The following is a 216,474-nucleotide window of genomic DNA, read 5'->3' on the forward strand; positions in this document are numbered from 1 at the left end:
TTTGGCTCAAGTTATGATCTCAGGGTTCTGGGATCATTGAGCCCTGTCTCAGGCTCCCTGCTCAGTGGGGAGTCTGCTTCTCCCTCTCCTTCTGCTCCTCCCCCCAATTCTGCTCTCTCTCAAAAAAATAAATAAAATCTAAACTTAGAAAAGCAATAAATTACAAGCCAGCAGATTCAGGAAAAGTTCTTTACCTACCCCTCAACTGCCTAAAAGAATTTAGATGCATGACCTGCTCCAGGAAGAGAGCTATCACTGTAGATAAAATTACAGTATGATAAGAACTAGGTATGGTAGGTGGGGAGGAACCGAGCCCTCTATATCCCACTGTTTCTGAGTAGCCCAGCAAACCTCTGTTTACCAAATATTTACTCTTTATTTTTTATGTTCCAGTAAATTGCATTCCTTTCCTCTGAAGTCCCAGACCTTCTCCTTAGTTTGAGTGGAAATTTATACCTCATTTTGCCTGCCTGTTTTTGGGATTTCCATATCTGCGTGTATTCCCCATATGTATGCTATTAAATTTGATTTTTCTCCTGTTTATATGTTTTATGTCAACTTGATTCTTAGTTGGGCCAAAAGGACCTTAAAAGGGACAGAAATTCTTGCTCCCTGACAAGAGGTTAATGAAAAATATTAAAATTTTCTATCAAGGTTCATAGAACCCGTGAAACTAAGAGGACACTAGACCCCATATTAATAAATTTTGTTCAGGAATGAAGGTAAGGTACTAACAAAATTCTCTTACTCACATGTATAAAATCAGTCCATAAACTGTTCTGAAAGTAGTTTTTTTTTTTTTTTTGAAAATTTTCATTAGGTACTGGGACTTTTCATCTATAGCATTAGATTATCAGCAATATTGTGAATGAAGTCAGAATTTTAGTGACATTGATCTATACTCGAACCACATCTGGGCTTCTTGACAGACCCTGCACCACCAGGGTGTTGTGAGGGCTCCGTGAAATGATCTAAGTAGAAGTGGCTAGCCTCGTGTATAGCACACAGCAAGCACTCGATAAATGTTGGTTTTGTTCTTCTTTCCTTTACCTCTTTTCCCACCAGCAGCTGGATATGTGAGGGTGATTTCCCTGGGACCCACAAACAGGCTCCTCTCCACCAGATTTTTGAAACAATCATTATCTCACATTCTGGAAAGCCACTGCTTAGGAGCCCAGGAACAAAGTAGCCAGTTTCTGACTCTGTGCCAAGGTCCATGTCCCAAAACAAAGGGCAGAATTTAGAAGCACAAGTTAAGAGGTTGCTCATCTGTGGTATCATCAAGATCTCAGTTACCCACCCTGAAGCCAAGAGAGACCATGAATATGAGGACACAATGTTCTGCTTTCTCCTCCTCAGAGCAGGGCAAATGGCATCTAGGCTGAGCAGGTGGCTGTCTTGTCATGGAGTGCCTTAATTTGGGACTCTGTATCAGTAGGAGAGGGGAGAGTGGTATCATGTGAGGTTTATCCTTCATTCATTCCCTCCTTTGTTGAGCCGTCATGGTTCAGCACATCATCATGTGCCACGCAAACTGCTAGGTCAGGAGAACAGAACTTAGTACCCATCCTCATGTTTCACATTATAAAACCTTAGAATGTTGAAGTTGTGGGACCATAAGAATGGTTGAAGTCTAACATCACAGATAAATGGCTCGCTAAAGATGCCATGAATTATACAGTAATCCACCAAAGGTCTCCAGACTCCTAGAGAAATCCTCTGTCCATTGTATCACACTGCTCCTAGTGGGTTCTAATAGTTATTCTTTCCTATGTCATGCTAAATGAAGAAAGAAATTGTTTTCAAGAGAAAATCTGATGGATGAGGTACTGGGAGATGAGAAAGTCAGAGGATCCCAGTGTTTGGGCAGAATTGCAAAATTTCACAATCCTAACTGGAAAGAATCTAGTAGAAAAGAGACTCAATATTCAGGGGACCTTTCAGAAAGCATCTGCCAAGGAAGAAGAGTAGACACTGAAAACTGAGCCCCACATCAGGCTCCTTGCTCAGCAGTTTGCTTCCTTGGCTATGATTTTAGAGTCATTCTCTTTAAATAGATAAAGCAGAGAAACTGGGTGGCAAATAAAACGCTCTGATAGCCTTGTAAACCCAAGCACCGAAGGCTCAGGGTTTTGCCTTCTTGCTAAGCCTTTGGAAAGTCCTGAAAAATGTCATCCGATTTCTAAGATGCTCTCTATGGAACCAATTCCCTGTTTAAGGCTTTTGGCCCTCTTCTTAGGCAAATCATATTGAGTGGTCATAGAAAAAGAGCACTGTAAATTCTGTGTCATTTGTACTAAGACCTATGTCATCCAGTCTTCACCTGATGTCTAAAAATGTCAGACTTGATTTTTTTTTTTTTAAGATTTTATTTATTTATTTGACACAGAGAGGCACAGCGGGAGAGTCAACAGAAGCAATTGGGAGAGGGAGATGGAGAAGCAGGCTTCCTGCTGAGCAGGGAGCCCGATTCAGGGCTTGATCCCAGGACCCTGGGATCATGACATGAGCTGAAGGCAGATGCTTAATGACTGAGCCACCCAGGTGCCCCTTGGTATGTTTTAATGAACATATTGTTCCTACAAGAAAGAACATGCCATTAAATTAGCTCTGTATGGAAGATTCCTAATATTTCTAGCCAAGGTGCTATCAGCTCACAGGCAGGTTTAGGAACACTAGAATGCCAAGTCTGGCTATGGTTTCCCGCCGCTTTACCTGTGGTGAACCTTTACTAAGTTAACTTGTAGAGTCATCACTAAATCATAGAAAAACCAGCTGGTTCACAACTTGGTAAAGATCGTGTTGTATGATAATGCTAAGGGGGACTTCATAGCCCGACAGAATAACAGTCTCTGACTGCGAAGAACAGATTTCTGCTAAGGTGAAGGGGTCCTGGGATGAGAATCAGAAGTTCTAGGTTGAAGGCCCAGCTTGATCATAGATTATATACCTTTTTTATCTCATTCACTCTGTTGTTTCTTCCCCAAAGGGTAAGGAGCTACATGAACTTTCCTGACTTATACATTGTTCTACTTTCACACATGGGACTGTGCCTGGCACACAACAGTTCCCAGTAAATGTTTGCTGAATGTATGAATAAATCTCCAGGAGGCAGAGCACCTGGGGGGCTTAGTCTGTTAAGCATCTGCCTTGGGCTCAAGTGTCATGATCCTGGGTTCCTGGGATCGAGCCCCACATCAGGCTCCCTGCTCAGCAGTCAGTCTTCTTCTCCCTCTTCCTTTCCCTCTGTGGTCTCTCTCTCTCTCTCTCTCTCTCGCTCTCTCAAATAAATAAATAAAATCTTAAAAAAAAAATCTCCAAGAGGTATTGAATCAAAGTGGTGTCAAGTGTGGCCTCCACCCACTATGTAATCATGGGTAAGATGTTAGATCTCACCAAGCCTGTTTTCTCCTCTGTAAAATTAGGATAGGAATGATAACATCATAATTACACCAATAATTATTAGGAGAAGGATTTTATTTTTAAAAAAAAGTCAACTTAGGGGCGTCTGGGTGGCTCAGTGGGTTAAGCCTCTGCCTTCGGCTCAGGTCATGATCTTAGGGTCCTGGGATCGAGCCCCACATCAGGGTTCCTGCTCAGCAGAGAGTCTTCTTCCCTCTCTCTCTCTCTCTACCTACTTGTGATCTCTCTCTCTCTCTGTGTCAAATAAATAAAATCTTTTAAAAAAAAGTCAACTTATAAGCCAGAAAAAAAAGTTAGCTTGCTGTAAACCCCCACGTTTACTAATTATCATTATACTTGCTATGGGGTACAGAGAAAATAAACGAGCTTCAAGAGGAAGCCTTGGGTGATTGCTTGCCTTTAGGCATGAATAATCCTTGCCCTATCATGCAGGTTTTGTCCCTCTAGCCTGAAGAGCCGTTCTTGCGGTTCCTGGCTTCTTCCTGTGCAAGGGACTTCTGGCTCAGGATGGACAAACACTTCTTGATGGTTTTCTTCCTTTTCTGCTTCATTGTAGGTGAGTCACAGACCTGAGAAGTGGACTCCAGAGACAGGCTACAGGGAGGCCCTGGAAAATCTCCATGTACTGTAGGTACCCATGGAGGGCTGAGCTTTGATGGCATTTATAAGGGAGGAAAAGACATTCTTCAGATTGCTCCTTCTGTCTTACAGGCCATCTTTTCTGACCTTCTCAACATTCTGTCCTTCCTCACCAGGGGCTCTGTGAGCACCTTCCTGACCAGCCTCTGTGGCTGCCCCTTTCTCCATTCTGTCTCTACCACTCCCCATAATTCAAAATCCTAGCAAGATTTTCCTGAGTATATCCTTTCATTCATAAATCTGTATCCCATTTGCTGACAGAGCTGGTCGGTGTATAATGGATAATTCTGTAGTTTGTTTTAGTGCCAGTGGCTTTTGATACCCTTATCAGGTACTTTATATGAAAACAAATGATTATAGGAAAGGAAATACTGGATGCTCTAGAATCAGAATTTTTTTTTTTAAATGCTTTGGCTGCTGTCTTAAATTCTCTGTACCTTTGATTGCTTCTCTGAGAAATGGGAAAATACTTAACAAAGCTTTTGTAATGATTAAATCAGATAAAAAGTGAGAGAACATGGCCCAAATGAGATGCTCAATAAAGGCTACTTTCCTTTTGCATTTGGGCTTTTTGCTTGTTTCTTTTATTAACCTGTATTTCAATTAGCTCAACCCACCATACCATCTCACTAACTAGTCATAATTCATGAGGACTTTGCACAGATTCAGTTCGAGGATTACAGAATATATTCCCTAACAATATCTAAGCAGCAAATGTTAGCAACACTAGCTTGGGTAAAATAGTTTATCTTATATTTTATTTCTTTATTTTTATTGTGTTATTTTAGTCATCATTAGTTTTTGATGTAGTGTTCCAAGATTCATTGTTTGCATATAAGACCCAGTGCTCCATGGAATCTGTGCCTTTCTTAATTTGGGTAAAATATTTTAAAGCACTTACCCTCATTATTATACTCCTGCTTGCCTACAGTGCTGTCAGGTAGGCTATGCCATCATTAATAGAACGATTTTAAAGTTGGAAAAAAACAACCCCATGGAGGCAAAATCATTGCTCTAAGTTACCTCAGTTAGAAGAGCTGAAATAGGGACCAGAAGACCCCTTTTCTTCTCACAATGGCATTTCTCTTAGATATGAAGTTGGTAAGAGCTCCCAACTCTTTACTACATGCTCTTTTCCCCACCACCAGCTCTCATCCACCCCCCTGCGCCCCACCCCCAGCTCCCACAATCTGGTCTAGATAATTCCAGGTCCTTCCCATGGTCCCCTGGTCTCACTCACAGCAGCTCTCCACTCTCCAGCAGCGACACCACTGAAGTGCCTGACATGCCACCTTCACACACGGACAGATCGCTGTAGAAGAGGCTTTGGTTTCTGTGTTGCTCAGAAGTATGAGTCATGCATGACTTTAAAGATCTTCCAGGGTGAGTCAGGGGGTCCGGGGAGGTACTGTGAGATTCTTGGGCATTCTTAGGAGAGTCAGCAATTTCCTATCTCAACTCAGGCTAATCCAGGAGAGGAACCGAAGAGCAGAATGCCCCTGAGCTCAGGTCCCTGTGCATGCAGACAGAAGTGGACGGGGGAGGATGTGATAGGAGGAAGATCGGGGTTCTTTGTTCCCAGTAAAACTAACCTGACAGATCTGAACTCTGAAGATACTAAAGCACTAGTTGCTAATCTTCTACCTGGAATAGGAATGAAGCAGCTACAGAGAATTGATGGTTGTTAGGGACCTCAGGCAAACAACCATGAAGGGGGCCCGTGATTTCTATGTCTCCCTGCCTCTGCTCTTTTGGTGTGTAGAAGCTGTGAAGCCATCCCTTAACCTACCCTGATGCCTAATTAAATTTTCAGACAGGACTAGTGCCAGGTTTGACCTGTTTTTACAGAACGTAGACCACTGCATTATTTACTATGTTCTTTCTTATTACAGATAACATTCTGCAGTTATCATATATGGTGTGTCAGAAATTCTGCAGAGACTTGACCTTTGATTTCAACAATCGGACTTACATTCATAAGTGTTGCAAGCAAAATTTTTGTAACCTCAAAATCTAAAATATTCGCCCTCCAGAGGTCTCACTTTAGAATGATGTCAATGTTTCTCCCCTTTCGTGCTCCATACGCCCTTGCTTTCCTGCCTTATCCATCCTCGATGTACTGCAGCTCTCTTCCCTTCAGTGTCATCTTTCCTGATGCTTCCAGCTTGGTTTCTACCTTAGTCAGAGGATAATGATCCAGAACAACAGATTTCTCCCATGACAGGGAATGGCATTACCATACTCCAAGAAGCCTGTCCCAAGTGTCTCCATACAGCAAAATTTAAAACATGACTGTTCCCAAACCTTGTGATTAGCTTAAAATAGTTGAGGCAGACTAGAAACACTTCAGCTGAAACTTCACAAATATTTGTTGTTCCCATTTGTTGCTTACTATAATTAAGCAGAAATAGCGGCAAAATGGATGGCGGACAGCTGAGATTTTCCTCTGTGGGCAAAATATTTTCCCAAGTGGACAGTGTTCACTTCAAACTCAGTTATGATTTTCTTGGCCTTTGCAGAGTGCAGCCATTTACAATGTCAGTACAAATCAGGAAATAAGGAAATTCCTGCCTCTGTGATAGTCACAGCTCACACATGGCCACTTGTAGGTCTGTCAAGATGTACGCTCAAGAAACATCACAACTCTCCCTCCCTTCTTCTCCTTCCTCTCCTAATCTTTCCCTATTTCTTTCCTCTTTTGCCATCCACTTCCACTGTCACCTCTCCAGTTACCCACATAATTGCTATACAAATTCTCCCTCGCTGAATACTCAAGTCATTTTATGAATACTTTTTGTGACTCTCTCAATGAATCATTTCTCTGTTTGTCTTATTTGCCCCAGTATGTTACAGATCACAGCAAGAACAGATTTTGTGTCTCATTTCTACTGCCTGTAACTGGTCAGCAAAACGTTTTCTGTGTTTAACTGAATGGCCAGTAAGGTTGATGAAATTTTCCTTGTGCATCTGTTTAGTTTACAGGACTTATGATGCTTTTATGCTTTTTCTGGCTGCATATTTATTTTCTTGAGTGTATTAGGAAAGGTAATTTCTACTCCCTGCCAAATAAAAAAAGTTTACTATACCATGTGTTTTCCTTGAAGATATTATGAAAAAGATATTTCTTTTTATGGGACCCTTCAGTATTCAAATACCTTTAAAGATTTTTAAAAAATTTATTTGACAGAGAGAGAAAGAGAGAGAGAGAGAACAAGTGAGCACAAGTAGGAGAAGTGGCAGAGGGAGAGGGGGAAGCAGGTTCCCCGCTAAGCAGGGAGCCTGACATGTGGTTTGATCCCAGGACTCTGGGATCATGACCTGAGTTAAAGGAGACGCTTAATGACTGAGCCACAGGCACCCCATCAACAATTATTTTTTATGAGATTCTTCCAAAATCCATTAGCTAATTTTATTTCAAAATTCATAATCAATATTACCGTAATAAAATAGAAGTGGAAGTTTAGAAGGGGTAATCTGACCCAATTCTATTGGAAATATCTGAAGGTATGGGTTTATCCTAGCTTTCATGATGTGAAGATTGATCACATAAATATTTTTGTTCTCAGATTTATTTTATACAATATAAAGCTCCCCTTCAATCTTTTATCTGACAGTTTTAGCCTCCATTGATTATTATTAACTAGATCCAATATTCATTATGAGTTGAAAAATAATTACTTTATCTTCTTTTTTTTAGAGAGGGAGGAGGGGCAGAGGGAGAGAGAATCTTAAGCAGGCTCCACACCCAGCACAGAGTCCAATGTGGGACTCCATCTCAAAACTCTAAGATCATGACCTGAGCTGAAATCAAGAGTTGGATGCTTAACCAAATCAACCGCCCAGGACCCCTAATTACTTTACCTTCTTAATTGAAGTATAATTCATATATAATAAAATAAACATATGCTAAGTATACAGTTTGCTGTGATTTGAGAACTATATAAACCTATATAACCACCATCCCAGATAAAACACAGGACATTTCCATTAACTCAGCAAGTTTCTTCAGGTAACCACTCACTCTCAGAGTTACTGTTCTTCTATCACCATAGTATAATTTTACCTGTTCTTGAATTTATGAACTTGAACAAATGAAAGCATACACAGGTTTCTATCACTCGCCAGATCTTTTTTAAGATTAATGCATGTTTTTGTTTACATCAAGAGTTTCTTCTTTTTTTGCATACATACATAATATTTGTATTATGTATACATAATATGTATGTATACATATTATGTATATGTATATACATACATATACATACATAATACATATACATACATAATAATTTGTATACATACATACATACAGAATTTGTATACATACAAATGTATACATAATTTGTATACATAATTTGTATACATACATAATATATATACATACATATACGTATACACACATAATAATTGTATACATACATAATAATTTGTATACATACATAGTAATTTATTAAATCAATTCTTGTGTTGATGGACATGAAGTTGTTTTGAGGTTTGGACTATTTTAAATAAAGCTACTACAGACATCCTTGTGATAAGAATTTTGGTGGACATACACTCATTTCTCTTAAGTATATAAATAAAGTAAAATTTATAAGTCATAGGGTAGCCATATAGGCATATACATAATTTTGAAAGAAATTGCCAAATAGCTTGTGAAAGTGGTGATACAAATATATAATTCTACCAGCACTATATGAAAGTTCCACATACCTCCCATCACCAATTATTATCAGTCATTTAAATTTTAGCTATTCTAGTGGTTGTAAAGGATACCTTGCACGTTCCTGATAATTGATGGAATTCAGCTGTTTTATATGTCCCAGTTAGAAAATAATTCATGCATGTTTCCTCCTAATACTTACATTTAAATTAACACTCAAATTCTCTGTTTGGAATTTATCCTTGTAAGAAATTGATCCAATTTAATGTATTTCCATATAGCTATTCAATTAACTCAACAATGTTTATTTAAAAGTTCGTATTTTGGGGGCACCTGGGAGGCTCAGTCAGGTAAGCAGTTGCCTTTGGCTCAGGTCATGATCCCAGGGTCTTGGGATCAGGCTCCCTGCCCAGTGGAGAGCCTGCTTCTCCCTCTCTCTCTGCCTGCCCCTTTGCCTACTTGTGCTCACAGTCTCTCTGTCAAATAAATAAATAAAATCTTAAAAAGAAAAAGTTCATTTGTTTCAACTAATTTGAGATGCTCCTTTCATAGTACATTGCATTTCTATTAGCACTAATACTAATCTGGGTCCTCTACACAGTTAAATTTTTCTATTCATTACCTCTATCTTATAACATGCACAAAGAACAAATTCAAACTGGATTATAAATTGAATATGAAATTTACACAATAAAACTAGAAGAAAGCGTAATATGCATTTATAACTTTGGAAGAGGCAAAGGTTACTTACTTAAACATAACCTAAAAAGCAAAACCTTTTTTTAAAAGTGATAAATTAGACCACATTAAAATTAATGATGTCCGGGGTGCCTGGGAGGCTTAGCCATTAAGCAACTGCCTTCTGCTCAGGTCACGATCCCAGGACCCTGGGACTGAGTCCTACACTGGGCTCCCTGCTCAGCAGAAAGCTTGCTTCTCCCACTCCCACTCCCCTTGGTTGTGTTCCCTCTCTCGCTGTGTCTCTGTCAAATAAATAAACAAAATCTTTAAAAAATAAAAAAATTAACGATGCCTGTTCATCAAAATGCATCTCTAAGAGAATAAAAAGGCAAGATAAAGACTTAGAGAAGATATTCATCTTCCATAGAACTTGTATCCAGAACATAAAAATAATTCTTACAAAAAGCTGAGGGACTTCATCACCACTAGACCTGCCTTGTAAGAAATGCTGAAAGAAGCTATTCAAGTGGAAATGAGAAGATGCTAATGGCATCTTTGGCTAATGGCATCAATGGCATGAAAACGTACAAAAACACACAACACGCTGCTATAGGTTGATATACAATCACACTTAGAAAACTCTAATAGGATGGTATTTTAACCACTTAACTGTAGTACAAAGGGCAAAGGGAAAAGCATTCATATAACTGTAACTACTATAATTTAATAAGTACACAATATAAAAAAGGTAAATAATAACAACTAAATAAAAAAGAGGGAGTAAAAGGGTGGGGCTTTCATAGAGAAATCAAAGGTAACCTGCTATCAGCTTAAACTGGACTGTTTAATCTACTTGACACTTGATCTCAGCAATCAGACTTATGTGCAAAAATAATGCAACTACAATTACTGTAACCAGTAAGACTCAAGCACAAAGCGAAAACCTATAGTAGAAACACAAAAGCTAAAGAAAGGGGAAACAAAGCAAACGACCAAGGAAAATTACCAATTTACAAATAAAGGCAAAGACAGAGGGAAAAAGAAATAATATAAACACAAAACAACCAGAAAACAAGAGTAGTAATTGTTTTACTATTAATAATACTAGTAATAGTAGCATCGTAAGTCCTTACATATCAATAACAACCCTAAATGTAAATGAATTGAATTCCCCAGTCAAAAGACACAGACTAGCTGAATGGATAAAACAAGACCCAATTATATGCTGTCTATAAGAGACTCATAGCAGTTTTTTTTTTAATTTTTGAAAAATTTCTTTTCAGCATAACAGTATTCATTGTTTTTGCACCACACCCAGTGCTCCACGCAATACGTGCCCTCCCCAATACCCACCACCTGGTTCCCCCAACCTCCCAACCCCCGCCCCTTCATAACCCTTAGATTGTTTTTCAGAGTCCATAGTCTCTCATGGTTCACCTCCCCTTCCATTTTCCCTCAGCTCCATTCTCCTCTCCATCTCCCCATGTCCTCCATGTTATAAATGAAACCATATGATAATTGACTCTCTCTGCTTGACTTCTTTCACTCAGCATAATCTCTTCCAGTCCCGTCCATGTTGCTACAAAAGTTGGATATTCATCCTTTCTGATGGAGGCATAATACTCCATAGTGTATATGGACCACATCTTCCTTATCCATTCATCCGTTGAAGGGCATCTTGGTTCTTTCCACAGTTTGGCGACCGTGGCCATTGCTGCTGTAAACATTGGGGTACAGATGGCCCTTCTTTTCACTACATCTGTATCTATGGGGTAAATATCCAGTAGTGCAATTGCAGGGTCATAGGGAAGCTCTACTTTTAATTTCTTGAGGAATCTCCACACTGTTCTCCAAAGAGGCTGCACCAACGTGCATTCCCACCAACAGTGTAAGAGGGTTCCCCTTTCTCCACATCCTCTCCAACACATGTTTCCTGTCTTGCTAATTTTGGCCATTCTAACTGGTATAAGGAGGTATCTCAATGCGGTTTTAATTTGAATCTCCCTGCTGGCTAGTGATGATAAACATTTTTTCATGTGTTTGATAGCCATTTATATGTCTTCATTGGAGAAGTGTCTGTTCATATCTTCTGCCCATGTTTTGATATGATTATCTGTTTTGTGTGTGTTGAGTTTGAGGAGTTCTTTATAGATCCTGGATATCAACCTTTTGTCTGTACTATCATTTGCAAATATCTTCTCCCATTCCGTGGGTTGCCTCTTTGTTTTGCTGACTGTTTCCTTTGCTGTGTAGAAGCTTTTGGTCTTGATGAAGTCCCAAAAGTTCATTTTCGCTTTTGTTTCCTTAGCCTTTGGAGACATATCTTGAAAGAAGTTGCTGTGGCTGATACCAAAGAGGTTACTGCCTATGTTCTCCTCTAAGATTCTGATGGATTCCTGTCTCACATTGAGGTCTTTTATCCATTTCAAGTTTATCTTTGTGTATGGTGTAAGAGAATGGTCAAGTTTCATTCTTCTACATATAGCTGTCCAGTTTTCCCAGCACCATTTATTGAAGAGACTGTCTTTTTTCCACTGTATATTTTTTCCTGTTTTGTCAAAGATTATTTGACCATAGAATTGAGGGTCCATATCTGGGCTCTCTACTCTGTTCCACTGGTCTATGTGTCTGTTTTTATGCCAGTACCATGCTGTCTTGGTGATCACAGCTTTGTAGCAAAGCTTGAAATCAGGTAACGCGATGCCACCAGTTTGGGTTTTTTTTTTTTTTTTTGAAGATTTTATTTATTTATTTAACAGACAGAGATCACAAGTAGGCAGAGAGGCAGGAGGTGGGGGTGGGGTGGGGTATGGAAGCAGGCTCCCTGCTAAGCAGAGAACCCGATGCAGAGCTGGGAGCTTGATTCCAGGACCCAGAGATCATGACCTGAGCTGAAGGCAGAGGCTTTAACCCACTCAGCCAGCCAGGTGCCCCGAGACTCATTTCAGTTTTAAGGACACACATAGGTTCAAAGCAAAGGCATGGAAAAAGATATTGCATAGAAGTGGAAACCAAAAGAAAGCAGGGTAGCTATACCTAGATTATACAAAACAGACTTTAAGCCAAAAACAGTAATAAAAGTCAAAGAAGGTCAATACATAATGATAAAGGAGTCAGTTCATCAAGAAGATATAATAATTGTAAATACATACAATCCTAACATTGGAGCACCTAAATGTATTAAGCAAATACTAACAAAGGAGAAATAGACAATGATACAATAGTAGCATGGGACTTTAATGCTCCACTTTCTGCATTGAATAGATCATCCAGACAGAAAATCAACAAGTAAACAATAAAACTTAAACCATACATAGATGAAATCAACCTAATAGACATTTATAGAACATTCTATCCAACAGAAAGAGAATCAATTCTTCTCAAGTGCGCATGTAACATTCCCCAGGATAGACCATATGACAGGACATAAAACAAGTCTTAGCAAATTTAAGGAGACTGAAATCATACTAAGTATAAACTTCATACTAAGTTCATACTAAGTTCATGAAATTCATACCAAGTATGTTCATAACATACAATGGTATGAAACCAGAAATCAGTAACAAGATGAAATTGAAAAATCTACAAACAGATGGAAATTAACACATTCCAGAACAACAAAGGGCTCAAAGAAGAAATCAAAAGAAAAATTAATAAGCTGACAATCAGCAGAAGCAAGGAAATAGCAAAAACCAGAATAGAAAGAAATGAAACAGACAAGAAAAACAATTTTAAACTCACCAGAACTAAGAGCTGGTTTTTCAAAAACATAAACAAATTGACAAACCATTAGCTGGACTAAAAAAAAAAAAAAAAAGAGAGAGAGAGAAGATTCAAATAATAAAATCAGAAATGAAAGAGGAGACACTACACTGGTACAAAAATAAAAAGAATTATAAAAAAGACTACTAAGAACAATTGTATGTCAACTAATTGGTGAACCTAGGAGAAATGGATCAATTTCTAGAAACGTACAACCTACCAAGTCTGAATCAGGAAGAAATATAAAATCTGAGTAGATTAATAATGAGTAAATAATAGTAATAAGTCAGTAATCAAAATCCTTGAAACACAGAAGCCCCAGGATCAGATGGCATCACCAGCAAATTCTATCAAACATTCATTTTTTAAAAGGATTTTATTTATTTATTTGATAGACAGAGATCACAAGTAGGCAGAGAGAGAGTGGAAAGGAGGCCCCCAGCCTAGCAGAGAGCCTGATGTGGGGCTCAATCCCAGGACCCTGGGATCATGAGCTAAGCCCAAGGCAGAGGCTTTAACCCACTGAGCCACCCAGGCACCTCTCTATCAATCATTTAAAAAAGAATTAATGTCAATCCTCAAACTCTTTCAAAAAATTAAAAAGGAAGGAACATTTCCAAATTCATTTTACAAGAGCAACATTACCCTAATACTAAAACCAGATAAAAACACTAATAGAAATGAAAACCAATATCCCTGGTGAATATAAAAATTCTCAACAAAATATTAGCAAACTAAATTCAACAGCACGTTGAAAGGACTAATCATATAACCAAATGTAATTTATGTCTTAGATACAAGGATGGCTCAACACTTGCATATCAATAAATCTTATATACCACATTATTAAAATTAAAGATTAAAATCATATGATCATCTCAATAGATACAGAAAAAGCATGTGGCAACAGAATTTCATGAGAAAAATATCATCAACAAAGTGGTTAGAGAAAGAGCATACCTCAACATAATAAAAACCATACATGACAAGCCCCCAGCTAACATTATAAGTACAGTGAAAAATTAAAAGTTTTGTGCCCACTCTCATCACTCTTGCTCAAGATATACTAAAAGTCCTAACCAGAGAAATTAGGCAAGAAAAAGAAATAGCACTACTGGGTATTTACCCCAAAGATACCGCTGTAGTGAAAAGAAGGACCATCTGTACTCAATGTTCATAGCAGCAATGGCCACAGTCACCAAACTGTGTAAAGAACCAAGATGCCCTTTAACAGATGAATGGATAAGGAAGACGTGGTCCATATATACTATGGAGTATTGTGCCTCCATCAGAAAGGATGAATACCCAACTTTTGTAGCAACATGGACAGGACTGGAAGAGATTATGTTGAGTGAAATAAGTCAAGCAGACAGAGTCAATTATCATATGGTTTCACTTATTTGTGGAGCATAAGGAATAACATGGAGGACATTGGGAGATGGAGAGGAGAAGGGAGTTGGGGGAAATTGGAGGGGGAGATGAACCATGAGAGACTGTGGACTCTGAAAAACAATCTGAGGGTTTTGGAGGGGTGGGAGGTGGGAGGATGGGTGACCCTGGTGTTGGGTATAATGGAGGGCATGTATTGCATGGAGCACTGGGTGTGGTACATAAACAATGAATTCTGAAACACTGAAAAGACATTTAAAATATTTTATTTATTTATTTGAGAGGGAGAGAGAGACAATGAAAGAGAGAGAGCATGAGAAGAGAGAGGTCATCGGGAGAAGCAGACTCCCCACTGAGCAGGGAGCCCAACGTGGGACTCGAGCCCAGGACTCCAGGATCACGACCTGAGCTGAAGACAGTCACTTAACCAACTGAGCCACCCAGGCACCCCGAAAAGAAATTTAAAAAATAAATTAAAATTAAAAAGAAAAAGAAGTAAAACATCAGAAAGGAAGAAGTAAAATTATCATTATTTGCAGATGATGTAAACATATATATATAAAACTCTAAAAGTATAACCAAAAAGCTTTTGGGAGTAAGCAACAAATTCAGTAGAGTTGAGGATATAGAATCAACACACAAATATTAGTTGCACTATCATACTAACAACAAAAAAATTTTTTAAAGGAAATAAAGACAACTATTTCATTCATGATAGCATCAAAACAAACAAAAAATACTTTGGGATAATTTAAGGAAGGAAGTGAAAAATCTGTGCAATGAAAACTACAAGACATTGATGAAAGAAATTGAAGACATAAACAAATGGAAAGATATCCCATGTTCATGAATTATAATATTGTTATATCCAAAGCCATCTATAGATTCAACACAATTCCTATCAAATGCAAGTGGCATTTCTTTAAAGAAATAGAAAATCAATACTAAGATTTGTATAGAACCACAAAAGATCCTGAGCAGCCAAACCAATCATGAGAAAGAAGAACAAAGCTAGAGGCATCACAATTCTTGGTATCATATTATACCATGAAGCTAAAAAATAAGAACAGTATGGTACTGGCATAAAAACAGAAGAATAGACTAATAGAACAGACTAGAGAGCCCAGAACTTAACTCCTATGTTTATGACCAATTGATATTTGACAAGGGAGTCAAGAACACTCAAAGGAAAAAGTGTAGTCTCTTCCACAAATGATGTTGAGAAAAGTAGATAACCACATGCAGAGAAATGAAATTGGACCCCTATCTAACACCATTCACAAAAATTAGTTCAATATGTATTAAAGACTTAAACATAAGATCAATACTTCAGAATACCTGAAAGGTGCTCCGGTGGCCAAGTGGGGTGGAATTCTAGGTGGGATAGTGTGGTCTCAGGATACTCAGGGCCACATGAAGACTAGGGGTGTTTGAGCTGGCAGAGTTCCCAGGCACTGGAGTGGGGAAGCTGGCTGCAAACAGTGAGCCCAGGAGTGGGCCCTCAGCTCAAATTTGCCATATACTATGAAGCAGGACATGGTCGATTGACTGCTCTCCAAGAAGGGGCCCAGGAAGTGGCAAAACCAATGAGACCCCTATTACTCCCCCAGGAGGAGCAGGTAAGTATGCACTGCAAAAGTCTGCAGGGTTTGGAGACTTGAAATAGGGTCCCACACCTGAGATACAAATGCTCATCCACAGGCTGGGTGAGAAACAGAGTGCAGATGGAGACCAGGGAGGCAGAAATTATTGCATTTCCCTGAATTCAGGCTGGGGAGTGGGGCCCCAAGTTCTTGGCTATGGGCCTGGAGATTGGGAAGTCACCATTTTCATTCTCATCCTCTAAAGATGTGCAAAAAGCCTTCAGGGAACAAAAGCTACACAGAGCAATCCAGAGCAGATTAGTTAGCCTGGCCACTGGCAAAAGCAGTGCAATTTCACTCGGGGTAAAGACACCTGAGAATCAAAGCAAAATGCCCATCTCCTAGAAGATCAGAAAGAACATGTGGCCAAGACCAAGTTTGCCACTCAATGAGAACATCAAATCTCCAGTGCTGGGGAATATAGCATATAGAATTCATTGTTTCCCCCCACAATTCTTTACTCTTTCAATTTAATTTTTTTTCTCTTTCCTTTTCCAACCAATTTATTTTATCAACCCCTTCTTTTTAAATTTTCATTTTTACAGTTACATTCTATCCTTTCATCGTATTTATTTTTGTATAGGTATAGGTTTTTCCTTCTTTACAATTTTGGGATGCAGTTTCTTCTAACAAACAGACAAATATACACCCAGAATTTAGAGTATAGCTCTGTTCTCTTCACCTGTACAATCATATTCTGTTTTCTTTTTTTGTTTTATTTTGTTAAACTCTTTTTAATTTTCATCTTCACAGTTACATTCTATCCTTTCAATGTATTTAATTTTATTTCTCTCTATATGTGTTTTTCTTTCTTTACAATTTTGAGATGTAGTTTATTCTAACAAAACAACCAAAATACACACAGGATATAGTGTATTGCTCTGTTCTGTTCACCTGATTATAGTCTCTCTTTTTGGAATTTTTTTTTCTTTTCATTTGTTTGTTTGTTTCAGGTCTCTTCTGCTTTGTTTCATGTATTTGTCTCTGGAGTTGTTGGTGCCATTTTAGTATTTTGTTCTCTTGCTTATCTATTCTCTTCTGGACAAGATGGGAAAACTCACCTCAAAAAAGGGAACAAGAGGCAGTACTGACTACCAGGGACCTAATCAATATGGATATAAATAAGATGTTGGACTAGAGTTCAGAATAATGATTATAAAGATATTGGTTGGGCTTGAAAAAAGTATAAAAGACACTAAAGAATTCCTTTCTGGAGAAATAAAAGAACTAAAATCTAATCAAATTAAAATTTAAAAAGCTTTTAATGAGATGCAATAAAAAATGGAAGCTCTAACTGCTAGGATAAATAAGGCAGAAGAGAGAACTTGTGATATGGAAGAAAAAATGATTGAGAATAAAGAAGTTGAGAAAAAGAGAGATAAACAAGTACTGGATCATGAGGGGAGAATTTGAGAGATAAGTGAAACCATAAAGTGAAAAAATATAATAATTGGGATCCGAGAAGAAGAGGAAAGAGAGAAGGAGAGAGAGACAGAAGCAAGCAAATTATAGCAGAGAACTTCCCTAACCTGGGTACAAGTACCAGAGGCACAGAGAAACCCCCTAAAAATCAATAATAAAGTAAATAAATAAAAATAGGCCACTAAAATATAGGTCAATGCTTTTTTATTTTTATTTTTTTGTTGTTTTGACATATAAAATAAAAATAGGTCAACACCCCAACATGTAATAGTGAAACTTGGCAAATCTCAGAGACAAAGAAAAATCCTGAAAGCAGCTCAGGACAAGAGGTCCATAACCCAAAGGAATAGAAACTTTAGACTTGCAGCACACTGATCCACAGACACTTGTCAGGCCAGAAAGGATTGGCATAATATATTCAGCGTGTTGATCGAGAAAAATATGCAGCCAAGAATACTTTATCCACCTAGGATATCATTCAAAATAAAAAGATAAAAGTCTCCCACAACAAACAGAAACTAAAAGAATTTGTGACAACTAAACCAGCCCCCCAAGAAATATGAAAAGGGGTCATTTAAGCAAAGAGAGAGCCCAAAATTAATACAGACCAGAAAGGACCATAGACAACACAGAGAAATATTAACTTTACAGATAATACAAAGGCATTAAATTCATATCTTTCAATAGTTATTCTGAATTAAATGGATTAAATGCCCCAATCAAAAGACACAGGTTATCAGATGGATTAAAAAAAAGCAAGACCCATCAATATGATGTCTGCAAGAGACTCATTTTAGACAAAAAGACACCTCCAGATTTAAAGTGAGGAGGTGGAGGGACGCCTGGGTGGCTCAGTTGGTTAAGCAGCTGCCTTCGGCTCAGGTCATGATCCCAGCATCCTGGGATCGAGTCCCACATCGGGCTCCTTGCTCCGCAGGGAGCCTGCAAAATAAAAAAAAAGAAAAAAAGTGAGGAGGTGGAAAACCATTTATCATGCTAACGGACATCAAAAGAAAGCTGGGGTGTATCAATCCTTATATCAGACAAATTAGATTTTTTTTTCAGACAAATTAGATTTTAAACCAAAGACTAATAAGAGATGAGGAAGGACACTATATTATACTTAAAGGGTCTATCCAACAAGAAGATCTAAATATTGTAACTATTTATGCCTCTAACATGGGAGTAGGCAATTAACTAAGCCAATTAATAACAAAATTAAAGAAATACACCAATAATAATACAATAGTAACAGGGGACTTTAACATCTCACTCACTGCAAAGGATAGATCATCTAAAAAGATCAACAAGGAAATAAAGGCTTAGAATGACACACTGGACCAGATGGACTTCACAGACATATTCAGAGCATTCCATCCTAAAGCAACAGAATACACATTCTTTTTGACTGCACATGGAACATTCACCAGAATAGGTCACATCCTGGGTCACAAATCAGGTCTCAACTGGTACCAAAAACTTGGGATCATTCCCTGAATATTTTCAGACTACAGTGCTTTGAAATTGGAACTCAGTCACAAGAGGAAAGTTGGAAAGAACTCAAATACATGGAGGCTAAAGAGAGTCCTGCTAAATAATGAGTAGGTCAACCAGGAAATTAAAGAATTTTTAAAATTCATGGAAACAAATGAAAATGAAAATACAACACTTCATAACCTTTGAGATACAGCAAAGGTGGTCCTTGTATTGCTATTGTATATAGCAATATAAGTATTGCTCTTGTATACAGCAATACAAGCCTTTCTCAAGAAGCAAGAAAGTTCTCAAATATAGAACCTAAACCTACACCTAAAGGAGCTGAAGAAAGAACAGCAAAGAAAGCCTAAACCCAGCAGGAGAAGAGAAATAGTAAAGATCAGAGCAGAAATCAATGAAATAGAAACCAAAAGAACAGTAGAACAGATCAATGAAACTAGGAGCTCGTTCTTTGAAAGAATTAGTAAGATTGATAAACCTCTGGCCAGACTTATCAAAAAGAAAAGAGAAAGGACCAAGATTAATAAAATCATGAGTGAAAGAGGAGACATCACATCACTGAAGAAATACAATTATAAGAACATATTATGAGCAACTATATGCCAACAAATCAGGCAGTCTGGAAGAAATGGATGCATTCCTAGAGACGTATGAACTACCAAAACAGAAACAGGAAGAAATAGGAAACCTGAACAGACCCATAGCTAGTAAGGAAATTGAAGCAGTACTAAAAAAATCTCCCAATAAACAAGAGCCCAGGCCCAGACGGCTTCCCAGGGGAATGCCACCAAACACTTAAAGAATAATTAATCCCTATTCTTCTGAAGCTTTTTCAAAAAATAGGAATGGAAGGAAAACTTCCAAACTCTTTCTATGAAGCCAGCATTACTTTGACCCCCAAACCAGAAAGCAAAAAACCCACCAAAAAGGGGAATTACAGACCAATATCCCTGATGAACATGGATGCAAAAATTCTCACCAACATACTAGCCAAAAGGACCCAAAGGTACATTAAAAGAATAATTCACCATGACCAAGTGGGATTATTTGTGGGCTGCAAGGGTGGTTCAACATCCACAAATCAATCAATGTGATACACTACATTAATAAAAGAAAGGGCAAGAACTATATGATCCTCTCAATAGATGCAGAAAAAGCATCTGACAAAGTACAGCATAGTTTCTTGATTAAAACTCTTCACAGTATAGGGATAGAGGGAACATACCTTATTATCATAAAAGCCATCTATCATAAAAGCAAATATCATTCCCAATGGGGAAAAACTGAGAGCTTTTCTCCTAAGGGCAGGAACATGACAGGGATGACTACTTTCATCATTGCTGTTCAACATAGTACTAGAAGTCCTAGCCTCAGCAATCAGACAGCAAAAAGAAATAAAAGGCATCTGAATCGGCAAAGAAAAAGTCAAACTCTCAATCTGGAGAGCTGACATGACAGTCTATGTGGAAAACCCAAAAGACTCCACCCCAAAATTGATAGAACAGGAATTCAGCTAAGTGGCAGGGTAAAAAATCAATGTACAGAAATCCGTTGCTTTTATATACACTAATAATGAGACAGAAATAAGAGAAATTAAGGAGTCGACCCCATTTACAACTGCACCCAAAACCATAAGATAACTAGGAATAAACCTAACCAAAGAGGCAATGGATCTGTACTAAGAAAACTATAGAACACCCATGAAAAATATTGAGGAAAACACAAATGGAAAAACGTTCCATGCTCATAGATTAGAAGAATAAATATTGTTAAAATGTTTGTGCTACCTACAGTATTCAAAGCAATACCTATCAAAATACAATCAACTTTTTTCACAGTGCTGGAATAAATAATCCTAAAATTCGGGGAGCCTGGGTGGCTCAGTGGGTTAAAGCCTCTGCTTGGGTCATGATCCCAGGGTCCTGGGATCGAGTCCTGCATTGGGCTCTCTGCTCAGTGGGGAGCCTGCTTCCTCCTCTCTCTCTCTCTGTCCGCTTCTCTGCCTACTTGTGATCTCTGTCAAATGAATAAATAAAATCTTTAAAAATTAATTAATTAGTTAATTAATTAAAAGTTTAAAAAATCCTAAAATTTGTATGGAATCAGAAAAGACCCTGAATAGCCACAGGAATGCTGAAAAAGAAAAGCAAAACTAGTGGCATCACAACCCCAGACTTTAAGCTCTATTAGAAAGCTGTAATCATCAAGACAGTATGGCACAAAGTACTGACACAAAGACAGACACATAGACCAACGGAACAGAATAGGGAATCCAGAAATGGACCCTCAACTCTATGGTCAACTAGTTTTTGACAAAGTAGGAAAGAATATCCAATGGAAAAAAAACAGTCTCTTCAACAAATGGTTTTGGGAAAATTGGATAGCCACATGCAGAAGCATAAAACTGGACCATGTCCCTACACCATGCACAAAAATAGACTCAAAATGGATGAAAGACCTCAATATGAGCCAGGAATCCATCAAAATCCTAGAGGACAACACAGGCAGCAACCTGTGTTACCGTGGCCACAGCAACTTGCTAGACACGTCTCCAAAGGCAAGAGAAACAAAGGCAAAATGAAATATTGGGACTTCATTAAGATAAAAAGCACTGCACAACAAAGGAAACAGTCATCAAAACCAAAAGACAACCAACAGAATGGGAGAAGATATTTGCAAATGTCTCATCAGATAAAGGGCTAGTATCCACAATCTATATAAAGAATTTATCAAACTCAATACCCAAAGAGCAAAAATTCCAATCGAGAAATGGGCAGATGACATGAACAGAATTTCTCCAAAGCCAACAGACACATGAAAAAATACTCCATATCACTCAGCATCATGGAATACAAATCAAAACCATAATGGAATACCACCTCACACCAGTCAGAATGGCTAAAATTAACAAGTCAGGAAATGACAACTGTTGGGGATGATGCAGAGAAAGGGAACCCTTTTGCATTGCTGGTGGGAATGCAAACTGCTACAGCCACTCTGGAAAACAGTATGGAGGTTCCTCAAAAAGTAGAAAATAGAGCTACCCTATGACCCAGCAGTTACACTACTGGGTATTTACCTCAAAGATACAAACGCAGTGATCCGAAGGGGCACCTGCACCCCAATGTTTATAGCAGCAATGTCTACAATAGCCAAACTATGGAAAGAGCCCAGATGTCCGTCAACAGATGAATGGACAAATTAGATGTGGTATATATACAATGGAATACTACTCAGCTATCAAAGAAATTGAAATCTTGCCATTTTCAACAAAGTAGATGGAACTAGATGGTATTATGCTAAGTGAAATAAGTCAATCAGAGAAAGACAATTATCATATGATCTCACTCTCCTGGAATTTAAGAAGCGAAACAGGATCATCCAGGGTAGAAAGGAAAAAAATAAAACAAGATGAAATCAGAGGGAGAGACAAGCCATAAGAGACTCTTACTCATAGAAAAAAACTGAGTGCTGCTGGAGGGGAGAGGGGTAGGGACATGGAGAAACTGAGTGACAGACATTAAGGAGGGCATATGATGTAATTAGCACTGGGTATTATATAAAACTGATGAATCACTGACCTCTACCTCTGAAACTAATAATATAGTATATATTAACTGAATTTAAGTTTTTAAAAAAACAAGACAAAAAATAAAACTGACCCACTGGAAAAAATAATATGAAAAAAAACTTCAAATGATGTAACTGGAATTAAGAATATTAAATAAGATTCTACAGGTCTACTTACCCATATAATGCTTCATTTACCTATTCCAATTAGTTTTAAAATAATTTAATTTTAACAAAGGAAAACAGGAGAATTTCTATAAATGGATAAAATAACTTCCAAGTGTTAGAAAAATAAAAATGACATTTTTCTAAAAAAGAAAAAGAAAAGAAAAGGAAACGAAAATGAATAAGTAACTTACAAAATAGGAGAAAACATTTAAAGCCATGTATCAGATAAGGGGTCAATATCCAAAATCTATAAAGGACTCCTACAACTCAGTAACAATAAAACAACTCCGGCATCTACTGAGAACCTAATACATGCCAGGCAGCTGATATTATAATCTTATTTCTTTCTTGGAACAACTCTAAAGAAGAAGTTAGCATTTTTATTTCATAGGTAAGAAAACTGGAGTTCTGAGATGTTAAGAGAATAGTCCAGGGCCATTTGATGAGATAGGAAGAGAACTGAGGTGATTCATATTGGGATCCTTGGCTCAAAACACATCAATGTCTCTATGCATTCCTAAGAAAAGAAGAAAAGAGAAAATCCCACTAAAACATAGGCAGAACTAAACAGACGTTTTTCCAAAGAAGACTTCCAATGGTCAACAGGTACATGGAAAAGATGTTGAACATTACTAATCATCAAAGAAATCTAAACCACGGGGCACCTGGGTGGCTCAGCGGGTTAAGCCTCTGCCTTCAGCTCAGGTCATGATCTCAGGGTCCTGGGATCGAGCCCCATATCAGCCTCTCTGCTCAGCGGGGAGCCTGCTTCCCTCTGCCTGTCTCTCTGCCTACTTGTGATCTCTCTGTCAAATAAATAAAATCTAAAAAAAAGAAATCTAAACCACAATGAGTTATCACCTCACACCTGTTAAAATGGCTATCATTAAGAAAAATATAGATAACAAGTGCTGAGGATGGGGAGAAAAAAGGGCACTCTTAGGCAGCATTAGTGGGAATGTAAATTGGCACAGCTACTATGGAAAACAGCATGGAGGTCTTTAAAAATTTAAAAAAGAACTACCATATGGTCCAGCAACTCCACTCTTGGGTATATATCCAAAAGAAATGAAAACAGGATATCAAAGAAATATATGCACTTCCATGTTTATTGCAGTATCATTTATAACAGCCAAGCTATGTAAACAATTTGTGTTCCTCAACAGGTTAATGGAAAAATAAGTGATGTGACATTCATCCCCCTCAACACATATAGGAATATTGTTAGCCATGATATAGAAGGAAGTTTTGCCACTGGTAACAAGAGGATGAAACTATTTTTCATTTTCGTTTTTAAAAAGATTTTATTTATTTATTTATTTATCTGACACAGAAGGAGAGAGCATGAGCCAGGGGAGAGGCAAAGGGAGAAGCAGATTCCCCACTGAGCAGGGAGCCCAACTAGGGCTTGATTCAGGAACCCAGTGATCATAACCTAAGCCAAAGGCAGATGTTTAACTGACTGAGCCACACAGGCACCCCAACAGGAAACTTGGTGGCATTTTGTGAAATAAATTAGGCAGAGAAAGACATATGCTGTATGATCTCACTTACATGTGGAATCTAAAAATGCCAAACTAGTGAGAATAGAGAGAGTAAGAAAAGTGGTTATGAGGGTCTGGGTGGTGGATGAATTGAGATGTTGTTTAAAGATACAAACATAAAATCAGTAAATAAATAAATCCAGGACATCTAATGTGAAATTAGTGATTTCACTGATTAGACAATACTGTATTATAAACTTTTATATTGCTGAGAGACTAGATCTTAATTGTTCCTACCACAAAAAAAAGAATGATAAAATGTGACATAATAAATGTTAGCTAATGTTTCAGTGGCAATTATATTGTAATATATAAATGTATCAAATTGACACATTGTACACCTTAAATTTACACAATGATCTCTTATGCTTCTTCCATTGCCATGAGTAAGACATGTCTAAGCTGATCTATTGGTCCCAGGAGAAGATGAGCATACAGAGCAGAGCTCAGTCACCCTAACAAAGGCCAGGCTAAATCAACCAGTCTCCAGCTACCCACTAGACATATGAATGAGTCTGGGCTCACTGAGATTAGCAGAACTGTCCAGCTAAGCAAATCGGGATCACCTAAATTCCTCACACACAGGAAAATAATTTATAATTTTAAGCCACTGAGTTTTAGAATGGCTTGTTACTCAACAGAATTGAAATAATTCATTTTGTTATTCTTTTTTTTTAATAATTTTTTATTTTTTATAAACATATATTTTTATCCCCAGGGGTACAGGTCTGTGAATCACCAGGTTTACACACTTCACAGCACTCACCAAAGCACATACCCTCCCCAAGGTCCATAATCCCACCCCCTTCTCCCAAACCCCCTCCCCCCAGCAACCCTCAGTTTGTTTTGTGAGATTAAGAGTCAATGCTTAGCGAAATAAGTCAAGCGGAGAAAGACAACTATCATATGATCATTTTGTTATTCTTTTATCTGTTTTTGAAATCTGTCAGCTACTACCTTGTCAAAGATTTTTAAACTGATGTTTGTGAGGTTTTTTTTTATGTCAGACTAGATTATTTTTTCCATCATCAAATCTTTTTATTTTTTTTAAATATTTTATTTATTTATTTGACAGAGAGAGATCACAAGTAAGCAGAGAGGCAGACAGAGAGAGAGAGAGGGAAGCAAGCTCCCTGCTGAGCAGAGAGCCCGATGTGGGACTTCATCCCAGGACCCTGAGATCATGACCTGAGCCAAAGGCAGCGGCTTAACCCACTGAGCCACCTAGGTGCCCTCATCAAGTCTTTTTAATGACAATCTCTTCCAATTCTTTTTTTTTTTTTTTATGTTGTTAACCAGAAAAAGGTGAGATTTTTTATAAAGGTCTATGTTACACAAACTCATTTGGATTTGGATATTATTTAATAAAAAGAATATTTCTTATCTATACCTTGAAAATGTTTAAGTAGCATTGTAATTATCAACTTATTAAAGGTTTTTATTGGGAGGGGCACCTGGGTGGTTCAGTTGGTTAAGCATCCAACTCTTGACTTTGGCTCAGGTCATGATCTCAGGTGTGGGATGAAGTCCCACGGTGGCCTCCATGCTGGGTGGGGAGCCTACTTTTCTCTCTCTCCCTCTCCCCTAATCCCCCTTAAAAAAAAGTTGTTTTTTTTTTTAATTCTTCTGTGAAAACATACAGATATAGTGCTTTTCTTGGGAGGCGACAGGAGCTCTTTTATAATTTTTTCTATTTTTTAAAAAAGATTTTATTTATTTATTTGACAGAGACACAGTGAGAGAGGGAACACAAGCCAGGGGAGTGGGAAAGGGAAAAGCAGGCCCTCCACAGAGCAGGGAGCCCAATGTAGGGCTCGACCCCAGGACCCTGGGATCATGACCTGAGTGCAAGGCAGACACCCAAAAACTGAGCCACCCAGGCGCCCCCTTTTTTATTTTTTAAAGATTCATTTTTTTTAATTTGAGAGAGAGAGAGAGATCAAGCACATGAGTGGAAGGGGCAGAGGGAAAGGGAGAGAGAATCTCAAGCTGATTTTGTCCTGAGCGCAGAGCCTGCAGCAGGACCTGATCTCAAAGATCCTAAGATCATGACCCCAGTAGAAATCGAGAGTTGTTCACTTAACCACCACCACCACCCAGGGACCACAATTTTCTCTATTTTTTTAAAACATAAATGAGTTTCTGTAGCCTTTCTAATTCTGCTTGGGACAGTTTGGGCAAAAGTTCTATTTTCCTAGAAAATTAGTTATTTCAACTAGATGTTTATACATCTGTAAACTAGATGTTTATATTCATTTGCATAGGATTATACAAATTAATTTTGAAATTTAAAGCAAATGTTTTTTTAAAATTTCCCATTTGGATGTTTATTTCTCCTTTGCAATATCTAATATTCTGTATTTGTACAGTCTCCTTTTTAAATAAGAGGTTAACTTTGTGATTTGCTTATTTAGATAAACTTTTTAATTCATTTGCTGTATTTATTTCCTGTTTTCTACATGTGACAGAAATATCCTAAGGTATTGGTTATGCCCAATGAATCACCCCTTGAATGTGGGCAGAACTTAGGACTTGCTTCTAACCAATAGAATGTAGCAAAGGTGATAGAATATCAAGCATATTATGTTACATTATATAAGACTGGATGTTAGCAAACAGGAGAGACTCTCCCACTGGCCTTGAAGAAGCAGTGATGTAAATTGAATATGAGGGTAACCACGTGGTGGGGGACTATGAATGAATGGCCTTTTGGAGCTGAAAGAGGCGTTAGCCAACAGCCTGAAAGAAAATAGGAAACTCAGTTATGCTATTACAGAGATGAAATTTACCAACAGGCCAAGAGAGTTTATTAGTGAATTCTTCCTAAATTAAGTTTTCAAATGAGAACATGGCTCTTGGTACCCCTTTACGGCAGCCTTTGTGAGATTCTGAGCTGAAGACCCAGCTAAGCTCTGTCAAGACTTCAACCTATAGAAACTGCGAGATAATATGTGGCAGCCATAGAAAGCAACATGGCCATATGGAATGATTACACTACCTCTGAGTTTCTGCTTTTACTTATTGCTAGTTCCTAACTTTTTTCTGCTTACTTTGTTCGTGGTCTGCTATTTTGAATTGTTTAATTAACTTATTATTTTTAAAATTTTTGTGTATTTAATTCTATGAATTTTCCACTGATAAATGCTATAGCTATATTTCATAGGTTTTGATATGTAATGTTTTCTGTTAAGAAATTCTGCATTTTTTTTTGTCCTGGATTTTCCTATTAAGAGCTCCTTGATAACATCTTCCTATATTTCCAGATGATGGCACCTTTTTGGTCTTATTTTTAACTTCTACTTTATTGCATGTGGTAAGTGAATATTGCTTATATTATTTCTATTTCCTAGAATTTACCGAGTATTTCTTTGAGGGCTTGCAAAGATTTCCCAAATTTAGGTATCTGGAAAACCTCATCAGACTTCACAGAACACACTTATTCTCTAGGAAAATACTTATAGCGCATACTGAATACAGCTTTTATTTAAAGACTAAGGATACAGTGCAACGAAAGAAGAAGAGTACAGACAAAAATTGGGAAATCCAAGGAGACATTCCATGCACAAGCTCCCAGGAGTCCTCATTTACATACAGACGGCTCTCTGTCACTGGATTGCACAATCATAATCTGTGTCAGGAATCTCAGCGTCAGGGCTATTTTAAACAGAAGTTCTTAATGAGGGTGCATGTGGTTGGTGGGGAGGATTGCGTTATATCTATAACCATGTGATCAAGCCAGGCTGGAAAACAGTTTATTTAGATCAGTAAATAAAATGATGCTGGGAGTCACCAGGGGAGTTTCAGACTTTAAAGAGCACATCATAATGGTTTTTATCCTGGCCAAAATTCCAAACATGTACTGAGAAAAATATGAACCTTCTACAGTTCAGATGTAAATCAACTCTATCATCCACAGGGCAAATATATGTGACCAATCTTTGTGAATGTTCCGTGTGTATTTGAAAAGCCAAGATCTCTATTATCTGGGTTCAGGATTAGATATAGTTTTATAAAATCTACCTTAATAATCATGTTGTATATGTCTTCAATCCCCTTGCTAATTATTTACCCACATGACTGATGATTAGCATACATTTCTTTTTTTCATCATACCTCCTACAATTTCTATAGGAGAGTTGTTAAGAAAAGTCATTGCTCTGGTATTGGCTTCCTGTTTTAATAATTTATATCTTTATGGTACATTAGTGAATTTAATAATATAAAGTATATTATCTCTTTTGATGATTTTGAGCCCATAAAAAGGCTCATACTCAATATGGCTTTTTAATATGTATTTTCCTATTCATTTATATTTACACATTCCGAATTGTTTTGACTTCGTCATATTTGTAAATCATCATAGAGTTAGATTTTGCTCTGTTTACTAAACTAAAATCTTTTTAATTTGGCTGATATGTTAAGTCAATGCTGTTATATTGTTTTATGGTGTTTGTAAATTTGTGTGTTTCTACTTTATGTTCTATTTCCTTTTATACTATCTCTTTTTCTTTTCTTTTTTTTTCCCCTCAAGTTTATTTATTTAAGTAATCTCTACACCCAACATGGGGTTCGAACTCACAATCCTGAGATCAAGAATCCCATGCTCTTCAGACTGAGCCACTCCGGTGCCCTTATACTCCTGGTCTATTTTAGGGGAAGGGGAAAGTATTATTTAAGATGTGCATTCCTACATGGTTTAAAATCTTAAGCACGTGTTTATCTTCTATCTTTTATCACATCAGTCATGTTATCTATCCCTCTTCCAAATACCACTGTAGTATCTAAATTTATGTTGCCGTTATTACACATGTCCTTTTGATTGCAGCAAATTGTTTCTTTCAGTAAGTCATGGTATATTTGAACCATTCCCTCTTCACAAGGTTTACATGACAGTTCCGAATAACGATACAGAGCTCTCCCTAAGGAGAAAAAAAAAGAAAATGTGATCACCTTGCTTAATCACACCATCTTCCTAGCAATGACATCTCAGAACCACACTGGTTTTCTGTGGATAGGAATGAGCCCCCAAAGCTTTGCCTACATTTCATCATCTCTCTAGACAGGACCAGACAAAATACATCTGCCTCTCACTCAGGCTCCACACCAAGTAGTTTATGAGAATTCCACTTTCCCCAGCCTCTCCCATGGTCTCAGTTAAGCCGCCACACCTTGACATCAGGGAAGGTGGGGACCACTGGTACAGTTTTGTGTCTCTCTATAACCTGCACTTACCAGTAACTCGATCATTGTAGTAGTAGTGATCTATGGTACAACTCCTTTTGTAAAATGTTAGATTGACTTTCCAGCACTTTTTCAAGCCAGTGAGGCATCTGTATCCATCAAAGCGGGCACATTGATAGCAAAATCGAACCACTAAATAAAGAGAGGAAATTTTAAAGCAGAGCTCTAGGTTAAGTAATCCAGCTTCAGAAGCTTCCCACTATCAGTTACACTGGCAAAGTGTAAACCTCACAAGAAGGAAGCTGATACCCTTCCCAGCTCCTGCCTGGGGTCCTCACTCCCTTGAGTGGGTGACAGCTATGCACCCAGGGATTCAAGCCTCCTCCCTCCTTTGCCCAAGGCTGGGGACAGAAAAAAGACACTAGAGCAGTGAGTGAGGAGAGTGGAGTATTTCAGGGAGGGTAGAGAGACAATGTTTGAAAAAATCAGGAGTATCCCCTCTCATTGCGGCATTATTTATCCAAAAACTGCAAACCAACTACACCATACATCTCGATGTTAGGACTCGGTTTCCTATGAAGAGAAGAAGAAATCTCCTTAAGCCATTGTACAGCAGCCCAAAAAGTCAAGGTTAGAAACCACCTCCCTTTTCTCCCCACATAGGCTCTCGCCACCCATCCCTGCCTCCCTCACCAGGCTTTACCTTCATCCATGAAGAGCACTGTGAATGTGCCCAGCAGAAGCAACTGGAACATCCTGGGACCCATTCCAGGGATGATCCTAGAGGGAGGTCCCAGCTCTATTTATTCCCATCACTTGCCCTCAGGCATCCCACTAGATCACAGAATCATAAATTTCAGATCAAGCCGCCTGAATCCTCTCTACAATGTTCCCAGGAGAGGGTACATCCTGTCTGTGTTTGCAGGCCTCTAGATACTCAGAACTCAGCCATCCAGACACCCCCTTTCATTTTATTAGATCCAGCATGAGATACTCATTAATGCTGGTGGAGAATCTCTCTCGCTAGTACCTCTTCACTTCCCCTGTAGTTCGGGATGTTGGCCTGCAAAGAGCATGACTAACCCCATGTCCGCAAGACAGCCTTTCCCATAGGACAGAGCTGGGATCACTGAGCATCTGTGATGGAGCTGCTCAGGCCCTTTCAGGTAGAAGCATCCTGGACAGTGGCCTCAGAGCGACCTCCAGCGGTACTACCCCCCCCCCCACCCCCTGCCAAAGTGGGTCATGAGGACCAGAGCCTGGGACTCCAGATGTGGTCCACCTGCCCAGCGTAGCACGCCTCTGAGAGACGGATGGGGCAGTTCAAGAAGTGGTGAAGAGGTTTAGATCTGTGTCCCTTGAGCTTTATTCATTAATTTGTCCAAAGGAGACAAAGACCAGAAATGATTATAGTGGGAGAGACTTACATGGAGGGTGACGGGGAGAGAGGAAGACATATTTGGATGGGTCACTAGAAATGGAGTGTGAGGGAAGGAAAGGAGCAGGGAGTCCTGGCAAGGAGTTTTCCCGTCAGTTCTGTCTTTGCCTCCCTTCCTGCAGATCGCACCCACAGGTGTCCCTCCCTCTTTCATCCACGAAGTGTCAGTTGATTAGTGAGGCTTGCCAGTGCACTCCCGGCAAACACGAACTATCTGGATGTATGTGCAAAGCTCCCTGATTGCACTCGCCCTGCTCCTTTCCTGTTTGCTCCCACGTGTTTGGCCCGGGTTGTCATTTGATGGCTTTTCCTTATTTATGTTTCTTGTCTCTTCCCCTCTCAAGGACGAAAGTGCCATGAATGCAAGACTTACCTGTGTCGTGTCCACTGCTCTCTCCTCAGCACCTAGAAGGATGCCATGCACCCCTCAGATAATCAAACTAGCTGATGAAAACACGAGTGCACTGTTGTCAAGAGTTAACCTGAGAGGCACAAAGGAACGGTCCCGCCATACGGACAGCCCCTAATTCCCAGATCGCAGGATGACAGTCCTATCTACCTAGCGATTGGTGGTCACCACAAAAAAGAGAGGCATGGGTAATGGCAGCTTCCCGTCTTGGGGGAAGAGTGAGTGTGGGGCCCATTTATCTTGAGCGGGCTCATTCCCAGAAGCAGATGCAGGCTACCCAAGTGTGATCCCCCGCATAATCTTCCCTCCACATCTGGGATGGAAGGCGAAGTGTGCTACCTACCAGCCATGGGATCTTCAACAAGTTTCTCCCTTCTCTGTTCCTCTGGACCTCACAGGTGGAAACAAGGACTGCCAGAGCTACATCAGACGGAGGCGTTGGGACTTAAGAAATTCACATGTGGAGCGGTGCCTGGGGGCTCAGTCGGTTAGGTGTCTGCCTTCAGCTCAGCTCATAGTTTCGTGGTCCTGGGACTGAGCCCTGAGTAGGGCTCCTTGCTTGCCAAGGGAGTCTGCTCTCCCTCTGGCCCTCCCCACCAATACATGCTCTCTCTCGTAAAGAAATAAAATCTAAAAAAGAAATAAAAATTCATGTATGGATAATGGTCAGGAAGACGCTACTTGGTGTCAGACCTTCTTCAGGCATGTTATGCACTTGATTTCTTTGGATTTTCTGAACAAGCACGTAGGTTAGAAAGAATGGACCTCATCTTACAGTTGAAGCCTAAGGGCACATGGAGGGGGAAGTATTTTTCCTTTGGGAACAAAGCACCTACCTGTTGGACTGGGTGGATTGTTATCTTTCCATTTTACCATGTTGTTTCCTTCTTTTTACAATCTGGAGAAGGGTTTCCAGGGCTGGAGATGACTGTGGGGAGAGACAAAGGGAGAACAGGTAAGAAAAAGTCTTTCTCCATTAAAAAAATAAAATAATAAAATTAAAAATTAAAAAAAAAAAAGAATCTCTTTCTGCCTGGCAGAGAAAACATTCACAAATGAACTCCCACTAAAACTAGGGTGTCCCACAAGCCTGGTTGGGATCTAAGACTTAGGAGCCACTGTCCAGGTAATTCCCACAGGGACCACATTCGTGAGTCTTGCATTTGGACCATGTGAGACACAGGCACCAATCCATGGACAGAAGTTCAGAGGGTCTGAGTTGGGAGACCAAGCTTCTGCTTGGAAGCAAAGGACCCCGCGTTCTGTCTGGAAGGATGCTCCTGCATCAGGATCTGGGTAAAGAGGGATTAAAATTGGTACTGAATCCCAAAGTTTGTGTAATGTATCTCTCTCCTGTGTTCATCAGGCAACTATAAACAACATTCTACATGGAAGAAAAGGAACAGAAATTGTGGAAATACGCCAAACTCATAAGAAGTACCTAAAACTCCCTTTGTGCTTCCAAATCTGAGGAAACTGTGGACAGGTGCCATACCTCCATGCAAGAATTCTTCTGTGCATATACCACAGGTTCACATTCATAACAACTGTCATGGTTGACGCGGTATGTGTGAGGCTGTGATTTGCTATTATGGGAAGGGCACCTTTGTCATCGAACCTGTCTTCCCCTCCTAGAATGCGAGGCCCAGAGATGGCGGGAGATTCGGGAGCTGGTCTCCTGGTCAATCCCTTTAAAAAGGTGAACACCTAAGTCTGCCTTCCAGACTGCACCAGCTTTGGCCACTGCTTAGCCCCTCAACCCCTCACCTGAGGATCTGAGTGTGGGCCCCAGACTGGCCTTGGACACCTGCGGCCACCTGTCCCTCCCACAGATAGAGATGATGTACCCTATAGCCCGTCTTTTCCTCCCTGCTCCGTGTCTGAACCCCTGTAAGCAGGTTCCCAGCCCTCCCCCATCTCGAGGCTGAGAGTCTGCACCTTCTCCCCTTCTCCCCTCCTCTCCTGGCTCCTATTCAAAGCCTTTCCACTCTGCTGCCCCTTCCTCCATGGGAGGTTGTAGGACATGCTGTCCTGCTCCTGCCCTGCCCAGAGGTTCACCCTGGACCCATGCCCTATGTCTGCAGATGGAGGAGAACTATATTCGGCTCCTTTGTAGTCAGTCCCAGGGTGGGTTCCCCTTGTCCCTGTAGGAGGACCATGAAAGGGCAGGGGATGCAGGGAAAAGAAAATAGGAACAGAAGCCCTCTCTCCCCAACCCCCCAACACAAAGAATGTTCCCTGCATTCCACAATAACCTCTTCACTAGTTCTGCCAACCTCCAACAAGCACTTCTCCTAGCCCTGCTCAGTAGGGAGCCTACCCGAGAGTGGGATCATCTGGTCCCAGGGGAGTCTGGGAGAAGAGACTTGCTGTCTTACAGGGCTCCCGTCGAGCTCCCACACAGGCAGGAAGAAGGAAGTGTGAGATGGATATCCAGTCCCACTTCTTCTCTGTGACCATTTCTTCTGCATGTGACAGCTACCTGCCTCACTCGCAGGTCTTCTGGGGACATGGGGTCTGGCTGACTAGCTCTCCTGGCCTGTAGTGCCCCTAGGCCTGCCTCAGACCCACGTTCCCTCTAGTCGCTGGACCCAGCCCACAGCACTGCCCTGCAGGCCTGGGTGTTACCCCAGAATCCTCTGGCCCCCTCCCCCATACTCAACTCAAATCAGCCTCCTGAACTAGCCTCTCTTCTCCACTTTAACTGTCATCCAAACTTTCTAGCTATAGCAGCCTGGAAGGTACCATTTTCTGAAATGGGTCAATGAGTTGGGCATAGAAGCCACAGAGCCCCATGTCTTCCATTTATGCTTAAGAGATGGGACTGAACTGAAATTCTGTCACAACATATAGGCAGAGAGAGATCCTGATCCGGGTCCCCTCAGCTGTCAGGTCATGTGTGACTGGCGACAGAAGCAAGGAACAGGAATTCGGGGTCAGACATGAACTCTGAGTCACCCCTTCTCGTTGGTTCAGCTCTTACCATGTGCACCGCTTAGGACCTTAATTCACCTAACATAGTTGACAGGGGATCGATTGTGGAGAGGCCATGAGTAACGATGGGCTTTTTCACCAGGACAACCCTAAAGCTTTCTGCATGACCCCCTTTCTTGAGGCTCATTTTAGATGGAATCAGCAGGATCTCAGTCAGAAAGGCAGGGAGGGCTTTGCCCTGAGCCCATACCCTGAAGCCCTGTTCCATTGCCCCAGCCTCCTACCACCTTCCAGCCCGTTGCTCTGGTCGTTGCCCAGCACATATCAGACTGATGAGTACAGGATAGGAGGCTCCGATTAGCCACCCCTTAACAGCCGTTCTCGACCAATTTCCAGGACTGTGGACCAAAAATTGTCCTTGTTATTACAAACAACATGTTCTTCCCTAGGGCACAGAGACCATTTAAGAATCAAAACTGTTCACTCACTCTGGACAGCCAAGTTCTATAAATTTAAAGCAGCTGCTTCGGAAGCTTTTGGTTGCATAAAAAAGTCCAGATGGTAACCACCAAGTCACAAATGTTTATGTAACTGCAAGAGTTGCTCCCACTTCTACTTTTCAGATTTGTGAGGTGAGCATAACGAATCCATCTTGCTGTCTCCCTTCTTTCAAAGAGAATATTAGGAACATCCAGTTTTAAAATGTGGTTAAAAAAAATCAGTTTCAGAATTTCAGCCAGGTCTTTTTTGTAGCCATGGGTTGGCAATCAACCACCAGGGACTCTGTTTCTTGAAAAAGATAGGATCCACTGAGCAGGGAGCCTACTTCTCCCTCTCCCTCTGCCCTTCCAGCCCACTTGTGCTCTTGCTCTCTGAAGTAAATAAATCTCTTTTTTTAAGATTCTATTTATTTATTTGACAGACAGAGATCACAAGTAGGCAGAAGCAGGTGGGGGTGGGGGAAGCAGGCTCCCTGCTGAGCAGAGCAGGTCCCTGGGATCATGACCTGAGCTGAAGGCAGAAGCTTTAACTCACTGAGCTACCCAGGCGCCCCTAAATAAATCTTTTTAAAAGAGAAAAATAATTACACTAATTATAGTATAAACTCATGCTAGTAATTAAGTTAATTTAAAAAACAATTATGCTAACCTCATAGGGATTTTGTGAGAATGAAATTTGGTGATTCATGTGAATGGTGTCTACTACAAGAATATGTTCATTAGATGCTTATGATTATGATAAGTACAGCTGATCCTTGAACAACGTGGAGGTCAGTGGCACCAACCCCCCACACAGTTAGAAATATGCATTTAACTTGGACTACCCCAGAACTTTACTAATTAGCCTACTGTTGACTGAAAGCCTATGGATAACATAAATGGTTGAAACGTGTTGTGCACTATATGCATTATATACTGTATTCTTACAATAAAGGTGGAGAAGAGAAACGTTATTAAGAAAAACATTAAGATGACAAAATACATTTATAGTACTATAGGTATACTTGTTGAAAAAAAAAAATCTGTATGTAAGTGCAGTTCAAACCCGTGTTGTTCAAGAGTCAACTATACAGCCAAAGAATTCTGGGAACTGGCTAAGATCTAGTTGAATAAGAGAGTCCCAGTGGAGCTGAAGCAACAATGGGACATCAACATTTAACTGGCATAGAAGTGAAGATGTTAATACAAATCCCCTTTGCTCTCAAATAAACTTGCAAGAGAAGCCCTCTAAAGGAGGGTTTATGAGGAGCACAGATGCAAAGCCCAGGGAGGAGAATCGTTCCCAGATCAAGCCACTGAGGTGGTCAGCCCTGAGGCAGAGGGGCAGTCAGAGAGACAGGAAGCCTCTGAGACCTGGATTAGACACTGCCTATGTTCCAAAGCAGCTGAAGACACCTTAACCACCTCGGGATCAGTATCTGGCCTGACCTACAGCAGCAGATATATTTCTGACCACTTATCTGAGAGAGAAAAAAATGCCCTGTGTAGTTATTAAGGTTTGAGAAATGGTGCTAGCTAGGCAGATGAGAGAAGGCAATACAAACAGCACTGAGGAAAGTGATGGCTAATGGTTTTCACAGTAAAATATTATTATGGAAATTTAGATTTCTGAAGAGCGCAGATAATTTCTCACCATTAATCTGGGAATATATAGGCTTAGAACTGACATTCTAGGCTTAAGCTTAGCTTTTTTAAATTTAATTTTTTATTTTCTTTTACATGCATTACATTGTATTTTTTCATCAGAGTAAGCATACTCTATAAATCCCCATCACTCATTTTCCCCATCCCACAACTTAGCTCCCCTCTGCTAACCATCACTTGGTTTTCTAGTTAAGAGTCTGTTTCTTACTTTGTTTCTCTTTTTCTCCTTTGCGCATTTGTTTTGTGTCTTAAATTCCACATATGAGTGAAATCATATGGTGCTTGTCTTTCTCTAACTTATTTTGCTTAATATTCATCCCAGCGATGCCCAAAGAGACCTATGGCTGTTTACCAAGGAAACTGCGCACTGGGGTAAAGGAAATATTCAAACCTTTCAGAGACTACTAGAAACCAGCTCTGAAGTGACACAAATTCTAAGAGACCCAAAATATCACTATGGCCTGCCAGTCAGAGCAGGAGCTTAGGAAGGTCAGGTGTTCAATGGAGTTTTGGCTCCAGTGGGTCCCTGAACTCTTCCTATATTTATTTCTCCAATTTCAAAATGCATACTTGGAATAGAGATACTTAGCTGTCAGAATCCCTTCATTGGTTCCCTGACTATGGAGTGAGAGCTACTCCAGAAAAGGTCAAACAGAAGCCATTAAAAATTCCTCCACCTAGGGGCACCTGTGTGGCTCAGTGGGTTAAAGCCTCTGCCTTCGGCTCAGGTCATGATCCCAGGGTCCTGGGATCAAGCCCCGCATTGGGCTCTCCGCTCAGCAGGAAGCCTGCTTCCCTCTCTCCCTCTGCCTGCCTCTCTGCCTACTTGTGATCTCTGTCTGTCAAATAAATAAATAAAATCTTTAAAAAAATATTCCTCCACCTAGGAAAATAGTAAACTAAAGTTAAATCTTAGGAGGGACTGCAGAGATTAGTGCCAACATCAAGGATGTGAAGGATATAGAGAAGTGATTCCCACCACATCCCCATTCAACTCTCCCAATTGGCCTGGGCAGATGACAGATGGACATGGATAACGGCTGTGCTTGATTATAAGCTTAGCCAGGTGGTGACTCAACTGCAGCTGCTGTACCAGATGCAGTTTCATTGTCTGAGCAACTGAACACAACACCTGGAAGCTGGGGTGCAGCTACTGATCTGGCAAATGTTTTTTTTCTCCATCTCTGTCCATACACCCACCAGGAGCAGTCTGCTTTCAACTGGCAAGGCCAGAAATACATCTTTACTATCCTACCTCATGAGTAAAACAACTCTCCAACCCTATGTCAATTTCGTTCATAGGGGATCTTCATTACCCTTCCCTTCCAGAAGGTATCACACTGGTCTTATTACAGTCATGATATAATGCTAATTGGACCTAGACAGCAAGAAGCAGCAAGTACTCCAGACATACTGGTAACACATTTGCATGTCAGAAGGAGTAAGTCCAATAAAAATTCAGAAGCCTTCTAACTCAGTGTAATTTCTAGGGGTTCAGTGACATGAGACATGTTGAGAGATCCCTTCCAAGGTGAAGAATAAGTTCATTGTTTTATCAGGGCCCTCCTACAACACAAAACTAGGTCCATTGACTTGTGGGTGTCTTGGATTTTGGAGGCAACATATTCCTCATTTGGCTGTGCTAATCAGGCCCATTTGATGAGTGACCAAAAAGCTGCCAGTTCTGAGCAAGGCCCAGAAAAGAGAAGGCTCTGCAGCAGTTCCAGACTTCTGGGCCAGCTTCTCTGCCTCGGGGCCATCCGATCAGCACATCCAGCGGTGCACAAGGTGGCAGTGGCAGACGGGGATGATGTCTGGAGCCCCCGACAGGCACCTACAGGTCAAGTGGAGCACAGCCCTCCTAGAACCTCGGAGCAAGGCTCGCCATCCTCTACAGATAACAGCCCTTGCCCTGCTGCTGGACCTTAGTAAAACTAAACACCTGACCATGGGCCACCAAGATTCCATGAGGTCTGAGCTGCCCAGCACAAACTGGGTGGTATCTGACCCACCCACTGACTTTTAATCCTTTCAAATTGCATTTACACAGTTCTTCTGATTTTGATCAAAATGGTTTAATAGGGGCCAGATTTACCCTCTGGCCTAAAGCATGTTAAAAAAAGGAATAGATCACGTGGCTCTCAAGGCATTGGATATGAGGCAATGTAGGTCAGTGATTCCCGAGGCATGGAAAATAAATGAGGTCAGCTCTAAGACGGCTCCAGTTTCTACCTGAAGAGTTCAGAGGCTACAGAAGTGTGCCTGAGTTGAAGAGACAAAACTGACAGTTTGGGAAGACCAGGGTGGCTAGAGCTCACAGAGGCAGGAACTAGAAGAGAGAGTACACAGAGAACTCTGAGATCTGGAGACGATCCCTCTCAAGTAGTCACCTGGGAACTGACGGACACACATGAGGAAGCTATACGAAGCAGGCAAAAACACCACACAAAAGCACCCTGCTTGTTCCCACAAGCCAGAGAGAAAAGAAATCCACACCAAGACACATCAGAGCCGACCTTCGGAAAACTAAAGACAAAGGAAAAAAATTTTGAGAGCAGTAAGAAGAAATGACATTTTCAATTCAAGTGAGAGATTCCTCATCAGAAACTATGGAGGCTGGGAAGAAGAACATTTTCCAAGTACTGAAAGAAAAGAGCAATCCTGTATTCAGCAAAAATACACTTTAGGAATGAAAGCGAGAAACGAGACATTCTCAGATGAAGAAAACTGGGGAGAACATGTTGCCAGGGGACTTACCCTAGAAGAATGGCTAAAGAAAGATCATAAGAAATGCTGTTCTTGGAAAGTCAAGAGGAAATAAAAACACAGTAAGAGAATAAATGGATCAATATAATAGACTTTCCTTCCCATTTGAGTTTTCAAAATTCCATTTGACAGAGAAAGCAAAAATTATGATATTGTCTGACGTGGGTCTTAATGTATGAAAAAGGAAATATTTAAGACAATTACATTATGAATGATGGATTGCATTATGAAGGGGCATAAAAGGAGGTAGGTATTCTATACTTCATTCTGACTGATAAAATGACAACACCTGTAGACAGTGATTAGTTATGCATATATAATACCTAGAGCAACCACCAAAGGAGCTACAGAGAGTCACTCAAAAACATTACAGATAAATCCAAATGGAGGTTTCAGTTCAAGCTGGTGATGTAGTAGGATCGTGTACTCGACCTGTTCCCAGAGACACACCAAATCTATAACTACATATGGAAAAAGATCCTCTGAAAGAACCCCCAAAACTAGCTGAGCAGCTCCCACACACTGGATGAATGAGAAAAACAAACAAACAAACAAACATGAAGTGGTAGAAGCTGAGACATGTCACAAATGTTCCCCTCCACCCCCCCCCCCCCACAAGTGACCTATATTCAAGAGGGCACTCACAAACCCAAGTCTCTCCTTGAGGAATGAAGGGTTTGAACCATACACCTGATACCCTGACTTTAAAGCCCTGTGTTGAAAGACAGTCCCCAAAATATCTGATTTGGAAAGCCAGTGAGACTGGCGTCCATGAGACCCACAAGGCTATTTGAAACTAAGAAACACTTCTTAAAGAGCTTGTGCAGAATCACCCACTCTAGAGCCCAGTACGAAGGCAGCCAATGGCAAAGTATCAAGACATCTGGAGAAAGAGACTTACTTGCTTATCTTAAAGCATCTGCCTGATGGGAAAGCTTCTGATTTAGCATTCAGCTATGGACCTACTGAAACATATACCAACACAGATGCCTATAGATACTCTCTTTGTGCCAATCCTCTGTCTTGCTCCAGGACACTGGTATCTCCTGGATAGGAACTTGTACTGTCTTCTGGTGCCCTGATATTTGTACCTGCTGCCAAGGAGACATTTCTAGATTGCCTGGTAGCCAGTGACTTACACTCGTGGGTTCCACAGGATTGTAGAAAGATTTCTTAACTGGCTACTACCTTCCCAGGGCACAGCAAAGAGGCAATAGAGTGAGGTGCTCAGTCTTCCTGTGAAAGAGACCTATTAGCTTATGTTCATAGCTGTGGCCTAAGGATCAGGCTTCTAATTAAACACACATCTAAGGGCTTACTCTAAACCTTTCCAGAGACCTTAGAGGGAAGGCACTTTTTTCCTATTCTCCCTCTGCTGTACTATTCCAGATCTCCGGTATCTCCTGGAGGGGAGTTAGTCTACTATCCCCATTCTGGGATTACAGCTGGTTGCCTGGCCCTGGTGGCCAGTGGAATTTGTGTTCATGGTCCCATGAGACTGTAACAAATGGAGAGATAATTCTTGGGAGCTACCAATCTCAGGGCACAGCACAGAGACAGTGACCAAAGATAAAAACATCAGAAAAAGATTTTAAGGAAACAGAGATAAGTGATTAACCTGATAAAGAGTTCAAAATAATGATCATAAAGATCCTCACTAGGTTTGACAGAAGAATAAATGAACAAAGTGAGAATTTTTACAAAGAGATATAAACATTAAGTCACAGAGCTGGAGAATACAATAATGCACTGAAAAATACATCAGGGGGTCCAAGAGCACATTAGATAAAGCATTAGAAAGTATCAGTGGAACACACTCAATGAGAGCAGCAAAACAAACAAAAGAAATTAAAGCAAGTGAAGATAGCTTAAGACACTTATGGGAAAACACTAAGCAGGCCAACATTCATATCACAAGATTCCCCAAAGAAGAGAGTGAGAAAGGGGCAGAAAACTCATTTAAAGAAATAATGGCTGAAAACTTTCCTAACTTCAGGAAGGAAACAGACATCCAGATCCAGGAAGCCAGAGTGTTCCAAATACGATGAACCAAGAGACCCCACCAAGACACGTAACCAAAGTGTAAGAATTAAAGACAAAGAGAGAATGTTAAAAGCAGTGAGAAAAAACAACTTGTTGTGTAAAAGAGAAGACTATCAGCAGATTTCTTAACACAAACTTTACAGACCAAAAGAAAGTGGCACAATCTATTTAAAATGCTGAGAGGAAAAAACCTGTCAACCAAGAACACTTTACTCAGCAAAATTATCCTTTAATATTGAAGGAGAGATAAAATCTTCCAGACAAGCAAATGCTGAGGAGTTTATCCCCACTAGACCAGCCTTGCAAGAAATGTTAAAGACTGTACACTAAATGAATGATCCATAAAAGGGAAAGTTGATAGAATGGACTTAATCAAAAGGTAAAATTTTTGCTCGGTGAAAGACCCTATTAAGAGGGTGTAGGATAAGCTACAGAGCAGAAGAACTTATCTGCAAACCACAAACAACTGACTCTTCAACAACACAGTGGTTAGGGACATCAACTTATAGCCTCTGATTCCCCAAAACCTTAACTAGTAATAGCCTACTGTTGGTCAGAAGCCTTACTAATAACATAAACCACTGATTAACACATATTTTGAACATTATATGCATTATATACTGTAGAACATTATATATAAAGTAAGCTAGAGAAAAGAAAATCGTAAGGAAAATATACCTACAGTATTACATTTATATTTATATATATATAAAACAACCCTACATCATCAGTTTACCTGAATGGTCTAAATCTGTGTTGTTGAAGGGTGAATTGTACTAAATACTATCTAATAATACAGTCAGTTTTTATTTGGTAGACACTGTGCCAACATGCATTTTCCCATTTAATTTTCATAACAACCTTATGAAGGAAATCAGATTATCATCTCCATTTTAAAAGTGAGAAAATCGAATCAAAGAGAGACTATATAACTTGCCCAAGTCACAGAACTAGGGAGTGGAAGAGTCAGAATTTGAGCCCAGAAATATGACTTCAGAGCCTATACTACTACTGTGCTATACCCTTCCATATCATTAAATGTATTACAGAAGGAATCTGAAAATGAAATAATTAGGGCTGAACTAGTGATGAGTAGTATAAAGGAAATGGAAGTGAGAGAGATGAGGGTTTAAAAGGAAATAAATGGCAGAACTTGGTAACTGTAAGATATATGAGGATGAGAAAGAGTAAAAAATGATCACTACTTAAATGTTGGAAGCCTGGGGAAATGATGATACCACTGAAAGGAATATGGTATCGTAAGGGTGAATCCAGAGGGAAACAAAGAATAGTATTTTAGATATGTTGTATTTGGGAAGACGAAGATACTCAACTAGAAATCTTAGTACACAGCTAAGATCAATTGTAGAAACCAGTAAAGAGGTAAGAGTTGGAAATTAAGATTTTGAAACTATCTCATATAAAATTAGTGGAAGCAATAAAACTATTAAGCTCTCGGGGCACCTGGGTGGCTCAGTCAGTTAAGCATCCGACTCTTGATTTCAGCTTAGGTTATGATCTCATGGGTGAGAGACTGAGCCTCATAATGGGCTCTGCACTCAACAGGGAGTCTGTTGAGATTCCTTCTCCTCTGCCCCTCCCCCACTCTCTCTCTCTCTAATAAATAAAATCTTTTTTTTTTTTTTTTTGACAGATCCTGCCGGTTTATTTGTACAAATAGCATAGGAGGACACCAGCCCCATGTGGATAGAAGCCCAGGGGTCATACCAGTCCTTCTGTCCTCACACTGGCAGACAGAAGCCTCTACACTGGAGCCTTTGTGGGGGCTTGGGCACCTTTGGGAGGCTGAGCTGCAGCAGGAGCAGGAGCTGGAGCTGGAGTCGGAGTCGCAGCAGAAGACTGGGACTTGGTTTGGGCCTTGGCCTTGGACTTTGGCCGGCAGAGCCTGAGACCCTTGGCAATGCGGGCACGAGCACGTTTCCCGAGCTTGGGGTGAGCTATGTAGGCAAGTCGATTGAGCTTGCAGCTGCTGCCCTTTGGGTTCTTGGGCTTGACGAGAGCCTTGATAGCCTCGGCACGTGCACTCATGGCCTTGGCGTTGTTGGCCTGCATCTTCTTCAGACCCTTCTTGTTGTGCTTCTTGGCAAAGCGCATGTTCCTCAGGAACCTGGGGTCTACCCCCTTAAGAGATTCATATCTTTGGGACCGGGGTTTCTTGATGCCATTTCTGTGCCATTTTCGTGACTGGTTGTGCGTGGTGTGGTTCTTGGACTTGGCCATGTCTGCACCGGCTGCTGAAGTGCCTTGGGCTGGAAGAGAAAGGGACTCAAATAAATAAAATCTTAAAAACAAAACAACTATTAACTCTCCAAGGGGGAGACAAAGGACCACTCTTTGGAAACCTGCAAAAATTAAGAGGCAGAAGGGAGATGAGAGGAGAACCAGGACAGGGAAGTCTCAAAGAGTTCACCAGATGAGTTTCAAGAAGAGAGTAGTCTTTCTTCTCTTTTCACTCTATATTCTGTCCTGGAAGATCTCATTCTCACTCATTACTTTAATAGCTATCCAGCCACACGTAAATATTACAAGGCCATACCTTGCATCTAACCTCTACATCAGATTTCTAACTGCCTAATTTTACCTTCACCTGGATGTCTCAAGGGCATCTCAAATTCACCATGCCCAAAACCTAACTGTCTCTTAAAATATGGTCTTCTTCCAATATTCCCTATCTCAGAAAGTGGCATCCAGTTGCAAAACCTAGAAACCTACAAATAATCGATGACCTCTTTCATACATCAACCCCAGCCAATTCATGGTCACATCATTTAGGGTTTTATCCAGTAAATCTCTCTTATCTGTCCTCTTCTTGCTATCTTTGGCTATTAACATCCTAACCTAAGCCACAGCCATCTACTGCCTAGAATACTGCAACTGCCTCCAATTTGGACTTCATATAATCTTGCCCTCCTCAAACACATTTTCAATGCACCGAAGATGAAATTTCAAATCCACACCTGAGTATGTCATATAACCCATCCCAATCTGCACTTTAGAGAGTTTCCATAGTTCTTACAATAAAGATTGAATTCTTTGTCTTGGCCTACATGATCTACATAATCTCGCCCTTGCCTACCTCTCCAGTCTTATCTCTACCCTGTCTCTTTCCTGGTCTTTTTTTCAATTTCTTTGATCTTCCAAGCTTCTACCCCCAACAGGCCTTTGCAAATGCTTTCCCTCTCCTTAGAAATCTTCTTTCACCCCCATCTGTCCCCTCCACAACATCTCCCCTACTCACCCTTTAGCTCTTTGTTCAGTGGCACTATGTTAAATCTCCCCTTTATTAGATGTTTTTGTTAGACCATTTGCCTCTCCTTAGCACTGAACACAGCTGTAATTTTATAATAACCTGTGATTGTTTGATAAATGTAATTTTCTTCAGTCTAACTGGAAGCTTCATAAGGGAGGCAGATGTCTTTTTTATTCATCATCAAATCACTAAGACATATAGTACAGTACCTATCATAGGTATCATGAAATCAAATAAAGGATATGTCATTTAAGATGGAGCTAAGAGGCCAAAAAGGGATGGTCTCATGTCCTACCACTACTCACTGTCAATTGTAGATCCCCAATAAGAAGAGATGTGTCTTGCATTCCCAAAAGCAGCAGCCTATACTTGACTACCCCAGAAAAAGGAAGGAGGCTTTTCCTACATGGCTGGCAACAGCCTAGCCAATGAGAGACTGTCACCACTCAGCGAATGAAAATCCACAATGCTTCAAATTTCCAGTTTACTCCAATAAACTTTTTGCTTAAAACAGCCGCCCTGGGGTGCCTGGGTGGCTCAGCAGGTTAAGCCGCTGCCTTCGGCTCAGGTCATGATCTCAGGGTCCTGGGATGGAGTCCCACATCGGGCTCTCTGCTTGGCGGGGAGCCTGCTTCCCTTCCTCTCCCTCTCTCTGCCTGCCTCTCTGTCTACTTGTGATCGCTCTCTGTCAAATAAATAAATAAAAATCTTTAAAAGAAAAAAATAAAAACAGCCGCCCTTCCCAACTTCTTCCTTTTCTTTATAAAAGAACATTCTTCTCCTTTGTTCTGTGTACTTGCCCATCATTTTGCTATATCTTGCATGTCCTGAGTTGCAATCCCCTGCTATTCCTAAATAAACATTTTTGGTGGCAAAAAAACCTGACAGTTTTACTTCTAAGGTTAACAGTGTTCAATACTTACTGAATAAATTATCAAACACTCTCAAAAAAATAAGAGAATGGGAAATGAGCAAAATACCTGGGGATGACCATTAAGAAGTACATTAGCAATATCTGAGAGCACAGTTTGAATATCGTGATGCGGGTGGAATGTCAGCAATGAGAATAGGGACAAGGTGGACAAAGAGGCTGGCAGAAGGCAGTGGGGGAGCAGCATCCAAAGAGCTGTTTTCATTTTGCTTTTCTTTAGGCCAGTGTTCTATTTCCAAGACTGAAAGAAGGACCAATTGCAGACGTCAGAGACAAGAGATAATGAGTCTACAGAGACCAGCTACAGTTGACGGAGTTTGAAAATGTCAACAAACAGGTGAGGTAAGCAAACATATCACAAAGGAGGGATTAACTTAAGCATGACAATATAACCAGCTAAAAGTATTATTTCAAGGCAAAGATAAAACTGCTGCTGGGTTAATAAACAGCTAATCCTAAGCAAGAAAAGCATCTGAACGAGAGCTGTTATAACCAAAAGGTAAGGAAACCATATTAAACTGTGTTCATCAGCAAAATCCAGATTATGGGAAACTCCACAGGACCAACAACAAGGTTCTCTCAACAAACTGCACAAGAAGGGAGGAGGAACTTATAACGGAAACTTAAAAGATCAGCCAATCACAATGTATATACTTGGTTGGATCCTGGTTCAAACAAGCAAATTAAAGAAAAAGATAAATGAGACAAGTAGAAAATTGAACACTGGCTATTTGATGATATTAAGGAAATACCTTAGCTATTTTAGGTGTGATACTAGTACTGTGGTTATGCTTTTAAAAAGTCCTTTTTTAAAGTAATCATATTGTAATATTTATAGATTTTAGATGCCTGACACTTGCTTCAAAATGATACAAGAGGAGGTACATGGATAGTGATATAGAACCAACAAGACTGATCATGAGTTAATAATTATTGGAACTAGGCACTAAGTTCATGGGGCTTCCTTATATACGAGTTTTTTGGGTTTTTTTTTTTTTTTTAATGTGTTTGGAAGCTTCCTTTATGTTTTTAAGGACACAATATGGTTTTTAAGAATAGGATCTTCTTCCATATACTCAATTTGAGATGGCTTTGGTTAAGGTTTCTTGACCTGGGTTCAGTGGATTTCTTAGAATCATGAAGATTATGAAATCAGATCTAGGCAAAATTGGAGCATGAAGTGGTCCACCAAAACACAAGGGTTGAGTTGAACAAAAGAAACCACTTAAAATATGACAGGAAATAGATCCTTCGGGTTGTTATTAATTAAAGGTTTTCAAAGATCGAACTTTATCATAAAGGATGACAAGAAGATAACTGATGGTGGAGGTAAGGAGCATGTTGAATGATCAAAGCAGCAGGTAAGAAAAATGACTGTGCTCTTGTCTTCAAGACAGATTAGGAAGATTTGATGTCAAAGAAAAATCATACAAGTACAAGATGACCAAACTAGAACAAGGGATATTTACTCATGAGGAAAGAAAAGAATGTGTGGTACTAAAGTAGTGTTGATATTGGAGATCTAGGGGGTAGGGTCATTCAAATCTTTACAACCCACTTTCTGCCATCTTATTCCTTTTTCTTGCCCCCCAACAAATGCAAAGTGACTTAGAGGTCATGCAAAGGCCCCGACTAAGGGGGAAAGTGATTGGAGAAAAAGGATGAAATATTATCCGCTCCCTCTCACTGAATCCTGGGTTTAAGAAATAATATAAATTTGTCAACTGGCACCTGCCTGCTTGTGTGAAGTGGGATACCGAACGCTCAGCCTTGGAGGACAAACTGTTCAGCTACGTTTCAGGGCAATGACTAGAACATCGAGTCGTAGGGACTTCTAGGGATTTTCTTTCCTAGATCTCATCCTCAGCGATTCCCAAAGCGGGTACATATACCAAAAACATTTTTGTTTTTAAAGAATAAGATATGGGAAGGGAGTAGACGGGGGCATTCGGGAGGGAAACCGCGAGCGCTGTTCTAGCAAGAAGTCAGTGTGGCTGGAGCACGGGTGCAGACGAACGTCGGTAGGGACAGGACCCACGACAATGGGTCCGCCAGCCTTGGGAGTCTCGGAAAGCACTCAGTGCAGTCTGTTTTTAAACAGAACCTGCGTGGGTCAGAACCCAGGTGGGCCGTCTGAAGAGGCGGATCGCTGGAGATGGCTCCAGCTGAGCTCCGAGAGCCTTCCCTGCTGACGCCACCCACCGCGGCAGCCGTCCGGAGTTGAGAAGAATGGAGACGCCGTCCACTCAGGTGGATTGAACGCTAAGGCCGCCCCTGCCAAACCCCAGCTAACTAGCCGTTAACGAAGGTTACAGAGTCCCCTCCTTCCCCACCCGTGCGCCTGAAGACGACGCAGCCACGGTTCCGGGTAACGCACCGGTACAACGAAAAAGGAGCATTCCCGAATCTACGCCTCAGATCCCGGGCTTCCTCCCGCCAGTCGGGGAAGGGCAAGAGAAAATGAGCACCAATCAGAATGTACACATGGAAGACGACAACCCTCACAGCCAATACGAAGGCTAGAGGGCGGTGCCGAGTCCTCGGGTTCGCTCTTCTGATTTAAACCGCGGCTGCGGGGCGGTTAACTGAGGTCTCGGCGCGTGAGCAGGCTGTGCGCCTGCGCGAGCTACGAGACACTAACGGAAGCCTGCGGAGCTTGGCTAGCCCGGACTCGGTGCGGCGAACGGACCTTGACGGAGCAGGTAAGCCGACAGGCGCTGGAATAGGGGGCGCACGGGCCCGGGAGGGCTGGTTGCCCGCTGCTGTGGAGAGGTCGGGTTTTGAAAAGCGCTGACCATTCAGTTTACCCCCGGCGGGGCTGGGAAACGCCTGAAATTCCTGCTGAACCCAGGTTTACTGCTCCCCAAGGCAGGTGTAAGCTCTGTCGTGCCCTTGGCACGTCTGAGCCCCTCGAGGTCAACGTGGGCGCCCACTGCCTGCCTGGTGGCTGCAGCGGTTGCATGTCGGTGGCCCAGAGGGCGGCGGGGGGCGGTGCCGCCGAGGGAGCCAGGTTCCCCGGAGGCCGCGAGCATCCGAGGCGACAACCACGCCCGGGGCCAGGTGGGTACACGATCGTCTTTGTTGTCTTGCGGGAACCAGAGTCTTTCCAACCCCTGGTTACGTCCTTTGTGAACTTCTGGGTGTCACGGTGCGTGCACCTCTCTCCCTAATGAGTTAGGATAGTGTGGAGAATCGAAGAACCCTATAGTCCTACCCCAGATGAAAATACACCTTTTTTCGGATTATAAAGTTATACAGCCCCATTGTTTTTAGAAATAAATTCAAGAAGTACGAACGTACTTAAAAAAAAATAACAACTAGCTAATCTGCAAAATATAAGCTGCTCTATCTTCTATGTGAAAGTTTCTCCCTAAGTAAAGGGAAAGGCTTACCAGGTCTTTGTATTAAAAAGTAGAATTTACAGTTACCTGTGGGCTTTACTACAGTTTATACTTATTTACAAATATCCATCTTCATACATTCAAGAAAAGGAGAGTGCATAATTTAAATGCAAAGAAAACAGGTTAATCACTGAATATATAGTACATATGCCATTAAAAAAGAAGACAAAACAAAATAAAATAAAAAACGCTCTCAGGGCTTCCGTGTTGGAGATCTTCATAGCCCGGGCAGAGTCCTATTTCATTTCGGTCCCTGCTTTATTTAGCTATTCTGTAGGTAGTTTTGTATTGCATGAACATTGAAATAAATCGTGTAATACCTCTCACAGAGTACCATTTTATTTATATATGTATCTTACATATAAAACATGTTATATATCTTACATATAAAACATATTGCATGTTATATATTCATATATAATGTGTACAATCTCATTTAAACCTCACCACCTATTGGAATAATTCCATTTTTCCAGTGAAGAAAGGAAGATTTAAGGACTATTTCTATCAGTTATTAGTCCCTATCTTGAGTCAGAAGCTGAAATTCCCAAATATTACTTCAGATAACTTAGGTACTTTTGCAAAGTTACATTTTGGGATTCATCATTGCTTCATCTATGATGATTGTCCAAAGTTTATGGTAACTACCAAAAAATATCACTAAATTCTTATTATACTAGATTTTACTTAATATATTATTAAGACCTTGATCCTCTAACTCCCTTGCCTCTATACAATCTCCCAAGCATGGCTTTTAGTGTTTTTTGTCCCATGTATCATTTCTGTAGAGTTGATTTTTTGTGTTTTTTGTTTTGTTTTGTTTTTAGATTATATTTATTCATTTGACAGAGAAAGAGAGCACAAGCAAGGGGAGTGGCAGGCTTCCTGCCAAGCTGGGAGCCCAACTCAGGGCTTGATTCCAGGACCCCAGATCATGACCAGTTGCCCAAATGACTGAGCCACCCAGGTACCCCTAGAGTTGATGGTTTTTGGGTTTTTTTTCCTTTTTAAGATTTTATTTATTTATTTGACAGAGATCACAAGTAGGCAGAGAGGCAGGCAGAGAGAGAGGAGGAAGCAGGCTCCCCGCAGAGCAGAGAGCTCCATGAGGGGCTTGATCCCAGGACCCAGGTATCATGACTTGAGCCGAAGGTAGAGGCTTTAATCCATTGAGCCACCCAGGCGCCCTGAGTTGCTGTTTTTTTAAATAGTGATTTCATAAACCGTTTTCTTTCCAGGTTTTTCTTTAACTTGAAAACTAATGGCAGTGGAGGTACACTGAAATAAGGTAGGAAATTGAAAAACGAAATGTTTTCGTTTGTCCTTACATCAGAATTAAAGGAGAAAGCAATACTTTAAGAACATTCAGGGCATTATGAAATGTTGGTAAATCAGGTTCCAAAAACCAATGACCTGATTCAAAATCTAGATGACCTGGAAAAACTGGCTAGTAAGAATAAAGCTTAGTTATTTTGTACCACTATTTTCCCATCTCTAAAATAAGGATCTTTTCCAGTTTCTACTCTCCTAGAATGTAAAAGCTATGATGTGTCGTCTTCAGTATGACAAGGTCACTTGACTTTTCTACTATTTTACATTCTAAACCTGAAAGTTTTTCAGTGAAGTCTTGTGTCTTTGGCCTACCCACTACTAAGCTTCTGTGGCACTTCCACAGCATCAGTTAACTCTGTTCATGTTAATATTCTTTGTAATTGTCCCATATGTTGTCTTAACTAGCAGCTTGAGGGTATAAACCATATTTGTATCCCTAGAGTTTTGAACCTAAGTAGGAACAGTTTGTTGATTGGTAAGACTTTGAATCTCGAATATACAATATATATATATATATATATATACACAATATAATTCATAAATGTACAGAAGTGTTACACTTTACAGTGATGAAGATTGAGGCAAAAGGTATATGAGTTCATTTGATTTGATGTTTATTATTTTAATGGCTAGAAGTTCTAATGTATCATTTTAAAAGAACTTTGAACTCGAGTAAATACTGGTGTTAATATTCTGAGGGTTACTTAACCAGCTTTGAGAACAAAGCCCCTTATTTTCCTGTCCCTTGTGTCTTAGATGTGCTTAAGTCTGAAACCTAGTGTTATCCTGAAAGCCACCCTACTTTTGAACCTCACATTTACTCAACCATAAAACCCAGTTTCTCCTTTCTTAATTTCAAAATTCATCTACTTCTTTCCATCCCCTTACTATAAATCTGGTCTAGGCCATCATCATCTAATTCCTTGATTATTCTAACTGGCTCTCCTACCTGGTACCACTGTCTTGCCCTCTTCTAATCCACACCATAACCAGAGCAGTATTTCTGCATCCCTGCTTGTATTTTTTTCCAGTGGCCTCTCAAGATAAAAATCTAAGCTTTTTTCAGGAAGCCTACAGGACTCTACAAACATGACCCTTGCTCCTTTCCTAAACTATGCTCTTGTCAGTGTCAAGCCATACTCCTGTATTTACAGTTACTTGTAGGTAAAATGTTGCTCTCTCTCATGCTTTATACAAACTGCATCTTCTGCCTTGGACACACTTAAAGTTTTGCTTCTTTATCCCAACTTTAACTGGCTCTCCCTTGTTCTGCAAGATTTAGCTTGGAAATTTCTTTTTAAGAGTTTTCCTTAAACCAGTGTGCCAGGGGGTGGTAAACTCTATGGCCTATTTTTATATGGCCCATGAACTAAGCTAAGAATATTTTTTTACATATGTACAAGGTTTTAAAGAAGAAAAAGATGGGGGCACCTGGGTGGCTCAGTCAGTTAAGCATCTGGTTTCTGCCCAGGTCCTGATCCAGGGTCCAAGGATTGAGTCCCACATAAAGCTCCCTCTCCCCGTTCCTGCTGTTTGTGCTCTCTCAAATAAATAAAAATCTATTAAAAAAAAAAAAGACTCTAACCAGGACTGTTTGTGGCTCACAGCACTAGACTGATAAGCCTTGTAAGCTTTATTCACTTAGGTCACTTTCATGTCATAGTGTGACTTTTGTAAACAAATGTACCAAATATTTAACTAAATTTCTTACTTTTAATTTCTCTCTTAAAAAATAAGACACTCAGGGGCGCCTGGGTGGTTCAGCAGGTTAAAGCCTCTGCCTTTGGCTCAGGTCATCATCTCAGGGTCATGGGATTGAGCCCTGCATCAGGCTGTCTGCTCAGCAGGGAGCCTGCTTCCCTCTCTCTCTCTCTCTCTCTCTCTGCCTGCCTCTCTGCCTACTTGTGATCTCTGTCTGTCAAATAAATAAATAAAATCTTAAAAAAAAAAAAAAAAGACACTCAGGCAAACCTCTTTTTGAGAATTCAGATAAGTAGTGAATATCTCATTGGTTTTTTAAAAAGACAGCATAACAAATTAGACACTTACAGAATCAGGCTTTAATAAACTTGAACACAAGGCACAGGTTCCCATGTGTATGTAAACTCTCCATTTCCAATTGCTCTTTGCATCTTCTGTCTCTTAATCCTTTTGGGGAGGAATGAGAATGTTTGAACTCTTATTCAGGCTAAAACATCTTTTATAGGGCTTAATAGTCTTTGGGTTTGCAGGGGGATGTTTTTTTTTCTGTTTCGTTTTTTCAAAGAACTAATCATCTGAATTTTAGGACTTCAGCACATGCTTTGTTGTATTTCTTTTCTGTTCACCTACCACTAGCTAGTTCTTGCCTCCTAGATCCTGTTAGAGTTAACTGATGCTTTTAATTTCTGTATCAACACAGACTCTCTTTGTTGGTTTCTCCAAAAGAGTATTTTCTTCTTCCATTGTATCATCACAGTCCCTTTTGGCTTTTGTTTCTTCCTCGTGGAATAAAGGTGGGTGCTCGATGCGTCCCCTACGTACAAAATGCTGGATCCGGGATTCTAATCCTTGGCATTTAGGACGATCCATTAGGGGTTTATATGTGCGCATTTTCACTCCTTCTACAAAGGCACTGGTCTGCTTTATGACAGAGGGCTTAACATTTCTCCATTCTATCACTCCATCCATCTTTGGTCCTATAATATATACAATCAGATATTACATGGATGCATACCACAATAGAATCACCTCCAAATGTTATATAACCTTCCTCCCCCCATAGCCCATATAACTTTAGTTTTAGTAAGTAATTGTATCCTAGGATTTTCCTGTCATACCTGTCCCACAGGGTACTGCAATGGAGTCCAGTCCTTGTAGCATGCTATACAACATGTGTGTTTTAACAGCATGATTAGCCCATAGTTGTTGTAGATGGGTAACATTGAACTCCTGAACCTCCCGGTCATAAATCCACTTGATATTTTCAAACTTACAATCATACAAGACTAGAGGAAATTCTACGGCCATACTAGAGAAGAAAAGAGGTAAGAAACAAGGGTGTAAAAATACACAGCAGCCATCTAACAGCCTTGTATTTTAAGAACAAGGTTGGGGGAGTAGGTAATTGGGTTAAAAGGAGGGGGGGAAACTTCATCAGTATCAAGTAAAAGATAAATAAAAACGATCCCTCACCTTGAACAACTTTATAATTAAGAGAAAAAAATAGCAAACCATAGATCAACTAGTTAGGCTTGATCTATATTAGGGTAAATTTCAGTGGTAACAGGTCACCTACAAGTGAGCTGACTCGTCTCAACCCTAATGCTATGAAATTATTTTTTATATTTTTCCAAACTTGTTAATTTTCTATGATATGAAGGAAAAAGTAGATTTCACTGCTTAGGAATGAACTGTTGGTTGATATGACTTCAGCCTGCTCTTAAAAGAAAAGTCTGACTATTCTTTCCATCTTTCCTACCATTTTCAACACTGAAAATTAGGAAAAATTCAAAAGTACAATAATGTAGAGCAAGGAAGATTTAATATGAATAGTTGGAATCCTTACCTTCAGACTTCACCAGAATCTAAAAATAATACCTCTCAGCATAAATTCAGGGGAAAAAAATTTAAAAATGAATGTTACTTTATTTAAGGGGCCTGGTACCAACACCCATTTCCTACTAAGGGTACAGAACGAGAGAAGATAAAGATAGCCCTCCTGCATGTTTATAACATTCTACAAGATAGATTAAATTCTTCATGAAGGGGCACCTGGGTGGCTCAATGGGTTAAGCCACTGCCTTCCGCTCAGGTCATGATCTCAGAGTCCTGGGATCGAGTCCCGCATTGGGCTCTCTGCTCAGCAGGGAGCCTGCTTCCCTCTCTCTCTCTCTCTCTGCCTGCCTCTCTGTCTACTTGTGATCTCTCTCTGTCAAATAAATAAAATCTTAAAAAAAAAAAATTCTTCATGAAGACAAAATAAGTGACCTAGTTAATCAGACAGTTGTTGGGAGAGGAAGATATGTTAACCTTTAGTTATATAAAATGTTTAATATATTTTTAAAAATTCTAAAGGCAACAGTTTTGGGTTTTTTGTTTTGTTTTTAACTTACCTGTACTGCGGTTTCTGGGGGTTTTTCTCTACATTCAGGAGCTCATCAATAATCTCTGGCTTCTCCATTCCTTGGCCAATCAGAAAAAGGATAGCCATCATACAGCGGACTTGATGATAAAGGAATGCCTGGCCAATCACTTCAAACTGACATAACTGGAAAGGTTCTTGCCATTTCTCCTCATCCAGGGTCTGGCCCACTAGCTGTACTTGAGCAGACAAAATAGTCCTCTGAAAATTTATAACTCCATTGGCTACATCCATTTTACATAAGTTCCTAAAATCATGTGTGCCAACGTACTTCTGAGCTGCATGGTTCATGGTTAAAATGTCTAAATCAGCACGAGGGAAAAAATAGCGGTAAGTCCGCTCCAGACAGCTGAACCTAGCACTGAAGCTAGGTTCCACAGGGGCCCAGGCCAGCACACGGATGTCTGGAGGGAGTACCCGATTGAGAATGTGGGTATAGCGAATCTCTTTAGCAGCATCGTAGACGTCATCTTTTACATTACAATCCTCTGAAGCCCTGCCCTTCAGAAAGTGAGAACGAAGGTCGAGAGAAATCACCTGTGGAATTAAAGAAAGATGTTTGTTTTGGAGACACAATCTGAATTCTTAATATGTAACACCTAGAATATGTTGGTGTTGCTGGCTTTCAGAAAGAACACAGTGGCCCTTACCTGTCCGAAGGCACTAACTCCTTTGTCTGTTCGCCCGCACCGGTGATAGTTGGACGTCTGTCTGCTTTCTACTAGTCGAGTCTTTGTTAGAGCCTCAAACAGTTTCTCTTCAATTGTATTGTTTGTGTTCTCCTGACTGGCAAAACCCTGGTATCCCCAGCCCAGATAGGCTATCTTTAGGGCTACATGTCTTCGACCATGAGCACTGAAATCAAATGCACGCTTAGCTTTTCCAGCTGCTAAAGAATTTTCTCTCACATTTGAATCTTTGTTGTTAGCCTGTTCTTTTTTAAGCCTTTGTACCTCCTGCTCCAGTTCTTGCACTCTTTTTAGGAGTTTCTCAGTCTGGGTTCTATCTATGTCATTTTCAGCCATGATAAGACAACCAACCCCAGGAATAAAGGAATCATACAGGTCCACTCTGCCTGAAAAGAGAGTAAAAGGACACAACAGTTTCAATGTGAATTACTTTGGTGATGTCAGTATCATTCCATTATGTGCAAATAGTACCTAAGATTTAATTTAATGCCTAAAGGATATATTTTGCTTCTGTCCAGGGAGATAAGAATTGGCTTAATTATTGTGGGTTGATCATCCACATTCTTCTTTTCCATCCTGTCTGGCCAGTTCACAGGCAAAAAGGAAGGGGGGGATTAAGAAATAGTGAGCTGGCGTTAAAGTTTAGTCAGAATTTAGGGAAAATGTCTGTAGATCCCATTTCTCTCTCTCCTTCATTAGCTGAGATGATTTAAGGACTGATGTTACTGATATTTCTTCCTTAAAACATTTCCTTCTTATTTTTCATTATACTTGTCTAATCTTTCTAATCATAAAACTGCTTATAAAGAATATATGTCTACTCTTTTTCTACTAACTTTCCAATATTTCAGATAAAATTAGTAGCTTGTATGTTCTAACATCTAATACTCAGTTCTGTCTTTAAAGGTGCTACAGTAGACTAGCCTGATTGATGAAACTTATCAATGATTGTACTTCATATTAGAAATAAAGCCTGAAGTCAAGACTTCCCCACTCTAAGCAATTTTGATGGCAGAAAAAAGGTAATAAACATCACTAGGCTTTTTTTTTTTTTTTAAGTCAAACTGAATTTATATTTTGTAACTCTAGCAGTTAGTAGAGTCAGGAAAATGTAATTAAGATGTTGAAATTTCTGCTGTATTTCAAAAATATGGGGACGAATATACTATATCCTTAAATCTAGGACAGTGCTAGACAATCTATAACTAACAGTCACTTTGGACTGTCTCCAAATCCCTGCTAAGGCCATGTTATCTAATTCTTGGCAGCTCATTTTATTTTTGGCCTTGAAGAGTTTCTTGTATCTATGATGATTAAAAGTTTAAATACAAAAAAAAAAAAGGAACTATAAAAGTACTAGAAGAAGAAAACCTTTTTTATAGTTTTGTAATGGGAAGAGCATTTCTTTTTTTTTTTTTTTTTTTTTTAAAGATTTTATTTATTTATTTGACAGAGAGAGATCACAAGTAGACAGAGAGGCAGGCAGAGAGAGGGAGAGAGAGAGAGGCAAGCAGGCTCCCTGCTGAGCAGAGAGCCCGATGCGGGACTCGATCCCAGGACGCTGAGATCATGACCTGAGCTGAAGGCAGCGGCTTAACCCACTGAGCCACCCAGGCGCCCCGGGGAAGAGCATTTCTAAGTAAGATCCTGCAGAAGCACAGAAACTGCAGAAAACCAAAAAAATACGACTACCTAAAACACACACACACACACACACACACACACACACACAAAACTTGAAAGCTGGACAAGCAAAAAATAAAATCAGAAGGTAAACAAGCTAGGAAGAAAAGTAATTACAGCAAAGGGCTAATTTGCTTAGTACAGAAGTATTTCTATGCATATCACTGCTTTTCTGATGGTTTTGGATTAAGTCACTCATAGTTAAAAGCAACCAAACTGCCTGAGTTAGACTTCCTACTCCACCACTTACTAGCTGTGTAACCTTGGGCTAGTTATTTAGCCTTTCTGTGCTCCATGTTACACATCTGTTGAAAGTAGATAATAAGAGTACCAGTTCCTCACAGGTGAGGGATTACATGAATTAATTAAGCACACAGAAGAATGCTGGATATATAATGTGCCCCTCTAAGTGTATGTCTGTTAAGGATTATGCCCCATGTCATGTAAGTCACAAGTTTTTTGTTTGTTTTTTTAAGATTTTATTGAGAGAAAGAAAGTGGGAGCAGGTACAGAGATAGAGAATCTCAATCTGACCCTGGGCAGATGAAGACCCTGATCTCATGAGCCAAAACCAAGAGTCAGACGCTTAACTAGCTGGGCCACCCAGGTGCCCCAAGTCACAAGCTTTTTTAATGGCAGAACTCACGTGTCCTGTCCTAGGAGCTACTAAAGGTAGCAGGAACCACCAGGCATTAGAAGGTGGGAACAAATAAGAAGAAAGTGGAAATGAAAGCAGATGATGGATTCTCTGCAGCTGAGTTAATCTTCCTCAAAACTATTACCATTTTACCCTGTACTATAATCTACATTTTATAACTCTTAGATTTATGATTGCCTTAGCCATTCTTTCTCCATCTGATTACAATAAAATAGTACACAAAAAGGGAATGAACAGTTTAAGAACTGGGAATTACAGAAATCTGGTCGGTATTTTTTTCTTGCAGAAGGTCCTATAGTGAAGGGGAGCCAATGGAGGAACTCATGGGACTCGATGGACGAAAATGGGCCAATATGGATCCAGAAGAACGAATGTTGGCAGCTGCTACAGCTTTTACCCATATCTGTGCAGGGCAGGGTGAGGGAGATATCAGGAGAGATGGCCAGCCTATCCAGTATGATCCCTACAGTAAAGCTTCAGTAACCCCAGGAAAGCGACCTGCTTTTCCTATGCACCTGCAGTACCCACGCATAGAAAGTAATGCCACTTCAGAAACAGCCTCCGAGGCCTCCCAAAGACTCCGAAAGCCAGTGATGAAGAGAAAGGTGTTGCGAAAGAAACCAGATGGGGAAGTATTAGTGACTGATGAGTCGATTATCAGTGAATCAGAGTCTGGTACAGAGAGTGATATGGATCTCTGGGACTTAAGACAAAGGCTGATGAGTCTACAGTGCCATGAAGAGAGGGAATCCCCAGCTGACATTTCACAAAAACTTAATCTACCACATGAGTACCAAGGAATTTCTCAAGATCAGCTCATTTGCTATCTACGAAGAGAAGAAATGGGCCCTCCGGCTTACGAACAAGACCTGATTGTTGCCAGCCGACCCAAGTCCTTTATCCTCCCAAGGCTGGACCAGCTGAACAGAAACCGAGGCAAGATAGACCGGGTAGCCCGATATTTTGAGTACAAACGAGACTGGGACTCAATGAGGTTACCTGGTGAGGATCATAGAAAGGAGTTACGCTGGGGTGTCAGAGAGCAGATGCTTTCTCGAGCAGAACCCCAGTCCAAACCTCAGCACATCTATGTTCCAAACAATTACTTGGTGCCAACTGAGAAGAAAAGATCTGCCCTTCGTTGGGGTGTTCGTTGTGACCTTGCAAATGGTGTCATGCCCAGGAAGCTTCCCTTCCCGCTTTTTCCTTCTTAAAAAATTTTTTTAACCTCTTTTTATGGGATTGTTTGGGGATAACCCCTTTCTTTATCTCTGTCCTTCTATTTAAATAGAAACAACTAACTTGAAAGCCCATGGAACATTATAGAGTAAGGACCTCACCCATCACTGGTCTTTCCTAGGTCTTTATCACATTGGTATCAAATACCATTTCAATTCCAAATTACACTCAAATCCATTAATTGTAAGAGAAAGCCACAGATCTACTCTTCCCTTTGTCAAGATAGCACTGTTCCTGTTCTATACTGTTTTTAATCTTTGGCCAATGTGAGCTGCTGTTTTTAAAGTTGCTGGGCATTAAGCTTATTCATTAAAGAATTGGGATTTTGTGAACTTGATCTTAGTTTTACTTATTAATACTTCCCAAAGTAAGATAATCTCAAAACTGGTCATGACTCTGCCTCCAATCATTCTCCCCATCATACTCTCACCATGTGAATATCAAGCAAAAGGAAAGGAAAAACTCCTTTATGTACACAATCCTAAAGGAATGAAGAAAAGTTACAACATATTCCATTACTAAAGAAACATAGTAAATTCAGAAAATTTAAATGCTTTTTAATCGATACTCAATAACCGTATTATATGCCATACAGGATTCTAACCAGTTTTATTTCAGAATTACTTCAATAATTTATTGCCCTCCCAACTGTCACTTCTAGAATACAGTGATTTTTACAATTTGCCACTGAGATTTTCTTGCAAATTATGCCTGTCACTCTGAAAAAGAATTTACTAACATCTGAACTAGATGTAGACACAAATACTGAAATGAACATGGCATATTTGGGTATGGACCAAAACACTAATTCTGTTTACCTTAAATTGGATCTATTCTTGATGCTTTTTTTTTTAAAATTTTTTTTATTTGACAGAGAGAAATCACAGTAGATGGAGAGGCAGAGAGAGAGAGAGCGCGAAGCAGGCTCCCTGCTGAGCAGAGAGCCCGATGCGGGACTCTATCCCAGGACCCTGAGATCATGACCTGAGCCGAAGGCAGCGGCTTAACCCACTGAGCCACCCAGGCGCCCCATATTCTTGATGCTTCTAATCCAGTGAGGAATATCTAAAATCTGGAGGTTGTGTTTTAGCACTTGAAGCCATTAGAGTGAGAGCAAAAATAGTTAGCTTGTTCAAGGGAAAACAGCTATGTAAATTAGAAATGAGTAACTGACCATGACCATTACTACCCGCTAAAATATATCTTCTCTGTAATATTTAAGCTACATCATTCAGTTCCACTGCAAGGCATTTATTGGGAAAGAAATTGTGACTCAAAGATAGATGTAGAATATGCTCACTGCAAATAAGTAAAAGCCGCAAACTCTCCAACAATAGAGAAATGATAAGATAGAATATTAGCCATTGAAAATAAGGGGAAGCTAATAAAGTGCAAGTTAAATAAAAAAGGCTGTAAACTATACGGTCGCAGACGTGCACATACAAAGCACAAGAAAAAATCAAAATGTAGTGGGATTAAAAGTAGTTTTTATACTTTTAAAAACTTAAAAGCCACATTGCATTTTTATATGCAAATTACACCTAAGACCTACCTCCTTTATATTATCTCAAAGCCTAGTAAGTACCAACACAAAAAGTTTCCAGAGATCACCTAGTTTAACCATTATTTAACCAAATTAGTCCAAAGGACTTAAGCAGGTGGTTAAGATCTGTGGCAAGAAGAGGACCTGAGCCTACAGAGCTTCCTCCAACAAACCACACCCCCACCGCATACCCTAAGCCGATCTAACGCTTGCAAAGGGGCTGCGGAATTACAAGGAGGGAACTGGTGCGTGCGCTGAGCATCGACTGTAAACATCAGCTATCACTGGAGTTTCAATACATTTTTTTGAAAAAAGATTTAAATCTCAAAATATTAGTAACGGAGTAAGAACGCATTTTCAACGATAAACCTTATTTTTAAACCAAAGAGGGAAGGAGGAGCAATAGCCAAAAGACCAGGAGACACGCACTTATGACCAGTAACAGTGAAAAAACAATCGCGTGGAAAGCAATCTCCCAATTTGAAAAAACTGGCCACGCCTCCCTCCCCACATACTACTGGAATCCCGACCTCTACTAGTATTTAGTTTTATGAACAAACAAGAGACAGCTGAGACTTCAAGTCCAAGGGCCCTCTAAGAGTCGAACTAAGTTCCTACTGTTGTGAGTTTCTGCCAGTTTCAAAAAGCACCAGATACAAAAACAGGGTCCTAAGCAAGATCCCACTTCCTCCTATCAGTGCTTTGAAGATCAAGGTATGGGAAAGGGAAAAAAAGGTCCAGCTTTTTGTCCGTTTATCCGTTCCTCTTTGTATAACCCAAAAAAATAATTCATCCCCAAATCCCCTTACTTACCTTCCGGTTGTCGACCACGCAGCTTTTAGCGAGACCGGAAGCTGTCTCTTAGCGTCTTCAGCGCGCGCTCCCAGGGTCTCATGGGAAATGTAGTCCACCTTGTAGGAAATGTAGTTCCAAGAGAGGGAGGTGCAGGCTTGACGCTGAAATCTGCCTAATATTTTCTAGTTTGGCCACTCCTTCTCCACCTCCAACAAAATAGAATCTGGGGTCTATGGTAATACAAGAATAAAAGGATAAATTCCAGTGCGAAATAACGGAAAAGCAGTTTTTCAAATGTCTGCGATCCTTATATGAAAATTAACATTAAAGAACCCGGCCCGATTTTATACCTTCTTAACTTAGTAGAAAGTTATCATTGTGAGACAAAAACATTTGCTACTAGAATCCACATGGGAAGGCTGAAAAGGAATTTGATTAACCTCAAAATAAACGATTGAGGTGCCTGAGAGTGACTCAACGGAGCTGGGGAGTCTTGCTTTCAGCACCACGGAGAGATCATAACTAAGTTTTTGGTTTGTGGGGTTTTGAAGAGATGCTGATCCAAATCTCAAGATTCCAAGCAGAAAACTGAAGTTTAGCAGTCAGTAGTACAAGGAATCTGTGTCCGATTATGCAGATACGGGTAGGAGGTAAAGGTTGTACCGCAAGGAAAACAGTTATCTCAGGACTGCATTAGCAAAGAGCACATACCAGAATTAAAATTAAAGCAAGCCGGTGTGTGTAAACATCACAGGTATTAGAACAGGGACAACAGTTAGAACCTGAACAACCTTACTTCCTTTCAGCATCTTTCGCATTTGAATTAATTTGTCAGCTGAAACTCACCATTTCTGACCCTCTACTTTCCTATGAAATTCTCTGGTCTTTCTGACATCATGTAATGTATAAGCGGATATTTCGGGGAAACAGCAGGAGTTCTGGAAGCCGGGAGGGGGGAGGATCCGGCCTCATCGCCCGGAAAATCGCGTAGTAGGTGTTGGGTAAGGGAGGTAGGACTCCCGAATCAGTGCGGCTTACAGTCTCAAGCTCTTGCTGGCTTAGCAAAGGTCAGGAGCAGGCGAGTGTTCACGACACTGGCGCTGCGTGGCGGGTTCCTGAACCCCCGGCGCCCACGCGCCGCTGCCAGATGGCAAACCTGCCTCTGAATTCGTCTCCCGCAGCCCCCACCTCCTCTCCTGGCTCCGCCCACCTCCCTGGAGCTCGCGCGCCTGCGCAGCGCGTCGCGGGTGGTCGAGGGCGCGTCAGCCCGCCCCCGGAGGAAGCTCATTGGCCGCAGGATGGAGCCGGGCACTGCCTCGTGCCGGGGGAGGGCGCACGTGCTGGGGGCGGGAGCTGCGATCGCGGCTATGGCGTCGTTACTTTGGGGAGGCGACGCCGGGGCGGCGGAGAGCGAGCGGCTGAACAGTCATGTAACTGCCGCTGAACCGGGGAGGGCAAGTGGGCGGGGGTCAGAATCGCACTCCGAGAGGGACATCTGCCGGGAAGGGCGGGAGGAGAGAACCCCGCTAGCGTGTGGAGTGGGGTGTCAAATGGTGGGGGTGGGGGGGGATGTGGCAAGGATGTGGGGGAGGGCCAGGGGCAGGAGACCCCGAGAGGTACGCAAGACCTTTGGTTTGAAAGGGCGAAATGAAGACCCCTAGAAGTCTCGGGAGAGAAAGGAGCTGACAGTCCCAACTAGATCTTGGAGTTTCCTGCTCTCCCAATTTGACCATTGAGCTTCGGCTAGCTTCCATCTTACCGACCACCGCGCTTTGCTACCCACCATCCCTTCCTCGTGCTGTGACCCCCAAGGACTGCCACACTTAGGTTAGAGGACTATAAAGAGGAACTTAAGGTACAGGGGCAGCAGTAAAGTCTCCTTCGATTTTTAGCGTAATTCATAGAGGTGACCTATTCCTGAAAAGAATCTAGTGTCAGAATTAATACCTGACAGGGCAAAGGAAACAGTATTCGGGTGGGTCCCTCCCTGCTAAGGGGGAGCCCTGGGCTGCTTGGTGACTTGCTTCCTAATGTTGGTTGAAATTTGTGTCTTTCAATAGTTTTCAAACCTCATCCATCCCCGGAAGAACCTTCGGGGCATTAAGAGTTCTACAGTCCCAAATATAGGTGAGTGCTGTTAGATAAGGCAGACTGGCCTCAATTAATTTAAAAAACAAAACAAAACATTGCTTTCCTCAGGTCTCTGGCAACTGAAATGCCTCTGGCTCCTATTAACTGTCAAGGTGCTCCACTACCTTCCCAGTTTTTTAACCCACTCCTTCACTGGATGACCCTTGCTGTCAGTGCATACTATGGAGATGGTGAGAGATCATACACTTTACATTTCTGTTGGTATTTATTGTTTCTCTTCCATTCTTTTAGATGGTTCTATTAATAATACGGAAGAAGATGATGAAGATGTAGGTAGGAGATAAATTTATTCGCATGTAAACTAGCACTCATGATTTTCACAATGAGCAAATAATATAATCTCAATGGGAAAAGGGCGGTCTTCTGTTTTCTTCGTAAGTAGTGACTATCAGGAGAAATACTAAATTAGGATTAGCCATATTTCTTTAGGGGAAGTTGAAATGGAATATGTAGGAATGGACTAAGAGTTTTCAGCTGGCAAGGAAAAATTAGTTCTGGTGGTGATAGAAGTAGGCTTGCTTAAGGTCAGAGGTTGGTATAGCAGCAGAGCATAAGAAACTGGATTCTCGTCTAAAAAGGAATTCTCAGTGTTACATCATTCTTTCTAGAATCTCCTTTTAGAGGAAAGATGAGAGTAGGAGCAGTTGTTTGACATACATTCTCTGAATGGGAAGGACCAATTGATTAGATTCATTTTGGAGGCTGGATTTTCTCCTGCAATATCATCCTTTTTAATTTTTGCTTTTCAGTGGATTTGGCAGCTAATTCACTCTTAAATAAGTTAATCCGACAGTCCTTAGTAGAATCCAGTCACCGAGTTGAAGTCTTACAGAAGGATCCCAGCTCTCCACTCTACTCAGTGAAAACGTTTGAAGAGCTGCGGCTGTGAGTACTTTTACTCATTTATTGTGGGAAAATGCCAGAAAGAATGGTACCGAACAAAGTAATCTGCTAAAAATAAAAACTCTCAGAATCCCCTTAATGTTCTAATATTTAATACTAAAATGAGATGTGTACATTTTGCATGTATTTGAAATATAATTCAGAAAGGAGCAGTAGGATACCTGAGTGTGCAGCAAATTGAGAACATCTTGATGGTAAAATATTCTAACTTTATGCTAATGGGGATAGCTAAGCTCAACACAGCCATATTGCTATTCTCCATACTGTAATACAGATACGGGGACACTGATGGCCCAAATACCTTCCCTCAACCCCTTTAGATGAGTTAGAAGCTGTTACCTTCCTAATTATATTTTGTTTCAGACGGTATTAAAATGAATAACTTTCCCAAATGGGTTTGCATTTTCGAGGGATCTATCAACTAGCATTAAGGAACTGCATTTTAACAGGAAGAGTTACTAATAGGGACTTATGTAGAGGGGAAAAAGCCAAAACCCCAATGCCCCAACAATTTCTAAATGAAAGAAGAAGCCTACTTGTGATTAACAGTTGGCAGCCAGTAATCTGCCAAATAACCAAATGCAAAACGTGCATGTCATTGAAAGTGGAGGTTTTCCAACCTATGTCATTTTCTCTTCTTTCTGTCAACTATCATGAGATCGCGGGAAAGATGCATTTAAAAATGCTGGCTCAGGGGTGTGTGAGTTGCTCAGTCAGTTAAGCATCCAACACTTGATTTCAGCTCAGGTCATGATCTCAACATCATGAGATCAATGAGCCGTCCATTGGGGTCTCTGCTGGGCCTGGATCCTGCTTAAGATGGTCTCTCTCTGCCTTTGCTCCTGCCCTCTACCCCACCCCACTCGTGTGTCTTCTCGCTTGCTCTCTCAAAAAAAAAAAAAAAAAAAAAATGTTGGCTTAGAAGGATGAGGTAATATTGTGTCCTCTGCTCCTAGAAAGAATTGATGTTAAGAATTACCTCAATAAAACTTTGTCTTCTTTGAAAACTGCTATTAAAGAATCAAAGATTGTCATTCATTAAAAAGAATTAAATAGTATGGGCCTCTGGCTGGCTCAGTTAGAAGAGCATGGGACTCTTGATCTGGGGGTCATGAGTTCAAGCCCCATTTTGGGTGTAGAGATTACTTAAAAATAAAATCTTAAAAAAAAAAAAAGAAAGAAAGAGTAAATCTGTTTTCTGCTTGTGCAGAAAATAAAACTCTTCTGACAAATTTATACACTTCTATCAGATGAGTTTTTCCTTTTTTGCTTGGTTCAACCGAAAGTTCAATGTTAGGCTATTAATACTGTCCTCAGCCTAGGCTTATAGCATAGCTTATTATTTGAGTGGTTCAACTATACAGGCATAATTGTGTATGTTTGGGAGTCAAGGTGTAAACTGTATATTTCTAAATCCTGAAGCCCTGTTGTAGAGTGGCTTAATTTAGAAATACACCTTTTGAGTCTGTATTTCTGAGGCTGCTGACCAATTGTAGGCTTTAAGTGTGTGCTTTTTCTTTTTTCTTACAGGAAGGAAGAGCTATTAAAAGGGATCTATGCAATGGGATTTAACAGACCATCCAAAATCCAAGAGATGGCTCTCCCTATGATGCTGGCCCACCCGTGAGTTTCCAGGGCAGTGCTGTTCCAACTTGGTTTTTAGCCTTCTGTATGCAGTTTATGCCCAGGTGTCTCTTTTTTTCTACAGACCCCAGAACCTCATAGCCCAGAGCCAGTCTGGAACAGGAAAAACAGCTGCTTTTGTCTTGGCAATGCTAAGCAGAGTCAATACCTTGGAATTGTTCCCACAGGTAAGGAAAGGTTGATGGAGAGAGGGGAATGCTTGCAGTGCTAGTGATATTTTAGTAGTGGGAGATAATATTGCCATGCTATGATAGCATGTAGAATAGGCATTTCTTCTCAAAATCACAGAGCATTGGGGCAGGATGGAACGGTGGTGGGAGCGCAGGCTTTATAGTTTGACCTGTTCCAGTCCTAGTCTCTCTGCTTACTCCTAGAGTGTCTTAGGTGAGTTAGTAGATCTTCCGAAGTCTGTTTCCCTGTCTGGAAGGATAACATCTCTAAAAGCGTGGATCATTGCTGACTCTGAGCACAGTGTCTGGCTTGCTTAGTGAATGAATGCCTCATAGAATTGTCGTGTAGATGAAATAATATATCCTTTTCACACTGCACTTGACCTGAAGTGAGCAATTCACAAGTGGTGGCCTTAGAGCTGTAGGACCAAAGCAGCACCCGGTCCGCTGCCTCCTGTAGCAGAGGGGAGACTGAGACTTGGACAGGAAAGTGTCTCGCATGAGGTCACAGGTAGCCAACAGTGGCAGAGCAGGGGCTGGAAGTGTGCTTGCCCTTCTCTTAGCCTAGCTTCCACTTTGGGCAAGTGTCTGGTGCTTTTCCTGTGTATCTCCAAGCTGCTCTCATCAGCTCATTTGACAAGCTGAGTACCTGAGTACTGAGTGCACCCCACGCAAAGGATTCCTTTAGGAAGCTTACAGTTTGTTAGCAAGATAAGCTGGGGATGTGGAAGACTGGTGCCTGGCTTTTTGGACAGGTTCACTGAAATACATATTCAGGGTTTGGTATTATGAATAAAAATTTTTCAGGAAAATCTGTGCTTAAACCCATGTTGAGAAATGTGTGGAAACAATTATTAGCACTTTAGCTATGTTTTCCTGTCCTCTGTATCACAGATATTTAATTGAAGCCCATAAATGCATTAAATATCACCAGTTTCTTCCATCAACATCTTCATTCCTCAGCAACCACCAGATATAGGGGCTGGAGGTAACAAAGGGAAGAGTTTTAGGGAATATTCTGCCAGAGGTGTGTATAGTGGATTGGATCAATCAGGGAGTGTTCTGGAAACAGGCAGACTTTTAATAGCAGGGAAGAAGTGACAGGGTGACACTCAAGGAGTGGTTTGCCTTGCATTTCCTTTCTTTTTTTTTTTTTTTTTTAAAGAGTCTTTTTTTTTTTTTTTTTTTTTTTTTTTTTAATTTGTCAGAGAGAGCGGGAGAGAGAGCGAGCACAGGCGGACAGAATGGCAGACAGAGGCAGAGGGAGAAGCAGGCTCCCTGCCAAGCAAGGAGCCCGATGTGGGACTCGATCCCAGGACGCTGGGATCATGACCTGAGCCGAAGGCAGTGGCTTAACCCACTGAGCCACCCAAGCGTCCCGCATTTCCTTTCTTCTTGATTCCCAGCCTCCCTACACCACCCCCCAACACACACACAATAAAGCCAGATCTGTGGTTCTGCATAACTCTAGAGAGGAATATATAAAGGTATTTCTCTATCCTTCAGCCCCTTCTCTCCTTCCATACTCAACATTCACTTCAGATCTATCACTGCTAAATTGTGTTCAACTGAAAATACTTTATTCATCCAAAATCTCCCAGTTTTGCACAAAACTTGCGTCTCCCTGTATGAATTTTAACTGTGCCTCAGATTTGCATGATGGCTTGTGTGAGCCTTGCGATTTCCCCCTCCTTTCTCTCGCAGTGCCTCTGCCTAGCTCCTACTTATGAACTGGCTTTGCAGACTGGTCGCGTGGTCGAACGGATGGGAAAATTCTGTGTGGATGTTCAAGTGATGTACGCCATTCGAGGGAATCGCAGTATGTACCAGTAAGCCGGCCTGGCAGATTTTGTAATTCCGGACTCCACCACCAGCAACCATATTCTGTACCTTCTCCGGTTTCTCGTCTCTAAAATGGGAGCCATCATAGCACCTGTCCCAAGGAGCTGTGACTGGAATTAAATGAACTGATGTAGAGGCAGCACTGTGTACACACTTGGCACTTAATAAGGACCCCGTACATGTTAGCTGCATCATTTCCACATCCTGCAAGATGATAGCTTTCATTTTTGGGGGGCTCAGTTGTTTTTTTGCAGAACAAAAAATGTTTAACATTTTCATTAAAGTGTCACATGTGCATAGCAGGAAAAAATAAACCTTTAAAACAGAGAAGGTCAAAAGATAAAGGTGGAAGTTGTTCTTCCTTGTCATTCAAAAACATGTTTCCAAGGATAATAGTTTTATTCACAAGACCTCCGTGGTTTGCTTTCTTTTTTCAGTTTGTACACATGAGGATGTACATGTAGGTGTTTGTTTTTGTAGAGTGTTCATGAAGATGGGAGCGTTTTTTCATAATGTCTAAAAAAGCACATGCTTTGGACATCTTTCTACATTCATGAATATAATCCCACCTCATTGTTTTGACTAGCTTCATAGCATTCCATAATTTATTTAATGTAACCCATTGATAGTACTGTGCTTATTTTCCATTTGGGAACAGTTGGTAGGTTTCTCACAGCTGTGCTGCTGTTTCTGTAAGGTGATGGGATCGCTGAAGGGTGGCTTTTTCACTGACCGTGGGGCAGAATCCAATGGCAGGACTGTTATGACTCTAAACCTAGAAACGGGGGACTTATCCTAAAGCTCTGCAAATACAAATCCTCAATGACCCTCAGGGTTTGCACTTAGAAAATCGTCACGAAATATACTTTCACTTCACAGTCCTGTTGTGTGGTCCCGAGTTGTGGACTGTGAGGGTCCTTTGCATCTGAAGGAGTCTTTCAACCCTTTTCTCCCCAGTTCCCAGAGGCACGGACATCACCAAACAGATTATAATTGGCACTCCTGGGACTGTTCTAGATTGGTGTTTCAAGCGAAAATTAATTGACTTGACTAAGATTCGTGTGTTTGTCCTGGATGAAGCGGATGTGATGATTGACACACAAGGATTCTCAGATCAGAGCATTCGGATTCAGAGGTAAGTTTCACATTCACCTTTTTTCTTCCTGGATCTTCGGTCTGGAGGGGGAGTTTGATTTATCTGCTGCTCCCAGTTGTCTTCATGGCTTGATTCCCTACTTCCTTTGCTTTTAAAACAAACTGGGGAGTATTTTCACCAGCTCAGCAGCCTCGTAGACTGCTGTCATTTCCCCACTTTAGTTTGTCATCTTGCCTGATTGGTTTTGTTTCCACTGCAGGCCTATACATGAAACCCACCAAATTGTGCCACTAATTTTGCTGTTAAGAGCAAATGTCTAAAGAGAATTTATTAAAGCCTGCACAAGCTGCTGTGGAGAGTAGAGAACACAGTAACTTCGAATCAGGAGACACATGGTCTAGTCCTGATTTTGCCTTTCATTTGTCAAGTAAATCCTGTTGTTTTCCTAGGCCTCTCTCTCAGGATCACCCAGGGGCCTTAAAATTACACATTACTGGGCCTAACCCGAGCCTTACTGGTTCAGAATTTCTGGGAGTGGGCTCTAAGGATCTGTGTCACTTATTAAATTCAAGTAATACTGAGGGGCACCTGGGTGGCATAGTGGATAAAGCATCTGGCTCTTGGTCTTGGCTCAGACCATGATCTCAGCATCTTGAGATGGAGCCTTGAGTTGAGTTCTACACTGAGTGCAGAGTCTGCTTGGGATTCTCTCTCTCTGCCCCTCCCACTCCTGCCCTGCCCAAAATAAATAAGTAAATCTTTCAAGAAAAAAAAAAAAAAAAAAAAAAAAAAAACAAGAAACAAGCAGTTGTGAAAGACCTGTAATGAAAAACAGTGCTGCTTCTAGAGAATCTCTATTTTGGTATTAACCTTCATATGTTTAAATAGTATGCTCAAATGGCTGTTTCTTAGTGTGTCAGTGTCTGTTGACTGCTAGTATAGGAAGTGGGAATCCAGCTCTTTGGTACCACCACCCTCCCCCCGCTTCCTGTCCCCTCTGCCACCTCTCTGTGCTTACGTTGTAAGAGTTGACTGCCTTAATAGTGTTTTTATCATTAGGGCATTATAAATATTGTTCACTGTCATGCAGTGTATTATTATAATTATGTTTTTTCCTTATACAGCTATTTCCCCTAGAATTAATAATTGTCTGTTTTCCTTAGTTTGGTTAGTATTACTGGCTAGGGATATTTAATCTTTCTCTGCCTATTTCGTCATATGTGTTTTAATTTCAGTGGTATTTCCAAATGGGCAAATACATTTAAAAACTCCCATCAATGGGGCACCTGGGTGGCTCAGTGGGCTAATCCTCTGCTTTCGGCTCAGGTCATGGTCCCAGGGTCCTGGGTTCAAGCCCCACATCTGGCTCCCTGCAGGGAGCCTGCTTCCTCCTCTCTACCTGCCTCTCTGCCTACTTGTGACCTCTCTCTCTGTGTGTCAAATAAATTTTTTTAAAAATCTTTAAAAACAAACAAACAAACTACTCCATCAATGTCTTTTTTCCTGAAACTCTCCCAAGCTCTGTCCAGTTTCAGTCTGGTCTGGTTGTACAGCTGTCACTATAGGTCTTGGAATCTCCCGTTTTCTGGGTGCTTTTTCTTAGTTACTGTCAGTTTACTCAATGTTCGGGAGTATATTCTCTAATCATTTCCTGAAAAGACTTGTTAGGAATTTCACTTTCCATCTCCCACATGTCTGAAAGTGTCTTCATTGTAGCTGTAAATCTGATCTTTTGATGGACAGTTTGCTTGCATGTGGAATCCAAGTTAATTCTTCCAATAAATTCTGAGTCAGTGTTGAAAACAAAATTTTTTTAAGATACCATAATTAATACTGTCAGTTCCCATGTTGTTGCTGACAAGTTTAATGTCATCCTGATCCCCAAACTTTTGTAGGTAATATGTTTTTTGTCTCTAGAAGCTTTCAGAATCTTCTCTCTCCACTGTATTCTAATATTTCTCAGTGATGTGCATTGGTTTGGGTCCTTTTTTCCTCACCCATTGTTCTCGACACATAGTGCACTCATCCTCTTCATTTGCAAAATTTGTGCCTCCCAGATCTGGAAAAATTGCTTAGGTTATTTCTTTCCCTACAGTAAAGAACTTTTTAAAGAGCAGGACACAGTCATTATATGTAATAATATAGAAAAATAGTCATACACATGTGTTATTAAGATAAAAATATGGGAAGTACATGTTTCTTTTAAATTCTATATCCCCCTATATTTTCTATTACATAGTTGCTACTATTTGGGGCACCTGGGTGGCTAAGTCGTTAAGTGTCTGCCTTTGGCTCAGGTCAATATTCCAGGGTCCAGGGATTGATCCCCACATTAGGCTCCCTGCTCAGTGGGAAGCCTGCTTCTCCCTCTCCCACTCCTCCTGCTTGTGTTCCCCTCTCTTGCTGTGTCTCTTTCTGTCAAATAAATAAAATCTTTAGGAAATAAATAAATAAATGCAACTATTTAAGCAAAACAACAGAACTGGTTAACAGTGGCAATTAGCCATAATTATTAGTTCAATTAGCTAAATGAATAATATGAGAAACATAAACAGTATTTTATAATGTCATCTTTGACAGCAGTTTATTTTAATCTCTTTAAATTCATTATTGGCTGCTTAAATTTTGTGCTCTGTGCCATTATATATTTTTAAGATACTCAAATAAAAGATTTTTTATGAGGATAATTTCAATACAATAGGACTAATTAAATAGCTCTTACTTGTGTTTAAAGACCCAACCAGCACAGTAAGCTGTTTCTACTCTTTTCCTTTCCTCTTCCAGTAATAATTCTCTGAACTACCTGAAGCCGCCTTTTTGGTATATGGTGGGAAATTTTACATTGGACCATAAAATTCATTTTGCTGACTCCTGCTGTTCGTCCAGTGTGCTGTGCTCTTCACAAAAGTGTTCAAGCATGGACTAGTTAAGAGTTTACTTACTATCAACACCAGGTTTTCAAACACGCAAGCATTCGTGTCTAGCTTTCTAGAAATGTACACATCCGCTCTGCAGGCTTGTTTGGTAGATCAGCTGTTTGTCATTCAGATCCCTTGCATCTGTAAATCCACCATTTAGGTTCTCCACATCTAAAATGTCCATCGTTTTCAAACGCCCTGAAGTACATCAGCTACCACTGCGGTTCTCAAGGAAAATGGTGGTGAAGCACAGAAGCGATTTAGGCTTGTGAAATCAAAGATGGATTCTAAGTAAGTTACAGTTTATAGCAAAGGAACAAGAAAGTCTTGTTCAACTGGGCTGCCTTTTTCTGGTGACATTTTTTAGTCCTGCAGCAGCCTTATTTCCTAAAAAATTAGTAATTTTTTTGCTACGAGTATTTGTAGGTAACACTAGACAACTCAGGGGCAAACAGTCTCCTGAAAGCAACTTCACAGGTCATCACACAGTTTTGGAGAAACAGCATTTTATTACAATCATTTACTATGATCACCTCCTCCATTCCCACCTTCAGTGTATTTTCAGATTAGAGAAGGACTTTTTGTCTCACACTTTGAAAATATGACTTTATGACTGGGCAACTTTTTAACTCCTTACCATGGCCTCAACAGTGATAGTATCATACAAGCAGATGTCCAGGTGACTCTCCAGGTGACTCTCTCCTTCCATTTCCATACAGGTAAAAATCTTACTAAGTACCTCTGCAAGTTCTGAGGAAGCCAAAAGTAAGCAAAAACTTTGATAATGAAAGCTCGGTGTTACAATTAAGCAAATGATTCACCTTTTAGAAGTGCTGTGCACAAAGCCTGCGGGATATTTAGGTGGCAAGATCTTTTTGTTTTCTCTGAGAATTTTATAGACTGAGTGGAAGCTGCCAGAGTTTACGTTTGCACTGTCTGCGGCACATGCAGACAGTCGAGCAGAAGCTAGTTTGTATTTGGATGTGATATCAGCAATCTTCTGTTTTAGATTTTCTGTGTCTCATTAAAACTCCATAGAAGTCAAGAAGATATTTTGAACTCCCACTTTTCAAATCCTAAGAAATGGGGGAAGATATTTTTTGTTGCTGTAATTTGACATAGCAGCTGGTGTAATGTACAAAGTATGAGCACTGACTGGTAAGATCTTCCAGAATTAGCTCCCCACTGAACGTGGTAAGGCATCCATGGTCAGAATGTCTCCATTTGTTCACCTGCAGGACATTTCACTTGCAAGCATGGAAGCACGCGATGTAACTTCACTGTTTCCTAGAGATACCAAGGGAGGAACGCACTAATGCATGTCCCTCTGTGCAGGGTGGCCAGACGGGTTCAGCATCCCCTGCTTCCAGTTGAGCACTATGTGCTTTCCAAAGACAAAACAACTTTGAATTTAGAAGTGTTGCCTGTCGCATCCTGAACTTGGGAGGTTCGGTGTCCATATATACTTTTCATGTCTCCTTCCCACCAAGCCTCATCCTCTGTTCTTCCTTCATGCGGGACAGTGGCTCTTTTTCTGGTATTTACCTTTTTCACCCAGTTGAATGTGTCCTTCTGTCTGTCATTAAAATAACACAGTTGTTTGACCTTCTTTTCCTGAGATTGCCCTGGCTTTCTCTGTTCCTCTTCTGTAACTTCCTTTTCTTGTTATAGGCGCAATATGCTGCTATTGTCTCTCTGAGAATATTAATTCGAGTATTTACAATTTTTTTCCTGTTTTCAACTTTGCCTCTGAATTATCTTAAGTTTCTCCTTTTTGTCTCTTTGTTCTGTCTCTCTTATGGTGGACCTTTCCCCCTCGTATCTGGTGATTCTTGGCTAGCCTCTCATTACCTATGGTTGAGAACCAAGAAGCTTGCTGGCAGCTCTGGGTGCATGGTTGGGGCTTGTGACTTGGGCAGCTCCCCCTAGGATGCTCGTTACTTGCAGGTTATTAGAACTATGGAATGTCTCTCATCTCCTCCGTAGGAGACATATATTTGGTTGCTGGCCTCCTGGGAAAAGGGCCAGGGAATGGGCTGCATATTCATATGCATATTTTCACTCCCTATTTTCAGCTCTCTGCTTTACTCTCACCTTCTGCGAGGCTGGCATCCCCAAGTCTGGGATTTCTGCACAGAATAAACCTCTAGTCTCCTACTTGTACATGCCCAACTGCCTGAAATAAAGTGGGATCCAGCTACTCCTTATACACATTTTCAGCCAGACTTCTTATTTAAAATAGTTTTGGCCAGGGGTGCCCGGTGGCTCAGTCAGTTAAGCATCTTCTTTCAGCTCAGGTCATGATCCCAGGGTCCTGGGATTGAGCCCACCATCAGGCTCCTTGCTCAGTGAAATCCTGCTTCTCCCTCTCCCTGCCACTCCTCCTGCTTGTGTTTGCTCTTTCTTTCTCTGTGAAATAAATAAAATCTTTTAAAAAATATTAATTTTGGCCAAAGATCAAGTGAGACTCTCTCTTGCCATCCCTTACCATTTACATATAACTGAGAATGAAAGACTCAGAATTCCAGGAAAGACCCAATTGCTTTCACTTCAAGAGAATATTAAGTAATAATTAGGGATTTATGGGGGTACCTCAGTGGCTCAGTGGGTTATAGCCTCTGCCTTCAGCTCAGGTCATGATCCCAGGGTCCTGGGATCGAACCCCACATCGGGCTCTCTGCTCAGCAGGGAGCCTGCTTTCCTTCCTTTCTCTCTCTGCCTGCCTCTCTGCCTACTTGTGATCTTTGTCTGTCAAATAAATAAAATCTTTAAAAAAAATTTAGGGATTTATGTTGCTTGTTCATTCCTCCATTGTTGATTTTCTTCTTTTGCTTAAACAAGATTAAATCATAGTATTGTCCCATAGAAATATAATGCAAGCTACTTGTGTAATTTTAAATTTTCTAATAGCCACATTTTTAAAAAGGTGAAATTCATGTTATATTTTCTTTAAATATATAAAAGATAGCATTTAATAAGTTATCAATTTAATCAATATAAAAATCATTAATGAAATAATTTACATGATTTGTTTCATCCCAGGTCTTTGAAATCCAGAGTGTTCTGTAGAATGCCCATGTTTCCTTTCCTGGTGTAATCTGTGTACATCGTCTTTTTGGCATGAAATGTCTCAAACCTTGGGATGCCAGTCGTGGTGCCAGCTTTTTCCAGATGGAGAACTGTGATACAGTAGATGGCCAAGATGTCTCCCCTTCTTTCCCCCACCCTCTCTCTCCTCCAAAACACAGCAAGCTAATGCAGAATTTTCCTCGTATCTTCTAGCACACCACCCCCGCTTTCTCTGGCACCGGGTGTTCGTAGCTCCAAGAACTCTCAGAGGTTCTGAGGGAGCCCCTACCTTTGCATCTCAGCCACTGTCTGCATCACCGTTTCCATCTGTACTGCTCATGTGAGGGCGTCATCTGCTTTCTTGTTTACCACGCTTTCCTGTCTTCCAGAAATACATTGAGTTATCACATCCACTGATTTCTCTCCTTCTGTGCATGTTGTGGGTTCATGTCTTTCTGTCTCTTTATAATCATACTCGTGGTACGTGGGAAGCAGGGAAGGTACAGCTGTAGACAGTCTACTGTAGTTGCCCAGAAGTCTGCCAGATCATTACTTGGAAAAGCTTCCCAGACAACCCACGCCACAGGCTTGACGTAGTACTTGGGAGTCACTGGATTTCATGATCTCCCCACTCTCCTTTAACACTAACATCCTATCTTCTAGATGCTCTGTCTTCTCAAAAGTGGTGATTTCTCTCTGGTGAAATCAGAGTAAGTTAAAATTTATTGATGTATACAATATGTTCAGAGAAATACATGAATCACAAGTATACAGCTGAGTGAAAATTCAAAGAGGTTGGGTTCATGAGATAATAGCCCAGACCAAGAACTAAAAGTTTACCAGCACTCCAGAGTTCCCCTACAGATTGTTTCCTATATCCCAGCCTCCACCTGCCCCCCATCCCTGCCACTCCTCCCCAGGGTTAACCTCTGTTCTTACTGCTAGCTTCATTTTGCCCGTTTTTAAACTCGGTGTGAATCAGCCCTGTGTTTGCTGCAGGTTCAGCTCATGGTTTGTGTGCAGTAGTGTTTCCCCTGTGTTCCCCTTTTGTTTCTATCCAGGTCCTTCCCATCCCAAAGAAAGTGAGTGTGGCTGTTCTTTTTCTCCCAAGAACTCTAACACCTGCCATTGAATTACTGGCCTGTTTCCTTGCTCCCATTTCACTTTGTGTGAGACGAACACCATGAAGAATACCTAGACGGACACCCGGGGCTCCTGACTCTGCCTCGCTTAGGAAGAAAATGGGCATGAAAGACCCCAGACCCTTCAAAATACATATCTAAACTTTGCTCTTGAGCTCCACACTCAGCTTGTGTGTGTCTTTCCAAATTCTTGGTGGCATAGAGGGGCAGAACACATGGCCCTTTGCACAGGGGTGGAACTTGTGGCAGGCAGCCACTCCTCTGCTGACCCCTGGTGGCAGGGGCTAGGACATGTTTGAAGCCCTCCACCCCCCAGGAGAGTGACAGGGATGGCCGAGGCTGATGATGTCTTCCCTTCTCTTACAGAGCTTTACCTTCTGAGTGCCAGATGCTCCTCTTTTCAGCGACCTTTGAGGACTCTGTGTGGCAGTTTGCAGAGCGAATCATTCCAGACCCTAATGTTATTAAGTTACGAAAAGAGGAGCTGACCCTGAACAACATCCGACAGTATTACGTGTTGTGCGAGAGTAGGAAAGACAAGTACCAAGCCCTGTGCAACATCTACGGTGGCATCACCATTGGGCAGGCCATCATCTTCTGCCAGGTAACGGTGCTGAGATCTGTCCTCGCCGTGCTCAGACTCGCCCGCAGGAGTGGAGGGGACAGTGACACTAATAGGGGCCAGAGACCCAGGCACCCCTGTCAGCACTTTGAGTACAGGAGCATATTTAATCTTCAGAACCACTTGGGACAGAAATGAATCCGTATGTTATGGGAGGAACTTAGAAAGATTAAGTAACGGAATAGAGACTTCAAGATGACGTTAAATAGAGGCCTCCCTATTTTAGGATTGCTTCTAACACTTGCCCCTGTAGGTTGATGTTCATTGTGGGGTTTTTACAGGTCCCCTCCATCAGATTAAGAATATTCTTTTCTAGTTCCTGACTTACTATGAGTAAAGTAGCCACTCAGTCACTCACTATTAATATTTTCCTATTTTTATTTTCGTATTTATTTTTTGCTCTCTGACATGTTTCACATTCACATCTTGGTTTTATTTTCTCTCTACCACGTGAACACTGTAAGCTCCATGAGTGCAGGACCTCCTCTATCTTACTTGCCTAGTCTCACTAGAATTGGCACCCGCCTGGCACAGGGACAGCACTGAGGACATGCTTGTAGAATAAAAGCAAGCTTGCTTCTACCATGGACTAGCCATGAAAACCTTGGGCAAGTGACTTCATGTTTTTAAGCTCTTGGTTCTTTTTTTTTTTTTTTTTTTAAATGAAATGAGGTATGCGTTTCATCGTATTGTGGTGAAAACAGTGACCGTAACACATTAAAGATCTGAGCGAGACACCAGGAGATAGGAAGCACACTTACAGTGCCTGAGGTTGTCTCCACTGTTATTCCATTTTGTCATCATCCTACCACATGAAGCAAGTGAGCATTTTATCTCTGCTTCATGGCTGAGAAGCCAAAGCTCCCACAGGTTGAGAGGATATGACCTTGAGCAGCACAGGAGGTGCCCCATTCGAAGGTTCCTCTTAGGGCTTAAGGGAAAGGTAAAGCACAGCTCCCAAGCAGCCTTTCTGGCTTCCCTGCTGTGCCTATGTGAGCATGGCAAACACAGCCAGTCTGCTTGGACGTGGGCTGCTATGCTGGGTTTTGTGTTTTCACATAGACTCGTCGAAATGCCAAGTGGTTGACTGTGGAGATGATGCAGGACGGCCACCAAGTGTCTCTGTTAAGCGGAGAGCTGACCGTGGATCAGCGAGCCTCCATCATTCAGAGGTTTCGGGATGGGAAAGAGAAAGTTCTTATAACAACCAATGTCTGTGCTCGAGGTGTGTGCGTGTGTGTGTGTGTGTGTGTTCATGTTCAACATCAGGTTTATTGAAATGTGATTTGCATATGATAAATCTCACTGATTTTAACTTTACAGTGACTTTTGACAAACATACAGAGTCATGTGACCATCACCATAATCAAAGTACAGAACACTCCCCTCATCCTCCAGAACTTGCTTATGCCCCTTTGTAGCCAGCCTCTTCCTTTTATCATCTGACCCCTGGCAACTACTGATCAGATTTCTGTCTCTTTATTTTGTTTCTTTCAGAATGCTATATAAATTAATGCTGTTTATATAGTCAGCCCTTGTGTCTGACTTATTCCACTCAAGTAATGCTTTTGAATTCATCAGTGTCGTGACTTACATCAGTAGTCCAGTCCTTTTTGTTGCCGAGTAGTAGCCATTGAATGGGTGTACCACAATTCATCCATTCACCAGTTGAGGGACATTTAGATTTTTAACAGTTTGGGGCTATTTTGAATAAAGCTGTAAGTATTCATGTATAGGTTTTTCAGAGACCTGTTTTCATTTCTCTTGGATAAGTATCTAGGAGTAGGATGTCTGGGTCATACAGTAAATGCATATTTAGCTTCCTCAGAAACTGTCTTCCAGAGCGACTACCTCTCTATCCTCACTAGCTGTGTTGGAGAGTTCCAGTTCCTCCACTTCCTTGCCAGCAGTTGGTGTTGTCACTCTTTTTAATTATTCTAGTAGATGTATGTGGCATCTCATTGTGTGTTTAACTCACATTGCCTAACGATGTTGACCATCTCGGAGGTGTTTTTAACTTCAAAACTTTTGACTACTGAGGGAAAAAAATTCTTTGTTTTTTTTCAAGAGAGTCCTTCCTACAGACTTCATCCTTCTTGTACTCTTGCCTAGACCCCATATTCAGACAGTGTTTCCTAATTCATTCTTAGTTCACCAGATAGAAATGGGGAACTGCCAAGCTATGGAGCTCAGAACTGTGGAAGAGTAGCCTGAAAAAAGGATGAGGTCCCAGCCCCTTGGGAGGTCAGTGTCCAGATGCTTGACTGTCTAGACCAGTGCAGCTCAATAAAACTTTCCACACTGATGGAAATAATCTGTTCTGTGCTGTTCAGTTGGTAACCACTGGCCATATATGGCTAGTGTGACCAAGGAAATGAATTTGTTTAAATTAATTTGAAGTTGGATAGCCATACTGGATGGCATGACTCTAGACCTAGGAGGAAAGAGGGCACCAGGAGCTCCAAGGAGGACAAGGATGGTGACCCAGACAGCTTACTGTGCCAGAGGACGGAGGCACTGGGGGATCACAGAAGTCTTCCTAGGGAACATTAGATGTGAAAGGTTTTGAAGGAAGGGTAGAGAATCCAATTGGGTAAGAATTGACAGTTTGCTTGGAAAATGGCAAGACCGTGTGGCTGTGACATTGGATCTGACTCAGGAGAGGAAGAGGTGAGACTTCGGGTGCTGGGAATCTGGAATCATTTGTACTTCGTCCTGTGCAGTTGGGGCAGTTGGGTCCTGAACACAAGTGTTCTGGACGTTGTCATGGTGACTGTGGTCAGAGAGATTAGAGGAGAGAAGAGGGGAACCCAGCTGGAAGTTGTTGTAATGGTGAGCCAAGGGATAAAAAAGACCTGGATGGGAGGACGGCCAGGGCATGGTGCAGAGTGGGGTTCCAGGAAGGGTAGGGGACACTAGATAGGAGGCTGCTGGGGACTTACACAGCAGGAACGGAGAGGAGGCTGTGGCTCTGTGGGTGGTGAGAGCTCCTGTCCACAACACACACACAACCTTCTGTGGAACTAGCTTCTACTGACACTCTTAAAACGAGCATCCTAGACCTACTGTGCAAGCACACTGCCTGACCAGTATCCACTTCCTTGATGGAAGACCAGATTTTATTTGTAAATTGTGACTGTTACATGAGAATTCATTCCCTTGGCAGATGTGGTTTGTCAATAGCTTTGTCCTAAGGAAACAGTTGCAGGACCCTAGGGTGTCTCTTCTCTTCTAGGGATCGATGTGAAGCAGGTCACAATTGTCGTGAACTTTGATCTCCCTGTAAACCAAGCTGAGGAGCCAGATTATGAGACTTACCTTCACCGCATAGGGCGGACAGGACGCTTTGGGAAAAAGGGCCTCGCCTTCAACATGATTGAAGTGGATAAGCTGCCCTTGCTCATGAAAATCCAGGATCACTTTAGTAAGTAGCACCTGTTGCCATGGGACCCGTGGATCTTGCTGATGTTGACGGTGATGACGTGTGTCACGCACCTTATGCCCAGAGGCTTAGGGGCAGGAGCCAAGGAGTGGGAGACTTCTAACTCACAGTGCCAGAGTCCCCACAGTGAGACAGTTGGTGAAATCATCCATATACAGTAGCTGAAGAACAATCCAAAAGTCCAGTGGAATGAGTATGAGTTCAGGTTTATGTTACTCCCCTTGTAGGACCTGGGGCAGTTTTTCACGGCCCATAAAGCACCATCTGAAACAAAGTAATAAAGTCCTTTAGGATTATATTCTGTCCCCAGCTTCTTCTCTTACATTATTCCCTTCCTCTGGCCTCACCCTAACAACTAAGATGGTCCTGAATTCTGCGATCTGCTGTCCTTCCTCCAGACCCCCATCCAAACAAGGCAGGCTCCCTGATAACTGGCTAGGGCTCCTGGACTGGCTCCTGCCCTCTGACCGAAACTGATGGAAACTAGAAGGGTGACCTAAACTGAGGTGTCCACCTCTCAAATTATGCCCCAAAGCCCATGGATATGGCTGGGGAGCAGGGGAAGAGGAATACCCAAATGACCCCAAATATATCTTCACCTTTTGGGAAAAATCGTACTTTACTTTTGTGGGAAGCAGTGGACACTGTCCTGGGGGAATGCACAGAGGCACGAGTATGCAGTCTAGAATCAGACTGTAGCATGTCCAGGGCCCCCTCAGGGAAGCTGATAAAGCACCCTATGGTAGGAGAAGCAGGGAGGGTGAAGAAAGAAACTTACAGCCCGTCCACTCTTGCTATGGTGAGCGCCATATGACCTAGTCTTGGGAAGCGACCTCAGTGGAGGAGACTCAGCCCCTCTCCCTGTTGCCCCCACGCCCCCTCACACTCACTGCCGCCTTCCCCCCCCATGGGTTCTCTTCATCCCTCCTAGCATGAGCAGGCCCCTTCCCAGGCTCCTCTCACTTGTGCTCTGGCCTTTTCCCTACCCAGCTGTCTAGACACGCATGTTCTATTGTTTGGTGCATCTGATGCTATTTTAGTCAGTATTAATTGGTTATTTCGATACCATCTCTTCCTTAACTGATCTTGAGAATGTTCCTCTCTCAATGCTTTCTGTGCAAGGGTTCACAGGAACACATATCTGCAAAAGTGTCACTGTCTTCAGAAATTCGGAGTTGAGTGAGATTTCATTGACATTTCATTCAGGCCCTGGGCTCAGACTGATTCCATTCTCTCTCCTTCTAGACAGCAGCATTAAGCAACTCGATCCTGAAGACATGGATGAAATTGAAAAGATTGAATATTGAAGACAGAACTTTGTTGCTTGTGAAATATCTAGTTTATGTGAGAATGTCCCAGTGGGTTTCGAAGGTAATTTTTTCTGTTTGGGCTTTTTCAAAGTGAAACTGTTAAATATGGCAAAATAAATGTCATGGTACCTTAATCTTAAGACCTGAGGTCTTTCAGGAACCAGATTGGTGTGAAGCACATGATCCTTTTGAATAAAAAAGCGAGATTATTTCTTATTCTAATCTCATTTACAGGTAAACATCTTTGTGTGGGTTTCTGGGATGTCGTGGGACCTCATTTCTAGACCTGAGCACACTGCCTCCTGGGAACACATTGGGGTGCCACGAGATGGCAGTAGAGCCTTACTGGGTCGGAAATGTGAGCTAGCGTGCGGAGAAGCCACTGGCCCCAGCCTACTCACTGGTGTCCCTTCCCCCAGTCAGGCGTGCTTAGGAAGGCGGGCGCGCCGCACATAGACGTGCACGCGCACACCTCTTAGGTGGGAGTGCAGGGTGAAAGCTTCAAAAAGTCAAACAATTTAAAAGAAGAAATTTTGCTTTTTTAATGTTTCAGCTGACCTACAGAATGTAGAAATATTTCCTCTGCTTGGCTTCTTAATGTCTTCAAAACAGAGCAGATTTAATCCATCACCAGCCATGTAATAGTCTCTGAAAATGTGGCTTTGTTATAGGCATTTTTTCAAAACAGGCCGGGGGGGGGGATTCATTTGCCTTATTAAAAAAGTAACATTTCATTCAGGGTATATCTGAGAATCCCAGACGTTTTCCTATAAGTCCCATTGCGATGCTTTTCATTTCTCACATTTGCTGCTAACAAGTGAAACAGTGGGCTTGAGGAAACCGGGGAAATCGATACTCTCCCTGAAAGCTGGAGCGGGTCCACGGCCTTCAGCTAGAGAGCCCCAGCCCGGGCGGCCCGCAGAGCCCCACCCGCAGCTGCGGGGAGTGCCCCCGTCATCCGGGGCTGGGGAGGGTGTTTCTGGCATATCTGTTCTGGTATTCCACGTGCAGAGCTCCCTGCCCAGGTTTTATCCCCGTGAGGAGGGCTCAGAAACACATGAAAACCATCCAGCTGCCTCACTCCCCGGCAGACCAGACACCAGTGAACGGAAGAGGAAAAAGATGTTACAGCCGTTCTCAGATCCCAGAGTAACAGCAGCCTCAGAAAAAGGCAGCATGTTAACAGAATGTGCCGACGGAGGGAGGGGTGTGCCGGTCACTGGTGCAGCTCGGAGGAGGGACCCCAAACACCAGCCCGGCTGGCTTCCCAGAGAAGACACCTTGTGTCCTTTTATGAGAGAGAAATCTGTGTTGAATGATGCCTTTGGCCACGTACTCAGCATCACTCTACACTTCTCTAAGATGAGCCCCGTGAGGCAATTCCAGGTCCAGCTCACTACCACAATTACCTGGAGAACTTGAAAAAAACATAGACTCCATCCCCCGTGCAGAAGAAGCCAGAGCCTCCAAAGATAGGTCCCAGAAGTGCAGGCCTGGGGAGCTGAGGGCATAGGGAAAGCAGTAGATAAGAAAGATCACAGTCTCAAGAGGTGCTCTGTAAATTTTTTATTTATTTATTTGTTTATTGACAAATTTATTTGTCGAGTAAATAATTCTTTGCCATTTCTTCATTCCCTGACATTCTTCCCTGATGTTTTCCATCCAAGGTTTGAACCTCAGTTATACGGCACAATATGACTGAGCATAGGAAGTATCTTAAGATGCCCTGCTCTATCTGAAGAGGCAGTGCGGCCGTGCACATAACGCAGCCTCGCACTAGGGAGTTCTAAAGGAAACTTTGCCATTGCCCTCTCCAGTCCGCATCTCCCATAGACGCTCTACCGGTTATCCTCACAAACTTCTCCAGTGATTTCCATTTGGCAACTGTTCCCACCGGGTCTGCAAATAATGGGCATTCTTCGGCCTTCCCCTTTGCCCCTCTCCTCACATTCCTTTGACTCGCCACCTAGGAGGCCGCAGAGCCGTCCTGTGTTCTGTGCACATCACAGCTGTCTTAACACTAGCTGTCCAGTGTGGTGAGTCAACAATCCGAAGGCCTTTCTTCGGGGTGCAGCTCCTTGCTGGGAACTGCAAGCAATTTTCACATCTCCGCGCACAGCCTGGCCAAGGTCATCTCTCAGTTGATGCCTGCCTGAGGAAGGAGTCCATGGAGAGGCAAGGAATAACCAGATGATTTCAGTGCATCTGTGCACTGGGTTAATCAGCTGTGTATTACTTGGCACCAAATACTAAACCAAATCCATTAAGTTGATCTTGGCCAGCATGATAGTGTTAGCATATTGAAATTCACAATTACGTAGAGCAGGGCTGTGACTCCCAGTGGGAGTTGTGAGCGAACACCTCACCTGGGGCACAGCTCCTATGATGTTAGGTGCTGGATGGAAGGCAACTATGAATAATGGGAAAGGCAAACGCATTGGTCATAGTCTGGTAGGGTGTCTGACAGCCCTTCTCAAGAGACGCTATTGCTTTTGGTCATGGGAGAGTGTTGATCCCCCTCAGCAAAGCCTGGTCCCAGTGAAAGCCGCTGGCGGTCTCTGCACGTGTGATCTGCAGTGGAAAGTCTTAGAGGATTGCTGGCGGAAGGGGAGATGAGCAGGACCTTCCCAGCTCTGGGGAGAGAAAGCTGGTTGGGTCCAGCCTTGCTTCTGCTCTGGGTCCTCTGAGAGGCTCAGTCTCCTTTCCTTTGATTCAAAGAGGGACTCCACTGGAAAAAGGACCCGAGCAGAGACGACAGAGCTGTTGCACTGGAAGGTGAAATGGGAGTTCAGCTCAAGGACCCCTCTGTGGGCCTGCACTTCTTTGCCCTCTGAGCTCGAGGGCCTTCTTTGCTCTTTCCTGCTGTGGTGTAGAGAGTCCATGCATGCTGACTCCAAAGGCATGTGGGGTCCAGCAGGTGGGCCTGTGTTAGTTTTACCACAGGACTAACGGAAGAGTGGGGTCCTCTTAAATCCTCCCTAATGCCAACACCGCCCCCACCATGATGGCAGGGAACCGTGTGTTTTAAAGGTACTCATAACATTGTAACCCATGGAACTATGAAATATCTTGGTCTTGCTTGAAATAGCTCAGGCTATGCTTCAAGGTATACCAACTTTCTATTCTTGGAAGAATCCAAAAACGACTCGCCCCAGAATTTTGTATACTTTTTTTAATCCATGGCTGAGAGGAGAGTTAGACCTTGCCCTTCTTATTTCTGTCTGCTGACCCCGTGGCCCCCTAATGTTTTCAGTTTTGGGTTCTACATTCTCCTGGGCTCTTAGCTGTCCTGTGCTTCCTGCTGTCAAAGGAGGGATGGGTCAGCCAGGCTCTAGCCTTCCACGTCCGTCTCTCCCACCCCAGCTGTGCTGCCTGATGCCCCTCAGAGGCAGGCTGTCAGAGTCACGGTCTTGAGACACTGCCCTCTTCCCCTAATTTTCCCTATTGCTTTATGTCTCAGTCAGCTTGGGCACCATAACAAAATACCACAGATTGGATGGCTTCACAGAAATTTCTTTGCTCACAGTTCTGGAGGCTAGAATGCCCAAGATCAAACTCCAGCAGCATTCACTTTCTGGCAAGGATGCTTGTCTGCTTTCACACGATGTCCTCACGTGGCAGGGAGAGAGAGCGCTGGCCAGTGTACTCTCCGGTGTCTCTAATCCCATAATCCCAACACCAGAGCCCCTCCCTCCTGACCTGACTCCAAATATGGTCACACTGGCGGTAGGGCTTCAATATAAGAATTTGAGGTAGGGGTGAGGAACAAACATTGTGTCCTACCTGCCAAATCACACTTTGCAATCTATCATTTTTAAATTATCCATATTAATATCCATAACACTCCATTCACTGTCATTTAAAAATTTGGTTGAGGGGGCACCTGGGTGGCTCAATGGGTTAAGCCTCTGCCTTAAGCTCAGGTCATGATCCCAGGGTCCTGGGATCAATCCCCGCATCAGTCTCTCTGCTCAGCAGGGAGCCTGCTTCCCTCTCTCTCTCTCTCTCTCTCTGCCTGCGTCTCTGCCTACTTGTGATCTCTCTCTCTGTCAAACAAAATCTTTTTAAAAAATCTGGGGAGAGGTTGAAGCACCATTATCCTTTTATAATGTGGTTTCCTACCCCACCACTAAATAGCCAGCTCGTAAACCCTTCCAATGTAAGACAGGGAACACACCGGAGATGGGATGATTCTTGGTGAAGAGAAGGAACGGTATGTCCTGAAAGCTTTCAGAGTCCCCACTGCCCATGTGCAGCTGTCAGCCCTCCTCCCACAGTTAATCAGCTTCAACTTCTACTTGGGTTAGAGACAACCAGAAGCTCTAATGTATTGAAAAAAAAAGATGAGCACTGAAAAGGTCTGTATTCCACTCTTGTATTCCTGAAGAAATGAAGGAATTTTCTAAGTGAGAATCTCTACAGATCTAAAGTCTTTAGTCCTTAGAGGGAAGGGTGGGCAACTATCTCACAACCTTCTTTGGAAATTCACCTTTGCCCATGATTTTTTTTCTATTCAGTAGAATGGCTATGGGTTTCTACAGAATTTCTAGAATATATTTTTCATGAATGGGGATAATGTCTTATTTTTTGGTGAAGATTTGAGAGAAAAAGCACTAGCTGAGGAGGGGCAAGCAGATTCCCTGCTGAGCAGGAAGTCCAACTCAGGGCTCGATCCCGGGACCCCAAGATGATGACCTGAGCCGAAGTCAGATGCTTAACCAACTGAGCCACCGAGGTGCCCCTAACGTCTTATTTTGAGCTTGATATCATGTTAAGAAGAACGATGTGGTTTCACTCGAGTCCCGTAGTTTGTGATTTGTGGCTTGGAATCCCAGTTGGAAGGAAATGACTGACCAGGACGCCCCACTTTTTGTGAGGTTTAGAGGCATGGTCAGGTATAACAGCTTCAGGCATGATTTAGAAGGCAGAGCCAGAGCAGGCTACTTTGTGAAGTAGTGAGCTCCCCATTCATGAGACGACTGTTCAATCGATCAGAAGCCTCCATTACGGTCACTTGCAATGGAGACTGTACTTCTTGTGCTTGAATTAGCTGGGAGTTTGGAATATGATGATCTCAGAGGCCCTGTCCATTCTAAAATACCATGTTTCCATGACTGCACACAGCAGAGCTACACACATGGAAGACCATGAGCCATAGAAGCCTTGCACAGAGGAAGACTGTTTTCCAGAAAGGAAAAGAAAATGGAGTGATTAAGTTCTAACCTGTCTTAACTTGCAGATCCACTGGCCTGTTCCCCATGTGACAAACTCTCTGTGCCCATTTTCATCAACCCACGCAGAATGTGGATTACTTTTCACTTAATATTTATATTATAAAAGCAATAAAACAGCAAATAAAAGTAGTAGGGGGAAAAATACCAATAAAACCATTAATTCATCACAACAATTATCTTGATGTAGTCCTTTCCATCTTAGTATGACTACTTGTAGTTAATCTTTACTTGAAACATTCAAATGTTTTTTCCTATCGCTGCATAGTCTTTGGGATTATTAAAAATGATAATTGACCAGACTATTCTGTCCAGTGAATATATCACAGTGCATATTCCTAGCTTTGTTGAACATTTATGTGGTGTCCAGTTTTTCAACATATTGTAATTATAAGTAATGCAGTGAAATTCTTGCCCATTATTTTGCATTATTTCTTGGGGCAGGAGATGTTCAGTTTGAGTATTAGGTAAAAAACAGGTGCATTTTTATGGCTTTCTGTCTCAATGTGCAGAAGCATGCTAGGAGTGCAATCACAGACGGACCGGGCATGGCCTAGGCCGGGAGGCTGGGATTTCTGGAGAGCACAGGTGTTGGGAGGACTCCCTGGGCTGTACCTGGGCTGGACCATGCAGGCCTACATGCTGACTTGTCTGCCAGAAAGGGAGTCCAGGCGAGGGAGACCGGTGTACCCTGCGGAGGTCAGGATACCTGCATACTCCGTCTGATACCTGGAATATTGTTAGCCCATTCTGTGCCAGGGCAAAGCCACTTCCCCTGCCATGGCCTTGGCCCCTGAGGATTCATCCAGTTGTAAAACCCTCTTCACCTCTGGCCCGCGTTGGTGGAAGACCCCACAGTGCCATTCCTGCTTCACCTCTGCTAGATCCTGGGGCAGGAAGACGGAGACCCTTCTCATGGGTCTTATGGATCCCAGCACCCGACCGAGGGCCAAGCCCTCACAGGTGTTCCATGCCAATGGAAAGAAGGGGCTCAGGGTGGAACCATGCAGTCCCAGTGTAGAGAAGAGTTCTGTCCTAGCTGATGCGTTTGTGTGCACCCCGTCTCAGCCTGTGGGGCAAACAGAAATCCCCCAGAGAATCTGCAGCTCTCTGAAAAGCAGGTCTGGATGGTGCCTGTGCTGTTTGCAGACCTCACCTTGAGTAGCGAAGTTTTAGAACTATATGGGAAAGTTTTAGATCTATGTGGGAATTCTTGGCTGGGAAAAAAAAAAAAGTGAGTTGGGGGTGGGGGGGGCTAGACTCCTGGTGACCATTGTGCTTTCAATGTGTATAGACAAGAAACACAAAGCCATTGGATACATTATGGTGATGGTAAGGTTATGGGACTTTCTTCTTCTTCTTCTTCTTTTTAAAGATTTTATTTATTTATTTGACACAGAGAGAGTGAGGTCGCAAGTAGGCAGAGAGGGGCCGGGAAGCAGGCTCCCCGCCGAGCAGAGAGCCTTATGTGGGGCTCAATCCCTGGACTCTGGGATCATGACCTGAGCCAAAGACAGAGGCTTAACCCACTGAGCCACCCAGATGCCCCAGGACTTTCTTCTACATGTGTGTAGCTTTAGAATGTTTGCAAAGAATAAAAACTGTAAAAGAAATATTTTAGTGAACCGGAAAAACAAAAGTGGGTCATCCTGCACCCAAAAAGGATTAGTTAGGCCGCACCACTCACTGTTTTTTCTCTGGGTGACTGTCCTCCCCAGGTATGCTTTCTTTCCGGCTGGGGGGTTTTCAAACAACCTGCTTGGGTTTGCTCTCGTCTGGAAGCATCTGAGGCTGTACCCCCTGTCTGAAGGGTGAAGATGCAGCCTTTAGAGATGTCAGAAAATCCTTCGTTCCTCATCTAGGGTTAACCCGCAGCCAGACCCAATGACCAGAGACACCCTCCATACCCACCGAAAGACGAAGGAAAATCTCTGCGTTAAAAGTCTGCCTTTCTTACTGGAAGAATTTTTATTAGGCCAAAGCGTTGACAAGTTTGTCATTCCCAGAATCTGCTAACACCCTCCCTCCATTCCCTTCAATTTTTAGTGCTTTTCCCTCCTCATTTCTAGAGGGGAGGAAAAACTGTCTTGAACAAGCAGAAAGTTTTATCCAAGGTGTTTGGCAATGACTCCATGTGCTGGGAAAGATTTATGTCTCTGTTCTCTGGCACTGCCTAGTGTGAGCTCACTTAAAACAACTGAATAAATGAGTTCACTTTATCCTGTCAAAATGGAACTGAGGGCGGCATGGTACCCAGCTGGGGTCCATGGGGACCCTGAGGCAACGTTCATGTCTCAGTCACTTGTGCTGAGCTCAGCCGTTTTTATGTCTGTCTGAGATCATTAAAACGAGGAGGGCAGGGAGCAGAAAGACCTGTGGAATGAATGGTGTGATGGAAACACCACTCGAAGCCCACAGGGCTCAGCCAAAAGCCTGAATTTAGGGGTTCACTTATAAAGCTGCCTCTCTGCCCGTCTTGTCTCCCCCATTAGCGGCCCTTCAGACAGAAGCAAGACCCATTGGTTTGACCAGAGTTCCTTGAAGGGGCTCCCAGAGAGGGGTTTATTCGTGCTAATGGTCACAAGAGTATTTGTTTCCCTTAAGTCCTATTTTGTCATTCCTGCGGCCCTATGACGGTTAAGACTGGGCCTGTTGAGACAAGGCCTTACATGGATTCTGCCTTGGATGCATCCTCCAGGCTAGGCTCAGGTCCATCCCTTTACACAGGTTGGGGCTCAGGATGCTTTGTTATTAACTCCAGGCAGCTGCCCCCAAAGGAAGTGTGGTGCTGCTTAGTCCCAGGCAGAGGGCAGCTGGCTAGGTGGAGGGCCCAGGATGGGCCTTCTGGGAAACCACTGCAGTGACTCTCCACTCTCCCCGATGCTAGGACTTGTTCTTCCTTCTAGAGTCCTCGGGCTTCAGCCAGAGGGAAGGGTGGTTTCTGTCTTAGGCTGGGAACCTGGGACTATAATAACCCCTAACAATTTCTTGATGTTTAAAGGTGGCAGCATGTGTCCCCTAGACTGTAAGGAGACCATAAGGGTGTGGGGATTGTGCCTTCCTCCAGAGGAAGGGAGGTGAGGGAGGAAGGAAGGCAGGAGATCTTCACAAGTCCTGGGAAACTCCCATGGGAACATAATAATGCCATTTTATAAATGTGGAAGCTGACAGATTGTGATTTGTATGTGTAAATATATCCTTAAATTGATTTGTTTTTCCTTTAAAATGGAACTAGTTTGATGTGTGCTGGTTATATTTTTCCAACATGCATTAAAATGCAAATATGCATGAGAAAAAAATCGTCCCACAGGCATTACCTTGGCTGCTGTCCAGAGTGCTCTCATCCCATGAGGGCAGTGGCTCTCATGGCGTGGTGTGAGGCTGGCAGCATCAGCATCCTCTGAAAATGTTTCAGAAATGCAGATTCTCAGACCTTACCACAGACATCCTGAATCTGAAGCTCTAGGAATGGAGCTCAGCCAGCCTTTTCTCAAACCTTCCAGGTGATTCCCGAGCTCCCTGAAGTCTGGGAACCACTACCCTGGAGTGTTAGACCACTCGGGAACATTCTGGTTGGGTCTCCTTTGCTCTCACAGTGTCCTCATGAGCGCAGAGCACATGACAGCCCTGGGATGTTAACATAATACACAGATGTTAATTCCGACCCTTTCACAGCTTAGTTAAGAAAAACAAGCAATATGATATCAACCAACACCCACATCAAGGAAGACAACGTGAAAGTTATAATGCTGGCTCATTTCTCTCTGACTCCTCTGGTCCATATTCAGAACTGACAAGTAGGACCTAGGAAAGCAGCTAGCTCCCCATGGTTTAGAGCAGTTCCATCTGGCAGAACTCTCTACAGGGATGGAGATGTTCAATATCAGCATGGTGCTGAGAGATAGTTCTCCATGGGTCTTTTGCATTTCTGCACATTTTTCAGAATGATTACCTTTTTCTGGACAATTTTCAAGAACATTTGTGTAGCCGACAGTCGTGAACAGTAGAGATAATGTCTTCCTCCAGAGGGGGTGAAAAAAAACAACCAGTTGGGTTCCTGCACATTATAAAATATTCGGGTTCCTGAACCTGGGGTTTCCTCTCTTGTATTGCTACCCACTGTGTGTACAAGTATCAGGTGGCCCTCTTCGTGAGAACCAGAGCTTAGGAAACCAGAGCAAGAAAATGCTGATACTCTGGCTTCCGAAGTTGCTGTAAATAAGAAAGCCCTTTGTCTTCTGCCAGCATTTGTGAAACCGGCAGATTAACTTGTTAGCTCGCACCTAGGGGAAGATCTAAGATTCTGCACCTTCCTCAACACATTGTCTGACACATGTGGCTAACTGAGCACTTGAAATGTGGCGAGTGTGACCAAGAAACTGAATTTTTAGTTTGAGCTCATTTCCCCCCTAGTTTTATTGAGGTGTAATTGACCCAAAAAGTTGTATATATTTAAAGTGAATGTGATGATCTGATCTAAGTATACATTGTGAAATGATCACTGTGAACAAGTTAATTAACATATTCATCATCTCACATAGGTATCTTTTGTTTTTTGAGTTTTTTTTGTTTTATATATTTATTTTTTTGGTGAGGACTCTTAAGAACTACTCTCAGCACATTTCAAGTATATAATACAACATTATTAACTATAGTCGCCATGCTGTACACAAGCTCCTCAGAACATATTCATCTTATAACTGAAAGGTTGAACGCTTTGGTCAATATCTTTCTATTTATCTCACTGGCCAGCTCCAAGCAACCACTATTCTACACTGTTTCTGAGTTGGACTCCCCCCGCCTCCTTTTTATAGATTCCACATATAAGATTCCACCAAAGCCAAACAGTATTCGTCTTTCTCTGGCTTATTTCGTTTAGCATAATGCCCTCCGGATTCATCCGTGTTGTCATAAATGACCAGATTTACTTTTTTATGGCTGAGAAATATTCTGTTATATATTTAGACTGCCTCTCCTTTATGCATTCATCCCTCGGTGGACTGGTAGTTGTTCCCATATCTTGGCTATTGTGACTCAGTCTGCAGTAAACATGAAGGTACAGATAGAACTGAGTTCACTTTTTTTGGATGTATACCCGGATGTGAGATTTTTTTTTTAGAGATTTTATTTATTTATTTGATAGAGATCACAGAGACGCAGTCAGAGAGGAGAGGAGGAAGCAGGGTCCTCACAGAGCAGAGAGCCTGATGTGGAGTTCGATACCAGGACCCTGTGATCACGACCCGAGCTGAAGGCAGAGGCTTTAACCCACTGAGCCACCCAGGTGCCCCAAGATTTATTTTTAAATAGCTACACACAGCTAGGGACTATCTTATTGGACCACATGGCTTAGAAGGTTCAGGTCTCAACCAGCCTGGCCCGGTGGAGGGATTTTCAACATTGAGAGGGAGCTGAGACTTAAAGTATTCTCTACTTTCAGTATTTGAGGGTTGATGATTCTGCAGCTCTAGGAGGAGTAGAGTTTTTTATTGTGCCTGGAGGGGTTTCCTGGTATAGCTCAGAGGTGAAAGGAAAGAGAAATTGGGGCTGAGTTCGAAGCTTGGTAATGGGGAGATCATCTTGCTCTAAGATATATCTTTTGGAAGAGGCGTGGAGGCTAGAGAGAGAAGACACGGCCACAAAAGACAAGCAGAGCAGTGGCCCTTAAAGAATTTACCCAGCCCTGCCCTCCCCTCCTCCCCTCGGCTTGGGAATATACCCCATCCACCCCTGGCTGGTCAGAAACCCCTCGAGGGTCTTTTCAGCTCCCTAGGCGTCTGCCCCCTTACCTCCTGGCTCAGAACAATCTCTTCTTTGATTGCTGGCTCAGGCCCTGCTGACAGGTCAGGTCATACGTACCTAATCTGGAGGAGCCGGGGCCTGAGGGATGATAAACGGGGCTTCTCATTTCAATAAAGTTTGTGCAGAATATTGGAAACAGCTGTGGGCCTTAGCTGGCAGTGTCAGAGCCCATGGGGACCTGGTGTTTTCGGGAGGAGGGTTGAAATCGGGAAACACCAGGGCGGGAGTCCAAAGGGTGCTTTGGAACCAGAAGGCTGAGAAAGCTGGGGAGCCTAGTTCAATGCCAGCTCCTGCTGGATCCTAGGCTTTGGGGAGGACGGAGAGCACTCTGGAATCAGAGGACTCGGGTCACGCGGGAGAGGTCTGGGTTGCCCACTAGACATTTATTCATATTTATGTGAATATGTCATTTATTTCACAGATCCCACCTAGATTTCCCTGCAAGCTGCTTTTCTCACTTAACATCGTGAAAATCTCTCTAATGTACTCTTTTTCTTAAATTGTGGTAAAATATATACAAAATTTACCACCTTAACCACTTTTAAGTGTACAGTTCACTAATGTTAAGGATATTCACGTTGCCATGCAATGGAACTCCAGAATTTACCTTGTAAAACGGAAACTCTGTACTTTCAACAACTCCCCATTCCTCCTTCCACCCAGCCCCTGGTAGCCACTGTTTCCTTTCTTTCTTTCTTCCTTCCTTCCTTTCTTCCTCCTTTCCTCCCTTCCTTTCTCTCTTTCTCAAGATTTTATATATGTAATTGTCAGAGACAGAGAGAGAACACAAGCAGGGGGAATGGCAGGAAACCAACGCAGGGCTCGATCCCAGGACCCCGGGATCATGACCTGAGCTGAAGGCAGACGCTTAACCGACTGAGCCACTCGAGCCTCCGAACCCCTTTTCTTTCTGTCTCTATGAGTTTGACTACTTTGGAGGTCTCTAAAGTAGAATTGTACAGTATTTATCTTTGTAATTTACTCTCTTTGGTAGTTGCATAACATTACAGTATAGGGACATACGTCTATCATTCAACCACTACTAGTATTTTCGCCCCAGCAAAAGGAAAATGCTATCAAAAATTTTTATGTATATCCATACATACTGGAGTTTGCTGCCCGTATCTTTGTATGTATTTATTTATTTTTCTATAGGATAAATTACCAGAAATGAAGTGGCTGGGTCAGAAAGTTACGTACTTTTAGGTTTCATCCAAATCCCTTTTCCAGAAGTCTGGGTAATCCCCATATTCACAGCTGTTACTGCTGCTTCCCCTACATCTCCACCAGCCCTGACCCTCCTCACTCTGTAAGTTTTGCTATTCTGATGAAGGAAAAGTGGTATCATGCTTTTATTTTATTTTTTTAAAGATTTTATTTATTTATTTGAGAGAGAGAGAGAGAGCACATGAGAGAGCATGAGCAGGGGCAGAGGGAGAGGGAGCAGCAGACTCCCCGGTGAGCAGGGAGCCTGATGCAGGGCTCGACCCCAGGACCCTGGGATCATGACCTGAGCTGGAGTCAGGTGCTTAACCAGCTGTGCCACTCAGACACCACGTTTTTAAAGTGTACATTTCTCTAACTATTGCCGAGATTGTGTGCTTTTCCCTAAATGCATTGGCTGTTTACAACAGAAATATAGATGCATCATATTTGTATGTTTTGTCCATTTTCCTGCTGACTTATTTCTCTTTTTCATCGTGTGGAGGAGCTCTTTGTGTGTTACCGCTACCAACTCTCTATTGCTAGTAGATCCTGAAATGTTGTCTCCAGTCTGTAATTTGTCTTTTTACTCCATGTGATCTTTGAATCCTTTGAAAATTTAAAAAAGATATACATCTATCTTTTCCTCTCTGGCTTCTGGATTTTCTGTCTTGTTTAGAAAAATCTCTTCAAATCAGACATTGTATAAATATTCTTCTAATGTTTTCCTCGTTAAATTGCTTCAAACAGTGTTTAAAATTGTTTTAAATATTTCCCCATGAAATTGTTTAAATATGGAGAACAACACATAAACTGTTTTACGTGTGTAAATTTAAATAAATTTAAAATCTTTCATCTATTTAAAATTTAGTTTCAGTAACTTGTGAGGTACAGAGATGAAGCTTGTTCCTTTTTTTTTAGGGAGCCAGGGGTGCCTACATAATTTATTAAATAAATCATCCTTTTCCCCACTTTTATTGTATATTATCATATGTGCTGGGGTAGATTTCTGGACTTGGTTCTATTTCTGTTCCCTGGATCCATTTATTTTGTCCTTTACCCTTAGTGTATGATTTGATCACAGTGATTTTCAGTCAGTGTTCCTCAGGCGGCTCTTACCTAAATATTTCACTGTTTTCATCGTTATCATTACACAAGTCCTTTCCAGCCGTCAAAGCTTGTGAATATCAGTAACTTTTCAAGACAAACCAGAGTAAGTCCAGGAAAGCCTGCTCACATATGCTTTCAGGAACCAACCACAGTGAAGCCAGAGGATATTAGATGAGCACCTACTATATGTCCTGCTCTTTTCAGTAAAGCTGGGGCTAGAAGACCAGAATTTCCCATGCTTCCGTGACTAATAATAATTTAAGGTTCTGGCTTCTCAGTTCCATTCCTATCCTCGATTCACTGCTTTGCAAAGGTGGCCTCAGGCCCTGAGAATCCCATTTCTGCTTTGCCTGCTGTTCCTTTTTTGATCCTTGCGACCAAGCCACTAGAGGGAGGCTTGCTGGCTAGAAGAGGAAGGGTGAGCACGTTTGTTCCCTTTGTGCCTGAGTGCTCCCTGTAAGAAGAAGCCTGGCCACCTCCAGCAGCAGGCCCGTCCCAAAGTAGCAGCCGAATGATTGCAGCCTCTCCAACGCTCACGGCTTCACCATCCCCCACGAGCCCCACAGCCCTGCTCCAGGAGCCCCTTCCTCAGAGGTCTGGGCGCAAGCCCCTAGGGTCCTTCTTTCCCATGCAGAGCCTCCTCCGTAGAGTTCTGGGTCCCTCCTCAAAGGTCTAAGGGCTAGTGGCTGCAACCTCTTCATCTGGTTTCCCCAGGACACTTGAGCATTCTCTTGTTACCTCATAACAAGCGTATATCAATTCTTTATCCTTTTTCCAGCTGACTGGTGTGATTTCTATCTCCTGACTGGACCCCAACTGAGCTAGGTAATGGGGAATGGAAGTTTTCTGGGGGTTGAGGGCTGCTTCTCTTGGCCGCCCCACAGGGAACTCCCCTCCCTCCTCCATTCGCAGAATTATTTGGCTGCTGGTTGTCAAGGAAACGGCTGACAATTTCCAGTTTGCAAGCCTCCCTCTGGAGCTCTACGGAGACATTCTGGAAACTCCCTACTCCTTCCTGCTCCCCAGCCAGGGAACTTGGAGAACCTCGCCAGGTTTGGGGGGCAGGGCTTGGGAGCGGAAGAGGGGAGCTGACCAGGCCTGCAGATGGAGAGAGAGGCAAGCGTTTCCTTGGGCCCTGGCTTCCTCCACGGACCCCCGGTGCCTGGCCAGCTCCACTGGCCTTGTCCAGACAGATACCTACTGGGTCCAGACAAGGCCGAGTTCTCCAACCAGGCCCTGAGCCACGGAAACCTGTCCCCCGCCCCGTGACTCCAGGCATGGTGGGAGCCCCATTGCTAGCTGCGGGCGGGGAAGAGCTTGGAACCTTTCCTGGGGAGGAGCTTCAGCCATTCCTAAGTTCCTGTCACTGCAACAGGGAGCAGCACACACTGACGCCTCGTGTCACGGCCCCAGCTCCAGTCTATTTCATAATCGTAACAGCGGGAACATAATAATAATAACAATAATAATGGCAGTGAAGTGGGTGTGAATCTCGCTCTATTAAATTCAAATAAAGCTGTCACCATTCCTGGGACCCTGCCCCCACCCCAGATCCCCACCAGAATCTTTGAGGCTTCTGTACAAAGTACCAAAAACAGGGAGACACTGCTAACCCGGGGTCCATCGTGGTTGCTGCCGACCTTTTCACTGGCTGAGCTTGGAGGGACTTTCCATTTCTCTGCCCTTGTGGGTCACGGGCCTGGCCTCTAGAGGTTCATCCTCTTCCAGGGACCAAGGGACCTCCTACCTGTCCCCAAACTCAGGAAAGTCTCTTCAACTGCCACTAGAGGCATGCTCCTTAGTCCTTACCACTTCCACGGGGAACACCTAACACAAGTTTTCAGTGACTTCATGCTTCTCAAAAAATAAAAAATGTGAACTAGGGTTTGAAGCCCCTGTGGTGTCTGCTCTACAAACATCCTTGAGGCAATGCAGAACCTAAGACTTGGCTGAAGCTTCATCCATTTTTGCAGAAGTCTTGTAGGGCAAACATAAGACACCATGACATCTCATCCCCAAGTGTTTCAGTATTAAGAAAATGATGTCTTACATCATGGCAAAACCATTATCTCACAAAACAGAATGAATAACCTTTTTCTAGTGTTGTTGCATCAAGAATCAGTCTCATTTACAGGGAAGACCTGAGACCTGGAGTGGAGAAGGAACGTGCCTGGGGTTCCCTCGGGTGGCGGGCCACAAAGCCGGGATCTGAACGCTGACCTGCCTCCAAGCTCTGCTCTTTCCACACCCCCATATTTGCACAATGGTTTCTGCTTTGCAACTCCCCTCTGCGCACCCACTCCTCCAGCTCTTACAACAGCCCTGAGAAGCCCCTGGGCCAATGTGACAACCCCGTTTTTAACAGATCTGGAAACAGAGGCCCGGAGCAATGGGGTATCCTGCCTGCAGTGGTGCTAGGGGGCTGGCTGTGCAGGTCTCCTCTTCCATGGCAAAGCAGATGGAAGGAGGGTCAGCTAGGAGGCAACACTGGCATGGAAACCAGGCCTCTTTCCCATGCCCCAGCGAGGCGTCTAGCCACCATTGGTAACCTCAACTTCAGCTTCCCCTGCCTCCCCTGTCTGCCCCCTATGGTCTGTTGGTCTCCCTTTCTTCACCCCTCTATCTAGGGCCTCATTCTTTTCTTCTCTGGTCTCCAAAGAGCAGTTAACCAAGTGACTAAGCAGTGACCCCTGCCGGGCCCTCTGTCCCTCTTGCCCTCCCCCTCCTCCTCTCAGCCAGGAACACAGCGGGAGCCATGTCAGCTGCGGAGCCTCTGGCCCATTTCCTCTCCAGCCCTCGGCTCATCTCCTGCCCGGGTTCCCGAGGGCCTCTGGTTGGCCTCTGATGAGGCACACATGGACACATATGGAAAAGCCATTAATTTCCAGGAACCTCTGCCTCCTCTGCTCCAGTCCAGCTGTCCCCATCTTCCACCTTCTGCTCCCCCAAAAGCTGGAGGTTTCAGAACCAGGATGCAAAATGGTCACAAGAGGCTGGAGAAACATGACGCACCGCTGTCCACCGTGAGGCTAAAGTTTGCCCAAAAGGGAGGCAAAGGCCAGGAAACCTGAGCACTCATTGTTGCCGGACAACTACCTCCTCAAAAGACCTGGGGAGCCCCACGGAGCCGTCATTTCCTCTCAGAATGTGAAGTTTCTGTCCAGACTTCCTCGCGGGCCTGAGTGAGGACTCAGGGACACAGAAGTAAATGTTAACTGGACGGATGAACAAAACTCCAAAACGGTGTAACTGAGAGAGATTTGGGGCCTTGTCAGAGAGGCCTAGTGGTTCCATGGGCCCCTGGCCAGCCCCAAGGGGACAGTCTTAGGTGGGGACCAGCTGGAGAATGCCCAGAGGGATGGAGCTACAAGGAGTGCGGGGGGAAACGGAGGAAGTCCAAGCCTGTTGGCAAAATGTGCAATGCAGTGTTTTTGTATGGAGTGTGGAGAACACAGCACACGCTCAGAGAGAAATGGTATCTTGTATTATTATTCCGGTAGAGAATGAAAGGACTGGACATGCTGTTTCAATTTTCGAATGACTTTCATTTGGAAGAAGATTATGAATTGTTTTGCCAAGTTTCGGTGAAAGAACTCAACCCAGAGATTGTATGAGGGAAGCAGATTCCAGTTCACCGTACACAGAAAGAGGGCAAGAATGAACATTTGCTGAGTGTACACAATGTGCTGGGGCTTACAAGATGCTGGATATGTGTGGTCACGTCTTATCTGTCCAACAGCTTGAAGGTGTCATCAGTGTTACGCCCACTTGAAAGATGAGGATGAGGAAGCTCAGGACGTGTTGTATGCCCAGGGTCACGTGGCTACTGCGGTGCCCACCCAATGCTGGTCAACAGGAGGGCTGAAGGGCGATCTTTCCAGAAGGCCTCAGACCTCACCCATTCAGAGCCCTCAGTGTGGTTCTCCACAATTTCCATTCAAACAGCTCCAGAGGCTGGGTCCCCACGTCCATCCTTGTAACCTCTTCTCTCCTGAGCTGAGCTGAGCTGAGACAACGCTCTAGGGTTGTTCTCTCGTCTTTCCTAATTGCACACCACCCCCTCTTCTTCCCTCCAGGATCTCCCAAAGCAATGAGGCAGGAGTTGATGTGAGCCTTGGGACCCAGGTAGGCTGTCGATGGAAGCCCCACCATGAGGGGGCCTGTATCCACCTGAGCAAGAGGGGAGGATGGGAAGTAGGCACCCAAACCCGGGGAGCCTACAGCCTCACCTGCCCCTGGGCCTAGACACTGAGCATGCCTAGAGCAAAGCACAGAGCCAGGGTACCCTGGCTTGGCCAATACTCTACAGAAAGGAGAATAAGGGAGAAAGAGAGATGTCCTGCCGTATACAACATGGTTCATTGCACGTAGCAGATGATTACGAAATGTTTGTTGAATTAATTATTGATATTCTTCAGGTCAAGGTGCATAAATAATTTTAATAGACAGGTGCTATGTATGTGTCACTTCATTTACTCTTCTCAGGAAAACAATTATAGAAAGGAGGAAACAGAGGCATAGAGGGGATAAGTTACATGCTAAGATCACATAATAATGGAGAGGCAAAGCTATGTTCTGACCACTGTACTTTCTTGTCTTATGGAAGACCTTGCGTCTCTTGGCCCCTGAGCTCCCACAGCATCAGAGACAGGAGACCTGGACCTGCTCTCCCATTCTGGCCATGCCTCTTCTTCCCTTCCAGACAGGACCGCAGCTCTGCCCTCGTGGGGTGGGGGGAAAATCTTTAATTTTATGTGTCAACTTCACTGGGCCACGGGGTGGCCAGATATTTGGCCAAACATTATTCTGAGTGTATGTGTGAAGGTGTTTCTAGATGAGATGAACATTTGAATAGATGGACTGATTAAAGCATATTGTCCCCCCCGCCCCCACCCAACCACACCATGTAGGTGGGCCTCATCCAATCAGTTGAAGGCCTGGACAGAACAAAAAGTTGACCTCCCCCAAATAAGAGAGAACTCCTCCTGCTTGATTGCTTTGAGCTGAGACATCAGTCTTGGACCTGGGCTGAAGCATCAGCTCTTCTTGGTCTAAAGCCTGCCAGTCTTCAGACTAGAACTTACATCATAAGCCCTGCTGGGTCTCCAGCTTGCTAACTGCAGATCTGACAGTAAATCTCTCTCTACACACACATCCTACCAGTTCTATTTCTCTGGGAATCCTAATACACCTTATTCCCTGACTCTCCCTTCCAGAGTCTCCCTTACATGGGAGCCTAAATCCCAGGGACGACCTGCCATTCTGCTCAAAGTCAAGTTAGGCGGGAACAGGGAGTTGGCATGGAAGAGCCTTGGCCGTGATTGAATGAGAATGGGACAGGGGTCATCCACTATCCTAGGACAAGGGAGAAGCCGAGAGAGCCTCGGTGGGCCGCTCTGGGCCCAGGAGGAGCCTGTGAGGTGCTCAGCTCTGACAGCTCCTGTCCCAGCTGAGCCCTGATGAACCTGACACCAGATATAAGATCCCCCATCTCACTGGGGTCTGGGACTCTCACCTACACCCAACACCAGAGGATGGAAAATTGACCTCATGTCAGGTTGTCTATCAGAGATGGCCAGGGCTATGGGACAGCTGGTCTCCATTCCAGTATCAAGGGTCTGTGCCTCGTAGATCAGCTCTGACTGGGGACACAATGGACGGCATGCCAGCTACATTCTGGGCACTGTTTGCCCGAGTGTGTGCGTGCATGTGTGCAAGTGTACATGTGTCTGTGCCAGAGAGAGAGATAAGGAATTTTATCAAACACACGTAAAAGTTTACACAACAAAATTACACAGTTTGATGAACTTTAACCTCTACCTAAGGCAAGAAAGAGGACATTACGAGCACCCAAGAAGGTTCCCCTAGGCTAATAAAAGGTTTTCACTTAATACCCACAATAATCGTTACAGGAAAGAAGGTATTATTATCCCTACTTATCTGCAAAGAAATGAAAACTCAGGTTCAGAAATTTCCTGAGTTCACTGTTGGTCAGTCAAACCCTGACTTTCTGTTTGACCCCCGAGCTTCTTCCACCCTCTACCAGTTTCTCCCAATAAAACATGAGCAAAACACAAGGGGGGAGGAAGGGCATTTGAAGGTGTGTTTGAATCTCCTCGCCCCTGAGGTCTGGAGGACTGCACTCTGGGCAGGTGGTTGGACTCACTGAGACTAGGGCCTTTTTCAACTCTATGCTCTGTGCCTCATTTTATACTATCATTAAGATGAAAATTCAGGGAGCTCAGGGCGTGTCCCTTAGATCTGTCCCAGCCAGGTCTTGCCCTCCCCAACTCTGCATTATGGATGGAGTGAATCATCTGGTAAATAATTCACTTGTCATTGGGCCAGCAAGGGTAACAGGAGAGCAGGGAAAGGGTGGCAGAAGGCTGAGGTTGGCAACCCGAGCCAGACCCCCAGTCCTTCCGGGGCCAGGCTTTTGCTCTGGAGAGAGAGCACCCGAGTGTCAGGCAAGAGCCCCAGGTGGACAGCCACCCAGGGAGATGAGGCCATGGAGAGGTCCGAGGGCTCTGCACAGACCGCTCAGCTTCCTGTTGCTGACAGCCCTTTGCCTTCTGCTTGTAGGGGCCTCAGGTGAGTGATGCTCTGGCCACCCCGCCCGGTGGACCATTCCCCACTCACATCCTGCCTTTTCTCCCGCTGCCTTCTTCGGGATCTCCCTTTAACGCTTACACGGCCATTCAATGAAGTCCATCAGCTTTCTTTATCCGCTAGGGCTTAGCCAGGATGCCCTGAGCCACTGCTCTGTGCCAGGCGGGGGAGGCGGGGCCAGGGCACAGAGAGCCCACTGAGTTACCCTCCCAAAGCTGGGGTCACCCTGTCGGTGACTGTCAGGTAGTAAGCATGGTGCAACATAGATCTGGGCTTCCCAACGTTCCCTCCAAAGTGAATGGTCTTCAGGTTGCCGAGAGCACTTGGGAGACCAGCGGTCTAGCTGAGAGATGCTGGCAGCTTGGTCCAGCACAGTGGGAAGAAGAAGCTTCTGTGTTAAGGATTATGCTTCTTGATCTATGGAATAGCAGAACTTTGCCCTCGCTCTCCAGCTCCATGCCTGTCTTCCCTTCTCTCTCCGGAGGAGCTGGGAGCAGTGGAGGAGAGCCTGAGATGGGCAGTCAGGCTCCACTCCCAGCTCGACCACCTACCGTGTGGTTCGAGACGAAGTGACTTCATGCTCAGAGTCTCTGGGGGATGTGATTACCGTGATAGTTAAGGTCAACAAGTAATGCATGTGCAGGACTTCGCACAAACGCATTCAACAAATGGAAGCTAATGTGAATCACTCCCATGCCTTGTCATCTGAGGCACTTACCGTCATCCGTGTGTGCTGAAACTCAGCACGTTAAAGCTACCAGACCACGGGGGACAGGAAAACATGGGGCTCAGGCACATGCCGCGGTTCCATGCTAGGTCCTGAGGAGAAAAGAACAGCATAGACTAAAAGCTCCCCAAGAGCAGGGGTGGGGTGACTCATTTGTCCATATAACCCTGGTGCATGGTATGGGGACAGGCACCTCATAATTAGCGGCTGACAGCTGCATGCTGGCTGGGCTGCCAGCAGGCTGCTGTCATCTTCCCCTTGCTGCAGTGGGTCTGGACTCCCCCTGGAATCTTTATGCAGAGACACCCCCCACCCCCGAGCCTGAATTGCCGGTGGCCATGCAGATCTCCCAATCTTGGGCTGATCATCAGATCAACTTCTGGATGTTTGTTTTGAAAATACAGATTCCTGGGCCCTGACGCCCTGGGGATGCTGACTCTGTGGTCTGGGATGAGGCCCCAGAGTATATATTTTTATCAAGCTTCTGCAATGGTCTGATGGCACGGGGGGATGGGAGCCTCGGCTCCAGTCTGTTCGCTGATCTTGGTCAAGGATCCCCTGGCCGCCGGCTCCCACAGCACAGCTAGAGAAGAAACTCTGGAGCTCGCTCAAACCCACTCCAGGAAGGAGGACAAGGGGCCCAAGGAGGGGAAGCAGGAGAGCCCAGGCCAGCGCAGACATCCTGCATTGCTGCTCTGTCCGTAGGGCCGCCCCACCCAACCCACCGAGGCCCTGATGAAGAGGCCACGTCCATCCAAGGAGTGCGGGGTGGCTCCGTGGAGCTGGCCTGTGGCTCCGGACTGGCTCCTCTCGTGGTCTTCTGGAGCTTCACTCCCCTGGGCTTGCTGACGCCCCGGCCTGTGGCTGTCACTAACGGGGCGGAGTCCAAGGTGGAGGCCGGGGCCTCGGCTCTGGGGGCCGTTAGTTTACGGAACAGCAGCCTGGTGCTTCGGGAGCTGCGGGAGGGGGCCCGAGGCCACTTCCTGTGCCAGGCCCTGCACGCGGCCGGGGGCCAGCTGCACACCACCTACTCCTACGTCGCGCTGGCCGTGCTGGGTGAGAGGCCAAACTGGGACAGGTCTGACCCGAGTGGCCTTGTGTGCTGCTTTGCCTCTACTTGCATGTGCCTCCCATTGCCTTGGGCTGGGCCCGGGTGCCATAGGACCTTGCCTCCGGGGAGTGAGAAAACCTGGGCTTGAAGGAAGGGAGGGCCAGGGCCCTGTGGGCACACCAAACCCCCAGCCAGTCCTGGGTCCGAGATAACAAATGCAGGGCCTCTCCTTCCTCTGGCCAGTGCCTGTATCAAAGCCTCGGGTGAGGCTGAGTGACCTGTCCCCCGTGGAGGGGACCTCCGTGGTGGCCACATGTGCAGTCCGGGAGGGCACTGAGCCTGTGACATTCGCCTGGCAACATCGGGCACCTCAAGGCCAGGAGGAGGAGCTGGTGGAGGTGACGGAGCGGTGGCTTCGGCTAGACCCAGTCAACAGGACACACCTGGGCTGGTACATATGCAGTGCCCACAACACCGTCAGCCGGCTGAGCAGTGATGGCGCCTTCCTTGATGTCATCTGTGAGTCACATGGGGGGTGCGTGGTCAGGGCTGGCACCTCCCCTCCCTTCTGCACCCTGCTTCCTGACATGCCTTAGGGCCCCCCCAGCAGCACCCAGCCCGCTGAGCAGCTCCAATAGTGAGAGCCTCAGGGCACTGTGGGCCCCCCCACTCCCCCTATCAGACATGGATCTACTACAGGAGTTCTAGCCTTTTCCAGGTCTTGAGCCTCCCTTCCCAGGTAAATGCACATACATTCGGCGTCACAATTTTACCCATAATTAGAGTAAAAGGGGTGGCCTGAGGAGCCAGCCTTTGAGTTGAGCCTGAAGGTCTCACAGGGACCAACTGGACCCTGGGGAAACTAGAAGGAGGGACACAGTGGACAGAGAGGGCAGCAAGTTGGTCCCAAGTCAACGGTTGAGAGCCTCAAAGTAGAAATCGGAAGTCTGTCTTTAAAGCACAGGTGCCTGGGGGGCTCAGTTGGTTGGGCGTCTGCTTTCGGCTCAGGTCATGATCCCAGGGTCTCGGGATCGAGCCCAATGTCAGGTTCCCTGCTCAGTGGGGAGTCTGCTTCCCCCTCTGCCCCTTCCCCTTCTCCTGCTCTATCTCTCAAATAAATGAATAAAAATTAAAGAAAATAAAGCACATGAAGAGCAAACAAAGGACTACTTTTCAGAACTCACAAGGAGCTCCAAAATAAGCAATGAGGGAGAACCTAATACAAAAGTGAAGAACCTAATACAGACAATACAATACAACCAATACAAAAGTGAACAAATGACCAGAGTAGTCCTTTCAGTAAAGAGAACAAATAAAACTAATGAAATTTTGCAATTAAAAAAAGTAATTTAAAAATGGAATTAGAAGTTTGTGTGAAAGGAAGAAGACTAGGACGGTCTAGAGCCACACTGTCCAACATGGCTGCCATTCACGGGGCTCGAGCCCTGCAGATTTGCCTGAACAAAACAGGTGTGCTCAGTCTACCGAAGGCACACTGGATTTTGAAGACTGAGTCAAAACAAACAAACAAACAAAAATAAAAACAAAAAACCAAAACCCCAAATAGCTCATCAATAGTTTTTATAACTGATTACACATGAAATAATTTTCTGGGTGTATTGGGTTAAATACAAAATATTATTAAAATTATTACAATCCATTGATGCTGTTTTGCTTGGTTGGGATTAGCCATTTTTCCTTTTTTAAGATTTGGAAATTTAAAATTGGACAATTTAAAAAGATCTGTGGATCTGTTGGACAATGCTGATCTAAAGGATTTAAAAAACCAGGACTCATGCTGTCCTGTCTTGTGGGTGGTGGTTCGTGGGATTGCAAACTCAAGATCATGGAGGAGACAGGCGAGCAGTTCTTGGGAAAGACAGAGGAGAAGAATAGCAGGCAGACGATACAGTCCTTTCTGGGAGTCAGAAAGATGGGAAAGAAGGGAAGGCAGTGACCCAAAGAAGTGAGAATGGCTGGCTCTGGGATCATGGTCGGGGCATCGTCATACCCTGTGTTCTGCCCTCTCCAGTCTAGAGGGGCCAAGCGTCCCAGTCCCAGGAAGCCCCTCGATCCTGGCTGAACCGGGAAGGTTGGTGCCCTACCTTTCTCCTACCTAGCCAGCTCTTGCTGTCCCCCTCCCTCAGTCCCTCTGGGAAATCTCCCACAGCCTAGGGAGCTTGCCTCCATGGACCCTGAGCACCTACATTTGACTGGACTTAGGGCCCTTCGCCCACTGGTTGACAGAGTGGGCACATAACACAGGCTCGTTGGACGATCAATGCAACCAAGATTATACAAGTGAGTGAAGGAAAAAAGACCAGGGAGATGAGACAAGTCTTCCTTGCCCGCCAGATGGTCCGGACAATCCTGTGATCTCCGTGGAGCCACTGGGCTTCAGCGAGGAGGGTTTCTGGGCCAAGGAGAGGGAAGAGGTGACCTTGAGCTGCCTAGCGGGATCCAACCCCCCAAGTCACTACGTGTGGCTCCGTGACCACACTCAGGTCCACACCGGGCCTGTCTACACCATCGCTAGTGCCACACGTGCCCACACAGGCCTGTACACCTGCCTGGCCCGCAACAGCCGCCTGGACACACGTACCCAGGCCAGCGCCAGGCTCACCATCTACTGTGAGTGTGTGGGTAAGGGCTGCCATAGCCTCGTGCCCTGCGGGGGAGCCAGATGGGGCCAGATGGGGCTGCTGAGCAGGGGAGAGGCTGTGAAACCTGTGGGAAGGGACAGGGAGAGGGGAAACCCCTGACCCTATTTGGACCTTGTTCCCCAAGTGATTCTTCCCACAGCTTTGGGGACTGAACTGAGGCACAGAGAAGGGTAGAGAAATGACCATGAGGCAAACACGGCAGCAAAAAGGAGAAACTGGGCAATGGGGAACCTAGGGGAAGCTGGGGACTTCCAAGGGCCCCTAGGATTCCTCAGGGGCTCCGAACTCTTACTCACCCCCTCAGCTCCTGCCTCCTGACCTGAGAGTCCAGCTCTTTGCTCACCAACCCCTCAGAGGAATCCATCTTCCCCCACCCACCCAATTCTCCCTACTTCTCCTACCCTCGCCTTGTGGCCACCAGGCCCCCAGCTGGGCCTGGGGACCACAGTGTTCCAGCAGCAACATCTGTCCAGCCCATCCTCACCCACTTCTCCACCCAGATCCCCCTGAGGGGCAGCCCTCCTGTGCTGTGCTCCCAACCCTCGGGGCTGTGACTTTGGTCTGCACCTGGCCTGGGGGGCTTCCAGCTGCCCAGCTGCAGTGGGAAGGGCCCCAGGGAGCTGGCCCTACCGCCCTCAACAACGTCACCTGGAGTCAGCCCGCCGCCCAGCTCCCCAACGGCAGTGTTTTCGTCTGTGCTGGCCAGCACCCAGCCCTGGCACTGCCTGCCTTCTGCAGGATCACGCTGTGTGAGTGGACTCAGGACACAGCAGGGCGCTGATGATCCAGGTGTGGGCAGGGGCCGGGGAAGCGCCCTCGAGGAGCCCTAGGATCTGGGGCGGGGCTCCAGATCACAGACTTCAAGATTTGCCATGAACAAGGAGGTGGGCAGCACTCAGCTCAGACCTCCTTCCCAACTGCTCTCCCTGCCAGCCAGGTCTCCACCACTCTTCTGTGTCCTCTGCAGTTTGGGCTTGGAACCCTGCGGCACCTGCCTGTTTCTCAGCCTCCAGCGGCAGCAGACTGTCATTGACCTTAGATTACTACCGCCCTCTTGCATGTTGCTCTTGAAATGAGCCTTTAGCTTTCTCTCTGCCTTGAAAACTTCTACCCACCACCCAAGATGAAGTTCAGATACCATCCTGTCTTTAAAGTCCTTCTGCCTGAAGCCCCAGAGAGTTTGTCTTTGTACCTGTACTCATCAAACCTGCATTCATCAAAGTATATTATAATTGCTTGGTGTCTGTTCCCATGATTGCTCCAGCACATGGTCAGCCCTCTGTAACTGTGAATGAATGAATGAATGAGTGAGTGAGTAAGGCAATAAGTGAAGGAAGGAGGGGCACCTGGGTGGCTCAGTTAAGCATCTGACTCTTGGTTTCAGCTCAGGTCATGATGGCAGGGTCATGAGATCTGAGCCCTACATCGGGCTCTGTGCTCAGTGGGGAGTCTGCTTGAGAGTCTCTCCCTCTCCCTCTGCCCTTCCTCCTTGTGCGCACTCTCTCTTTTTCTGAAACAAGTAAATAAATAAAATCTAAAGGAAGGAAAGAAAAAGGGAGGAAGGAAGGGAGAGAGGGAGGGAAAGAGGGAAGAAGGAAGAGGTAGGGCTACAAAGCCCTTTGTCCTCCTGTACAGACAGCCATGCTGAGCCATTATTCCCTGTCCAGGGGATCCCCTCCAGAGCCCCACTTGCTGGACCACAGCCACAGTCGAAGACCAGTTCATCATGCTGAGCTGTGAGTGGCCTGGAGGCCAGCCCCCTGCCCTGCTGAGCTGGCTGGATGGGCTACAGCAGCCGCTGGATGGCAGCAGCCCCTCGCTGGCTGTCCACCTCCTACAGGCCCAGGAAGACCTGGCTGGCCAAGAGTTCACCTGCCGGGGCACTCACCCACTCAGGGTCCCTGACCCCCACTGCCGACTCCAGCTGGGTGAGTCAAGGCTTGTGGCTTGGTTCTGGCCGAGGTGCGAGAGCAGCCCCTTTGGAATCAGGAGGAGGGGCCCTGGGGGCTGTCTGTGCTGGAATGCAAAGTAAGTCTGGGCCAGTTCATCTCTCAGGGACTCAAGTGTTTTTGATCCATAAAATCAGGGTGTTTGGTCTTGGTCTGTGTTGTCCAATAAAAATGCAATGAGAGCCATATATAGAATTTTAAATGTTCTAGTAGCCACATGTGAAAAAGCAAAAAGAAACAAGAGAAACGTTTTATTGAACTTAATATATCCAATATATGATTATCTCAATGTATAATAATTTAAAAAATTATGAATGAGGTATCCTAGTTTACTGTCCTCAGAATCTGGTGTAATTAGTTACAGCACATGTAGGTGTGGGCCAGCCACATTGCGAGGGTTCAACAGTCACATGGGGCTGAGCTGTGGCTGTTGGACAGCTCCCGTCTGGCTGGCCAGGGAATCTGTCTCCCTCATTTGCATTAATTTGCATGAGAGATGCCTGATTATATTCCTGCCTTGCATCCATGTTTCAGGCATCGGAGGTCTCTACTTCTCTCACTGCCTCTACGGGTTCTGGGTCTGCTTTCTTTCTGTCTTCATCTGGCCCCCCGCCAGTCCTATTTATTGCCAAATCAAGAAAAAAAACAAAAGAGTTAAGTATTAAAGTGAAAAATGTGGGAAAAGCACACAGAGGAACAGGCACATATAATAGTTCTCACAAAATAATTCATATCTTGGTCTCTGGGCGCTCTCAGGAGACCCTCCCCTGGGAATATTTCCCTCCCTTATTACTCAGTCTCCGGGCTGGAAATTCCACCCCAGGAGATTCACGGACACCCGAAACGCTGGGTGTTTAGGACTCAGTACATAAAAACTAAGCACCTGCTCTGGGCCCAGCCCTGTGCCTGGGGCAAGGAACTGGTGGGCCACTAGGGAGAAGGGGGCCTCACTGGCAGGTGCTGGGAGGGAGGCGGTTAATACAGAGGTGAGTAAGGCCGGGGCCCCACCTTTAGGAGCTGAGACTGGAGCGGGGTAGCTGAGGGGCATGGAGGCACACAGTTACTGTCAGGAAATCTTGGAGCAGATGGTGGTAGGATGCTGGCATAGAATTGGAGCCTGGAAGAGGCGGCAGACTAGCCGGAGACAAGCTTCACTCTCAACTCCGTTGGCCCTGTCTCCTGGCTCTCTTCCCCTCCTTATCCCCTCCAGGGCTAGCCAGCCCCTCACTGCCCAGCCTTCTCACTAGCCCGGGTGCAACAGACCCTTCCCAGCCTGACTCTCTCTGTTCTGCAGAAGCCCCGCAACTGTCAGTGGCTCAGTCCCGAGTGTCTGTTCTGGAAGGAGGAGAGGCCTGGCTGGGCTGCTCCCTCCTGGGGGGCATGCCGCCTGCCCGTCTCCTATGGCTGGGTCCCCAGCGACGGCAGGTGGAAGGCGGCACCTCCGGATTCACGCTGCACCCCAAGGGCGCCCAGCTCCACCTTCGCATCCGGGATGCCGACCCCACCCGCCACCGGGGCGCCTACCGGTGCGTGGCACGCAACGCCCTGGGCAGCAGCAGTCGGAGCGTCCTGCTGGAGGTCCAGAGTGAGTCAGGTGTAGCGGGCGCTTGTGTGTGGCGAGGGGGCAGGGGCCCCCTAGAGGGGAAGGCACAGGAATCCTCTGCTTCCAAATTTGGACACGTGCGCTCCCCAGCGCGGGCCCCAAATGGACTTGTGTGAACCCGACTGCGATGCGCTCCTGAATGCAGGCCAGCGGTTCCCCTTGGTGTCGCAATCACCTTTCGCTCAGTTTGTAGATGAGGAAACCAGGGTGACACAGACCAGAAGGGCACGCTCCAATGTGGTGCCACGCTACTGGCTGTCTCTCCACAAAAAGAGAACAAAGCTGGGTGCCCAGGTACACGCACACCTTGTGGTTGAAGGGGTTCAGGTGCCTGCGTGTGTCCCGCCTCCTCCCCCAGGATACCCAGCTCCTCCCAACGTCACCATCCGCCGCTTGACCTATGGGAGGCACCGGAGAGAGGTGCAGCTGCGCTGGGCCGTCGAGGGCCCCGGGAACCTGACGGGCTTCCTGGTGCAGCGGAGGGCCAGCGTCCCAAGCCCGGGAGCCGGGGCCTGGGAGACGGCGGCCAGGGACATCGAGCCTGAGAGCCGGGGCCGGAAACTGGGCGGCTTGGACCCAGGTGTCCGCTATGCCTTCCGCGTCCTGGCTTTGAATCACCACACGGCTGGACACCCCTCCGAGGTGAAGACACCAGGTGCTGAGGCCACGGCCATAGAGGCACTTACCCTTTCTCCCCAAGATCGAACCCCAAACCCAGGTTCCTCTTCTTCCTCGCAGGGCATCCCTGACTCCATTCCTTTGGCTCCTTCCCCCCCAGTGCCTCCATCCCCCTGTCTTTCCTCTTCTCCACCCTCCCCTCAGGTCACGTCCGCTGCTGTCTTTCCCATCTCTCCCTGGGAGGCCCTGGAGGCCCTGGGCCTGGGGGTAGGAGCCACAGTTCAGCTTGAATCCGAAGTGTGGATGGGGTGGGGTGCAGGGTGCTGGTGATTCAGTAAGAGGAGGGGCCCAACTCTGTGCCTCAGTCTCACCTCCCAGGGTACAGGTGGGCTCTCAGCTTCCTGCGGCTCTCTCTCCATTCTGGGAACTCCAGATTTCGTGGTGTCCTTCCCTTCACCCCCAAGCTGCCAAGACAATTGGCCTCTGCCTTCTATGGCAGAAATGGGGGGCATGGCTGGGACGCGAAAGCTCTAGAGGTCGAGGCATGCAGAGAGCACCTCTTTCTTTGGGAACGAATTGACCTCTGTATTCTGGGGGTCCAGTCTTGCTTTTGATTATCCACCACGGGGCATTGCCTGCTTGCTGCCCTCGTAGCCTTTGTTGTCAAGTTCAGCAATGGATCCAAAGCCATGTAACCAGCGCTCTTGACTCTTAGCGGACCCCCCCTTCAGCGCCTATCCAGCAGTGCTGGGTGCAGCGGGTACAGGAGTGGTGGTGGCAACGGTGGCCTCCTTGCTGGTGTTCCAGTATGCTGCCCGGCACCCGGAGACTTTCCCCTGTGAGTGGGAAGCTCAAGGGCAAGGCTGCTTGACTCCATGGGGGGCCAGGTCTAGACCTATTTAAGGAGAGATGCAGACCCCTCCCCTCCCTGCCCTGGGCAAGGTACCTCAGGTTTTCCTTAACTCTGTCCTCTCCCCAGTACTAACTGTCCATCTGGACTCCAACTCCCAAACTTAGGCATCTGGGGCCACCCCCTCTATGTTCTGGGGTCTCTAGGACAGAGTCTATCTAGAAAGGGAGGGTTTTTTTTTTTTCCCGGAACCTATGCTGGGTTGCTCAAGTTATGCACTTTCTTTCCCTCCTACAGGCCTTGGTCAGTTGCTGTTTCCCATGTGAGTGTAGAACCCCAGTCATTCTGAGGGTTGGGATTGTCTTCTACCTGGAAGGGAAGGCCGTGGAAGTGTAGTGGTCACTAACTTCACTCTCCCACTCTGCCCTCAGGGAGCAAAGCCACCAATACGGGGATTCAAGGGAAGGCCTGGAGGCAGAGGCCGGTAAGCATGATTTCATCCCAAAGATAGATTACTTATATGTAAGGACGGCAGTTCTGAGTTTCATGCACAATGCTGTCTCTGGTCCTGAGAACAATCAGGGACACCTCCGCGGCGTCTGTCTCCTTTGCTTGTGCCTGTAGGCATTGAACCGCCACCCACCAACCCAGGTTCAGATCCTGCACAAGAACTCACGGATGCCCCAGTTAACGTCACCATCACTGTGACCGCAACACCATGAGGTCCCAGGATGGGCCCCAAATATGCACAGAGGACACAGGTGGGAGTTGGAAAGATCCCCCTGTCACACTTGATTTTAAGACCAAGATGGCTAAGACACCGGCTCCCCCTTCCCGCCTTCGTAGCAAGGACAAGGCTCAGTGCAGCACCTCTCAGTGACCTGGTTACAAGAGACAGCCTGGCCCAGCTTGTGGAAGGGAGAGACGGAAGGATGAGGAAGACACATAACTGGAGAAAAAATGACCAGGTGTCCAAGGCCGTGTGAGAAGGGTGGTTCTGGGCACGGTGCCTGGTGCGTTATGAACAAGCTAGCTGCTTCTGCACAAAGCCTGTGAACTGAGAGTTGCTAAATAAATCCTACCAGATGCTATCACTGGGAGAGGGCAATTTCCCCTGCAGTTCCCACAGGGAGAGGCTGACCCCGCTGGGTCCCAGGTTTTCCTACTGACAGGGTGGCTAGGAGATGGGAAGCAGGATCTGAAGGTATGTGCTCTGTTCATTCAACTGTAGCAAGAAATGTGCCCTCAGACCTTATTCCCCAAATCTCAAATTCTTTCCCCAGGAGCACAAGCTTCAATTATGGGACCAGCTTCATCAGAGGGGTGGCCAGAGGGAGGCATGGTCACTAGTCTCCAGGAGTCTGTGTCAGCATGACCAGGTGCCGCTGTTTGCCACTAGGCTCGGGGGGAGCTGGCTGGCAGGGGACGGGGGCCGTTCCCGTTGCACTGTCCGCTGCCAGCATGACTCACGGGCTCGTGTGTGTGTGTGTGTGTGTGTGTGTGTCTGAAATTGGGGTGAACACAAATGAATGCTTGTTCCACTGACTAGAAGCGTCAGGACGCCGAGCTGCCTCGGCGGGGGACTCGGATGAGAAGCAATGGCAAGAAAGCCAGGGGACGATCTTGCCAGGAATAAGTGGCGCCTGAAAGGAGACGGGAAACGGACAGAAACTGCAGTTGCTTCTTAGGTTCTCACAGATTTCAACTTTATTAGAAAAGGGATTTCAAGTTCTCTCCAGGCTCTCAGGACTGGAGCTAAGGTTTAAGGGAGGCTTATTTCAACACGGGGAATAAAACAGAACAAGGCCCCACCCCATGCCAAAGACCCTGTTGGCTTTCTGGTCGAAGCAGCCCAGACATTTTTTTTTTTAGGGCTGCTTTTCTTGAGGAGGCGCAATGTCTGCCCAGGGGTTCACACAGATGGTCCAATGGTCGGCACAGACAACAGCGAGGAGGGCTCACTCCTCTCCATGCCCCTCAGGCTCCTCTCCGTCCCTCCTGGCTTCCTTCCAGAGACACAGAGCCCCCCCGAGGGTGGGGGGTCTGCCTGCTCGGACACAGCCCCCCGGGGCTCAGGTATACTCCCAGGCTCCCCATGAAACACTGGCTGTCCTAGATCCTGCTCCTTCAGGGCCCGGATCTCTGTGGTCAGAACAGAAGGGATTAACTCACGTGGCTCTGGGACATGCAATGGGGATTTTCAGAAGAGGACGGGCGGGGATGGAGGACTGAGGAAGACTTATACCCACCCCGACCACAAGCTAGAAGCAGCTTCATACGAACAGGGAGTATCTGATGGTCCCCATCTTCACACGCTACTCTCCAGGAAAGCAGCGTTCTCTTTTAATAGAAAATCATATCAACCAGACAAAACCTGTCAACGCTACATCATTTAGAATATGTACAGTTCCAAACATAACATTACAACTTTCAGGGAAATAAAACATACTTTTCAATAGGATACAAAAACATGCATCTCAAAGCCATTACTTTTAAAAAAACAAAACAAAACAGAGCAACACGTGAAATCCAGCCATGAAGTCAAGTTCTTGGCAGTACTCTCTCAGGAATGAGCTCTCTGGGTACTGGCCTTCACAGACTCACTCCACAAAAACAAAACCCAGAAAAAGATGCTTTCCTAAAAGACCACATCACAGGTGTTAAAAACATTGCAAGTTCACTCACAACCTGTACAGCACCTATGAGCACATGATCGGTACATAATCGGGGGGAAAGGACACAGTGAAATGACACACCAGGAGCACGGGCAGAGTTTGACGCTAAAACAAAGAACCACAGAGAATTCGAAGACCAGAAGGAACAGAGGAGGCCTGACCAATGACATGCTCACTGAGCCCAGGGAAGATCCCATTCCCAGGCGGGGGGTGGTGGTGGTGAGTGCTGTCACCGGGAGATATGGGGGCTCTGGGAAGACCAAGTGACAGGCATGCTCTGCCCGCGTGGACAGAGGGCAGCTTCTGGGCTCTGGGGTCGAGTCGGAGGAAGCATGCAGCAGGGGAGGGCGGGAGAGAGCACGCAGACCCGGGCTGGTTCCATGGCAAGAGGGAACCGCATGTATTTGGAAAGCAGTCTGGAAAACTGAAAGGAGCTCGGATTACAGCTCCGGGTAAATCGGGTTGAAGCGCCAGCTCTGTGGTAGGGGACTGTGTTGGAGATCTGTTGTGAGGGTTCACGAGATGCTGCTATGTCCTCTGACTTCCTGGGGAAGCGACATCAGGCAGGACTGTTGTTGGTGACTGGGTAGGTCATACAAGTTCGGAACGACTCAAGGTTAGGGGCGATGCAGAACTCCTGAACGGTAAGGCAATTTTATATATATATTTATATATTTATATATTTATATTTATACGTCTCAATATATAAAGGCATTTTTTTATAAATAAAATACAATAAGAGGGATAACACTTAAAACAGCGTTACTAATAATATAAATAAAAGCAGTCCACAGTAAGATTGCCCTAGAGGGAAAGTCATCTTCTCTTCCTAGTGCACAAAAATATCCAAACTCAATCTTTAAAAGCAGTTTATGACCCAAGGCTCATGCTAGTACACCTGTGTTTCCTGAATCAAAATGACTGCCCACAAACGTCTGCTCCCCAGTTTTCTAAAACTCCCTGTGCGACAGCACGGCTATGTCTCAGTTGGCCAAACACAGTAAGTCTTCATATTCTGTGCACGAGGATTCTGTCCTTTGCTAGTCACAGAAGTAAGGGATGCAGCTATCCCCCTGCAAAGCTAATGGCATCTATACCACGGGAAGAATAAATCCAGTATACTCTCAGTATGGCGATCTGGAATGCAGCACTCGATTCTACAGCGTCCCTAATACCTGACCCTGAAATGACACTCGCTACATTCTACCCAAAGTCATTCTTGCAGAGTGACCCAGCTCAAACAGCATACTTCGCTAACAGCTCTATTTATAAGATACGTAGGCATACATAAGGGAATACTGATGCATTTACAGAAACAGTTGCTTAACATAGTATTCTAGTCTATTTCACTGCAATTCTGAGGAACTGTGAACTTTTCTCATTTATTGCTGAAACTGCTCGACAATACATAAAGAGAATCATTTTCTATTATTTTTCCCCAAAGGGAAGCACAATCCAAAAGCAAGCAGTCATCCACTGAAGTTTGACTCAAGCTATTAAAATAGCTATTAAATAGGAGTAGTGTTTTTTGTGTGTGTGTGTGTGTTTTTTTTTTTTTTGATGTGGAGAAGAAAGGCCTTCCCAAGGCAGCTGCAAATGTCCTTGTCACTCAGAGGGAGCCGTAACTGTGATTTACAGGCTCCACTAACCAAAGCTTCAGGTGTGTGTTTATGATGACGACATTCTGAAAAAAGTCAGGAAATTTCAAACCATACCCTTTCCCTCCAAATTAAATCTTTTCTGACACTCACATCATCCAAGTATTGCCCATGCTGGAAGCTTGAAAAATAGTCATTTTCAGGTGGTGTGACACCGGGAGCACACTGGGGGTCTTTCTTTCCAAATCTACTTTCTTTCCGCTTTAAACTCATTTTGTTCCTACTCTTAGAAACAGTCAAAATGAGCCCTACAGTGACAATTGAATAAGCCAACCCAGTTTTGATGAGTGGGACCTGAGGGCTATCTTTTTCTCTCTAGCCTTGATCCCCTGTCTACATACCCCACAGACCTTAACCTCAACCATGATCATGACACTATCTGTGACTAGTGCCTAGAAAACTGAACATCATTTGTGCCCGTGTGAAAACAGAAAGCCAACAGGTCACCTATCACTTCTGTGGAAGGCACTCAAATTCATAAGACACCTGCTATTACAAACACTAAATTACAACCAAGTGTGACTTCAAATGTTCTCAGAAAGTCTGATAACACAATACATCAAAAGACAGCTTTCCATCTGAAAACTTCAGTTCCCTCTTAGCCAAACTGGCCAATAGGCTGGATCCTTGCAGGAGGAGCTCTTATGGTCACTGAGGTTCTCGGAAACATGGAATGATGACACCACTCTCAGATGATTGAGAACTACGCAAAACTAGGTTGCTTCCTACCGAGGGGGAGGAAGGAAGAGGGAAATTTTAAGGCATAAATAATATAAAAGGGCACACATTTTAAGATACATTCATAGGACATTACTACTACAAAAAAATAAATAATGATCTTCTCTGATTTGGATTCATGTCCTTCACACAGTTCATCCCCTAGCCTGTTTTGTGCAGTTACTGGCTTGAAGTGGGAACATGACTGGTCGTTTGCACACCCTCAGGTTTCTTGGGGTTGCTGAAGGACCCCTGCAGGGCTGTCTAAAGAAATGCCAGAAGGAGACCAGGTGGTCTTTTCAGTACAGTCCTTGGACACATCAGGCAAAATAAGAGGATTCCAACTTAAAATTTTGTTCTCTGTTTCTGAATGGACACAGCTGTCTCCTGAAAAACACAGAGGTTTGGGAGCATTATGAAATCAGAAAGGCGGATTTTTACACAACAGTCTCACAAAATTACTTTGAGCAATAAAGAAAAGAGTAATGAGTAAATGTAGAGCCCAGTTATGTTGAGCTTGACTTTGAGAAAGAAAGTAGGTTTCCGAGATTTAAAATAAGGTTGAGCTCTCATGAACAGCTGTATAATTCACCTCGGGGCTAAAGCAAACCCCTTAAAGCCCCACAAATAAGCATTCTAAGGAAAGGCTACAACTCCAGAAGCAATTCAAATGATAAAAAAGGCCCGTGATGATACAATACATTCTTTCAGCAATTCTACTGTTCAGGCACAAACCAAATCAAACCCCCTTGGATTTATTCTCCAAACTGTATTGGGATTAACATCCTGAGATGAAGGATCTGAATAACAGAATTTCACAGAATTCCTTATATAGTCAACTTTTTTGAAGTACCCAATACCCCTCACCCAGTATTTAAGAACTATGTGACTTGATCACAGACAGAACGTCCTGAAAGCAACTGTCCTCATATAGGTCTTACCTAACTAAAGACCAGCTAGGAACTCAAGATTTATAATGTCGCCTAGTACCTCTGTTGAACTCTGCTGTATCTTCTGTGCACTCAGAGTTGATCTCACTCCTACTGTCCTGACAGCAAGTATGCTGGGCAGGTCTTGGCGCCATGTCATCTCTGAAGTCCTCTTCAGGTGACTGGCCACAGTTGGGGACTGTGGAAGCCAGACATGCAGGCATCTTCATGTGACCGAGGGGCTTCATTTCCAAACCATCCTGAGGATAAGATGTTACCACTGGGACCACAGGAAGGGGGCTGCTGCTGAAAGTGCTATTAGTTTTCGTGAAACACCTAGAAAATACAACCAAAAGAAATAGGATTGTGTCTAGAGGGATTAATAATTATAAGACACTTATTTTGAAATATCATTTCATATTTTGTACTCCAAGGTTCTTAAGAAAGATTAGAATGCTTAAAATAATGCTTTAAGAATGCTTAAAAATAATGAAATGATATCACTATGATTTGATATAGTAAGAACTTAAAAATTACAGTTAAAATGGAATAGAGCAGGAGAATGCACCACTTAAGAATAAGACCATAGGGGCGCCTGGGTGGCTCAGTGGGTTAAGCCGCTGCCTTCGGCTCAGGTCATGATCTCAGGGTCCTGGGATCGAGTCCCGCATCGGGCTCTCTGCTCAGCGGGGAGCCTGCTTCCTCCTCTCTCTCTCTGCCTGCCTCTCTGCCTACTTGTGATTTCTCTCTGTCAAATAAATAAATAAAATCTTTAAAAAAAAAAAAAAAAAGAATAAGACCATATATGGGGGTGCCTGGGTGATGCAACTGGTTAAGCATCCGACTCTTGGTTTCAGCTCAGGTCATGATCTCAGGATCAAGATCTCATGGTCATGAGACCAAGCCCTGTATCAGGCTCCACGCTGAGCATGGAGTCTGTTTAAGACTCTCTTTCCTTCTCCCTCTGTCCCTCCCCTCCCCTAATAAATAAATACATCTTTAAAAAAAAAAAAAAACAAACAAACACCATATGTGAGGACCTATCTCACAGGCTTCCTTTGCCTTGGTCTGTGTCTGAAGTTGTCTTCCTTTTTACAACTAATTGGTTCCTGAATATAGCACACAGAAGAAAAAGGCCATTGGTCACTGGAAGGAACAGGGGAGAAAAGGAGGAAGAAGAGAACAGAAAGCTAAGAAACCTATGAACACATGAGAGGACTAATCTTATGAAAGCCAACAAACACACACTGCTTTGAAGTCAGATAATCCATTCCCTCTCGCCCTTGGAAAAAACACTACACAGATTAGACATTCAAAATCCAAGTTTTATTTTTAAATTTTTCTTTGTATAATTAGTTGCTAGAATTTATTAGCACTGAGCATTTCAATCCTGCTCTACTTTGATTTCTGGCCCTCATCTAAGATACGTGTTTTCTTTTCTTCTTTCTGTTCTTCAGATTGGATAATTTCTACTGACCTTCTAGTTCATTGATTCTTTCTTCTATTGTCTCCAATCTGCTGTTTAGCTCATTCAGTAAATTTTTCATTCCAGTTAATTATACCTTTCAGCTTGGAATTTCCATTTGGTCCTTTTTATTTTTTTTCTGTTTCTCTGCTGCAATCCCTCATATGTGAATTCATTGTATGTTTATCTTCCTTTAGGTGCTTGAACATATTTATAACAGCTGCCTTCAGTTACTGCCTGCTAATTGTGGTATCTGTGTCACCTCAGGGTCTTTTTCTATTGACATTTCCTCCTTAAATATCCTATTTTCCTACTTCTTCATCCATATAGTAGCTTTTTTTACTGGCTTCCCTGCCCCCCCCCCCCCAATTTTCTGGTTATTCTGTTGGCCTTGAACTCCACCCTCCGACACCTTCTGTTTGGGTCCTTGACCCAAGACTGGAGAATGCCCTCCAGCAAAAATCCATGAATAACGGTCAGACATTGTCTTTTAAGGTTAGATTTATTCAGTTTCTGCCTGCTTCTGTTTATTCTCCAATACTTCCAAATGGTCCAGATTTCATCATTATTACCTGTGGATGATAGAGCTAGTCCATCACTAACAGAAGCTGGAATTAGAGAAATATACTTTTTATTTCCACAATTATAAGAAGATTCTCCTGAAGTCATTTCATTTGGTTTTGATTTGGGCATGTTAGCACTGACTGGTAGTATGATGTAGCTAGGCAATGTTAGGGAATAAAGGTAAGCATTCTTTGGATTTCCACCTTTTTAACATGGAATGTTACATTTCTAGGGCAAATGAAAATCAGTCAAGGACGTCCACGAAAATGTTACTAGCATCTCTGTTGGTTCAAATTATTGGAAATACTGAATGCTAGGCAGGAAGAAAGATCTGAACCTGCAAGAGAGTAAGATATCTGTCAGAAAACAAGATCCTTAGTTTAAGTAAGTCCAACATTCATTTCAAATAGAGAAATGTACTTACTATACCTTTAGTGGAATTTAGACACTTGTCACCTGAAATGAAAGCAAAGTCTGTGAGGCATTAATTTGCACAGAACAGTTTGAGTAAAAGATATAGGACTGTATTTTAAGTTTTAATAATATAGAAGAAATATATACCTGATTCAAATAAAACCCAACTGTTTCCATGCATGTCTTAAGCCAATAAAAAATGAAAGAAGCCTAGTATAGAAGGAAGTTTGCTGGAGACAGAATAGGGCTTTGGGCTAGACAGATCATGATTCCAGGATAGTATGGTATTATTTGCTGCATGCTACATCTTATTCTACTCTAAATATTAAGAATTCCCTGGGATGCTGGCAAAGGTGAGCACTGATCTCCTGAGCTATTTAGTAATGTCTGTGTTATTGGGTTCTTTCCTTCTTGGATTTTGTCTGGTCTCTTCCATTGTCCAATGCCTACTCTCAGGTTCCTGAGACTCCCCCTGAATATTTTCAGGGATCAAATACAGACTCTAAGTAAGGTATTTACCCAAAATGGGGGACATGGTCAGAGGCAAAAACAAAAGAAAACAAAACAAAAAAATTAAAAAAACCACAGAAACCCTACCTTTCTGAATTCAGATACTACCAATGAAAACTTAATGGATATTATCCATTTATATAGATAACCTTACATACAAGAGCCCTTTATTCTAAAAGCATTTGCTGAACAACTTCTAAATGTTAGACACTGTGGTAGACACTAAAAATAAAAAGGTAAATACAGCAGATTTCCAACTTCCAGTCACACAGAGGAGATGGGACAAGTAAACAAATGGCTACCGTGTAACGTGGGGTTATATATGAAGATATAAAAGACACTGTCAGCACTCACCTGTGAAAAGGGTAATAGATGTGTGGCTGGTGAGAAAGAGTACTTTCCATGTGGCCAGCTAGAGACCAGCGTCTACTCTTTCCTAAGAGTTCAGACTCAACTGTCTTATAGTCGAGGAAATTACATCAGGTAGCAATTACAGAGCTAGAGAATAAGAAGGATTCTGATTTCCCCAAACCAGAAATATCTCTGGTTAGGGGAATCTAGATGGCTACCATGACTTGCTGGAAATAACCTTTAAAAAATTAAATTGCTGTTTTCTGGCTATGACTGATTAGTTTGTATCACGACTCTCCTGCCAAGGACGACTACAAAGAATGGAGAAATTTTTACTTTAAATCTGTTGAAGTCATCAGAGGGCAACTACCCAAAAAAGCAAGCACCTGAACAGCTGGCTCTCCAGAGAAAAGGTAAATGTTGAACCTGAGTTTTAATACCACTTTTCCTGGGGGCGCCTGGGTGGCTCAGTGGGTTAATACCACTTTTCCTCTTGAGGCATTTGCCCGATTCAGTGCAAAAAGAAAAGGCTGAGACATCAAGCAGAAGGTGGTGGCTACAAAGCTAAGATGCTGAGCAGGCCTCCCAGCACTTTCATGGCATTGGGAAGACAGAAACTAGAGTTGAGTCTCCTAAAGAGAGAAACACTTTCCGTTGGGACCCTTGAAGATTTACGCTGTACAAATAATGGTGATGTAGAAGTAGACACTGCTTTTGTAGCCACGGAAGCTCAGCAGTAGAACAGCTCTGTTCCAGAGTGGAGAAAAATGATGTGCCCCTTGCCAAACTGCCTGCTAAAACCAATCCTTCTGGAGAAAGAACTCCTCCTCCAGAGCCTCTGTGAGTTTTTATACGCACTGCCTAGAATTCATAAAAAACTACCAAGCCCATCAAGAGAAAGGAACAAGAGAAAAGTAAGTGATGCATATACTGAGTTATGAGGCAAAGACTTTGAAAGACCTGGATGCATATATTCATGAAAACAGATGACAAGACGAGGAATTTTACTAGACACCTAGACCCACTATTGGGATTTCTACAGTAAAAAAGTAGAATAACTGAAATTGAGAACTGAATACACGGGGCGAAGAGCTAACTGGGCACAGATGAACAGAGGTTCACATACACGAAGCAGGCGTTGCACCCCATTCAGACTGGAGGGCAGAGACAAAAAGGATGGGAAATAGAGTAGGAAACTTAAAAGACATTTAAGGCATAGTGAAAAGGGAAAAGCTCAAAACATATACAGTTGGAGTCTCTCTGAAGGAGAGAAAAGAGAATGGGACAGAAGCCATATATGGAGATATAAGGGCTAAGAATTTCCTAAAACTGATGAAAGCTCCAGCATGGATATGAGAAGTCCTATGAACCCCAAGCCATTCAGAATAAATACAAAGACGAGTACACTTCTGGATGTGAACAATTAAACTGCTGAAAGCAAAACACAATGTGAAAACCATAAATGCAGCCAGAAGAAACAGACATTATTACTTTGACAGGGAACAGTACTAACTGCACAGATGATTCTTCACCAGAAATGACAGAAGCAATAATGCGACATGATTAAAGTACAAAAAGAAAGTAACTGCCAACCTAGAATTCAATGAACTGTAAAAAGGATCCTTCGAAAAGGAAGAGGACCTGAAGGCGTGTTCAGACCAAAATGCTGGGAGCCTCTGTGACCCTCAGACCTGTTATTATAAGAAATACAAGAAATAACAGAGGCAGTTTTTCACGTTGAAGAAACGATTGCCAGCAGACGCGAGAAAGGAAATACAGAAAGGAACCAGGAGCAACAAAGAAAGGGAGTGTCAGGAATTCTGAATAAATACTGACTTCAAGAAACAGTAACTATAATGTCTTAGAGGATTTTAAATATTTGTAGAATGAAAACCTGTGACAAAAATAACATAAAACCCTAGAGAAGGAATGGAATTAAAATGGTCTAGAAGTTAGTAAAGAACTGAGGTAAATGGGACTCTGATTAAAGTAATGGTATCCATCGCTTCTCGGCCTTTTGGCTAAGATCAAGTGTAAAGTAATGGTATCCAGCACCACGCACATAGTTCATGGCACACAGTAGGATCTCAAAAATGTTGAACTAATAAACATTAAAACATCATATTTTGGGATGCCTGGGTGGCTCAGTCGTTAAGCATTGGCCTTCAGCTCAGGTCATGATCCCAGGGTCCTGGGATCAAGCCCTACATTGGGCTCCTTGCTCGGTGGGGAGCCTGGTTCTCTCTCTCCCTCTGCCTGCTGCTCCCCCTGCTTGTGCTCTCTCTGTCTGTCAAATAAATAAAATCTTAAAAAAAAAAAAATCAGATTTAAAAAAATATATCCTTTTTCTTAAGCAAGTAAATTCATTATCAGGGGCAGGGAGGGGCCATGACTAAACTAACTGGAAAATACCTGTAATACCTTGTTAATGCCCAGTACTAAGGTGAGACATGTCCACTAAAGGGAGAATGAACAGATACACTTACCCTTGAAGATTTTTGTATCCCTGCCATAGTTATCTGGGTCCTCGTTCAACACAGGCTCTGCTGTCTGGGTTTTCTTTTATCTGTTGGTTTCAAAGTCGTCTGACTTAAACTTCAATCTCCATGAGGGCAGGCAATGCTTAGCCTCAGTGTCAGAGAAAGCTCTTAAAACAATGAGACATACAACACACAGTCTTGTCCTTTAAAAAAAAAAAAAAAAAAATCCCGACGATGAAGCTGTAAAATTAACTAACTGAGCTTCTGGCTTGATGCCTCATTTCTTTGCAAGAATCTAGAAGTCATGCAGAAACCCTAGAAACCCAAAAGACCAAAAAGGGTCATCAGGTCAGAAAGAAAAGTTTTCATTTAAAAGAAGCAAAGTCAAACTAGGAAAAAAAGAAAAAAAATACTTGCCAGTATTAGAAAAACCAGGGAAGTTCCCTAAAAACAAAATTTTATAAATTAGTAATTTGTTTGGGTTCACAGAAGAGGAATGAAATTTCACAATGTTAACATAAAATAATGACGACTCACCGAGTAGTAAGGAGCCTTAAATTTTTCTGTTTCTTTCCTTTTGGTTTCTTTTTTTCCTGTTCATTTCTTTCATTTAAAGTGAAGGATGAGGTTTTTAAATGAAGTGTGGGGGCAGCCCTGACAGTCTGAGTGTGAGGCACCTTTGTGAGGCAGCCGAGGTGAATCACATGGTGGGGCAGGACCCAAGGGATGGCCAAGACAGAGGGGCCACGGCCAACTGTGTGTGATGGAGGATAACCTGGTCTTCTGTGCCGGAGCAAACACACAGGTTGAACACACAAGAGGTTTTAAAAGAAATGACATATATTTCACAAGAAAAAAAAAGTACAATTTTATAGTTCCCTATTCTTTGGTATCTATTTTTCAGCAAAGTGAGAGGATAGCAGCAGCTGTTTACTTTGGTTCTGAATCGTGACTCTCCATTCACAGAATGGTGTTGACAGTAAGATCATACTTTGAGTTAGACTGACCCACTTTCCAAGAGGATACACCAAACGGATTTAAAATTTTCCAGTACACTAAATCTTAACTCCTAATCATCAGGAATTAACCATTTAGATAACCACAAACCACATGTAAATAATTTCATTCTATCCCAGGTATCTACCGCTGTTGGCATAAAAATGGCTTCAACTTAGGGGTTATGTGCTAAGACGTAAGCATAGAGGACAAAGTATACAAAAAGGAATGGGGCGCCTGTACGGCTCCGTCAGTTAAATGTCTGCTTTGGCTCAGGTCATGATCCTGGAGTCTTGGGATCGAGCCCTGCGCTCTCCCTCTGCTCCTCTGCCCTGCTCGTGTTCTCTCTCTCCCAAATAAATAAAAATCTTTATAAAATAAAATTTTAAAAAATATATATAATACCTGCTCTGAATAGAATTAGGAATACAGCATGTGAAAACAATTTTACTGATTAATACCTCAACTAAAATTTCCTTTTTTTCTTTTTCAAAGATTTTATTTATTTATTTGACAGAGAATGAGACAGCAGGAGAGGGAACACAAGCAGGGGTAGTAGGAGAGGGAGAAGCAGGCTTCCTGCAGAGCAGGGAGCCTGATGCGGGGGTTGATTCCAGGACCCTGAAATCATGACCTGAGCTGAAGGCAGGTATTTAACAACTGAGCCACCCAGGCACCCTCTGAACTAAAATTTCTAAAGCTGTCAGGTAATCACATGAAAGAATATCTATAAAGACCCCAATCTACAGGCAGTGAGAGACAGAACAGGTCAAATGAGTCTATCTGCAAATATCTGACATTTATCAAGATGCTCTTCCACTGCACATTTTACAGTTCATATAGTCAAAGAGTTTATAATTTCACTGCCTCAGGGTTCCCAGATAATCCTTCAATTGCAGTTATTATTGGCTTAAGGTAGAGTGAAAGTTTTCACGGAGTTGTCTCTGGCTCAATGAAATGACTTCTCTTAATTTTAAGTTTAAAAACATTGAGTAAATAGAACTCTGGGCATCTTGCCACAGACAAAAATATGTGCTAAAACAGATTCAGGTGGTCTGAGACCTGTTAGTTTACCAAGATATGTTTTCAGTTAACAGGACAGACCTGACAAACCTGTAAGACAGAAGAAGGACTATTACAGTGTCATAAACTTGAACCAACCATCTGAGGAGCACACACTGGGAAGTAAGAGACTGGCACAGAATTGCGCTTGGATGAGTGTGTTGCATGAGTATTTCACTAAATGTATTTTGGACATTCCAGGAAAACTACCGAGGACCCCTAAAATATTTTCTAGCGAAGTGTTCCATTTCTGTATACCCAGTAGCTGGATATTTGATAAGCACGGTTACGGACAGAATTACTCTGAGTAGATACCTGCGTAAGTTTCCTCTTTTGGTTATGGTGAGAGGGCAAAGACTGGATCTCCATGAATCTCTTGGATGTATGACACGTACGTTCATGAGTACGTCCTTGAGACTTCTGAAACAGTCACATCTTGGTGGTGGTGTGTTTTACTAGTCCGCTCACTTCTGTTTCCTCTTGCCTCAGTGTCTCCGTCAGTTTGCTGACCCAGGCTTATTTTTGGAAGCTCATCAGTTACTAGGCAACAGCACCCTGATGACATTCCCCCAGGGCCATGGCTGTCCCCCACTCTCATCGTATACTCTTTACTGGATGTAATGACCCCCCTCTCAAAGTGGGAGCTGCCCTTTGGGAATTAGTTTACTGGCGATTGTCACATAATAGATGACAATAAATGACTACATTACTGAACATGACAAGCTCACACACACACTATCTTACAAATAAAAGACCAAAAAACACTATCCTAACCACCTAACTCCCTGAAAATGCCCCCTTAGTCTCCATTTTATAAGTAGGAAATACAGAACTTCCCCAAAAGGAAGGTGCTGAGCAATTTGAAAAATCAGACACAGGGGCCCCTGGATGGCTCAGTCGGTAAGCGTCTGGCTCTGGTTCAGGTCATGATCCCAGAGTCCTGGGATGGAGCCCCGCATTAGGCTCCCTGCTCGGTGGGAAGCCTGCTTCTCCCTCTCCTGCTCCTGCTTGTGTTCTCTCTCTTTTGCTGTGCCTCCTTCTGTCAAATAAATGAAATCTTAAAAAAAAAAAAAAATAATAACAGTGCTTTGAATTTTTTTTCTTAGGGAACGAGGCAAGATTACCACAGATGGGAAAGAAACCAAGTCTTAGGTTCTGTGTGTTTTCTGCCTCTGGTTTTTAGTTCTGAAGTAGCTATGTGATCAGCCATAGGAGACAGACTGAGTTTTAACAGATTCACTTGCTGGGGGAAAAAATTTAGGCATAATCAACAAGAAGTCATTTTCATACTTAACAAACCAGCTGGGTAGCTCAACTCGTAAGCCAGAATGAGCCAGTACTCTAACGAAATGTTCGCATGCTCCTCTCTACACACTATTTTTTTTTAAATTTTATTTATTTATTTATTTATTTATTTGGCACAGAGAGAGAGAGATCACAAGTAGGCAGAGAGGTAAGGCAGAGACAGAGGAGGACACAGGCTCCCCGCTGAGCAAAGAGCCGGATGTGGTGCTCGATCCCAGGACCCTGAGATCATGACCTGAGGTGAAGACAGAGGCTTTAAGCCACTGAGCCACCCAGGCGCCCCTCTACACACTATTTTTATCTGCATATATCTGACCCCAGTGGAAGGTTCCCAGTGGATGAAAGAGTATCCCCATGCCCAGCAACACACAGACTTTAAAGGTCGTCATTAGGCAAAACCTCGGAGATCATTCATGGTATCTGCGCTTCCTAAGGCATTAACTTTATTTCTCCTCCTGACATCAGCCACGTATAGCTTGCGCTTTTTCCCCCAAATGGATTATATCCATTTTTCCAAGCTCACTTTTACTTGGCTACTTCCTGCCCACTTCCAATCTTTCTAGAACCCTTAATAACTTGTTCCTTCCTGATGGGACCTCTCTGTTCATCTGTGAATTCCATCAGTGTCCTCTCTACTCTTTTACAAATTATCAAGACTGATGGTAAACAGGCAGGATTTAACGTCAATCCTTTCCCATTAAGCTAGCCAAGCAACTGACAAAAACCCCAATTGATTACATATCCAGAACCGTGCCACTGCCTTTTAAATTGAGAAGAGGAGGAGAGAAGGAGGATAGAAAGTTTTTGATTTATTTGATTAAAATCTGTTACATTCTTGAAATGCACAAGGATTTCTCAATTAAGTCTTTAGTGGAGGGGATGGACTCCCCACAAAGCCACATTCTATACACCTCTTTCTAGCTGTCCATGGTGAGCTATTACAAATCACTCTTAAACCGTGAAAAGCGTTCAAATTAGCTGAATACAGTGAAGCAGGAATTTACAACATGCCACGAGAGCATGAGAATCAATAAAACTCCGCAGACTGCTGCAATGTACATTTCCTCGTACTTGTTCTCACATTTTCATATCAGTATTCCAATTTAGACAATAAAAGCCACGTTTTCTCTCCAGATAGCTACTGCCAAAACAGAGGGATGATAAAAGGGGACTAAGGCTGACACTGACTTGTTTCTTAGGAGCCCACTCTACAAAATACATTTAAGTTTCAACCCAAGAAGGCATGGCAGGACACTATGCAGCTAAGATTGCAGGGGGGTCAGGCCCTAAGCAAGACTGCCTCAGTTCTTAGGCATCTGTGGAATATAAGACCCACCTTGCGTAAAGGTGAGTTTGATGTGGGGTCTAGAAGGATGACTCCCAAGGGTATGCGCTAAGGGGTAAACAGTTTCTCCTCATCTCCTGCAGTGATTCCTAGCTCAGTGGTTGCACCAAGTTACCTAGATAACCCCTTGCCTGCCTCCTCAACCAATCCCTCGTATCTTTTTTTTTTTCAATTGGCACTTTCTAAATCTCGCAAACCTATCTACTTCTCTTCTTGCCTACTGCAACAATCCTAGCGCCCAGCTTCTCCTCTGAGCTACTGCAATAGCCATCTGATTGGTCCCCTGTATCCTCTCTTGCCCCAACCAATTTATTCTCCAAACTCCATCCAGAATGTTCTAGTACAATGCTGGCCTACCTAAAATCTCTTGCTGACTCACCACAGCTCTGCATGACCTGCTTTTGCTCACCTTTTACCTCTGGCTCCTTCACTTATGAGGCTCCTGCCACATTAGTCTTCCTGAAGCTCTGTATGAATCCTGGCATTCTGCTTACAGATTTTGTGTACATGGTACCTTGTCTTTGCCTGGAAAGTTTTAAACCTATCTCCTCCTCTTTCACCTAGTTTTACAAATTCTTCACAGCTTTAGAGCAAAACATCACAAGCTTGGGAAGGCTGCTCTTTTCTAATACACTCTTTACTTTTGCTTTATAACATCCAGTTTTAAGTATATAGTCATTTTTATGATTTATTTGTATCCTTTTGAAAAAAGGTATGTCTCCCCATCAAACTATAAGCTCAAAACCAGGCAGGGACAATGCCTAGTTTGCTTACTATGTCCCAGGACCTAGCTGGGTGTCCAGCCCACTACATACTTGCAACAAATGTTTGCTGAATGAATAAATGAACGCTTTTTCCTTTCACTCTCCTTATGCTATCCTACCCCTTTCTCATCTCCTCAAAGACATTTCAAATAACAGCACCAGGATCTGACACTTTTTATTATTGTTATTATTATTATTATTTATTATTATTTTAATGTAGGCTCAACACCCAGCGTGGATCCTAATGTGGGACTTAAACTCATGCCCCTGAGATCAAGACCTGACCTGAAACCAAGAGTCAGATGCTTAACCTACTAAGCCATTCAGGTGCTCCTTCTCAAAGACATTTCAAGCCCATAAGCAAAAAATAATTAAAGAGAGACTACATTATAATAAGGATGTCTAATCACTTTAAATAAGTATGAAATAGGGCAAAACAACGCCTTAAATAACTAAAAATAATCAGCCATGGCTACTGTCGCCCTTGGAGATCTCACCCATATTTAAGTTCTATTACTTAGATGCAAATGACTCCTGAATATGTCTCATAGTACCGATCTGCCCCCTGAACCCAACACCAACACCTTCATCTATCTCCTTGGCTTAGACAGCCGACTGGCACTTGGACCTCTAAATGCCCAAAACCAAATCCGTCCCTTTTTCTCAATACATCATTTTATTAAGTTCCCCCATCTGTCCGTCTTTCCTTCCTTTCTTTTTTCCAAGATTGTATTTATTTATTTGAGAGAGAGAGTATGAGCAAACACAACTTGGGGTGGGGGGCAGACGAAGAGGGAAAAGCAGACTCTTCACTGAGCAGGGAGCCCAACATGGGGCTCGATCCCAGGACCCTGGATCATGACCTGAGCTGAAGGCAGACGCTTAACCCACTGACCCACCCAGGTGCCCCTTATGTTCCTTATTTCTATAACTATTACCATGGCAATTACCATGCCATCCATGCTTGAAACTTTCTGTTCATTTTGAACCTCCTTTATTTTTCTAGATCCCTATCCGTCAATGGCCAAGTCCTAAAGAGTCCCACTCTAGGGGCACCTGGGTGGCTCAGTTAGTTAAGCATCTGACTCTTGATTTTGGCTCAGGTCATGATCAGGGTCATGAGATCAAAACCCACGTTGGGGTCCACGTTCAGCGGGGAATGTACTTGAGATTCTGTCTCTCGCTCTCCCTCTGCCCCTTCCCACCCCTCTCTTGCATAAACAAATAATCCTTAAAAAAAAAAAAAAGAGTCCCACACTAGAACTTCCCCCATCTCTTCCTTCCTACACCTGTTCCTTGCATGAAAGCTAGGGTCTTCGTTACAGAAACCATCAGGCTGGTCTCTTCCCTGCAATCCCACTGCGTCCTGCTACCACTAATCAAGCCTAAAGACATCTCTCGAATACAGGGCTCCCCTTCTCAAAAATCTTCCAGAGAAATACGATGCAATTAACCCACTGTTTTTCAACATTTAACCAATATCCCCACCTCTGCTTAACATAAAAAAAAACCCTCACATCCCTCCCACACCTTTATTATTGAAACATACATGCCTCGATTAATAAAATACAATATTGCTTAAAAAAAAAATGTTAACCATCATCTGAGCTTTCAGAGAGTCACAATCCCTGATGAAGTTACGATAACAGAATAAGGAAAAAATTTGAAATACTGCCCGAATTACCAAAATGTGAAAGAGACACAAAGTGAGCAGACGCTGTTGGCAAACGGGCATCGACAGACTTGCGTGATACCCAGTGGCCACAAAAACACAGTATCCACAAAGTGCGATAAAGCAAAGAAGCACAATAAAATGATATAAAATATAAATGATATAAAATAAAATGGGCACGCCCGTGTTTACTAGGTAAGCCCTCATCTAACATAACTGAAATTATGCCTCTAAGTGTGTCCACCTTAGTTCAACGGGCATTCAGAAATGTAAAAGTACTGTTAGTGATGTTAATATTCTAAAAGTGTAAATGCACTAAAATTGTGCTTCTCCATCTCTCAGCGTTCAAAGCTTATTCCAGATTTTGTCAGTTGGGGTATCTTGAGCAAAGATAGCTGTTTTCGATTTCAAAGTCAAAAGAGTTAGAAGCTTTACATTTAATGATTCCAGTTTTCCAGAGTTGAAGGTAGGTATTTACTGATATTTATCTGGCAGATCGCTAAGCATTAAAATCACATAATGGCTCGTGGGAGCCAGAGAAGACATCTGGCTAACCATGGAGGCAACGCAGGCAAGCCAAGACTTGCCCTAAACAGGCAGACACTCATGTAGGAAAGAAGTAAATTTAAGCCAGGGACAAACAGAAGCTGATTTTCTCAGACTAAAGAGAACACACCTATGTTCCTAGGTAACCCCACACATGAAATGCAAGAAGTCACCAACTTAAAAAATTAATAGAACTGTAACTGCCCATTGTCTTAAAAGGGAAAAAAAACCACATATAACAAAACCTCCCAATACTATACAAATATACTCACTCACACACACATTCACCCACACAAATATACAAATGGCCATGAATGCAAGATGGTAGATACCGCTCATAAAAGTTCTTTTAAGGAAATGGGATGTCTTTTTGGTACCAGGATGGCAACTTCGTCATAAAGACGTGATTAGCAGCAAATTACCAAAATCTATCATCAGAGTATGTTGGGGTGATTTTACATTTCCTAGGGCAATTTTCCATTTTTCAGATAAGGATATAGTCACAGAGAGATTATGTAACTTTCCCCCAAGATTACAGATTTAAGCAGCAGCAAATCCTATGTCTATCTGCTTATTCTCAAGTCCGAGGTTCTCATGTAACATCGCTTTAATGCCAATGTTGAACTGAGATCTGCCGATGGCCACAAGAATCACATAGAAAAATACATTACGTCTTTAGGCAATACCATTTGTCTCAATTAGGTCTCTTCGATTACTTACCAGGTGTATGAAACATCTTTAGTATGTTCTTAACAAACTGTGATAAAGCCTACAGCCAGCTCAGGACAAAAATATGGCTTCAATGTTATAAACAACTTAGAATTTAGCTAGGGTCAGACAGAATTTTAAAAATGTAACAAACAACTCAGTACACAAAATAGGCAGATAGCTCCTGCTAACACAGACACCCTAAGATGGGCTAAGTAAAAGATAAGGACAAATCTCCAGGAAGTTTTATTGCTTTTGCTATGTGACTCTCAAAACACACGCTGAGAAATGTACTGGTCAATCTGTAGTTGACCAGCTACTTCCAAGTTCTGGTTTTGGTACCTTCCAGACACAGCTCTTAACCTTGTAAATGATTTAAAAATGTAGGTCCCACTTCATTTCAATAATGAAATACCCAAACTCCAGTCCATACTCATATTTAATGTACTAACTCTAATACAATTGCTAAATTGTAGAGTTTTAGGGCTGGGGAGGACTTCTGAGACAATGTCACCCAATACCATTGTTACGGGAGAAAAAGGACTAAGGTTTCTGAAGGACACAACTTTAATACAATGGAATATCTGATACTCTTTTGGAGTTATTATGTATAGAGGCAGCCTGAAAGCTTCCTGGATATTGTCAAAATTGAAATGGACATGTTACTCTACATTTTTCTATCTTGTGTGAAATATTGTAAATGCACATGTCACTTAATGATTTTTTCAAATCCCCCAAATTAAAAGAAAGCTTCGAAAAAAAAAAAAGTGAGATTTTGCTACTTAATTATCGCAAGGTTTTAAGAATTTAAAAAAAAAAAAAAAAAAAAGGTACTGAATAATCCGGTAAGAAAATTTATGAAAACACATTACTTTATACATTTATCTGCCCCCTAACATTCAAACACACTCTCATTCATAACACAGAGTGGAAAAGAACAGGTGAAAAAAGACAAAGTCTGTATATAGAAATGACTCTAAAGATTTCACAAACATCAAAACTTTTAATAATATCTCAGTAGGAAACAATATCTTTAATACTGTCCATCTATCTCAAGACCCCAAGGCCCAGAAAGGTGAAGATTACAAAGCAGGGCCAAAAAATTAGTAACAGCCCTCCACTCAAGTCTCCAAATTCTGAGATTTATAGCTAGGTACTGTCAAGAACCTCCTTTGGTGGAGGGGGCAAAAACAAGAGTCCTACCCCATACTCCCAGCAACCCACGCAAACACAGAGCCGTGTACCTGTTGTTGTTCCGACAGTTTCGACAGTTAACGCACTCCAGTGGGTCGGTCCGGGGTACTGCTGTGTACAGTCCACCACCCTGGTCAGGGACAGAAGTACAGGGAAAAAGAGAAACACACATCGTGAAGATACCACAGACCTGAAACTGAACAGCCCCAAACAGAAAAGCCAGGCCAGTGATAAACAGCTACACAGTCTATTTCAACCAACCCCCAAACAAAGTTACGCTTATCATTCTTCACCAATAGTTACAAGGGAGTTCCATACAACACTGAAACTACACTTTACAAACTGACTGCCATGTTTTTTTCCATGTATATTTGTCCTGAAAGGAGCCAAAGAAATGGAGAAATTTAGTCACTTCCCCTTCAGTGGTTCAAACCTACTGGGTCCTAAATACACTGTAAGTTAGAACCTCCTGTTCATTTTTACTTTTCTAGCAGTTAAGGAACGATTTCATGTGATGCCAGTTAGAGAAACAGGGTGGAAATCTGTTTGAATGATGTCACAAGATAAACCCATCTTCATTTTCCTGTAATTATTTCGATTAGGTCTGTTCACTTGACTCACTAAGTTTTAAAACATGTTATATTTTTCCAGATGGAGTAGATTCTCAGCCAGCAATGACTTGGAGGGGAGGATTAATATTTTGATGTTGCTTTTGGCGGAAACTGCCCAGCAATTAAGACAAATGCCCAGATTAACACATACCTCACTGTAAAACGCTTGCTTGACATATACAATGTCAAGAGTTCTCCACAACTGAAGTTCAGAATTGAACGAGCCTTTCGGTCAGAGTAAAAATTCTGCTTTCAGATAAAAACCAGCAGAACTGAGTCTGATAAAGGTGGGAGAGGTTGTTCCAGTACACCCAAACCCAGGGCAGTTCTTCAAGGTTAAGGAAAGTTCAGGCAATTGTTTTTCCCAGAATACTTTCCATTTCCATTCATCTCATAACAACAGCCAGAAGCTAAGCAAACCAAAAGTACTGAAAACGTCCCTCAACATTCTTGATCCAACTAGCAACAGGGATTTTTAAAGAAAACATTGCGAGAAAGAATAGCTTCTGTTACGTTCCGTCTGTGAGCAGAAGCTCCAAAGCTTCACAAAATGAAGTCAGCCTACAGGGTAATGTGTTACGTGAATCACCAAACACATCGAAGTTAATTCGATGATTTTTATGATCACCAGTATTTTGAAAAATTCCCCACTTCCTCCCATCCAGAAAAGACAAGAAAACTAATGAGTAAAAACCACAGATGAGAGCCTCTAAAATTGTACACCCGAAGGGGCAACTATTATTTAAATAGTAATTCATTGTTCAAAAAAACCCAAACTGCCGTGTCCAAATCCTCAATCAAACATCAGATTTATTTTTTTTCTTCTTACGGAAACAGCATGTGCTATTCAAACCTTAATGTTCTCTCCTTTCGTTTCTTGGACACTGTTAGTAGTTTGGACCAGGTGACTAAAAAAGTTTACGAAGTCTGAATATAAGCCATGTCTTTCCACGTAAAATAATGAAATCATTATTCTCTTTTGGTAATGAGATGCACTCAAGCAAACTAGGTATTTTTCTACAATACACTAAAAATAGATCACCGAAAACCCATTAGATGCCCAGCTCTAAGATACAAATATGTATTACAGTTTTGCTCTCCAAATGCAATATTTTAATAAATCTTTGTTGAAGCTGAGGATGAAAAAACTCTGAACTTTTTCAGATTTTAGCACTTTGTGAGTTATGGCAAATTTGTCTGTAATCAGAACAATGACAAAAACGTCAATGACTGCTTGATTACACAATGAGTGCAACCAAACATATCACCCATTTGATTGAAAAATAATGTGGATGCATAGCCAAACAGTGTAATAAATCAAACTTCCTAATGCGGAGAACCTCGTTAACCAGCATAACGTAAAATACGTTAGTCATTCTATTCCCATTTCAAAAACTAAACTGTATCACTGAATTCTCCCTGAAATAAAGTGTTTTTCAAGGTCTATCACTCCTTGTGGCTAAAGAATACTAATATTATAAAAGGCAAAAATCCCGGGGCACCTGGGTGATGCAGTCGGTGAAACATCGACTTTTGGTTTCGGCCCATGTCATGCTCTCAGGGTTGTGAACTTGAGCCCTGCACTTGGGGCAGAGCCTGTTTGAGACTCCCTCTCCCTCTGCCCCCTTGCACTTCCATTCTCTCTCTCTCTCTCAAATAAATAAATCTTTTAAAAAATATAAATAAATTTTAATTTAATAAATAAATAAATAAAAGGCCAAAATCTTACAGGCAACATCCCTACTGCACGTGGGATCCAACAAACAAAAGAAACTCACTATAGGTCGGAAGTCACAATCTGGTGGTCTGCAGATAGGTTCCACGTGGCCTATGCAATGGTTCCAAAAACTGGAAGTAGTTGCCAACAGGTAAAAAATCTGGCAATTTTGCCTAGATTTACAAGATATTTTGGGAAAAAAAAATCAGAAAACCCGGTAACCGCAGGCCCTCAGTCCTGTGTGCCCATAACTGGCATGAGCTGCAGCTAGAACTCTCCGGGCTGCAACCACCTCCACCTGCTTTGCTCAAGTTCACGATCTACCTGGCTCCTCTAAAGCTTATGAGTTTTCAGACCGCTCTAAATAAAGCAAATTTAAAGTACTGGGTCCACTCTATGCCCAGTAGTATTTCAAACTCTCAAGAATAACTTTCAGGGGTGACTGGGTGGCTCAGTGGGTTAAGCCTCTGCCTTCGGCTCAGGTCATGATCGCAGGGTCCTGGGATTGAGCCCTACATTGAGCTCTCTGCTCGGTGGGGAGCCTGCTTCCCCTCCTCTCTCTCTGCCTGCCTCTCTGTCTACTTGTGATCTCTCTCTCTCTCTGTCAAATAAATAAATAAAATTTTTGAAAAAAAAAGAAGAACTTCATCCAGTTCGTTAGTGGGATTCCACTTTCACTGTGAAATAATTTTAAAATATAAACCAATGATTTATATATGACGATGAATGTAACTATCACCTGACAATAGAATGCTTACAGAGATTACTCTTGATCAAGGCGCTGCCAGTAACACAGACTATTTTTAGTCTAATAAACCCAGGTTTCTATATCGACAAAAGCCAAGGAGGCTGAGCCTGATCTTGCTCCCCGGCACCATGGGGGCATAGGGAGGCTTTATTTATAATTAGGTCTCTTACATTTACTAGGTGACGAGGATGTTCAAAATCCACATGTGTCCTGGGTAGTGAGCTTGTGTGCCCCGAGTAAAGCCCTCCGTTTAAGCTCCCATTCATGACTCCACCGACTCCGTTGGGGATCTTATGGTGAAGATGGGAGCAGCCATTGCTGAGACCGCCATTGCTTATGAAGCTTCCATGAACATTCCCATTTATCCGATTTGTGCCAGGCAGAGTAGTATATTCCACCATCTGCCCATTAATATCTGACCCCTGGTAGAGATATCCTGGAGGGTCATACTCTGTTAAGAGAGAACAAAAGGTGGGGGGGGGGGTAAGATAATGAAAAAGACAATCTTGCTTAGGCAGTTTTATTAATAAACCTCTAAGAAACTATAAATACACTAAAATAAAATGCCCTAAATGTGTTCACTTAAAGTCTAATTATGAGATAGGCTTTAAGAAAGTTATTGCTCTTTCCTTGTGTGGAGACAGCTAGGAACTCTGAGTTAATTAAGGCCTTGTTAGTGGGAAGAGAAATTAACCAGAGAGAAATTACTCAAGAGAATTAATAAATCATGCAAGTTGCAACCATCTGAGTACCGGCAACATTAAAAGAGAGTGTTTAAACTCCCACACACTTCAAAGTGCTGAGGGAAATTATAAAACAACAACAAAAGGCAAATGTTAGGTAGGATAGTTTAAATTGTAATAGGCAACACTTTTAAATGAAGGATGGAGCTGTGTACACATTCACTGATAATCGACTCCTTGGTTCACACAGCCCATGTGGAAGTGGTGGGGTACTAAAGGCAAAAGGCTAATGATCCCATTTCCTTTTATGAAAAGCACTTAAATAATTGCCTCAAAATTCCAAATTCCAGAGGCACACTTGCTACACATATTTAGAAAAAGTGGAACAGCCCTTAGAAAATACAGCACTTAAATTGTACAGATTTGTTGGCAGAGTTTTGATAAATTCTTCAAAGGTCTTAGAGCAGGCCAAATACTAGATGAGGTGTCCTTCCTCCTGTTACCCAACTTCTTGCACAGGTGAGTTATCGTTGGTATACCTGCTTATCTTTTCCGCTAAACTATAAGCTGATAGGGGCGCCTGGGTGGCTCAGTGGGTTAAGCCTCTACCTTCAGCTCAGGTCATGATCTCACGGTCCTGGGATCGAGCCCCACATCGGGCTCTCTGCTCAGCAGGGAGGCTGCTCCCCCAACCCCCTCTGCCTGCCTCTCTGCCTACTTGTGATCTCTTTCTCTCTCTGTCAAATAAATAAATAAAATCTTTAAAAAACCCCAACAACTATAAGCTGTCAGGGCAGAGGCCAGGTTTAGCTTCTTGTATCCCCATTGTCTAACACCGTGCCAGGCACATTAAAGACAATTAGTGAGTATCTTCTGAATATAACTGAATGGAAATCACTACCATAAATTTCCATCTTTGAACATATCACCAAGTCACAAAGGAAAATGACCTTAACAAGATCAAGCTTGCTTAGACGACTAGAGCAGCAGTTAGTTCTCTTTTAATGACTGAGTGCACACTCACACGATTAAAGTCAATGACACGATTAACAATTTAGAAAAAGACTCAATCAAATGTTCTCCAACCCTTTAAGACTATCACCACCCCTACCACCACCTCTCTCCCTGTCTATCTCCTAGAAAGCACCAGTTCAATAGAAACAAATCACCTTTTTTTCTTTCCCCCTGAGCTATTACCTTTAATTCTCTTATTCTGGAGTCAAAGGGGAAACCAAAAAACCTCCTTCCACCAAAGACTCAAGTCTCTGCCTGATTCGATCCCCTTGTCTTATCAGAGCTGGGAGAAACAAGAAAGGTGGGGAGGAGAGAGACTAGGGAAAGAAGAGGGAAAAGGGGTTCTAGGTTATCTGTTTTCATATGGTACCATCACTCCCATTACTACACACACGTAGGGGGAAAGAGATGCCAGGCTGGAGCAGTACTGGTACATCAGGGACTGAAACAGAACCTTAATTGAGGTCATTCCGTAACTTAGAAACTTAGAAAAGTAACTTAGAAAAGTATTCCTCTCCCTTCTTTCCAGCCTTTCCTACTCCTTTTGCCAAGACCTGCACTAGTACGGAGGTGTTCCCGCAACAATTCCAAAGCCCATGCTTCAAGAACTCAAGCTCTTTGGTGGTCTGACAAAGCCAGAGTTTCCCAGCACAGAGTCGGCTATTTACTTAGAGACCTGCCGGGTTTTGGCTTTGCTGTTTATTTCTACCAGGCAATTTTACGGGACACTCCACTTGCTCTGGCTGACAGTTCGCACAGTCTTAAAGTCACCTCCCCTGACTGCAGAGTAGCTGACGCACTTTATACCGTGACACGAACCCACAACAGTATTAGGGATCAATATTGATTTGGACAATATTTTCCTACCCATCTTTAGAAAAAGACAAGGAAATGATGAATGGCTCACTCTGTATGGTGTTTTGCTGGCGGTTCTTCCACAGGCACATGGCAATGAAGACCATGAGGATGAGGACCATGACACCGAGCACGCAGCCAACGATCAGATACAACATGTCGCTGCTTCTGCTGGGGCTGCTTGCTGGCCCAGCGTTTCGTCCACTTCCTGAAGCACTGGGAGGGGTACTCAAGTCTTTGATGGGATACTCAGAAGCTCCAGGGAGGCGTTTCACTAGTTGACATACAAAGGAAAACATGATGTCAGGGTGAATACAGACTCTGTGGAATGGTTTACTCTCTGAAGGAGGTCTGGGTAGGAATGCACGGCCAGTCTGTTTACACTTGTTACTGGGATGATCTGACCACCAGTGAGTCACAGCGAGGCTCCAAAGCTGAAAAATCTGATGTGCTGAAGTCTCGGTCCACAAATACTAGAGAAATCATAAAGTTAGAGAAAGAAATGCCCTTGGCGTAACCCAAACTGCTGTCTGATTACCTGCTCAACCTTACGGATGGGACTGAAACTCCTCTCTATATGACACACTTTGAGCTGAGTAGGATTCAAGATTACATACTTTATGCCTCTTTTATGTGACTGAGATAAAAGATCTGACTTTGGACCAAACAATTACATACAACTCCAAAAACCTCCCACTTAACATTAAGCATTCCAAAACCATTGACCTTTGGGGTCCACATAAATGCAGTTCTTTATCCTAGTTCGTTGATATTCTGGAAAATAGTGACAACAAAAGCTAATAACAGGTGGGACTCAAACCCCATTTTCTCTGTCCTCAAATAATATGTTCTTAATGCTTTAAATGTCATAGAAAGCAGCAAAGCACAGTGGCCGACGCCTGCTCTCTGGAACCAGAAGGCCCGGGGCATATTCTGTTCCACCACTTATCCCTAGCTGCATGACCTTGACTCTAGGAACCAGTTTCTCCATCTGGGAACTAGAGATAAAAATAAAATCTCTACAGCAAGGTTGTAATGAAGAGTAAACGAGTTAATCACATAAAGCACTTAGAATAGAGCCTGCCACACGGCAGTGTTCAATTAATTTTGTTACTATTAGCTATTATATTTCCTGTTATGGCTCCTAACGACCCAGTGGAACAGAGCGGTCCTTAAAAAATTCTACTTCAGGTTCAACTTTCTAGCACCATTATGCAGAACAGAGCTAGGAATCCATAAAGAAGAGGCCACCTTCCAAGGGACAGAGGTCTCTAACCCTGAGAAGTGGATAAATAAATAGTTGGCAGAGACTCTAAAGGAAATTCCTACTTCAGGTGGGATGTGGATTAGACAATTCTAAGAACCCTGCCAATTCTAAAGAAAACAAACGGGTTTCTGAGGCAAAATAGACGTTGCAGGTCATATATTAAAGATCACAATTACCCACGGGGAAGTCCATCAGCTTTATTCACTCTTCATTTACTCTTTATTTATTCATAATTCTACCAAGCTTGATGATTTTGTCAGTCTCTGCTAAAGTTAAAAATTTCTGTGGTGGATGGTGAGTGAGACACATCAACAGCAATAAGAAGACAAAGTTAGCGCTAGGAAGAGCAGGAGGAAAAGGAGGAGAGGGGTGGGAGAGGGAGGGGAGAAGGGGGTAAGGGAGGAGGGGGAGGAGCCAGGGGGGAGGAGCCAGAGGGGGTGGGGGAAGGGAGGAGGAGAGGGATGGGAGGGGGGAGGAGCCAGGGGGAGGAGCCAGAGGGGGTGGGGGAAGGGAGGAGGAGAGGGAAGGGAGGGGGGGAGGAGCCAGGGGGGAGGAGCCAGAGGGGGTGGGGGAAGGGAGGAGGAGAGGGAAGGGAGGAGGGAGCAGCAGCAGCAGCAGCAGCAGAAGAGGCTAACACCATGAAACGAGAAAAGTGAGATGAGAAATAAAAGAACCAAAGAAAAATCATGACAGTCTATGATCTTTAAGGGCAGGGGGAAATGGCTGGCCTCAGCACCTCTGTCATTCCTGGAAAACTTTACTGAATGACTAAAGATAAGACAATCATTGTTCACAACAAGAACCTTGACTCATTTCTTTAAAAGCAGAGATTGTATATCCTACGTTCTCTCTTTAAACAGGCTAGGAATTGTGTCATACATTTGAGAAAGTTATTCAGTATGAATGGCTAATGTTTTAAAGAGGTGTTTTCATTTGTCAGTGATCTGGAAGTCTGTAGGTAGAAACTTTTCTTCTCCAGCAAAGTCTTCTCCTCCAGCAATTAATGAGGCATACAATTATAGACACAGCTATACCATAATACTATTTAAACAATACAGTTATTACACTGTTGTCTATGTTTTGCCTGGCTAGATTCTTAAATGTCTTGTGGACAATCATGGTGACTGGGACAAAAATCCCCTCAAATATATACTAACCAAAGTAAATCTAGAGGTCTGTGTATATATAGACTTAAAGGTAGATTTAATACGTGGGTTTTGCTGCAGAAAGTTGCATGACTTAGCATTAAAAGATGGAACTACGTCTTGTCTTTATAATTCTATTTTTCCGAGCCTTATTTTCTTCATTTTTAAATCAGCATCATAAAATCACCTATCGCAGGCACAAAAGGTTGCCATTCAGCAGCCTTTTCCTCCCACACTAGCAGAGCCCACTTCCATTCAGCTGCCCATTCAAACCCCATACAACTTGAGTAGGTCCTGGTCAATCATTCCATTCCCAGGGAATGATCTGGGGAGCACAGTGGGACTGAGTTCTGACTACCAAGACTAGAAGGGTCTGATGGATAGGTGAGGATTTGGGGAAATTTCCTCTTGTTCTTAAAAACAGACACAAGTTAAAACATTCCCTTTTTTGGTCCAATTAACTGAGACTGGACATGGGTTTTTAAATAGCCATGTAGCTGTTTCTATCATTCATGTGTAGCACTGCCATGCTAAACACAGAAGACATTGCACAATCCATACATCGGCAAAGTCAAGAATTTCAATCTAGCATTAGCACGGCTGATGCTGAACTTAGCCACCGTGCTTAAGAAGTAGACAGTATTATGCATAACTGTCATGCAAGAAACCACTTCAAGCGTACAAAGCACTCTTTCTGAAAATTATACTTTTGTTTTGAAGTTTTCTAATTCTTGCAGCAATTCCAATTTGCAGAAATTATCCAGCAAATACTTCTACTCCCTTCGTGCAGAGAAAAAAGAAGGGAAGTGACTTACTGAAATTCATGAATACAATCGATGCTTAAGTAAACTAATAAGAGAAGTGCTTTAGCCAATATATTCTACTTTCTGTTGGGATGGTCTTAATGCCTACAACTAGGGAATGGTACAAAGCAGACGATTCCTTAGGTAAACACATCAAGAGTCAGAAGGAATAATGCAGAGTTTGGAATTCCAGCACCATCCAGGGACAAAGCTTGAGCTCTCCTTCCTCTCATACCTTTAGTTTCGCAGATCATCACGTTACTAAACTCGCTTTCTCCCCCTTCGTTGAAGCACTGCATTTTAATATCATAGGAAGTTTCTGGTTGCAGATGGCCAATCATGTGCCACTGCTTTGAACCTAGAAAGAAAAAATATAAAAGAAGTTTTACGTATCGTACGACCTGCAAAGTGATCTCCAAACAAGGCTGGAATAGCATGTATCACCGTAGAGTCAGTCTGTACAATGAAAACCATCTTAATAGATGTATTTTAGTAATACTCCCCAGATAAACAGCATTTTTTTAATGGGCCACGAAACAAAGGACAAGAGGTAGACTGAATTCAAGCCATACCTGTGCGTTGGTACTAATACTATGCCTTGTTATAAATAGTGATGAGTCTTTCATAAAATACATGGTGGCTTTAAGCATAGGTGAGGGAAAAACAAAAACCCTCAAGTCCTCTGATGTCCCATTTTAGCCTAGCAAGTCAATCTACTCTGTCCACCAGACAGGAATACTGTACACGAGATCCACAAATGGTGCCTTATCCAGGACAAATGACCATTTATTTACAAGACAGGTCTTAGAGAAACTCTCCATCCCACTGGACTGAACGTGACACAAACGGACAGCTCAGCATGTGCCTGAATAAATGGTTGAGAATCATCAAAAGGCAAAATCTACAAGGGGAACCTATGGGTTCCTGTTCCCACTATTTCTCTTCTTTTGAGTCAAGGTCCCCAAGCCACATAATACCTCCAACAGAATGATTTTGTTATCCACAGCACATGGCTGGTGTTTCATCTAGAAACACTCTTCAACTGAGCACTCCTGAATGCATCACTCACCATGTTCACTCCCATGGGCATGTGATGAACATTAATAAACAGGGACACTTCTGCCAGATTCAGTGAACTCTTCAGGCACCTTTAACCCCTCTTAGAAAATACCTCTTCAAGCTGTTTCCACAGTTCCTGAGACACTCAACTATACCACCTACTGATTCAAGACTTAATTGAAGGGGGAGGAAAAACAAAACCAAACCAAGCATCCAAGTATAAATCTACTTGGCTGACAGGACCAAGAGCACTAGGTTCCTTTCTAATTCAACACAGACAAAAATACTCCAAACCGGAAACAAAACCCCTTTTGCAGGTCACCATCACAAAATCCCTCTTTCATAAAGACCCACAGTTTACACGAAGATAATCTGCTTGTTCTAGGACCCAGGGACTCCGAAAGGCTTGAGAAGTAAGGAATTCTATGCCCCCTTTATAAGTGTAAAGAGGATCCTACAATAAACTTGACTCAAAACCTTGACTCAAAGACTCGAAAAGATCTACTTTGAAATTCCACAAACTTTTTCAAAGACTTCTATTTTTTTCTCTGTCCTTGGGTCCTTTCTTGCCCAACCCTACCCTCACCTAACTATAAACATTCTCCCGAATAATTTCCACACCAGATTTGAAGTTTTCCCTTCAAAGCCCTAGGCAAAATGGAATTAAACTACACCTCTGATATGTTATAAATGAGAGAAAATTGTTAAAAGAACACAAATCTTGTTAGATTAGGATTCCACTGTTAGGGTAATTCTCTGAATGGCTAAATGACAGAAATCACTAGTAGAGAGAAAGAGACTTTACTGATCATTGATGAATAAGACAGCTAAGTGTATTATCAGGTTGAAAGTCAACCAACCAGCACAACATGTGCTTAAACGGGTAATTCTCAAAGGATGTTTTAGAAAAGGTGAGAAACCAAAGCAACAGGCTTAGAGATTAGGATGCCTGCCTGATGCTTTCATTTATTTAAAACTAAACTTTGTAAGACACAAATATTCATCACAAAGGCACTGTCTGCCAGAAACATTTATGGTTTATCCCAATGTGGAACTTAATTCAGAAGATAGGATAACTTAATATCATTGCTCTTAGTGGATTCTTTAACACTGTAATTGAATTTCAGACTTTTTCTCCAAAAGCTTAAACAATTCTGAGTCAATAGAGAAGTAATCTAAAACTTTACTTTAAAGAGAACATTACGTGCAAAGGGTAAATACTTTTGTTCCTTGGTTTGGGAGAACAGCCCAATAGTTTAAAACTGCCACAAAAAGAATTTCAAATGCATAAACTTGAAAATAGGGAATAAGCAAATTACACAGCACAGTGAAGCCCACTTAAACATCTAACTGCTTCGTCTACTGAGTTTATAAACAAGTTTTCTGTGAACCAGAAGGCAAAATTCACATTTGCAGACACTACTAGTGGATATAGAAGCTTCCATAAAGTAATTTCTTAGTTCCACACACTGTGTTCACACCCCACAAGCTCGCAGAAGTTCAAAGATTTAACTAGAGAGTATCCTTTGAAAACTGGTGACTGGTGGATATTTCTAGAGAGTGGAACCAGGTGAGGTAGGGAAAAGAGAGACATGGAGAAAGAGAAAGAGAGAGAGAGACAGAGAGAGCTGTTCCCTTTACTCACATTTACCTTGTTTAGAACTATTTTATAGCAAATGTTTAACCTCTGCCGAAAGAGTTTAAAAATGAAAGTCTGACAGCCCTACATTCCTAACCCAGCTAAACTAAAATGAAGACCTCACTGGGACTCAAATCTCAAATAGTGACTAACAACTCTTAACCATTTCTTCTTCTTGGATAGCCTTTCTAGAAAGTGAAATGAGTGTATGGGAAAGTGCCCCTAACTGAATAGTCTGTTGAAGTTCATGAACTGAACGTACCCGTGCTGCCAATACCTAGGTCAAGAAAGGAAACGGTACTGGCACCCTACCCCCGCATGCTTCTTCTGGTCACTTCTCCCTCAGGACAGCAACTATCCTAACTTCACAGAATAGTTGGGCCACTGACAAGTCTCTTACCTCATTTCCTCAATTCTTCATGTTTAAAGCAGATTTTAGAAACTGATTTGCTTCCTACTTTTCCAGATGAAGAGAAATAATCACTCTTTGATTCAAAAAATATTTACTGAGCGCCTACTATGTACCAGGTATTAAAACTCAGATGATAACCTTTTACTACTTTGCAAAAGACACTCCACCAGATAAACATTAAAAGGAATGCCTCAATATTTAAAGAAGCCTGATAGAGCATATTTAAACTGACTTAATTATAAGGCTACTGCTACCAAAAACAATAGGCAGCATTCAATGTCAAGAAGTCACATGAAAATAACCTTGGTCTAGGGCTGTTTTCTGACATGACCCATTTGGGATGATAGCAATTCAGAGTCAGAATCTTGGAGTGCAAAAAAACCCTCTGAAGAAGACTTCCTCCCAAAACAATAACCCCTCCCAAGACACCACCGAGAAATAAGCTTCCAGCTTCTACTGAAGAGCTCCAACATTAGGGAGTTTCTTATTTTGTTAAAAATGCTGCACAGAGGGGTCTTCCTTATATGCTACTTTCTGTTGGCTGCCCTTCCCCCAAATGGCAGAGTTTCTCCTCCACTTAAGTCAGTCAGGATGTGAAGATAGCTGTCATGTTACTTGTTTATCACCCCATTTCCAGCCTCATCATCCCCAGACATTCCCTTGTTCTTTCTGGACTCCCAATTGTTCCTTCATTCGATAAATCCCGAACACCGCATCATTGTAGGGGCTGGGGATATAGCAAGGGAAGCAAAGGCTCCTTGCCTACAGAGAAGCTAAGATTTAGTGAGGGAGACAAACTAAGTAAATAACTTCATATATCCACACACACACAGACACACCTGCTCCTTACACAGCAACCATGATGACATCTACGACAGAACCATAAAGGCCACAGTTAGAAATTACACCCCAGGTATCTCACATACAGAGGCGGGTGTTATCTGAGGAAATGATGTTGAACCACACAACAGAAAAGTGCAGTGACCTAAATAAGACACTGGAAGAGGAGCACAGGAAGTAGCAGGAATTGCCACGTGTCATCGTCCCGAGGCAAGACAAGTCTTGGTGCACACAAGGAAACTCAGAAGGCCAGTGTGTCACAGAAGAAACATGGTAGGAGGCGGGAGAGTGGGGAAAGGGTACACGAGACTGGGGGCCAGTGTAGACAGTGGCCAGAAGACCATCTGAAGCCTTCAGACCACATGCAAAGTTCTGGATCAGATTTTAAGTGCAGGGGAAAGGCAGTTTCAGCACCCTTCACTCTCTCGGCTGGTTTTTACTCTACATATATTCCAATTTCTCAACATCTCTAAAAGCGGATTACATGCTCAAGATGCACTTGTTCTTGTACAGACTTCAGTGGAACTGGGACTGAGACATATTTTTTAAAATACAGTAGCAGTTGCAAGTGACTTTTATACCCAGGTTACCATTCATTTAAATAAAACAGAAAACAGAATTCTTTTTCAGATGAACTGCTGACAAATAGTATCTTCCCCATACTTTGGTAATTGTTTCTATGACCAAAATGTAAACTACTGCATATATTAAATTGGAAAGATGGTCTTTCTTTGGGAAGAAGTCAAAGTAATAGTGGACATAACAGTTCATGCTTTCTCTACCCTAACCTGGGATGATGGTTCTCAGAACATTTAGAAACCCCTCCATCCAAGCTCTTTACTGGGACTCCAGCTTGTCGGGGGACTTACCTTCTACCACATCCCTCTTGTAATCACTGTCATTATCACTATCTGTCGGCCGGTAGTAGATATAAAATCCTTGAATGGGAGTATTATTGTTACTTGATGGAATATACTAAAAAAAAGAAGCAAAGACTTGTAAGGACAAAAATATATGTAACTTTCAGAGCCATGAAGATTCCTTTATCTGTGTGGTGATCTTTTTCTAGCTTCATTTTGCAAACATCCTCGACAGCCATTTTGAAGTTAATTCAAAGGTAATCAAAGGTATTAAGCGCATTTAGTTTTTCTGTTGGGCTGAGCGAAAATAAAGTAGTATATTTCACAAGGTTCAGAAGCAGAAAGGGACATTTGGTTCAGAAGAAACAGATCCTGAAAGGATAATTAAGATAACACTTGGAGGAGAGCTGAAGAGACAAGTTGATTTTTAGCCCTGCCTCACTTACCCACATGTGCTTCCAGACAAGTATCTGTGCCCTTCAATTTTCCCCGACTTAAAAGTTAGAAACATTTGCTATTCATCATATCGTGTCACCAGAAAAGTAAATCAATTGTTAACATGGCCAAATACTTAAAAGTTAAAAACATTTTACTAATCATAATACCAGGTCATGAGACCATTAAGTCGATCACCAACGTGGCCAAACGAGAACGCATCTTGATAGAGCAGACGTCCCACTCACCGTCCACTTCAGCATGATCTGAGTATCGCTGACAGCTTCAGTATACGCGATGTGAGGTCCCGTGATCGGACGGTTGGAAAAACGATTGGGGAACCCAGCCACCTGGTAAGGACGAGACGCTGAACTCCGGAAACTCTCACCGTAATGGTTGATGGCAATGACCCTAAACTTGTATGTTGAACCTTTTGAGGGAGAAAAAAAAAAATCAGTTTTTAATAAATGGCCATAGACAGCTGAAGGTATGACAGTCAGAACAAGACAACTGCGCTCAAGTCTCCATGTGAACAAACACGTCCTCTGAAGCCTATACGGTAAACTGACTCCAACCCGCCTGCCAGCTTCTGTCAGCCAGCAGTGTGTTTATGATGACTCAGATTCCAAGAGCTTAGGAGGAGTGACCAGGAGACAATGCCACGGAAGAGGAATGATGTCTGTCACAGAAGGGGCGTGTAGAGAACGGGAAAGAGCACGTTTACTCTCTTTACCGTCATGTGCTAAAGTCATAACCATCAAATACAGTATTAGTTGAAGTATCTATGCTCAAAACTAGGGTCTTTTCCCTTTGAAAGAAACCACTGAAGCGAAGTTCAACAGGGCAAATACACTTCGGAAGGGGCACTGTGTGGGTGACAGCAGATGTCACTCTGATTGCAACAAGAATAGGATAAGAAGCAGCAGATTTAAAAAAAAAAAAAAAAAAGGAAGCAGGAGCAGATTTAAACTACAACAGAAGGCATTTATTTGCATTCCATATTAAGTACTTAAAAAAAGAAAAACTCTAAGGACTGTGAGCTTCTGAAGCTCTGCATCTAAAGAATAAACGAGACTCCTCCAGCACGTTTCCTGACAGCACAGACATAACCACTGGGCTTCCGAAGACGGTGCTTTCTGCCTAAAACGTGCTATTGAGTCTCACCCTCATTTAAAACTTGTCCCCTTCTCCCAATGATACCTGCAGGCCCCTAGGCTCATATTACCTGTTCAGACAAACACAGGCATTTGCTGCTAAGTCCATCTAAAAGTCCATAAACAAAATGGTCATGAAACCTAAGAGATACAAGCCACGCAAATGCATCTGTGATGACGGCTTTTCTCTCGTGCGGTTTAACTACCCGCACGCAGTCTCAAGATAGTGGGGCGACGGGGGGGGAGGGCTCCTTCTGCTGAAATGAGACTTACAGAGCAAAGAAGCCTTAGGTATTCTCTCGTTTCCATAGCCTAAGCACTAAGGATAACTAGGCTGAGATTCCTTTATCTCATTAGAGCAAACAATTTTAGCCGAATAACAAGCAATTTTCCACTTAAAACATGTAATCATAGCAAAACACCTATACACACATACACAAAGATGACATCACAACAGTTAAAGATATCCAAAACCCAGAAAAAAATTATAAGTAAATTATAATATACTTATACAATAGATAGAGAATTATTAAAAAACTGAGTTTTTGAAGAATTTCTAATGATACTGGAAAATGCCTGTGATACAGGGAAAATGGGGTCACAAAACAGTATTTATGGCATGATCCTGGCATGATTTATGGTATGATTAAAAAACAAAAAAGGCTACAAAAAAATATACCAAAGTGTAAACATAGTTTATCTCTGGATGGGTAGGTTTTGAGTGACTTCTTCTCTTCTCTCTAGTTTCTTTCCTTTCAAATTTTCACAGAATAGGTTCCCATTACTTTAACAACTAGAGGAATACAAAATCATTACAAATAGGCATCTAAAGTCAGCACAGGGCGCCTAGGTGGCTCAGTCAGTTAGGCATCTGCCTTCACCTCAGGTGCAGATCCCGGGGTCCTGGAATCAAGTCCCATGCTGGGCTCCCTGCTCCTCGGGGAGTCTGCTTCTCCCTCTGCCCCTCCCCCCACTCATTCTCTCAAACTCTCTGGCTCTCGTGCTCTCTTTCTCAAATAAATAAATAAATAAAATGTTAAAAAAAATAATAATGAAGTCAGCACAGATGGCAAAAAAGGAAATGTTTGAGTATTACTACCTGGCTCTAAGCTACGAACTTCCACAGAAAGTTTGGAAGGAGGGATATCTTCAGCGGCCACCAGCCAATCACTGGTCCTCATCCGTTTGTATTCGACCTTGAAGGCAGTGATTGGAGAACCCCCGTTGGCCCGAGGAATCCAAGTGACATAGACAGAGGTCTCTGATGCCGTGGAGATGGTAGGCCGGTCAGGTGCCTCTGGAACTAAACACGGAAACATCCATTCCAATAACCCATGGTGTCAGAGACAAGAACAACTCAAAGAAACTGGAAGGGATAAATTCCTAAGCAACATTTTATTAAAGGTTCATCACCAAACTTATTAGCAGAGTTAGTAGTAACATCATCATAACTATCTTCCTGCCCTCTGTTAAAAGCTAACAGGCAACAAAATGGCCAAAAACAGGAAATAAAAGGAAGGAAAAGCAAGATATATAAACTTGAGAATTAGCTCTAAAAAACTGAAAGTAAATGGTAATGAGAATAGTGACCAGGCTCCTTTGGATTCATAGCTAACAGTGTATAAGTAATTATTACTCAGTGCCTCATGTCTGATTGTGCTTATAATTTACAGTAAATGTTTAAAATTAGTTGTGATTTTATTTAAATGTTTTTCTTAATCCACCCAAGCTATAAACACATTCAGCAGATGATCTGCAGATTATTAGATAAGTCACTAAGGGAGCCCTGCTGTCTAGCCTGTGCCACATTCCTTAAGCAAGACCACTCTGTCTCAACATCTCTCTAGCTCCAACACAAATACATAAGAAAGAACACAACGACGTTGCCCACGGTACCCATATGGAGAAAATGGTGGCATTTAAAAAACAAACTGCATACTGGATAAAAAGAGGAAAATATTCAAAGCAGGCAACTTTTGAGTGATACTTACTGTATTCCTTTCAAGTTAGAAAGCAATGGAAACAGAATGAATAGAACTGTTAGTGAATCTCTTTTTTGGTCCTAGATAACCAACAACTTCCGTCAACTGATTCCCAGAAGGTTAAAACTCATCCAAGTATAAACAGCATAGATTGAACAGAAGAAGGTTATTAGGGGAAAGAATCTCTACACAGGAGAATCATCAAGATCTAGAAGAAAAAGCATGTGACATCAAAGAGACAAGTTGGAGTTTGGGGGCGTCTGGGTGGCTCAGCGGGTTAAAGCCTCTGCCTTCAGCTCAGGTCATGATCTCAGGGTCCTGGGATCGAGCCCCACATTGGGCTCTCTGCTCAGCAGGGTGCCTGCTCCCCCCCTCTCTCTGCCTGCCTCTCTGCCTACTTGTGATCTCTGTGAAATAAATAAATAAAACCTTTAAAAAAAAATCGGAATGTGAAGAGCAGCCCCAGTAAAAAATGCATGACCTCCAAGAGCCCCAGTTTCCTAAGTTGTAAAACTGACCGGCTATCTTCTTCATAGGGTTGTTCAGAAGATTCAAGAAATCATTTCTTACGGCTATCTCTACCTGGATAACTCCAAACTCGGGACTTCCAGAACTCATTTGATAAACTGCACCTAAAAATCTTGATTACCCACCTTGGTAAATGGTTCTTGGCCACCCCAGCCCAGGGTCACCTCATTTCTCCCTTTCATTCAATATGGATTCAATTCCCTTTGTCTCTCACCTGTGTCCTTCTGGACACAGTGACCCTCTGTCACTCCGCCCATTATTTCTCTAGCTTCATCTTTGGCTGTTCCCCCTGTCCCCCTCCTTAAAGTCCTTTAGAGTTCTTCACAGCTTTCAGGGAAAGACTGACATTCTAAGTACGTTCTACAAGGTACCCGCCTGCCTCCCCTCCGTGGCGTCATTCCCCATGGCAACCAGTCAAACCAAATAAGTTCTCTAACCTCCACATCTCTAAATGGAATACAACATGTCCATCGTTCATCTCCTTCCCTAGAACTTCTTGTCCTGTTCCTTCATCCATCCTTGTCTTCATAATGGTCTTGTCTTCGAGGCTTAGCGGAGGGAGCCTCTCTTACCACCACCTGCCTCCTTTACATACTCTTGTGATCGCATCAACAAGTGTAGACTCTCAGGCGTAATGAATCGAAGTCATTATTATGGGTTCACTTGTCTATATTACCCCCTATATGGTTACTGATTTCTTGTCGATGTCACCCTCTATGCTGTAAACCCCCTGAAGGCAAGACTGACTTTACTTTCACTGCGACAGCATTTGGTCCATATCTACCTGAGTGTGTTACACAAATCATACGGTCTTTGTTTTTCGGAGGGCAGCTTTACTCAGATAAAGTCGACGGCTGAGTCAGCAATCTGCTTCCGGTCGCTGAACAGCTCCTCAGAGGTGAAAGGACTCAAGCAGGAGAGGCTCATGATACTGAAGAAGCAGAGAGGTTCTGGGAAGTGTTCAAATGTTATGACTCTCTTTTGTCTGAGACCAATTCATGACAGACCATAAAAATAGGGAAGAGAAGCCTGAACATTCTCAGAGTTCAGCAACAGAATTTGAAGCCCTCCCTAGATGTTCTGCTAACACCTATTAACACAGTCACAAAAAGTACATTATGTTGTAATTGCAGAATTGGTAAGTGTGAAATTTAAATACTGAAAAGATGTCTTTTGAAAACTGTATTACTATGACATCTAAGAACCACTCATTGGAGGGGGTAGGGGGTACACCTGGGTGACTCAATTGGTCTAGCATCCAAGTCTTGGTTTCAACTCAGGTCATCATTTCAGGGTCGTGAAAGCAAGCCCCACATTGGGCTCTGTGCTCAGCAGAGCACCTGCTTGTCCCTCTCTCTCCTGCTCTGCCCCTCCCCCCCACAATAAGTAAATAAATCTTTTAAAAATTAAAAAAAAATTAAAAATTAAAAACCATACAATTGGCAAGATAGAGCAATAAAACGGAGTGTGACACTGACAAAATACAGCAATAAAACAGTATGGCATGTAATCGTTTGCTTAAAAAAAATCTAAATCTTTCTATAGGTACCACCACACATTTTGATAAGTCACCAAAAAAAAAAGAAACTTTGAAAGTATAAATTTGGTTTCTTTGCCAAAGAGAAAGCAGAAAATTCCTTTTTATGAGTTATATAACCTTAGTACCAGAACATTTTGAATCTGAGTGTATTACCAATCATGACAGTGAGTTACCAAGATCTGAGTATAGGGCATTAAAAAAAATGGTTGAAGTAGGACCTGGAAGAGGTTATAATCCAAATGACAAACAAACACTCTCTCCCCTCCAACTCCCAAATAATCTGAAACATGTCAGGTCCACTGGTAAACAAACAAAATCAATAAAATAAAGATTCTCCACTTTACCTCCACTATGCCTAGAGGAATCTGTAAGGACCACTCCAAAGTTGTCTGCAGCCTCTGAAACAACGGGGCGCCGAGGGACGCCCATGGGGGGTGAGGACGCCTGCGTGTTTTTCGATGAGGTTGTTTTCTCTAGAAAAGTTAGAAGACGTATACTCATCTACTGCAACATAAACTTCTGTATATATGTAAAGTAAGAAAATACACTACCAAAAACTCAACTGGTATACAGATATTAGAGCTCCTCTGTTACAGGGTCTAAATTTCAGACCTACATTGTAAATACTTAGCTAATCTGAGGAATCAAACTTGAAAATTATGTTATCTTTTTCTAATAGCCTTTTTAAGGGAGAAGTAAAAGGTGTCTTTCTTCATCAGGCAGAATTTCATTTATACACAGAATAAACACCACAAAGTGAAAAAAGCCAAAGAAGTAAAGGCTTTCAAACTATTCATGCGTTTTTCTTCTACCTATTTCTTAATTCCAAAGCATAAAATTCATGCTTAAAGAGCTTCTGTCTCTTTATGGGAAAATTATTATGTTGAGTTTGAAAATTCCAAGAGGCAAAAAGTGAAAATGGGTGATTATTATAAAACCGAAATATCTGCTTCTTATTCAGTATTTATAATAGGTCAGATTCTATAAACAACTGTGGGCTGATTACGAAAATTAACTCAAAATAGAATTCAAATAAGAAATACTCATTCTTTTCCTAGCTAGACTCGGTCATTAGTATGAAAGGGTCTTTTCCAAAAGCCAATAAATAAATTTCTTCTCGATCATACCTCCTTTTTATTTTCTACTTCAGGCGAAAATATTCTTCCACCCCGTTCCCCGCTCCACTCACTGGTCTTTTTGTCCATTGATGGCCAAGCTATAATGGTGTCTTGTCAATCAAGCTCACCCTCAACAAGCTAGCCCACAGAAAGAACATCCTTTCTTTGCACTCCTCCAGCATCTTCTAAGTCCTTTACTTGTCATATTTTGGCCTCTTTGCTGACACACCTGTGCCCTCCTCCAGTATCCTTACCCTACAGCCGGAGTCCCCCTTGAAACATGGCAGACAGTGTCACTACTCAGTTCAAACCTTCCACTGCTTCTAGCTCACTCAGAGTCAAAGTCAATGTCCTTGCAGGGGCGACAAGGCACCATGTGGCTTGGCCCCTCTGTCATCTCCCTGAGCTTTCTCCCCTAGAGCTCCTCCCTTTGCCTCTGTCACAGGGGCCCCCTCAGTGTTTCTAGGGTACCTCAAGCACACCCCGCCCTGGGGTCTCTGCACTTGCTACTCTCTCAGCTGGTATGTTCTCTCCCCAGATAACCATGTGGCCTTCCCACTTCACCCTGGACCTTCTGCTCCCCTGCTGACAGCCCGCTGAGGACTTCTCTGGCCACCTCGCTTAAATTGTGACAACTGCTACTGCACCCACTTCCTATATCCATCCCCTAACTTACGTCTCTTATGGCATTCACCACTTCCTAATGTACTTATAACTTAGGTGTAAGTATCTCCCAGCTAGAACGTGAGCTCCATGAGGGCTAGGAGTTTTGTCGATTCTGCTTACGGCCCGGCACACAGAAGGCATTCAGTAAACATTAGCACAACTGAAATCCTGCCCTGTAGTTGCTATTTATTTATGTCTTACCCTCCTTAGCAAAGGAGAAGCCCCGTTAGGATGGATCTTGTCTTGAGCATCTTTGTTTTCCCTACATCACCTACTCTAATGCCTTACCTATCATAAACCCTGAGAAATACTTGGAGAACACTGGATGGGATGGCATAATATAACATGCATGGCCCCAAAAGGTACAATCATCAAATTATTTAGGGAATTTATATATAAGAATTTCGAGGCACTGGGGTGGCTCAGTGGGTGAAGCCTCTGCCTTCACCTCAAATCACAATCTCAGGGTCCTGGGATCGAGCCCCGCATCGGGCTCTCTGCTCAGTGGGGAGCCTGCCTCCCCCCTCTCTCTGCCTGCCTCTCTGACTGTCAAATAAATAAATCTTAAAAAAAAAAATCTCTATGACCCAAAAGGACACTTAACTAATAAAGTGACATCCGGCTGGCCAGCTCGTTCCTCCGAAGGAAGGTGATACTCACCTTTGCTTGTGCGGAAGGTGAGCATGGAGGGCTGGCCTTCACCCGCTGCGCTTCTTGCGACCATCAAAACTTCATAGAGACTAGAGGGCTCCAGTTCTGTTAGATGGAGCTCATTTTCACTTCCTGGGACTCGAACCGTGTGCCAGCTTCCCACCAGGCCAACACCATCATCGAGCTACTCAAGAGAAAATAAGCTGTTGAAAAGGAGATTCAGGGAGGAAAAACCTTCCATTCAAATTGGAGAAAATCTTCAGTTTCACATGAATTTTGGTATGGAATATCCCCCTTGCAAGCAAAAGAGACATAATACTTCTTCATACTAATAACTAGAAGGAGACACGAAGCCACAACTTGGGAATTCTTAGGAATAAAAAGACTCCTGGTTCTGCTACTTACTACTAACTTATCGCCTCAAGAAAGTTATCTGATCTCCCAGAGTTTGTTTCCTTTACTCATGAAGAAAACAATAATCCTTTCTTATTGTGCTAATAGGAGCATAAAATAAGTATATAATAATCTGTATTAATGATAATACATAACAAAGTAGAATATGTATGCACATATGAATTCTGCAATTATCCATTATCCAGGTCCAGCATTCTTCCTATCTCCACACGTTCCACATGTATTGGAGGAAATAAATTTTAAAAAGATCTAATCTGCTGTGTCTTAGTTAATGGAACCAGAAAATGACATTGGAGGGAAGTTTTTGTGTGGGTAGGAATTTCAATAAAAGTTTCTTTACCCAGAATCCTCAGGTTAGAAGCAGTGAATACACTTTCAAATATCACCATGTTCATTTTTCCAGATATTAAATGGGTACCAAAATGGCTTGGACAAAGAAACGTATTTTAATTAGGAGGGCATCTTTGGTTCATGTACTAGTCTCATTAAACAAAGAGAGGAGATTTTCTCATTTTGCTTTAATAGAAGCCTCTGGAAGGATAAACACTGAAAAATCAACTGAGAGGATCCAGGTTCACCCAAAGAAATCACCAAACAACATCACATTCCAATACAATGAAGAAGGACAACGTGAAGTAAACATAACCATCAGAAATTGTGCCAGAGGACTTTGTTCAGGGTTTCTAAAAAGAAACTGCTTTATTTGCTAAATAAACTGTATTTTACTATCTCAGAAAGAGAAGGGATGACTTTTTAAAGAGTGGTTTCTAGAGCTTTGCACCCAAGGGGTTAAAATGCTTGATAAAAACCCTCAGGAAGTCACTGGGCTCTTAGAATTTTGGAGGAAATTATGCCTCTTTAATTCTTACTGCTTTATAAGACTGGTAAATCCAGCATGACCTCTGGGACAGCTCTCCCAAACTCAGTCCTAGAACACTCCTGTTCTGTTTCCTGCAGCTCCATAAAAGTCAAAGATAATAAGCACATGTTCCACACACAACATTAAGGCTTGTGAAGAGAAAGCTGGCAAATGAAAAGAGGTTACCTTTCGATACTTCACGAAATAGGCATTGATGGGCAGCCCGCCATCCTTCCCGGCCCTCCAGACCAGGTGGTACGTATCAGCTGTGTAGGTCTGCGGAGGGCTCAGAATGATGGGGGCATCCGGGACGGCGGCTCCGCTAGCATTTTTCTCTGGTGCCGAATCCACTGCCCTGGGGTGCTCCTTCACTGGAAAGGAGCTCAAGGATCCAGCTTCTGAACCATCTCTTTTATCATTCCAAGCGGGACCGGAAGCTGTGACTGGTCCCGCTTTTGTATTTGTTTCAAAAGGAACTGAGAGGATGGGAGGAAGAGAGGAGAGAGAGCTTGAGGAGATTCATCTTTTTTTAAAGACTTTATTTATGTATTTGACAGAGAGAGAGATCACAAGTAGACAGAGCAGCAGGCAGAGAGGAAGGGAAGCAGGCTCCCTGCTGAGCAGAGAGCCAGATGTGGGGCTCGAGCCCAGGAAGCTGGGATCATGACCTGAGCCGAAGGCAGAGGCTCTAACCCACTGAGCCACCCAGGCGCCCCAGGAAATTCATTATTTCAGGGCCTTCTACACAGCCATCTAACTGGCCACATGGATAATGACAACCTGAGCCTTAGAACTAAAAAGAAGGAGCATCTCAATTTATAATTCATGGAAACAGCTAGCCTCCGGGAGCAACCTCTTACAGCAAAATCAATTTCAGATGCCGCAGTGCAGTTAAGTGATCTGAAGGCCGTTATTCTTTCTTGCTCTATGCTAGTATTCCCTTTTAGAACAATTTGCTAGATTAACCATGGAAGATTTTAAGTTGGAGAACACAGAGCATTAACTCCAGTTGGTAATGAAGCAATGCATTCCCTTGGAGACAAGGTGAACTAAATAGTAAGGAAAGAGTCAAGAGTGAGGCTATAACCTACTAGGGGGAGGGGCAGAAGGAGAGGAGCTGACTTCCCACTGAGCGTGGAGCCCAAGGCAGAGCTCCATCTAATGACCCTGAGATTGTGGAGGACAATACATAACAAGGAGTTTCCAAAGACGGGTTTCCAAAGACAGCCCTCAGCATTCACACCCTCCAGCGGTCCCCTCCCTGCTGAATGGGGGCTGAGCCTAGGATGGGCTTTGACCAGTGAAGGCAGAAGTAAGACTGTGCTCTTCCAGCCTTGAGTCTTAAGAAGGCCTGGCACTTCTACTCTTGTGTTGCCACATACAGACAGCCAAGCTAGCCCTGCAGAGAGACTACAGGGGTGCAGGGGGAATGGAGGGAAGGAAGGGGAGGCAGCTGGGGATTCCAGCCTTCACAAAAGCACCACATGTGGGAGTGAAGCCACTTTGGCTATTCCAGCCCCAGGTGCCATCTGACTGCAACAACATAAGGGTTATCCAAAGCAAGACCAGCAGAACTGCCTCGCTACATCCGGTCAACCCACAGAAACTAAGAGATAACAGAGGGGCTGCTGGAGGGGGCACCTGGGTGGCTCAGTTGATTAAGTGTCCAACTCTTGGTTTCGGCTCAAGTCACAATCTCAGGGTCATTAGATGGAGCTCTGCCTTGAGCTCCACGCTCAGTGGGAAGTCAGCTCCTCTCCCTCTGCCCCTCCCCCTACGCATGCTCACTGGCTCCCTCTCTCTCCGTCTCTCTCAAATAAATAAATAAATCCATCTTAAAACATAAATAAATAAAGGGGCTACTGGAGAACTAAAATACTTACCCTACACAAGCAAAACAGTTTATATTCAACAAGAGGGGAGAAATGAAACAAGACTAGCAAAGATGGAAGAAGAGTTTACTTATTTCCAAAGCAAGCCCTCTTTCTGGATAGAATCAAAAGTCGGCTTAAGAAACTGCCACTCCAGTAAATAAAATAAAGAAACAAACAAACAAAAAAACTGCCAATCTAAAGAAAAATAAATCAAGCCAACAGTCTTTATATGACTAAAAGCATCTGCAACATCCAGAGAAGGGAAAAATACTTTTATTTGCACTGAAAAAAATAAATAAATTGCATTTATCACCCCCCCCCCAGAATTTACTGAGCACATACTATGTGCCAAGCAGTGTGCTAAACTCTTAAGGAATATAATCTTATTAAATTCCCCAAACAACATTCTTCGGTAGATAGCACCACTCCTACTTTACAGATGAAGAAATTAAGGTTCTGGGAGATGGTGACAAGAGCTGGCAGAAGAATGTCAGCAGGGCGGCTGTCAAAAATGAGAAAGCAGTCTAGGAAAACAAGTATGCGGCCAGCACCATGAAACCCAAGTACTGACAGCCTGCTTTCTCTAAAGTGCTATGCGTATTGGCGACAAAAACATCTCCTATGTTTGACCACTTGTGTAGAGGAAGAGAGCAGGGGAAACAATGTGAAAGGGTTTCTTTTGCACAATGAGGTCGGATTCCTGGTTTAGGAAAAAAAAAAAAAAAAAGGTGGGTGTGTTTTTAGGACAACCACGGCAGTTCAGGAGAGAAGCAGCAAAAAAAACAAAACAAAACAAAACAAAACAAACCCCAAAACACAGCTAACAGTATAGGGTCAGTTGTCAGTTTAAAAGAGAAAAGGTGTCCCAGTCGCGTCCTCCATTAAAGAAAACAAAACGCCAGAGAGAAAATCATATAGGAGAAAACTAATTAAGTTCATGGAGACAAACTTCAAAATATTGCTTCTGGAGCTGCCCATGTTTACCTAGTGAGTCAGAACACGGGCTGGCTGGGAAGGGGGTGAGCTAGTGCTGTTGCTGTGGCCAGAGGGACTCAAGCAACAGGCGCTAACTCAGCTGGGTGGAGAGAATGGCTTTTATTTTTTAAATTTATTTTTATTTTTTATTCTGTTACTAAATTTTTTGTATTAACATATAACATATTATTTGTTTCAAGGGTACAGGTCTGTGATTCATCAGTCTTAACACCATTCACAGCACTCACCACAGCACGTATCCTCCCCAGTGTCCCTCACTCAGCCACCTGATCCCTCCTATCCCCTCCCCTCCAGCAGCCCTCAGTTGGTTTCCTGAGACTCAGAGTCTCTTATGGTTTGTCTCCCTCTCTGGTTTCATCTTGTTTCATTTTTCCCTCCCTCCCTCTAGGACCCTCTGTCTTTTTTCTCAAATTCACCATATCCGTGATATCATATGGTAATTGTCTTTCTCTGATTGACTTATTTCGCTTAACATAATACCCTCTAGTTCCATCCACATCTTAGCAAATGGCAAGATTTGGGGGGTTTTGATGGCTGCATAGTATATATACACCGTATCTCCTTCATCCATTCATCTGTTGATGGACATCTAGGTTCTTTCCATAGTTCAGCTACTGTGGACATTGCTGCTATAAACATTGGGGTGCAGGTGCCCCTTCAGATCACTACCTTTGTATCTTTGGGCAAATATCCACTGGTCCCACCACGGACATAGGGTAGCTCTATTTTCCACTCTTTGAGGAATCTCCATGCTCTTGTAGTAGAATGACCTTTTAATCATTAGCAGTTTCATGGATCCCCTGGGCTGGTTACCACTGGGAAATGGTATTCAGTTGGCCAAGAGTTTAAAGACCACAGGCCTCAAGTGATCCAGAAGCAGGAGACAAACTTGTTTTCTAGCCGGGGTCTAACCATATAAAGTCAAAATTCCACTTCTGCTCTTTAGGATGCAGTGAGACTTTCTGTAACTTTTATTAAGAAGGAGATTCAATTCCTTCCCCTCTACTACTTCCAGTAATATAACTTGGAATACTCATGAGCTACTAGACACAATTTATAAGGGCTCAATGCTACTTTCAAAAGTTTTTTCACATACGTTACTTCAACTTATCTTCAAAACAACTCTGTGAGGGCACCCAGGTGGCTCAGTCCGTTAAGCACCTGCCTGCGGCTCGGGTCGAGATCGGAGGGTCCTGGGATCGAGTCCCGTGTTGGGTTCCCTGCTCAGCAGGAAATCTGCTTCTCCTCTACTCTTCTCCACTGCTCACAATCTCTCTCTCTCACACACATTCTCTCAAATAAATAAATAAAATCTTAAAAAAAAAAACAAAAAACCTGTGAAATGGTCAGATGAGACATCTTTTTTTAAAGGTAGGACACTTTTTGAATTGGAAAAGAGACTGATAAAAACACTACTTTTAATGGCAACAAATTTAATGACTCTGAATTGAAACTAATTAAACAAGGAATATAACCAAACCTGTCAAAGCCCTTCCCACTGTGACCACTCACGCCAGCCACCCTCCCCAGACTGTCCCCCCTACTTTAGTTCTGAGAGTTACAACCCACTCTATAAATATTTATACACCCAACACCTCAAAACCCAAGGTCTCTGCTAAGAGAAGGGGTGGTCATCTCTCTCTTTGACCTTGCTTACTCCCCTCTTCACAAAAAAAAAACAAAGTAAATAAGCTCTCAGTATGTTAGAATTTGATAAGGCTCAGACTCCTGTAAAGAGAAGTGGGTTGTTCTATATTGTTGTGAGCTTTGAGGAACTCACCTGGATCTTAAGAACTACGGAGCATGCAAAAGAAGAAATGCAAGGGCCACTTAGGTAGGATGTCAGTGATGGGGTGACTTACTATACATGATAATGGCATTTATCAAGACTTAAAATCCTGTGGGGGGGGGGGGGATCTTAAAGCTCTAGAAAGTTCTAGCCTAAACAAGTTAGCTTATGCACCTTCTAAGGGATTCAGATCTTTCATATTTAAAGCGAGGCAATTAGACAAACTATCTAGTTCCATCAGCTACGACTATCCGGTCTATGCCTCCTGCTACCCTGTATTTACATGACACAATCACTCCATCCAAGCAGTGCCTGGGCTACACCTGTCTTACAGCTAACAAGTTTGAGTAGAGCCACTCTTATTTTTGCTTAGCAGAACAGATACGTACACACACACCTGTATCCATACACACACACATTTTTATATATGTATACCTTTATGCAGCACTCAGCCACCTTCTTTGAGGATTCTTAAGATGACTAAATCAGTAACTATTCCTTCCGTCCCTAATCACTACCTGGGGTAACTACCATGTACTGTTCAGTAGATAGCAATAATTATAACCTAATACTTAGCATTTGAAGGTTTCCTACTGCCAGACACCATTCTCAACACTTTGCACATACGAATTCCTCCAATTCTCACGTCCACCTGATGGGGAGGGCCTTTGCTATGTCTGTTACACAGATGAGGAAATAAGCAGAAAGGAGTTCAAGGGTTTGTCAGGTCTCAAAGCTCCTAAGTGGCACAGCCAGGAAGCTAACCCAGCATACAGGCTTAAGCCCCGCAATACCTCCACCTCTGGCATGCACAGAGGGGCACAAGAGGATAATGGAAGTCCCTGGTCTTCCCTACTTCTCCCTACCTACAGCTTCATCTGGAGCTAGAGGGTCCCTATGTGCATGCGAATGGAAATACATGTGTACACATCCAACCTTGTCTACTTCGCCTTCACACCTGTGCAAAAGACTGCCCCCCTGGCCACTCTTCTGGCTTAATGGTCCCGGCCACTGGTGGTGTGGCCTGCACTCTGGAGGACAGACCATGGAGAGAGACAGCTGTGTGGAACCAGACTGTGAACTAATGAAAGCAAGGAATCCCAGAGCCCTGTCCTGCTCTATAGAGGGAGGAACATTGGGTGCCAGGCTCTGGGTAAGCACAGCCCCTTGACCCCGTGGACTCTTTGACCTGTGGGATCTGAGGGCCCAGGCAGAAGAAGGCCACACGAAGCTCTCTAAAGCAGCAGCCCACGGCAGGGCCCTCAGCTCCAAAACTAAGGGCAGTACTCTGCCTCTTGCACGACAAGGAAGGGGACAGTCTCCACGCCACTGACCACCTGCAGGAGAAGGCTGTTCTGAGTACTCACTGACAGAAGGTTTGGATTTGAATTAACCTTAATAATATTGATACTCTATACACTAGTTTCTCAAAAACTGTATAAGGCTTTTAAGACCTCCTCAACAAAAATCAGCAGAAGATCAAGAATGAATATTATATATGCAGCCATAAAAACAAAAACAAAAACAAAAACAACCTCTGAAATCTTGCCATTTGCAATGATGTGGATGGAACTAGAGGGTATCATGCTAAGCAAAATAAGTCAATCAGAGAAAGACAGTTATCATAAGATCTCACTGATAATGAGGAATTTGAGAAACAAGACAGAGGATCATAGTGGAAGAGAGGAAAAAATGAAAAACGAAACCAGAGAGGGATACAAACCATAAGAGACTCTTAATCCCAGGAAACAGACTGAGGGTTGCTGGAGGGGAGGGGGATGGGAGGGATCAGGTGGCTCGGGTGGTGGACATTGGGGAGGGTATGTGCTAAGGTGAGAGTTGTGAATTGTGTAAGACTGATGAATCACAGACCTGTACCCCTGAAACAAATAATACATTATATGTTAATTTTTTAAAAAAAAGAATAAATGTTATACATTCCATTAGAAAGGTAATGTAGTACCTCAGAGGAAAAGTACCTCTGAGTAAGAGGTACTGTTTGAAAGGACCACGATTCCACTTCCCCAATGCTCGAGACTCTGGATACTGTACTTACCAAGGACTCCCTTGAAAAAAATGTCTGCAATGACCATTTTCAGTAGCTTAGAAAACCAAAAGCATTAATCACGCAAAGAGGTCATAACTAGGGCTTGCTCCCAAAGGAGAGCTGTCCACAGGACAACCACAGCCCTAACAAGAAAAATCAGAAAGGGAGATTAAGGTTCATTGGTTCATGTGAAGACCAAATACCAAAAACTACAGTTCTGTATTTCACTATCATGGGGGGCAGGGGATGATTGCTGGACTCATGAGAATAATAGGCTTCAAAGCACTTTATCGCCTACCATTGGAGGAAGCTGATCACCTGAGAAAACACAAGAAAGGCCACTCACCCACTGAGAGGACTGCCTCTGACCGTGTACTGCCATGTTCATTGGTAGCTTCGCAGGTGTATTTCCCGGCGTGCTCCTGGGTGACAGCCTGAATGTACAGGGAGCTTGCGCCAGCCCGGGACATGATGAAGTAGACCGGCTCCAGGTCAAAGCCCCCAGGTCGTACGTGTGATTTCCGGGATTTGGATCTAAGCACTTGAGATGGATGGCTGGTTATCAACCCATGCCTGTCGTACCAACGCATGACAGGGACTGGCATTCCAGTGGCGTTGCAGGACAAAGTCACAAAGTCTCCATCTACCACCTGCGCACTGGCTGGTGATGTAATTATAACTGGCTTGAGTCCACCGCCTGTTAAAAAAGTAATTCACACACACACACAAAGTAAGAACACCATTGTATCTACAATGCAAAAAAACATCAATTCATCTTACTGTATAAATGTTCTCAACGTTGTGCCCAAGTAGCAGTCTTCAATGCATCCTTATACATGTGTTTCTTCAACAGTGTTTTTTTAACTGAATGTTAAATCAACATTAACATTATACTCAACATATAACATTAGTTGCAGGTGCACAGCATCATGATTCAACACAGATACATGCTTTGTGAAATGATCACCACAGTAAATCGAGTTAACAATTCTCTAAGCAGTGTTTTACATGCAGAACAGTAGGGAGAACATAGTCATTCACAGAGATAACAGTTTCTGCAAAGTCACGTGCAAAGAGTGATACAGTAATGATAATAATAATTAAAACAAAGATAACTCGCTTCTTTTTAGTTCCCTTCTCAAATTTAGCAAGTAAAACTGCCCATAAAAAGTAGAATTCTTTGGGCGCCTGGGTGGCTCAAGTTAAGCATCTGCCTCCAGTTCAGGTCAGAATCCCAGGGTGCTAGGATCGAGCCCCGCATTGGGCTCCCTGCTCACTGGGTTGCCTGCTTCTCCCTCTTTCTCTGCCGCTTCCCCCAATTGTGCTTTTCTCTCTCAAATAAAAACATTTTTTAAAAAAGTAGAATTCTTCATTCTAGGCTCCTAGACATCTCCTACTTGGACTTCCTGTCTTCTAGGAAAAAAAGAATGTATATAAAGGAATCTGTTGCAAGCTTTCCACCATGTAACCCATACACATCTGACCACTCTAAGTACAGAACAGGCAAAGCCAAAACCTCAGGCTTTAAATATGAAAACAGTGTGAAGGAGCATAAAACAGAATAATACTCCTTCACAAAAACGTAGTTAACTCCTGGGTCGGGGGAGAAAAATCCTGGGAGAGAAACCAGTTCTGTGTAAAAGTTGATGAACGTATTTCTTACCAAATACATGAACAACACTTTTTTCCCAAACGATGGTGACACCAACTCTTTCCTTGTGGTCCTAGGTAGGTATCATTCTCTGGAGATTTTTTTTTTTAAGATTGATTTATTTATTCGAGAGAGAGAGAGAGAGCAAGAGGGAGAAGCAGAGGGAGAGGGAAAGAGAAACTCAAGCAGACTCCGGGCTGAACACAGAGCCTGATGTGGGGCTCGATCTCATGTCCCATGAGATGACAACCTGAGCTGAAACCAAGAGTCGGGTGCTTAACCGACAGTGCCACCCAGGCACCCCTGGAGCTATTTTTAAGTGCACCTACAATGGAATATTAATTACAAATGGCATTTTCTCCAGCGCAGCCTTTTCTTCTTCCAGCCCTACTTCCTACATTTGACAAAACCATCACTTGGTATAAATACATTTCTGAATTTTTTTAAAAGATTTTATTATTTATTTGACAGAGAGACAGAGATCACAAGTAGGCAGAACAGCAGGCAGAGAGAGAGAGGGAAGCAGACTCCCTGCTGAGAAGAGAGCCTGATGTGGGGCTCGATCCCAGATCATGACCTGAGCCAAAGGCAGAGCCTTAATCCACTGAGCCACCCAAGCGCCCCACATTTCTGAATTGTTTGCCAATCTAGTCAGTGTAACAGCTTGCCTCACTGGGCATAACCTGCCTCTCCCTGAGTACTAATGAAGTTGAACATCTCTTCACCTGTGTCACTGATATTTTCCCTCCCTTGTGAAATGACTTTTGTACATATTTTTTATCTCTTTTGTCATGGTTCAGAGTTCTTCAGAAATTCCGGATACTGTTCTTTTATTAGTTCTACATGTTACTAGTAGCTTCTCACAGTGTATTGCCTTTCTTTCCATTTTTAGTGGTATCCTTTAATAACAAAGATGTTCTAATTTCAATGGAGTTGCATCAATCTTTTTTAAAAAATTAGCTCAAAGTGTCTTAAGTTTTGAAACCCAATCAGATAGACACTCTCCTGTATTTTCTTCAAAAATTCTGCCATCTCAGGGTGCCAGCGTGGCTCAGTCGATTAAACATCCGACTCTTGATTTTGGCTCAGGTCATGACCTCAGCGTTGTGAGATCAAACCCCGCATCAGGGCCCCCGTGCTCAAGAGGGAGTCTGCTTGGGATTCTGTCTCTCACTCTTTTGCTGCCCCTCTCCCAATCCCACTTACACTCTCTACATAAATAAATAAATTTATTTTCTTTTTTTGTCATCATTCCTTTCATAGATGGGACTTTAATTCATGACGAATTTGTCTTTGTATACATTATGACTTAGGTATTTAATTTTTCCTCATTTTGACAACCAGTTATCCCACATCAAAACTTGAAATGGATAGCCTCCTCTTCATCAACAGCAATGTGACCTAAGTCAAGTCCTTGCGTGCAAAATGTCTCTTCGGTGGTCTCTGTCTCATTCTAAGAGTCTATCTGTTCCTGCACCAGTACGATATATTTTAATTGCCACAGATTTTTGTGTACTATTATCTGTAAAAACAAGTCCCCCATGTTCTTTTTCTTCTTCTTTTCCTATGTCTTAGCTATTCTTGGGCCTTTGCTCATCCATATAAATTTCAGAATCAGTTTGTCAAGATTCTCAAAATATTCTGATAGGATTTTAACTGAAATTGCACGAATCTACAGCAGAGGTTTTGAAATGACCTGACAGCTGTCTAATACTGAATTTGGGTTATCCACCAACTGGTCTACCTTTCTAAGTTACCTGGGCCTTTTTAATGTTGCTAATACTGAAAGATCACTTTTAAATTATATTTTCTGTTTGTTGCTGCTTATAATGATTAATAATATGTGTCAACTTGATTGGGCTAAGGGATGTCCAGATAACTAGGCGTGTCTGCAATGGTGCTTCTGGAAGAGATGAGCATTAGAGCTAGTGAACAGAGTACAGCAGATGGCACGGCCCATCATGGGTGGGCACCATCCAGTCTGCTGAGTGTCCCGTAGAATAAAAATGCAGAGGAAAGGTGAATTCTTTCCCTGCTAAAGTTGATCCATCTTCTCCTGCCCTCGGACACCGAACATCAGCCCTTCTGTTTCTCCAGCCTTCGGACTTCGGTCAGGACTCACACCATCAGCTCCTCCGCCTCCCCACAAACACATCACACTACTGGCTTTCCTCCTTCTCCATTTCCATAACCATGTGAGCCAATTCCTATAATAAATCACCTCTTTTTTATAACTTATATATTCTAATGGTTTTGTTTTCTGGAGAAACCTAATACACTGGCATATAGAAAGACACTGATTCTTGCTTGTTGGTCTCCCACCAGCCACCCTGCTAAATGCTTTTATTATTTCTAATAATTTGCCAGCAAATTGAGAATTCTCGATGTTGGCAATCACGGCAATTATAAATTAATAATGATTTGGTTAATTTCTTTCTTATCCTTATATAGTTTATTTTTCTTGTCCTTCCGTGGTTAGAATCTCCAGTATGATGATAAACACAAGAGATTTTAAAGAGAATGTTTCCAGTATTTCACCACTAAAAGTGATGTTTCTGGTAAGTTTCTGTTAGATACTTTTTATCAAATTAAGAAAATTCCCTTCTATTTCTATTCTTCTAAGAGTGTGTAACAGGGATACTGAAGTATGTCAAATTTTTCCACCTCTATTGATATAATCATATTATTTTCCTTTTTTATTCAAAAAAAAGGATGAGTGACACTTTAAATTTTCTGACAGATTCCTGGGATAACTCCTTAAGCAAGACAGATTTCCTTTTCTTATATGTGGATGGCTTGCTAATATTTTAGATAGGATTTTTGCATCTGTATTCATAAATGAGACTGACCTTTGATCTTCCTTTCTTATGCCATTCCTTTGTGATTTTTAGAATCAAAATCATACTGACTGGAGAGTTCCCATTTTCTACTTTTCTCTGGAAGGGTTTGTGTAATATTTGGAATGGCCTGTTACTTAAAAGCTTAGTAGAACTCTCCACAAAACCTGCTGGCCTGGTGTTGTCTCTGTGGGAAGATTTTAAACTCCTAATCAGTTTCCTCCGGATAGTACAGAACTATTCAGCCTTTTTAATTCCTTTTAAGTCACAGCCTTACTAAGCTGTATTTTTCCTAAGAATTTGTCCATTTTTGCCTATATTTGTAAGTTATTGGCACAAAGTTCAGCACATTCTTACTTTTAGTCTCTACAAGACTTTTACTTTTTGTCCCTGTTATTATTTATTCATATTTTGCCAAAGATTTATCCATTAGATTTTTCAAAGAACCAACTTTTTCTTTATGGATCTTTTCTCCTTTATCTTCATTTTCTGTTCAACTAATTTCTGCTCCTATCTTTATTATCTCTTTTCCTCTGCTTTAAATCTCTTCTGTTATTTCACTTAAGCTCACTAATTTTCAGTCCTACCAGTTTTCTTATGAAAAAAACTTTTCTTTATAAGCATTCAAGGGCGCACATTTCCTTCCAAGTTCTATTTTTGCTATATCCTACATGATTCGATCTGTGGCATTTTCATCACCAAAGTATATTAAATTTCCATTATAGCTTTTTTTTAACTCCACTATTGAGGAGTATGATTTTACATTTCCAAATACATGCCAATTAAAAACTATTTATTATTAACTTCTAAAATAATTGCACGAAGGTCAGAGAATTGGCCTGCATGACACTGACTGTTTAACACTGGAAACAGTTATAACTCATAGACAAAAGACTGATTTCCTAATATATAAAGATCTACCAGTCCACAAGAAAGAAGACCAACAATCTAATTTTTAAAATGGACAAAAGACAATGAAAAGTCAATATATGGGAAAGCAAATTCAAATGACTCATACCCGTGAAAAGAAGCCCAATTCACCATAATAGAAGAAACATAGATCCAAAGGTACTTTTTTTAACCTAGCAGATTGGCAAAGATTTAAAAAACAAATAACACTCTGCCTTGGTGAGGATAGGAGGAGACAGGCAGTTACACGTTGCTGGTCGGTAAGAGTATAAAGACCAGTAATATATTTTTTTTTAAAGATTTTATTTATTTATTTGACAGAGAGAGAAATCACAAGTAGGCAGAACAGTAGGCAAAGAGAGAGGAGGAAGCAGGCTCCCGCTGAGCAGAGAGCCCAATGCGGGGCTCAATCCCAGGACCCCGAGATCATGACCTGAGCAGAAGGCAGAGGCTTAATCCCCTGAGCCACCCAGGTATCCCAACCAGAAACAATTTTGCAGAGCAACTCAGTGATATCTACCCACATTACCAACATATACCTGCTTTTATTCAGCAAGTGCATTTCTAGGAACTTACTGTACAGATATTCACAACTATGTAAAATAATCTATGCAGAGGGACAATCGTTGTATAACTCCTTAAAATGGCAAAAGATTAGAAACAGCCATCAATATGGTACTAGCCAAATCATTACAACTATATCATGATATACTAAAAAGCAGCAATGTTAATACAGGAAGATATCCAAGATATGTTAAGTGAAAAATTCAAGGTGAAGAATACACCAATGTTTAGGGGAAAAAACAAAGAGATGTTATTAAAATGCACACAGACATGTTATGTGTGAGTGATCCTAAAGGCACATACAAGAATATTCAAGAAACTGATAAAACGGGGCGCCTGAGTGCCTCCGTGGGTTAAAGCCTCTGCCTTCGGCTCAGGTCATGATCCCAGGGTTCTAGGATTAAGCCTGGCATGGGGCTCTCTGCTCAGCGGGGAGCCTGACTCTCTGCGTACTTGTGATCTCTGTCAAATAAATAAATAAAATATTTTTTAAAAAAAAGAAAGAAAGAAACTGATAAAACTAGTTAGTTCTAAAAGCAATATGGTTGGCTGGGGAATAGGAATGAGAGATTTTTACCATATGCCTTTTAAACTAGGTAGTAATTGTTTAAAAAAAAACACTGAAAAAAATTTTTTCCAATGAGGTTGGTCAAATAATATTGCTTCATCATGGAACTAGAAAGGAACGTGGGAAATAGGCATTAGTTTTGTTATGATAATAGGATTATACCTTTTTAGTAAAAATGTTATATTTTCAACCAAAACGAAAGCTTATCTGTAAAAGTAAAACTCCCTATGATTGCGTGCGGGGACCCAAAGCCTACCTTTTTCAATCTCAAGTCTCCCAGTAGACTGTATGAATCCAATCCCATTATCTGCTACACACTGATACAGCCCCGAATCTTCCAGGGTCACACCGCTGATTCTCAGTCCATTTCCCGCAGTGAGATGTCGTGGGGAAGGACGAACAGGCTGCGCGTTATGGAACCAAGTGCGGTTGGGAGTTGGGTTCCCGTGAACCTCACAAGTGAATTGTACTGTGGCGCCCAGAGAGACGGTCTGATCCTGTAATCCTTTTGAAATTGACGCATTTTCTGAAAATCAAACAAATAAATTAAACTCGAGCCCCTAAGAGGTACCTTCTGAAATTACCACACGAGACACAGAAAATCTTTCCTCTACCAGTAACTAGTTGAAACCAGATTGCCTTGTTCACTCACATTCTCCCATCCGCTGTGGTCATCAAGAAAAAATTAGAAATGTATCTGAACTTTCTTCTAATAGGATAAACCATATGTTACTAATATGTCATTGTCTCTTTTTCTAGATCTCTCAACCCACTTAATTCACACACACCCCTTGGGCTTCTCTGAGCCTTTGTTTCAGGTGATTTGTTTAAAATAAATAGTTTCCCTGGATTTCACACTAAACAAAAGCCAAAACAGAAGAATGCTTATTTGCAAGTTAAATTCTTTCCAGGGTCATTTCTGCCTTGTTTTATTTTTTTTTTTTCTTAAAGATTTTATTTATTTATTTGACAGAGAGAGAGAGATCACAAGTAGGCAGAGAGGCAGGCAGAGAGAGAGGAGGAAGCAGGCTCCCTGCTGAGCAGAGAGCCCGATGGGGGACTCGATCGCTGGACCCTGAGATCATGACCTGAGCTGAAGGCAGAGGCTTTAACCCACTGAGCCACCCAGGCGCCCCCTGCCTTAAGTTTAGACAGATACTTTAAAATCCATCAAGTCACTTACACCTAGAAAAAGCAAATTATTTACCAACATTTGTAACATCTGTCCAAGTTATTTGATTATGCATATTAATCTAGACCTGATTTTCACTGCACTTTAAAGCTCACCCGCCATACCCTTCCTTATTTCCTGTGTTACTAGGTCAGGCCACTGTTGCAAAGAAACGCATGTAGAAGTTTATGAAAACTATCTTTACTATGAAACCACTTACTACCTACTATTTCTGGCTTGTATGAAAATCTGTTTTGATGACAGAAAACATGTTCTGCTGCTAGACATGAGGTAGGTAGCTGGAAGAAAGGAAAGGAGAAGCTTTGAGATACAGTGTATATATAGAAATGTGGGCGGAAATAATGCAAATTTTATGAGCCAGATACAGTAAAAGCATCCCAAAAGGGAAAATAAAATCAAATAGTTTTTTTTATGTTTTTTTTAATTTATCCACTTGACAGAAAGCGAGCACAAGCAAGGGGAGGGGCAGAGGGAGAGGGGGAAGCAGGCTCCCCGCTGAGCAAGGGCCTGATGTGGGACTCGATCCTAGCACCCTGGGATCACAACCTGAGCCGAAAGGGATGCTTAATCGACTGAGCCACCCAGGCGCTCTGAAATAGATTCATTTTTGAGATGACATCTCTCAGTCAGTACTCTTAGTTACTACTGCCAGGTACTGCACACTGATATAGTCCAGACCCTTCCATCCCCCTGAATTCCCATCTCTGTCCTCCATGTCATGAAGAAGGAAGAACAAAGTCTGGATGACATAAGCAGGTTGGGGGTGAGGTTGTCATGAGCATCCCAGGTGAAATGTTTTATGCCACCAAGAAATACTGTGAAACTCTGCCAAATTCAGCAGGCCTTTAAAAAAATGAAGCTTGTTCTGACTACTGGTATAGGTGTTTCCAACTAGTCTCTGTTTCATTGATAGATCTTCCATTCAAGGGCACCTGTGTGGCTCAGTTGGTTAAGTGACAGCCTTCAGCTCAGGTCATGATCCCGGAGCCCCGGGATCCAGTCCCGAACTGGGCTCCCAGCTCCACAGGGAGTCTGCTTCTCCTTCTGATCTTCTTCCCTCTCCTGCTCTCTCTCACTTTCTCTCTCTCTCTCTCTTAAATAAATAAATAAATAAAATCTTAAAAAAAAAAAAAAAAAGATCTTCCATTCAAGGATCAGTTAAGCCAGGAAATCAGCCTGACTTGAAATCCAGTTTAATAAGGAACACTCACCTAGTACATTAACCATGTAAGTCACACGTTGTATGTCTCCAGACTTGTTTCCCACTATACAAGAATAGTTTCCAGAGTCCGCTGGGTCAATGCTGTCTGTGGCAAGATGAGAATACAACCTTCTCCAATTGCTTCCTGGCACAGCATCCTGACCATCCTTTAGCCAGTGCACTTGAGAAGCTGGGACCCCACGCACCACACACTCCAGCGTGACAGGGCTATGAGAAAGGACAGCTAATGCCTGTGACAGGGTGGGGTGCAGAATGTGAAAATCCTCTGAAGAAGGGCCTGGAAAAAGAACACAAAAGATTTTTTATTATTAAATATTCACGTCCAAACTCTTCCTTAGCAGATGTGTGAGAGCCTTCCCAACTTCCCATTTATTCTTCTTTACGCTACAAGGTCCAACTTGTAGCTAATTCATTTTTAGTTGAGAATTAAAATTAAAACACCTGGTGACACTTTAGAGCTATTTCTGAATTAGCGGTTGAGAAAATGCTAAATTTCTGACAAGACCAGAAACCAGTACTTTGTTTTGCTTTGACTATTAGTTCTATCCCAGTTCAGCTACCATAACCTGCAAGAGAAAAACACGTATTTTTTCATAATTCACAGTTAGCCACCAATTTGATTACCATGGATATAAAGTTACATTTTCTCTGTAATTTCTTTTTACTTGAGTGAAGGGTCAAGTTCTCCATATGCTTTCCACTCCGTCAATCTTGACCAAAATTCTCTTCTAAAATCCATTATCTTTTAAAAACATGTTCAAGGGTGCCTGGGTGGCTCAGTAGGTTAAGCCTCTGCCTTTGGCTCAGAACATGATCCCAGGGTCCTGGGATCAAGCCCAGCATCAGGCTCTCTACTCAGCAGGAAGCCTGCTTCCTCCTCCTCTCTCTGCCTGCCTCTCTGCCTACTTATGATATCTCTCTCTCTGTCAAATAAATTAATAAAATCTTTAAAAATAAATAAATAAAAACATGTTCAATACCATTCCATAATGCATTTATGTATTTAATGTTTTATAAGACTCTCTTACGATAAGCAAAGAAGATGAACTCTGATTTCCCAATGTTTTATAAGGAAGGCCTCTGAGGTAACTTCTTCCTAGTTACCATTATTCTCTCAAATACTTACGACTCACAAGAAGCTTTCGGCCAATGGGTTCAACTTTTAATTCATTTGTGACAGGATTAAAAGCTGCACATTTATATGATCCCTTGTCTTCTAAAGATACATTCAAAATCTGAAGATTTCCCGACGGAAGGATTAAGTAATTCTCTGAGAAGAGAAGGGAATGCAGTTAAGCCTCTAGAAGATACCAATCACAACAACTGAAGGTTGATAGTTGTGCTTTAAATTCAGACGTAAGAAGAGCAGCAAGTAAGCAGTCAGGAAAAATGCATTAAATGAAAGAAAGGGAAAGTCAAGGCCGGGGGGGAAAAAGTCAACAGTACTAGAGGAAAAAAAATTAAACCCAGCAGAAACATCTGACAACAGATCATTTGTTGAGAACGCTGAAAGCACAGGCGTCTTTAGAAAAAGAGACAATGACCAAGGCTACCACCTTGAGCAGACCTCCACCTACAGCACTGATCCCCAGTGTCCATTAATGCCTATTCTTTCATTTTTTCTCAACAAATCCTGCCAGCGAGGGCCCAGTCACAGGTGCCACAGCAATCAAGAAGGCAGACAAAAGCTTAACACTCATGCAGCCAACATTCCAGGGCGCGCTTGTGCTCGGGTGCCGGGCGGGGTGGGGGGGGATGGGTGTGGCAGACAAAGGGGTAAATAAGACACAAGCAAACAAAACTACATATAACACAATGCTGTGGGAAGAAAAAAGAAGCAGCCAAGTAAAGGGGACAGAGAGCAACAGAGCATAATATTTTATATGGGGGCCATGACAGAGGTCTTCTCAGTAGAAGAAATATGTGAGTAGAGACCTGAATGAATGAGGCTGTAAATACTTATACACTGTAGCCACTTGTGCTTGTCTCCACTTCGGAGACCAGAGACAATCAATATAGCTTATGCATTATTTTTTTGTATGCACAGTCCCTAGCACACAGAGCTCAACAGCAGGCGAATGACATTTTATTCTATGGGTGCTCTATGGGCGCCACTGGGTTATTTTGTAGAAGGTCTCACCTGTGGAATGTTTCAGCCACTTTCCCCGGATTTTATAGCGCACCTCGGCCTTGGGATTACTATCTGGTACCTTGCAGCCAATGAAACCAGTACTCTTTTCTTCTGCTGTAATAACATGCTTTGTTGCTGAACTGAAGTCACCGAGAACTAAAAGAAATAAGTAAATAAGTAGAAAAATAAATAAATACGAACTTGAACTCTCTTCCCCAGAGAAATTTAAAAAACCAGGAACCACAACTGCCAACGTGGCTATTAGTGGCAGCCGATCTCCCTTTACAGAATGGTGTGATTTTTTTTATCTCAGAAAGTAGCTGGGGTAGGGCTAGAGCTAAGTCATGGCAACTTTTTCCAGAGGTCAGTGCTTCTAGAAGACTACAAGAAAAGCAAACGGCTCTTAAAACATCAGGGAGAGGGGCACCTGGATGGCTCCATGAGTTAAGCATCTGCCTTCAGCTCAGGTCACGATCCCAGGATCCTGGGATCAGGCCCGTATCCAGTTCCCTGGACAGCAGGGAGTCTGCTTCTTCCCTCTCCCTCTGCCTGATGCTCTGCCTACTTGTGTGCACGTACACTCTCTCTGTCAAATAAATAAATCTATTTAAAAATTAATTAATTAATTTTAAAAGGTAAGGGAGAACTATAAAGTATAGTCCTCCCTGTTCTGTTGAAATAAACCCTTTTCAAATCCAGTCCCTCATCAAAACTCACGTTCCCTATGCATCTTTATTCTGTGGGTAGTTACGCTGCAATCAAACGTTTCACAGGAACGAACCTAGGACATTGAAAAACCAAGCAGTGTATCATTTCTCTCTCGATCCCTCTCACTACTTAAAGTTCGCTACAGATGGAGCCACTTTATTATCTCCAAGGCTGAAAGCATTCGGCCGCCTGCCACTAGGAATTCGGCCTTCCAGTGTGTGTCTTGGAGCGGTCCATGGGTCACAGCTCTACAAAAACATTTACTCTTCTCGGTTATGACAAACTCACGACTCCTGGGGAATCCAGATTTGTTCTGTAAATAGGGGTGTCCTTACAAAGACATTTTCCATTACTGGAAACTATCACCATTTGAAAGGCAGATGGCTCAGACCTACTAAGAAAACCACCACATTCCAGATTTTCCATAAGTTCAATACTCAACATTCCTTTTGCTACGGTCAATTTTTTTTTCCTGCTTCTTTAGCCTGGTTTCAATTACATAAATTAAAATCACTCGGTAATCAAGACAAATAAGACCATTAGATAGGAAAGATAAAGGACTACAGGAAACAACTGAGTATCAAAGGAGACAACAGCTTTTTTGTTGCTGTTGCTATTAAGGGCTTTTAAATATTCACAAAGGAATTCAGAATTCGCGTTATAAAACTGTGTTCCTAACAAAGGAGAAGTTATTTCCATGCCCGTTATGGATGAAGACATGAGGTTAGGCTCACAGAGGTTCAAGGACATTTCCCCCAAGTTAAACACACAGCAAGAGTCAAGGCTGGGATGAGAACTCCAATGCGTTTACTCCACAGCCCACGCTCGGAATTCCCTCTATAAACAATGCACATGCTAACGGTAATTCTAGGAAAAAGCATAGATATCAGAGACAAAATTCAACTCACCAGCAGTGGACACTGTCGCAGGGCTGCTGACAACGGCACCGATGCTATTGTTGGCGACGCACTGGTAGGAACCCGAAAGGGAGGGATTAAGAGACACGATAGTCAAAGTCCCCTGATGAATCTTAATCTGTTCCATGTTTCTATCCAGTCTTTTTCCATTATGCAACCATGAGATATGAGCAGTCACAGGTTTAGCAGAACAATGTAGTACTACGGGTCCACCAAGTTTCTGGACAGCGGACAGTGGCTCAGAAATAAAAGAAGGTGCCAACCCTATAAGGAAACATTCCCCATGTGCCAAGAGGCAGGGGGAGTGGGAGAGAAAGGAGGTAAGGGGAGAGAGAAAGAAGAGTGTATTGAATACATTTCATCTCAATCTATGTAATCACAGGCAAGCCCTTATTTCAAAATACCTGTTACTATTCTTAATGCTTGTAAAAGTTCTAGGAACATTTTTATACACCCGTTTTTGGAAGGAAAAAAGGGCAACATGTTAACCTAAGACTTAGTGATTAGGGTAGAAGAGGGGAGAAACCTTCTGATATAAATCAGACAACATACCAATTCTGTAAGGAGAAATGGCAAATGGCTCTTTTTATGAAGTGGTTTCTAGGGAATGCAAGTTAAGAATCTGAAAAATTGAAGCTAACTTGCAAAATTAAAAAGAATTCTCTCCTACATCAGCAAGGATTTGATTTTAAACTAAGTTATTCTATAAATAATGGCTACGGTCTTACTACTTCCCTTTAATATAAAACAATGTCCAGTCATGCTGAAATATAAAGTCTGTCCTTTTCGGGGGGTGTAAAGCTAAGTACAGTGTCAATTTTAAGTTTTATTCGGTGTTTGGAATAGTTTTATATGTGACATCATTTCCTCAGCAGCTTGGGGGAAAGGGTGCATTCTCGCGCCAACGTATCAAAAGAGATGTCCCCTGCCCACCCAAAAGGGTGGCGGGAACAAGAATACTGTTAATCTGGGGGGATAAACTACTTGAAAGAAAAAAAAATCAGTAAGTTGCTAACCCTACTTTCATAGGATATTTCACTAGAATTGAAGATTGAGGGACGTGCCTCTCTTGACTAAAACCTGAGGTGGTTTGTTGAACAAAAACAGAAATAAAAGCAGATCAGCTTTTTGGCTTATAAAAAGTCATACAGTATTTTTTTTTTTTTTCTGAAAGATTTTATTTATTTATTTGAGAGAGAGAGAGCATGAGAAGGGAGAGTGAGAGAGAGAGAAGCAGACTCCCTGCCGAGCAGGAAGCCCAATGCAGGACTTGATCGCAGGACTCCAGGATCATGACCTGAGCCGAAGGCAGTCGCTTAAACAACTGAGCCACCCAGGCACCCCGTCATACAGTATTCTCAACAGTGATAATAAATATTACTTACTGAATAAACATCGCTTGTATTTCTATATGACTTCTATAGGAATTTGTACATGAATCTAAAATAAGAATGCCTGAAGGCCGTGTGCTGGGCACGGGCTTATGTACACATTTAAGTATCTATGTTTTTAAGCTTTTCAATAACAGAAAGTGGAGAGAAACTCAGACAAGGTTATGTGAGAAGAACCAAGTTCTCTCCAAGCTGAGTCCTAAAACATGCTGATTCTAAAATTTCTTCAGTGGTGTGGAGTCAGCATTTTATTCTTGTTACAATTTCCAAATTCAGACATTCGCAACATATCCTCTTATTGAAAAGAACGTGATAGGACGATATTTGTTTTTAAGGCAACAAGAGGAATAAATTTTAAGGACAATAACAGGAAGGCCTGTCGAGGCCCAGAAGCACTACCAAGAGATCCTGAAATTGCTGAATGAATCCGTTTCTAAATCATTCAGCTGGGTCAAAGAAATCTTAGAAATGCCTTTGGAAACTATGATCGCCGGTGAGGATTTGAAGCTGAAGTTTGTTTCTTTATAGGATTAAGAAGAGGAATAGTTGGGAGTTTGGACAAGACCATTCTTGGGGATTAAAGGACACACGTATGGTGGCTGAGCACAGAGTCATGTAGAGAATGGCAGAATCGCCGTATCATACTCCTGAAATTAATACAGCACTGTATGTTACTGGAATTAAGGTTCAAAATTTAAAAAAAAAAAAAAAAAAAAAAACCCACGACCATTCTTCAGCTCTTACCTGAATTCACAGAAGGGCACAGAACCGTGAGAGTAACGAGGTACAGCAGTGTCTGTAAAGGCCAAGGATCTGGATGCATAGCGCCAGATTACAGAATCAGGCAGGACAGACTTCCGGGCGTTGGCTCACTGAAAGACGTACAGGAAAAAGAAAGGAGGAAAAGGTCATCTATACCCCCCAAACAGCTGAAATCTTGTATCTGAACAGTCCCAGTTGTGAGCATGATGGCTGCCATTTATATGGAAGGCTCTGTAGAGAATGTGGCAGATACAAGGCATTCGATGACCCGTATCTTCCCAATTCACACTAATCTCTAGACACTAAGCTAACGGGAGTTCTGCTCATCCTTCCAAGGCGCTAAGACAGTATCTCCTATTATACAGAATCCATTGCTTTACATGAATACTTGATTCAGCTGCCTGTATGCATTCATTAGTACTTGTACAAGCATCTAAAATTTACCACCCACCAAAATGCAACCCCCCTTTGCAGTCCTAAAACAGAAACAGTAAAAAAAAAAAACAAAAAACAAACCAAAAAAACCCAACAAAATAAAAACAATCATTTACATAGTGTTTCATATGTGCCAGACACCATTTCAGTGCTTTTTGTAGACCCACAGACCACTACGGTGAGACTAGACGGAACTGTGGCAGGAAGGGAAGAGGGAGACCAAGTAGGAGGTAATGTAGTCACTCAGGAGAGAGAGGAGCACATGGTGGTTCAGACCTGTGAGTCAGCTGCAGAGGTGGTAAGGAAAGTGGACTCAGAATATATTCTAAAGGTAGAACTGACAGAATTTGTTCAACACGTGGCTAGAGGGTAGAATTGAAAGATGTGTCAAGGATTTCAGCTGTTTTGGGTGTAACAGAATCCACAACAGCTCTGTTTACTGAAATGGGAAAGCCCAGAAGGGGGGAGATGGACTGAAGAGGTTAGTCAGCCGTTCTGTTTTGGGAAGGTAATTCTGAGATACCCACGAGGCATCGGAGTACTACTATCAAGTCGACAGGTGCATAATGGGGTCCAGAATTGTGTGAAGTCAGAGCTGGAAATAGAGATGTCAGAAATACAGACATCAGACCCATGAAAGCCCAGCACTAGATGAGCTCTAAGAAAAATATGATAGGAGAAGAGAGAACAGGCAGGAACCTTGGGATACTTCAATCTTTAGAGACCAAGCAGAGAAGGAAAAAGCCAGGGAGACCATGAAGAAGTAGCCAATGAAATAGGAAGAAATCCAGGAAAATGTTGTGTCCAGGGAGAAAAATGGGGAAAAAACCTATTTCTAGAAGGAAAGCATGAGCAACTATTGGAAACACTGCTGAGAAATACAGTAAGGCTTGAAGGCACCGTAACGCACAGGTGATCCTGACAAGAATGGTTTCAGTGGAAGAGGGACTAGCACCTGATGGTCGGTTCAGGACAGAATGGGAAGAGAGGAAATGAAGAAAGCACAGGAAATTCCTTCTAGGGCTTTGCTATAAAAGCAGAAAAATAGGGAGAATTGCTGGAGACACACAGCAGTCAAGAGAAGGCTCATTTTTGTGTTTCTTTAATGCAGAGATAACACATAGAGCTAAGGCTGAAAAAAAAAAAAAGGTTTCACAAAACCCAGCCCTGGTAAAGGATGTGGGTAGAAATCGCAATCTTCGGGGTGCCTGGGTGGCTCAGTGGGTTAAAGCCTCTGCCTTTGGCTCAGGTCATGATCCCAGGGTCCTGGGACAGGCTTTCTGCTCAGCGGGGAGCCTGCTTCCTCCTCTCTCTCTCTGCCTGCCTCTGCCTACTTGTGATCTCTGTCTCTCTCTCTCTGTGTCAAATAAATAAATAAAACCTTTTTAAAAAATCGCAATCATCTACTGCTGGTGGAAATATTGGTAAATCCTTTCTGGAGGGATTTACAATATCTATCAAAAATCATTCATTCGTGTGACAAATCCTTATGGAATATTTATTACTTGCCAGGTACTATTCTAGAAGCTAGCAAGAGAGCAATTTAAAAATATATAAATAGGAATAAGTGACACAGGCAAAAATGTATACCCCATCTACTCTAGTGGGAATGGACAATAAACATGACAAATAAAATTACTAGAATTAACAATGTCCGTGCCACCTTCCAAATATGATTCATTCCTCCTCTACATGGCTCTACGCCTTGGACACCTATCTACCCGTGGACTCATCACTCTGTTGTGAAATGTATCTGGTTACATAACTATTTCCTCCTTGAAGGCAAGAACGAGTCAGTATTTAACACTGTAAATTCTAATACCCAGCCAAAAACAGGCGCCAAAGAGACATTTTTCAAAATGAAAGGAATACCTCAATATAATGTAATTCCCAGAAGTACCTTAAAAAGTAGTATTTAATGAGACCTGTCATCTCACATGAATTCGGCATATTCTAGCTATATATTTTATTCCTTCATCCGTTCATTCACTCATATACATGATTTTTAAAATCAGCAAAAATATTAATAGTGCCTACTCTATGCCAGGCACCCTGCTAGGTTAGGGATCCAAAGAGTGGTTATTATGTCTGCAAATTCTCCCCCACATGCCTACTTGGCCAGGGCTAGCCACTGAATCTAGGACTATGGAATATTAATACAACAAAATGTAACGAGAAAGCTACATGAATGACCTTTTAGAAATGGGAATTCTATGTGCATATTCACGTATGCAAAGGTCAATTCTAACCTTTGATAAAATCAGGTAGAAATACACTTGTGGAGCATAACAAATAGCACGGACGACATGGGGAGATAGAGAGGAGAAGGGAGTTGGGGGAAATTGGAAGGGGAGGTGAACCATGAGAGACTATGGACTCTGAAAAACAATCTGAGGGTTTTAAAGGGGCAGGGGGTGGGAGGTCAGGGTACCAGGTGGTGGGTATTATAGAGGGCACGGATTGCATGGAGCACTGGGTGTGGTGCAAAAACAATGAATACTGTTATGCTGAAAATAAATTTAAAAATTTTTTAAAAAGAAAAAGAAAAAGAAATACAATGCATGGACCTTAAGTGTGGCTTCTAATTCAGCAAATAACGTCTCCTGAGATCTGTTTCCTTCTCTGCACCATGCGCTCCAAAATCTAGGAGTTGCCAATTCAAGTTCATCTGGATCACAGATCATCAGATCACGGACGCGTGTTAAGTTTTTTCTTGCTGACCTCTTGCAAAAAGTGGGAGAGGATATTCTGGTACCACTCACTGGTGGAAGAGGCCAGCTGTGTGAAAACCTTTTTTTTGGTTTATTTGAATTCTCACTTGGTTCAACGGCAAGGACTGACACATCACTGGTCAGCAGTCAAGGCAAAGTAAACATTCAAACAACTTGTTAACAGGAGCCGCAGTCCTGGGAGAAGGGGACAAGGAGGGGCGTTCCTTTTGCCAAATCTTTCCTCAACGATTTATTTATCAGAAAGCAGTGAAACAAACAGCAGAGTCAACTTTAACCCCAGCACATGATCTGCTGAGTTACGTTACAGCTGTCCTTTAAAACTTCACAGCTCATTACTGCTACCTAAACAATCCCACAGGATCATCTGGGATGAATTCTATCTTTCCATTGGGTTCCTTGCAACGTGCTGTCAGTTGATTTGGGGGGCTGGAAAGAACTTCCGACCGTATCGTAAGTATTTGGTGACTTCGTTGATACCCAAGGAAAGCTTGCTGCATTTGTTAGAGAACAGTGATAACGAGAATGAGGGCCTGGATTTCATTGCCAAAGGAGTCAGGTAGCTTGAAGTTACGTTCGACAGCCACCAACCATGACCTAGGTCTGATCTCACAAATAAACATTGCTGACCACAAGGAAAGTGGGGTGATAAATGAAGCAGAATATATCCATTAGCACTCCTGGAAAACTGTTTAATGCTATGTCACTTCCAAAAGTACTATCTTGGTCCCACCCCCCCCCCAAAAAAGGAAACTCTTAGTGTTAGTATTACTGTTACTATTGAACTAAGAAGTTACTGGAAAACAACAACTACATGTATATTTATATTTAATGTAAATATTTCCCTATTTCCCCTGCACTGCTTCAACAAATGGACAATTTTGTTTTGTTTTGTTTTTCAAGATTTTATTTATTTGACAGAGAGAGAGATCACAAGTAGGCAGAGAGGCAGGCAGAGAGTGAGGGTTCCGGAAGTAGGCTCCCTGCTGAGCAGAGAGCCCAATGTGGGGCTCAATCCCAGGACCCTGAAATCATGACTTGAGCCAAAGGCAGAGGCTTAACCCACTGAGCCACCCAGACGCCCCCAATTTTGTTTTTTTGGATCAAATTTACCACAACAGAACAAGGCTCCTACTGTCTTCTTACATGTCTTAACATGTATGGTGCTTTTCTTGCTTTTCTTTACCTACAGAAACCTACCCCAGCAAGGGAGATAGCAACCTTAATTTTCTCTGCATAGAAATTGCTACCCCGTCCTCCTCATACACTCTCTTCTGATCTGGAAACAGGGGGCAGCATAGGAAAGGTCCATGGAAGGATCACACCCACCCACTGCCCACACAGCGTTTCTGGCTTCCTACTCGCCAAAGGCTATTTGACCTCCGTTCTAGCATACACAACATCCAAATATTCTCATGCAACAATTAAAAACAGAATTGTGATTTAAATCATATCAGATGGAATAGGATTCTGAGTTAAATTATAATGTCATGTTTCAAACTTCAGTGTTTTTCTCATTTAAAAAATTTTAAAGCACCCAATGTAGTTAACAGGCAGATATTTTAAATAAAATATTCAAGTTTTCTTCACATATTCAACAATGAATAAATTACTTTTACAAGTAGAAAACTCTTAACAGAAATTTTCTATAAATATTCATTGACAAAAAAAAACCCACTACACTTTCAGCAATGTGTAGAACACAGAACAAAAACGAGTAAACGCAATTCTACCACCTAAAGATAACACACAAATATTTTGATGCATTTCCCTCTAATCCTTTCCATATATGTGTGTGTATATATATATATACATAACTGAGATTATAACATATATGCGATAGTTTTAAATCATGCTTTATTCATTTTTTATCTAATGATCATTTTTACTCATTATACAAACTATAAACTATAAAACTACAAACTATAACAGCCATAGATACTTTATTGGATAGATGTGCTTTAATTTTCTTAAGCACTCCCTTTTGGGTAATTAGGCTACATTTTTTTATATGGGTGTGTAGCCATTTATATTTGTCTCGCTATTACAGATAATGTTGTTATAAATATCTTTGTCCATAAATCTTTACTCTTCTACTTACATTTTTAGATTTTTTAAAGTGAAATTACTGAGTCAAGGAGCACAAACTTTTTAAAACATTTTATTTGCTTATTTTAGAGGGAGAGAGAGAGAGAGAAGCAGACTCCCCGCTAAGCATGGGGAACCCAATGTGAGGTTCGATCTGAGTCAAAATTCAAGAGTCGGATGCTTAACCAACTGAGTCACCCGGTCGCCCCAATAAAAATATTTTTAATACTCTTAACATATATACTGTCACGTGGTTCTCCCCCAAAATGGCAACAATGTAAACCCTACCCCCAATAGCCACCATTAGCATAGTGGGGGGAAGACTCCCAGTCACTAGAATATGGTTGACATCCTTACCCTGCGGTGAGCAAAGCATGGATGTCACACATGAATTTGAGCAATTAAAGTATTTGGTAAGACAAAGCAACATTTACTGTTTAATCCACTATGGACTTCTAAAAATAATCTTCTAAATTTAAATAAAATAACTACAACAAAGGAAGCCTGCCTGGGTGGCTCAGTCCGTTAAGCATCTGACTCTTGGTTTCGGCTCAGTTCATGATCTCAGAGTCCTGAGATCAACCCTATGTCAGGCTCCACACTCTGCACAGAGCCTGCTTAAGATTCTTCCTCCCTGCCCCTTCCCTCCTCCGCCCCACCACACACACATTCTGTAAAATAAATAAATCTTTTTTTAAATAAAGAACCACCCAAAAAAGTAAAAGGATTGGACACTGTGGACATTTATCAACCCTTGTTAGTTTCTAAGCTTTCAATTGCAAAAAAACACCACAGACACAAAAATCTCTGCTTTTTACCCAAAATTTATTGTAAAGTAGGATGCAGGGTCACTGTTGTTATACCGGGTGATTTTAATTTATAAAATTCATTTCTCTAAAAATAAATCTGTATGTGAAAACTGCTGACAGACACACTCTGGCAATATTTCCTGGCATTCAAAATAGTAAATTACCATTTATTTCAAAACATTATTCTCCCTTCCCTATTGCTTTTCTTATCCAGAAAGCATTTTTTTAAGGTTTTATTTATTTTAGAGAGAGACAGAGAGAGTGCACACAGGCAGAGGAGAGAGAGAGAAGCAGACTCTCTGCTGAGCAAGGAGCCAGATGTGGGGCTCCATCCCAGGACTCTGTGATAATGACTTGAACCAATGGCTGATGCTTAACCACGTGAGCCACTGAGCATTTAAAGCCATAAAGCATTTAAACACCTCTACTTCCCTAAACTACTAGGGGTAATAAAAATAACTCAAGGAACTGGATTTTAAATTGGGTTTGTTCTTGTCTTACTATTGGACTTCAGCAAAGATGTGATCAATTCCCTATGTGAAAATCGGAACTCTTGAGGCTTATCCACTCACTGGTCTCAGAAGAAATTAACAGGACCATGAGGAAGTTCTACCTGCTTCATATCTTCAGAGGAAGTTAATGGTCAACATGATTTTATTATTTTCACTGGAGCTGTGAGTGGCTGATTTAAGTGAGATGTTCCCAAGAAAGCACCTGATAGTACTATCTCTCCAGGGAAAAGTAGGGTACAAAAAGCCAAAACCAAAATAGAACAGCCTGGTGTAGTACCCCCATTAAACGTACACATCAGGGCACAATTCCTTCCTCCATGCTATAAAAATCACTGGAAGGCTCCCCACTTTTGTATGGGATGAGTCCTAGCCTGATGTTCCTAAAGATGACTGGTATATGCCCTGAGTTATCGGACCTCCTTGAAGCTCTCCTTCACCTCTACATAGAAAAAAATCTGTCTTATGTAACTCATTGTACTTCTATGCCAGCCCAGGCGTAGCAGCATTTCTATTGGCAAAAGCAAGCTAAAGGTATGCCTAGTCCTAGAATAAGAAAGGAAATACTTCCCTAACATTTACTTAACTTATTGTTCAGGTTGTGAACTTAATGCTTTTATAACCTCTTTTCAACATGCTGCCAGAATAATCCTTTGGGAAAAGTCTTTCCTGAATTTCTAGATTTGATTCCTTTGTTTTTGAAGCAATGCCTTTGCCTTCCTAAGGATGATCAAAGCCGTCCCTCTGAATTATCTCCCTCCCTAGACTCCTATATCAAACTTTCTTATAGTTTTCTTTCAGGTTTAGGGAATAACTGTGATTAATCTGTGAATAAAAACTCCGCTTGGGATCCATGCAGGTCTTCAAAACAGAAAATTCTTTAAGTTTCCCTTTTTAAAACCATCTTATTCTGCATGACACAGTAATTTCCTTCTTTAAAATCAAGACTGGCTTCTCTTTTCAAATAATCTATTCCAAAACATGCTATGTCTCCTGTTGATTTAAAAAATAAGTCTTCTGCAGTAACTAAACAAAAGAAGAAATAGAACATGTCTACCTAAAAAATTTTGAATAAACGCTCTCTAGATTAATTCAGCACCATTTCAATGAGGGAAGTCAAACATACGCTTACCTTTTTTTTTTTAAACTCATTGAGCTACCTTGACCTTAATCACATCAAATTATAAATCTCATAAAAGTTTTCTTCATTCTGAATATTTGGATAGTTTAGCTAGGAAGCTAAACTGTTTTCTGTGCAGGCTTTCAAAGAACCCTACTTTTCCTAGAAGATACACAGTCCATTAATTCCATACACAGGGCATCTACTTTGGGCAAGAATCTGTGGGATGGGGGTACAAAGATTAAGGAAGATGAGGTAGGCACACTTCCTGAACTAAAGGATACTGCAGTCTAATTGAGAAAAGAGAGCATGTACATAATTAGCTTTGGAATAAAGTATCATCAGCACAATAGCAGTGTGAAATATATTGAGAGGAATCTATCTTGTATGCACTGGTCTGCTGGGAGCTCAAGACCTCTGTCTCCCTGCGGCTCGTGCTCAGGTAAGGGAAGTGACGGCTAACATTCGCCTCACAGAACAATCAGCCTTTTCACCACAAGGGCTCCTGCAGTCATCCCACTTTCTGGACGCCTTTTCTTTATTGGGCATCACAATTTTTCCAATCAGAAACAAAAATGCAGTACTTTGATATTACAGTTTCGGGCAAAGATACACCCACCAGTGTCCGCGTCCACGACCCCACGGTTTTCAGAAAGTCTCATCTCGGAGAATGGGAATGGCCTGCTGTATTTGAATGAACCCAAAACACAGTGCTTTGTGTACAGAAGCCAAGCGAGCAGGAGGACGGAGAGCGTTTTCGGCCAAGCTCTCTGTACCCCGTTTCTGGAAGTTGGGGAGCACCTCCCGGTTTAGCCGGATTTTGCCCTCAGGGGTTTTCATGGGCTGTAATTCTGTGTTTCAGTTCAGCGTGAATGCAGCTCACTCCTTAAAAAGACCTGCTGTCTGAATGTCCTTTTCCTGCCTCTCCACCATCTTGGGACAAGGACTTCCTCCAGGCCCTCCTCCACCAGCCACCACACCTCCAGCCGTCTCTTCCGTGACTGAGCCCAATAACTTCACTGCACTGTATTTAAGAACATTCTGTATTTACTCTCAAAATACTGTTTATCACCTGTACAACTTGTTTGTTTACAAGTTTGTTTTTATTGTTCAGCTGACTTGTTTTTCTACCTGGATCAGGCTATCTTGGATCAGGATGGAATCCATCATGACTTTTTCCCATCAACATCCATGGACGTGGTTTTCTCTAAGAAGCAACGCTTTTAGGAAGTAAAGGTTATGCAGAATTACAGTAGTTAACAGACGGGGGATGGATAAACCACTGAAGAAAGCAGAAGTGTTACAGGAAACACAGAAGGGTCATTTCACCTGGTCTGAGAAGGTTGAAGAAGACTTCTCACGGAAACACTGATCAGGTGAATGTGAATGCATGAGTCTGGGGGCAGGAGGGAGGAAGGGAGGGAGAAAGAGCAAGGGGAGGTGCTGCTCCGAAGAGTAGGAGCTGTGTGTGCCCAGAATTAGAAGGAGCAAGGGAGTATTGCTGCAGAGCCGAGTACGAGGAGGGGAAAAAAAAAAAAAAGGCGGGGGTGGGGGGACACTGGCACGGGTGAGCAGAAGCTACGGCATACAGAACAATATAAATCAGGTCAGGGTATTTGGCTTTTATCCTGAGAGGGGAGTATTAATGGCTTTCAAGCAGGCAAGGGACAAGATCTGACTTGTGTCTTTGAAAAAATCACTTAACGCTGCCTTGTGGAGCAAGGCTGACAAGAGGAATGGAGGTGAGAAGGCCCTGGGGAAAGAAGTTAGGGGCCTGCACTAGAGAAATAGCAGGGAATAGACTTAAAAGGTTAAAAAAAATTTTTTTTTAAGACATGGACATATTTACCGAATGTTATTAAAAGGTGGCACTGACAGGCCTTGGATAGTGAATGATCTGAGCCGGGAAAGAAATGGTCTCTGAGACAGACGTCTTTGGAATACATCAGCGTCCATTTGTTTGCCCATGGCTCTGACCTTAAATAAAGGAACAAGGATGCTGTCCAGATTTCTACTTGGACAAGTGAGTGTGGGACATGCGGTCACCAAGTACAGGAAACACCCGAGAAGCAGCAGGGCTTTCCATGGTTTGTTGTCGCCGTTTTGATGGTGGCAGGCAATGGAGAGTGCGTCCTTTAGGCACAGAGAAAATGGGCTGAGTTGGCCAAAAGTGGAACTCTAAGAAAGAGATCAAGGAGGCCAGCAGAAAGAAGTCTGAAGTGCTTCTATGAGAGTTGAAGGGAAAACAACAGACAAAACTCTTACTCCCTTTTGAGGAGGGAAGAATCCTAAAAAGAAAAAAAAAAAATTCCACCACACTGGAAGGTGTAGCGATGCCTCATTCAAAACAATCCACGTGATCAATACCATTAATAAAACCTTTGAAAACAGATTGCATGGAGCACTGGGTGTGGTGAAAAAATAATGAATACTGTTATGCTGAAAATAAATAAATTTAATTAATAAAAAAAAAGATTAAAACTAAAAAAATTTTTTAAAAAAACCTTTGAAAACAAAGAAGAAAAGGGGGATGAACTCAGGATGAACCCTTAGATTTCTTAAAAATGAGTTTCAAAATGTCATTGAGTTTCATATGCTTCTACCTTTTTTTTTTTTTAATTTAAATTCAATTAGCCAACGTGTAGGACATCGTTAGTTTCAGACGGAGAGTTGAGTAACTCATCGGTACAGCACCCGGTTTGGGGTAATCGGACCCATCCCTCTAACGGCTGACTCCCTCGAGATCCCTCCAGCCTTTGATCCGAGCAGTCCTCCCGGGGTCCCCATGGAGCCTCGAAAAGGGAGACTAACAGCTGCCACCCATCTCTCAGTGATCTCACTGCAGGAGTGGGTAGGGGCAGGAGGAGGGTGAGGACAAAGCAGCGAAGTGCCATCAGGAGTCCAGTTGCAACAAAGACGCCATCTACCCGTCAGCACGTTCATCTACGGGGGTGATCCTCCTCCCTTCAGAAATGAAAGACTCCCTCAGAGCAGTCAGTCATGTGCAGTGACAGTGACGCATGCGCCGACCTGCCAAGGAGCTGGGAGGCGGTGGGAGGAACAGATAAATCTTCCAGGCGCGGAGCTGGAGGCCATCGAACAGCCAGGTCCACATCCGGGACCCGGGGCGTCCCCCCTCCACCAGGACTGGGACACTGCCAGGGACACCCAGCTCTTCCCAGGGCCCGGGTGATGGGCCCAGAAGGGCCGCACCCTCCTTCCCAGCGACTCCGACAGACCTCACACCCCTCCCCCCCAGGTCCCCCAGCCTCCATCGTGTCAGCCGAGCCTACAGACGGGTCCCAGACGGGTCCTGCTGCCTGCGGAAGGCATTTCCTTTCACTGTGGACCGTCAGAAGCAGAGGAAGAAAATGGAAGTGACTGGGAGTTATGGCACCAAAAAGGCCAAATGAGCAAAGAAATAATCAACTCCACATGAGCCGCTTGGGCTCCAACACAATGGAAAGGGCCTAGGACTAACCCCAGGAAAGGTCACTGGGGTCAGAGGTCACCAGCAGAAAAAGGCAACAGTGAGGGGCTTGAGGAGTCAGTGTGGTCCTAATTACACACCAATAGAGAAGGGGGTCTAAGTGCGGAGTTAGGTTCTATTCACAATATGTGTGTGTTTGAAAAAAAAAAAAAAAAAGAAAGAAAGAAAAAGCCAAGTGTTCCTGTTCCACCATCTTTCAAAGAGACTATTTCTTCCTGCTTCTAGAACACAGGAAACCAAAAATCATGGAGATAAGATAATTCTGGCAACCACCGTGAGCTGGACAGGCACATTACGAGTATTTTAAAACACAGCTGCGGACAAACAGCGAAATTCTACAAAGCGACCTGGCAGAGATTATTAAAAAGACAAAATATAGCCAAGTTTCAAGAGGATTACTTTGCAGACACCGAAGAGGTAGCACTTGCCACAGGTGAACACTCAGTAGATTTTTCAAGGTTGCCACTGGCATTGGTTTCACAGGGAAAGAAAAAAAAAATAATAACAGGGTTTTGGTAACCATGAAACAAAAGCTAGCTAAGAGCATTAGATTTTAAGTTTGCTAAGAACTAGTTAAACTTGAACAGACTGATCTTAAAAAGACCCAGACAGGCATCTGGCTAACTTTTTCTTTCTTTCTTTCTTTTTTTTTTTTTGGATTCAGGATGGAATATGAAAACATTTGAAAAGGGGCTCTAGATAAGTGTTAGGTAATAAATTTAATAAAGCTGTTGTTATGTCCAGTGCATTGCTGAGACCTTACCAAATGAAACAAAGTTCTCTCTGGATGTTCCAAAAGACTCACCCTCCCTGGGGTTCGGTTTGGATTTCATTTTAATAGCAAGGAAATAAAACCTCAAGGAGAAATTCATTTTCATGCAATGGATTCTAATGTTTACAGTCAAACATTTGGGGGAAAGCAAAATAAAAAATGAGAAACCTAAGAAAAAAGTCTATGCTGCAAAAAACTTGAAATCGATGCTGGCTGAGCACAGGACTGCCATCACAATGACTTTTATATTCTGCTACCTGCTCAGCTGGAAGCTTCTTAGAGACCTGGGACAGAGTGACTCGGGTTTCGAAGAACTTCATTCCGCCTTTAACCACGGCTGCATAAAATCACTAAAGGAGTCTGGATTTCCTAGCTGCCTATGCTTTCTGTTCAGCTGGTGACGGGAACTAGGACGGACACAATTCCATCGCAGCTCTCACAGAGTCTAAGAGAAGCCATGCCCTGATCCTGGGGCTCTTCAGGAACACTCACAAATGGACACACAAGTCAATCAGAGTTGACTGTGTAGTCAGTACCTAATCACCTCAGACTGTTAAGTCTCCAGATATGTAAAAATATGCACTGGCCTGTAGGAAGAAAACCTGCACCCCAGAAAACTTTGCTAGGCAGTTAGAGTCAAAGCAATGATCAAGATACAAGGCCCCAGTGGACTAGAAAGTGGAAGAATCAATTAAGATCACGGTATCTTTGCAAACACAGCACAATATTGCCGGTCATTTTAATCCAGCTGGGAAAGCTTGAAGGTCCAGCCCGTCTCCCAGAAATGCAAAGCCTGCGGGAACAATTCTGCTAGGCTGAGTGTGTAGCAAACAACAGTGCCTGCGTTTTGACATTACGCGGAGGCAACAGGAAACAGGAGGGTCAAGATCATTCATGGACACACTGACACACGTGACACTCACACACACGCACGCACACACCTGATACACAACTGGGGAAACCACAGGAGACTGGCCCAACTTGGAAGACACAAAAACTTACCCCAATGATAACTCCTCTGTGCATAACTTCCCTGAAAATCCTTTGTTAACTATTTTCAGTGCCAATGTATAAACCTGATTGTTACTATGTTCTTATAATCACACCTGATTTTTAACACCACAGTGTCTTTCTTTCTTTAAGATTTTATTTATTTACTTGAGAGAAAGAGAGAGAGAGAACACAAGCAAGGGGAGAGGGAGAAGCAGGCTCCCCTCTAGCAGGGCTCGATCCCAGGACCCTGGCCAGGATCGTGACCTGAGCGGAAGGCAGATGCTTTGACTGAGCCACCCAGGCGTCCCAAAACTACAGTGTCTTAACTCCAACATTATTAACCAATTTATTCATTAATGGCTATCTCCCAACAAATTAAGAACACCAAGAATTTTCTTACAGTGCTATAACTAGTTCCCAGTGTCTTGATGCAGTAACAAAAATGTGAGATGGAAGACACAGCTTACAGACCCTAACTTAGATACATAAGTTCTGGCATACTTCTTAAAATCTTTTGTATTACATTATACTCAACATTTCCTATGTATCTAACACTAGTCACACCTTTCATCTGCAGAATACATTTTCTGTGTTGCTACATCTATATACCCTAGTAGCGGGGCTCTTCCTGGAAAGACTTGTCATCATTGGCTTCTATGAACAACATGGGGAGGTTTTTGTCTTGTTTTGTTACAGTTTCATTCTTTACATAATGACATAATTAATATAAGTCTTGGAATTTTAAGAGTGCTATGGGTTGGGATGCCTGGGTGGCTCAGTCAGTTAAGCATCTGCCTTCAGCTCAGGTCATGATCCCGGGGTTCTGGGATTGAGTCCTACGTTAGGCTCCCTGTTCAGTGGGAAGCCTGCTTCTCCCTCTGCCTGCTGCTCCCCCTGCTTGTCCCCTCTCTCAATCTCTCTGTCAAATAAATAAAATCTTTGAAAAGAAAAAAAAAAAGTGCTGTGGGATGTAGCCTTAGCTTAATACTCTAAAATCTCTTCATTAGATCCATTTTCTAAGCCAGATTGTGAATGCAGTTGAATCTATAGCCCCAAAACACAAAAAAAGCAGTTTCTCATTCACTTACAGAAAGAAAATGTACTGTGTACTTATATTCAAGGTAGGTGGGGGGAAAAAGAAGGGCGGGGGGCAATAAAGTAGAACAAGACAATAGAGACACCATGATCTCATTTCCTAAGTCTCTGACATCTTTAACTCTTGGGTTACCTACAAACAATAGCATTTAAAATTGTTTTTAAGGCAGAAAAAAGATTCAAAAAGTGGCAGTAGCCCTTATTTTAAAAATAGTATTTTTTTTCATTTATTTATTTTCAGCATAACAGTATCATTATTTTTTCACCACACCCAGTGCTCCATGCAATCCGTGCCCTCTATAATACCCACCACCTGGTACCCTGACCTCCCACCCCACCGCCACTTCAAACCCCTCAGATTGTTTTTCAGAGTATTTTTTTAATGTTATAAAATATTTTAATATATTAACATACATGTTAAACATATTTTTAAAAAATAAGTTAGTGTTCTAAATGGATATATTTCTTTTTCCTAGAGAATGTCAGTCAGGTAGAACAATTTACTAATTTAGTATGGCTTAGGTTCCGTCTCTAAGGAAGGAAAAAAACCTCCATAATTTTTTCCAGCTTTATGACAAACATTTTACAAGTGCTATGTTTAGGTGGGGAAAACACACACACACACACACACACACTTAAAAGTTCAGGTGCTCCTCTTACACAAGTTTTGCCTCATCTTTGGCAAACTCCAAAAAGGACTATACTTAATGAAAGAGGGAATGGCAGGAAAATCCAGCAAAGGTAGCCAAAATCAACACAATTTCAGCTCTCAAAATTAAGTCAAAAGCATATAGTTCACTTCAGTTTGCAAACAGAAAAGAGAATATTTGTGTAAACTCAAAAATAAAAAAAGCCAAGTCGAAAAGAAAAAAAAATGAGACTAGTTTATGATTTCATTGTAAAAACTTGGGAGAGGTGGCCCTTTACTGTATAGTAAAGTAAAACAAAACAAAACAAAAACCCTGTGGAAATTACCCTAGCAAACTCTTGCATTGTGAAAGCACCATCCACCATTTGACAGTCAAATTATCTCTCAGGTACTCACAGGTCCCCAGAAACACAGTCAAAAAAAGGTAAAAGGTGTGAGCAACGCTCCAAACAATGGAGAAGACAGGTCTTCCCATGCAAACTTCATATTTACCCTAAAAAAAGGAACCACCGCTTACGCAGAAAATGGCATTACCAAGCTAAAAACTTGGTCATCAAGCTTTCCAAGAACGGACGTTTAAAACATTTCATTACACTACATAATCATCTCCTTTTTCTCTTCCTAGCTTCCCTGCCAACCTAAGTAAGCACACCTTAAGAGTAAAGGCCCAGATGGCAGGTGTGGGTGTTCCAAAACATCAGATATTGTTTTGTTTATTTGAATTACATTCTTTGCCTGAACAGCCTCAGGGTGCACATAAAACATACTACTAATTAAAATAACCAACAGCAGTACTAATAAAACATCTAAAAAGCAGCCTTTATATAGCGAGATTTTTTTAGGGGTTTGCCTCCTGACCTCAGCACATGGAACAATAAAGGTGCACTTAACACTAAGTGAGGCATTTCCATTTCTGCTGGAGAAGGCTAAAAAGCCAACTTTCGCTGTACTAAGGAAGAGAACCCTTCCTGATAATGAGGCATCATCAACACCCAGGCATAAATCTCACTGATGGACAAAACAGCTAGCATGAGAAACCCCGAAGAAGCCATATCCCCAGGATGAACAACTTGCATACTGAGAATTTGCTAGATTTAATCTACAGCAGCGGTTCCCAGACATCTGGATGTCAGTAACCAGGAACACTGAAAATTAAAGCAAAGCACCTGCATGTCCCACGTAAATTAAAGCAAAGCACCTGCATGTCCCACGTAAGCTTGCCCACAATTTGCCAAGTAAGAATACTTTTTAAAATAAATTTTAAAGACTGTCATCTGTGGTCACTGTCTCATTAGTACAGTACAAACAGGTAGGCAAAACACTGTTTCAGAATAAATGTGGCTTTAGGAAATCATTACTGCATGTTTTTTGGTTGGTCGTTCCTCGTGTTACCCCAAATATAAAATCTTCATTATAAACTATGCTGCTACCGGGTGCCTGAGTGGCTCAGTGGGTTAAGCCTCTGCCTTTGGCTCAGGTCATGGTCTCAGGGTCCTGGGATCGAGCCCCACATCGGGCTCTCTGCTCAGCGGGGAGCCTGCTTTCCTCTCTCTCTCTGCCTGCTTGAGATCTCTGTCTGTCAAATAAATAAATAAAATTTTAAATAAATAAATAAATAAACTACTGCTCTGAAGATCAATGTTGAGAAACAACTAATCAGGGCGCCTGGGTGGCTCAGTGGTTAAGCCGCTGCCTTCAGCTCAGGTCATGATCTCAGGGTCCTGGGATCGAGTCCCGCATCGGGCTCTCTGCTCAGCAGGGAGCCTGCTTCCTCCTCTCTCTCTCTCTGCCTGCCTCTCTGCCTACTTGTGATTTCTCTCTGTCAAATAAATAAATAAAATCTTTCAAAATAAATAAATAAATAAATAAATAAAATCTGAAATCTTTAAAAAAAAAAAAAAAACAACTAATCAGTAGACCTAAGTTTTCACGGTCTTAGATTGGTATGTTTAATATTATGTGGTATTACACATATTATATGTTATCCATTTTGCTATGTATATTATAGATGCATGTATTATACATATTAATTAGTATCATGTATCATATGTTATATTCAATTATATAATTATATATTGTAATTAAATGTATTGCAACAGCTCAATACATTTGGTTTCAAAATAGGCTAAATCATGTGCCCCCAATGGACCATTAAACACAGACTTCCTGAAGCTTTTCATCTTAAATGTCAACCAACAAATGTCCCTAAAGCAGCATGTTTAATCTTCCTGGTATTGACAGGTTTCTGCCACTCAAAGATCCTCAACTGGTCCCAGGCTGCAATTCCTACTCTTCAGCATTATCATTCCTCTTCGGGGCGCCTGGGTGGCTCAGCGGGTTAAAGCCTCTACCTTTGGTTCAGGTCATGATCTCGGAGTCTTGGGATCAGGCCCCGCATCAGGCTCCCTGCTGAGTGAGAAGCCTGCTTCCCCCTCTCTCTCTGCCTGCCTCTCTGCCTACTTGTGATCTCTATCAAACAAATAAAATCTTTAAAAGAAAAAAAAAGAAGAAGAAGAGAAAAGAAACATTCCTCTTCAACATAGGCCAGACTTATAGACCTTGCTGGGATACTGGCATTTGAGAGGCAGGAAACTGACACAGACACCCCTACATTCAACTAAAAAAATTCCCATGACTCTCTTCACACACCACTCTAAAACTCCATGCTTTTTAAAACATCTTCAGGAATGGCTTTGATTTTCATTGTAGTCTGACCTCCCCTGGGTTAAAACTATAGCCAAGGAGGCGTCCTAGAAGAGAAAGTACAGAATTTGATTTTCATCTGACTCTTCATACGGTGGGAAAAAAGAATGAGGCTGGAGATTTACCGGTCACATAAATGATTCCCACCTAGACCTAGATTGAAGGAAATGAACCATGTCTGTTTTGTCCATGACAGTCTACCCGACACCTGAGAAGTTTCTTGCACAAAATGAGTGTTGAATAAATGTTGATAAAGGGATAAATGTACATTGAGAGAAACTCAGCAATGTTCCCTGGGACTTACGAAGTTATTTCACAGATGACTAATGTACATTCTAGTAAGCCAAAAGAGATAACATGAGAATGGTCCTCACATTACTAAGCAACAGTTTAAGAGAATCAGCATTAATGGTCTCTGACCTGTTCACTGAGTTTATCTGGTCTTCGATAGACGCGAACTCCCATATTTACTTGTGTTTTACTATGCAAATTTTTAAATCAATAACTAATATATTTAATAGGTACTTAACCCAAATGACAAACAAAGGGCATGACCCAGAATTACAGAAAAGCCATAGGCAAAAGAAAAAAGAGTTTAAATAGCAGCCATTATCAAAAAGTGCTTTTAAACCTGAACAGAAAAGGGTACCACATACAATACCAAAAGCACTCTTTGCTCACACACAGAAATGACCCAGTAGGGTCTACAAAGCATTCACCGTGATCTTGAAAGTTCTGAAAGCACAGGACCAACGGTGGGTAAGTGGAAGTCTCTGCTTTTCAGACTGTTACAAGGATTTGTAGCTAAAATAATGGACTCTTCACACATTTATGACAGAGACTGGCATTACAGACTGAAATATCTGGGTTTCTATTGTACATAGTCATGTTTCCTGCAATGTGGTATGAATTTTTATAAGGGCAAGTCATGTAAACAAAATCCTACCACATAAAGCATTATTAAATTTAAAAAATAACTCTCAAGGAGGAATTTCAAATATACTTAAAGAGTACTGGCCAAGTTAACTGGGTCAACCCACAAATAGTTTTATAAAATTATCAAGGGCAACCCTCTTGGGTCCCCTCCTTCCTTGGGAAGCTTTGTGCTATCATTTCGCTGTCACTCAATAAACCTTGCTTTGCTGCCCAACCCTCACCCCCAAACTATCAAGTCAATCTGTCCCATCTTTTCATAACACTTTTTAAAGTCCCGAATTTGGTAAATAAATACCTACGGAAAACAAGCACATTTTAAAAGCCAAATGCCACAATGTTAATTTATACATGCACGTGGGTTAGATTAGACACTCCCTGTCAATACCAGACAAATCAACTTGCTGATTTGTTTGTATAAATAAATAAGTTCATCTTTATAAGTATTTATAAAATTAGGATTTCAAAAGACCATACAAGTATTTACGGCAGAGTTACCAGAGAAAGACTCAAATGCTTCAGTCGGTACTCTGTTGTCTTCCTGCCCAAGCACCAGAGAGAAATGGTCCATTGCCAGGGGTAAGGGTAGGTCCCTTGGAAATGGTAATGAGGAAGCAGGCTCTTTGTGCAGCCTAAAAAACCTTGCCAAATAATTCCAATATTTCACCACACCCCTGCCTCTTGATTCCACTAGGCACTAGGGAATAAGTGGTTTGCGTGGAAATACATCTATTTGTAAATCTTACCAAACAGCTGTCCTAAGAGATTCATTATTCCAAAGAGTAATAACAACTACCATTTATTAAGTTTGTAGGCAAAAGATTTTACGTGTACTTTTACCGATCTTCACAACAATCCTAAAGATGGGTATTGTTGCCATTTTACAAATGAGGGAACAGTAAAGAAAGCTCTGATAGCCTGCCCAGGGTCCCACAGCTAATAAATGGCAGGGGTAACATCTGAACCCAGGGCAATCCCAGACCTACGCTTACCCCTTTCTATACAAAGCCTCCCGAATAAAAGAGAGGCCTTGAGTACAAATCTGTTTTTATGTCTACTGACTTCAGTGTGAATCCACAGCCACTTCTCACTCCAGAGGGATTCTCAAGCCTACCAGGTTTTAGATCTCTTTCTCCGTTTTAATCTGCAGATGGGTTGCTAGCAGCATGAAAATTATTTTTTATGAATTTCACTGTTTCTGTCCTGTTGTAGCTCAGTTACCGTAGGCTTACTGCAGGTCATCAGCCGGACAATGAGGATGGGACACAAGATACCGGGATATGGGATACTGACACTTGTGTTTTTGGATCAGGTCTATGACATGGGAAGGTCAAGTGATGTTACAGAACACAGTGGACAAAGAAAGTTTTGGAATCAGTGACAAGAAAAGCAGATGTGAATTCTCTTCTAGCTCATGGCAGCGTAAGTGCAACAAACTTGAAAAGCATGTGACACAGCAATCAGCCTTACACATTACGAACACACTTATTACAAAGATCACATATTACTCTGGTTCATCAACAATAAGTATTAATACACCCACACATTTCATTCAATGGGTTTGAAAGTTCCCAGTACCACACAGAACAGTGCACTTTCAAAGTGACTGTCCACAAAATATTGGGCCGGTAGTTAAAAACAAGGTTATTATTTTAAAAAAGAAAAAAAATATTAATTGTGCTTCAATCGAAAGAGCCAAATCAGGCAAGAGAAATATAAAATAAGCATAACTATCTTTCTATATTAAACAATACTGATAAACTAAAAAAATTTCAAGGACTTTTAATGTTTCGATTATACTGGTTTTGCAGTTATGCATTTATTTTGTAAATTTTCGTTTTCTAAAAATTTTGCATCTAGTTTATTTTATATCTACTTGAGATTAGTAATAAAAATAATTTAATCGAAATTAGTTTACAAGAATTTTTCCCTGTGAAAAAGTCATATATTATCCAAGTTTGGCCCCTTTTTAGCAAAAATACAAGCCATTATCATCTTGGTTAAGACACTCTGTTAACTAACCAAAAACACAGCTATTTCCTTGATCTCACACATCCCTACAAATCTGAGCTCAGAGTGGGGGTGAGGGATAGAACAAGAATTATAGTTTCAAACACAAGATGCACAGTTCCCCAAGTCAAAGCAGTTAAAAGAATCCTATAAATGCTAACCTACCTCCATAGCCACCAAGACCACTACCCTAAGAAAACTCTATAAATGCAATACAGTCAAGCTTTATCCTCTACATTATAGGCCCCAGAAGGAATGTCTTATTAAAGTCTGTGCATTTGCAGAGTTGTGACCCAACGTCTTCTCCTGCAAACACACTCAGTATCACAACAGACATTACTGTGCTTCCCTGAAAACCTGGATTCCAGTGATAAAAAACCAAAACTTAGGCCAACCTGTGGGGTAGAAGAAACACACAGAATTCTCAACACTTAACTGATTCTACAACTCCTGTCTCCAGTTCTTTGGATCCCCCCTCCACTGCTAACCCTCAGACTTTGCAACAGTCACTTGAGGGTTTGGACTCACACTGACCAGCTAGAAACAACATAAGGGAGCTGCTGGGTGGAGCAGACAACAGATAATCGGCCCACCTCCAAGTCAAATATTTGCATCTGATGATTCCATGTCTATCCTTTTTCTTTTCTGGAAACAACTGGGGAATGGCACTTTATTGGTATTCTTTAACCATCCCAGTGAAGGGTTTATTTGTTCTGACCATATGTAAGCCCAAAAGAAAAGAATGTAAAAGGACGTAAGATTCAAGCTCATGCAGTATACATATAAGAATTCTAGAAAGCACTGGGATTTCCCACAGATGACAACACTTGTTGGGAAAATCATCGAGAGAAAAGTGAGCAGAGGATTCCAAGAACAGGTAGCCCTTTCTTCTCAGAACATGTCAAAAAGGGGAGGTATGAAACACATCTCTCACAAAGCGAATTTTATTTTCCTGGCAATTAAATTGATATGATGATATTGAGTTTGGGGAGATAGAAAGGAGAAAGAGGAGATTACAAAGTTACAAAATTAAATATATGGAACAAGAAAGTCAAATGCTGGAAATTCACAGAAATTTACCCAAAAGATCCCCATTAGCTCTCTAATCTTCACTATGCACCAAGTTCTAACCAATTCAAAAACAGAAACATATCATCAGTTCTAGGTTATTCCCACATCTGTAGCTCCCCAGAATTTAACCCCCACTCATTTGATTTTGATTCAACGGTCTAATTCAGTCACGTCACAATTACATCCTGTTTTGTGACTATAAACCCTCATCTCAGGGACAGCACACTCTATCAGAGCAGCAGCTCTCACCCTCCAGGAGAACCTACCATACACTGATGACAGGACCTGAACATTAAATGAGATAGCCCAACAGCCTGGTAAGCTCTCATCCATTCCCATCATGCAGGTGAAGAGCTAAAGCACAAGGAGGTTGTGTCACCAGACTGTAGTGGAATCTGGTTTTGACACATTGAGTCTACCCTCGTCCAAACCATGATGATACAAAGCCTTAAAATTCCCAGGTTAAGAAAATTCCATTCACAGAAAACTAATTCGCTCTCGATTCAATTGCTTCATTAATCTGAAAACCACACATGCTAAATTTGCTTAAAACAAGGCGTACGGGTGGGGGAGGGGTGTGGCAGTTCAGTACTGACTGTCTGCTAGGCAGCCTATGAATGGCATGAAACAACGATCCTCCGGAGTTGGGTTCAGCACTGTACGTAGAATCCTGGTTTAAATCATCCCAAGACCACTGGACACATTCAAGTCACACTTGCTATCAATCTCTTGGGAATGAGAACAAGAAATGCAGCGAAGAAATGAGCCACAACACTTCCCAGCCCAAATGTGCTAAGACAATTGTCCAAACCATGTTTATACGGTTAGAAAGCAAGGGGTTGAAAAAAATTAACATTAAAGCTGAAGACTTTTTCAACTAACTCAATTTGATAAGAGGACAAAGAGGAAAGTTCTTAATTGATCAAAACTACCACTAAAGAATACCAAAGAAAGAACAAAGAAAACCACCTTTAAAAGATGTTAAAAATGTGAAGTAGGAACTTCAAAATTTCAAGAATTGAATCATATAAAAGCCAAATTAACCTGCTAACATAAAAATATTAGTTCAAAACCATTTAATCACGATCTTTAAAAAAAACAACATACAAATGAATACCTATTAATCACTACAGACAAAACTACATTACAGACTTGGCTTATACTTGGTAATTAGAAATCTGAACAAGTATGCGTTCTTATTTAGTTTTTCTCCTTTAAAAAAAAAAAAAAAGACAGACAAGTTTCATCAATCATTAAGAGGGCTTGGTTCTGATATTATATGAGCTCTGTCAACTTTAATCAAATTGCTTGCCAGATCGTAGATAAGTAATGACTTGCTTAGGTTAAGCAAGGCCAGAGTTTTCCTTCTGTAGTATATACATCTCCAGAGTGAAAATAAACAGCCTCACACCTCTTACTGGGAGCTGGTCTCTGTTGGTTATTAAAGCTCCCTCTTCACTCCAATGAAGGAGGAGGGGCAGGATTTGACTTTAGGAATATCTGTTTCTTTCTTTCCTTCTCAACCAGGTCATCAAAGCCATTTTTAAATCATTTCATTAAATAGCTAACAACTGGTTTGATTTTCACCAAAATGACCCAAATTGGCTGTGACCAAATGCTTTAGCATTCACATGTGTTTCAGCCAACATGACATACTGATACAAAATGAAAAGGAAATAACCAATAACAGACCAAAGCAACATTAAAAGGCTCACTGAAAACTGTAAAGCTCGCATTCATTTTCCTCCATATCCAAGAAACGAACAACCAAATTATCTCTCAATATCACCCGTCATGTTTTGGATACAAGGGTCATGGAGTAACTGTTAAGAGAAAGAGCGTATCAATTTAGATTTTATATTCAGTCCATAATCAACGACACACATATAAAATGAGATTTATTTCTAAAAAGCTCCCTTTGCTATTTTGTTTACATAGACTTGGAAAGGGCTTTCGAACTTCATTTTCACTTGGGACATTCTATTACAAAATTCCTAAGCACACAGGTACCTGCTCTAAAGAAATGTACTAGAAAGAAGCATCCCTGTGGCTAGAAATAAAAATAAAGTGACCTCTATAAAGGAAAGACTTTAAAAATCCAAGATGACAGGGAATCAATTTCACCTTAGGCAAAATTCACTTCCGTAACTTCCCTTAGGTCAAAAGAATGTATAACACAGAGTCTGTGGCATAGAAATGTCAAAGAGAAAAAAAAAATAACCAGTTTAGAAGTATTTTATTCTATTCCTAAGCACAGACAAGTGTGCAATTATAACCCACTTAAAGCTTAAAAAGACTACAGTTTCAAAGAACCTCCTTTCCCAACATTCCAGAGATTTTAAAGATCACCTAACTCCAAGCTACATTAAAAACTCTCATATCTGATACTAATGCTCAATCACATATTGTATTCATGGTTTTCATTTTCACGAAAATTTTACTACGTCATATATTTAAGCAGAAGAGCAAACACACACCAAAACTGTAAAACACTCTGCCAAGTACAAAGGGCTGTATAAAAGTTATTTAAGAAATGATAACATCAGAGACGGGAGAAAATTATTCTGTGTATGGAATAAAAAGAACCATGAGACCCATGTAGTCATTGCTGGGACGGGCCACTCCTCTGCAAAGAGCTAAGTGAGCAAGGGGGGGTGGGGGGGCATGTACACCCACTTGTGTTGTACATGCAGCACCCGATGGAACAATACTTTGCTTTCCCAGTCCTCTGGAGGCACCATTCTTGCACGTCTGCAGGGCACCCAGAGAGACAAGACTCCCAGTCTGCAAAAGCAATCTGCCAGTCCTCCGTCACCAGGCTCCTTCCTGTTAACTGCCCCAGTATACCAACCCTACATTCACTCTGGGTAAATCAGACACAAAAGTGGTTAGTATTTCTCAGTGAATTAGAAGGAACTTTTACAAGTAAATGGGGACTTCATTTCCAATGTCAAGTGGAAGGATTTTTTTGCCAGATGACTCACATTTCAGTATGAAGGGGGGGATAATTTCATCAACCCAGAAATGAATGAAAAACTCAAAACTCAGTTTCTCTTTCTTGTGTGTTGAAGGCTTCAGGAGTTTGTTGGATAGGTAGTGCCTATCCGTTAGTGGGATCACGACTAATTAAGTATTCTGTATCTAAGCACAGCTAGCTAAGAAAACATGAATCTGATCTTTGTCTTACAGGGTTAATCATGTCCTTATCTTTTCCGATTAGCTGCTATCTCAAAGAGAGATCCCAAAATAAGTAAAACATTGACAATTTTTCTTTAAAACAATTTATGCTATTTTCCTGTGGGTGGGATACAGCCCAGATTTGGAAGGACCACTTTTAGAAACCCACTTTGGGAGCTGGCTGTAAGAACTCCTCCTGACAAAAGAAAGATGTATGTAGTCAAATCCCAGAGCTAAAATGTATCTGATGCCACAGAATGCTGATATCAATCTCTGTACAAGCTGTATTGTATGATTAAAAACCCCACTGTGGCTGCTGTCATAGTAACAAATGTGAAATTATTTTAAGACCTAACCACTATGACAATAGCTCTTTTAAAACGCATCCTCAAACACAAAAGAAGTAACATATAATGACAACTGTGTTTGATAGCCTAATAGGAGACCACAGTTAACAACCCATCTTATAATGACTCAAATGGGCTTTAGTTAGCCATGGGATTAAAAAAAAATTAGCACAAAAACATATGATGAAAATTATATGAAAGACCTATATAGGTCTACAATCAAACATGAGTATTACAATTTCTTTTAAAAGAGAAATCAAACTAAAGCACAAATCTAAAAAAAAAAAAAAGATGACTAGAGCTTGGAGTTAGAAATGCAGGGTAGGATTTTGATGTTTTTATTTTAATCTCAAAAAGGATTTGACCATTAAAAGAGAAAATATGCCTAACTATCAGTAAACAGGAATCAAAAGATCGGATGAAGAGATCAGAACCATTCTAATCTGACTATAATATGACTTAAAAACAGGTAAAGTAGGGCGCCTGGGTGGCTCAGTGGGTTAAGCCGCTGCCTTCGGCTCGGGTCATGATCTCAGGGTCCTGGGATCAAGTCCCGAGTCAGGCTCTCTGCTCAGCAGGGAGCCTGCTTCCTCCTCTCTCTCTCTCTGCCTGCCTCTCTGCCTACTTGTGATCTCTCTGTGTCAAATAAATAAATAAAATCTTTAAAAAAAAAAAAAAAAAAACGGGTAAAGTAAAAGTAGCTACTTAGAAGCAGGTTTGGGGGCACCTGGGTGGCTCAGTCAGTTAAGCGTCTGCCTTCGGCTCAGATCATGATCCCAGAGTCCTGGGATCGAGCCCCGTATCAGGCTCCCTGTTCAGCAGGCAGTCTGCTTCACCCTCTCCTTCTGTGTGTGCATGCTCTCTCTCTCCCTCTCTCAAATAAATAAATCTTTAAAAAAAAAAAAAAAAAGAACTCTGAAATATACTTTAACCCATCAGAACTATAGTTCTCCTTACTATAAAAGATTTAATTGATAAATAAAATGAGCTTGTTTAAGAAGGTGATCACAGTGAGGTAAACCCACAAGTTAAATCATGGAGAGAATGTAGCAGTCAGAGTTTAGTACGGTTCTACTCAGGAGTCTAATGACCTATCAAGCATGATGAAAGTATCTTCTCAGTGCTAGTAGTCCCTGGGTCAACAGACCTACTGCTCAGATGCTGGGACACCAAACTGAAACCCGGTATAAGCACTGCCATTGAATCATGAGAACATCTGGGGCACCTGGGGGGTGTGGTCTGGTAAGTGTCCACCTCTTGGTTTCAGCTCCGGTCCTAATCTCAGGGTCCTGAGATTAGGTCCTCATGGGGCTCTGCACCCAGTATGAGTCTGCTTCTCCCTCTCCCTCCCTCTCTGCCCCTCTCTCCCCACCCGACCCTCTCTCTCTCTCAAATAAATAAATCTTTTTAAAAAATCATGATAACATCTAAAAATCTAACTTCACAGTAAGAGTGAACAGGGTAAAACAGGCAAGAGGAAACACTACATCCAATCAAACTGAACTAACTGGTAACACGATGTTTATTTTACACTGGTGATTATAAAAAGGATTAAGCAGCACCCTTTCTACAGATCTGTACTGTCGCATTTGTAATCACGCCCAGACACGTGACAATTTTATAAGCCGATCACCAAACTTTTTCAACATACTGCAAGTAAGGTCCTAACAAGCCAAATGATGAAGTTTAACTCCATTTAACCAATGAGGCTTCCTCATATCCACCCTGATGCTAGTCACCAAACTGAGAGGAACCGTTTAAATGCCTGAAACCGAGGCGACGGATAAACAGCATGTCTGTTTCAGTGAAACTACCTTCATTCCCTAATTCTTATTGCCTCTTACTCACTGTGTTGTTATTTTGTTATACGCACACCCTGAGGCCAAAACCATGAGAATAAGCCAAAATAAATGGACAAGAAAAATGTCTTATCCCTAGCTTATGATGCTATTTTTGTTTTTATTGGAATAAAAGAGGCTGCCAAGTTCTGATGTCACTAGAGTAATTTCATGGCCTGATAAAAGTAGTATTTTATCCATTAAACATTCGTCCTCCTTGCCAAATTTACCTCCAACCAGGCAGTGTGTACAATCACTCATTGAACAGATATCACCATTATAGTAAAATAGAGAATACTAATTACTTCTACTCTGATACCATAAAAAGTCAATAACTGTCAGGCATTTCCCTGGCAAGAGACAGAAGCCAGAATGCACTTTTTAGTACCTAGATACCCAAGAGAACACCTGCAATGCCAAGTATCTTAGAAACAGGACATGAAATCAGCTCTTTGGACACCAAACATTGCACAGAAGAGAAATACACATTTTAAATGTTTAAAAAAAAAATTTGTTTAAAACTTTATCCATTTACAATTTAAGAATTTTTTTTCAAGAAAAAAGTAAAATTGCTAAAACACCATGCATGAATTCCAATCACAATGTGACATTTAACTATTTTTTATCTAAAGCACTGTCTTCATTAGTTGAAGCTGTGCTTACCACGCAGAATCACTTTTTTCTTTTTTTGGTCTCACATTCTGAATCTCCTCTCATCCCTCTCCGAAATTGTAAAAAGAATGCTGGAGGAGTAAAAGGTAGCCGCGACAGAGAAGAGAGGACAGAGACCTGCTGAGAGCCACCGAGGGCACAGAGGGTTCATGTGCATAAACACAAAACCATGAAAACTCCATCTACTATTCTTTTTTGCTTTATAATACACTCCCTTCAATCATTCTAAATATCCATTATTAAATATTATTAGCATATCTTTGCAGATACAAGATGTGTACATGGCTGGAATAAATAACTATCGACCTCAGAAAATGTTCCAAATACCGTTTTATTGATGGGATAAGTCACTAGTATCGGCCTTCCCCCCTCAAATTATCTCTCTTTTGAAATTCAAGTATAGAGAAGTAGGGTGGAGGAGAGAGGGCAGAGAGCAAAGATGTATATTTAATCATTTTGACTATACGCTCGTTGTAGGAGTGAAGAAATATCTCGGCCAGTGGAGTGACTCAAGAATTCTCATTGTGCCCCTCCATAAAAAGGGAGCAACTACTATCCTTTGAAAGCATTACTGTTTCTGACACTTACATACTTAGAATATTGGAAAAGTCCCTATTTTCTCTTTAAGTAAGAAAGAATATCTGACATTTACTTATTAGTGTTAAAGGAAGAATTCTATTTAGAGTGAAAAGAGCTGACAAGTAGAGGCAGTCCTCAACTTTAAACTAGGGCTGGCCTGAGAAAATTTGTTTCTTCAGTGGCTGTTTGGGACTTTGTAACGTATTTTTCTCCCTCCAAGATTACACATGGATTGGTTATGTAAAATCACTCTTTCAGAAAAGCCCATTTCATGGAGTCTGAGTTCTGCAAGTGCCATTAGAAGTCATGCAGTTCAATCTCTCACCCAAAGAAGAAATGGCTTCCACAGTGTCCTCAGCAAGTGTCAAGTAAGAGGAGCTCAAGTCCCCTCAAAAGAGCATTTTCTATCCTGAGGCAGTCCTATTTGTCACAGTTCTTCCTTTGTTTGAACCAAAATCTGCATCTTTGGAGCGCCCCTACGGGACAAAAGATGAATCACAGATGACTATCTCAACTCTCTCCACCTCCCTCAAGTCTGGACCACTGGTGGTCTGATGTAAGTAGAAAAAGGGACAACTTGTCTCTCTGGATTCCAGGGGAACCCATCCCTGCACATGGCTGTCGGTGAAGAATAACCTCGTGTCAAGGAGTATGAAATCATAAGATTTAATAAAATCACAAGAGCTGCAAAATACAGTGTCTCCTGAGAGAGAAGTGGCTTGTGTTCAAGCAGAACATCCAGAAAATCCTCCCTCAACATTTCCAAGAACAGATATACAAGCTATTTACCTCAACCACAACCCCCTCCAAAATTTAAGAAACAAAGGAGTGGCCTTCTAAATCAGTGACCTCATCTTGTAGCCTTGTTTCACTATTTAGGTGAAATAAATTTTATTTAGCACATGAGGGAATTCCAACAACACGGACAGAAACTTTAAACATCTAGGCATTGTCTGACAGCAAGGAGGGAGCCAAAACCTTCTCCCTGAAGGGGGTACAAAATTTTTCCGTAGCAATAACAACGTCTTAGCTCCACTTTCTTTCCTTTTGGGTGTTTTTTTATTTTTATTTTTATTTTTCAAAAGAACATTGTGTTGCTCTGTTCTCTTCTAAAAGAGCATCACGCTAATGCTGGGCTAGTTGTTTCTTCTGTACATTTCTAAGTATTGATTATGGATTAAATGCTAAGCATGATGGTCCTTAGATGGTCCTTCTTCTCTGCTTTGAGGGTCTCTTCCTTCCCTTCTAATAACACACACACACAAGGGGCGCCTGGGTGGCATGGTCCATTAAGTGTCCAACGCCTCATTTTAGCTCATGTAGTGATCTCCAGGTCTTGAGCTCGAGCCCTGTGTCAGGCCCTGAGCTCCATGTAGAGCCTGCTTATGATTCCTGCTCTACTTTCCCTCTGCCCCACCCCCTCCCCACTCACATACACCTCTCTCAGAAAAAAAAAAAAAAAAAATTAAAAATTAAACAAAATATTAAAAACTAAAACACACATACAACAACACAGTTATTAATGGATTTGCTTTATGTAATTGTGACTAAGAATAATTATACTACTTTTACCCAATTTTAGGTACAAAAATAAGGTCATGGTAATTTTTCTAAGCTAACTACTAGGATCTGATTGTCAAATAATTTAGGAAGAAGTGCTATTTTCTTTCTTCCCAGTGGCCACATACCCAATGTGCCGATAAAATTGACTAATACAAATTTCAAAACACACCAAAGATGCTCTAACAATTTAAAAAGCTCAAATTACTACCGTACACAATAACACAGATGAATTTTATAGACACAATGAGCAGTGCAAGAAAACAGATATAAAAGAGTATATACCATATGAATCCATTTTTATAAATCTAGTTTGAGAGCAGCTCAAGTTAATGTCCAGTGGGACTAGTTAGAACAGTAACTGCCTGCTGGGGGAGGCAGGGTTGTCCAGGAAGGGGCACCAAGGAACCTTCTGAGGTGAAAGAAATATTCTGGATCCTGATCTGGGTCATAGTTACCACACATATGTGCATATGTAAAACCTCGCCTAGCTGTTTGCTCGGTGTACATTAACTGTATACTCATGTACATTCTTATACAATCAATTAGAAAAATGCAATATTGTATTACATTATACAATCCATTAGAAAAATGTAACATTTCAGTTCAACAGCAAAATTAAGAAAATGTAGCACACTACAACTATAGTTGTATGTACTAACTTCCAAGAATTTCTTACTAGTTAGTACTTCAAAGAAACTACTCTGGATCAGAGTAATAGACTAATGTGGACAGGAAAAGTTACTACAAGTAACAGTAGCTAACCCTCAGAGCCGATTTGGTATATCCAAGCAATTCACTTTCATCATTCCATGGAGCCCCCACAACAAGTGGTTAAGAGATACTATTGTTATTCCCATTTTACAGATGAGGAAACCAAGATTTCAGTCAAGTTCACTGCCCCGGCTCACAAACAAACAAACAAACAAACAAAAAACAGCGAGCAGTAGTCTCTTAACATGAATCTGTAGCTGAAGAGCAAGCTTTATGTGTCAATTTTTCCTTCTGTTTCTAGTATGGTAACCTAAAAATTAAATTGACCAGGCAGCTATAAGCAACAAAACAGAAAGCAGACTAGATCTCATTTCAGTCCTATAACCCGGCTATTTCTTTCCCTCTGAATTCAGATACAAGGGACTTCACCATTCCTTCATTCTGTGACTGCAAGGCATGTTGCTGGCTGTCCAGAACTGAAGTCCTACGCACATTCCAACTGATATGTAGCAGAACAAAATGTGTTTTGGGGTAGTTTTTTTTTTTTTTTTTATGATCTCTGGCCATCAAAATATATCACACGGCAAAAGAGTCTCAATCACTGTGAACCGAGATAGACACACTGCTGACTTCAGTGTTTACTCCAACTCATTCAAGAGTCCTTTCAGTGTGGCGGCACTAGAAAAGGGATACCGGGGAGTAAGGTGGGAAAGACTTAAACATGGTCTCTAAAAGGCTTCTTTATTTTCCTAGCACTCTGCATTGTGAGAATTTGCGAGAGGACTACATGCTGGAAGTGGGGGAAAGCACTGTGACACAACATGATTTTAATCAGGAACAAAATATACCAAATTAACCATCAAATAAGCTACAGCATTCTGCATCAGTGGGAAACTGGCACTGGAATTCACATTCGTGTTTAACTCTTCTCGGAATATGAAAATCAATTAACAATACCATCCAAGATTCAGAACTGCTCCTCCTGGAAAAGTACACAAGCAACAAACTGGACTAATATCCTGAAAAATGTTTGTATCCAAAAATTATTTGGGGCAGCTGTGGGTGTGTGGGGAGGAGGGTGGCTGGCAGGGGAGGAAGACACACTCATGTTTCCAAAAATTTTGCTCCAAAGATTTTACACGAATATTTTTGGTAGATATATTTTCATTTGCTTGTGGCTGCTAGAAAGTCTGCAAAGCAATGTCTTAAAAGATACTTAAAATCAGAATTCTCAAAAAGACAGCAGGAAAGAAACATACACCGCCCATGAATTTGAATTCTATAACAAGGTAACAAGAATGCAATAAAATGATATAAAAACAAAAGAGCACACTAAAATATGCCTATTCAAATGAGCCTTTCATCTCTGTAAAGCAACTGGCTTCCCGTAAAAGTCTGATTTTGCTCTCAGTTTAAAAAGTTATTAGAACAATACATCGGTCCTTCCAGGCAAGACCAAACTATAACACAATTTTACATATTTATCAAAAGATCATATGGAGAAGACTTACCAAGGCTGCAACGTGTATATGCTTGTGCTTCGGAGGGAAAGCAGAGAAGCGACTTTCTGTACCTAGAGTGGCGCTCGGTTCAGTGCTAGCAACACATCCCCACGCAGTCCTGCTTGGAGGAAAGTCCTGACTAGCAATCTGCCTTCGGGTTGGGCTTTTCTCTTACAAGATAAGCTGTTAAGTCATGCCTTGATTTTAGATCTGCTAACATATGGAGTCTTCCAATGTAGCCTCTCTCCACCCCCCTCCCTCCACTACCCCATCACCACTCAGCTCCACTCCCTCTCCACACACACACATACACACATACAAAAAAGGCACTGCAGGGCAGAAATTCCTCAGGTGCTTGCTAATGGAATTCCCAGGGTCCTGGAGCCGCTTCGGGGATCAAGAGATCTCATAGCCCCTGCTGGGGTAAGGAGCAGCGAGTCTGTTCCATTTAATCAAATACAGAATGAATTTTCAGCTCTATTCACTAGCTTGTCTCCCGGGCTCTCAAAAGGCACCAGGCAGCTAGAATCACACACATGTGGCTCTTTTAGGCAAGTATAATTAGTTTGATTTTAAAAAGCCACATTAATAATATCACCTCAGGACCATTATTCAGGGGACAGATGACAATGATACTGTATGTTTTAAGCCTGACAATGGGGGAAAGAGCACAAACAATGACGGAAAACTTGAAGGATTAAAAAAAAAAAAAAAAAAAAAAAACCAACAAACCAGTTTTTCACTTAATTGTAATCCAATATTTTTAAAATGACATGAAGGATATTCTGTATATGATCTTATAATTTTAATTGAGAAGAATCAAAGCCCTCCTCCTCAGTCCCTTAAAAGTGAATGAGGGCCATATACACAATAAAAATGTATAAATGGAATGTTTATAAATAAATGGAATGTTTACATGCAATATAAAATCTTGAATAAAAACAATAAAACCTTCTCTAATTCAATCCAAGTTAATAAAACTTCTGGGGGTAAAAAAAGTACTCGTCAAAAAATTACCATAAAATCAAGTCCTTCAAAGCAACCTATTTAGCAACCGGACTCCAAATTCTCTTTCTAATCTAATTAGTTCCTATTAAGTAGTAAGATCATATATCTAAAGAAAGACTACCTGTGTAGACAACTCATCTGCTCTCCTGATGTGCTGTCTTGCATATTCTCCTGCACAGTACAAATGCTAATTACAAGGCCATAGCTAATGTAATTACACGTTATAAATAACCAATTTTTCAATTAGCTATTTTTAATTTCTTACCCCAGCCTAATTTCACTAAGACAATGCTGAACTCCGGAAATCATTTCCCCAGGATATGCTCAGACACAATCACCAATTTTTGGTCTAAAATTGTGCAAAAGAAACATTTCTAGAGAGGAAAATTTTTACTTCAATGTCTATCTTGACAAACCCATAAATGAAATCATCTAGAAAGTTATGACAGCATAAGGGCAAAGTGGGAAAAAGAAAAGCAGGAGTGCTAGTCAACATATTTACCTGACCTCCTTAGAGCAGTGGCCCATTACAGACTTTCCTATTCCCACACAAAGCCTCCATCTCTATACATACCTTGCTGATGGGGGGGGGGGGGGGGGTCCTATCTTTAAGTGAACTTAATTCCTTTCTTGCAAAGAAGGCAAGGGATAAGATTGATTCAGATACCAAACTACACAGGCTAGATCAGTATGCTCCAAGTCCTAAGGGTTCTTTGTACTTCCCGGCTTGAGGGTCAGAGCTGTTTAAGTACTTTCCACAGAAGAGGAGGTTCATGAGAACCATAGCAATCAATCAAAGCATCCCAAGTGACTTACTACACAAACAATAGCACAGTACCTCTAGTAACTGATTTTCCTGGTTGACTAAACTATTCAAACAAAGACAGATTTGCAAATACTATATCCGAGTTTTTGCATGAAAGTTAAACAATATACACTTGTGTGTTTTTTATAGAAATATAAATGTTTCTGCTCTACCCACTGCCAAGCACACACCCAGGGCACGTCTTTACAAAATGAAACAGGTTTTCTCCATCCTTCTCATATAACTTAAAGTATGAGGCAGTTTATTTCAACATGTGCATAACAGAAACTACAGTATTTGGTGCCTCTCTGGGTTCCTAAGAATGCTTTCTATTTAAGCACTAATTTTAAATTTCCAGAAATTTTTTCTTTCATCTTGTCCTAAAAGTTGAATAATGCCCCCCCATTTTCAGCTAAAATAGACTACTTATTTTAAATGAGCTATAAAATGTCATAGAACACTTAGAATTGCGCTGAGAATAAACCCACTTATTTTTCAGCTCCCCTCCCTACCTTTTCCTTCTTGACACTGCCCTTCAGGTATGCCAAGAGGTCAGCTGGGAGTCGGCAGGCAATGGTATCAGTGAGGCATGGAAACACGACTGGCCTCTATCATTTTTACTGGCCACTGCCCTGAGAATGAATCTCGTGTTAGCTTTTGGTTCAATTTTCTGTTTCTCACAGCGTTTGTTTCAGGACATAGAGGCTCATTTTCTGTGAATGGTGTTCCCTAAATTCTAGATCTCAATTGGAAAGCGGCCTGACCTTAAAGCACCTGCCATCCTCTGATAGTCCTGACCAGGAAAGGAAGGCATTCTGGAGAAGAGCGCCTTTTGGAAAGCCTTCCACCTGATTTGGTGGGGTTAGGGAGAACAATGAAGGCAAGGGCGAGAGAGTCTATCTATCCTCCTCAGTGATTTATTATTGAAATCCCTAGATGTGGAGAGAAAGCAACAAAGCTGCAGACCGAAATAAATAGCGAGCTGTAATGTATTTAGCAAATGATAATGCAATCCACAGAAAGCTTTACAGAGGAGAAGGAAAAATACACTCCCTGGGGCTGGGAAGTCACTGAGTCTGTGAAGGCAGAGAAAGATACATTGTGCAGGAAATTTCTCTTGCTTCTCCCTACACATAAATCACTGTCTCTCACAGGCGCTCTGCGGGATGGAGGTTGAGAGAGGCGAGGAATCCCGCTCCCTTGGGAAAACCTGCTGGCGCCCCTTACTCCTGGCTATGCTGGGTCTCACCTGCCCCAGCGGATCACCGTCAAAGAGAATTAAGCGTGTTACTGACACCTCACCCCGCCTCCTCCCACGAGGTGGCTCAGAGTCCCCGAGGATCCCGAGCGCCGGAGCTCCCCCGCTGGGCATCCGTCAGCTGCCCTTCCCAGACCCCGCACTCAGCCCGGTACCCCTATGGCCTCCCGGGCGCGCCGGCCTGCCCTCCCGCGGACCTCCCGCACCCGAGCCGCGTGGCCCCCAAGCCCGGGGTCCCCGGACCACCCCTCCCTCCGATCCTGCGGCGGGCCCACCCCTGCACCTCTCGGCGGGGCAGCCTCAGTCCCCGGACCTCCTGCGCGGCAGCCGGCTCCGAAAGCCACCCCCAGGTCATCCCCCGCGCGCTGGCGGCTGCTACGGCGGCGGCGGCTGCGATCCGAACGGGCCCCTCCATGCACCGAGCAGGGCAGCAGGAGGGCGCGGCGCCTCGCACGCCGGGGCGGGGACGCAGGGGCGGGCTGGCGCGGGGTCCCCGCTCTCCTTGCACCGAGCCGCGCGAGCGGGGCACCCGGGACTCAGGGGAGGGAACTGGGGGGGGCGGAGCCACCGGGGCGCGCCCCCGCGGCCGCGCTCCTCTACGGCAAGGAGCGCGGGCGCGTCACCGGCGGGCGCGGGGCCAGCGAGGAGCACGCGAGGAGCAGGAGGAGGGAACCGGGCCGCAGAGGCCGCAGCGCCCCGCCGGCCCGCGCCCCGCCGGAGGGTGCGCGCGCAGCCTGCCAGATCAGCGGCGGGGGGATGAGCCGTACCAATCTGCGAGGGGGCAGGGGGACGCTCTGTGCAGGACCTTCTCCCAATCCCCTTCCTGCTTGCTCTACGGGAAAGCCGGCCCAGGAAGGTCGAGTCCGGTCTCTGCTTTGGTTTAGGATGGTGAGGATGAGCTACCTTAGCAACTCACGGAGACTCCACAATGCCTTCGCTCACTCTGTCCTCACCTCGCTTCCCCCGGAGAGGCGGCATTTCTGCTCAGTCCGCGAATGGTCTGCACGCTCCCCTGTTTGCCCGCCCATTCCCCGCCCATTCTCCGCCCCTCGCTCCGCCCCTCGCCCAGCCACCTAAGTTCTCCTTGGAGCCGGCGAGTCCCGCCCTTCTCTTGGCTTCTACCTAGGCTGTGCAGTCTTGCTTCCAGCTTCCCGCCGCTTGTGGCTCCTGAGGCTTTCCAGCACGTTCAGTGTTTAGTTCCTCAGACAGCTTCATCCCGCCCTGCATTCACATACACGCGAGCAGGTAACAAAGCTCAGTGACCAGCAGAGGCTCAGGGTCACCTGGTGAAGCTAACGTGGCCTTTGGTCCCAGAGTCTCCCCATGCCGTCCTTTGGACTTGCCTCAAGTTCTTTGATCTCGCTGAACTTCAGTTGTTCAAACAGAAAAAGAGAAAAAGAATTTATATGTCAAGGTTGTTGTGAAGCGTTAAGTATGATACTTAGTGAAAAGCACCCGCATCTCACTGGGCATTCGAGGACTGTGACTTCTTTATAATAACTTTAACTAGCTTTCTATTCTTTTCTTTTTATCACCATTATTACTTATTATTACTTTAACTACAAAAGGAGTTCTAGTGATACCTGAAGTTCAAAAACCCTCACTACCGGGGTGCCTGGGTGGCTGAGTCTGTTAAGCTACCAACTCTTGATCTCAGCTCAGGTCTTAATCTCAGGATGTGAGTTCAAGCCCCTAGTTGGGCTCTTCGCTGGGAGTGGAGCCGACTTAAAAAAATAAAAATAAAAACACTCAGTACTGAACTTCAGAAAAACATGCCAGTCTCCCTTACCTTCTTACTTGAATTCCACAAAGTGGTGGAAATGCTTTGAAAGTGGTGGTGGACAAACAGTTTAGTCTTCTGCTCTTACTATGTCCAGGTCTTTGTGAAACCATTAGATCCTCAGAAAGTCAGCTGGGGGGCGGGGTGAATGAGCGGCAACTCTAGTTTGCTTTCCACTGTCCCGTTTTTTACTTCCAATCACAAATCTGTATGTTTTTTTTTTTTTTTTTATAATAATTTATTATTTTATTATTTTTTAAAGATTTTATTCATGTATTTGACAGAGAGCTTAAGGTATATTAAGTGATTTCTCATTCAGCAAATAAAACTTATAACCAGTGAAGGTTTAACCGAGAGAGTTTTGTATGTCTAGGAGGGAAGTCTTGCAGGTGTCCCGTGGCTACTCTGTAGGAATCCTAGCTGTCCATCACCACAGGCTTACACTGTAAACACTTCCTGGTTCCTCTCTGGGTACCCCCCATCTCACTGTGCCATTTGACCATCACTATGCTTCTAGTTGCTCATAATCACATGGAGAAATAATCAGTTTATTGATACTCTTTATTGTAAAAAATGTTTATTGATACTGATTCCTCTCCTTCTGCCTTGTTCATAAAATGGAAAAATCAAATCATGCATAAAATAGTATTTCATTAATGGGTCATGCATTTATTTGTTCAACATTTACTTTAAAAATACTTATGGGGGGGCACCTGGGTGGCTCAGTGGGTTAAGGCTGCTGCCTTCAACTCAGGTCATGATCTCAGAGTCCTCTGATCAAGCCCCGAATCAGGCTCTCTGCTCAGCAGGGAGCCTGCTTCCTCCTCTCTCTCTGCCTGCCTCTCTGCCTACTTGTGATCTCTCTGTGTGTCAAATAAATAAATAAAATCTTTAAAAAAGAAATTTTGAAAAATAAAAATACTTACCGGGCACTTACTGTATGCCCCTGCTAAGCAAAGAGGTATATAGAGAAATATGACATAGCCCCAAGGTCCAAAGAACTCACCATGTAAGTGTGATCCAGACACATAAATGGGTAAGTATGCTGAGATGTCTTCAGTGCAATCAACAAGGAGCTGTGGGAGCCAAAGGCAGTGTTGCTAGTACTGCCTGGAGTTCAGGGGGAGGGGAAGGTGGCTTGTCAAGAAAGGCTTCCAGAAAAAAACTGACTCATGAACTAAGTCTTAAAAGATAGTATGAGCTAGCCAGGTAAAGGTGAAGGAGTAGAAGGGCATCTTGGCAGAGGAGGCATGATGAATAAAGGTATAGAAGTGAGAAGCAAGGCAGCCCACAGGAACTGCAGACTCTACCCTGTGATTGAAGTTTAAGGCACTATGTAGGGATGGGTAAATGAAAGCACTGCAGAATGAAGCTAAAGCCACATCACAGAGGGCCATGCATGTCATGCCAAGAAGATGGGACTTTATTCTGTAGGCAATAGGGATTCAATGCAAGATCTTAAATGGCAGTGGATATGATCAGGTTTGTGTTTAGAAACATCATCTAGCTAGCAGCAGTGATGAGGACTAAATAAAGGAGTCAAGTCTGAGGTCAAAAAATTGGGAAGCTTCAGAAGCCATCTGGACTGTCCAGTTGGATCAAGAGACTGCACTAGGACCACAATAAAATAAGAGAGAAAAGAATAACAGAGAAGAGAGGGGAGATTCCATAAACAAGAAGAAAGCTTGACAGGACTTGGAAACTGCATGTGGAAAGTGAAGAAGAGAGGGAACTCAAGGATGACACCAGCCTTCTAGCTTGAGGGGATGGTAGTCATGCCCCCTACCCCATGGTGCCTGGGAAGATTGTAATGTCCTACATGATACACAGGTTTTAAGGAAACAATGGTGTGTTCAATTTTGAGCCTTCTGAATTTGAGGTCCTTGTGGAACCTCCATTGACAGGTGTCCACAAGATTGATAAGTCTAAGTTGGAGATATAAACTTGAAAGTCATCAGCACAGAGTGTATTTATGCTGTGAAAGTAAAAGTGATCCCCTCAGGAAGACTATGGAAACCTCTAAAGTTGTGGCCAAGCTTTAAAACTCTAGTATCTAAAGCCCCCGGATATCCTGATGAATTTGGAGGGAATGTTGCTTACTGAATTCAAGGTGTGTAACATAAAGAAGATGCTTGAGGAAGGTGGTGAGGGTTTGGAATTAGGAAAAATGAGAGGTGAAAATTGAAAGCTGAAAGTCAATCAGAGGAGTAAAGAGTGATGCTGAGAGCCTGGCTAAGGTTGGGGATCATGAATTCGTAGTGGAGGCATGTGCATGATGGTTTGATTTTCTCTATCAAAGTGTAACCACTCAAGCATAAAGGGAAAAGCCAGCTCTGATCCAAATTTGGAGCTTTGCTGGGTGATGTGTGAGAAGGAGAATAATACAGGGTATTGGTAAGAAAGTAATTTAAATCATCAATCCTAGGATCCACAGTGTGAGCTGGAAAGGAATGATAAACTAAAATAAGATGTCAAAAGAAAAGGAGATTTCTGTAAGGTTAAAGAGCAGTTGTTACAGGATTGAGGAGTGAAAAATCCACCAGGTCTTTGGTTATGATCACCGTTTCCAAAGTGGAACAGTTCCGGGGGCTAAAGGATGCTGGTAGAGGAAGTGGTGCAGAGATTTCAGGTTAACCTAATTTATGGGATCAGGGCTGGGGAGATGGGGAGACAGTGATGAGATCAAGAGAAATGTTAAGAGAAATACCATGAGCCAAGTGCCCACGGCCACAATGAAAAGAAGGTTGACAGATGCATAAGTGACACAGATGTATATTTCATGACTTTTAGGCCTGAACTGGGTGCTTTTATAATTCAAAATAAATGTTAAAACTGGTTCTCTAAGAGTAATATGATGTAGGTCAAGCTGACCTACATTAAATTCTAACTCCACCTCATTGGACTTGGTTAAGTTATTTAAACTCTTGGAGTCGTCTTCTCGTCATTTCCGAAAGTGAGATGATATTAATACCTCTTGGAGGGTTGATAATATGACCTCCTTTCATAGGGTTGCTAAAGAGATTAACTGATGTAAAACATGTAAATACTTAGTGCCTGGCAATAGCAAACACTGAATAAAAGTTAGATCTTATAATAATAATAATAATAACAGTTAATGCTTATATAACACTTGTTATGCCAAGTATTATTTTAAGCATGAGTCCCGTATTACAAATGAGAGAACTTGAGGCCAAGCAACATGAGGTGTC

At 42.5% G+C, this 216,474-nt stretch overlaps 7 protein-coding genes across 25 annotated transcripts; 4 read left to right on the top strand and 3 right to left on the bottom strand.

Annotated features, from left to right (window-relative positions):
- Window positions 1-3,930: 3,930 nt before the first annotated feature.
- Window positions 3,931-6,079, top strand: PATE3 (prostate and testis expressed 3). The gene is made up of 3 exons (XM_059156374.1): window positions 3,931-3,979; window positions 5,323-5,445; window positions 5,955-6,079. The coding sequence occupies exons 1-3, from the start codon at window positions 3,931-3,933 to the stop codon at window positions 6,077-6,079; spliced, it is 297 nt and encodes a 98-aa protein (XP_059012357.1).
- Window positions 6,080-42,958: 36,879 nt separating this feature from the next.
- LOC131838296 (large ribosomal subunit protein eL29-like) lies at window positions 42,959-47,986 on the bottom strand. Of its 2 annotated transcripts, none has more exons than XM_059184192.1 (2): window positions 47,896-47,986; window positions 42,959-43,586 (listed from the first exon to the last, which is right to left on the bottom strand). In XM_059184192.1, the coding sequence occupies exons 1-2, from the start codon at window positions 47,915-47,917 to the stop codon at window positions 43,081-43,083; spliced, it is 528 nt and encodes a 175-aa protein (XP_059040175.1). In that variant the 5' UTR covers window positions 47,918-47,986; the 3' UTR covers window positions 42,959-43,080. The 2 variants fall into 2 exon arrangements, with proteins under 2 accessions (XP_059040175.1, XP_059040185.1); XM_059184202.1 differs by lacking the exon at window positions 47,896-47,986 and adding an exon at window positions 47,721-47,810 and having other exon boundaries at window positions 42,960-43,586.
- An 86-nt stretch (window positions 47,987-48,072) lies between these two features.
- On the top strand, window positions 48,073-58,980 carry HYLS1 (HYLS1 centriolar and ciliogenesis associated). 4 transcript variants are annotated; one of them, XM_059184151.1, is made up of 4 exons: window positions 48,085-48,220; window positions 50,158-50,207; window positions 55,970-56,085; window positions 57,691-58,980. In XM_059184151.1, exons 3-4 carry the CDS (start codon window positions 56,072-56,074, stop codon window positions 58,616-58,618), a joined length of 942 nt encoding a protein of 313 aa, XP_059040134.1. In that variant the 5' UTR covers window positions 48,085-48,220; window positions 50,158-50,207; window positions 55,970-56,071; the 3' UTR covers window positions 58,619-58,980. The 4 variants fall into 4 exon arrangements, with proteins under 4 accessions (XP_059040153.1, XP_059040143.1, XP_059040134.1 ...); XM_059184160.1 differs by lacking the exon at window positions 50,158-50,207 and having other exon boundaries at window positions 48,076-48,220; XM_059184177.1 differs by lacking the exon at window positions 55,970-56,085.
- Window positions 52,289-61,190, bottom strand: PUS3 (pseudouridine synthase 3). Of its 2 annotated transcripts, XM_059184129.1 has the most exons (5): window positions 61,000-61,190; window positions 55,025-55,449; window positions 54,346-54,911; window positions 53,071-53,261; window positions 52,289-52,929 (listed from the first exon to the last, which is right to left on the bottom strand). In XM_059184129.1, exons 2-5 carry the CDS (start codon window positions 55,397-55,399, stop codon window positions 52,619-52,621), a joined length of 1,443 nt encoding a protein of 480 aa, XP_059040112.1. In that variant the 5' UTR covers window positions 55,400-55,449; window positions 61,000-61,190; the 3' UTR covers window positions 52,289-52,618. The 2 variants fall into 2 exon arrangements, with proteins under 2 accessions (XP_059040112.1, XP_059040121.1); XM_059184138.1 differs by lacking the exon at window positions 55,025-55,449 and having other exon boundaries at window positions 61,000-61,039.
- Window positions 61,191-62,255: 1,065 nt separating this feature from the next.
- Window positions 62,256-81,506, top strand: DDX25 (DEAD-box helicase 25). Its single transcript, XM_059184115.1, has 12 exons — window positions 62,256-62,411; window positions 63,042-63,108; window positions 63,364-63,405; window positions 63,882-64,017; window positions 65,566-65,658; window positions 65,744-65,846; window positions 67,554-67,668; window positions 68,649-68,826; window positions 76,283-76,520; window positions 77,601-77,763; window positions 79,774-79,962; window positions 81,226-81,506. Exons 1-12 carry the CDS (start codon window positions 62,280-62,282, stop codon window positions 81,285-81,287), a joined length of 1,518 nt encoding a protein of 505 aa, XP_059040098.1. The 5' UTR covers window positions 62,256-62,279; the 3' UTR covers window positions 81,288-81,506.
- Window positions 81,507-101,136: 19,630 nt separating this feature from the next.
- On the top strand, window positions 101,137-111,428 carry VSIG10L2 (V-set and immunoglobulin domain containing 10 like 2). Its single transcript, XM_059173325.1, has 12 exons — window positions 101,137-101,227; window positions 102,678-103,028; window positions 103,267-103,542; window positions 105,379-105,654; window positions 106,187-106,435; window positions 107,354-107,614; window positions 108,930-109,220; window positions 109,597-109,893; window positions 110,572-110,694; window positions 111,004-111,028; window positions 111,138-111,190; window positions 111,331-111,428. Exons 1-12 carry the CDS (start codon window positions 101,137-101,139, stop codon window positions 111,426-111,428), a joined length of 2,391 nt encoding a protein of 796 aa, XP_059029308.1.
- Window positions 111,429-112,387: 959 nt separating this feature from the next.
- CDON (cell adhesion associated, oncogene regulated) lies at window positions 112,388-212,466 on the bottom strand. Of its 14 annotated transcripts, none has more exons than XM_059184271.1 (21): window positions 211,769-212,170; window positions 176,602-176,729; window positions 174,458-174,730; window positions 172,851-172,997; window positions 171,837-171,980; window positions 170,700-170,987; window positions 168,553-168,822; window positions 162,114-162,464; window positions 155,248-155,537; window positions 153,798-153,972; window positions 151,698-151,826; window positions 148,403-148,606; window positions 146,398-146,579; window positions 145,724-145,829; window positions 141,140-141,262; window positions 137,742-137,963; window positions 135,308-135,588; window positions 132,112-132,191; window positions 116,747-117,021; window positions 115,978-116,143; window positions 112,388-114,018 (listed from the first exon to the last, which is right to left on the bottom strand). In XM_059184271.1, exons 2-20 carry the CDS (start codon window positions 176,678-176,680, stop codon window positions 115,980-115,982), a joined length of 3,783 nt encoding a protein of 1,260 aa, XP_059040254.1. In that variant the 5' UTR covers window positions 176,681-176,729; window positions 211,769-212,170; the 3' UTR covers window positions 112,388-114,018; window positions 115,978-115,979. The 14 variants fall into 14 exon arrangements, 9 of the variants coding, with proteins under 9 accessions (XP_059040254.1, XP_059040222.1, XP_059040232.1 ...); XM_059184239.1 differs by adding an exon at window positions 210,740-210,859 and having other exon boundaries at window positions 112,388-116,143; XR_009356562.1 differs by lacking the exons at window positions 112,388-114,018; window positions 115,978-116,143 and adding exons at window positions 119,139-119,170; window positions 122,476-122,672 and having other exon boundaries at window positions 116,899-117,021; window positions 211,769-212,171.
- Window positions 212,467-216,474: the final 4,008 nt, after the last annotated feature.

This window comes from Mustela lutreola, chromosome 1, assembly GCF_030435805.1.
Source record: "Mustela lutreola isolate mMusLut2 chromosome 1, mMusLut2.pri, whole genome shotgun sequence".
Classification (NCBI taxonomy): domain Eukaryota; kingdom Metazoa; phylum Chordata; class Mammalia; order Carnivora; family Mustelidae; genus Mustela; species Mustela lutreola.

Bases quoted from the DNA above. Each gene is read 5' to 3' on its own strand.
- PATE3 (XM_059156374.1), top strand. From the start codon at position 3,931: ATGGACAAACACTTCTTGATGGTTTTCTTCCTTTTCTGCTTCATTGTA. The intron at 3,980-5,322 runs GTGAGTCACAGA...TCCACTCTCCAG, and splicing joins CCTTTTCTGCTTCATTGTAG to CAGCGACACCACTGAAGTGC. The intron at 5,446-5,954 runs GTGAGTCAGGGG...TTCTTATTACAG, and splicing joins GACTTTAAAGATCTTCCAGG to ATAACATTCTGCAGTTATCA.
- LOC131838296 (XM_059184192.1), bottom strand. From the start codon at position 47,917: ATGCTCCTTTTTCGTTGTACCG. The intron at 43,587-47,895 runs GTGCGTTACCCG...TTTCTCTTCCAG, and splicing joins GCTCCTTTTTCGTTGTACCG to CCCAAGGCACTTCAGCAGCC.
- PUS3 (XM_059184129.1), bottom strand. From the start codon at position 55,399: ATGGCTGAAAATGACATAGATAGAACCCAGACTGAGAAACTCCTAAAA. The intron at 54,912-55,024 runs GTAAGGGCCACT...TTAATTCCACAG, and splicing joins GAGTTAGTGCCTTCGGACAG to GTGATTTCTCTCGACCTTCG. The intron at 52,930-53,070 runs GTATGACAGGAA...TATATATTATAG, and splicing joins TGCAGTACCCTGTGGGACAG to GACCAAAGATGGATGGAGTG.
- DDX25 (XM_059184115.1), top strand. From the start codon at position 62,280: ATGGAGCCGGGCACTGCCTCGTGCCGGGGGAGGGCGCACGTGCTGGGG. The intron at 63,109-63,363 runs GTGAGTGCTGTT...CCATTCTTTTAG, and splicing joins TTCTACAGTCCCAAATATAG to ATGGTTCTATTAATAATACG. The intron at 77,764-79,773 runs GTGTGTGCGTGT...CTTCTCTTCTAG, and splicing joins AACCAATGTCTGTGCTCGAG to GGATCGATGTGAAGCAGGTC.
- VSIG10L2 (XM_059173325.1), top strand. From the start codon at position 101,137: ATGAGGCCATGGAGAGGTCCGAGGGCTCTGCACAGACCGCTCAGCTTC. The intron at 105,655-106,186 runs GTGAGTGTGTGG...TTCTCCACCCAG, and splicing joins CGCCAGGCTCACCATCTACT to ATCCCCCTGAGGGGCAGCCC. The intron at 109,894-110,571 runs GTGCTGAGGCCA...CTTGACTCTTAG, and splicing joins CTCCGAGGTGAAGACACCAG to CGGACCCCCCCTTCAGCGCC.
- CDON (XM_059184249.1), bottom strand. From the start codon at position 176,680: ATGCATCCAGATCCTTGGCCTTTACAGACACTGCTGTACCTCGTTACT. The intron at 146,580-148,402 runs GTAGTAATACTC...CTCCCTCAAAAG, and splicing joins AGTTCGTAGCTTAGAGCCAG to GTTCAACATACAAGTTTAGG. The intron at 137,964-141,139 runs GTATGAGAGGAA...TATGTCAACTAG, and splicing joins GATGATCTGCGAAACTAAAG to TGAAACGCCTCCCTGGAGCT.